The 288,358-nt window shown below is 43.0% G+C and overlaps 1 protein-coding gene across 1 annotated transcript in view; it reads left to right on the top strand.

Moving 5' to 3' along the window:
* Positions 1–283,964: 283,964 nt before the first annotated feature.
* LOC311242173 (zinc transporter Slc39a7-like) overlaps positions 283,965–288,358 on the top strand; it is a gene marked incomplete at both ends in the record, with an annotated part of 49,507 nt that continues 45,113 nt past the window's right edge. The window contains 2 exons of the mRNA XM_084331122.1: positions 283,965–284,009; positions 287,802–287,970. Coding sequence (XP_084187248.1) covers positions 283,965–284,009; positions 287,802–287,970 — 214 coding nt within the window. The remainder of the gene's footprint in view (positions 284,010–287,801; positions 287,971–288,358) is intronic.

A 288,358-nucleotide genomic window follows, 5' to 3' on the forward strand; every position in this document is an offset into this window, starting at 1 on the left:
TGCTCTAAACCTATGTGTTTTAAGCCAGAAATATCATGTCCTAACTTATTAAAGTGCCTTGCAACTGAAGACTTCGTCATTTCTTCTTATAGAAAATGTTTGCTCAGAAATTCGATTTTTAAAAATGTCTTCTTGTTTTTCCAACATAGTAAAGGTTGCAAGGACATTTAAGCAAGTAAACCACACAATCAGAATTACACAGGGTATCTGGAGGTTTAGCCCAGTCAGATTTAAGGCTTTTTAATACTTTTTAATGCCACTCAGAATGAAATTTAATACCAATTTCACAATAACAAAAATCACGCAACGACACCAATTAGTTTAAGTTTAGGGACACATTGGTCCAAAGATGTTTATTAAAACATGGATTGGATGAAACAAAGGGGTGACAAACATAAATATCTCTCTGTCTCTCTCCACTCTTCTCTCTCTCATGTCAGAAGTCACGTCACCTCGCTGGCAGACCTCTCTCTCTCTCTCTCATCACCTCACCGGCAGACTGCCGTCCCTCTCTTTCTATGTCTCTCTCTTCAGGGGTTTTGCTGCCACTTCCTCCATTAGAACAGATTAGATTAGATTCAAAAGTATTGTCATTAAACAGCACTTAGTACAGTTGTACAGTACAACTAAAATAAGTTTGGCCTTCAACCAGAGTGCAACTGTAACAGTAAAGTGCAAAAGTAATATACAATGTACAGGTGATTAAACTGGGTATATAGAATATATTCATTAGTACTACTATTGAGCAATAGTGCTAATCAGATGTATGTATGTATAATAAGACCTTGAATGTATTACACTGTTTATATCAAACTTGTTTTCACACCGGCACCATCCCCTCGATATGGAACAAGTCCATTATTAAGCCCATCACCAAATCTGCAAAAGCTGACCCTAGAGTCCCACAAAATTACAGAGGTATTAGTTTGATCAGTACAGTTTATAAATTATATTCAAGTGTTCTTTTTATATTTAATTTTTTATTTAAACTTTTCTTTATTACATTTTCCATTATTCATACAATCTTTTTACATGTTTTCCACATCATATGATACAAAAACAAAACTATACGGATTATTCATACCGTCTTTTTATATGTTTTCCACATCACATCATTGTGATTCAAAACTAAAAGGATAGGAAAACCAACCTGAAAAAAAATATATCATATATGAAATAATAATAAATAGCAATACAAAATTTAAATACAACCCCCCCCCCAAAAAAAACACAAAGAAAGTTACAGTCTAGCATATATTCAAGTGTTCTTAATAATAGATTAAATAAATACTAATAAATATAAGCAGGGGTGGGGCCACCCCCTCGCCTCCTTCCCAAGCTTTCACCACAAGGCGAGATCAAGGGCTGCAGTGGCGTCGGACGCCGAGCGTCACCACTACTAACAGAACTTGGTTATAGTCATAACCTAACGTTCTGTATCGTAGTGGCTCTCGCTCGGCGTCACTCATGCACAAGGGAGGCCAAGCGAGAGCCATCGGCCGACAAATACACCCCGCTGAAGGCCCCCCACAACCATCAGATCAGGGAGGACCGAGCCCCCCCGACCCCCCCTAATGGAGGGCACCCCCCCTATTGGAGGTTCCCGGGAGGGCGACGGACCCGACCGTGCGAAGAGGCACTCAAGCAACTCAACGCACAGGGTGAGCAGACCGTGGCCTGACCCCACGACTACACACACACGCACAACCCGCATGCCACCCGGGAACGAACGGAGGGAACAACCTCATTACTGCCCCCAGAATCACGGGGTCAAGGGCAAACCCAACCCCGTGGCAAGGCCGTAGCAGCGGAGCGCCAAGGAAGACCCAGACCCACTGAAGGGACTGGATCCCCTGGAAAACGGGGGCCCGGAGAGGTCAATGACGCCAGGCATCAAGACTAGGGTTGGGTATCGTTTGGATTTGACCGATTCCGATTCCGATTCCGATTCTCCTTATCGATTCCTGTTCTAAACGATTCTCGATTCCGATTCTTTGAGGTGCAGGTAAAAACAGGTCACAATTTATTTCGCAGGAGAACATTTATTTGAAAAATCCTTTTTTTCCATATTATTCACATAATATATATTGTAAAATATATATATATATTTTACATACACTGTAAACTGAAAAGGCACATGTACATGAAACTCTTATAACATTTCAAGTTGGCAGCAGTCTAAAAACAAAGAGCTGCAGCCCAGGTGGGTGTTGAGATATGAAACAAAAGAAAACAGTCATGTGACAAATTAAATAAAGAGCAGGGAGCCGTCTCTCCCCCTGCACCAGTCTCTCAAACTTAAATAACTAACTGTAAACTGAAAAGGCACATATGTACATGAAACTCTTAACTTAACATTGCAAGTTGGCAGCAGTCAGTCTAAAAAAACAAAGAGCTGCCGGGCCGTCTCTCAAACTTAAATAACTGTAACTGTAAACTGAAAAGGCACATATGTACATGAAACTCTTAACTTAACATTGCAAGTTGGCAGCAGTCAGTCTAAAAAAACAAAGAGCTGCCGGGCCGTCTCTCAAACTTAAATAACTGTAACTGTAAACTGAAAAGGCACATATGTACATGAAACTCTTAACTTAACATTGCAAGTTGGCAGCAGTCAGTCTAAAAAAACAAAGAGCTGCCGGGCCGTCTCTCAAACTTAAATAACTGTAACTGTAAACTGAAAAGGCACATATGTACATGAAACTCTTATAACATTGCAAGTTGGCAGCAGTCTAAAAACAAAGAGCTGCAGCCAAGGTGGGTGTTGAGATATGAAACAAAATAAAACAGTGACAAATTAAATAAAGAGCAGGGAGGCGTCTCCGGCCTTGGCATGTGCCGGCTTGGTTTGCCTCTCGTCATAGTCCGCCATACAGTATGTGTGTGTGTGTGTGTGTTTTTGTATGTGTGTGTGTATAATTATATATGTGTGTGTGTGTGCTCTCATCGGCTCATCAGCTCAAAAACAGTTCTTGTTGAGGAAGATTATCATGTCTGCCTTCTCAGGCAGTAAGCGTGACCGTTCCGCACAGATTGTGTTTCCTGCTGTGGAGAACACACGTTCACTAGGCGTTGAGGAGGCCTGGACACATAAATGTGAGAAGGCCAGACGTGACAGTAAAGGATATGTTTGTTTCTGGCTCCAGAACCAGGCAGCAGGGTCAGACGATGTGATGGTTGGTGGCATTTCCCGGTACGTCTGGATCTCCTTTTCAGCAAGCTCTTCCATTGACATCAACCTCTCCTGCGAGGTCCTCTTCACGGCATCCTCCTCAGCAAAAAGCTCCTCAAGTGGAGACTTTTTGGATTGTTTGGAAGGAGGAGGCTGCTAAACAAACAGAACAGTTATCAGTAAAAAATAGTGGAAAACATCTATTAAAAGCATATTTCATGACTGAGAAGAAATATAATTTCAGTCATCTACTTACATTCTCCTCTTCCTCCTCGCTCTCAGTCTCCACACCATCCTGCCTGTTTCCCTCGCCCTGCGTCACACCACCCTCTTCATGGACTGCCGCTGACTACAGAGAACATAATATGGAGAGGGACGAGTAGATATAGAAAGATGGATAGAATATAATACAATTAAACAGCAGTGAACTGTCTTAGCCACCACCAGTACAGAGAGCTGTCACAGTCTATAATAGAATATGTGCTAATAAAGGCATGCACTTCTTAAGTGATTAACACAGTAGAGTTGTAGTTGTAGTAACTAAGGTGATTTAAAAAGTATAAACAGTACAGTGTTAATGATTACTGTGTGGATGATGTAAAATGCAAATTATAAAATGGACTGAGGGAGACGGTATATATATATATTTGTGTATGAATGACATTTCACCTGCTCAGAGTTTGCCAGCAACTTCCCCTTGATCCGTTCCCAGACTGCAGTGTTGTCCATCTTGTTCTTAAAGCGGGGATCTAAGGCAGTGGCTTCTTCCAAGAACATCCTGATGTCCTCGTTCTTTAAAACAATAAACACAAAAATACTATTGTATCAAGCCACAGGAACAGAAGTATTTAATGCATTTTTAATCTTCATTCATTTGATAGCCTCAGTCATTATTACCTTGTACCGGATAGACAGGTTTCCCCAGACCTTTTTCTTCAAGTCTGCTACAAATGCTGTGTCTCCATTTACAGCAGCGAAGTGTTTCTCGAGCTTTTGGATGATCGGCAGGATCTGTCCGGCTGTTGGGCTTTTTTCAGTGGAAACACAGAGTGTGCAGGTGTAAAGAACTCGCATCAGCCTGATGAAGTCTTCTGCCTTGGTGAAATCACCATCCGTCAGCCGATCAAGCCTGTGTGCGAAAGAATACATTTTCAAAATAGTTAGAGATCAAAATGGATTTTTTTCCCCATCACTTCAGTTTACTACTGTCTATTTTTATTAATAATAATAATACATTTAATTTGTAAAGCGCTTCTCAGGAACCCGAAGTCGCTGAAGTTATTCTTATATTCTATCCATCTTTCTATCTCTACCTGTCCCTGTCCATATTCTTTCTCAGGCGTTGATCCAAGCTGGCTGCTTGTATTGCAGGGTATTGCTCAAGAAATCTCTCCAGCATTAGGTAGAGAGAATTCCACCTTGTTCTCACATCGAGAATGAGTGAGTGCTGAGGAAGCTCTGACACAAACAAGAAAATAATAATACATAGAGAATTGACATCAATATGACATGCAACTTTTATATTGTGTAATTAGACATATTTATGTAATGTTGCATTGTTTTACCAATGTTAATACCTGCAACATGTACATTGTGCATTGCACTACTAAAAGAGAGGAATTGCTTTAATTTGATCCTTGTGGTATCCAATTAAACTGACATTGATTCTTACTTAGGACATCCTGCTTCTCCCGTAGAACCACCTTTGCCATCGACGACCTCTTCATCCAGACGATGATGGCCCGAATCTTTGCAGTCCACTGAGCCACTGCATTGCTGGAGTACAGACTTTGTGCTGCTAGGTTGAGTGAATGAGCAAAGCAGCCGAGCTTCACAAACTGCAGCCGTTTGATAGCTACGTCCATATTGGACGCATTATCCACAGTAACTGCAATTACTTTATCAAACACGCCAAATTCTTTCAGAATGTCGCCGATTTCCTCTGCCACGGCAATTCCTGTCTGGGCTGTGTACACAGCTTTTGTTGCGAGAACATTCTGCCTCATGCTGCCTTCCACTAAATAGTGCACTGTGACAGTTAGGTAGTGGTCTTGCGTAAGGCTGGTCCAGCCATCTGAAGTAAGAGCAATGTGGTTGACCTCACTAAGCTGAGAGATTAGATTAGCTTTTTCAACTTTGTACCAAGATGGGATCAATGTGTTGGCTAAATAGTCCCTTGTAGGGGGGGTGTACTTTGGATTAATTGAATGGATCATAGCCCTGCAAACACAAAAACAAACATAAGATATACAGTACACATAAACACCCTGTAGCCTCTGTGTCACTCTTATTTGCATTCAACTCACAAGTTCGCTTGGGTCATTCATTCATCTCATCTATTTACTTGCATCACACAAATACATTTTTATATATGTATGGCTGTTCTCACTTCTCACTGCCTCACTAAGACTTGCTAGTCATGATGAATTGAAAATGGGGGACCCTGATGTAAACAAGACGAAAGTCTTTCTCTGGTCTGCATCCCCTTAACAATTGTATGTATTGAGATGTACTGTACTGTACCCATTCTGCAATCTGTTAATAAACTTTTCAATCAATCAATTCAATTCAAACAGACAGTGATAAGACAACGTGAATGTATTTATATTTACATGAAGGAGAGGGAGGGATAGAGAGAGAAATATAGAGAGGGAGGGAGGGAGCGAGAGAGAGAGACATAACGATTAACGTGCCAAAGACAAATCTGTCAATACAGTTAAACCTGAACTGTTACTGTAACGTTAGGTCAGGGGTAGATAACTATTAGTAGCTACCCTACCATGCTAAGTTAGTTGGCTTAACGTTATTCTTATTGCTTACCGAAATGTGGGCGATTCAACATCTGAAAAGGGATGCAGCCTTTTCACCACATACGCAGTTACTTTTCTGTGGCACTCTGCAACTTGCTCCTTCGACAGCTTTCCCCTTGCTGCCAAAGTGAATGGGGTGTCGCGTTGAACTTGTGGTTGAAGAAACGACCCAGCTGGCTGCGGTCGCTGGCTGGTAGTAGCAGCAGCCGGTCCAGGCTGGCTGACGTTAGAATGCGCATCACTCTGCGAGCGTTCAACAACTATGAACAGATTTGACACAGTTTTAGCAATTGGTAGTCTATAACTTTAGCTAGTTTGCTGTATGTTAAGATTAATAAAGCAACCATAATTTCCATGTACCTGATAGTGATTCCGTTTGCAACGAGGAATTGCTGGCTGCAGGCTGACTGTCTGTAGTGGAGGACGCGACGGGAGCAGGAGAGCGAAGCAACGAGTTAAATACAATGCACTCGTTAATTGTTATACCATGCCCGCGAAGATGTTTCGCCATATTTGTCGTGCATCCTCCTTTGTTGGAAATACGCTTGTCACAGGTGTTGCACTGTGCCAATCCGTCCTTTAATACTGTAAAATGAAGCCAAGCTTTCGAACGGCGTTTCCTCGGTTCCATGTTTTGTTTTGTTTTGCGACTACTGCACGAGGATGTTCTTCTTCATTGGTGTTTTTTTTTTTTTAACTAGCGGAGCACGAGCGGAGCACGGGAGGAGTAATTACAACCACAACCCCCGGAAAACAAACTAGTGTGGGCATTTAGGATGGAATCGAAAAAAAGCATCGAAATGCAAGCATGTTACTTCCGGTTCCAGAACCGGAAGTTAGGAACCGGTTCTTTTTAGAACCGGTTCTCGGTGCCCAACCCTAATCAAGACCCCACCAGGCGGTCACTTAGTGACACCGCCCCCCACATCGCCAGCGTATTCGGATAAGGCCCCTCCAAGAGCGGGCCCTTTCCCCCCAATAGCACACCGCCTGGCACACTGACCCTGCAGAACAGGCAGTCAGCATGGCCGTAAGCACACAAAAAAGGTTAACCAACGGAAGCAGGCAGCGCACCGGGGAAAACCAGGCAACAGGCTGTAACCTGAGCCTGGAGCACTGCGTACGAGACAGGCGCCAAAGGAGTCAGCTGAGAACAGCCCCCCCGGCGGAAGGGGCGTATGCTGGCGTTGTTGCATGACCAAGCCTCCATTTAAAAAAAACCCACCCAGAGGGGTTGAGGCAGAGAAGGCTGACATGATTGGCAGACGTCATGAACGTGCAGGGGCACCCTCAACCGGGTAACCCGGGAGTTGACACTGCTCCAACACACCAGGGAATCAACCACCTTGTCATTACCCAATGCGGTGGTTGTTCCTATAACCCCTCAAGAAAAAAGGGTTATCCCAGGCCTACGGGTAGGGATGGGAATCGAAAACCGGTTCCGGTTGGGAACCGGTTCCTAATTGGCCGATGCCTGGAACCGTGTGGCTCCCGTGACTTTCGATTCCCTTATCGTTGCCAGGTTTTTCCTAGTTGCGTAATAATGTTAGCGTTAGCATGTAGCCATGGCAGACTCTATTTGATTCATTAAGGGCTCGAAATTGCCTGGGTTTTGGTAATATGCTCCCGAAATGCTCCCGCTGTTTGGCTACTTCTATGTGCAGTGAAAACTACTTGAATGCTTTAGAACATAGTCATTGATTTAGTTTAGGGTGAGCTCAAATTAGCCGCGGAGCTATTGCTAGCTAACGTGAGCTAACGCTATTTAATCAAGCTCACAAAGAGAGATAAACAGCTGACAGTGGATAGTACAGGTACAAATACAATAAAACAGCGGGTGGGGACTGTTGTGTAAACCTTGTACTCTTTAGTTCACATATAATAAGAGCCGGATTGTTTGTTAACTAAGTCTCTACTCTGAGTCCGTCAGACAGGAAGTACCATGGTGCAACATACAAATGTGTCCGTGTAGCAACACAAGCCAATAACTTACAGGACAGGGGCCCGGGGAGGGAGCTCTGTGTGTCTGTGTGTGTGTGTGTGTGTGAGACAGAAGTCAGAGGAATAACGACTGTTATTCAATAGATTAAATTAGTTTAAGAATAAAAAAATAAATACATTTTAAGAGAATCTCAAATACATTATTTTATTTAAGTGTAGGCTATAGTTAATGTTTTATTTTTTACAGTTTTTGTATTTTTCTGACATGGTAAATGGCTGCTTTTTTATATAGCGCTTTTATCCAAAGCGCTTTACAATTTGTTCCTTACATTTTACCCAATCACTCACACATTCACACAACGACGGCGCAGGCAACAATGCAAGGTGCCAACCTGCTCATCGGGAGCAGTTAGGGGTTAAGTGTCTTGCTCAAGGACACATCGACACGCTGCCCGGGAGGAGCGGGAATCGAACCGGGAACCTCCGGATTGCCAGACGACTGCTCTGACATGGGGGCTCAACAATAAATGACAATCAGAAATGTCAAGTTGCATGTTGTTATTCTAACCAGCTTAGTTCTGTTGCATTTCCAATTTATTTAGTTAAATTATAAATCGATCAGGTATCGATAAGAGAATCGATAAAGAATCGAATCGATAAGCAGAATCGATAATGGAATCGTATCGATAAAATCCTATCAATTCCCATCCCTACCTACGGGTCGACGAAACATTACTTCGGACCAGGCCCGGCGATACGAGAAGCACAGGGTCACCAGAGGAGGTCAAAGACCACCCCAACAGGCCCCTCTTCGCCATGCGTGAGAGAGGAGCGAAAAGAATGGAGAACCAGCCCCAAGCACACCGTACTTGGTATTCCCAGGCGGTCTCCCAACCAAGTACTAACCAGGACCAACCTGCGTAGCGGCCGAGATCTGACGAGATCGAGCGTGTACAGGTTGGCATGGCCGTAAGCCATTACGACAGTGCAGAGTACAACATTTACCCAACCAGGGTCTCCATAGCGCTTAACCCTGTGACACCCGGACCGACCTGGCATTATTCCCCCTGAAAAAAGCCCAAGTCCCTCAGGGTACCAGAACAGCAGATCTGCATCCCCGGCGGACAACGGGTTTAACTGATCTGGACCAGCGTGACCAGAACCAGTCCCGTGCCCTAACCACGCCGACATGCCTACTCCAGGAGAAGGGGCAGATAAGCGTGTTGGGGGGCGTGTTGGAGGGCGTGAGACCCCTCTACATATGTTTAGATCCATTCCGTCATCATCCCCCAGATATGAACGAGAATCCGTCGACAACCAAAACAGGTCGTCGGAAGAGGAAAAACCTCCATCCCAGTTGCTTTATAAAAACGCTGTTTTAACCTCAAGCAACCAAGGCGTGCCAGTCATTCGCCTGATCTTCAACAGAACACCCCGAGCTAGCACTATGCGTGCGTCGGGACACAACCACATCAATGAACAGGCTATTTAGACCTGTCATTGAATCCCCAAGGCGCCCAGGGGAACGACAAGAGGGGTGCGATGCTTCCTAACTCCAACCCTTTTTAATAGAAAAGAAAGAAGCACCAACAGCATGTATCCCAGTCTACACAGCCGGGGGTAAAAATTGTTTACATTTTTACATTCCACCACCCTCCCATAGAGAGGAGACGGAAATCCACAGAGAGACTTCGCACGCGAGCTGTACAGATTGAAAAGAATATATTGCACCTTGAGCCATGTAAAAGTTTGGTTTTAGGGCTCTCCGGGGAGGAGGCACTGAACCCATACACACTCAATAATCGAATTGAATCGAATACACACACAATAGAGTAGGACTCCTTCTTGAGGTTCCACTCACCTTGACAATCTGAGGAGGAGGCTCTGTACTCTGAGGAGGCTCCCTCACATGGAAGGAGAGTCCTAACTCACAGAGAGCCTGAATAGGAGCTTCGTGAGGAGGAGCCCTGACCACCCCCCGAAACAGATCCATCATATGGACCCGAACAGCACACGGAAGTCCTACCAACAGAGACGCGCACAGTGACAAACTCTATGGCGGGGGAATTTCTGCGGTGCACACGCCCAATATTCCAGGGCGTGGGACCAAGAAACTCCCCCCCCCCCCCCCCCTCTTACCCTGTAACGTGCCGAACAGCAACGTGACAGGAACCTTGAAGGACAGGAGGTTTTAACCCCTGCCCATCAAAGAAGGGGAGAAAAGGATTACCAGTTCACCCCTTTATGACCCCACACCCATGATACGATGTAATGACAAAATGTCAGCTCCATGAAGCGTCTAACAGCTTCACACAGCGCATGTGCTAACCTGCCATCTGATTTTTACTAAGGAAAAAACACAGAATAGAGAAGGCCCTCTTAAGAGCCCCGGTACCAGACTTACACATGTGCTTCTGTGGCCAACCCAACCCAGTTGTAGGTTGCACGACACACACAACCCTTTATCACCTACAAAAAATGGCAAAAACACTCTACAGAGGAACGCCGTTTTTCATAATGAGAGAATACATAATTCTCGATTAGTATCGGCCACAGGCCTTGCTAAGCACACACGAAAAAGTTACCAAACAATCTTTTCTTTAGGAAAATATAGTTTCTCAAGCGGTTAGCACAACCCCAACAACTAAGCTAAGGGTTACATCGTATCCCTACCACACAGTGACACAATATAGTGTAACAACATGTCTGAGAGGAGGGTGAAGAAGTCCCCAGGGAACCGGGGGGAAAAACACCCCTCCTACTTTACCCTTAATACGGCCAGTTAAACAGGTAAACCTGTTAATATGTGAACACACTGTTCATTGTCATTACAGGCTGAGAAAATAATTATTCTTTACTCATATGTCACTAAGCATAGCTTTATAGGTTAGTTTAACCCCCTTAGTTGTGAGTACACGGTACATGAACACACAATGTGTCTCAACACAACAAACCAGATCATTTTCACATCTGTAACAAATAACCCGATTTGCATGGAGACCAGTGACAAGACAATTCACACATAACTCGCGTCTAGGGATGCCCCGATCACGTTTTTTGCCACCGATACCGATCACCGATCGTCGTGATCCATATCGGCCGATACCGATCCGATACCGATTGTTTTTGATTAAAAAGAAATTAAAAATTATTTTATATAAAAAGTTTTTTTTTTTTTTTTTTTTATAAAATATATATATTATATAATTAGACTTGTACTTGTATTATCTGCGACTGCGAGACATCGCCACCACGCAACAAGTCAAAATGCTCACTATCTGCAAACAGCTCCACTGTCTGTGTGTACTCTAGTAGCCCAGCTCAAAAGGATTCTCCGGCGCTGCAGCGGGACCCCATTGGTAACGTTAAGTGCTTTGGTCGTTTCACATTCAGCAAGCCCTCAGCTCGAATACGCATTAAATCAATGTTATAAGACATTGATATCAAGAGCTATCTGTAGCTACTGCTAGCCGGCTAGATGACGTTAAGACAGAACTTTAGTTCAATGGGACATTTCGTTTTGAACAGTAAACGAACGTCAGCTAACGCAAGCTAACTGAGGTATGAACATGAACTACTAGACTTTCTGGATCATTTGTTGATATCAGGAGCTATCGGTAGCTAGCCGGCTAAATACCGTTAGACAATGCCTACTAAACGTGAATAGTTGACTGGGTAATTTTGTTTAAACAGTAACGATAGCTAGGTAGCTAACGTTAGCGCAGGTCGAATGCAGTGCACTACAGACTCGAGCAGAGGAGCCGCACCTCTTTGTTTACAAACTCTACACGGGGGCGGGCGGGGCTAGGGAGGAGGAGCAGCGGCAGTTTGCAGGTCGTGTGTGTCTGAGACAGACAGCGAGTGAGAGCTTCGCTTGATCGGTTTCCGCTATCGGCGAATATGACTAATTATCGGAATTCACAGATTGCATATTTATACTGAGTATCGGCCGATAACGATCGGTGGCCGATCGATCGGGGCATCCCTACTCGCGTCGTATCCTAAATGTAGTGCAGCAACACTCGTTTTGGAAAACATCGTTATTTACAAAACATTTAGAAGGGAAAGCAAGAAGAAGTGTTCAAGGTCTGGTCAGGACCCTTCCTACCATGAGCGCAGATCAAGCGAAACTGCAGTCTCTAACAAGGCACCGTAGTAAACACAGCCGTCCTGTGTTGTCGGCATGGGCAGCGTCGCCGCTCCATCCCGCCGCTACGGTCCCCCTTGTTGACGCAGTCCTCGCCGGCTGGCCCCAGGGTAGGTTCGACTAACATCCTCTGTCAAAGATGACTTCGTAGTCAGAGTGTTTAAGCATGTTATAGTCTCAGAACGTTCAACAGTGTAGCATTAAGCTAACGGCCGCACTCGGCCGATAGCAGCAAGCTAACGTTACCTAGCCTAGTGACACAACAGGCTCCTGGTAAACACAGCGAGCTAGCGCCGCAGCTAACAGCTGACTGGCTAACACAGTAGGCCACAACTAGCACGCAAGCTAAGCAGCTATCACCTGAACTCGTACACAACGATATAACAAGTCACACTCAGACAGGACCGCCGTTCTGAAACCCTCCTCACCTTTTAAGAGAGAAGAGAAACGAGATGTTAACACAGTTTTACAACAGTGATTTTACCATCCGGCGGAGCCGGTACAAGTCCCAACTGGGCTGTAGCCGACTTGAACATGGATTTTCCGATAACGATCATCCATGCTCACATTTCCTCGTTTAGGGTATACTCTCATTTGTATATGAAAGACGGGGCCTTATACGGTGACAGAGAAGTACCCACGCGTCCAGAGATCCTGGGATCACCAGTTACTGGTCGTGTGGCCCACTAGTTGCTATAATGGGCTTCAAACCAGGATCCTCCGCCGTCGCCTAAAGGCTGAACAAAGGACCCTAATCTGGGGCCGGTTTTCGTAAACATTGTCAGCTAGCCCCCATAGCACTAACAGACAAGTGGAGCTCGCAAGCAAAACATTACTCACCAACCTGGAACCCACCGCTTCTCACAACAGCGGCGCGTCCTACAGTCCAGCTGTGTCGCTGGAAGGTTTTACCGCAACCAGCCACAGCAAGGAGGACTGCAGTTGAGAGGCATGTAGCGGCATAAACTCCCAATACGAAACCCGACGGAGGTGTAGAATGATCATCATGTCACTCCAGTACGAAGACAATATCGCCGTATTTTCTCGAATATAGTGAGAGAGAAAATAAAGATATGATGTCAACGTATATCTTGTTTTCCAACTCTTCTCCTACTAACAACATCGTCAAGTGAGGCACTCCTTGTGGTGAAAGCGAGAAAGGAGGCGAGGGGGTGGCCCCACCCCTGCTTATATGGGTAAGCTGATAGGGGTGTGGTCAGACAAATATTGGGATATAAAGGTACATTGTGGTATTTTATTCAGTGCGCGTGCACGTGCGAGGACAGTGCATGAGTGACGCCGAGCGAGAGCCACTACGATACAGAACAGGGAGATGTGCTTTCTCCCACTTTGTTCGCCCTTTATGTTAATGACCTGGTGCAAGAAATTAAGCAAGCCAATCTTATTCCAATAGATAATGTAACTGCAGCTATGGTTAACAGTTGGTTAATATAGTTATATTCGTTTACAATTTTATATGCTTATTTTTGCATATTAATAATAATACACATGATTGTATTTCATTGTATTTCATATGGGTTTATATAAGATATGAGTGGCGCATGATTTCTCTTTGTTTGTGCAATTATTTTAGTCTCACAAGACCACTTAATATCCAGTGACGTGTTTCCGCCTTCCTTCTCTTGAGTCCCGACATGACTGAGGGATGGATATATTGACTTTTCTGTCAATCCCAACAAGACAACCTAACAAGACAATCTACCAAGACAAAGATTAAAGACACAACACCAGAACGTATCGATGTTCTCTTATACTGGCACGCAGCCAATAAGGTATTGATTGTTATGGATGATGATTTGTTATATGTGACGGTTAATGTTTTAGCTACGGTTTTGATGGACTTTCAATTGCTAATGGTATCATTTGTATGCATTTGTATGTTGTACAGATTTTACGGTTTGGATGGAGATTGGACAAAGCTTAATTAAAATCAGTTCAAGAAATCTACTTGTGTTAATTGCGTCGTGCCCAGAGGATGTCACAGTAAAATCGTAACTGTCAACGCGAAGTCAAGTGGAAGGAAGATGGCGCCGGTGTTCGTCTCGCTCGTCATGAAGCAGCGCGTGGGATGGACCACGGTGTAAAACCAGAAGATGACGCCGGTGTTCAAGTCATCGCTCATCAAACTACACACGTGGAATGACGGCATCTGCGTAAAGTTTAAACTCACATTCTTCACCATATATTTGCAAAAAAGCCATAAGGTTGAACACTTATAAGAAGTAGTGATCTAACAAAGGGTAATATTGTAAATGTACTAGAAGGGTGAGAGAAGTGAGACACAACCACAAGGTGTCGCTTTTGTCCATGTGTTTTGTAATGTTTTTTGAAGCATTTTACTTTCTGTAGCCTAGATTCCCATTCATGCATGTATTGAAATAAGCGATTTGAGGTTTAAAAGTGTAATTTCATTGATCAATCTTATTTGATACATGTAGATAAAAAGGGAGATTAGCTTTGTTAAATAAGTCAACTAGCCTGGTTTAAATAAGTAAACCAGCTTGGTTAAAATAAGTCAACTAGCCTGGTTTAGATAAGTCAACCAGCCTAGTTAAATAAGTAAACTAGCTTGGTTAAATAAGTCTACATTTATAACTAAGCAATTAATTAAGTAATCGCACATCAAGTAATAATAGTAAGGCTTATACACTTATTATCCTCACATATTCACTTGACATTTACATATAGCCTACAACATGTCACGTAAAGGAGAGATTACTGAGCTAGAACAAGGCAACAATGATACAATAGCTCAAAAGGAGCAGGTTATCGAACAGGTTAGGGATAAACCCAGAAACAAAGAAGATTCCCAAGAGCAGCCTGAAAAGTGTAAAGACGGCAACGCTGCTGAAAGGAATACAAGAAAAAGTTAAAGAATCATAACTCTGACAGAGAAGGGCAGAGAGATGCAAGAGGAGAAAATTATAGGACTCCAACGAAGGTTCCAATTCGTATATAAGAGATGGAAAAGAAATGTGAGAGGCGCCAAGGAGATACTATCGCAAACTGAGATAGTAACTAAGGAACTCGAAACAGTCATTACTGAAACCTGTGGTTTCTCCGCTGACGTCCAGCGCGCATATGAAGAATTACGACAAGTTGAAATGCCAGATCAGGAAACCCGTCAGAGAGTCGATCTGTGCTCACAAACATCCCTGTTCATCTGCAAAAGAGCCTCAAGCCGACTGTATGGACAAAGAAGAAGATGACTATCCTGAAGACGGTTCTCTATTCGAAGGAAGCAACCACTCTCTCTTCTCTAACTCAAAGAAGACCTCTGTACGATCAAATGGGTCCACAGTAAGACGTCAAGAAGCTGCTGCCGATGCCGCTGCAGGCCAAGCTGTTCTCAAGCTAACAAAAGGGCAAGACCAAGAACAAAGAGAAATACAGCGGCTGGCAGAGGAAGCTAAAAAACAGATAGCCGAACAAGAAGCAGCAGCTGTTAAGCGTCGCTTGCAGAGAGTTGAAAAGAAGAATGCAGCACGAGAAAGAGGAAGCTACAATCAAAGCTCAATTGGTATTGCAGCATACAGCCCTCCAAAGAATCTGGATGAAAGGAAAAGAAGGGTACAGCAACTGGAGGAAATGAAAAGTCTAAATGCAGCCCAAGCGAGAATCCAAGTGTACGACCAAGTGGCGACAACAGAAGAAGAGAAGCTAAACATCGAAGTGGATAGTGAGAGGAGAACAGTCAACCAAATGCCTGCTCCTACAAGTCCACCTTCCCCGTATGTGCTCTCTGCACCAAGAACTGTAGTCCCCTTCCTGGGTGAAAGTACTTCAGAGCTCGTCAGGAACCTGGCAGATGCAGTGAGTTCAAACAGAATCCCCATTCCTGTACCTGTAAGTATTCAAAGGGGATCCAGTACTGTACAGTGACTGGAAACTATCATTTCAAACTCTGATAGATCAGAAGAACATCCAGGAAAATGAAAAGATCTACTATCTCCGCAAGTATGTAGATGGAGAAAGGCGATCGATGGCTATTTCCTACTCGGCACAGAGAACGCTTATGTTGCGGCGTGGAAGCTTTTGAACTAGAGGTATGGAAACCCATTCACTATCGCACAGTCCTATAGAGAGAAGCTCAACGCGTGGCCCAAGATCGGACACAAAGACAGCCTCGAGCTCAGAAGTTTCGTTGATTTTCTCCGCAGTTGTGAGTTTATGATTCACATAAAAGCCCTGGAAATCCTGAACGTGTCACGATCAGGGCTCGAGCCTGCCAGATGAGGAGCAATCAGCGCGGCTGCAAGGGATCACCTAATCAAGAGGCTCCTATATCAACTGGCAGATCCTGTCATCCGGTGTCGCAGTGTTAAACTGCCTTCCCAGGTACGACGTCTCGACCTGAAGCCCTGCTACCCGCTCTTGTTGTTATTCCCTGTTCTAACCTCCCTCTCTTGTGCCCAAGGACCTCCGTTCCAGCGTGCCCATCTGGACCCCTGGTGCTGGACTACGGAGTTCCTGTTCTCAACCCCGACACAGCCGGCGTCTACCTTCCTCCCGCACTGCACCTGCCCAAGGAACATTCTCTCATACTGCACGAGGAGTGCACCTGCTCAAGGACCATTCTCTCATACTGCACAAGGAGTACCCCTGTGTTACCCCCCCAAGAACATTCATCCCCATCTGTTGTACATTCCTGCATGTGATTCTTGTCTGCTTTGGGGGAAACAATTAAAACACCCTAAACCGCTCCATTCTCTCTATTCCTGTGTTTGCTATTGGGCTCCACAAGAACCCCTATCCTCACAGAACGATTGTAACGAGAATAGGAAGATTATCTCCAAGCTTCCAGACTGGTTGATGGCCAGGTGGAGTCGAAAGTCTGTTGAAATGGAAGATCGGAATCGCCATTTCCCAACCTTCAGCCAGTTCATCGCATTCCTGATTTACGAAGTGAGGATCGCCTGTCACCCAATTACCTCCATGCATTCAATCAAGCAAGGCGAAGCAGAGCACCCAAAGGAAAGAAGGAATAGGACTGTTGGAGCGAAAGTACTGGCTACAAGCTCAAACGAGAAGGCGGTCATGACATGTGTCTTCTGCAAGAAGGATGGACACACCTTGCTCAAATGCAAAAGTTCATGAAAGAAGGAGAACAAGAGAAAACCACCTTCGTTAAAGAGAACAAGCTGTGTTTCGGTTGTCTTAAGCCTGGCCATCTCTCAAAGAATTGTAGCAGAAGGAGTGAGTGCGACATGTGCCACAAGCGGCACCCTACATCCCTGCACTCGGATAGAGCCAAGGAATACAGGAAACCTACACATGTCAGAGAAAGGGAAGATCAAGGTAAAGAGGAACCTAAATCGACGCCTCCTGAAATACCCACTACAGCGGCTACAACTCACAGAGCTATCGTTGGTAATGTTGGCACGATCACCTCTGCAATAATCCCAGTCTGGCTCTCATCAACAACCTGTCCAGCAGAAGAAGTCCTTGTGTACGCGCTGCTGGACTCCCAGAGCGACTCGACCTTCATTCTAAGGGAAGTCACCGACACGTTGAAATCCAACAAAGACCAGATCAAGTTACGACTCACCACGATGACTGCAACCTCGACAGTAAACTCCCTAAGAGTGAGCAATCTACAAGTCCGTGGCTACAATACAGGCAAGATGATATCCCTGCCACCAGCCTATACAAGAGAGTTCATCCCAGTCAACAGAGCTCACATTCCAACAAGAGAAAAAGCAAAGTCCTGGTCCCACCTGGAGCACCTTCAGAAAGACATACATTCAACCTCTGTTGAACTGCGAAGTAGGCCTGCTCATCGGGTACAACTGCTCCCAAGCACTTCTACCAAGGGAAGTTGTATCTGGCAAATCGAACCAGCCCTATGCACAACGGACGGACCTAGGATGGAGCATCGTGGGATGTGGAAGTCCCTGTGTTGACTTTGGAGATGCAGTTGGAACGAGTCATCATATAGAGGTAAAACAAGTGACACCGGATGTTGAGTCTTCGATTAACCTTCGAACAGAAGTACACTATGTAAATCGGCTCAAAGTGAAAGAAGTGACCCCTATAGAAATCCTAACGGTCCTAGAGTCCGACTTCTCAGAAAGGTCCAAGGAAGATAATCCCATCTCACAAGATGACCTGAAGTTCCTGTCAAAGTTGAAAGAAAATATCACACAGAAGGAAAACGGGCCCTGTCGCAGTCATGTGCGACATAGAATTTTTTTCCCACCAGTTTCAAGTAAGAAAAGAGGATCAAGATTATCTACGCTTCTTATGGTGGGAGAATGGCCGAATGGATACAGCACCATCAGTTTACAGAATGAAGGTCTACCTGTTTGGAGCAGCCTCGTCCCCTGGCTGTGCCAACTTCGGCCTAAAACATCTGCCAGTGCATGGAAAAGGCCAGTTCAACAAAGAAACCAGACGCTTCATCCAAAGGGATTTCTATGTGGACGACGGTCTGGCAAGCGTGGAACGTGGAACGTGAAGACAAAGCCATACGACTTGTCAAAGAGTCAAGAGAACTCTGCAGCACTGGGAGGTTGAGACTGCACAAGTTTGTCTCTAACAGCAAAAGCGTCATGGCAAGCATCCCAGAAGAAGAATGTGCTGCAGTTAAAGAACAAGACATGGACTTCGGAGAACTACATGTGGAGAGAGCTCTTGGAGTAGAGTGGTGTGTTACATCCGACACCTTCCAGTTCAGAGTCCAAGTAAAGCCCCATCCACTGACAAGACGAGGTGTGCTCTCTACCGTAGCCTCCATATATGACCCCCTGGGGTTCGTGGCACTCTTCGTCCTCGTCGGGAAGCAAGTTCTCCAGCAGATGTGCAGAGACAAGGTCGACTGAGATGACGAACTACCAGAAGCCCTAAGACCTCAGTGGGAGTCATGGCTCAGAGACCTCTCCAACTTGTCTGAGACACACGTACAAAGATGCTACGTACCTTCAGATTTCGGCGACGTCAAAGGCTACGAACTTCACCACTTTGCAGATGCAAGCGTCACAGGATACGGCGAATGTTCCTACCTTCGAACCATCAGCGAGTCTGATGAAGTCCATTGCTGTCTAGTAATGGGAAAGGCAAGAGTTACTCCAACTCCAAGTTACAACAATACCAAGACTTGAACTCGCTGCAGCAGCTGTTGCCGTTCGAACCAGCGACATGCTCCGGAATGAGCTCGAAATCCAAGAGTCCTACAAGAGTCCTTCTGGACAGATTCCGAAGTTGTTCTTGGCTACATAAACAACGATGCCAGAAGATTTCAAATCTTCATATCCAACCGTATAGAAAGAATTAAGTCAAGTACAAAACCTGAACAGTGGTCCTATGTTGCTTCTGAGGACAACCCCGCGGATCACGCCTCTCGAGGTTTGACTGCAGATCAATTTAAGTCCTCAAACTGGTTCACCGGCCCAAAAAGGTCCACTCATCAGAGAATGCAAGAAGGGAGAGGTCAACGAAGATGATCCTGAACTTCGCAAGGCTCTCGTGTGTAACACTGAGACAAAAGAAGAGAGATCTTTACTAGGCAACCTGAAGAAGTTCTCTGACTGGACAAGAGCTGTAAAGACAGTGGCAAGGTTACAGCGAATGGCCAAAGAACCTAAATGTCTGAAAGAACGCACCAACGAAAATACAAGTATCAAAGAAAGAAAAGAAGCTGAGCTTGCTATCATTAGGCTTGCTCAAGAAGAGGCCTTCCCAGCTGAGATAAAAAGACTCAAGCAAAAGCAGGAACTTGCCAAGACCAAAGAAAGTAAGCTACAAAGGCTAAGTCCCTTCCTGGACGAAGACGGGATCCTCAGGGTGGTAGGACGTCTAGGTCAAGCAGCGCTACACCCACATAAAACATCCGGCAATACTTCCACAGAAAAGCCACATCTCATCCCTACTCATCAAACACCACCACGAAAATATCCAACACCAAGGGCGTGGAATGACAACAAACGCACTCAGAGCTAATGGATGGTGGATCATGGGATGCAGCAGCGCTGTCTCGTCGCACCTCTACAGATGTGTCAAGTGCCGAATGTATAGACGACCCCACGAAGAACAGAGAATGGGCGACCTACCTCAAGATCGGATGGAAGCAACTCCACCTTTCACCTACACCGGGATAGATTGCTTCGGCCCAATCTGCGTTAAAGAAGGAAGAAAAGATCTAAAAAGATATGGACTTACTCACCTGTCTATGTTCAAGGTCCGTTCACATAGAAGTGGTTGACAATATGACTACTGACTCATTTATCAATGCACTCAGATCATTCATTGCGATCAGAGGAAACGTTCGCCAACTCAGATGTGATCAAGGAACCAATTTTGTTGGCGCGAGAAGAGAATTTACAGAAGTTATGAAGGGAATGGATGAAGAAAGACTGAAGGCTCTGGGATGTGAGTTTCTCATGAATCCTCCTGCGGCAAGTCACATGGGCAGTATATGGGAGAGGCTAATAAGAACGATAAGAAGCATACTGACTACCATTCTGGACCAGTCCTCACAAAGGCTTGACAGCACCTCTCTCCGGACTTACCTGTACGAAGTCATGTCCATAATCAATAGCCGGCAGCTCTCCGCTGAGTTTCTGAACAACGCATCCGGACCTGACCCTTTAACCCCGAACCACATTCTAACGATGAAATCTACCATCATGCTGCCCCCACCTGGACAATTCATCAAACAAGATCTCTACCTACAAAAGAGGTGGCGCCGAGTTCAGTATTTGGCCAACGAGTTTTGGACAAGATGGAGGAAAGAATATCTTCTCAACCTACAACAGAGACAGAAGTGGTGTAAAACCAGAAGGAACTCTAAAGTCAACAACATCGTCCTTCTCCAAGCTGAACTGACATCACGCAATGAATAAGTAACCCGTGCGTACGATCATTTCTAAGCAAAGTGTGGGACTTATCAATTTGAACTTGTGCTTGACTTTGTGCGTATATTTACGCACAGCTCAGGGCATGCGTACCTGGCGCCCAGCGGTAGAATATGGATACTGCATATGGACGGCATATGCGCTCATCAGTTTCATGCATTAGTTTCAATGCGGAAATAAGCTTTCGTTCATTAGTTTGACTGACGTGTTCTGTAATTGTAAAATAGCAACAGTAGTGTAATTATTGTCAAAACCCTATAAATAGCATTTGGAATAATAGGGCTTTCCTTCTGAATGAATGCAGCATGGTTTATATATAGCGTTATCGGAATATACGAGGTGTACTGACTGCGCTCCGCGTAACTCAACTCGTTATTACTTTGCGCATAGATTGCAGAAATACGAGAACGTTTTGATTATATTTAAAAGGCTTTGCCAATGTTAAACAAAATAAGTGGAATTTCGAAGGTGTATGCAATAAATGTGTCTTAAATGAATGAAAAGCATACATGCTCTGGATACAGGTAGCATATATCGTGTGGGTGATATGACTTGTATTCTGCTTACAGTATTCCACTTTAGTTTTACAATGTCAAAGCCTTTTAAATATAAATCAAAACGTTCCCGTATTTCTGCAATCTATGCGCAAAATAATAAAGAGTTGAGTTCTAACAAAGAACGTATTACATGCTGGGTAGGCTGATAAGAGTAAACTGTAAATGAAATAGCCTATAACATTATAAAGGATCATATGGGCTATAGCAGGGGTTCCCAACCTTTATTCCCCAGAGCCCCACGATTCCTTGGAGACATAGGAATATGATATGATATAAGGTATACTGGTCCGTCCGCGAGGATAGCGAGGAGTCGGATAGCCATTAAATGCCATTTGAGAATATAGGCTATTAATGCAAAGCGATGGCCTATAGCCTATACATATTATTTAATGTTTTCATAAGCGTAAAGATACAACAGCTAGATTAATGATCAAGTTAGTTTACTGTGCAGGGTTCGCAGGGCTGTGCCATGTGCTATTATATATGCGCAAGTTACTGTTGCATAATGTAGGCTATGGCTGCTATTTTATGAAATTCATATAGGCTACCTAATACCGACAACAAAATAGATTGCCTCTACAAATCATATTATACCCGGTAGCCAATCGAACTAAACGAATAAAGGCATTCATCATGGTTATAATGACACACCAACGCCAAACATTGTTTAACGAACGGTCTTTATTAGTATTTTGAGCTGTCCAGGCAGAATTGCAGCAATAATGGTCTTAGGGAGCCGTTGATATCAGACATCACCGTGTACAAGTCCGCCAGCCTTTTATTTATCACATAACACAGGTTGTGTCTTCTTGGTTGACAGCGCCTCCATGAACAATCTCGCTCGTGGAGTTTCTCAGAGTTCGCTGGGTTAGTCCATTATTTCACATCCCATGGGGATGTTTCATCACTATATGGATAATCATGCACGAGCATTGACGGTAAGAACAAATGGTATTCATCAATACGGAGTGTGCGTAGGACCCGTGTACGCACGGTTGATGAATCCCAATATTTCTGTGCATACACACATTCTAAATTCTGTGCTTAAGTACAAAAATAGAACACTTTCTAAGAATTGTTGATAAATGAGGGCTCTTGTGTACGCGCTGCTGGACTCCCAGAGCGACTCAACCTTCATTCTAAGGGAAGTCGCTGACACGTTGAAAGCCAACAAAGACCAGATCAAGTTACGACTCATCACGATGACTGCAACCTCGACAGTAAACTCCCTAAGAGTGAGCAATCTACAAGTCCGTGGCTACAATACAGGCAAGACGATATCCCTGCCATTAAGCTGTTTTGGCACTTACACATTTTCTGCTTACCTTTACCCTGAAATAGGAGTTTTTTTTATTTTGTCTTACATTTGAAAGAGATACTTACCTGGTGAATCCAATTGATCTTAGAGACATATCCTTTGAAGTATGTGCAATACGAAATTCCACATTCTATTAGTATGCGCAATAAGAAATTCCACATTCTATTAGTATGCGCAATAAGAAATTCCACATTCTATGTGTAATTGGTGGGAGTGTAACCGCAGCTATGGTTAACAGTTGGTTAATATAGTTATATTCGTTTACAATTTTATATGCTTATTTTTGCATATTAATAATAATACACATGATTGTATTTCATTGTATTTCATATGGGTTTATATAAGATGTATGAGTGGCACATGATTTCTCTTTGTTTGTGCAATTATCTTAGTCTCACGAGACTTGGTTCCACTTAATATCCGGTGACGTGTTTCCGCCTTCCTTCTCTGAGGGATGGATATATTGACTTTTCTGTCAATCCCAACAACAAAGATTAAAGACACAACACCAGAACGTATCGATGTTCTCTTATACTGGCCAATAAGGTATTGATTGTTATGGATGATGATTTGTTATATGTGACGGTTGATGTTTTAGCTACGGCTTTGATGGACTTTCAATTGCTAATGGTATCATTTGTATGTATTTGTATGTTGTACAGATTTTACGGTTTGGATGGAGATTGGACAAAGCTTCATTAAAATCAGTTCAAGAAATCTACTTGTGTTAATTGCGTCGTGCCCGGAGGATGTCACAGATAATATAATCCTAAGTATTTTATTGAACGCTGATGATATTGTTCTGTTTGCAGAAAATTAAGCAAATTTACAAAACATGTTGAATATTATCAGTTCTTGGTGCAGGAAATGGAGACTTGCGATTCACAGTGAAAAAAAAACACAGATTATGCACTTCAGGAAAAAACATGAACAGCAGAGTAACCATGAGTTTCAATTTGCACCAACGCCCCTGATTTACACATATTCTTATAAATATCTTGGTTTCATCTTTAATGAGTACATGAGCTTCATAGAAGGGAGGAAAATACTGTGTGAGTCAGCAGGAAGGGCGCTAGGGGTGTGTTGAGTCAAATGAATGTGTGCACTGACCTTGGGTTTTCAACATTTACACAATTATTTGATTTAATGGTGGGTTCTGTTTTATGCTGCTGGAGTATGGGGTTTTGATGATGCACCTGAATGTAATGCTATCCAGAACCGTGCCATGAGATACTTCATGGGAGTCCATAAATATACACCAAAAGGGGCTATAAACGGGGACATGGGTTGGGGACTCATGCTTGGTCAAGCAAAAAGGTGAAATGGTTATGTTATGTCAAGTCAAGTCAAGTCAAGAGTTTTATTTGTCACGGCATACAAGCCTACAGTGAAATGCGGGGGGTCATTTGGCAGCTGGAACCGCCTGGCAGCTGCCAAATGACAGGGTGACAAAAAAGATATTTAACTGGGACAGAGCACACGGTCATCCCTGGTCAAGACAGATGTCCATGATTTCTTCTTTTGCTGACTTAAGTATGATTTTTATGAACAATCTGCAGTGTAAGATTCACATAATTAAAACAAAATTATCAACAATACATAAGTGGAAGGTGGAAATATGGAAAAAACCTAAACTTAGAAAATATGTTGTAATTAAAAATGAGTATTTTACTGAACCTTGTGTAATGTTAAACTTAACACTTTGGCTGCCTAAGGTTAAATTCATGATATACCATAGATTGCCAGCGCTATTTGTCTATGGAGAAAGTCCCCTTCTTTGCAGGGCTATAACTTTTTAAATTATATTGCTACATTGCCATTATTAGGGCCCATTCAAAGTCCTATATGTATTGTTCATTGTGTAGCAACGTTAAACTTTTTCATTCACATATTCATAGTAAAGTATGGTCTAATGTATAAGTATGTTTTCATCTCTTTCTGCAGCTTTCTCCAGAACGTGATATATAGCCCCAAATGCATTATATTGATGATGAAATACAGTTGGCAATCATGGCAATCAGCGCGATATAAAAAATTCCAACTAGACGTACTTCTAGAAGTTACTACACATCATCTGATGTTGACCGGATGGGCGAGGGGGCGTTTATAATTCCGTGGGCAGCGTTATACCAATCATCTAATGTGGGTCAAATGTTGATAATAGCAGTTAGTATCGAAGACGGTAACGTTACACGCTGAAACTCATCCGTTGGGCGATCATCGTCGAGTAGAAATCTTATCATTATGGGATATATTTTTACCCGGTCCATCTCCAGCTTGTATAATGGTATATACGTCCAAATCATGTTGTTTATCGAGTTATTGCCAATCGATCACCGTGTAGCGTGACGAGCCAGAGTCCCATGACCCATAGAGAGCGCCCGGAAGTACTACGGTCGTCATGACAACCTCTATTCAACATCCTGTTTGGCGATTGCGCCGATCGGCCACCAGATGGCGCTCCTGAACCGCCAGAGAGCTCAGTGGGTCCTGCTGGTGGATCTCAGGCCAGCGGAGGGGACATATGAATCCGATCGCAGATTTTTGAAATAGATATAAGGACGACGTAACGCGTCCTCCGGCAACTTTAGCATGGCCAGCAAAGACGTCTAAAGACGGGTCCCGGCACTCAAAGTGTTAAAGAGAAGACACAGAGGAAGAGCTCCAGTAGCTCACCACGTACCTCGAACGCTATTTCGGCGTCGGGGACAACCGTGCGCTTCACGGATCTGGGGTACACGAGTTCGACTCCCGGACTCGCCGTATTTTCTCAGAGTGTCTTTCCCCCCGATCTATACCCCATTCAACCTGTCTCTGTCGGTCATACTTGACCAGAAAAAGCGATAAACGCTAAAAGAAACCAGCTGACTGGTCAAAGTAAAAAAAAAATAAAAAAAGAGAAGACACAGGTCTCTGTGTGCCCAGTTGAGGTCTGGCACCCTGCCATTGGCTGTGGAAGTGGGTAGATTCCAAGGTAAACCTGAGGAGGAGCGGTTGTGTGTTCTATGTGATCTGGGAGTGGTGGAAGATGAATATCATTTTGTTTATTATTGCCCTTTGTAGACCGATTTAAGGAGGGCTTTATTTGAGAAAATTCGAATTGTAAATCCGGATTTGTTTTGGCAGTCTGTGTCGTGTATATGTATGTATTGTATATGAATTCCTCTTGTTTCTTTGTTTACATACAGTACATTGCTTACAGCTTGTGTTATATTACGTTTTATTGTTTATGTGTCTTGTAAGCCCATATGGGCTGGGCATACACCTGTATGTAAGACACGAAAATAAACATCAAATCAAATCAAAATGTACAGAGTTGTATTATAGTATTAATTAATGTGTACAGTGATACAGGTATAAAGACACTAAGACACCCACCCACCCCCTCCTAATGTACAGTCTCCTCCCCATCATATGTATATATTTTCTGTTAGGATCTCTGGGTAACAGTACTGTATATTTGCATATTGTATATCACTGTCACAAATGTAACAGTACTATATACCTGTATGTCATGTATGTCCCTATGTCATAAATGTCATGATGTCACGTATGTTGTGTATGTCATAAATGTCACTATGAATTGAAGATGGGGTAAGATGGAAAGTATTTCTCTGGTCTGCATCCCCTTAACAATTGTGTGTAATGAGCCGTACTGTAATGTACCCATTCTGCAATCTGTTAAATAAAGTTTTCATTCATTCAAGTCGTACTAGCCAGCAGCATAACTAAGAGTAAGTAAGAGATATGTACAGATATAGATATAGTATTATAGGTTGCAGGTAGTCCTACCTGAGATGGCGCAGCTGAGGTGGAGGCAGGGGCCGAAAAGAAATGTGAAATACTAGTTTGCAGGCGGGTTTAGAGGTATGCTTAGCGCTCAGCATGTGCGACTCGACTGCTTTCACTCCCATCGTCCCCAGTTTAAAATATTTTTTGCAGAGTTTGCAGCGGGCCTCGTAATGGTCTTTGACTGGGACCAACCATGATGCAAACACTGGGTTGTCGAGCCAGTTCTCGTTAAATTTGCACTTTTCCATAAGTAAACGTAACTTGCTAACGTTAGCTATAGACTCCGTTGCTGAAATAGTTCCCGGCAAACATAAGGACCTCTGTAGGTTCCGCTCCATTCCGGTCTGCGTGATGCTACAACACTGTAAATAAAAAGTCAGACTTTATCTCCCGTTACCCATTTTCCCCCAGATTTCATAATGAAACATAAGATGACATGGCATTTTATCATTCCTGTCTATGGCATGTTTAAGACCTCTGAATGATGGATTTAAGACATTTTAACCCTTTCACTGCCACACGACAGCCGGTTGTGCATCGCCGTCGGTTGTGTGATAGTAAAGGGTTAACCTTCTGTCATGTGGCAGTGAAAGGGTTAAGACAAATTAAGGCCTTAATTGTTGATAAACAAATGTAAGACTTTAACGCATTGTGCCCATCATTATACCCAATCTGCCACCATTGTAAGCCTATGGAGATGTTTACCTTCTTTGCAGGGCTATAACTTTTTAAATATTATAGCTATATTGACATTACTATGGCCCATTCAACATCGATTATCTATCGTTCAGGATGTGGGAACGTTATATATTTTTTCATTCATACATTGTTGTATGAATATAAGTATGTTTTTCTGCTGTAATTCCAAAAACGTTAGTTATAGGCCCTGACGCATATGATAGATTATCGATTGGCGTTTCTTTCCTATACACGCTATATAAAAAAATTCAAATGCATATGATCGGTATACATTAAGCTTCATCATGCGTGATGGAAAGGGGGGGGGGGTCGTTTATAATTCCTTGATCGTCAGTAACGGCTTTATTTATTATGGGTTGATATATTGATCAGACTGATTGCAAACAAGGAAATGGACAATCGGGCTGAAAATAACGTTAGTGTCCTCTTACCGTTCGCCGATGAGACTGGAGGAAAAATATCCCAATTATTTGACGCCGATCTCCTAGATCCATTTCCGGTTTGTATGGCGCAATAAACGCCGAAATCATATCGATTATTGCGTTTCGAAAGCGATCCAAATGCACTCAAGTGTTTGTCTGGATCCACGTAACAAGATATGACTGCCGGAGGGATTTCCTCGACGCGCCGATCGCCACTTCCGGTTTGACGTGAGTGTAACTCACCCGACCATCCACCAGGCGGCGGTATTGAGGCATTGCAATCTTAGACAGGGTGCCGCTGCAGTCCGGAGGGAGGCTGGATGAAGTTATGAATGCCATGGCGAAAAAATTTAAGATTGATCCCAAAAACGATTTATGCCGTTGTTGGCGTTCAATGCATGGCGGGCAATAACGACTTACGCCGTTCTTGGCGGACAATGTGTTAAGACTTTTTAAGGATCCGCGGACACCCTGATTACAGGTGATTCCGCCCAGAGGGGGTGACAGAGACAGGCTCTTGCTACAAAGGGAAAGCTTTTATATTCACTTTCTGGATTGTTTAGAGCCTAGAGGCCTCAATGAGGAAAAAGTGTTGACCTGTTTCATTTGATTATTTCATTTCATTCGATTGTTTATTAATTATTTTTATTTTCATTTATCATTCTTAATATTTATAATTGAAAGACGGCTACTATGGGTCATGAGTGTTTATATTTCAGTAGTTTAAGATGTAGGGATTGTAGGCCTACTGTATAATATATATATAGATATATCTTTTTGATTTACATGCTTCTGAAAAGGTTGTGCTTGTAAGTGGTATTTTGTACTCTTGTGCAGATTTCTTGTTGGAATGTGTTGTCACTTCCTATGTTGTCACTTCCTGTTCGACTTGTATAAACTTGGTCACTTACCCTTCATGCTTCATGCAAGCCATTCTGAAGAAGGTGTGTTCACACCGAAATGTCATATGATTTCAGGCTGCCAATAAATGTGAAAAACCTGGAGTGCGTGCCTGGACTTGTTTCCCTATTTTTTATTTAAAGTATCAGAGGTTACAGCACCCAGTGTCAAGTCTAGTGAGGCGAGCGCGTTCTACTACTTTTTTTCACATGATATGATATGATACATTTATTTATATTGCACCCCTCAACCAATAGTTACATCGGCCTGGGGCGCATCCCGGGAAAGAAAGAGAAACAAAAAAGACAGGAACGAAAACAGAAAAAAATACATGCAGGTAAACCAAGCCCATTGCTCGCTTCAATTCAATTGAAGGTCCGAGCTGGTCTGTGTCTAATGAAATGTGTTTTGATTACATCATCACAACACTTTAGGTTACGAACGTAACCCTGTTCTTTGACATTCTGTGATATTTTTTCGAATGCCGAAAGAGCCTTTTTTAACCATTTTCGGCCGATATGTTTCGGTGGCCGAATATTCGGTGCATTCCTAGTAGTAAGTGCCATGGCAAGTGGACCAGTGCAAGTGGACCAGTGTACTTACTCGCTCTTGGCTGAATCTTGTTTTGGGTGGTGATGTAAAAACACCTGCATCATAGCAGGCTCAGGACGGGCAAAGTAGTCTACAGCCTGTTCATCGCCGTCTCTCTCCTCCACAACCTGGCAAATTAATGCATGGAGCTGCTCGATCTTATTTAATTTGATACTAACTACTCAGTTCATACAGATTTAAAGTATCCAAATATCAATGATGAATATTGCTTAAGGTTTGCTCAGTTAATAGATCGGATATTTGGTAAGAAAACAGTAATTCTTAGTACATTTTTGTATTTTTAGTCCTTGGTCCAAACACTTTTTTGGCACCATCTGGGTGGGCAAATTCTAGATGTGATTTTATTATACCTATACATCCCTAGATTATGTTTTTATATGATAGCCCTTTTGGTTATCACCTCCTGAAGGTATGGAGTGCTTTTGTTAAATAAAAACCTGGATGTCATCTAACCTTCTCAAACTGAACAACAATAAAACTGAGCTCATGGTTGTGGCACCCAAGGCCCTGCTCCGGAAGGTTGGAGATCTCACCCTCGATATAGACCGCTCCTCCATCTACCCTTCGCAACATGGGTGTTATCCTGGACTCCACCCTTTCCTACCAAGCCCATGTCAGTTCCGTCACCAAATCCGCCTTCTTCCACCTCAGAAACATCTCCAGACTCCAACCATCACTTTCTGACTCCACAGCTGAGACCCTCATCCATGCTTTCGTCACCTCCCGCCTGGACTACTGCAACGGGGTCCTGTCCGGGGTTCCAAGCAAAACCTTGAACAGGCTCCAGTATGTTCAAAACTCTCACCCGCACCAAATCCTGGCAGCACATCACCCCCACCCTCATCCACCTCCACTGGCTCCCCATCAAATCCCACATCACCTACAAAACCCTCCTGCTCACTTACAAATCCCTCCACGCTCTGGCACCTCAGTACCTCACTGACCTCCTCCACCCCTACACTCAGTCACGGTCCCTGCGATCCACAGACACTGGTCAGCTCTCCATTCCCTGAACCAGACTGCGGACCTTTGGGGACAGAGCTTTCAGTGTGGTAGCTCCCACCCTCTGGAACTCCCTCCCCGCAGAACTCCGCAACACCCCAACTCTGGACTCATTCAAAAAACTCCTCAAAACCCACCTCTTCAACTTGGCCTTTAATCCCTAATTTCTCACTTTGTATGTTGCGTCTGTCCACTATGTTCGTTACTTTAGTTATTTTCCCACCTATGTAAAGCGACCTTGGGTCTTCTGAAAGGCGCTATATAAAACAAAGTTATTATTATTATTATTATTATTATTATTATTATTATTATTATTTGTTAAAAAACTGAGTTTTTGCAAAATAAGTCTCCTGCCATATTTGTCTCCCCTTCATAGATTTGCTCGTAGGTCGGGTTGTCTGGGGACTAGAGACATCGCCATGCTAACATTTTATACGCCTGTATAAAAGTCTCCTGAACACGTAGAGACAACTCCTGAGTCGATCGGACCTTCCTACGCTGAGGTATCATAACTTTAGTGCATCTACCCCCTACCGGTGAATGCCTCACTGTTGCGGTTTTTTGGAGGTATTATGTGGTAGGTGTGCGAAAGTTATGATAGCTCATCGTAGGAAGATCTGATCGACTCACGGGGTGTCTCTACGTGTTCGGAAGACTCAGGCGCACAATAACCTGATTACGATCATATCTCTACCTCAACCACAGCCCGAGCCGTGAGTGAATTATGCGAGGGGAGCAGAATATAGCAGGGGACTTTTCTTGGATCCACCTGAAAAGTTGAAAAGGGTAAAACATTTTACATAATAAATATCAGCACAAAGCGTTCCCAGTTCATTAATTACATTGAGACAATTATTTTCTGTGTAAAAGGTTTTTGGAAATGTTAAAACCTTTAAATATGCATTGTCTACATTACAATACATAAATATATGTTCATTTACATATATTTCCAGAACATTGGTCCACAGATTCAGCCAGTAATTCATTTTTTTTTTATCTTTTTCCCCCTCCATTTTCCTCCGATTTTCTCCCATCCCAATGTTAGTCGTATGCCAATTCCCAATCCCCTTCCTGGTCGCTGCACACTTACCCCCCACAGTCAGATCATCTGGGAGAGTGGAGGCTATCACGTGCTTCCTCCAACACACGTCCAGCCAATCAACCGCTTCTTTTCACCTGGCAGTGCGGATCCTCCCTGAGAGGGCGTAGCGTGTGGAAGGATCACACTATCCCACTCAGGTCCTATCCGCGCTTAGCAGGCGCCCCGACCGAACTGTAGGAGTCGCTGTTTACAGCGACCCGGACCCACCCCGCCAGCTTCTCCCACCCTCTAATACAGCCAATTGTATTAGTGTGAACGGCCAGCCAAGCTGGTGACAACCCCGGAGCTGTGAGCTGGATTCGCCTGCTGTGAGCTGGATTCGGAGCTGGATTCACAGCTCCGGGGTTGGTGACGAACGCAATCTCCGCTACGCCACCTAACCGCCGCCAGTAATTCATTTCTATACATCCCTAGATTATCTTTTTATGCGATAGACCTTTTGGGCATTTTTTGTTGACAGTTTAATAGTAGTTAGCCCCTCTGGCAATAAAGACCTTTTGGATTCGGATTCTGATCTAATCTACAGACACAGAAACAGGGCTTGGGAACAGGACTGAAACAGAGGGGTATAGAATAGTTTAGTTTTAGTTTACTCAGTTTATTTGATCAGGGACAGTGCAACTGCATATCAATCAATAGTTATACATTTATAGATGAATATGCCAACATTAGCAGGGTTGCTAGTTTTCAGTTGCAGTCCCTAGAATATACAGCTAGAATGCATCATCTAAAGACATGTTTAGTGGACCTCAAAATACCTCTTTACAGTTTTTTACGACTGCTTTGACGCATTTTGCACATCAGAGTTTCAATGAGCAAAACTCTTAACACAGAATGCTATACTGCTCATTTTGGGTTCAAAATGCAATATAGCATGCAAAATAAAAATTCCAGTGTCAAATCAGAGAATAGTATATGCAAAAGCGTACAACAGCACCAAAACATTATATATTTCCAACAATTAAGTGAACAACTGAACCAAATTAGATTATATGTCCTGCAAAAGTGTATCATAGTGTCAGAACAGTGGATATGTTCCTCTTTGAAGTTTAATTATTGGTGCACTTTTCAAATACAATGGTCATTATTAAATAATGCGGTCAAACACAATATACTTGTTACCAAAATAGACTATGCAATGGTCATGTCCTCATAACCCCTGCGATAGACTGCAGTATAGTGCTTGTGTCTTTATGAAAGACAAACAAAATATATGATTACACTATTTGAAGTTGAATCATTACAGTAAAGAAAAATACATAAAGTAATGCTCTGTGTTGTACAGTAAAAACAAAAAACAGCTACAGTAAACTAAACAAACTATTATAAAGTACAGTAAAAAATGGTTACTTGGTGCTTTTTCAATGTTCACCCAATAGTCGTGAGGCTGATTGACTGGATATTTTCAAAGACTCCGTTATCAGCTATTACAGTTAACACAGAATGCTATACTGCAAATGTTGGGTTCAAAATGTAATACAGCATGCAAAATTACCGTAAAATACCAGAGAATCAGAGAATAGATCAGAGAATAGATTATGCAAAAGTTTACAGTATCACAGCACCAGAACAGTGGATATGTGCATCGTTAAAGGTTACTTATTGGTGCATTTTCAAATACAACGGCCATTATCAAATACAGTAATGCGGTCAAACACAGAATACTTGTTACCAAAAGAGACTATGCAATGGTAATTTCCTCATACAGTAACCCCTGTGATAGACTGCAGTATAATGCTTGTGTTTTTATGAAAGATTATTTGATTAGAAGTTTACAGTAATTGTTACAGTAAAGAAAAATACATACAGTAAAGCTCTGTATTTTACAGTAAAAAAACAAAAACAGTTACAGTAAACAAACTATTGTAAAAAAAAATCGCCATTTGGCCAAATAATTTCATCTACGTCACATCTGACCACCATGTCTACAAGTGCCCTCTCCGGCTGCACAGAGAGAAGACGGCCACCTCCTCCACTTGGTGGCGGAGGCACTAGTCTCCTTTCTTTTATGTAAAGGTGCACTCTTTTCAAATAGTTTGAAATGAGGACCATGTACACTCATGTAATAGTTTGAAATGAGGACCATGTAGACTCATGTAATAGTTTGGAATGAGGACCATGTAGACTCATGTAATAGTTTGGAATGAGGACCATGTAGACTCATGTAATAGTTTGGAATGAGGACCATGTAGACTCATGTAATAGTTTGGAATGAGGACCATGTAGACTCATGTAATAGTTTGGAATGAGGACCATGTAGACTCATGTAATAGTTTGGAATGAGGACCATGTAGACTCATGTAATAGTTTGGAATGAGGACCATGTAGAGGAGACAGGAGAGGACGCAGGCGTTTGTTGTTCGCCGCCTCTCCGTCTGATTTGACATCTTATTTATATACAAAGCCAACTTTTTAGATTAATAACTTTGAGAACTTTTATATCGTTTATATATGTTTTAACTTTTTGTGATTTTTACTCTGATCTCTATACGGATACATTTTTGTTTAATGTTTTTTTTCGACGGCTGTTATCAACTACACGGGCCCATTGTCCTCCATTTGAATCCTATTCAACATCCACTGAGATATTTCTCCAAGTTCCATCTCCTTTCCTCGATGCCATGGATCATCTGACCAGCTCCATGGATCCAGCCCAGGGCTAATTCAACAAATAGCTCCTGGCTAACAACAACAGTTAAGTCCAGGGTTGTCTGATATGATGATTGTCTGGCTGTAGATAAATGGCTAAACGTGGTGGTAATCTACACCCTACACCAAGCTAAACGTTAGAGTGTTTCAAAGTGTCTTACCTTGGGATTATTGCACAGGTTTCGAATGATCTGACGGCTGTCAGAGCTTCTTCCTGCATCGCCCAAACTCCGTTGCTACCGAGCACCAGCTGACTGCCGTTAGCATTCGGCTAACTGTTTTCAGCGCCGGTATGCTGAAATACGTCATCCCGCAACTCCTGTGTCTCAACAACCACAACCTCCCAACGCTCGCCACAACAATAAAACAACTTGGACCTCTTCGCCGGCCTCGTTACATCCACAGAGGCACCCAGAGGAAGCTTGTTTACTCCCAACATGGACGCAGCTATTCCATCAATCTGTTCTGCTGGTCGCCGTGTCGCAGATCTGACGCGTCATCGGAGCTCTGTGACCGCTGGTGCTAGTAGCCCGGGAAACCCCGCGAGACTTCTGCATGATACCACGGGGAGTAACGCGAGATCACAACCCGCGAAGGATTTCAGAAATCGTGGAGTGGATTCTAGCCTACTCCGGCCCTTACAGAGACTCACCTCATTACCAAAAGTCAAAATAGAACTTCTAAATACACAATCTCTCAATAATAAATCATCATTCATACAAGACCACATTATTGACAAGGAGATAGACTTCATGTGTCTCACTGAAACCTGGCACCAGCCAGAGGTTTACTTCACCCTAAACGAAGCCTGTCCTCCTGGCTACAGTTACCTGGAGAAAGCCTGCAGCACCGGTCGTGGTGGAGGCTTAGCCGTTATTCACAGAAACCAACTGGAACTGTCCCCCCTGCCCCTGCCTGCAGGGGCGTAGCTGGGGGGGGGTAGCTTAGGATGATTCCAAGGGCCCAGCACTGAGAGGGGGCCCCCAAAAAAAAAAAAAAAAAAAAAAAAATTTACTAGACATCACTCAGGTGTATTATTGATGCTCTCATTGATACTATGTTTGTTTCTGAAGTGTGTGTGTGTGTGTGTGTGTGTGTGTGTGTGTGTGAGATATATAGAGAGAGAGGGGGGGCTTTGGTAGACTATTGCATTGGTCCATTCATTGAAGATGAATGCAATGCGACATCCTTTACTAGGCTCACCCACCAACAGTGCAGGTGCTGAACTGCTGATCCGAATGTATAGGTAAAAACCATATTATGCGTTTTCATCAATAAAAAAATTGCCAAAAAAGTTCTGCTCGCGCGCTTTCACACGCTCGCATTCACTGGGGGCCTACAAATACATTCTTTCATGGGGCCCAGAATCTGGAGCTACACCCCTGCCTGCCTGTACTGTCCTCATTTGAATGCCTTGCTTTCAAATGTAAACCCCCTCTCCTCATGACAATGTTACTGATTTACCGGCCACCTAAACCCAATTCTGTTTTCATCCCAGAGATGCAGGACCTCCTCACTACACTCTGCACAACCTCTGCCAATATCATAATACTTGGAGATATAAATATTCACGTCGACACGCCCTCCTGCCACCCTGCAGCTGAGTTTCTGCTACTCCTGGACCGCCTCAACCTCACACAACACATTGATGTCCCCACACACACAGGGCCACACGCTCGACCTGGTCATCACAAACTCCGCCCCCATCAACAACCTGCTAGTCTACGATCTAGGAGTATCTGACCACAAGACCATCTCAATGGAGCTGTCTTTCCAGTCTCCACACAACAAGCCCAAGCGCCAAATCCACCTTCTTCAGGACCAAAGTTGACACCATCCCCTCCCTCCTCTCTAGCCCCTCTGCCCCTCCAGTCCAAACAGTTGAACAACAGCCGGCGACTACTCAACCTCTCTGCTGCTTTTCAATCATCACACAGCGAGAGGTTGAGGAAATCGTCAGGAAAATGAAGCCTTCCACTTGTATCCTGGACCCCTTTCCCTCAGCCCTGGTGAAATCCAATATTGTCACTATGAGCCCTCTCATCACCAAGGTCATAAACCTCTCTCTCCAGGCTGGCCATGTCCCCTCTGCCCTTAAAACTGCAGTCATAAAGCCACTAATTAAAAAACCCTCCCTAGACCCGGAAATCTTGGCTAACTATACAGACCTATATCCAACCTCCCATTCCTATCTAAGGTGCTGGAGAAGGTGAATGAATGAATGAATGAAAACTTTATTTAACAGATTGCAGAATGGGTACAATACAGTACGGCTCAATACATACAATTGTTAAGGGGATGCAGACCTGAGAAAGACGTTTGTCTGGTTTCCATCAGGGTCCCCCATTTTCAATTCATATAGACATTTATGACATACACAACATACATGACATTTATGGCATAGGGACATATAGGTATTTAGTACTGATACATTTGTGACATAGGCGGTATTCAAATATACAGTACTGTTACCCCTAGATCCTGACAGAGTATATACATATGATGGGGAGGGGACTGTACATTAGGAGGGGGTGGGTGGGTGGGAGGGAAATATACATACGGCGGGGAGGGAATATATACATGCGGTGGGGAGGAGACTGTCTATTAGGAGGTGGTGGGGGTTTTGGGCATTTACGGTGGCCAGTTTCGAATTGCAGCCTCCCGTAGGTGCTCTTTAAGAGCGGTTTTGAATGTGGGCAGGGATTCACATTCCTTTACAGCTTTGGGTAGGGCGTTCCACATTGTTGTGGCATAATTGCGAAACGTGTTTAGTCCCTTGTTTGAGCCGAATCTGGGTTTCACATGATTTGTTGAGCTTCCTCTGGTGTAGTGGTTGTGGTATTCACTGACCTTTGGGAAGTATTTTGACATGTACATGGGCACCCCGGTCGTATAGTGTATCTTGTAGACCAGGCCCATTGCAAGTTGCTGTACTCTGTCGTCTACTCTAAGCCATCCTAGGTTGGCAAAGTGGGCAGGGGTGAGGTGGGTTCTGGGGTTCAGGTCAAGCAGTAGTCTGACCAGTTTGTTTTGTGATGTTTGTAATTTTGTTTTAAGCGCCTTTGAGGTGCTTTGGTACCATGAGGTGCACGCATAGTCATAGTACCCTTGAATGAGTGCTCCTGCCAGAGTCTTCAGGGTATTCTTGTTTACCAGAGAGGAGATCCGGTACAAGAATCTAGTTCGTTGGTTGACTTTTTTTATTACATTGGATGCCATTTTGTCACAGGAAAGATTTGCCTCTAGGATGGAACCCAGGTAGGTAATTTCGTCTTTCCTTGTGACAATATTGTCACCCACTGTAACTGAGAATCCGTCGGTCTTGCTGAGTTTGTTATTTGAACCGAATAGAATGGACTCTGTTTTGCCCATGTGTAATGATAGTTTGTTATCAGCGAGCCATATGCAGATTTTGCCTAGTTCCGTGCTGAGGGTTTTTTCAACCTGCAATTTGTTCTTGTCAGAGACCAGCAGGGCTGAGTCGTCCGCAAACAGGAACAAGTTGCAGTCACAGGCTGACGACATGTCATTTGCATAAATTAGGAAGAGTAGCGGTCCTAGTATGCTTCCTTGTGGAACACCACAGCTCACTGTGAGGGGGGGGGATAGAGTTCCCGGTTCGATTTCCGTTCCTCCCGGGCAGCATGTCGATGTGTCCTTGAGCAAGACACTTAACCCCTAATTGCTCCCGATGAGCAGGTGGGCACCTTGCATGTTTTATGTGGCGAACCACATAACGCGCTGAGTCGCGGCATGGACGACCCGGGTTCGATTCCCGGACCCGTCGTTATTTGCTGAATGTCTTCCCCCCACTCTGTCTCCCGTTCCTCCTCTCTCTCTCTCTCTCTCTACTGGACTGCCCATAATCATGTATTTTGCCATAATCAGGTAGCTGAACAACATTGGTAAAAAATAAATACATTATATATATTTATAATTATATTAATCATATTCTGCCATTCGGTTTTCGACCAACTGTTTCCTATTTTTGGTATTCGGTTTCGGCCAAGAATTTCCCATTCGGTGCATCCCTACTTACTACCCAGCTTTGTAGTGGGTTGGGGGAATAGTACAGTACGTACGCATATTTAACTCTTCTGCCCCCTTAGCGACTATTTTGTGTTTTTTGCCTATATTTCTTTGTGTTTGTGTACAACGATGGCTGTGTTGATTATTATGTCATGAAATTGTGTCCGTTTGCTTATTTGCACGTTAACCCCCTAATGGCAAGAAATAAACCACTATGGATGGTTTGAAAGCTAATATTGTTAACTTTTGTGTTAGAGGGTTTCAAAATCTAATCTTTTCAAATTCTGTGAATATATGGAAAATAAGCAAACGGACACAATTTCATGACATAATAATCAACACAGCCATCGTTGTACACAGAAACACAAAGAAATATAGGCAAAAAACACAAAATAGTCACTAAGGGGGCAGAAGAGTTAAATATGCGTACGTACTGTACTATTCCCCCAACCCACTACAAAGCTGGGTAGTAAGTAGGGATGCACCGAATGGGAAAATACATGATTATGGCAAAACTTAACTTAAATAATATTAAAAATCACCATTATGGGGTCCATAAAACATTTATTCAGCACTTTTTTTTTTTAAGACTTATTTTTTAGCGTTTATCGCTTTTTGCTACTGGGCAGTCCAGTAGAGAGAGAGAGAGAGAGAGAGGAGGAACGGGAGACAGAGTGGGGGGAAGACATTCAGCAAATAACGACGGGTCTGGGAATCGAACCCGGGTCGGCCGTGCCGCGACTCAGCGCGTTATGTGGTTCGCCACTGGGGCACCCTTATTCAGCACTTTTTAATGCATACATTCATTCCAGACTGACTGCTGAAAGATTGTACAATTTAAACATTTTCTCTTTGCATACAGCAAAATGTGCATTAAAGTCAAGTGCATTTTCTTTTCTGTAGGATAACTACAACAAAGTGCATTCATAACAAAGTGCATTCAGAACAAAGACAAGGTGCTTTAAAACTGCATAAAGATCTAGGCCAGTAGATAATAAATAGAAAATAATATCTCCTTTCAAGTCTTACTGGACAAAATTAAGTTTGAGTTTTGAGCTTCCTAGTTACCGTAGTAGTTGATGATGTCACACTAGGATATCAACACAGAGTTGGAAGCTGGAGGAGCTCGATGCATGATGAAGCAATGATAAAGAAACAAATAGCCAATAAATGTGAAGTTATCTTTGAACCAAGCTTCGTCAATATACCCCCCCCCCCCTTTCCTCACTAATGGAACTGGTGTCGTGGAGTCACTCCGCTGTGTAGGGTACGGCTAACGCTAGTTAGCTTGGCGGCTAAGGTTATAGTTAGCTTAGCGGCTATGATATGATATGATATGATAAAAAATAGGGAAACAAGTCCAGGCAGGCACTCCAGGTTTTTCACATTTATTGGCAGCCTGAAATCATATGACATTTCGGTGTGAACACACCTTCTTCAGAATGGCTTGCATGAAGCATGAAGGGTAAGTGACCAAGTTTATACAAGTCAAACAGGAAGTGACAACATAGGAAGTGACAACACATTCCAACAAGAAATCTGCACAAGAGTACAAAATACCACTTACACAAGCACAACCAGATGTAAATCAAAAAGATATATCTATAATTTATATATATTATACAGAGTAGGCCTACATCTTAAACTACTGAAATATAAACACTCTCATGACCCATAGTAGCCGTCTTTCAATTATAAAGAATGATAAATGAAAATAAAAATAATTAATAAACAATCGAATGAAATGAAATAATCAAATGAAACAGGTCAAAACATTTTCCTCATTGAGGCTTCTAGGCTCTAAACAATCCAGAAAGTGAATATTTCCCTTTGTAGCAAGAGCCTGTCTCTGTCACCCCCTCTGGGTGGTCTCAAGACTTGCTCTAAACCTATGTGTTTTAAGCCAGAAATATCATGTCCTAACTTATTAAAGTGCCTTGCAACTGAAGACTTCGTCATTTCTTCTTATAGAAAATGTTTGCTCAGAAATTCGATTTTTAAAAATGTCTTCTTGTTTTTCCAACATAGTAAAGGTTGCAAGGACATTTAAGCAAGTAAACCACACAATCAGAATTACACAGGGTATCTGGAGGTTTAGCCCAGTCAGATTTAAGGCTTTTTAATACTTTTTAATGCCACTCAGAATGAAATTTAATACCAATTTCACAATAACAAAAATCACGCAACGACACCAATTAGTTTAAGTTTAGGGACACATTGGTCCAAAGATGTTTATTAAAACATGGATTGGATGAAACAAAGGGGTGACAAACATAAATATCTCTCTGTCTCTCTCCACTCTTCTCTCTCTCATGTCAGAAGTCACGTCACCTCGCTGGCAGACCTCTCTCTCTCTCTCTCATCACCTCACCGGCAGACTGCCGTCCCTCTCTTTCTATGTCTCTCTCTTCAGGGGTTTTGCTGCCACTTCCTCCATTAGAACAGATTAGATTAGATTCAAATGTATTGTCATTAAACAGCACTTAGTACAGTTGTACAGTACAACTAAAATAAGTTTGGCCTTCAACCAGAGTGCAACTGTAACAGTAAAGTGCAAAAGTAATATACAATGTACAGGTGATTAAACTGGGTATATAGAATATATTCATTAGTACTACTATTGAGCAATAGTGCTAATCAGATGTATGTATGTATAATAAGACCTTGAATGTATTACACTGTTTATATCAAACTTGTTTTCACACCGGCACCATCCCCTCGATATGGAACAAGTCCATTATTAAGCCCATCACCAAATCTGCAAAAGCTGACCCTAGAGTCCCACAAAATTACAGAGGTATTAGTTTGATCAGTACAGTTTATAAATTATATTCAAGTGTTCTTTTTATATTTAATTTTTTATTTAAACTTTTCTTTATTACATTTTCCATTATTCATACAATCTTTTTACATGTTTTCCACATCATATGATACAAAAACAAAACTATACGGATTATTCATACCGTCTTTTTATATGTTTTCCACATCACATCATTGTGATTCAAAACTAAAAGGATAGGAAAACCAACCTGAAAAAAAATATATCATATATGAAATAATAATAAATAGCAATACAAAATTTAAATACAACCCCCCCCCCAAAAAAAACACAAAGAAAGTTACAGTCTAGCATATATTCAAGTGTTCTTAATAATAGATTAAATAAATACTAATAAATATAAGCAGGGGTGGGGCCACCCCCTCGCCTCCTTCCCAAGCTTTCACCACAAGGCGAGATCAAGGGCTGCAGTGGCGTCGGACGCCGAGCGTCACCACTACTAACAGAACTTGGTTATAGTCATAACCTAACGTTCTGTATCGTAGTGGCTCTCGCTCGGCGTCACTCATGCACAAGGGAGGCCAAGCGAGAGCCATCGGCCGACAAATACACCCCGCTGAAGGCCCCCCACAACCATCAGATCAGGGAGGACCGAGCCCCCCCGACCCCCCCTAATGGAGGGCACCCCCCCTATTGGAGGTTCCCGGGAGGGCGACGGACCCGACCGTGCGAAGAGGCACTCAAGCAACTCAACGCACAGGGTGAGCAGACCGTGGCCTGACCCCACGACTACACACACACGCACAACCCGCATGCCACCCGGGAACGAACGGAGGGAACAACCTCATTACTGCCCCCAGAATCACGGGGTCAAGGGCAAACCCAACCCCGTGGCAAGGCCGTAGCAGCGGAGCGCCAAGGAAGACCCAGACCCACTGAAGGGACTGGATCCCCTGGAAAACGGGGGCCCGGAGAGGTCAATGACGCCAGGCATCAAGACCCCACCAGGCGGTCACTTAGTGACACCGCCCCCCACATCGCCAGCGTATTCGGATAAGGCCCCTCCAAGAGCGGGCCCTTTCCCCCCAATAGCACACCGCCTGGCACACTGACCCTGCAGAACAGGCAGTCAGCATGGCCGTAAGCACACAAAAAAGGTTAACCAACGGAAGCAGGCAGCGCACCGGGGAAAACCAGGCAACAGGCTGTAACCTGAGCCTGGAGCACTGCGTACGAGACAGGCGCCAAAGGAGTCAGCTGAGAACAGCCCCCCCGGCGGAAGGGGCGTATGCTGGCGTTGTTGCATGACCAAGCCTCCATTTAAAAAAAACCCACCCAGAGGGGTTGAGGCAGAGAAGGCTGACATGATTGGCAGACGTCATGAACGTGCAGGGGCACCCTCAACCGGGTAACCCGGGAGTTGACACTGCTCCAACACACCAGGGAATCAACCACCTTGTCATTACCCAATGCGGTGGTTGTTCCTATAACCCCTCAAGAAAAAAGGGTTATCCCAGGCCTACGGGTAGGGATGGGAATCGAAAACCGGTTCCGGTTGGGAACCGGTTCCTAATTGGCCGATGCCTGGAACCGTGTGGCTCCCGTGACTTTCGATTCCCTTATCGTTGCCAGGTTTTTCCTAGTTGCGTAATAATGTTAGCGTTAGCATGTAGCCATGGCAGACTCTATTTGATTCATTAAGGGCTCGAAATTGCCTGGGTTTTGGTAATATGCTCCCGAAATGCTCCCGCTGTTTGGCTACTTCTATGTGCAGTGAAAACTACTTGAATGCTTTAGAACATAGTCATTGATTTAGTTTAGGGTGAGCTCAAATTAGCCGCGGAGCTATTGCTAGCTAACGTGAGCTAACGCTATTTAATCAAGCTCACAAAGAGAGATAAACAGCTGACAGTGGATAGTACAGGTACAAATACAATAAAACAGCGGGTGGGGACTGTTGTGTAAACCTTGTACTCTTTAGTTCACATATAATAAGAGCCGGATTGTTTGTTAACTAAGTCTCTACTCTGAGTCCGTCAGACAGGAAGTACCATGGTGCAACATACAAATGTGTCCGTGTAGCAACACAAGCCAATAACTTACAGGACAGGGGCCCGGGGAGGGAGCTCTGTGTGTCTGTGTGTGTGTGTGTGTGTGAGACAGAAGTCAGAGGAATAACGACTGTTATTCAATAGATTAAATTAGTTTAAGAATAAAAAAATAAATACATTTTAAGAGAATCTCAAATACATTATTTTATTTAAGTGTAGGCTATAGTTAATGTTTTATTTTTTACAGTTTTTGTATTTTTCTGACATGGTAAATGGCTGCTTTTTTATATAGCGCTTTTATCCAAAGCGCTTTACAATTTGTTCCTTACATTTTACCCAATCACTCACACATTCACACAACGACGGCGCAGGCAACAATGCAAGGTGCCAACCTGCTCATCGGGAGCAGTTAGGGGTTAAGTGTCTTGCTCAAGGACACATCGACACGCTGCCCGGGAGGAGCGGGAATCGAACCGGGAACCTCCGGATTGCCAGACGACTGCTCTGACATGGGGGCTCAACAATAAATGACAATCAGAAATGTCAAGTTGCATGTTGTTATTCTAACCAGCTTAGTTCTGTTGCATTTCCAATTTATTTAGTTAAATTATAAATCGATCAGGTATCGATAAGAGAATCGATAAAGAATCGAATCGATAAGCAGAATCGATAATGGAATCGTATCGATAAAATCCTATCAATTCCCATCCCTACCTACGGGTCGACGAAACATTACTTCGGACCAGGCCCGGCGATACGAGAAGCACAGGGTCACCAGAGGAGGTCAAAGACCACCCCAACAGGCCCCTCTTCGCCATGCGTGAGAGAGGAGCGAAAAGAATGGAGAACCAGCCCCAAGCACACCGTACTTGGTATTCCCAGGCGGTCTCCCAACCAAGTACTAACCAGGACCAACCTGCGTAGCGGCCGAGATCTGACGAGATCGAGCGTGTACAGGTTGGCATGGCCGTAAGCCATTACGACAGTGCAGAGTACAACATTTACCCAACCAGGGTCTCCATAGCGCTTAACCCTGTGACACCCGGACCGACCTGGCATTATTCCCCCTGAAAAAAGCCCAAGTCCCTCAGGGTACCAGAACAGCAGATCTGCATCCCCGGCGGACAACGGGTTTAACTGATCTGGACCAGCGTGACCAGAACCAGTCCCGTGCCCTAACCACGCCGACATGCCTACTCCAGGAGAAGGGGCAGATAAGCGTGTTGGGGGGCGTGTTGGAGGGCGTGAGACCCCTCTACATATGTTTAGATCCATTCCGTCATCATCCCCCAGATATGAACGAGAATCCGTCGACAACCAAAACAGGTCGTCGGAAGAGGAAAAACCTCCATCCCAGTTGCTTTATAAAAACGCTGTTTTAACCTCAAGCAACCAAGGCGTGCCAGTCATTCGCCTGATCTTCAACAGAACACCCCGAGCTAGCACTATGCGTGCGTCGGGACACAACCACATCAATGAACAGGCTATTTAGACCTGTCATTGAATCCCCAAGGCGCCCAGGGGAACGACAAGAGGGGTGCGATGCTTCCTAACTCCAACCCTTTTTAATAGAAAAGAAAGAAGCACCAACAGCATGTATCCCAGTCTACACAGCCGGGGGTAAAAATTGTTTACATTTTTACATTCCACCACCCTCCCATAGAGAGGAGACGGAAATCCACAGAGAGACTTCGCACGCGAGCTGTACAGATTGAAAAGAATATATTGCACCTTGAGCCATGTAAAAGTTTGGTTTTAGGGCTCTCCGGGGAGGAGGCACTGAACCCATACACACTCAATAATCGAATTGAATCGAATACACACACAATAGAGTAGGACTCCTTCTTGAGGTTCCACTCACCTTGACAATCTGAGGAGGAGGCTCTGTACTCTGAGGAGGCTCCCTCACATGGAAGGAGAGTCCTAACTCACAGAGAGCCTGAATAGGAGCTTCGTGAGGAGGAGCCCTGACCACCCCCCGAAACAGATCCATCATATGGACCCGAACAGCACACGGAAGTCCTACCAACAGAGACGCGCACAGTGACAAACTCTATGGCGGGGGAATTTCTGCGGTGCACACGCCCAATATTCCAGGGCGTGGGACCAAGAAACTCCCCCCCCCCCCCCCCCTCTTACCCTGTAACGTGCCGAACAGCAACGTGACAGGAACCTTGAAGGACAGGAGGTTTTAACCCCTGCCCATCAAAGAAGGGGAGAAAAGGATTACCAGTTCACCCCTTTATGACCCCACACCCATGATACGATGTAATGACAAAATGTCAGCTCCATGAAGCGTCTAACAGCTTCACACAGCGCATGTGCTAACCTGCCATCTGATTTTTACTAAGGAAAAAACACAGAATAGAGAAGGCCCTCTTAAGAGCCCCGGTACCAGACTTACACATGTGCTTCTGTGGCCAACCCAACCCAGTTGTAGGTTGCACGACACACACAACCCTTTATCACCTACAAAAAATGGCAAAAACACTCTACAGAGGAACGCCGTTTTTCATAATGAGAGAATACATAATTCTCGATTAGTATCGGCCACAGGCCTTGCTAAGCACACACGAAAAAGTTACCAAACAATCTTTTCTTTAGGAAAATATAGTTTCTCAAGCGGTTAGCACAACCCCAACAACTAAGCTAAGGGTTACATCGTATCCCTACCACACAGTGACACAATATAGTGTAACAACATGTCTGAGAGGAGGGTGAAGAAGTCCCCAGGGAACCGGGGGGAAAAACACCCCTCCTACTTTACCCTTAATACGGCCAGTTAAACAGGTAAACCTGTTAATATGTGAACACACTGTTCATTGTCATTACAGGCTGAGAAAATAATTATTCTTTACTCATATGTCACTAAGCATAGCTTTATAGGTTAGTTTAACCCCCTTAGTTGTGAGTACACGGTACATGAACACACAATGTGTCTCAACACAACAAACCAGATCATTTTCACATCTGTAACAAATAACCCGATTTGCATGGAGACCAGTGACAAGACAATTCACACATAACTCGCGTCTAGGGATGCCCCGATCACGTTTTTTGCCACCGATACCGATCACCGATCGTCGTGATCCATATCGGCCGATACCGATCCGATACCGATTGTTTTTGATTAAAAAGAAATTAAAAATTATTTTATATAAAAAGTTTTTTTTTTTTTTTTTTTTATAAAATATATATATTATATAATTAGACTTGTACTTGTATTATCTGCGACTGCGAGACATCGCCACCACGCAACAAGTCAAAATGCTCACTATCTGCAAACAGCTCCACTGTCTGTGTGTACTCTAGTAGCCCAGCTCAAAAGGATTCTCCGGCGCTGCAGCGGGACCCCATTGGTAACGTTAAGTGCTTTGGTCGTTTCACATTCAGCAAGCCCTCAGCTCGAATACGCATTAAATCAATGTTATAAGACATTGATATCAAGAGCTATCTGTAGCTACTGCTAGCCGGCTAGATGACGTTAAGACAGAACTTTAGTTCAATGGGACATTTCGTTTTGAACAGTAAACGAACGTCAGCTAACGCAAGCTAACTGAGGTATGAACATGAACTACTAGACTTTCTGGATCATTTGTTGATATCAGGAGCTATCGGTAGCTAGCCGGCTAAATACCGTTAGACAATGCCTACTAAACGTGAATAGTTGACTGGGTAATTTTGTTTAAACAGTAACGATAGCTAGGTAGCTAACGTTAGCGCAGGTCGAATGCAGTGCACTACAGACTCGAGCAGAGGAGCCGCACCTCTTTGTTTACAAACTCTACACGGGGGCGGGCGGGGCTAGGGAGGAGGAGCAGCGGCAGTTTGCAGGTCGTGTGTGTCTGAGACAGACAGCGAGTGAGAGCTTCGCTTGATCGGTTTCCGCTATCGGCGAATATGACTAATTATCGGAATTCACAGATTGCATATTTATACTGAGTATCGGCCGATAACGATCGGTGGCCGATCGATCGGGGCATCCCTACTCGCGTCGTATCCTAAATGTAGTGCAGCAACACTCGTTTTGGAAAACATCGTTATTTACAAAACATTTAGAAGGGAAAGCAAGAAGAAGTGTTCAAGGTCTGGTCAGGACCCTTCCTACCATGAGCGCAGATCAAGCGAAACTGCAGTCTCTAACAAGGCACCGTAGTAAACACAGCCGTCCTGTGTTGTCGGCATGGGCAGCGTCGCCGCTCCATCCCGCCGCTACGGTCCCCCTTGTTGACGCAGTCCTCGCCGGCTGGCCCCAGGGTAGGTTCGACTAACATCCTCTGTCAAAGATGACTTCGTAGTCAGAGTGTTTAAGCATGTTATAGTCTCAGAACGTTCAACAGTGTAGCATTAAGCTAACGGCCGCACTCGGCCGATAGCAGCAAGCTAACGTTACCTAGCCTAGTGACACAACAGGCTCCTGGTAAACACAGCGAGCTAGCGCCGCAGCTAACAGCTGACTGGCTAACACAGTAGGCCACAACTAGCACGCAAGCTAAGCAGCTATCACCTGAACTCGTACACAACGATATAACAAGTCACACTCAGACAGGACCGCCGTTCTGAAACCCTCCTCACCTTTTAAGAGAGAAGAGAAACGAGATGTTAACACAGTTTTACAACAGTGATTTTACCATCCGGCGGAGCCGGTACAAGTCCCAACTGGGCTGTAGCCGACTTGAACATGGATTTTCCGATAACGATCATCCATGCTCACATTTCCTCGTTTAGGGTATACTCTCATTTGTATATGAAAGACGGGGCCTTATACGGTGACAGAGAAGTACCCACGCGTCCAGAGATCCTGGGATCACCAGTTACTGGTCGTGTGGCCCACTAGTTGCTATAATGGGCTTCAAACCAGGATCCTCCGCCGTCGCCTAAAGGCTGAACAAAGGACCCTAATCTGGGGCCGGTTTTCGTAAACATTGTCAGCTAGCCCCCATAGCACTAACAGACAAGTGGAGCTCGCAAGCAAAACATTACTCACCAACCTGGAACCCACCGCTTCTCACAACAGCGGCGCGTCCTACAGTCCAGCTGTGTCGCTGGAAGGTTTTACCGCAACCAGCCACAGCAAGGAGGACTGCAGTTGAGAGGCATGTAGCGGCATAAACTCCCAATACGAAACCCGACGGAGGTGTAGAATGATCATCATGTCACTCCAGTACGAAGACAATATCGCCGTATTTTCTCGAATATAGTGAGAGAGAAAATAAAGATATGATGTCAACGTATATCTTGTTTTCCAACTCTTCTCCTACTAACAACATCGTCAAGTGAGGCACTCCTTGTGGTGAAAGCGAGAAAGGAGGCGAGGGGGTGGCCCCACCCCTGCTTATATGGGTAAGCTGATAGGGGTGTGGTCAGACAAATATTGGGATATAAAGGTACATTGTGGTATTTTATTCAGTGCGCGTGCACGTGCGAGGACAGTGCATGAGTGACGCCGAGCGAGAGCCACTACGATACAGAACAGGGAGATGTGCTTTCTCCCACTTTGTTCGCCCTTTATGTTAATGACCTGGTGCAAGAAATTAAGCAAGCCAATCTTATTCCAATAGATAATGTAACTGCAGCTATGGTTAACAGTTGGTTAATATAGTTATATTCGTTTACAATTTTATATGCTTATTTTTGCATATTAATAATAATACACATGATTGTATTTCATTGTATTTCATATGGGTTTATATAAGATATGAGTGGCGCATGATTTCTCTTTGTTTGTGCAATTATTTTAGTCTCACAAGACCACTTAATATCCAGTGACGTGTTTCCGCCTTCCTTCTCTTGAGTCCCGACATGACTGAGGGATGGATATATTGACTTTTCTGTCAATCCCAACAAGACAACCTAACAAGACAATCTACCAAGACAAAGATTAAAGACACAACACCAGAACGTATCGATGTTCTCTTATACTGGCACGCAGCCAATAAGGTATTGATTGTTATGGATGATGATTTGTTATATGTGACGGTTAATGTTTTAGCTACGGTTTTGATGGACTTTCAATTGCTAATGGTATCATTTGTATGCATTTGTATGTTGTACAGATTTTACGGTTTGGATGGAGATTGGACAAAGCTTAATTAAAATCAGTTCAAGAAATCTACTTGTGTTAATTGCGTCGTGCCCAGAGGATGTCACAGTAAAATCGTAACTGTCAACGCGAAGTCAAGTGGAAGGAAGATGGCGCCGGTGTTCGTCTCGCTCGTCATGAAGCAGCGCGTGGGATGGACCACGGTGTAAAACCAGAAGATGACGCCGGTGTTCAAGTCATCGCTCATCAAACTACACACGTGGAATGACGGCATCTGCGTAAAGTTTAAACTCACATTCTTCACCATATATTTGCAAAAAAGCCATAAGGTTGAACACTTATAAGAAGTAGTGATCTAACAAAGGGTAATATTGTAAATGTACTAGAAGGGTGAGAGAAGTGAGACACAACCACAAGGTGTCGCTTTTGTCCATGTGTTTTGTAATGTTTTTTGAAGCATTTTACTTTCTGTAGCCTAGATTCCCATTCATGCATGTATTGAAATAAGCGATTTGAGGTTTAAAAGTGTAATTTCATTGATCAATCTTATTTGATACATGTAGATAAAAAGGGAGATTAGCTTTGTTAAATAAGTCAACTAGCCTGGTTTAAATAAGTAAACCAGCTTGGTTAAAATAAGTCAACTAGCCTGGTTTAGATAAGTCAACCAGCCTAGTTAAATAAGTAAACTAGCTTGGTTAAATAAGTCTACATTTATAACTAAGCAATTAATTAAGTAATCGCACATCAAGTAATAATAGTAAGGCTTATACACTTATTATCCTCACATATTCACTTGACATTTACATATAGCCTACAACATGTCACGTAAAGGAGAGATTACTGAGCTAGAACAAGGCAACAATGATACAATAGCTCAAAAGGAGCAGGTTATCGAACAGGTTAGGGATAAACCCAGAAACAAAGAAGATTCCCAAGAGCAGCCTGAAAAGTGTAAAGACGGCAACGCTGCTGAAAGGAATACAAGAAAAAGTTAAAGAATCATAACTCTGACAGAGAAGGGCAGAGAGATGCAAGAGGAGAAAATTATAGGACTCCAACGAAGGTTCCAATTCGTATATAAGAGATGGAAAAGAAATGTGAGAGGCGCCAAGGAGATACTATCGCAAACTGAGATAGTAACTAAGGAACTCGAAACAGTCATTACTGAAACCTGTGGTTTCTCCGCTGACGTCCAGCGCGCATATGAAGAATTACGACAAGTTGAAATGCCAGATCAGGAAACCCGTCAGAGAGTCGATCTGTGCTCACAAACATCCCTGTTCATCTGCAAAAGAGCCTCAAGCCGACTGTATGGACAAAGAAGAAGATGACTATCCTGAAGACGGTTCTCTATTCGAAGGAAGCAACCACTCTCTCTTCTCTAACTCAAAGAAGACCTCTGTACGATCAAATGGGTCCACAGTAAGACGTCAAGAAGCTGCTGCCGATGCCGCTGCAGGCCAAGCTGTTCTCAAGCTAACAAAAGGGCAAGACCAAGAACAAAGAGAAATACAGCGGCTGGCAGAGGAAGCTAAAAAACAGATAGCCGAACAAGAAGCAGCAGCTGTTAAGCGTCGCTTGCAGAGAGTTGAAAAGAAGAATGCAGCACGAGAAAGAGGAAGCTACAATCAAAGCTCAATTGGTATTGCAGCATACAGCCCTCCAAAGAATCTGGATGAAAGGAAAAGAAGGGTACAGCAACTGGAGGAAATGAAAAGTCTAAATGCAGCCCAAGCGAGAATCCAAGTGTACGACCAAGTGGCGACAACAGAAGAAGAGAAGCTAAACATCGAAGTGGATAGTGAGAGGAGAACAGTCAACCAAATGCCTGCTCCTACAAGTCCACCTTCCCCGTATGTGCTCTCTGCACCAAGAACTGTAGTCCCCTTCCTGGGTGAAAGTACTTCAGAGCTCGTCAGGAACCTGGCAGATGCAGTGAGTTCAAACAGAATCCCCATTCCTGTACCTGTAAGTATTCAAAGGGGATCCAGTACTGTACAGTGACTGGAAACTATCATTTCAAACTCTGATAGATCAGAAGAACATCCAGGAAAATGAAAAGATCTACTATCTCCGCAAGTATGTAGATGGAGAAAGGCGATCGATGGCTATTTCCTACTCGGCACAGAGAACGCTTATGTTGCGGCGTGGAAGCTTTTGAACTAGAGGTATGGAAACCCATTCACTATCGCACAGTCCTATAGAGAGAAGCTCAACGCGTGGCCCAAGATCGGACACAAAGACAGCCTCGAGCTCAGAAGTTTCGTTGATTTTCTCCGCAGTTGTGAGTTTATGATTCACATAAAAGCCCTGGAAATCCTGAACGTGTCACGATCAGGGCTCGAGCCTGCCAGATGAGGAGCAATCAGCGCGGCTGCAAGGGATCACCTAATCAAGAGGCTCCTATATCAACTGGCAGATCCTGTCATCCGGTGTCGCAGTGTTAAACTGCCTTCCCAGGTACGACGTCTCGACCTGAAGCCCTGCTACCCGCTCTTGTTGTTATTCCCTGTTCTAACCTCCCTCTCTTGTGCCCAAGGACCTCCGTTCCAGCGTGCCCATCTGGACCCCTGGTGCTGGACTACGGAGTTCCTGTTCTCAACCCCGACACAGCCGGCGTCTACCTTCCTCCCGCACTGCACCTGCCCAAGGAACATTCTCTCATACTGCACGAGGAGTGCACCTGCTCAAGGACCATTCTCTCATACTGCACAAGGAGTACCCCTGTGTTACCCCCCCAAGAACATTCATCCCCATCTGTTGTACATTCCTGCATGTGATTCTTGTCTGCTTTGGGGGAAACAATTAAAACACCCTAAACCGCTCCATTCTCTCTATTCCTGTGTTTGCTATTGGGCTCCACAAGAACCCCTATCCTCACAGAACGATTGTAACGAGAATAGGAAGATTATCTCCAAGCTTCCAGACTGGTTGATGGCCAGGTGGAGTCGAAAGTCTGTTGAAATGGAAGATCGGAATCGCCATTTCCCAACCTTCAGCCAGTTCATCGCATTCCTGATTTACGAAGTGAGGATCGCCTGTCACCCAATTACCTCCATGCATTCAATCAAGCAAGGCGAAGCAGAGCACCCAAAGGAAAGAAGGAATAGGACTGTTGGAGCGAAAGTACTGGCTACAAGCTCAAACGAGAAGGCGGTCATGACATGTGTCTTCTGCAAGAAGGATGGACACACCTTGCTCAAATGCAAAAGTTCATGAAAGAAGGAGAACAAGAGAAAACCACCTTCGTTAAAGAGAACAAGCTGTGTTTCGGTTGTCTTAAGCCTGGCCATCTCTCAAAGAATTGTAGCAGAAGGAGTGAGTGCGACATGTGCCACAAGCGGCACCCTACATCCCTGCACTCGGATAGAGCCAAGGAATACAGGAAACCTACACATGTCAGAGAAAGGGAAGATCAAGGTAAAGAGGAACCTAAATCGACGCCTCCTGAAATACCCACTACAGCGGCTACAACTCACAGAGCTATCGTTGGTAATGTTGGCACGATCACCTCTGCAATAATCCCAGTCTGGCTCTCATCAACAACCTGTCCAGCAGAAGAAGTCCTTGTGTACGCGCTGCTGGACTCCCAGAGCGACTCGACCTTCATTCTAAGGGAAGTCACCGACACGTTGAAATCCAACAAAGACCAGATCAAGTTACGACTCACCACGATGACTGCAACCTCGACAGTAAACTCCCTAAGAGTGAGCAATCTACAAGTCCGTGGCTACAATACAGGCAAGATGATATCCCTGCCACCAGCCTATACAAGAGAGTTCATCCCAGTCAACAGAGCTCACATTCCAACAAGAGAAAAAGCAAAGTCCTGGTCCCACCTGGAGCACCTTCAGAAAGACATACATTCAACCTCTGTTGAACTGCGAAGTAGGCCTGCTCATCGGGTACAACTGCTCCCAAGCACTTCTACCAAGGGAAGTTGTATCTGGCAAATCGAACCAGCCCTATGCACAACGGACGGACCTAGGATGGAGCATCGTGGGATGTGGAAGTCCCTGTGTTGACTTTGGAGATGCAGTTGGAACGAGTCATCATATAGAGGTAAAACAAGTGACACCGGATGTTGAGTCTTCGATTAACCTTCGAACAGAAGTACACTATGTAAATCGGCTCAAAGTGAAAGAAGTGACCCCTATAGAAATCCTAACGGTCCTAGAGTCCGACTTCTCAGAAAGGTCCAAGGAAGATAATCCCATCTCACAAGATGACCTGAAGTTCCTGTCAAAGTTGAAAGAAAATATCACACAGAAGGAAAACGGGCCCTGTCGCAGTCATGTGCGACATAGAATTTTTTTCCCACCAGTTTCAAGTAAGAAAAGAGGATCAAGATTATCTACGCTTCTTATGGTGGGAGAATGGCCGAATGGATACAGCACCATCAGTTTACAGAATGAAGGTCTACCTGTTTGGAGCAGCCTCGTCCCCTGGCTGTGCCAACTTCGGCCTAAAACATCTGCCAGTGCATGGAAAAGGCCAGTTCAACAAAGAAACCAGACGCTTCATCCAAAGGGATTTCTATGTGGACGACGGTCTGGCAAGCGTGGAACGTGGAACGTGAAGACAAAGCCATACGACTTGTCAAAGAGTCAAGAGAACTCTGCAGCACTGGGAGGTTGAGACTGCACAAGTTTGTCTCTAACAGCAAAAGCGTCATGGCAAGCATCCCAGAAGAAGAATGTGCTGCAGTTAAAGAACAAGACATGGACTTCGGAGAACTACATGTGGAGAGAGCTCTTGGAGTAGAGTGGTGTGTTACATCCGACACCTTCCAGTTCAGAGTCCAAGTAAAGCCCCATCCACTGACAAGACGAGGTGTGCTCTCTACCGTAGCCTCCATATATGACCCCCTGGGGTTCGTGGCACTCTTCGTCCTCGTCGGGAAGCAAGTTCTCCAGCAGATGTGCAGAGACAAGGTCGACTGAGATGACGAACTACCAGAAGCCCTAAGACCTCAGTGGGAGTCATGGCTCAGAGACCTCTCCAACTTGTCTGAGACACACGTACAAAGATGCTACGTACCTTCAGATTTCGGCGACGTCAAAGGCTACGAACTTCACCACTTTGCAGATGCAAGCGTCACAGGATACGGCGAATGTTCCTACCTTCGAACCATCAGCGAGTCTGATGAAGTCCATTGCTGTCTAGTAATGGGAAAGGCAAGAGTTACTCCAACTCCAAGTTACAACAATACCAAGACTTGAACTCGCTGCAGCAGCTGTTGCCGTTCGAACCAGCGACATGCTCCGGAATGAGCTCGAAATCCAAGAGTCCTACAAGAGTCCTTCTGGACAGATTCCGAAGTTGTTCTTGGCTACATAAACAACGATGCCAGAAGATTTCAAATCTTCATATCCAACCGTATAGAAAGAATTAAGTCAAGTACAAAACCTGAACAGTGGTCCTATGTTGCTTCTGAGGACAACCCCGCGGATCACGCCTCTCGAGGTTTGACTGCAGATCAATTTAAGTCCTCAAACTGGTTCACCGGCCCAAAAAGGTCCACTCATCAGAGAATGCAAGAAGGGAGAGGTCAACGAAGATGATCCTGAACTTCGCAAGGCTCTCGTGTGTAACACTGAGACAAAAGAAGAGAGATCTTTACTAGGCAACCTGAAGAAGTTCTCTGACTGGACAAGAGCTGTAAAGACAGTGGCAAGGTTACAGCGAATGGCCAAAGAACCTAAATGTCTGAAAGAACGCACCAACGAAAATACAAGTATCAAAGAAAGAAAAGAAGCTGAGCTTGCTATCATTAGGCTTGCTCAAGAAGAGGCCTTCCCAGCTGAGATAAAAAGACTCAAGCAAAAGCAGGAACTTGCCAAGACCAAAGAAAGTAAGCTACAAAGGCTAAGTCCCTTCCTGGACGAAGACGGGATCCTCAGGGTGGTAGGACGTCTAGGTCAAGCAGCGCTACACCCACATAAAACATCCGGCAATACTTCCACAGAAAAGCCACATCTCATCCCTACTCATCAAACACCACCACGAAAATATCCAACACCAAGGGCGTGGAATGACAACAAACGCACTCAGAGCTAATGGATGGTGGATCATGGGATGCAGCAGCGCTGTCTCGTCGCACCTCTACAGATGTGTCAAGTGCCGAATGTATAGACGACCCCACGAAGAACAGAGAATGGGCGACCTACCTCAAGATCGGATGGAAGCAACTCCACCTTTCACCTACACCGGGATAGATTGCTTCGGCCCAATCTGCGTTAAAGAAGGAAGAAAAGATCTAAAAAGATATGGACTTACTCACCTGTCTATGTTCAAGGTCCGTTCACATAGAAGTGGTTGACAATATGACTACTGACTCATTTATCAATGCACTCAGATCATTCATTGCGATCAGAGGAAACGTTCGCCAACTCAGATGTGATCAAGGAACCAATTTTGTTGGCGCGAGAAGAGAATTTACAGAAGTTATGAAGGGAATGGATGAAGAAAGACTGAAGGCTCTGGGATGTGAGTTTCTCATGAATCCTCCTGCGGCAAGTCACATGGGCAGTATATGGGAGAGGCTAATAAGAACGATAAGAAGCATACTGACTACCATTCTGGACCAGTCCTCACAAAGGCTTGACAGCACCTCTCTCCGGACTTACCTGTACGAAGTCATGTCCATAATCAATAGCCGGCAGCTCTCCGCTGAGTTTCTGAACAACGCATCCGGACCTGACCCTTTAACCCCGAACCACATTCTAACGATGAAATCTACCATCATGCTGCCCCCACCTGGACAATTCATCAAACAAGATCTCTACCTACAAAAGAGGTGGCGCCGAGTTCAGTATTTGGCCAACGAGTTTTGGACAAGATGGAGGAAAGAATATCTTCTCAACCTACAACAGAGACAGAAGTGGTGTAAAACCAGAAGGAACTCTAAAGTCAACAACATCGTCCTTCTCCAAGCTGAACTGACATCACGCAATGAATAAGTAACCCGTGCGTACGATCATTTCTAAGCAAAGTGTGGGACTTATCAATTTGAACTTGTGCTTGACTTTGTGCGTATATTTACGCACAGCTCAGGGCATGCGTACCTGGCGCCCAGCGGTAGAATATGGATACTGCATATGGACGGCATATGCGCTCATCAGTTTCATGCATTAGTTTCAATGCGGAAATAAGCTTTCGTTCATTAGTTTGACTGACGTGTTCTGTAATTGTAAAATAGCAACAGTAGTGTAATTATTGTCAAAACCCTATAAATAGCATTTGGAATAATAGGGCTTTCCTTCTGAATGAATGCAGCATGGTTTATATATAGCGTTATCGGAATATACGAGGTGTACTGACTGCGCTCCGCGTAACTCAACTCGTTATTACTTTGCGCATAGATTGCAGAAATACGAGAACGTTTTGATTATATTTAAAAGGCTTTGCCAATGTTAAACAAAATAAGTGGAATTTCGAAGGTGTATGCAATAAATGTGTCTTAAATGAATGAAAAGCATACATGCTCTGGATACAGGTAGCATATATCGTGTGGGTGATATGACTTGTATTCTGCTTACAGTATTCCACTTTAGTTTTACAATGTCAAAGCCTTTTAAATATAAATCAAAACGTTCCCGTATTTCTGCAATCTATGCGCAAAATAATAAAGAGTTGAGTTCTAACAAAGAACGTATTACATGCTGGGTAGGCTGATAAGAGTAAACTGTAAATGAAATAGCCTATAACATTATAAAGGATCATATGGGCTATAGCAGGGGTTCCCAACCTTTATTCCCCAGAGCCCCACGATTCCTTGGAGACATAGGAATATGATATGATATAAGGTATACTGGTCCGTCCGCGAGGATAGCGAGGAGTCGGATAGCCATTAAATGCCATTTGAGAATATAGGCTATTAATGCAAAGCGATGGCCTATAGCCTATACATATTATTTAATGTTTTCATAAGCGTAAAGATACAACAGCTAGATTAATGATCAAGTTAGTTTACTGTGCAGGGTTCGCAGGGCTGTGCCATGTGCTATTATATATGCGCAAGTTACTGTTGCATAATGTAGGCTATGGCTGCTATTTTATGAAATTCATATAGGCTACCTAATACCGACAACAAAATAGATTGCCTCTACAAATCATATTATACCCGGTAGCCAATCGAACTAAACGAATAAAGGCATTCATCATGGTTATAATGACACACCAACGCCAAACATTGTTTAACGAACGGTCTTTATTAGTATTTTGAGCTGTCCAGGCAGAATTGCAGCAATAATGGTCTTAGGGAGCCGTTGATATCAGACATCACCGTGTACAAGTCCGCCAGCCTTTTATTTATCACATAACACAGGTTGTGTCTTCTTGGTTGACAGCGCCTCCATGAACAATCTCGCTCGTGGAGTTTCTCAGAGTTCGCTGGGTTAGTCCATTATTTCACATCCCATGGGGATGTTTCATCACTATATGGATAATCATGCACGAGCATTGACGGTAAGAACAAATGGTATTCATCAATACGGAGTGTGCGTAGGACCCGTGTACGCACGGTTGATGAATCCCAATATTTCTGTGCATACACACATTCTAAATTCTGTGCTTAAGTACAAAAATAGAACACTTTCTAAGAATTGTTGATAAATGAGGGCTCTTGTGTACGCGCTGCTGGACTCCCAGAGCGACTCAACCTTCATTCTAAGGGAAGTCGCTGACACGTTGAAAGCCAACAAAGACCAGATCAAGTTACGACTCATCACGATGACTGCAACCTCGACAGTAAACTCCCTAAGAGTGAGCAATCTACAAGTCCGTGGCTACAATACAGGCAAGACGATATCCCTGCCATTAAGCTGTTTTGGCACTTACACATTTTCTGCTTACCTTTACCCTGAAATAGGAGTTTTTTTTATTTTGTCTTACATTTGAAAGAGATACTTACCTGGTGAATCCAATTGATCTTAGAGACATATCCTTTGAAGTATGTGCAATACGAAATTCCACATTCTATTAGTATGCGCAATAAGAAATTCCACATTCTATTAGTATGCGCAATAAGAAATTCCACATTCTATGTGTAATTGGTGGGAGTGTAACCGCAGCTATGGTTAACAGTTGGTTAATATAGTTATATTCGTTTACAATTTTATATGCTTATTTTTGCATATTAATAATAATACACATGATTGTATTTCATTGTATTTCATATGGGTTTATATAAGATGTATGAGTGGCACATGATTTCTCTTTGTTTGTGCAATTATCTTAGTCTCACGAGACTTGGTTCCACTTAATATCCGGTGACGTGTTTCCGCCTTCCTTCTCTGAGGGATGGATATATTGACTTTTCTGTCAATCCCAACAACAAAGATTAAAGACACAACACCAGAACGTATCGATGTTCTCTTATACTGGCCAATAAGGTATTGATTGTTATGGATGATGATTTGTTATATGTGACGGTTGATGTTTTAGCTACGGCTTTGATGGACTTTCAATTGCTAATGGTATCATTTGTATGTATTTGTATGTTGTACAGATTTTACGGTTTGGATGGAGATTGGACAAAGCTTCATTAAAATCAGTTCAAGAAATCTACTTGTGTTAATTGCGTCGTGCCCGGAGGATGTCACAGATAATATAATCCTAAGTATTTTATTGAACGCTGATGATATTGTTCTGTTTGCAGAAAATTAAGCAAATTTACAAAACATGTTGAATATTATCAGTTCTTGGTGCAGGAAATGGAGACTTGCGATTCACAGTGAAAAAAAAACACAGATTATGCACTTCAGGAAAAAACATGAACAGCAGAGTAACCATGAGTTTCAATTTGCACCAACGCCCCTGATTTACACATATTCTTATAAATATCTTGGTTTCATCTTTAATGAGTACATGAGCTTCATAGAAGGGAGGAAAATACTGTGTGAGTCAGCAGGAAGGGCGCTAGGGGTGTGTTGAGTCAAATGAATGTGTGCACTGACCTTGGGTTTTCAACATTTACACAATTATTTGATTTAATGGTGGGTTCTGTTTTATGCTGCTGGAGTATGGGGTTTTGATGATGCACCTGAATGTAATGCTATCCAGAACCGTGCCATGAGATACTTCATGGGAGTCCATAAATATACACCAAAAGGGGCTATAAACGGGGACATGGGTTGGGGACTCATGCTTGGTCAAGCAAAAAGGTGAAATGGTTATGTTATGTCAAGTCAAGTCAAGTCAAGAGTTTTATTTGTCACGGCATACAAGCCTACAGTGAAATGCGGGGGGTCATTTGGCAGCTGGAACCGCCTGGCAGCTGCCAAATGACAGGGTGACAAAAAAGATATTTAACTGGGACAGAGCACACGGTCATCCCTGGTCAAGACAGATGTCCATGATTTCTTCTTTTGCTGACTTAAGTATGATTTTTATGAACAATCTGCAGTGTAAGATTCACATAATTAAAACAAAATTATCAACAATACATAAGTGGAAGGTGGAAATATGGAAAAAACCTAAACTTAGAAAATATGTTGTAATTAAAAATGAGTATTTTACTGAACCTTGTGTAATGTTAAACTTAACACTTTGGCTGCCTAAGGTTAAATTCATGATATACCATAGATTGCCAGCGCTATTTGTCTATGGAGAAAGTCCCCTTCTTTGCAGGGCTATAACTTTTTAAATTATATTGCTACATTGCCATTATTAGGGCCCATTCAAAGTCCTATATGTATTGTTCATTGTGTAGCAACGTTAAACTTTTTCATTCACATATTCATAGTAAAGTATGGTCTAATGTATAAGTATGTTTTCATCTCTTTCTGCAGCTTTCTCCAGAACGTGATATATAGCCCCAAATGCATTATATTGATGATGAAATACAGTTGGCAATCATGGCAATCAGCGCGATATAAAAAATTCCAACTAGACGTACTTCTAGAAGTTACTACACATCATCTGATGTTGACCGGATGGGCGAGGGGGCGTTTATAATTCCGTGGGCAGCGTTATACCAATCATCTAATGTGGGTCAAATGTTGATAATAGCAGTTAGTATCGAAGACGGTAACGTTACACGCTGAAACTCATCCGTTGGGCGATCATCGTCGAGTAGAAATCTTATCATTATGGGATATATTTTTACCCGGTCCATCTCCAGCTTGTATAATGGTATATACGTCCAAATCATGTTGTTTATCGAGTTATTGCCAATCGATCACCGTGTAGCGTGACGAGCCAGAGTCCCATGACCCATAGAGAGCGCCCGGAAGTACTACGGTCGTCATGACAACCTCTATTCAACATCCTGTTTGGCGATTGCGCCGATCGGCCACCAGATGGCGCTCCTGAACCGCCAGAGAGCTCAGTGGGTCCTGCTGGTGGATCTCAGGCCAGCGGAGGGGACATATGAATCCGATCGCAGATTTTTGAAATAGATATAAGGACGACGTAACGCGTCCTCCGGCAACTTTAGCATGGCCAGCAAAGACGTCTAAAGACGGGTCCCGGCACTCAAAGTGTTAAAGAGAAGACACAGAGGAAGAGCTCCAGTAGCTCACCACGTACCTCGAACGCTATTTCGGCGTCGGGGACAACCGTGCGCTTCACGGATCTGGGGTACACGAGTTCGACTCCCGGACTCGCCGTATTTTCTCAGAGTGTCTTTCCCCCCGATCTATACCCCATTCAACCTGTCTCTGTCGGTCATACTTGACCAGAAAAAGCGATAAACGCTAAAAGAAACCAGCTGACTGGTCAAAGTAAAAAAAAAATAAAAAAAGAGAAGACACAGGTCTCTGTGTGCCCAGTTGAGGTCTGGCACCCTGCCATTGGCTGTGGAAGTGGGTAGATTCCAAGGTAAACCTGAGGAGGAGCGGTTGTGTGTTCTATGTGATCTGGGAGTGGTGGAAGATGAATATCATTTTGTTTATTATTGCCCTTTGTAGACCGATTTAAGGAGGGCTTTATTTGAGAAAATTCGAATTGTAAATCCGGATTTGTTTTGGCAGTCTGTGTCGTGTATATGTATGTATTGTATATGAATTCCTCTTGTTTCTTTGTTTACATACAGTACATTGCTTACAGCTTGTGTTATATTACGTTTTATTGTTTATGTGTCTTGTAAGCCCATATGGGCTGGGCATACACCTGTATGTAAGACACGAAAATAAACATCAAATCAAATCAAAATGTACAGAGTTGTATTATAGTATTAATTAATGTGTACAGTGATACAGGTATAAAGACACTAAGACACCCACCCACCCCCTCCTAATGTACAGTCTCCTCCCCATCATATGTATATATTTTCTGTTAGGATCTCTGGGTAACAGTACTGTATATTTGCATATTGTATATCACTGTCACAAATGTAACAGTACTATATACCTGTATGTCATGTATGTCCCTATGTCATAAATGTCATGATGTCACGTATGTTGTGTATGTCATAAATGTCACTATGAATTGAAGATGGGGTACCCTGATGTAAACAAGACGAAAGTATTTCTCTGGTCTGCATCCCCTTAACAATTGTGTGTAATGAGCCGTACTGTAATGTACCCATTCTGCAATCTGTTAAATAAAGTTTTCATTCATTCAAGTCGTACTAGCCAGCAGCATAACTAAGAGTAAGTAAGAGATATGTACAGATATAGATATAGTATTATAGGTTGCAGGTAGTCCTACCTGAGATGGCGCAGCTGAGGTGGAGGCAGGGGCCGAAAAGAAATGTGAAATACTAGTTTGCAGGCGGGTTTAGAGGTATGCTTAGCGCTCAGCATGTGCGACTCGACTGCTTTCACTCCCATCGTCCCCAGTTTAAAATATTTTTTGCAGAGTTTGCAGCGGGCCTCGTAATGGTCTTTGACTGGGACCAACCATGATGCAAACACTGGGTTGTCGAGCCAGTTCTCGTTAAATTTGCACTTTTCCATAAGTAAACGTAACTTGCTAACGTTAGCTATAGACTCCGTTGCTGAAATAGTTCCCGGCAAACATAAGGACCTCTGTAGGTTCCGCTCCATTCCGGTCTGCGTGATGCTACAACACTGTAAATAAAAAGTCCGACTTTATCTCCCGTTACCCATTTTCCCCCAGATTTCATAATGAAACATAAGATGACATGGCATTTTATCATTCCTGTCTATGGCATGTTTAAGACCTCTGAATGATGGATTTAAGACATTTTAACCCTTTCACTGCCACACGACAGCCGGTTGTGCATCGCCGTCGGTTGTGTGATAGTAAAGGGTTAACCTTCTGTCATGTGGCAGTGAAAGGGTTAAGACAAATTAAGGCCTTAATTGTTGATAAACAAATGTAAGACTTTAACGCATTGTGCCCATCATTATACCCAATCTGCCACCATTGTAAGCCTATGGAGATGTTTACCTTCTTTGCAGGGCTATAACTTTTTAAATATTATAGCTATATTGACATTACTATGGCCCATTCAACATCGATTATCTATCGTTCAGGATGTGGGAACGTTATATATTTTTTCATTCATACATTGTTGTATGAATATAAGTATGTTTTTCTGCTGTAATTCCAAAAACGTTAGTTATAGGCCCTGACGCATATGATAGATTATCGATTGGCGTTTCTTTCCTATACACGCTATATAAAAAAATTCAAATGCATATGATCGGTATACATTAAGCTTCATCATGCGTGATGGAAAGGGGGGGGGGGTCGTTTATAATTCCTTGATCGTCAGTAACGGCTTTATTTATTATGGGTTGATATATTGATCAGACTGATTGCAAACAAGGAAATGGACAATCGGGCTGAAAATAACGTTAGTGTCCTCTTACCGTTCGCCGATGAGACTGGAGGAAAAATATCCCAATTATTTGACGCCGATCTCCTAGATCCATTTCCGGTTTGTATGGCGCAATAAACGCCGAAATCATATCGATTATTGCGTTTCGAAAGCGATCCAAATGCACTCAAGTGTTTGTCTGGATCCACGTAACAAGATATGACTGCCGGAGGGATTTCCTCGACGCGCCGATCGCCACTTCCGGTTTGACGTGAGTGTAACTCACCCGACCATCCACCAGGCGGCGGTATTGAGGCATTGCAATCTTAGACAGGGTGCCGCTGCAGTCCGGAGGGAGGCTGGATGAAGTTATGAATGCCATGGCGAAAAAATTTAAGATTGATCCCAAAAACGATTTATGCCGTTGTTGGCGTTCAATGCATGGCGGGCAATAACGACTTACGCCGTTCTTGGCGGACAATGTGTTAAGACTTTTTAAGGATCCGCGGACACCCTGATTACAGGTGATTCCGCCCAGAGGGGGTGACAGAGACAGGCTCTTGCTACAAAGGGAAAGCTTTTATATTCACTTTCTGGATTGTTTAGAGCCTAGAGGCCTCAATGAGGAAAAAGTGTTGACCTGTTTCATTTGATTATTTCATTTCATTCGATTGTTTATTAATTATTTTTATTTTCATTTATCATTCTTAATATTTATAATTGAAAGACGGCTACTATGGGTCATGAGTGTTTATATTTCAGTAGTTTAAGATGTAGGGATTGTAGGCCTACTGTATAATATATATATAGATATATCTTTTTGATTTACATGCTTCTGAAAAGGTTGTGCTTGTAAGTGGTATTTTGTACTCTTGTGCAGATTTCTTGTTGGAATGTGTTGTCACTTCCTATGTTGTCACTTCCTGTTCGACTTGTATAAACTTGGTCACTTACCCTTCATGCTTCATGCAAGCCATTCTGAAGAAGGTGTGTTCACACCGAAATGTCATATGATTTCAGGCTGCCAATAAATGTGAAAAACCTGGAGTGCGTGCCTGGACTTGTTTCCCTATTTTTTATTTAAAGTATCAGAGGTTATAGCACCCAGTGTCAAGTCTAGTGAGGCGAGCGCGTTCTACTACTTTTTTTCACATGATATGATATGATACATTTATTTATATTGCACCCCTCAACCAATAGTTACATCGGCCTGGGGCGCATCCCGGGAAAGAAAGAGAAACAAAAAAGACAGGAACGAAAACAGAAAAAAATACATGCAGGTAAACCAAGCCCATTGCTCGCTTCAATTCAATTGAAGGTCCGAGCTGGTCTGTGTCTAATGAAATGTGTTTTGATTACATCATCACAACACTTTAGGTTACGAACGTAACCCTGTTCTTTGACATTCTGTGATATTTTTTCGAATGCCGAAAGAGCCTTTTTTAACCATTTTCGGCCGATATGTTTCGGTGGCCGAATATTCGGTGCATTCCTAGTAGTAAGTGCCATGGCAAGTGGACCAGTGCAAGTGGACCAGTGTACTTACTCGCTCTTGGCTGAATCTTGTTTTGGGTGGTGATGTAAAAACACCTGCATCATAGCAGGCTCAGGACGGGCAAAGTAGTCTACAGCCTGTTCATCGCCGTCTCTCTCCTCCACAACCTGGCAAATTAATGCATGGAGCTGCTCGATCTTATTTAATTTGATACTAACTACTCAGTTCATACAGATTTAAAGTATCCAAATATCAATGATGAATATTGCTTAAGGTTTGCTCAGTTAATAGATCGGATATTTGGTAAGAAAACAGTAATTCTTAGTACATTTTTGTATTTTTAGTCCTTGGTCCAAACACTTTTTTGGCACCATCTGGGTGGGCAAATTCTAGATGTGATTTTATTATACCTATACATCCCTAGATTATGTTTTTATATGATAGCCCTTTTGGTTATCATCTCCTGAAGGTATGGAGTGCTTTTGTTAAATAAAAACCTGGATGTCATCTAACCTTCTCAAACTGAACAACAATAAAACTGAGCTCATGGTTGTGGCACCCAAGGCCCTGCTCCGGAAGGTTGGAGATCTCACCCTCGATATAGACCGCTCCTCCATCTACCCTTCGCAACATGGGTGTTATCCTGGACTCCACCCTTTCCTACCAAGCCCATGTCAGTTCCGTCACCAAATCCGCCTTCTTCCACCTCAGAAACATCTCCAGACTCCAACCATCACTTTCTGACTCCACAGCTGAGACCCTCATCCATGCTTTCGTCACCTCCCGCCTGGACTACTGCAACGGGGTCCTGTCCGGGGTTCCAAGCAAAACCTTGAACAGGCTCCAGTATGTTCAAAACTCTCACCCGCACCAAATCCTGGCAGCACATCACCCCCACCCTCATCCACCTCCACTGGCTCCCCATCAAATCCCACATCACCTACAAAACCCTCCTGCTCACTTACAAATCCCTCCACGCTCTGGCACCTCAGTACCTCACTGACCTCCTCCACCCCTACACTCAGTCACGGTCCCTGCGATCCACAGACACTGGTCAGCTCTCCATTCCCTGAACCAGACTGCGGACCTTTGGGGACAGAGCTTTCAGTGTGGTAGCTCCCACCCTCTGGAACTCCCTCCCCGCAGAACTCCGCAACACCCCAACTCTGGACTCATTCAAAAAACTCCTCAAAACCCACCTCTTCAACTTGGCCTTTAATCCCTAATTTCTCACTTTGTATGTTGCGTCTGTCCACTATGTTCGTTACTTTAGTTATTTTCCCACCTATGTAAAGCGACCTTGGGTCTTCTGAAAGGCGCTATATAAAACAAAGTTATTATTATTATTATTATTATTATTATTATTATTATTATTTGTTAAAAAACTGAGTTTTTGCAAAATAAGTCTCCTGCCATATTTGTCTCCCCTTCATAGATTTGCTCGTAGGTCGGGTTGTCTGGGGACTAGAGACATCGCCATGCTAACATTTTATACGCCTGAGTCTCCTGAACACGTAGAGACAACTCCTGAGTCGATCGGACCTTCCTACACTGTGGTATCGTAACTTTAGTGCATCTACCCCCTACCGGTGAATGCCTCACTGTTGCGGTTTTTTGGAGGTATTATGCGGTAGGTGTGCGAAAGTTATGATAGCTCATCGTAGGAAGATCTGATCGACTCACGGGGTGTCTCTACGTGTTCGGAAGACTCAGGCGCACAATAACCTGATTACGATCATATCTCTACCTCAACCACAGCCCGAGCCGTGAGTGAATTATGCGAGGGGAGCAGAATATAGCAGGGGACTTTTCTTGGATCCACCTGAAAAGTTGAAAAGGGTAAAACATTTTACATAATAAATATCAGCACAAAGCGTTCCCAGTTCATTAATTACATTGAGACAATTATTTTCTGTGTAAAAGGTTTTTGGAAATGTTAAAACCTTTAAATATGCATTGTCTACATTACAATACATAAATATATGTTCATTTACATATATTTCCAGAACATTGGTCCACAGATTCAGCCAGTAATTCATTTTTTTTTGGTCTTTTTCCCCCTCCATTTTCCTCCGATTTTCTCCCATCCCAATGTTAGTCGTATGCCAATTCCCAATCCCCTTCCTGGTCGCTGCACACTTACCCCCCACAGTCAGATCATCTGGGAGAGTGGAGGCTATCACGTGCTTCCTCCGACACACGTCCAGCCAATCAACCGCTTCTTTTCACCTGGCAGTGCGGATCCTCCCTGAGAGGGCGTAGCGTGTGGAAGGATCCCACTATCCCACTCAGGTCCTATCCGCGCTTAGCAGGCGCCCCGACCGAACTGTAGGAGTCACTGTTTACAGCGACCCGGACCCACCCCGCCAGCTTCTCACACCCTCTAATACTGCCAATTGTATTAGTGTGAACGGCCAGCCAAGCTGGTGACAACCCCGGAGCTGTGAGCTGGATTCGAACAGGCGAAGCGAATCCAGCTCACAGCTCCGGGGTTGGTGACGAACGCAATCTCCGCTACGCCACCTAACCGCCCCCAGTAATTAATTTCTATACATCCCTAGATTATCTTTTTATGCGATAGACCTTTTGGGCATTTTTTGTTGACAGTTTAATAGTAGTTAGCCCCTCTGGCAATAAAGACCTTTTGGATTCGGATTCTGATCTAATCTACAGACACAGAAACAGGGCTTGGGAACAGGACTGAAACAGAGGGGTATAGAATAGTTTAGTTTTAGTTTACTCAGTTTATTTGATCAGGGACAGTGCATATCAATCAATAGTTATACATTTATAGATGAATATGCCAACATTAGCAGGGTTGCTAGTTTTCAGTTGCAGTCCCTAGAATATACAGCTAGAATGCATCATCTAAAGACATGTTTAGTGGACCTCAAAATACCTCTTTACAGTTTTTTACGACTGCTTTGACGCATTTTGCACATCAGAGTTTCAATGAGCAAAACTCTTAACACAGAATGCTATACTGCTCATTTTGGGTTCAAAATGCAATATAGCATGCAAAATAAAAATACCAGTGTCAAATCAGAGAATAGTATATGCAAAAGCGTACAACAGCACTAAAACATTATATATTTCCAACAATTAAGTGAACAACTGAACCAAATTAGATTATATGTCCTGCAAAAGTGTATCATAGTGTCAGAACAGTGGATATGTTCCTCTTTGAAGTTTAATTATTGGTGCACTTTTCAAATACAATGGTCATTATCAAATAATGCGGTCAAAAACAATATACTTGTTACCAAAATAGACTATGCAATGGTCATGTCCTCATAACCCCTGTGATAGACTGCAGTATAGTGCTTGTGTCTTTATGAAAGACAAACAAAATATATGATTACACTATTTGAAGTTGAATCATTACAGTAAAGAAAAATACATAAAGTAATGCTCTGTGTTGTACAGTAAAAACAAAAACAGTTACAGTAAACTAAACAAACTATTATAAAGTACAGTAAAAAAGGGTTACTTGGTGCTTTTTCAATGTTCACCCAATAGTCGTGAGGCTGATTGACTGGATATTTTCAAAGACTCCGTTATCAGCTATTACAGTAACACAGAATGCTATACTGCAAATGTTGGGTTCAAAATGTAATACAGCATGCAAAATTACCGTAAAATACCAGAGAATCAGAGAATAGATCAGAGAATAGATTATGCAAAAGTTTACAGTATCACAGCACCAGAACAGTGGATATGTGCATCGTTAAAGGTTACTTATTGGTGCATTTTCAAATACAACGGCCATTATCAAATACAGTAATGCGGTCAAATACAGAATACTTGTTACCAAAAGAGACTATGCAATGGTAATTTCCTCATACAGTAACCCCTGTGATAGACTGCAGTATAATGCTTGTGTTTTTATGAAAGATTATTTGATTAGAAGTTTACAGTAATTGTTACAGTAAAGAAAAATACATACAGTAAAGCTCTGTATTTTACAGTAAAAAAACAAAAACAGTTACAGTAAACAAACTATTGTAAAAAAAAATCGCCATTTGGCCAAATAATTTCATCGAGGTCACATCTGACCGCCATGTCTACTAGTGCCCTCTCCAGCTGCACAGAGAGAAGACGGCCACCTCCTCCACTTGGTGGCGGAGGCACTAGTCTCCTTTCTTTTATGTAAAGGTGCACTCTTTTCAAATAGTTTGAAATGAAGACCATGTACACTCATGTAATAGTTTGGAATGAGGACCATGTAGACTCATGTAATAGTTTGGAATGAGGACCATGTAGACTCATGTAATAGTTTGAAATGAGGACCATGTACACTCATGTAATAGTTTGGAATGAGGACTATGTACACTCATGTAATAGTTTGAAATGAGGACCATGTAGACTCATGTAATAGTTTGGAATGAGGACCATGTAGACTCATGTAATAGTTTGGAATGAGGACCATGTAGACTCATGTAATAGTTTGGAATGAGGACCATGTAGACTCATGTAATAGTTTGGAATGAGGACCATGTAGACTCATGTAATAGTTTGGAATGAGGACCATGTAGACTCATGTAATAGTTTGGAATGAGGACCATGTAGAGGAGACAGGAGAGGACGCAGGCGTTTGTTGTTCGCCGCCTCTCCGTATGATTTGACATCTTATTTATATACAAAGCCAACTTTTTAGATTAATAACTTTGAGAACGTTTATATCGTTTATAAATATACGTTTTAACTTTTTGTGCTTTTTACTCTGATCTCTATACGGATACATTTTTGTTTAATGTTTTTTTTCGACGACTGTTATCAACTACACGGGCCCATTGTCCTCCATTTGAATCCTATTCAACATCCACTGAGATATTTCTCCAAGTTCCATCTCCTTTCCTCGATGCCATGGATCATCTGACCAGCTCCATGGATCCAGCCCAGGGCTAATTCAACAAATAGCTCCTGGCTAACAACAACAGTTAAGTCCAGGGTTGTCTGATATGATGATTGTCTGGCTGTAGATACATAGCTAAACGTGGTGGTAATCTACACCCTACACCAAGCTAAACGTTAGAGTGTTTCAAAGGGTCTTACCTTGGGATTATTGCACAGGTTTCGAATGATCTGACGGCTGTCAGAGCTTCTTCCTGCATCGCCCAAACTCCGTTGCTACCGAGCACCAGCTGACTGCCGTTAGCATTCGGCTAACTGTTTTCAGCGCCGGTATGCTGAAATACGTCATCCCGCAACTCCTGTGTCTCAACAACCACAACCTCCCAACGCTCGCCACAACAACTTGGACCTCTTCGCCGGCCTCGTTACATCCACAGAGGCACCCAGAGGAAGCTTGTTTACTCCCAACATGGACATGCAGCTATTCCATCAATCTGTTCTGCTGGTCGCCGTGTCGCAGATCTGACGCGTCATCGGAGCTCTGTGACCTGTCTGTGACCGCTGGTGCTAGTAGCCCGGGAAACCCCGCGAGACTTCTGCATGATACCACGGGGAGTAACGCGAGATCACAACCCGCAAAGGATTTCAGAAATCGTGGAGTGGATTCTAGCCTACTCCGGCCCTTACAGAGACTCACCTCATTACCAAAAGTCAAAATAGAACTTCTAAATACACAATCTCTCAATAATAAATCATCATTCATACAAGACCACATTATTGACAAGGAGATAGACTTCATGTGTCTCACTGAAACCTGGCACCAGCCAGAGGTTTACTTCACCCTAAACGAAGCCTGTCCTCCTGGCTACAGTTACCTGGAGAAAGCCTGCAGCACCGGTCGTGGTGGAGGCTTAGCCGTTATTCACAGAAACCAACTGGAACTGTCCCCCCTGCCCCTGTCTGTACTGTCCTCATTTGAATGCCTTGCTTTCAAATGTAAACCCCCTCTCCTCATGGCAATGCTACTGATTTACCGGCCACCTAAACCCAATTCTGTTTTCATCCCAGAGATGCAGGACCTCCTCACTACACTCTGCACAACCTCTGCCAATATCATAATACTTGGAGATATAAATATTCACGTCGACACGCCCTCCTGCCACCCTGCAGCTGAGTTTCTGCTACTCCTGGACCGCCTCAACCTCACACAACACATTGATGTCCCCACACACACAGGGCCACACGCTCGACCTGGTCATCACAAACTCCGCCCCCATCAACAACCTGCTAGTCTACGATCTAGGAGTATCTGACCACAAGACCATCTCAATGGAGCTGTCTTTCCAGTCTCCACACAACAAGCCCAAGCGCCAAATCCGTTTCAGGAACCTCAAAAACATCAACCCGGACACCATGACCCTGGACCTCCAGCTTCTCTCCTCTGTCAACTTCTCATCAGCAACTGAGTCAGTGGATTTCTACAATAAATCCCTGAACAGTCTTCTGGATCTCCATGCCCCTGTCAAATCCAAAACAGTCACCTTCGCACGCTCAGCCCCCTGGTACACCAGCGAGCTGCGGAGTATGAAGACTGCTGGGCGTGTCCTTGAGCGGCGACTCAAGGTATCAGGACTCACTGTACACAAATTGGCCTACCGTAAACACCAGAAGGCCTATTCAAAATCCCTCAGTCTGGCACGGTCCCAGTACTACTCTTCCATCATAAATGACAGTCCTGGAAACTCCAAGCAACTATTCTCCACCATCAACCACCTCCTCAAACCCCAAATATCACCTCACTCTGATTCTTCTGAGGAACAGTGTAGCAACTTTGCCACCTTCTTCAGGACCAAAGTTGACACCATCCGCTCCCTCCTCTCTAGCCCCTCTGCCCCTCCAGTCCAAACAGTTGAACCACAGCCGGCGACTACTCAACCTCTCTGCTGCTTTTCAATCATCACACAGCGAGAGGTTGAGGAAATCGTCAGGAAAATGAAGCCTTCCACTTGTATCCTGGACCCCTTTCCCTCAGCCCTGGTGAAATCCAATATTGTCACTATGAGCCCTCTCATCACCAAGGTCATAAACCTCTCTCTCCAGGCTGGCCATGTCCCCTCTGCCCTTAAAACTGCAGTCATAAAGCCACTAATTAAAAAACCCTCCCTAGACCCGGAAATCTTGGCTAACTATACAGACCTATATCCAACCTCCCATTCCTATCTAAGGTGCTGGAGAAGGTAGTTGCCGCTCAGCTTCAGGACCACCTAAACTCGAACCAACTTCTCGAGAAGTTACAGTCAGGTTTCCGCTCTGGCCACAGCACAGAAACTGCCCTGGTCAGGGTCACCAACGACCTACTGATGACGGCTGATGCTGGTCCCTCCTCATCCTCCTTGACCTCACAGAAGCTTTCGACACCGTCGATCATGATATCCTCCTTCACCGGCTCCAGTCCACCATCAGACTTTCAGACTCTGTCCTTGAGTGGTTCAGATCCTACCTCACCGGAAGAACGGAGTATGTCTCCTTGGGCGAGGCAGGGTCTGACACCCATCATGTCACCTGTGGTGTCCCACAAGGATCAGTCCTCGGCCCCACCCTATTCACCCTCTACATGCTCCCCCTTGGCTCTGTCATCAGCCGGCATGGAATATCATTCCACTGCTCCGCTGATGACACCCAACTATACCTAAAAATAAACCCCACCCCATCCACAGTTCTGCCATCTTCCACGCTGACCACATGCCTGGAGGAGACCAAGGCATGGATGAAGCACAACTTTTTACAGCTAAACAATTCCAAAACTGAAGCCATTACCACACCAGGTTCGTTCATCCACCATCACCACCATCACCTTTTCCGGCCAAAACATCACCCTGTCACCAACAATAACCAACCTAGGGGTAAAAATGGACCCTCACCTGACCTTTGAGGCACACATAAATCAACTATACAAAAATTCTTTCTACCACCTTAGAAACATCGCCAAACTTCGCCCCTCACTCACTCTGTCAGATGCCGAAAAGCTCATCCACGCCTTTGTTTCCTCCAGGCTGGATTACTGCAACGCACTCCTCATCGGGATTCCTAGCAAGAACATCCAAAGGCTACAATGTATCCAAAACAGCGCTGCTAGGATCCTGATGAGAGTGCGGAAATACCACCACATCACCCCCATCCTCAAGTCCCTTCACTGGCTCCCTGTCTCACTCAGGATTGAGTTCAAAGTCTCCCTGCTCACCCACAAATGCCTCTACGGAAACGCCCCCCTATACCTCAAAGAACTCATCACCCCTCACTCCTCCTCTCGACATCTCCGCTCTGGCCAGGCAAACCTCCTCCAGCGCCCAAGGACAAATCTCTGCACTATGGGAGATCGGGCTTTTTGCTCCTCCGCTCCCAGTCTGTGGAATGCTCTCCCTGACTACCTGAGAGCACCACAGACTGTGGATGTTTTTAAGAAAGGCCTCAAAACCCACCTTTTTAGTAGAGCCTTCTGTTGACCTTTTATCAAATGTTTTGCTCCACACATTTTATGTTCTTTTACCAATTTCTTTTATCAGTTTTATTATTCTATGTTTCTCTATGTTATTTTATGTTTTAGTCTTGCCTATTTTTATATTCTTTCTTTCCTTTATTCTCGCTAGCTTTTAAGTTCCTTTAACTGTAGCGCTCTGAGAGTTGCCCCGCAACTGTAAAGCGCATTACAAATGAAATCTATTATTATTATTATTATTATTATTACTACAGTAAAGATAACAATTACAAAACATATTCACACCCACACCTTCAGTATTTATGAAATATACTGTAACAGACAACAATATAAATTTCACAATTACTGTAATTTCAATATACAGTTACTGTACAGTAAATTACACATATTGACTTACGGATTATCTCTCTTACTGTAAAAAATCAGATAATGGATGCCACCGTTGACCTGTTCAGGTTTGGCTGCACCACCCTGCCAGCTTCAGCCAGTGTTAGACCTCGCTACACTGTATTACGTTGTCAACAATTGTGGTTATAATTTCATTTGAGACAGATGTTCTTCTGCCTCCTTGACCACGACCCCCGTCCATGACCCTGTCCTTCTTTGCCAACCTCAGCTGCACCAACTTGCTCCATGTTTCTCCTTTCTTCAGGTTTTTAAGCAGCCTTTTATGTAGTGGTGAAGAGATTATCAATTGTATTGCAATGCTACTCACCTGGGCAAGGTTGTTGAAGGTAATGAGGCATTAGTACAAACACCTGTTGAATTGATTTAGTGATCTGCCTTTGTAGCAATAAGCAATTGAACATTGATGTAGTATTAGGTGGCTGTATTCTGAGAATGGAGCATATGATTTTGAGTTTGGCACTTTGTATTAAGAGTTCTGCACGTTAGATGTAAGCATAGCATTTAGTATCTTAGAGTATGAATTTTGAAAGTCAGTTTGGCAATTTGCATTTTGAGTTTTGCCCGTTGAAACTCTGATGTGCAAAAGGCATCAAAGCAGTCGTAAAAAACTGTAACTTGTTGAAAAGGACTAGAATATGAGACCTTTAAAACTATACCCGTTTGGGCGGCTAGGTGGTGCAGTGGGCAAGGCGCTCACCACCAATGCAGAAGACGCTGGGTTCGAGCCCAGCTCTCCGCATTGCATTCAGCTTTGCTGGTCGTTCATACTAATACATTTGGCAGTATTAGGGGGTGGGAAGCTGATGGGTGGGGATCAGACGTTGTGGACAGCGACTCCTACAGGTCGGTTGGTCCACCTGCGCAGTAGAATCAGGAAGCGACAGGGGCGTAATAGATGGCAACATGCATGCTATTCTTGCGATTACCATTCGGAGCATGGCGGCGCTACAGCCTGCAGGCACGCACAAATCAAACTTCACCCGCGTTGTAATCTGACAGCAGTGACAGTGACACTGATAGTTTGACAGGTAATCACTCAGGATAATGTCGAAATGAAAAATCCAACAAGTAAACCTTTTAAGTTTTAACCAATTTTGGTTTCACGAAGAAGGCGAAGCAGCCAATCGACTTGACAGAGCAGGAGCCGGGATCATAATCGATCGCAGACAAATTGACAGCTGGCGACGACGCTGTTACACCTGCTGCGGCGGGGACTATTTCTCTGACAACGCCCGGTGGTGCCGGCGGTATCAGAACACAGGATAGATAAAATAATGCTTGGAACCAGGAGTATTTCATTGAGTGAGTTAGCTTAGCTAGGCTAGTCAGGAGTCGGAGAGATAATCACGAGATACTGTAGACAGTGTTGGATCTATCTAACTAAATGGATACTTTTTTATCATGGAAAGTGCAAGCCCAGACGGCCGGACCACAAAACAACAAGTGAGTCTATTACAATATGTACTGTTCTGTAGTTACTGAAACTGATTGAATATATGACTCCCAAATAACCCCTTCTTTGTCACAAAGAACTTCAAAGTTCTTTTCAGCTTTCCCTTAAAAGGCCTACAGTATGTCCTCCCTGCGAGGCATTATGAGCTCCCCCGAAGACCATGGCATGGTTCGCACACTGGAGGGGGGTAGTCCGTGGGCAGGGTGGGTGGGGGTCACGCATGATGCGGATTGCTCTGTCTGTGCATCGGTTGTTGTAGGTATCAAGAGATGTCTGGTAAGCTGCATCCGATGGTCCTCTGTGCACCTTACAACCCTCTGTAGAGCCTGCTTCTCTGCCGCTGTGCAGCTGCCATGCTGTGATGCAAGAGGTCAGTCCAGAGTGGAGGGAGGTAAGAGAGAGGGGGGAGAGCTGGGTGTGTGTGCGTGCGTGTGTGTGTGTGTGTGTGTCACACACTGTATGCCGACTCATCCCCACCACTGTGGTGTCATCCGCAAACTTCACTATGAGATTGTCGTCATAGTGGGCTCTGCAGTCATGTGTGAGCAGGGTGTAAAGTAGTAAGCTAAGGACACAGCCCTGCTGGGGGGAACCAGTGTTGAGGATGATGGTGGATACGGTGTTATTGATCCTTATACAATGGCATGCCAATTTCTTGATTCTGATTGGCTGAAACACTTCTTTCAGACGTTGTTATTTCTCATAACACACTCCATGTGATCCCAGAACCCGCCCACAACCGAATTACTTTTTTCCCCGAATCACTACGCCGTTCGTGTTTGTATGAATGAAACCAAGATGGCGGACAATAATCTTTATGAATGGACGTATTGATATCGTCATAACGACTCATTCAAAAATGATAAAGTCACTGTCATAATCACAGCACGGGCCTACTTCACTCCCCCTCCTTTTCCCCTCACGTCCTCCACACGCTCCTCTTCATCCCCCTCTCTATCCACTGCGCACTCCTCATCATCCTCTCTTTCTTCAGTCACCCCTTCCTTCACCCTCATTCACCCAGCTGTATTCCATCCCCCTAATTCACACACGGGCAAGCACTGAAGCACCCCACTCTCCCCAGCTGCACCCTATCCTCCCCTGATGAGGGGACTATATCTACACCTCGACGCTGACCAGAAGCTGTCGTGGTATTAATTACCACTGCCCAGGTACGACGTCTCTGCCACAAGCTCTACTGCTAGATACCCTCCGTGTATTGGCTTACTCTAACCCGTTTCTCTCCTGTGCCCCAAAGGACCGCCGTCCCTGTCTGGACGTCACCTGTTCCCGAAGAGGAACGCCTATTCTCCCGCTGCCACCCAGCAGCTCCAGCGTCCCTGTCTGGACGTCACCTGTTCCCGAAGAGGAACACCTATTCACCCGCTGCCACCCAGCAGCTCCCCCGACAAGCACCAGGACCGCTTGCTCGCTCACTGCCGCCGTGGCAGCCACAGGACAGAACATTAACCCGTTCTATTTCCCCCCAATTCCTGTGTTGCTCAATTTCCATTAAACACCCTTGAAACCACTCCTTTCTCTTCTCGTGTATTCAGCAATTGGGCTGTGCTCCAGACTCCAGTTCTCACAGTATACCACGACCATGATGACAGCACCAGCTGTACACGAGACCGAGGAATGGAAGAAGTTTCAGAAGCAGTCTGTGAGTATCATTAACGGCCAGATCGCCCGGGTAGACCAACTCGCCCACTCCCTAGACGCCGTCACGGCACAGCTGGCCGCTCTCGCCCTCGACTCCGTTGAGCGAGAAAAACAGTATCTACTTGTCGAGGCACACTTGGCACAGCAGGGCTCATCAGCCGCTACCCCCGCTGCACCAAGCCCCCCGCATAGGGAACCCCCTGTCCCCGCACCGGAACGTTATGACGGAAGCGTCTCCAAATGCCGTGCGTTTTTATTCCAGTGCTCGTTAGTGTTCGAACAACAACCCCACACGTTTCACAGCGATAGGTCTAAAGTGGCTTACCTGTGGATGCTGCTCACAGGCGCGGCGTTGAGATGGGCCACCGCTCTCCAATTCCTTCCTCTGCAATTCGTACTCACAATACGTCGACGACATGCGTAAGGTGTTTGACCACCCTCCAGATGACTCAGAGGGGGCCTCCGGCTTGTTTTCTATCCGCCAGGGAAGCCACAGCGTAAGCGAATACGCTATCGATTTCCACATCCTCGCCGCCGGCTCCGACTGGGGGGACACACCGTTGCGAGGCGCCTTTCGCCAGGGCTTGAACGACGCTATTAAAGACGAGCTTGCGTCCAAAGAAAGACCCACCTCCCTGGGCGAATTAATCCATTTGGCCAGAGAACTGGACCTGCGTCTTCGGGAACGTCGTCGAGAGAAAGCTAGCACCACTCGTCCGCCTGTACCCGGTCCGCCTCGTCGCGCTGCCCGCGCCGAAGAAAATAGGTCCTCCGAGCCCATGGATCTCGACCGCTCACGTCTCCCTCCCAGCGAACGCCGACACAGGCTCCCTACTGGAGCATGCCTGTACTGCGGTCAAACGGGTCACTCGGTTGCCTCTTGCTCGCTTCGCCCAAACGACGGGTCTCGACAGTAGCGCTGGGCGTCTGTTCGAGTTTAGATATTGCTCCCAGCTCTGGCCCAAACATGCTATTCCGCGCCACGCTGTGTTTGAATAACCAAACACTACCGTTATCTGCCCTGGTTGACTCAGGTGCTGACGAGAACCTCATCGACGCCGGAGTAGTCTCCCGTTACAACATCGCTACTGACGCCCGGGGGTTAAACGGGAAACTACTCACGCGGATTACTCGCCACACCGTACCCCTTCGCCTTCTGCTATCCGGGAATCACAGCGAGAGTATTCGGTTTCACGTTACCAACTCTCCCCACAATCCCATTGTTCTTGGCATGCCTTGGCTCAAGTTACACAATCCCGTTATCAATTGGCCTACCGGCCTGGTGACCAGCTGGAGCGCCCACTGTCATGTTGCTTGTCTAGAGGGCGCCGGTTCGTACCCCCCCAAAGAGAACATAGATCTGTCTGCTATTCCGCCGGCCTACCACGATTTGAAGGCAGTTTTCAGCAAACAACAGGCTCTCTCCCTGCCTCCCCATCGCCAATATGACTGCGCCATTGATTTACTCCCCGGGGCGCCACTCCCCGCTAGTCGCCTGTTCAACCTCTCGCGCCCAGAGAGAGAATCAATGGAGAAGTACGTTCACGAATCCCTGGCCTCGGGCATAATCACCCCCTCTTCTTCTCCTGTCGGCGCAGGATTCTTCTTCGTTTCCAAGAAGGATCGTTCCCTTCGCCCCTGTATCGATTACCGGGGTCTCAACAACATCACGGTAAAGAACAAATACCCCCTACCTTTAATCGACTCTGCTTTTGAGCCCCTGCAAGGTGCCACCATCTTCACAAAACTGGACCTCAGGAACGCCTACCACCTTGTCCGCATGCGGGAAGGAGACGAGTGGAAGACGGCCTTCAAGACACCACTCGGCCACTTCGAGTACAAGGTAATGCCTTTCGGTCTGACCAACGCCCCTGCTGTCTTCCAGGCCCTCGTCAATGACGTTCTCCGTGACGTACTCCACCGCTCCGTATTCGTCTACCTAGATGACATCCTGATCTTCTCCCGCTCCATGGAGGAGCATGTCCAGCACATCCGCCGGGTCCTCCAGCGTCTTCTAGAGAACAAGCTGTTTGTCAAGGCGGAGAAGTGTGAGTTCCACGTCTCCTCCATCGGCTTCCTTGGCTACATCATAGAGGGCGGCAAGATCCGTGCGGACCCCGAGAAGATCAGAGCGGTGTCCGACTGGCACCGTCCCACCAACGTTAAACAGCTCCAATGCTTCCTGGGATTCGCCAACTTTTATCGGCGCTTCATCAGGGACTACAGCCTGGTCGCGGCGCCTCTCACCCAACTCACCTCGCCTTCGGTGCCCTTCGTCTGGTCCGACGCAGTGGACTCCGCCTTCGCCGAGCTGCGCCGGCGCTTCACCACCGCTCCCATCCTCGTCCAGCCGGACACGTCCCGCCAGTTCGTGGTGGAGGTGGACGCCTCCTGCACCGGAGTAGGGGCGGTTATTTCCCAGCGCTCTGCCACCGACCAGAAGCTGCACCCCTGCGCCTTTTTCTCACGCCTCCTAACCCCAGCCGAGGTCAACTACGACATCGGGAACCTGGAGCTCCTGGCGGTCAAGCTAGCCCTGGAGGAATGGAGGCACTGGCTGGAGGGATCGGAGGTCCCCTTCCTGGTTTGGACGGACCACAAGAACCTCGCCTACGTCTCAACGGCCAAGCGCCTGAACTCTCGCCAGGCTCGCTGGGCGCTGTTCTTCGCTAGGTTTAACTTCACCCTGACCTACCGGCCTGGTTCCAAGAACACCAAGCCAGACGCCCTCTCCCGGCAGTTCGTCCCTGAGGAGGGGTCCACACACCCCGACACCATCCTCTCTACCTCCTGTCTGGTGGCCACCGCCACCTGGGAGATCCAGTCCGTCGTCAAGGAGGCACAGCGTGCCCAGCCGGACCCAGGTAACGGTCCACCTAACCGGCTTTTTGTCCCTGACCTCGTCCGCTCCCAGGTGCTCGAGTGGGTTCACGCTTCCCGGTTCGCGTGCCACCCGGGGATCGACCGGACACTATCTCTGCTGAAGAGGCACTTCTGGTGGGTCACCATGAGAGAGGACACCCGCGCTTTCGTCCTGGCGTGCACCGTGTGTGCTCGTGCGAAGGCCTCCCACCGACCGCCCGCCGGACTCCTTCGTCCACTCCCAGTCCCCGGTCGGCCCTGGTCGCACGTCGCCCTGGACTTCGTCACCGGCCTTCCCCTCTCACACGGTAACACTGCCATCCTCACCATTGTTGACCGTTTCTCAAAGGCTGTGCACTTCATTGCTCTCCCCAAACTCCCCTCTGCTGCAGAGACTGCTGACCTGATGGTACTCCACGTCTTCCGGCTCCATGGGATCCCAGCTGACATCGTCTCCGACAGAGGCCCTCAGTTCATATCCCAGGTCTGGAGGGCTTTCTGTCGGGCTCTGGGGGCCACGGTCAGCCTCTCCTCCGGGTTCCACCCTCAGACCAACGGCCAGTCGGAGCGGGCCAACCAGGACCTGGGATCCGCACTCCGCTGCGTGACAGCCCGGGACCCCTCCGGCTGGAGCGCCTTCCTGCCATGGGTGGAATACGCCCACAATTCCCTGTCTTCGGCGGCCACAGGTCAGTCCCCCTTTGAGTCATCTTTGGGCTACCAACCCCCGCTGTTCCCTGCCCAGGAAGAGGAGATCGCCGTGCCGTCGGTGCAGGACCATCTCCGTCGCTGCAGGACGATCTGGGAGGAGACGAGGGCTGCGCTGCTCCGGACTGCGGACCAGAACCGGCGCTTCGCCGACCGCCACCGGACCCCGGCTCCCGCCTATGTACCAGGTCAGATGGTATGGCTCTCGTCTCGGGACCTGCCACTCAAATCCGTCTCACGAAAGCTAACCCCCCGTTTCGTGGGGCCCTACACGATCCTGTCCCTCATTAATCCCTCTGTTGTCAAGCTCCAGCTCCCCCCCCATATGCGCATTCACCCTTCCTTCCATGTCTCCCAGCTCAAACCGGTGGTCTCCAGTCCCCTGTCTCCCCCTGCTCCAGAGCCCCCTCCTCCGCTGGTGATAGACGACCACCCGGCCTACGTGGTCCGGGAGTTGCTGGGGTGCGGCGAGGCGGCCGCAGCTTCCAGTACCTGGTTGACTGGGAGGGCTACGGCCCGGAGGAGCGGAGCTGGATCTCCCGGCCAATGATCCTGGACCCAACTCTCGTCCAGGACTTTCATCGGGCTCACCCTGACAAGCCTGGGCCGCCGGGAGGCGCCTGTCGAGGGGGGGGGTCCTGTCATAATCACAGCACGGGCCTACTTCACTCCCCCTCCTTTTCCCCTCACGTCCTCCACACGCTCCTCTTCATCCCCCTCTCTATCCACTGCGCACTTCTCATCATCCTCTCTTTCTTCAGTCACCCGTTCCTTCACCCTCATTCACCCAGCTGTATTCCATCCCCCTAATTCACACACGGGCAAGCACACCACTCTCCCCAGCTGCACCCTATCCTCCCCTGATGAGGGGACTATATCTACACCTCGACGCTGACCAGAAGCTGTCGTGGTATTAATTACCACTGCCCAGGTACGACGTCTCTGCCACAAGCTCTACTGCTAGATACCCTCCGTGTATTGGCTTACTCTAACCCGTTTCTCTCCTGTGCCCCAAAGGACCGCCGTCCCTGTCTGGACGTCACCTGTTCCCGAAGAGGAACGCCTATTCTCCCGCTGCCACCCAGCAGCTCCAGCGTCCCTGTCTGGACGTCACCTGTTCCCGAAGAGGAACGCCTATTCTCCCGCTGCCACCCAGCAGCTCCAGCGTCCCTGTCTGGACGTCACCTGTTCCCGAAGAGGAACACCTATTCACCCGCTGCCACTCAGCAGCTCCCCCGACAAGCACCAGGACTGCTTGCTCGCTCACTGCCGCCGTGGCAGCCACAGGACAGAACATTAACCCCGTTCTATTTCCCCCCAATTCCTGTGTTGCTCAATTTCCATTAAACACCCTTGAAACCGCTCCTTTCTCTTCTCGTGTATTCAGCAATTGGGCTGTGCTCCAGACTCCAGTTCTCACACATCCATATATTATATCTGTGGAGGTAGAGCGGTCGTCTGGTAATTGGAAGGTTCCCGGTTCGATTCCCACTCCTCCCGGCAGCGTGTTGATGTTTCCTTGAGCAAGACACTTAACCCCTAACTGCTCCCGATGAGCAGGTTGGCACCTTGGCATGGATGCCTCCGCCGTCGGTCTGTGAATGTGTGGCATAAATTGTAAGCGCTATAAAAATGCAGTCCATTTCCGTGATGAATAAAACCCACCTGAGAGGTTCAAGTGGAACTTCACCCTGTGCCAACATGTCCCTAGAGTAGCCTATTGCTCTATTATAATAGTGTCTATATATACCTGGATCACTGTAAGGAGTGACGTTCAGGTTATACATGGGGACATTCTGCCCTCTAGTGGTAAATGTGCAGAACACATCTAGAGAGTCAAGGTGTCAACAACAGAGCTGTGTTCAGCCATATAGTTATGATGAGGAAGGATAGAGTGGGACCTTTCAGCTCGCTATAGGTTTTCATTTGGATTTAAGATGTCCCACCACGGCCTAAAGGTCTACTCACATGGAGCAACATGAAACCTTATGCTTTAATCTCTTGCAGCAGGGAGCACCCCTAAGAGTAGAACCACCTCACCAAGAATAACTATTACCATTGGCATTTATTCTGCATTATAATAAATGGTTAAACTAATGACGTGGGTGATTCGGTCTGACACTATTTGGTACGGTCTGGTTCCCACCTCCCTGAAACAAGCCAGTCACACCGCTCATGAAAAAAAAAAAAAAAACATGAACCCCACCGTCATAGATAACTATCGTCCCGTCTCTCCCTCCTTCCTTTCTAAATCACTTGAACGTGCTGCTGTATCCAACCAACTCACTACTGATTATCTCTTACAGAATGACCTCCTAGACCCTAATCAGTCAGGCTTCAGGACTGGTCACTCCACAGAGACGGCCCTCATAGCGGTCACAGAGTCTGTCTCACCAGGGTATTTTATTTGATTAGCCCTTATCTAATTCATTACTTCATTACCACTATTGTTATTTATTGTTGTTGTTTTATTCCCATTTCAATTATTGTGTTGCATTTATTTTATATGACTTCTTTGTTAAGCACTTTGTATTTTAATCTTGATTTCATTTAAAAAACAAGGCATTTTCTTAATGTGTAAAATCCTGTTTTTATTTTGATTTACATTTGATTTGGGAAGATCTTGTTATTTAACTGTATTGAAAGGTCCTTTATAAATACAGCAACATTTACTTTAGAGGGCATAATAATCATGATTAACCGGAATTTGATGTTAAACTATTGATTATCATTACTGAGGTCTCAGACCTGAAATCCTTCCAGAATGGCTTCTACTTCCCTTCCTAATGACACATTCAGTAAAGACCTATCCACCTGTTTACCTCTAATTTAAAAACTATCGAGTGAATATTTGTTCTATATACTTTGTTAACATTTAGTTCCTCATTATGTCCAAGGCTCCGCTCAATAGGAGTTCACTCCACCTGGAATATGACCTCTCCTGGATATCTGTATACATCACTGGAATTGTGCTTCCCCCCAGATCTCAATATTGATCATTGAAAACAGGAAGAATGGCTTCTCGTTTACCTGGGCACACAATTAGATATTAGTACCTGGCTCTACTTTTTCATATGTACATGCTTTCCGTTAGTATCTGCACATTTAAACAAGGTTTCTGAAGCACAAGTTAGTGGTGGTGACTAGTGGTCTCCACTCCCAGAGCAGACAATATTGATGGTGACTCTTTGTGAACTGCAGTACATTTGATTCCTAAAGATTAAAAATGTTCTGCCAAAGTGCTGTATTGTTTTAAACCAAGAAGTTTATTCCATTCAATCACATAATACAATATTTTCTATAGCAGTTGTGTCCTGCATGTCTTTCCATCTAAGTGGAACTACCAGATTAGTACCTACGACTGCACAATGACGAGAATAAAATGAATACACATTACACATTTATATTTACCGTTTAATGTCTTCACTATGAACAGAATGTGAAAAATTAAGAGATATATCTTGAATGCATGAACATGTTACTTCAGAGTTACTGAGAGGATTATGTGCTCCAATATATTCCACTCAGCACTATCAATCTATATATGCAGACATCATTGTAAAAACATCACATATAAACACAACACTGCCTTCATGGCACAATCTTGATGTAACTAAGATTCTCTGAAAATAAAAGATAATTTCCATGCATGGATTACTAGATTTCAACCACAATACAATACGTTCTCTTTCCTGGTTGTTAACCAAGATGAAAATAGTGGAGCTAAAGCCTGGTCTGGTTCAACAAAGGAAATAAATGATGAAATAACAGACTGGCTGCTGGTGGTGTAGGGTTGATTGAGTAGGACACCATGACTCAACGAGGCCTTCTGATAGCAGGTGGTCATAAGAAGATTTGAAAATGTGTTTTAATAGAGGCCTTGGACTGAATGTTTGTAGTTATTTGTCTTCCAACATGGCTGCCTGTAACATGGCAACAATTGTTTTGAACATGGCAATGGATGGGACAACGGTTGCTATGTGGAAAACAATGGTTGCTATGTGTAGATATTTGAGAAATATATCAACAGGAAAGGCAGTGGAACAGTTTCAAATCTCAACCTTGGTGCTCAACCAAAAATAAAGGGCACATCAAAGGCTCTATCAATAAATATTCATATTAACGTCATCATGGTTGGTGAAAAAATAGCCATGTGTACAGCGAATCAAGTTCCTCTCATTTCTCTCCCAATCACTCACACACACATGCACACACACACACACACACAAACACACACACTCAGAAAATTGAGAAAAGAATCAACAGCATGCCTGTCCCCCCAAAACACACTGAAGCCCCTTTCACACCTGCACTGGACTCCTGACAATCTGCACATTAAATTAAATGAAATTAAATCAAACTTCCTACAGTTAAACAGCTCAAAAACAGAAGCCATCCTCATTGGTAACCCCCACCAGATCCAATCTCCCCCATCTCCTACTCAGGACATGACCTTCCCCTCTCATCCACCGTCACCAACCTTGGTGTAAAAATTTACCCCCACCTAAATTTCGAGACCCACACAGGGATTAAAGCAAAAGAAAAATCTCCTGACTGAACTTTTTTTCATATTCTTATTTTAACCTCCACTGTATTTGTTTTTTAATAGCATTAGCGTTTTAAGGGAGCCTACTTGTAGAGCCTACTGTCCTGACTGTGACTATAGACCCTACTGTTGTGGTTGTTGTGCCAGGCAGAGAGGCTGTGTGCTGGAGAGCGTGAATGCAAGTCTTGTGGCTAGCTTCTGATTGATGGTGAGCTAGCACCCTTTTCCCATTACTTTGAACCATGAACTAAAAGGCTTGTTATCATACAAACAAGGGACTAAACACGTTTCGCAATTATGCCACAACAATGTGGAACGCCCTACCCACAGCCGTAAAACATTTTTTAATCCTCAGTGTTTCCCACAGGATTTAGTGAGACTGTGGTGGTGGGTGAATCTCGGGGCCTCTAGGGGGGCATCCAAGTTTTAAATGTTAAATGCATCAATCTGGTGCACTTTGAGAGCAAAATTAAGAGGCTAGATCTATGATGAACGTTGTGCTCAAAACACAAAATCGACTAGACACTAGAGGATACATTTGAGCCATCAAAGAAATTAAGTAAAAGTGGTTACCTGTGTTGAACTAGTTTATTTTTTAGAAAATAAAAAAATAGACTGGATTACTATTACGACTACTACCACTGCCAATACTACTGATACATCCCTATTGGCAAACTTTATATAAATTTTTTTTTTTTAAGTATTTTTTTTTTTATATAAATAAAAATATTATATAAATATAATCAAATTGACGGAAATCCGTGTCAAGACGGAACGCTTTAATGCCTGCCCACATCTAACACATTTGCAAAACCTCCTTTTTCCACCTCAGGAACATTTCAAAAACCCGTTCCACACTCACCCTCCCAGATGCTGATAAAACTGGTCCACGCCTTTGTCTCCTCCAGGCTGGATCACTGTAACACACTTCTCATCGGGGTTCCTAGCAAGAGTCTCCAGAGGCTCCAATACATCCAGAACAGCGCTGCTAGGGTCCTGATGAGAGTGCGTAAACACGACCACATCACAGCCATCCTCCACTCACTTCACTGGCTCCGCATCACCACCCGGACTGAATACAAAATATCCCTTCTGACCCATCAATGCATCCACGGAAACGCCCCCCCCCCCCCCCCCCCCCCCCCCCCCCCACCTCAAAGATCTCCTCACCCCAGAACCCTCCACCTGTAACCTTCGCTCCGCCAACACAAACCGCCTCCTTCCCCCCAGGACCAAGCTCCGCACCCTGGGGGCGACCGGGCCTTCTGCCCGCCTGCTCCTCGCCTGTGGAACGCCCTCCCTGACCACCTCAGACCACTGCTTCCTTTAAAAGAGGACTTAAAACATACCTCTTCACCAAAGCCTTCCCTTAGTTTTAACCTTTTTATACTTGCCTTGTGTGTTTTATCCCCTTTTTATGCTTTATGTCTTGTTTCTTTAATTGCCTAATGTTTTTAAAGTCTGTTTTTAGTCTGTTTTTACTCTGTAGCACTCTGAGACTTGGTTTCCAGATATAGAGTGCATTATACATCGAATGTATTATTATTATTATTATTATTATTATTATTAATCGGAGGGGCTGTATGTGCAAACGCAGAGTTTACCCTCCCAGCACCCAAGTAATAAAACTGCATAATGCCAAACTCAGCCCATGTCGGGACACAAGCAGATCAATGTTGGCAGAATTCACACAGCGAGTGAGTGGACGTATTGATTAACTAACCATGTTCCAAACACAACAATGTTGCTGATCGTTAAATTAAAGTTAATAGCTTAAAGTTTAGTCTCATCAAGATTTGAGTGAGTTTGCAAGATGCACCCAATATGTTCTAAACAGTGTGGAGGCGAGCGCCGAGAATGAGACTGCAGCAAAGTCGTACAGTTTCACGATTTGTACTGTTGGTCGCTTATTTTACACTGTATTGAATACAATTGATCCAAATTCATTTTCACCTTTATTTGAACTAGAAAAAAGTTCAGATTGCCCTCATCCAATCAATATTTAAATGATGATCTTCATACACAGGAGGAGATATTGTCTCTTTCTGCGTCCTGCCCTGCTCTACCTAGGAGCCACCCCTCCTAAACCACATGCAGTATTTCCTAGTGAGTCCTGTTGCAAAGCTTACAGATGTCAAAGAATAGTTGGGAGGGACACAATCTTTCAAAACTAAAAATGCATTGTTGCATCTATATTTAGCACATAATCTTTTAATTTAATTTTTTTATTATCCTCTTTTTCTCCGCCTGTTTTTCTGTGCTTTCCCCCCCAATTTTGTCGTTATGCTAATTCCCCCCCCTCCCCTACCTGGTCGTTGTGCGCATGTTCCCCCTACTGGTCGGTACAAGGGAACCGTGAAGTCCACCGCATGCTTCCTCCGACACATGCAGAGACAGCCAGTGGCTCTCTTTTCACCTGGCAGCAAGGACTCTCATTGGTGAAGTGTAACGCGTGGGAGGTCACGCTGCCTTCACCACTTCCTGCCTTTCGCTGAGCAGGCGCCCAGACCTGACCTGTAGGTGTCGCTGTCCACAACGCCAGATTACCACCCACAGCTTCCCTCCCCCTAACCCAGCCAAACGAGTTAGTATGACGACCGGCCCAAGCCCCAGGCAATGCTGACTCCGGGAGTCGAGACTGCAGCCTCTTGCATTGGTGACGAGCGCAATCTCCGCTACGCCACCCGACCGCCTCTATTTGATAGAATTTCAATAGAAAATAAACTAAATCAAACACTATTACCACCAGCCAGATAAGGGCCCTTGGGCCTAGAGAGCAAGGCTCCATTTAAACCATGAAACTGGTGTTTGAGGATGAGTGTCAGAAATTCTTCTGATGCAGATCACATTAGTTGGATTGCTGTGTTGTCAAGTATGTTGAGTTTTTAAGGCAGATTTCTACACAATTTGAGGGTTTGAAAACCTGAATGAATATAATGGTATATCTCTCCTGTATGAATGTGCTCTTTAAGTGGTCATATCTACTGAAGCTCTTCTCACACTGGTCACAGTAGTAAGGCTACTCTCCTGTATGAATACGCTGGTGTCTCTTCAAGTTGGCATACTGACTGAAGCTCTTCTCACACTGGTCACAGTAGTAAGGCTTCTCTCCTGTATGAAAGCGCTGGTGTGTCTTTAAGTTGGCATATGTACTGAAACTCTTCTCACACTGGTCACAGTGGTGGGGCTTGTCTCCTGTATGAATGCGCTGGTGACTCTTTAAGTTGTCGTATCTACTGAAGCTCTTCTCACACTGGTCACAGTTATAGGGCTTCTCTCCTGTATGAATGCGCTGATGTGTCTTCAAGTTGGCATATGTACTGAAACTCTTCTCACACTGGTCACAGTTGTGGGGCTTCTCTCCTGTATGAATGCGCTGATGTGTCTTCAAGTTGGCATATGTACTGAAACTCTTCTCACACTGGTCACAGTTATAAGGCTTCTCTCCTGTATGAATGCGCTGGTGTCTCTTTAAGTTGGCATATGTACTGAAGCTCTTCTCACACTGGTCACAGTTATAAGGCTTCTCTCCTGTATGAATGCGCTGATGAGTCTTCAAGTTGGCATATGCACTGAAACTCTTCTCACACTGGTCACAGTGGTGGGGCTTGTCTCCTGTATGAATGCGCTGATGTGTCTTTAAGTCTCCAGAATGACTGAAGCTCTTCTCACACTGGTCACAGTTATAGGGCTTCTCTCCTGTATGAATGCGCTGGTGTCCTTTTAAGCCTCCAGAGGTACTGAAGCGTGTTCCACATTGGTCACTGTAGTAAGGCTTCTCTCCTGTATGAATGCGCTGGTGTGTCTTTAAGCCATCAGAGGTACTGAAGCGTGTTCCACATTGGTCACAGTAGTAAGGCTTCTCTCCTGTATGAATGCGCTGGTGTTTCTTTAAGCCTCCAGAGGTACTGAAGCTCTTCTCACACTGGTCACAGCAGTGAGGCCTTGACTCGTTCATATCTCTGCTTGTTGTTGGGGAGCAATGCAGCAATTGTACCTGGAGAGGAGAGAAGTACACCAATGAAGAGTTCAGATCTTGTGTGTTTTGCATTTGTTCAGTTTGTATTTCTCAAGTTCTAAAAAAAATGTTATCCTCCAAATGTAGTTGTTGATGTGATTTAAAAGTGAATCTGCTCCAAGAAAATTTACCAACATTAATAAAATACTGAGATAAAACCCAACAAGCCTGCAATATGACATTGTGGTTGTATCTGTACTTGTAACAATATCAATGTTGTTCCTAGTTTGTGTTGTTCTGGGGAGCAATTCAGAGTACACAGACCACTAGTAAAGACAATTCAGTCTGAAGTGATATATTCAATGGAATGGATATTATATTAGCAATATCAATTACATGTCAATTACTCCATGTATCGTTTAGCCAAAGAGTAGCCTATTGATAATTTGTTTGTAATATGTTTATCAGATCAAGATCATGAATTAATTTATGATAACTTTTTGCCTGTTTCTTTCAACAGTCTTATAGTATCCAGCATAGTGCCACCCTATAACCTTCAACAGTCTTATAGTATCCAGCATAGTGCCACCCTATAACCTTATAGTATCCAGCATAGTGCCACCCTATAACCTTATAGTATCCAGCATAGTGCCACCCTATAACCTTATAGTATCCAGCATAGTGCCACCCTATAACCTTATAGTATCCAGCATAGTGCCACCCTATAACCTTATCCAGCATAGTGCCACGCTATGTAAGGGATAATGTATAGCTACGAGGTCATTGTCGCAAAATAATTGACCGACACGGTGTTTAGAATACCGAGGCGCCTCGCCGAGGTGTTCTTTAAACGTAGTGAAGGTCAATTATTTTGCGACAATGACCGAGTATAGGCTATACATTATCCCGCTTATTACATGGCTAACTTACTAACAATATACCTAATTCATTTTACACCATCGACAAGACGAGATCAAATGCAGACGCAGTTGTTCTGTGGCTCCGCTGTCAGCCCAAATAAAGTTATTATTATTATCGCCGGCAGCCGTGATTGCACTGATGCAGTGTGTGTCAGTGGGCTTGATTGCTCCAGCTGCGAACAGCGGCCATTATTGCTCGGTTGCCCCTGACAGCGGTCCGTTATCGAAAAATAACGGACTGCTGCTATGGGCAACCGAGCGCTATTGACCAATCACAATCAAGCATTTCGGCGAATGTTAAAACGCCATGTAATAAAACCTTATAGTATCCAGCATAGTGCCACCCTATAACCTTATAGTATCCAGCATAGTGCCACCCTATAACCTTATAGTATCCAGCATAGTGCCACCCTATAACCTTATAGTATCCAGCATAGTGCCACCCTATAACCTTTCAGTCTGCCCAGTGTTGCACCCAATGCAGAAGTGAAGAATCAAACACAGGGGGCGCTGTTGCTCTCGTTCACATTTGTGTAATGAATGAAACAATAATACAAATAATACCAATATCAAACACAAATAAAAATCTTTTCAGTCATAATCTACAATTATGAACAAAGCGGGGCTCGCAACTCACTTTTGATGCTCCAAAGGGGTTTAATTGTGACAAAGATAGCAGATACAACGCTTCCACCCTTCCGGTCTTTTTCAAGTGCCGGAACGGTCGAAACGTTGTATCTGCTATCTTTGTCACAATTAAACACCTTTGGAGCATCAAAGGTGAGTTGCGAGCCCCGCTTTGTTCATGTACTACTGTTTTTATAGTTTGGCTCAGCACCAAGGAACGGAGGAAGTGCGTTATAAATTTTTCTGAAGGATCTATAATTATCACATATAAATAAAGTCAATGTCACGGTCACATAACATTCTCTCTATATATATATATATATAGCCTTTTCCCCCCACAGTAGTATTCACCAAATAATCAAATATATAACATTGCCCTTTAACCAATTTATTTATATCCATAGGACAAGGGCTGGACTGGGACAAAAATAATCGGCCCTGGCATTTTTGGCCCAGACCGGCCCACCACAATCGGTCAGACACCACCCACCAGTACACCATCCTTGCGGTCCCCTTAACCCTTGTGCCTTGTTAGGTAACTGACAGAGTTGTCACGTTAGTGCAGGCCTGTACACTGCGATGATCTCGTCGCAAATTGCCCCTTAATTTGGCCGTTGCGAGTTGGAAATATTATTTGGGAGCAACGTTGCGAGTTGTGATTTCAACCCTTCATTCGCATTTTACTCCTAAATTAATCCATACAAATTGGATACATTTTTTAAAAAACATTAGCCTACAACCAAGGCTGTACAGTCAGTGCGACACAATGTCGTGGCGCTATGAAAGAATCTGTCGGCAATGAATGAACTTACTGCGATCACCGATAGCCTGAGTGAAAAAAAAAGATTTGCGTGTGGAGTGAATCTGGGTCACGCTATATACTTGGTACTTGTAGTCTATCGTGCGATTAAAGACCATGTCCCTATCTGCGTAGTCTATACATCCAACACCAAATCCCATAATTCCTAGCAAAACGAAACTGAATGTGGCCTCTCTTCCTTTCAATATGGACTATTGCATCGCCAAAGAAGCACCTCATTTCAATACATTTAAGACGCAAATTTTGCTCTGCAAGAACAACGGAGTGGATATCAGTCCATCTTATGACAACCACGTCCGATGTGGAGAGATGATAAGATGATGATGATTGACGTGATGATGTTATGATTGATTGACGGGGAGTCGGACACGGACACTTCTAACGTTCAGGTTCAGCCATCGATTTGGTGAGTAGTAGTAGCCCACTATTAGGACGTGAAATACTGTCTACTTAAATTTATAAAATATCAACCTATCTATCTATCTAATAATGAGACAATATGCAAATAAGATAATACTAATAATTGTCACGGTGTCCCCGTATATGAAATGAAAGTGGCTTGCAACTTTACTGCTGGTAAAATCACTGTTTATTTCTCCTTTAGCATAGTATTACATTCCACTTCTATAAACAATCAAAGTCCTACCGTAAGAGCCTCATACGGGTCAATTAAACCTTTTTGATTAGTCTTTCCTTCGAGCTAAGTTGGACTGAACATTTCACTGTCAAAAGCGCAAATGTAAATAAGGTTGTGTCGCAACACGGTTTTCAAAATAAAGGTCACATATACAAATGCCTCTCAATTCTTACTAAAAAAAGTCCCGGATATACATAAACATTAATTGGCATAGATCTCTATAAACGGCCCAACACATTGATCACTTTAGGCACACACTGAAACCAGTAACATCACAAATATGAAGCAGGTAATTACCCATACAAATAATAAACCTTTCATGGGGTTATTTACAATAATAATTCATTTGATTTCTAAAGCACTTTTCATTGTGAAACAAATGTATGCAGAGTTTCTTGTCCTCCTGATTAATGCAATGGTGTGTGTGTTGTGGTGATCTCATTCAAGGAGCACTACACAAGCGCGCACACACACACACACACACACAGTTTGTTGTTTTTGTTCTATTAGTGATTTACACACTTTCTCGGTTGGTTCATTATAAAAGATACAAACCTGAAAACAAACGCACTTAAATGTTAAATAAAAGGACCACAGTAATGAGGCAGGAACATATTTTTTTAATAATGGTAAAATTGTTATTTAAAAATTTGCCCCTAAAAAATATTTTTTGCCCCTAAATTTCTCATTTAGGGGCAAGTTTGCCCCTAGTGAAAAAGCTTAGCGTACAGCCCTGCGTTAGTGCATAGATTGCATCACGTTCAAGGTCATAAAAAACTTAATTTGTAATATTTCTTTTTTCATGAATACCACTATGAACCTAACTCAACATATCTATCAAAGATTCCAAATATTTCCGTTTGTAGGGTTAGGGTTAGGGTTGGGGTTGGGGTTGTGGTTAGGGTTGGGGTTGGGGTTAGGATTAGGGTTGGGGTTGTGGTTAGGGTTGGGGTTGGGGTTAGGGTTAGGGTTGGGGTTGGGATTAGGGTTAGGTTAGGGGACTGTTGAGCAGATGTTGGGGTGGGCACGGGCACAGGGATGAGATTTTACCTTCTCCTAATCTTTCTGTCTGGGTAACCCTAACCCTAACCCCCTAATGGCAAGAAATAAACCACTATGGATGGTTTGAAAGCTAATATTGTTAACTTTTGTGTTAGAGGGTTTCAAAATCTAATCTTTTCAAATTCTGTGAATATATGGAAAATAAGCAAACGGACACAATTTCATGACATAATAATCAACACAGCCATCGTTGTACACAGAAACACAAAGAAATATAGGCAAAAAACACAAAATAGTCGCTAAGGGGGCAGAAGAGTTAAATATGCGTACATACTGTACTATTCCCCCAACCCACTACAAAGCTGGGTAGTAAGTAGGGATGCACCGAATGGGAAATTATTGGCCGAAACCGAATACCAAAAATAGGAAACAGTTGAAAACCGAATGGCAGAATATGATTAATATAATTATAAATATATATAATGTATTTATTTTTTACCAATGTTGTTCAGCTACCTGATTATGGCAAAATACATGATTATGGCAAAACGTAACTTAAATAATATTAAAAATCACTATTATGGGGTCCATAAAACATTTATTAAGCACTTTTTTTTTTTTTAACATTTATTTTTTAGCGTTTATCGCTTTTTGAGAGAGAGAGAGAGAGAGAGAGAGAGAGAGAGAGAGAGAGAGAGAGAGAGAGAGAGAGAGAGAGAGAGAGAGAGAGAGAGAGAGAGAGAGAGAGAGAGAGAGAGGAGGAACGGGAGACAGAGTGGGGGGAAGACATTCAGCAAATAACGACGGGTCCGGGAATCGAACCCGGGTGGGCCGTGCCGCGACTCAGCGCGTTATGTGGTTCGCCACTGGGGCACCCTTATTCAGCACTTTTTAATGCATACATTCATTCCAGACTGACTGCTGAAAGATTGTACAATTTAAACATTTTCTCTTTGCATACAACAAAATGTGCATTAAAGTCAAGTGCATTTTCTTTTCTGTAGGATAACTACAACAAAGTGCATTCATAACAAAGTGCATTCAGAACAAAGACAAGGTGCTTTAAAACTGCATAAAGATCTAGGCCAGTAGATAATATATAGAAAATAATATCTCCTTTCAAGTCTTACTGGACAAAATTAGGCTTGAGTTTTGAGCTTCCTAGTTACCGGCGTAGTTGATGATGTCACACTAGGATATCAACACAGAGTTGGAAGCTGGAGGAGCTCGATGCATGATGAAGCAATATAAAGAAACAAATAGCCAATAAATGTGAAGTTATCTTTGAACCAAGCTTCGTCAATATAACCCCCCCCCCCCCCTTTCCTCACTAATGGAACTGGTGTCGTGGAGTCACTCCACTGTGTAGGGTACGGCTAACGTTAGTTAGCTTGGCGGCTAAGGTTATAGTTAGCTTAGCGGCTATGATATGATATTATATGATAAAAAATAGGGAAACAAGTCCAGGCAGGCACTCCAGGTTTTTCACATTTATTGGCAGCCTGAAATCATATGACATTTCGGTGTGAACACACCTTCTTCAGAATGGCTTGCATGAAGCATGAAGGGTAAGTGACCAAGTTTATACAAGTCGAAAAGGAAGTGACAACATAGGAAGTGACAACACATTCCAACAAGAAATCTGCACAAGAGTACAAAATACCACTTACACAAGCACAACCAGATGTAAATCAAAAAGATATATCTATAATTTATATATATTATACAGAGTAGGCCTACATCTTAAACTACTGAAATATAAACACTCTCATGACTCATAGTAGCCGTCTTTCAATTATAAATATAAAGAATGATAAATGAAAATAAAAATAATTAATAAACAATCGAATGAAATGAAATAATCAAATGAAACAGGTCAAAACATTTTCCTCATTGAGGCTTCTAGGCTCTAAAGTTTTCTAAACAATCCAGAAAGTGAATATTTCCCTTTGTAGCAAGAGCCTGTCTCTGTCACCCCCTCTGGGTGGTCTCAAGACTTGCTCTAAACCTAAATGTGTTTTAAGCCAGAAATATCATGTCCTAACTTATTAAAGTGCCTTGCAACTGAAGACTTCTTGTCATTTCTTCTTATAGAAAATGTTTGCTCAGAAATTCGATTTTTAAAAATGTCTTCTTGTTTTTCCAACATAGTAAAGGTTGCAAGGACATTTAAGCAAGTAAACCACAAAATCAGAATTACACAGGGTATCTGGAGGTTTAGCCCAGTCAGATTTAAGGCTTTTTAATACCTTTTAATGCCACTCAGAATGAAATTTAATACCAATTTCACAATAACAAAAATCACGCAACGACACCAATTAGTTTAAGTTTAGGGACACATTGGTCCAAAGATGTTTATTAAAACATGGATTGGATGAAACAAAGGGGTGACAAACATAAATATCTCTCCGTCTCTCTCCACTCTTCTCTCTCTCATGTCAGAAGTCACGTCACCTCGCTGGCAGACCTCTCTCTCTCTCTCTCATCACCTCACCGGCAGACTGCCGTCCCTCTCTTTCTGTCTCTCTCTTCAGGGGTTTTGCTGCCACTTCCTCCATTAGAACAGATTAGATTAAATTCAAATGTATTGTCATTAAACAGCACTTAGTACAGTTGTACAGTACAACTAAAAGAAGTTTGGCCTTCAACCAGAGTGCAACTGTAACAGTAAAGTGCAAAAGTAATATACAATGTACAGGTGATTAAACTGGGTATATAGAATATATTCATTAGTACTACTATTGAGTAATAGTGCTAATCAGACGTATGTATGTATAATAAGACCTTGAATGTATTACACTGTTTATATCAAACTTGTTTTCACACCGGCACCATCCCCTCGATATGGAACAAGTCCATTATTAAGCCCATCCCCAAATCTGCAAAAGCTGACCTAGAGTCCCACAAAATTACAGAGGTATTAGTTTGATCAGTACAGTTTATAAATTATATTCAAGTGTTCTTTTTTTATTTTATTTTTTATTTAAACTTATCTTTATTACATTTTCCATTATTCATACACTCTTTTTACATGTTTTCCACATCATATGATACAAAAACAAAACTATACGGATTATTCATACCGTCTTTTTATATGTTTTCCACATCACATCATTGTGATTCAAAACTAAAAGGATAGGAAAACCAACCTGAAAAAAAATATATCATATATGAAATAATAATAAATAACAATAGCTAATTTAAATACAACCCCCCCCCCCCCCCCCCCCTCCAAATAAAGTTACAGTCTATCATATATTAAAGTGTTCTTAATAATAGATTAAATAAATACTTAGAATATAATAACTTCCGGTTTGACGACAGTATGTGACGGTCGCATCTGTCACAAGCTCCGCTCCATTTTTTGTTAATTTCGCTTAAATACCTACTTTATACAACACCAATGTGTTTAAACCTCGACTTATATATTAACTAAGACCTTCAACTAACTATATCAACAGTGAAACGCAGCATGTGACCAAAGAAAGATAACTCAAAAAGACATGAAGCAGATTCTCCAACGGCAGACGGCGCTCCGGCGCGGTGACACGTTCAGGGAAATCTCCCTTATAGGCATTGGATTGGGTGGAGAGCTGGTGACTGCATGTGAATGCCCTCGTATGCCCTGTGTATGGGGACATGTCACCCATATAGAAACACCTCTTCAATCAATATCTGAGATGCAAATAAATAAATAACCTTCTTAATAAATATAATATTTATATTGTAGTGGGTTCTATAGAAACATAATTCCCCATGGTATTGTTTTGATGTGTTGATGGGGCACTGTCACTTTAAGGAGGTTGGTTTTGGGTTGGGCTGAGAGGAGACGCCCTGTGTGGGGTGTCATTGATAAATGTTTGATTACTACGAGCTGTCAGAAGCTAGCCCGGCATAGTTCTGACAGCTGTCACTTGTGCTACTGCGAAATAAATGACACACAGCTTTGTGTTGTCAACTGATAAAAATTGTGCGTTACATATGCACTCAGGGTGTAACACTCAAGTTCAACACTATTTGACGAACAATGCGACTGACCATAAGCTGCCAGAGATGCACATCTCCTGCTGACCAGAAAACCACAAACTTTTCTGATAGTGGGGTGCCTGGACACTCAGTCATTTAAAATGTATATGCGAAAGTTTTGTTTTCACTTCTAATTTGAAGATAAGGATCTATAGAACAATTTTGGCTTGAGTGTCAAGGAACCAGTTGAATTTAATAAAAATGTATCTGTAGCTGAGGGGTACAATTCCCTGACTGTATTGTTAGATATGATATTTAATACCACTACCTCATGTAGTTTAACTTCTGGCCACCCAGTACAAGATATAAGTATGATGAACACTTTCCCACCTGATGAAACGAACCAACACAAATGGACCAAATCGAATATTTAATACAGCAAAGGGTGTACACAATATTCACTTAATTACATTTATGATTTGAAATGTTAAGTATGCACTTTTATGGCAAATGAGTATTCGTAGGTAAATCAACATTGAATGTCCAATCTCTGGTTGCGCAGGGAGTAAGTATACAACCTGGAATATTTAGGAAACGATAGCGATAGTACTTAAATAATTATAGCTGGATACACTAAGGGGGGGGGGGGGGTCCCGCTGGTTGTAAGACAGTAGGAGGGGGGGGTTAGAGAAGTCGCTGGCGGTATCCCATCTGGCCGACGGTGTCTTGGGAGAATCCAAAGTCTTAGACCCAGTGCCCACAGAACCTCGGGCCGTAGACGAACACAGCTGGACCCTCTGTGGAACGGTATCTGCCGGTCCACAACGGAGAGACGTGGTGCGACCTCACGTGTAGAGCGCCGCCTCACCTGTAGTCCTCTCCGGGGGGTAATTCCAACACTCGACAGTGTTGGCCTTTATCCATGGAATAATCAAAGCACATAAAGCATAATCCAAGAGCCGTGGAAGGCTCGCCGTCGTCGGGTAGAGTAATCCAATATACAGGTCCAGTCGCTCTTGACCCGGAGCTCCTCGGATGCAATCACCACTAGGGGTCTGACCAGCCTGGATAAGCGTCCAGATAACGTCAGGAACGATGGGGGTACTGATAACTGTAGAACTCGAACCGAACGATGCACCATACATAAATAGACTATTATTAGCTTAATAGAATACGTCCAACTCGACGGTATGGTGCCAAACTATGACCATTCAACTATTAATCTACACGATATCTCAATGCCTATTCTGGGCCAAGTAGGCCCTACTACACCGCACGTGCTTCGTGGGGAGGCTTTTGCGTCTGTCACTCTGTTGGAGGGTAAAGAACTGGACTAAAAGAAAGTTCTACTTTACGAGCGTCATATATATATGCGCTATGAACAAATAGTACCACACGTATTTCGCCCGGCATATTACTGCGCGGAACCGGGGGCTGCCTCGACATGTTAGGCGGCACGATTGAACTTGGACCTAGGGGTATGGCAACCTGGCGCCAGGTTCTAGTCCAATGGTAGAATGAAACTATTATGGGCTGTTTAGTAGAAACGGGGATATTCAATGCATATTGTACAAGGAATATACAGGGGATATCAAACGATATAGAAATACAATTAAATATATATATATAAATAAATATACAGATCCTTCACAACAGTTATGATATTACATTCTGCTCAGCATAATTTGTAGTATGCTAAATATTGTGGTTCCCTGTTTTAGTCTGTTGACACATTTCTATACTAAATGCTTTTGTAGTCCTGTGTCATACCTAAATGTCATATTAGTGAATTGTATAGAAACAACTCACCAAAAGTGACTATTGCACAACTGATTTGACAAAATAATCCACACCACACAAAATAACACCACCCTCCCTCCTTGCCATACCTTGGCTTTTACTGAAATGACACCACTGTACGTATCTAGATAAACCCAACTTCCTTCATACTTACCGGTCATACTTACCAAAAAAAAGAAGTGCATGTTTTTTTGTGCCCCTCCATACAAGCTCTTGGTCCCCCAGTGCCCCCTTGTTTCAAGATTCCTAGAATCGCCACTGCTCACCTCCATAGCCATGAAATGCTTCGAGAAGCTAGTGAAGGGCTACATCTGTTCCTCCCTTCCCATCAACCTGGACCCCCTGCAATTTGCATATCGCCCCAACAGGTCCACGGAGGACGCCATAGCCCATGTGCTGCACACGGCCATAGCCGTGGGAAGTAGGGGTGCTCAGGGCACGCCAGCACCCCCACCTAGAGGTGCAGCACCCCCTCGCGGCACGAAAGGATATTGATGCAAAATAAATGTCACATTATTATAATAGTATTTTGGTGCCGAACCCCGGGAGATATGAGCGTTTTGGATAGCTCTGGAATGGGTGAAGAAGACGAACGTTGGACTGAAATTGAAAGAATGAGACGAAAGCGGGGCGCAATCAGAGTTACTACGAATCAGATGGACATTGAAATTGACAAGGAAACTCTGAATGTTGATCATTTGAGCACTTTATTGGATGTACTGGGAGTTAAAGAAGACAGTTTGTTGGAACCTGACCGTGAAATAGAACAGCTAACTGACGGATGATTTGGATGCTGAGATTGAAGCCGCGGAGATGTATAAGGAGCGCGTCATTATGTTGAACTGACGGCAGCAGCACAGAGGGTGAGTGATACTAGTAATGAACCGACTAGATCACAGAGAGCGCCAGTGAAGTAGAGAAATGTAATGTAACGTGCACCAGTAAACTTCTATATAAAGGACACTTTCGTATTATAACCCGACGTTTGGAGAATCCATTATTTGGAAAGTAGTTATTCTACAGTTTGGTGTAGTGTATAAAACTTGTATGGTCCATGTTTGCACACGACAGCATCACACCTGGACAAGAGGCAGGGTAAATATGTGAGAATGAATGCTATTTATTGACTACAGCTATGTGGACTCCGAGGTACTTAAAACTGTTCACTCTCTCGACCGGTGCCCTGTCGATGCTGAGGGGGCTGTAGAGTCCCTGGCCCCTGACCTCCTAAAATCCACAATCATCTCTTTAGTTTAGCTGACGTTCAGGGAGAGGCTGTTCTCCCGACACCACAGTGCCAGGTTCTCTTGTCCCTCTCGTCGTTTGCAGAGATCCGGCCCACCACAACTGTGTCGTCAGCAAACTTGATGATATGCTGTTCTGCTGTGCCACACAGTCATGTGTGTACAGCGAGTAGAGGAGGGGGCTCAAAACACAGCCCTGGGGGGCACCTGTGTTGAGAGTGATGGATGAGGAGGTGCAGTTGCCTGCCCTCACCACTTGGGGTCTTCCTGTCAGGAAGTCCAAGACCCACTGGCAGAGGTCGTAGTTCAAGCCCAGGTCCATGAGCTTGACTACAAGCTTGGAGGGGACTATGGTATTGAATGCTGAGCTGTTGTCAATATGTGATGTCATCATACAGCACAAGTACAGTACAACAAAAAGAGGTTTGGTATCCCAGTTACAGTGGGTGACAATATTGTCACAAGGAAAGACGAAATTACCTACCTGGGTTCCATCCTAGAGGCAAATCTTTCCTGTGACAAAATGGCATCCAATGTAATAAAAAAAAGTCAACCAACGAACTAGATTCTTGTAGCGGATCTCCTCTCTGGTAAACAAGAATACCCTGAAGACTGGCAGGAGCACTCATTCAAGGGTACTATGACTATGCGTGCACCTCATGGTACCAAAGCACCTCAAAGGCGCTTAAAACAAAATTACAAACATCACAAAACAAACTGGTCAGACTACTACTTGACCTGAACCCCAGAACCCACCTCACCCCTGCCCACTTTGCCAACCTAGGATGGCTTAGAGTAGACGACAGAGTACAGCAACTTGCAATGGGCCTGGTCTACAAGATACACTATACGACCGGGGTGCCCATGTACATGTCAAAATACTTCCCAAAGGTCAGTGAATACCACAACCACTACACCAGAGGAAGCTCAACAAATCATGTTAAACCCAGATTCGGCTCAAACAAGGGACTAAACACGTTTCGCAATTATGCCACAACAATGTGGAACGCCCTACCCAAAGCTGTAAAAGAATGTGAATCCCTGCCCACATTCAAAACCGCTCTTAAAGAGCACCTACGGGAGGCTGCAATTCGAAACTGGCCACCGTAAATGCCCAAAACCCCCACCATCTCCTAATAGACAGTCTCCTCCCCACCGCATGTATAGATTCCCTCCCCGCCGTATGTATATTTCCCTCCCACCCACCCACCCCCTCCTAATGTACAGTCCCCTCCCCATCATATGTATATACTCTGTCAGGATCTAGGGGTAACAGTACTGTATATTTGAATACCGCTTATGTCACAAATGTATCAGTACTAAATACCTATATGTCCCTATGCCATAAATGTCATGTATGTTGTGTATGTCATAAATGTCTATATGAATTGAAAATGGGGGACCCTGATGGAAACAAGACAAACGTCTTTCTCAGGTCTGCATCCCCTTAACAATTGTATGTATTGAGCCGTACTGTATTGTACCCATTCTGCAATCTGTTAAATAAAGTTTTCATTCATTAATTCATTCCAACCAGAGTGCAAATGTAACAGTAAAGTGCAGTAGTAATATACTATGTACAGGTGATTGAACTGGATATAAAATATATAAATTATTACTACTGAGTAATAATAATAATAATCATTTCTTAAATGTATATAGCGCCTTTCAGGAAACCCAAGGCGCTTAATAATAGTAATAGTGCTAAGCAGCACTGTCTATCTGTATGTCATATTATGATGAATTGAAAATGGGGTCCCTGATGTAAACAAGACTAACGTCTTTCTCTGCATCCCCTTAACAAGTGTGTGTATTGAGCTGTACTGTATTGTACCCATTCTGCAATCTGTTAATAAAGTTTGCAATCAATCAATCCGTCGTAATTCAACAAAGGGGAGGAGTTTACGGGCGAACCGAGCGAGTGACGTCATGATCTAAGATGGCTGCGCACCACTGCCAGCAAACGTTTCTACAGCCAGGCTGTTTACAATGAGGAGCTTTTAACTCGCTTCTCTGCTACAAACCCGTTATCAAAGGACAGAACACATGTGTGACCGGTCACCGTCAACTCCTCCGTGCAAACATTACCGACTTTTAAGTTTTAACCCGATTGTGAACAAGATCAAGTCATGTAGGACGACTTCAAGCTGGAAATGGTAACAACAGATGAGGTACTCAATAAACTGAGCGCCCTCCAACCTAACAAGGCCACTGGCCATGACAACATCCCCTCCAAATTCCTCAGAGACTCAGCAGCCGCCATCACACCAATCATCACACACATAATAAACCTCTCCATAAAACAGGGACACGTCCCCAAGGACTTCAAAATTGCGAGGGTGACCCCTCTGCACAAAAAGGGCAGCAAATTAGACCCAGGCAACTACCGCCCTGTTTCTATTCTCACCTCCATCTCGAAAGTCATGGAAAAAATAGTCTACGAACAGGTCGAAAAGTACCTAGCGGAAAAAAATCTAATCTACGAATTCCAATCTGGCTTCAGAACATCCCACTCCACTGACACATGCCTTCTCTATTTGAATGACCACATCAAACAAGAGGTGGACGCAGGCAAATACTGCGGCATGGTCATGCTGGACCTACAAAAGGCCTTTGACACGGTCAATCACTCCATTCTGATTGACAAGCTAAAAGCAATTGGTTTTGATAGTCTATCAGTGAGCTGGATGCAATCCTACCTTGAGGGGAGGGAACAGATGGTGGAGGTAAACGGTACCCTATCCCCCCCCCCTCACAGTGAGCTGTGGTGTTCCACAAGGAAGCATACTAGGACCGCTACTGTTCCTAATTTATGCAAATGACATGTCGTCAGCTTGTGACTGCAACTTGTTCCTGTTTGCGGACGACTCAGCCCTGCTGGTCTCTGACAAGAACAAGTTACAGGTTGAAAAAACCCTCAGCTCGGAACTAGGCAGAATCTGCATATGGCTCGCTGATAACAAACTATCATTACACATGGGCAAAACAGAGTCCATTCTCTTCGGTTCAAATAACAAACTCAGCAAGACCGACGGCTTCTCAGTTACAGTGGGTGACAATATTGTCACAAGGAAAGATGAAATTACCTACCTGGGTTCCATCCTAGAGGCTAATCTCTCCTGTGACAAAATGGCATCCAATGTAATAAAAAAAGTCAACCAACAAACTCGATTCTTGTACCGGATCTCCTCTCTGGTAAACAAGAACACCCTGAAGACTCTGGCAGGAGCACTCATTCAGGGGTACTACGACTATGCTTGCACCTCATGGTACCAAAGCACCTCAAAGGCGCTAAAAACAAAATTACAAACATCTCAAAACAAACTGGTCAGACTACTGCTTGACCTTACTCCTAGAACCCACCTCACCCCTGCCCACTTTGACAACCTAGGATGGCTTAGAGTAGACGACAGAATACAACAACTTGCAATGGGCCTGGTCTACAAGATACACTACACGACCAAGGTACCCATGTACATGTCAAAATACTTCCCAAAGGTCAGTGAATACCACGATCACAACACCAGAGGGAGCTCCACAAATCATGTTAAACCCAGATTCGGCTCAAATAAGGGACTAAACACGTTTCGCAATTATGCCACATCAATGTGGAACGCCCTACCCAAAGCTGTAAAGGAATGTGGATCACTACCCACTTTCAAAACCTCTCTCAAGGGACACCTACGGGAGACTGCAATTCAACACTGGCCCCTGTAAATATCCTAACCCAACCCCCTCCAATGTACAGTCATTTACCTAGTATGGTTTTGTCAATAGTTCAATGTACAATTGTGTTTGTTTGTACAGTGTCTCCTCCCCCCCCCCCCTCAATGTACAGTGTTACTTGTTTATACAGTGTGCCCCCCGCCCCCCCCCCCCCCCCCCCCCAACCACCTCCAATGTAAATTACCCAGTATGGTTGTCAATATCCCAATGTACCCAACCCCCCCCACCCAACCTCCTCCAATGTACAGTTTCTACGTCAAATGTATATACTCCCTTTTCTTGACTCCTTCTGTATCACAAACAGTACTGTATTTGCAAATCTGGTATGTCATAAATGTATAGATGTAGCAGTACTGACTATCTGTATGTCATGTATGTCATATATGTCTATATGAATTGAAAATGGGGGACCCTGATGGAAACAAGACAAACGTCTTTCTCAGGTCTGCATCCCCTTAACAATTGTATGTATTGAGCCGTACTGTATTGTACCCATTCTGCAATCTGTTAAATAAAGTTTTCATTCATTCATTCAAGTGTGTTGCCTTTGTTGTTGTGAGTCGAAGCAGAGAGACATGTTGGAGACAATGAAACGAGTCTCTTGCTAACGTCTCTGTGGAGAACAGAACTGTACTGGAGCAAGGCTTCACATCTGGATCAACACCTTCTTCTTGTGGAAACAGAGATCAGACTGTGGACACCACAACATCTGTAAGTACAATTATGTTCACATTGTTCACAACCGTGTAAAAAAGAAAAAGGGGCGCCATCATTTTTAACTCTAATCATTTAATGACGAGTCCGTTTTCCTGTAGCATGAGCTAACTTCACGTTTCCATACAGTTTACAACTCACAGATGAAATCAGGATTTATTTTCATATCCCAGACTCGAGCCCCCAATGTTTACCTTTTCCTGTATTAATCTGAACCGTAATTGAGTACAAGGGAGCGTTCTAACACCGGTCATGTAACTTGCTCAATGTTATTTGACTAACGTTACACGCAAATTAAGTGCTGCCTCTCTCTACCGACCCCGCTACACTAGTCTCTGACTAACCCCAGACGCTCACTTCGTTAACGTTATTATAGCTATTATGATCTGTAATGTCAACTGGATAACGTTAGCTTTGTTTGCAAACGTAAGTTAACGTTAGCTATCTATGGCGTTAGCTATAGGCTAACGTTAGCTATCTATGACGTTAGCTATAGGCTAACGTTAGCTATCTATGACGTTAGCTATAGGCTAGCTATAGGCTAACGTTAGCTATCCATGACGTTAGCTATAGGCTAGCTATAGGCTGATTGATTGATTGAAAAGTTTATTAACAGATTGCAGAATGGGTACAGTACAGTACAGCTCAATACATACAATTGTTAAGAGGATGCAGACCAGAGAAAGACTTTCGTCTTGTTTCCATCAGGGTCCCCCTATTAGCCTATAGCTAACGTTAGCTATCCATGATGTTAGCTATAGGCTAACGTTAGCTATCTATGACGTTAGCTATAGGCTAGCTATAGGCTAACGTTAGCTATCCATGACGTTAGCTATAGGCTATCTATAGGCTAACGTTAGCTATCTATGACGTTAGCTATAGGCTAGCTATAGGCTAACGTTAGCTATCCATGACGTTAGTGTAGTCCCGAGTGTAGCGGGGACGGCGGAGAGAGGCAGCACTTAGTTTCCCCCAATGATGAACAATGATGACACAAGTTGTGATATTTAACTAGCTATGTATGTGCATTCACATTTATTAACGTTAAAATAGTGTTATATTAATGTTAAATGTTGGCTCAAATAACGTTAGTTTTAAGTAAGGAGAAGGGCATATATCCCACAACTAGGGGTGTAAAGGTACACGTATCCGTACCGAACCGAACAAGTTTCAGTGTGTACCGTACCGAATGGCTGTGTAGTGTACAGAACGAATACAACGGTATGTTAACCACTAACGACCGCCCACCGGGGGCTGTTTTTTTCACAATCTAATATAATTATTTTTTATTTTTACATTTGTTTACAAGTCGATTATTAATTTCAATATAGAATATTCGTTGACAACCCTACAAGTACAATTAGTTACTGCACACTACATCACCCCTGAGTGGAACATGGAAAGCCAAACTTTCCCCCACTGTACCGAAAACCCGTACCGAACCTTGACTTCAAAACCGAGGTACGTACCGTACCGTGGTTTTTGTGTACCGTTACACCCCTACCCACAACGCATTGCTCTTAAAGGCATTTTCAGGCATTCAAATCGCATTTTCACTTCCTGCCTGGAGGAGATAAAGTCGTGGATGAAATCAAACTTCCTACAGTTAAACAGCTCAAAAACAGAAGCCATCCTCATTGGTACCCCCCACCAGATCCAATCTTCCCCCATCACCAGCATCTCCTTCTCAGGCCATGACCTTCCCCTCTCATCCACCGTCACCAACCTTGGTGTAAAAATGTACCCCCGCCTAAATTTCGAGACCCACATCAAACACATTTGCAAAACCTCCTTTTTCCACCTCAGGAACATTTAAAAAATCCATTCCACAACCACACTCACCCTCCCAGATGCTGAAAAACTGGTCCACGCCTTTGTCTCCTCCAGGCTGGATTACTGTAACACACTTCTCATCGGGATTCCTAGCAAGAGTCTCCAGAGGCTCCAACACATCCAGAACAGCGCTGCTAGGATCCTGATGAAAGTGCGTAAGTACGACCACATCACACCCATCCTCCACTCACTTCACTGGCTCCCCATCACCACCCGGACTGAATACAAAATATCCCTTAAGTTCTGACCCATCAATGCATCCACGGAAACGCTCCCCCCTACCAAGCTCCGCACCCTGGGGGCGACCGGGCCGCGTGAATACTTTACCCAAGGCAGTTGTCTCCCATTTCCTCGGCGCCCAATCGCGTTAGCCCTCCTACTCGCTCAATATCACTTCAGTTCCACAGCCCCATTTCCTCGTATTGTTGCTCCGCCGTAACTAAAACTAACTATCACTCAACTTCCTCTCATTTCCTCGTATTGTTGCTCCGCCGTAACTAAAACTAACTATCACTCAGCTTCCTCCCATTTCCTCGTATTGTTGCTCCTCCGCCGTGCATCATATACTAAAACGAACTATCACTCAATTTAACTGGAATATGTTGTTTCTTTACACATATGTTGGATTATGTAATTGGTTTGTCACGACAAACCAATAAAAAATCGCGAATTTTACTATCACTCAAGCACCGCATTGTTTTCGCCTCTCTATTAACGTAACGCGCTATTCATATCAATCGACATCACATCAATATAAATAACGTATTGTTTTCATCTCTCACATCAATATAAATAACGTATTGTTTTCATCTCTCACATCAATATAAATAATGTATTTTTTTAATCTCTCTATTAACGTAACGCGCTATTCATATCAATCGACATCACATCAACCCAGCCTCCTCCAATGTACAGTTTCTATGTCAAATCTATTCATATCAATCGACATCACATCAACCCAGCCTCCTCCAATGTACAGTTTCTACGTCAAATGTATATAGCCTACACTCTTTTTCTGGACACTTTTTGTATCACAAACAGTACTGTATTTGCAAATCTGGTATGTCATAAATGTATAGATGTAGCAGTACTGTCTATCTGTATGTTGTGTGTGTTATGATGAATTGAAAATGGGGGACCCTGATGTAAACAAGACGAAAGTCTTTCTCTGGTCTGCATCCCCTTAACAATTGTATGTATTGAGCTGTACTGTACTGTACCCATTCTGCAATCTGTTAATACACTTTTCAATCAATCAATCAATATAAATAACGTAACGTTAGGCTGTAAAAATCTGTTCTATAGGCTATATTTAGTCTAGTTTATTAGCTGTAAAGCATTTAAAAATACTTTGATTAGTCTACATCAATAGCACATTGTCAAGGTTGACAGAATAAAGTCTATATCAAGGAATAAGTTTCTCAAGTTTCAAGTTTCTTTAATAGTTGTCATACAGAAGTACAGAATACTTTTGTACAAAATGCTTCTTACTGTTGCGCTCCAGAGACTGTGCATGACAAGATAAGTATGAAATAAAAACATAGTAAAAATTAGAAGTAAAAAAAGAGGTCACAGTGTTCAGTTTAGACATATGTACAATGTTCGTAGACGTAGTTACCATACAATATACAATACTGTGCAGTGTACTAATATACAATACTATATAGTGCAAGGCATAAATGGACGAGGTGCAGTTTAGGTACAATTCACAGTAGGTGTACGAGACGAGTTGTAGTGCAAATCCTTTATCAATAAATATAAAGTGTAAGTGTGTTTGTGTGATCTAAAGTGTGGAGAGTGGGTGCTGCAGTGTGTTGTTTGTTTGAGTGAGTGTGTGCGTGTGGGTGTGTGTGCTGTGTGCATTTGATGGTTGTTGCATAGTGATTATTGTTCGTTTAGCGATTATTGTTCGTTTAGCAGCCTGATGGCCTGGGGATAGAAGCTCCTTCTGAGTCTTTCTGTGCTCGCCATAAGACTCCGGTATCGCTTGCCTGACGGCAGCAGTTCAAAGAGGCAGTTGTTCGGGTGGCTCGAGTCCTTAATAATTCTCTTAGCCTTCCCCTTGCACCGCTTGTTGTAAATGTTCTGGAGGGTGGGAAGCCCCCCTCTAATTGTGCGTTCGGCTGAACGTGTCACTCTTTGTAGTCTGCTACGGTCTTGTGCAGTGCTATTCCCAAACCAGGAGGTGATGTTGCCGGTCAGGATGCTCTCTATTGTACATGAGTAGAAGTTCCTAAGGATCTTCTGACTGACTTGGAACTTCCTTAGGCGCCTGAGGAAGTAGAGGCGTTGTCGTGCCTTCTTCACAACACTGTCAATGTGTGTGGTCCATGTCAAGTCCTCGGATATGTGGGCTCCGAGGTACTTGAAACTGTTCACTCTCTCAACTGGTGCCCCGTCGATGCTGAGGGGGCTGTAGTCCTTGACCCCCGACCTCCTGAAGTCCACAATCATCTCTTTTGTTTTGCTGACGTTCAGGGAGAGGCAGTTCTCCTGACACCACTGTGACAGGTTCTCTACCTCTTCCAGGTAGGCCCTTTCGTCGTTGGCAGAGATCAGGCCCACCACTACTGTGTCATCAGCAAATTTGATGATGGTGTTGTTGTTCCGCTGTGCTACGCAGTCATGTGTGTACAGGGAGTAGAGGAGGGGGCTCAGAACACAGCCCTGGGGGGCCCCTATGTTGAGCGTGATGGATGAGGAGGTGCAGTTGCCGGCTCTTACCACCTGGGGTCTGCCCGTCAGGAAGTCCAGGACCCACTGGCACAGGTCATAGTTCAAGCCCAGGTCCCTGAGCTTGGCTATGAGTTTGGAGGGGACTATGGTATTGAATGCTGAGCTGTAGTCGATGAACAGCATTCTCACATAGTTCCCCTGCCTCTTGTCCAGATGTGATGCTGCTGTGTGCAGCACATGGGCTATGGCGTCCTCCGTGGACCTGTTGGGGCGATATGCAAATTGCAGAGGGTCCAGGTTGATGGGGAGGGAGGAACAGATGTAGCCCTTCACTAGCTTCTCAAAGCACTTCATGGCTATGGAGGTGAGGGCTACAGGGCGGTAGTCGTTGAGGCAAGCGGGCGTAGATTTTTTGGGTACAGGGATGATGGTGGACTTCTTCAGACAGGTGGGGATGACGGCCTGTTCCAAGGACAGGTTGAAGATGTCAGTGAATACCGGGGCCAGTTGGTCGGCACAGACTTTTAGGACGCGGCCGGGGATGCCGTCCGGTCCTGCTGCCTTCCTGATATCCACTTTTTTAAAGATCCGTCTCACCTCATGCTCTGTTACCCTGAACACTGAGTCTCCATCAGCAGACCCCCCCCCCCCCATTGCCGTGGTTTGTAGGCTGGTGTTGTTATTCACAGCCTCAAACCTCGCATAGAAGGAGTTGAGATCATTTGCTAAGGAGATGTCACTGTTCAGTTTGAGGGGGGTTCCTTTGTAGTCTGTCATTGTTCTGAGGCCCTGCCACATGCCTCTAGAGTCAGCCTGTTCAAACTGAAGTTCAACTTTATCCCTGTAACGCCGTTTTGCCTCTATTACTGCTCTCCTGACGTTGTATCTTGCCATCTTGTGTTCTTCCATGTTGCCTGTCACCAGCCCGGTGTTGTATGCTGATGTGCGCACTTTCAGAATATTATTATTATTTTCAGAATAATACGGCGCTTGAGTGATAGTAAAATTCGCGATATTTTATTGGTTTGTCATGACAAACCAATTACATAATCCAACATATGTGTAAAAAAACAACATATTCCAGTTAACGGTATATTTTTTGAATGATTCGTTACGGCGAAATCAATACTTCCATTTGTATAAATTGGATAGTATTCCTCCATAGTATTCCTCCCTGCTCCTCCGTGCAGCGATAGTAGGACTAACGCAATTGGGCGTTAGCCTGTGGAGCGCCCTCCCTGACGACCTCAGACCACTGCTTCCTTTAAAAGAGGACTTAAAACATACCTCTTCACGAAAGCCTTCTCTTAGTTTTAACCTTTTTATACATGCCTTGTGTGTTTTATCCCTTTTTTATGCTTTACTGTATGTCTTGTTTCTTTAATTGCCTAATGTTTTTAAAGTCTGTTTCTACCCTGTAGCACTCTGAGACTTGGTTTCCAGATATAGAGTGCATTATAAATCGAATTTATTATTATTATTATTATTATTATTATTATTATTATTATTATTATTATTATTATTAAAGGAGCAGGCACCACCCTACTACTTTTATCACATTTCAGAACGTTGAGGGACAAATGGATAGATTATCAAACATGTTTAAAATAGTTTCGGGACTCCTACAACCTTAGATTTTTTTTCTAATCACGATCGCGGTTAAACTTGTATGTCTTAATAATAAAAAAATATATACAGGTATAAAACAAATTATAATAATAAAAAGAAAATTATATTTTTTTTAATAGAAGTGCAGTACCACCGCATTCCGCGGTGATTAGCCACACACACAACCGCAGTGAGAAAATATCATACAGCGACAGCCCTAGTACTCTGTCATCTAATCTAAGCCATTTGTCAAAATGTGCAGGGGTAAGGTGGGTTTTATGTAGGGACGAATGGGAAATTCTTGGCCGAAAAACCGAATACCGAAAATAGGAAACAGTTGGCCGAATGCCGAAAGGCAGAATATGATTAATATAAATAATATATATATATAATGTATTTATTTTTTACCAATGTTGTTCAGCTACCTGATTATGGCAAAAGACATGATCGCTAAACTTAACTTAAATAATATTAATAATCACTATTATGGGTCCATAGAACATTTATTCAGCACTTTTGAATGCATACATTAATTCCAGACTGACTGCTGAAAGATTGTAAAATTTAAACATTTTCTCTTTGCATACAACAAAATGTGCATTAAAGTCAAGTGCATTTTCTTTTCTCTGTAGGATAACTACAACAAAGTGCATTCAGAACAAAGCCAAGGTGCTTTAAAACGTTAGGTTATGGCTATAACCAAGTTCTATGAGTTATGGTGACGCTCAGCATCATACTTGCACTGTACTTCACTTCGTGCACGTGCACTGAATAAAAAATTCCACCATGTACCTTTACATCCCAACATTCGTCTGGCCACACCCCCATCCGCTTACCTTCATAAGCAGGTGTGTGGTCACCTACTCGCCTCCTTCCACAACTTTCACCACAAGGCGAGATCAAGGGCCGCAGCGGCGTCTGATGCTGAGCGTCACCATAACTCATAGAACTTGGTTATAGCTAGAGCTGCCGCGGTTATCGCATTACCGCGGTATCGCTGTTACGTCACGCCCACTGCAGCGTTTAACTGAATACCGCATCACCGCTGTTTTTTATTTAATTTAAAATGTTTATAATAATTATTATTATTATATATTATTATTATTATTATAATATATTATTATATTGTTATAATTGTGTATAACCTATTTTCTTCACGCCATGTGATGTGGAGTGGAAGTTTCCACTCGCAGTTGCGCAGTTAACATTCTGATCGAACCCCATGTGTGTTGCTGATACCGAAAGTGAAATCAACTCAAAAGGTAAACATGGATCTTGTAGGCAGCTAAACCGAATGTAACTTCACCTGTTTGGGAACACTTTGGCTTTGAGCCTGATGAAGAGGGAAAGCCTAAGAATGTAGATGAGGCAGTGTGCCGCATTTGCAGAAAGAAAATAAATGTGATGCGAGGAAACACAACAAATCTGGCATCGCATCTCAGGACCACTCATCGCCCTGTATATGATGCAATGAAAGGCACCGCATCTACCTCGGGGGGCACCGGCTCGGCACTGCGCCAGTTAGGAGTTGCCGACGCATTTGCCAGAGTAACAAAATATAATCGAGACAGCAACAAGTGGCAACAGTTATGTCGGGGAAATTTATATCTATAGACTGGTGTATTTTTCGTCCACGAAAAATGGAGCCTCTAATAATAATTATTGCCAATAGACGTATAATACGCAGTAAGGCCCACTTAGCCAAAAAGTTAGGCTAAAATGGCCGACAATGCCACTTATTTCAAATATCTTTTACAGCGTATTTTACGTCTATTGGCAATAATTATTATTAGAGGCTCCATTCAGTCTATAGATATCAATTAATTGTCATCTCAGAATAAATATAAATGGCGTTGTCTGTGTTTTTAGCTTATCTTTTAGAGCTCTTTTACACATTGGGCAATAATATTACTCGTTTTACGACAACATCCTTAGCCTCTCTTGTGTTTTTTTCTATTAAACAGGATTGCCCTACCAGGTGGGGTACGAAGCAAAAGATGGTAGAGCGAGTTTTGGAGCAAGCTCCTGCCATTCGTAGAGTGCTAGTGGACGACCGACGCCATGCACATTTGATACCAACTTGGCAGGACATAGCGGTCCTTGAATCTGTCAATGCGGCACTCAAACCGGTGCAAGACTTCACAGATGCACTGTCAGCAGAGAAAACGGTCACTGCGTCTGCTGTCAAACCGGTCTTGGACCTTTTAACAACAGATCTGCTGCTGCCAGCCCAGGAAGACACGGAACTGACTTCCCGTATTAAACGGAAAATGGCAGAGATCTTAAAGAATAAATACAAGCTACCCGCAACACAGAAGCTACTGGAAAAGGCCTCGTTTCTCGATCCCCGGTACAAGACCAGCACACCCAGTGAGGAACTGACAGATGCGCTCTTGGAGGAGATGATGGAAATCCCAGAACAGGATGATGCAGCTGCGCAGCCAAGACCCAGTACGCCAACAGCAGGAAAAAGGAAACTGGCAGACCTCCTCGGGAAAAAAAGAAACCAGGCAGCGCAGTCAACGCCTATTCCAAAGAGACTCCGTGCTGACACAGAGTTGACCAAATATGTACAAGAGGAAGCCATGGACTCTCATTCGGATCCTCTTGCATGGTGGCGCGACAACCAGTCCAGATACCCACTACTTTCAAAGATTGCCATAAAGTACATGGCAGTATGCGCCACCAGCACTGCATCCGAGCGGGTGTTCACAGTGCAGCGGGGAATATTGTCACTCCATTGAGAGCATCTCTCAAACCCGACAATGTTAATATGTTGGTTTTTCTTGCGAGGAATTCCAAGTCGCAAATAGGATGAGTCACTAAGGCCTTTGGAGAGAGCTGGGGAGAGAGTACACTGTAAGAAAAAAAATCGGTAAAAAAACGGTAGAAGTCCGGCAGCTTGGTGCCAGAGATATTCTGTAGAATTTACATTGAAATACCCTAATTAAAATAAAGTGGAAAAGCAATAAATTTAAAGATAATTCTGTTTATTATTTGAGAACCCGAGAACAGAGAATCACTGTTAATTGACAGGTTAGGTTCAGCAGTGAAACACTGTTATTTTACAGGTTTTTTCCTACATTATTATGATCAAACACCTTCAATAAAGTGACAGAACTTAAAGTTCAGCAGTGAAACACTGTTATTTCACAGGTCTTTCCTAAATTATTACGATCAAACTCCTTCAATAAAGTGACAGAACTTAAAGTTCAGCAGTGAAACACTGTTATTTCACAGGTTTTTCCTAAATTATTATGATCAAACTCCTTCAATAAAGTGACAGAACTTAAAGTTCAGCAGTGAAACACTGTTATTTTACATGTTTTCCCAGAATTATTACAATCAAACTCCTTCAATTAAGTGACAGAACTCAAAGTTCAGCAGTGAAACACTGTTATTTTACATGTTTTCCCAGAATTATTACAATCAAACTCCTTCAATTAAGTGACAGAACTCAAAGTTCAGCAGTGAAACACTGTTATTCTACATGTTTTCCCATAATTATTACAATCAAACTCCTTCAATTAAGTGACAGAACTCAAAGTTCAGCAGTGAAACACTGTTATTTTACATGTTTTCCCATAATTATTACAATCAAACTCCTTCAATTAAGTGACAGAACTCAAAGTTCAGCAGTGAAACACTGTTATTTCACAGGTTTTTCCTCAATTATTACGATCAAACTCCTTCAATAAAGTGACAGAACTTAAAGTTCAGCAGTGAAACACTGTTATTTTACAGGTTTTCCCATAATTATTACAATCAAACTCCTTCAATTAAGTGACAGAACTCAAAGTTCAGCAGTGAAAGACTGTTATTTCACAGATTTTCCCATAATTATTACAATCAAACTCCTTCAATAAAGTGACAGAACTCAAAGTTCAGCAGTGAAAGACTGTTATTTCACAGGTTTTTCCTAAATTATTACGATCAAACTCCTTCAATAAAGTGACAGAACTTAAAGTTCAGCAGTGAAACACTGTTATTTCACAGGTTTTTCCTCAATTATTACAATCAAACTCCTTCAATTAAGTGACAGAACTTAAAGTTCAGCAGTGAAACACTGTTATTTTACAGGTTTTCCCATAATTATTACAATCAAACTCCTTCAATAAAGTGACAGAACTCAAAGTTCAGCAGTGAAAGACTGTTATTTCACAGATTTTTCCTAAATTATTACGATCAAACTCCTTCAATAAAGTGACAGAACTTAAAGTTCAGCAGTGAAACACTGTTATTTCACAGGTTTTTCCTCAATTATTACAATCAAACTCCTTCAATAAAGTGACAGAACTTAAAGTTCAGCAGTGAAACACTGTTATTTTACAGGTTTTCCCATAATTATTACAATCAAACTCCTTCAATTAAGTGACAGAACTTAAAGTTCAGCAGTGAAACACTGTTATTTCACAGGTTTTTCCTCAATTATTACAATCAAACTCCTTCAATAAAGTGACAGAACTTAAAGTTCAGCAGTGAAACACTGTTATTTTACAGGTTTTCCCATAATTATTACAATCAAACTCCTTCAATTAAGTGACAGAACTCAAAGTTCAGCAGAGAAACACTTTTATTGTACAGATTGTTAGAAACAAAAAGCTTCAAGTGTTAACAAACGATCAGGATTGTAAAACTGCTTTATTTTGGAAGCAAGTGTGCTGTATAAAACAGATTCAAATGATTTAAAACTTTAGCTTGCAGTGTTTGTTCAAATATAATGTTTAAATACAGTATGTAAAGTTAAAAACCTATAGAAGTACAATCTAAACACTATTTATGGATCAATATGCATGGCAGCTGCCACCATTGGTGTGTGAATGTGTGTGAATAGGTGAATGAGAGGCCATACGCGCTTTGGATAAAAGCGCTATTGCTATATAAGTGCAGTCCATTGAACATAACATAATGGCCAAGTAGTAAATTAAACTTTATGTCCACAATTCTGAACTATCCCTTCAATGTCATCAGATGATTTCAACTTTTAAAAGCGGAGAAAGCAACATATTGTGCTGTTGAACCGAGGGGGTTGTGGTCAGGTCTACAGTTTTTTAGCTTTACCATTTCAGTTTTATATTGTTTTCCACAATATTCTCCCGACCCCTGGGGGCTCCATAATATATGTGAACATTATACTGTTTAATTCAGAATCCCAACTATACAGTGTATTACTAAGTAAAAATCAAAACATACCACACCACAAAAGGTCAATGAATCAGTGGCACAAGTGAAGAGCAGATAAGGAACAATCCTCCAGATTGGCAGTAATCAGCTGGATCCTTGGTGCATGGTGCATCTGGGAAAATGAAAAAAAAGGACACTATGATTCACTGGAAAGTCCGGGACTGTACATTAGGAGGGGGTGGGTGGTAGGAAAAAAGATATATACGGTGGGGAGGAGACTGTCTACAGATACACCTGTGTGATGTTGCTACGGAGTTAAGCTAATAAACGTATACTATACTCACAACCACAGCAGGGGACACAACTATTTTGTTACCCTGCCATGTGGCGGACAGACCTCGCAAATGTCACTCGCCCAATAGCCTCCAGCTGCAACCACTCGAGTCCCTGAGTGATGACTGCTTGGCGCCGCCTCGGTAGAAAAAATTCCCTTTTCATGATATTTGGCGCCTCTGATTGGCTCAATTTTGTTTCAATCTGTATGCATCTACAAATCATATTATACCAGGTAGTCAATTCCATTAGACTGCGAATCAAATTGACGGATCTCCCCAATCAAATTGACGGAAATCCGTCTTGAGACGGAACACTTTAATGCCTGCATTCAACATCGATTATCTATTGTTCAGGATGTAGGAACGTTATACTTTTTCATTCATACAAAAATACAAAAATACCTTCTAGAATATAAGTATGTTTTATCATTTTCTGTAGTAATTCCTAGAACGTGAGTTATAGACCTAAATGCATCGATTGCCGTTTATTCCCTAGACACGCTATATTAAAAAATTCAACTGTATATGATCGTATACGTTATGCGTCATCATGCACGGAGGAAAGGGGGGGGGGGGCGGCGTTTATAATTACGTGATCGTCAGTAAATGCTTTATGTAGTATGGGTGATATATTGATCAGATGGTTTGCAGTGAAATGAATAAATTGGGCTGAAAATAACCAGGGTTTAGCCCAGTCAGATTTAAGGCTTTAAGACTTTTTAATGCCAATCAGAATTAAATTTAATACCAATTTCACGATAACAAAATGGCAAAAATCATGGGTACTCTCAGTACTCATTCAAGGGTACTACGACTATGCCTGCACCTCATGGTACCAAAGCACCTCAAAGGCACTAAAAACAAGATTACAAACATCACAAAACAAACTGGTCAGACTACTGCTTAACCTCACTCCTAAAACCCACTTTACCCCTGCCCACATTCAAAACCGCTCTTAAAGAGCACCTACGGGAGACTGCAATTCGAAACTGGCCACCGTAAATGTCCACCCCCCCCCCCCCCCTCCTCCTAATGTACAGTCTCATCCCCATCATATATATATAATATTTTCTGTTAGGATCTCTGGGTAACAGTACTGTATATTATTTGCATATCGTATATGTCACAAATGTAACAGTACTACAGTATATACCTGTATGTCATGTATGTCCCTATGCCATAAATGTCATGATGTCATGTATGTTTTTACTGTATTTATTTCTGTATATGTTCGGACAGAGATACGGGATGGTTTGAAAGCTCGGCGTTGCTAATAAATATTTTTAATATTTTTTTATAAACTGCTCAAAGCGGCATTATTTCCGCCGTTGGGTGATCACAGCGCCTGCGCACCATCCCGTATCTCTGTCCGAAACCCTCGTGCAACTGTGAGCACATTTGTAATGTCTCTGTGATACTTGTATAACGAACGGTTCGGCCAGAACCAGTCCTTCAGGGTAAATCTAGGTTGGTTTCCCATTGAGGAGCAAGTGACTGTGGATTCACTCGGTGCAGCACAGTCACGAAAGGGGCTAGTATGGACCCTGATGTAAACAAGACAAACGTCTTTCTCTGGTCTGCATCACCTTAACAATTGTGTGTATTGAGCCGTACTGTATTGTACCCATTCTGCAATCTGTTAAATAAAGTTTTCATTCATTCATTCAGCCAGCTGCCGCGCTCACTGGGGCTATTGATAGCGTCAATTAATTGTTGTTGTTGTTGGTACTGCCGCTGCGGATGTGAACGGGGCCGGAGGGGCTTTGGGAGGATGGGAAAGTTATTATTATTATTATTATAATAGTAATTGGCTATCATACGTGCCTAGCTAGCGTTAGCTAAAAGAGCCCTCGCAGTGAAGTTATTATTATTATAGCTATCATACTGCAATATAAACTGAGTTTTATAGTGAAAAGAGCAGCTTTATTTTGGTCAAGATTGAAGGCTCTATATTGCAGGAAATTGCACATACAGGTGTTCATTAAATGTAAAAAAAAAAAAAAAAAAAAAAAAAGAATAAAAAAGAATCTTGCACCCCCACTTTCAACTATAACTAGGCGGCCATGGGTGTATATATGAATTTTGAATGCCATGGCGAAAAAATTCAATATTGATCTCAATAACGCTGTACAGCGAGATCCAGACAGCTGCAGCTGCAGACTCGGAGCCTCGGTCCAGATTAGAACTTCCGCCCTGCCACAGGACTATTACTCCTGTGACAGGGCAATGCGCTGATTGGCGGAAAGTACGGAAGTATCTCGAATTACGTCTGACGTTTCTCTACGTTAGCGAACATTAAACGTGGTATTCATAAAATAATATAAATTCAGCAGCATGGGGAGGGCCGGGGGGAGGGGAGGTACAGGTAGTAGAAGACATAGTTATAGTACAATGGAGAAGTAAAAATAGAATAAAAAGGCAGTGGAAACAATATACAATATTATTAACTCTAATAATAACACGCCTCGCGGGCTCATTATAATACGAGAGCCGTGGGTCTGCATTGTATAGAGCGGATCCCCCGGCCGTATTCAAGCGCTGGAGCGCTTTGCCATGGATAAAACTGTATTAATATAGTAGTAATAATAGTAGTTGGCTAGTTGCGCGCTTCTGGCCACCTCCCGCAGTGCGCGCATACACACATACTGTCTGTAGCCTATACAGTACGTGCAAAATTAGTTGTCAAGAGCCAATCGCACAGGTTGCCTCATCTCATCTGGCTCTGCAAATAGATCTAGAGTCTGAATATCATATATAGCCTGCTGATGATCTCTCTCAAATCCATTCTGAGAACGGAATGCAGTGCCTGCGACGCGGGTCTTGATTGATTGATGCATTCGATGCATAATTGCGGTGTATAAAATTCGATGTAAAAAACCATCATCCGGGCTACCCAGACAGGATAAGCAATCGAGCCTGGATGCAATCGAATTGACTTCTGGCCCATCACTGCACGGCTTTGTCAGTCATGTGATCACACCAACCCGGGAGAAAGATGGCGGTATATATACATACGTTGGGGAGAGAATATACATACGGTGGGGAGGAGACTGTACATTAGGAGGGGGTGGGTGGGAGAGAAATATACATACGGTGGGGAGAGAATATATACATACGGTGGGGAGGAGACTGTACATTAGGAGGGGGTGGGAGAAAATATATACATACGGTGGGGAGGAGACTGTACATTAGGAGGGGGTGGGTGGGAGAGAAATATACATACGGTGGGGAGAGAATATATACATACGGTGGGGAGGAGACTGTATATTAGGAGGGGGTGGGAGAGAAATATACATATGGTGCGGAGAGAATATACATACGGTGGGGAGGAGACTGTACATTAGGAGGGGGTGGGAGAGAATATATACATACGGTGGGGAGGAGACTGTACATTACGAGGGGGTGGGAGAGAAATATACATATGGTGGGGAGAGAATATATACATATGGTGGGGAGAGAATATATACATACGGTGGGGAGGAGACTGTACATTAGGAGGGGGTGGGTGGGTGGGAGAGAAATATACATATGGTGGGGAGAGAATATATACATACGGTGGGGAGAAGACTGTACATTAGGAGGGGGTGGGAGAGAAATATACATATGGTGGGGAGAGAATATATACATATGGTGGGGAGAGAATATATACATACGGTGGGGAGGAGACTGTACATTAGGAGGGGGTGGGTGGGTGGGAGAGAAATATACATATGGTGGGGAGAGAATATATACATACGGTGGGGAGGAGACTGTCTATTATATGTATATTTCTCTCCCACCCACCCACCCCCTCCTAATGTACAGTCTCCTCCCCACTGTATGTATATATTCTCTCCCCATCATATGTATATATTCTCTCCCCACCGTTCTCTTGGTGTAAAAAGTTTAAGACCAGGGTGAGGCCAGGCTATGGATGGCTTTGAAGGTGAGGAGTAGTGTTTTGAAGTTAATGCGTTCCTTGATCGGGAGCCAGTGGAGGGAGTGGAGGACAGGAGTGATGTGTTCGCGGGACCGGGTGTTAGTGAGGAGGCGGGCAACTGAGTTTTGGACCATCTGCAGTTTATGGAGGGAGCGGGAGGTGATGCCAGTGAGGAGGGAGTTACAGTAGTCCAGGAGGGAAAAGATGAAGGCGTGTATGAGGGATTCAGCAGCAGGGGGTAGAGGCAGTGACGGATTTTGGCAATGTTGCGGAGGTGAAAATATGAAGTTTTGACAATGGAGCGGACATGGGGTCAAATGAGAGGGTGGGGTCGAGGATGACACAGAGGTTGCGGACTAGGGGGGAGGGGTGATGGTGGAGTCATTGATGGTGAGCGTGATGTAATACAATAATTTATACTGTAGCATTACAAACCATTTGACAGCCAGGTCCTGCACCTCCGTTCTTGTCCTCTAGGAGCCATCGCAGCATGGCCAAGACCTTCCTCATCCAGCATACTGTCCTTCTGAAGGTCTGAAGTCATTAGTGGCCATGAACCTAGAGAGAGAGCGAGAATGCGTTAGTAGATAGTCTAAGGCCAGTGATTCTCAATATTATTTTGCATATCTAGGACCTCTAATTTAGTCCATGTCATGCACATCTACATAATATACTGTAGCATTACAAACCATTTGACAGCCAGGTCCAGCACCTCTCCGTTCTTGTCTTCTAGGAGCCATCGCAGCATGGCCAAGACCTTCCTCATCCAGCATACTGTCCTTCTGAAGGTCTGAAGTCATTAGTGGCCATGAACCTAGAGAGAGAGCGAGAATACGTTAGTAGATAGTCTAAGGCCAGTGATTCTCAATATTATTTTGCATATCTAGGACCTCTAATTTAGTCCATGTCATGCACATCTACATAATATACTGTAGCATTACAAACCATTTGACAGCCAGGTCCAGCACCTCTCCGTTCTTGTCTTCTAGGAGCCATCGCAGCATGGCCAAGACCTTCCTCATCCAGCATACTGTCCTTCTGAAGGTCTGAAGTCATTAGTGGCCATGAACCTAGAGAGAGAGCGAGAATACGTTAGTAGATAGTCTAAGGCCAGTGATTCTCAATATTATTTTGCATATCTAGGACCTCTAATTTAGTCCATGTCATGCACATCTACATAATATACTGTAGCATTACAAACCATTTGACAGCCAGGTCCAGCACCTCTCCGTTCTTGTCTTCTAGGAGCCATCGCAGCATGGCCAAGACCTTCCTCATCCAGCATACTGTCCTTCTGAAGGTCTGAAGTCATTAGTGGCCATGAACCTAGAGAGAGAGCGAGAATACGTTAGTAGATAGTCTAAGGCCAGTGATTCTCAATATTATTTTGCATATCTAGGACCTCTAATTTAGTCCATGTCATGCACATCTACATAATATACTGTAGCATTACAAACCATTTGACAGCCAGGTCCAGCACCTCTCCGTTCTTGTCTTCTAGGAGCCATCGCAGCATGGCCAAGACCTTCCTCATCCAGCATACTGTCCTTCTGAAGGTCTGAAGTCATTAGTGGCCATGAACCTAGAGAGAGAGCGAGAATACGTTAGTAGATAGTCTAAGGCCAGTGATTCTCAATATTATTTTGCATATCTAGGACCTCTAATTTAGTCCATGTCATGCACATCTACATAATATACTGTAGCATTACAAACCATTTGACAGCCAGGTCCAGCACCTCTCCGTTCTTGTCTTCTAGGAGCCATTGCAGCATGGCCAAGACCTTCCTCATCCAGCATACTGTCCTTCTGAAGGTCTGAAGTCATTAGTGGCCATGAACCTAGAGAGAGAGCGAGAATACGTTAGTAGATAGTCTAAGGCCAGTGATTCTCAATATTATTTTGCATATCTAGGACCTCTAATTTAGTCCATGTCATGCACATCTACATACAATATACAGTAGCATCCATCAACACAGGATGACCCTTTCCAGCTGTTGAAATGAAAGTCCCAGATTGAAAAGTATATATATACACAGTCACACACACAATAAAACATTGTATACATCACTTACAAGCATGACCACTTGAAGATCTTGAAGACTTGGTAGATCTTGACCGTCTTGGGAGAGAGAGAGAGAAGGCATTACAGGATGACTCTTTGAAAATGATGTCCCAGATTAAAAAGTATATATTATATATACAGTCAGTCACACACACAATAAAAAAAATTTATACATCACTTACGACCACTTGAAGTAGTTGTTCTTGAGCCGTCTTCTGCGTTCATCTCATTGATGAGATCCAGCACTGTAACAGTATATTTGCAACAATGAAATTATATATTTTATTACAACTCTATCAGCTGAGTAACAATATTCATCAAAGTGTTGCGTGTTACAGTGTAGGTTAGTTTATTAGTGCATGACAGTAGGGTTAGCATACTTTTCACACTATAAGCCCCACCTGAATGATAGCCAGTTAGCAGCTCCGGGTACAGTATGTACCCCAACGTTAGCTCTCATAACGTTAGCAGCTCCTGGTACAGTATAGGTACCAAAAGTTATCTCTCATAGTCATAACGTTAGCAGCTCCGGGTACAGTATGTACCCCAACGTTAGCTCTCATAACGTTAGCCAGTTAGCAGCTCCTGGTACAGTAGGTACCAAAAGTTAGCTCTCATAGTCATAACGTTAGCAGCTCCGGGTACAGTATATATGTACCCCAACGTTAGCTCTCATAACGTTAGCCAGTTAGCAGCTCCTGGTACAGTAGGAACCAAAAGTTAGCTGTCATAGTCATAACGTTAGCAGCTCCGGGTACAGTATACAACGTTAGCTAGTCATACCGTTAGCCAGTTAGCAGCTCCGGTATTTTACAGATCCCGCCAGTTTAATAATATCGAGCTAATAACGTTACAGTAGTCACTGAAAACACAGACTAAACAGCACTCATTTATATCAGCGGCACGCATTACTTATAAATAATAAAAGATATGTGTTGCACAATTACCTGAGGAGAAGATGCAATTCCGTTGCTCACGACGTGCAGGCTCTGTCTGTAGTGCGGTTCAATTCAAATTTCAAACCGGGATCCCCCACAATGCAACGCATCAGTGTTGCCAGATTTGAGAGTCAGCCTTAATCTGACAAACCTTTGATAACAATGGGCGGTTCGGATATTGTTAATCCGATCTGGCAACCATGCTATCCTTGTTTCTCCGCACAGACTGACCACGGTTTTGATTGATTGATTGAAAACTTTGTTAACAGATTGCAGAATGGGTACAATACAGTACAGCTCAATACATACAATTGTTAAGGGCATGCAGACCAGAGAAAGACGTTTGTCTTGTTTACATCAGGGACCCCCATTTTCAATTCATCATAACATGACATGTGACATACAGATAGACACTTCTATACATTTATGACATACCAGATTTGCAAATACAGTAGGCCTACTGTTTGTGATACAAAAAGAGTCTAGAAAAGAGAGTATATATTTGACGTAGAACCGTACATTATAGGTGGGGGGGGGGTAGGAGGGGTGGGGGGGCACACTGTACAACTGCACAAGCACAACTGTACATTGGAATATTGACAACCATGTTTGGTACTTTACTGTACATTGGAGGGGGTTGGGTTAGGACATTTACAGGGGCCAGTTTCGAATTGCAGTCTCCCGTAGGTGTTCTTTGAGAGTGTTTTGAAAGTGGGTAGTGATTCACATTCCTTTACATCTTTGGGTAGGGCGTTCCACATTGATGTGGCATAATTGCAAAACGTGTTTAGTCCCTGTTTGAGCCGAATCTGGGTTTAACATGATTTGTGGAGCTCCCATGGTGTTGTGGTCGTGGTATTCACTGACCTTTGGGAAGTATTTTGACCTGTACACATATACCTTGGTCGTGTATGTATCTTGTAGACAGGCCCATTGCAAGTTGCTGTACTCTGTCGTCTACTCTAAGCCATCCTAGGTTGTCACGTGGGCAGGGGCGAGGTGGGTTCTAGAAGTAAGGTCAAGCAGTAGTCTGACCAGTTTGTTTTGAGATGTTTGTGTAGCAGGGTGGATTATCCCTACTTTATGAGATGTACACTGTCACCAGGTAGGGGGGAACGCAGCAGATCTGAGTCCAACTGAATCCCCGACTTTAGTGCAGGAGTGGAGCTTTAGCAGAGGGTCACAGCCTCTTCACCCTGCTCCCCTCTGGGAGAAGGCTGAGGATCCCAAAGGCTGTGAAAGCTCGACACAGACTGAGCTTCTTCCCCTCAGCCGCCAGGCTGATCAATGCCTCAGGTCCCCCCCCCCCCCCCCCTCGGTACCCCCCCCCCCTCTGCCCCCAAGTGACACTGGCACAATGACACTGACTGCACTGCACTAGTCCGTACTGGATCCCTGCACTCTTCACTTTATATAATGTATTTATTGATTAATCCCCCACTGCACTGTTTCGTTTCTTGTCTGTGTTGGTGTTGTTTTCTGTGAAAAAAGAAAGGAAATGCATACACTGTATTGCTGCAACAATTATGTTTTACACAAATGGCTAAATAAAGGAATCTGAATCTGAATCTGAATCTGGGGCCTAGGTTTACTAACCTAGGTGTAGTGTGCTGGTCCAGCTTTAACAAATTATCTCTGTATCTTTTCAATGTAAATAATAAATCAGTAACCAGTATTGTTATGTTAGCGTACTGAGCTGCTGGTTAAAGGCCTTAACTACAGTGTTGTTATGTTAGCTACTGAGCTGCTGCAGGCCTTAACCACAGTATTATGTTAGCTATGAGCTGCTAACTATAGAGGCCATAACCACAGTATTACATATACTCTTGTTAGCTTTATGAGGCTACATCAACACGCTCCTATGAGTGCAGCATATGCAGCTTTATGAGGCTACATCAACATCCTATGAGTGCAGCTATAATGTTAGCTTTATGAGGCTACATCAACATACAGGCTTCTATGAGTGCAGCTATTTAAAGGCCTTAACCACAGTTGTTATGTTAGCTACTGAGCTGCTGGTTAAAGGCCTTAACTACAGTGTTGTTATGTTAGCTACTGAGCTGCTGCAGGCCTTAACCACAGTATTATGTTAGCTATGAGCTGCTAACTATAGAGGCCATAACCACAGTATTACATATACTCTTGTTAGCTTTATGAGGCTACATCAACACGCTCCTATGAGTGCAGCATATGCAGCTTTATGAGGCTACATCAACATCCTATGAGTGCAGCTATAATGTTAGCTTTATGAGGCTACATCAACATACAGGCTTCTATGAGTGCAGCTATTTAAAGGCCTTAACCACAGTTGTTATGTTAGCTACTGAGCTGCTGGTTAAAGGCCTTAACTACAGTGTTGTTATGTTAGCTACTGAGCTGCTGGTTAAAGGCCTTAACCACAGTGTTGTTATGTTAGCTACTGAGCTGCTGGTTAAAGGCCTTAACCACAGTGTTGTTATGTTAGCTACTGAGCTGCTGGTTAAAGGCCTTAACCACAGTTGTTATGTTAGCTACTGAGCTGCTGGTTAAAGGCCTTAACCACAGTTGTTATGTTAGCTACTGAGTTGCTGGTTAAAGGCCTTAACCACAGTTGTTATGTTAGCTACTGAGCTGCTGGTTAAAGGCCTTAACTACAGTGTTGTTATGTTAGCTACTGAGCTGCTGGTTAAAGGCCTTAACTACAGTGTTGTTATGTTAGCTACTGAGCTGCGGTTAAAGGCCTTAACTACAGTGTTCTTATGTTAGCTACTGAGCTGCTGGTTAAAGGCCTTACCACAGTGTTGTTATAGCTACTGAGCTGCGGTTAAAGGCCTTAACTACAGTGTTGTTATGTTAGCTACTGAGCTGCTGGTTAAAGGCCTTAACCACAGTGTTGTTATGTTAGCTACTGAGCTGCTGGTTAAAGGCCTTAACCACAGTGTTGTTATGTTAGCTACTGAGCTGCTGGTTAAAGGCCTTAACCACAGTTGTTATGTTAGCTACTGAGCTGCTGGTTAAAGGCCTTAACCACAGTGTTGTTATGTTAGCTACTGAGCTGCTGGTTAAAGGCCTTAACCGCAGTTGTTATGTTAGCTACTGAGCTGCTGGTTAAAGGCCTTAACTACAGTGTTGTTATGTTAGCTACTGAGCTGCGGTTAAAGGCCTTAACTACAGTGTTGTTATGTTAGCTACTGAGCTGCTGGTTAAAGGCCTTAACCACAGTGTTGTTATGTTAGCTACTGAGCTGCTGGTTAAAGGCCTTAACTACAGTGTTGTTATGTTAGCTACTGAGCTGCGGTTAAAGGCCTTAACTACAGTGTTGTTATGTTAGCTACTGAGCTGCTGGTTAAAGGCCTTAACTACAGTGTTGTTATGTTAGCTACTGAGCTGCGGTTAAAGGCCTTAACTACAGTGTTGTTATGTTAGCTACTGAGCTGCTGGTTAAAGGCCTTAACCACAGTGTTGTTATAGCTACTGAGCTGCGGTTAAAGGCCTTAACTACAGTGTTGTTATGTTAGCTACTGAGCTGCTGGTTAAAGGCCTTAACCACAGTGTTGTTATGTTAGCTACTGAGCTGCTGGTTAAAGGCCTTAACCACAGTGTTGTTATGTTAGCTATTGAGCTGCTGGTTAAAGGCCTTAACCACAGTGTTGTTATGTTAGCTACTGAGCTGCTGGTTAAAGGCCTTAACCACAGTGTTGTTATGTTAGCTACTGAGCTGCTGGTTAAAGGCCTTAACCACAGTGTTGTTATGTTAGCTATTGAGCTGCTGGTTAAAGGCCTTAACCACAGTGTTATGTTAGCTACTGAGCTGCTGGTTAAAGGCCTTAACCGCAGTTGTTATGTTAGCTACTGAGCTGCTGGTTAAAGGCCTTAACTACAGTGTTGTTATGTTAGCTACTGAGCTGCTGGTTAAAGGCCTTAACCACAGTGTTGTTATGTTAGCTACTGAGCTGCTGGTTAAAGGCCTTAACCACAGTGTTGTTATGTTAGCTATGAGCTGCTGGTTAAAGGCCTTAACCACAGTTGTTATGTTAGCTACTGAGCTGCTGGTTAATAAAGGCCTTAACCACAGTTGTTATGTTAGCTACTGAGCTGCTGGTTAAAGGCCTTAACCGCAGTTGTTATGTTAGCTACTGAGCTGCTGGTTAAAGGCCTTAACTACAGTGTTGTTATGTTAGCTACTGAGCTGCTGGTTAAAGGCCTTAACCACAGTGTTGTTATGTTAGCTACTGAGCTGCTGGTTAATAAAGGCCTTAACCACAGTTGTTATGTTAGCTACTGAGCTGCTTCCAGCCCTTGTGCTAAGCTATAGGCTAGCTGGTCCCTATACTGCTTCCAGCCCTTGTGCTAAGCTATAGCTAGCTGCTCCCTACTGCTTCCAGCCCTTATGCTAAGCTATAGGCTAGCTGGTCCCTATACTGCTTCCAGCCCTTGTGCTAAGCTATAGCTAGCTGGTCCCTATACTGCTTCCAGCCCTTGTGCTAAGCTATAGCTAGCTGGTCCCTATACTGCTTCCAGCCCTTGTGCTAAGCTATAGCTAGCTGCTCCCTACTGTTTCCAGCCCTTGTGCTAAGCTATAGCTAGCTGGTCCCTATACTGCTTCCAGCCCTTGTGCTAAGCTATAGCTAGCTGCTCCCTACTGCTTCCAGCCCTTGTGCTAAGCTATAGGCTAGCTGGTCCCTATACTGCTTCCAGCCCTTGTGCTAAGCTATAGCTAGCTGCTCCCTACTGCTTCCAGCCCTTGTGCTAAGCTATAGCTAGCTGCTCCCTACTGCTTCCAGCCCTTGTGCTAAGCTATAGGCTAGCTGGTCCCTATACTGCTTCCAGCCCTTGTGCTAAGCTATAGCTAGCTGCTCCCTACTGCTTCCAGCCCTTGTGCTAAGCTATAGCTAGCTGGTCCCTATACTGCTTCCAGCCCTTGTGCTAAGCTATAGCTAGCTGCTCCCTACTGCTTCCAGCCCTTGTGCTAAGCTATAGGCTAGCTGGTCCCTATACTGCTTCCAGCCCTTATGCTAAGCTATATGCTAGCTGGTCCCTATACTGCTTCCAGCCCTTGTGCTAAGCTATAGCTAGCTGCTGCCTACTGCTTCCAGCCCTTGTGCTAAGCTATAGGCTAGCTGGTCCCTATACTGCTCCCAGCCCTTGTGCTAAGCTATATAGCTAGCTGCTCCCTACTGCTTCCAGCCCTTGTGCTAAGCTATAGCTAGCTGCTCCCTACTGCTTCCAGCCCTTGTGCTAAGCAGGCTAGCTGGTCCCTATACTGCTTCCAGCCCTTGTGCTAAGCTATATAGCTAGCTGCTCCCTACTGCTTCCAGCCCTTGTGCTAAGCTATATATCTAGCTGCTCCCTGACACATGCCTCCTCTATTTGAACGACCACATCAAACAAGAGGTGGACGCGGGCAAATACTGCGGCATGGTCATGCTGGACCTACAAAAGGCCTTCGATACTGTCAATCACTCCATTCTGATTGACAAGCTAAAAGCAATTGATTTTGATAGCTTATCAGTGAGCTGGATGCAATCCTACCTGGAGGGGAGAGAACAGATGGTAGAGGTAAACGGTATACTCTATCCCCCCCCCTCACAGTGAGCTGTGGTGTTCCACAAGGAAGCATACTAGGACCGCTACTCTTCCTAATTTATGCAAATGACATGTCGTCAGCCTGTGACTGCAACTTGTTCCTGTTTGCGGACGACTCAGCCATGCTGGTCTCTGACAAGAACAAGTTGCAGGTTGAAAAAACCCTCAGCTCGGAACTATATAGGCAAAATCTGCATATGGCTCGCTGATAACAAACTATCATTACACATGGGCAAAACAGAGTCCATTCTCTTCGGTTCAAATAACAAACTCAGCAAGACCGACGGCTTCTCAGTTGCAGTGCATGGGTGACAATATTGTCACAAGGAAAGACGAAATTACCTACCTGGGTTCCATCCTAGAGGCAAATCTTTCCTGTGACAAAATGGCATCCAATGTAATAAAAAAAGTCAACCAACGAACTAGATTCTTGTACCGGATCTCCTCTCAAGAAACAAGAATACCCTGAAGACTCTGGCAGGAGCCCTCATTCAATATACTACGACTATGCGTGCACCTCATGGTACCAAAGCACCTCATAGGCGCTTAAATCTAAATTACAAACATCACAAAACAAACTGGTCAGACTACTACTTGACCTTACCCCCAGAACCCACCTCACCCCTGCCCACTTTGACAACCTAGTGTAACGGATATGTGCCGCGATAGTGTGACTACGGCACATAGAAGTGTGTAAAACTCACTCCCCAGAGGCAAACAAACTGAGCGCTTAGGGGGGAATTCCCTTCTTGGCGCAACGGTTTGTTATGTCGGCCCCGGTGCAGACGCTCGGGGTTCGACTCCCACTCGAGGCACGGTCGAATTTCGTGGCAGGTGCTAGGTGGCACCTGCTACAGTGGTGCCGTGACCCGGATGCCTTGGGTGGTGTGAGTTTAGGGGGGGTGAATGTAACGGATATGTGCCGCGATAGTGTGACTACGGCACATAGAAGTGTGTAAAACTCACTCCCCAGAGGCAAACAAACTGAGCGCTTAGGGGGGAATTCCCTTCTTGGCGCAACGGTTTGTTATGTCGGCCCCGGTGCAGACGCTCAGGGTTCGACTCCCACTCGAGGCACGGTCGAATTTCGTGGCAGGTGCTAGGTGGCACCTGCTACACTAGGATGGCTTAGAGTAGACGACAGAGTACAGCAACTTGCAATGGGCCTGGTCTACAAGATACACTATACGACTAAGGTACCCATGTACATGTCAAAATACTTCCCAAAGGTCAGTGAATACCACAACCACTAGAGGAAGCTCAACAAATCATGTTAAACCCAGATTCGGCTCAAACAATGAACTAAACACGTTTCGCAATTATGCCACATCAATGTGGAACGCCCTACCCAAAGCTGTAAAGGAATGTGAATCACTACCCACTTTCAAAAACACCCTCAAAGAACACCTATACGGGATACTGCAATTCGAAACATGGCCCCTACAAATTTACATTTACATTTACATTTAGTCATTTAGCTGACGCTTTTATCCAAAGCGACTTACATGTTCTGTACGACAAGCCATCAGGAAGGGCACAAGCTGAGCAACAATGTTCATCAAAGTGTTGAGTGCTGGTTAGTTTATTAGGACAAGTGCATGACAGTACGGTTAGTTAGGGTTAGATTTTTTTTTTAAATTCAGATAATGGTTGAAGAAGTGCGTCTTTAGTCGACGGCGAAAGATTGGACGTGTTTCGGCTGTCCTAACTGGGGTGGGTATAGTTCATTCCACCATTGTGGGGCAAGGACTGAGAATAGGCGACTTCTCTTTGATGACCCTCCCGGAGCTTGGATAGGAGTAGGTCTGAGGCGGCCAGAAGATGCAGAGCGTAGGGGTCTTGAGGGTGTGTAGTTAGAAACCATTGACCGGAGGTAGGCGGGAGCGGTTCCCTTTGCCGCACGGTATGCTAGGTCGAGGGCCTTGAAGCGGATTCGTGCAGCAATGGGGAGCCAGTGCAGGTCCCTAAGAAGTGGGGTGACATGGGCCGACTTCGGTAGGTTTGAGATCAGGCGGGCCGCTGCGTTCTGAATGAGTTGAAACATTTCCTAACCCAGTTGTCCCCCCCCCCCCCCTGCCCAACCCCCCCCACCTCCAATGCACAGCTCCCCCCCCCCCCACCCCACCCAACCCCACCCCACCTACCCAACCTCCTCCAATGTATACAGTTTCGACGTCAAATGTATATACACTCTTTTTCTGGACACTTTTTGTATCACAAACAGTACTGTATGTGCAAATCTGGTATGTCATAAATGTATAGATGTAGCAGTACTGTCTATCTGTAAGTCGTGTACATATGATGAATTGAAAATGGGGGAAGTCTTTCTCTGGTCTGCATCCCCTTAACAATTGTATGTATTGAGCTGTACTGCACTGTACCCATTCTGCAATCTGTTAATAAACTTTTAAATCAATCAATCAATCAATCAATCAATCAATCACATTATAATTACATTGTCATTTAGCTACCGGCAAAAGACACAGATACCTATGCAAGCTGTTCTGCGCATGGGAGGTTCTTATATACATCGTCATTACACAAAAAAAAAAAACTTTTTCCGCCCTGAAAGACAGGAACAGCAGCAAGACCCGACCCAGTAAGACATTTATATTAAGTCATTGTTTTCAAATAGTCATTATATAATAGAAATCTGCGACTGTCGTCTTGTCTTAAAATGTACATTTCCACGTATTTTACCGTAACAATATGCTAGCGTACATGTTTGTTCGTGCAAAGCAGCTAAAGCAATGAATGTGTTCATGCACACATGTAAGAATTAAGAATGGGAAATTCAGAAATAAAATGTATACACTTGGTAGAATCAATATGAACAAAACTTTGCATTATATTCGAAAATCATTTAAGGTGTATTCGTGCACACGTGTCCCGCATGTCTTTGGAAAGACCAGATTACTTATTTGCCATGAAAGAGTTCTCTGCAGTATATGACAGCAGTCATAGAGTGTATATTTTCAGCAATACGTTTGTTTAGGTTAAGGTTAAAACTTAGGAGATTTTATCTTTTTTTAAATGTGATAATATTTCCACAGAGGTTGTTACAGCAGGATCTCACTGCCACCTATAGTATAGCGGCGCCTATGTACATGTATGTACCACGTGGATGGTTTGCAGGTTATTGTTACGAGACCGCCGCCATCTTATGACCGCCGCCATCTTATGAGTGAAAACAAACAAATGTCTACCATCAAATGGCATTTCACTATTTCGAAAGCCTTTCTAGGCGAGATATGCGTCAAATAAGCTTGCCCTGATTGACTTGTCCAAATTGGTTCAGTTATCTGCAATATTGGCTGAGATATATTAAACAGATTTGTTTGCGGTTTTTTGATAATCATGTCCTTAATTTGCATATAAATGATACATGGGACACTCTGACAACTTGTTAACATAAGCCTATAATTTTTTTCAAATCTAGAAACACTGGTTAGAAGTATATTTCCGGGGGGTGCATGATACCCCCCTCTATCCTAAAGATGATTAAAGCCCAACCTCCAGGTTAAACCCTACTGATCAATTATGGGTAGTTTACATCATTGGTATATAATTTCATTATTTATTTTTTTCCATTTGACACCGGAAATCACTCTGAAAGAGTTAAAAAGGTCCACGCACGAATAACATGCACGTGCGAATCAAAAAAGCTTATCAAACGCCGACGTCACTATAGCCAGGTGCATATTAATGAGCCGAATCTAAAAGCTAGCACGGCCGTGACGTCACTTCAGGAAATGCCTTGCCCGTCCGGGTCGCGTGAATATTAAAGGCAACCAACTTGTGTTCGGCTTTTCTCTGATTGGCCGCGCCCCCCCCGCCCCCACGCGCAGGCAAGCGCAGCCGTCCCACGTCCCAAATGAAATCCAAAGAGCAAGTGCGGCAGCGCGGCAGCGCGGGCAACCAACTTGTGTAGTGTTGGGCTGCTGTTCCAACGCACTTGTGTTGGGCTGCGGTAGCAGTGGAGCGCTGCTGACTGATTATTATGTTTTGCGTTTTTAACAACCAAAGTTAGATTCACTCGTCACTGTACATGTATAAACAAAGCCCATACAGTTATGAAATAATAAACACTGACTATCTGACTATTACTAATAAACACTGTGTTAGGACTATAAACACTGTTAGGACTATCTGACTCTTAATAATAAACACTGTTACAGACTAGTGTTAGGACTATCTCGATTCACGCGTCACTACTGTAACTAGAAACTCTGGGTGTCACTGTACATCAGTAACGTTATTTCGCGTTTTTAACGTCAGCGGGGCGATGCAGTGGTTAGTCCCCGGCTTCCGTGCACCGCCGCCGGCTCTACTCGGTCCAGCTCCAGCAGCAGCGACCGTGCTCCGTTGTAGAACGAAGCCCTTCAATGACAGAGCTCTCATATTTTGCGAATGCATAAACTATATCTTAAATTGTGGCTATGTGTCTAATATGGCTGTCGCTTATCAATGACTTCGCGACAGCCATATTAGACACATAGCCATAATTTAAGATATAGTTTATGCATTCGCAAATATGAGAGCTCTGTCATTGAAGTGGGTGGTGGCAGTGTAACAGCGTTCACCCTGATGTAAAGTAGCGATTTTTATTGTTTTGTCATGACAACCCAATTACATAATCCAACATATGTGTAAAGAAACAACATATTCCAGTTAACGGTATATTTTTTAATGATTCATTACGGTATAAATTAGGTTAACTGGAGCTGCGGAGGCTGCTTGTTGAAGAGCCAGCGGGGCGACGCGGTTGTTTTTTCTCCGGCTTGCGTGCGCCGCCCGCGGCTTGACTCGGTTCAGCGTTCACCCTGATGTAAAGTAGCGATTTTTATTGTTTTGTCATGAAAACCCAATTACATAATCCAACATATGTGTAAAGAAACAACATATTCCAGTTAACGGTATATTTTTTAATGATTCATTACGGTATAAATTAGGTTAACTAGAGCTGTGGAGGCTGCTTGTTGAAGAGCCAGCGGGGCGACGCGGTTGTTTTTCCCCGGCTTCCGTGTGCCGCCCGCGGCTTGACTCGGTTCAGCTCCAGCAGCAGCAGCGGCCGTTCCTCCGTTGTAGGAAGCCCTTCAATGACAAGCGCTCTCATATTTTGCGAATGCATAAACTAAATCTTAAATTATGGCTATGTGTCTAATATGGCTGTCGCTTATCAATGACTACACGACAGCCATATTAGACACATCGCCATAATTTAAGATATAGTTTATGCATTCGCAAATATGAGAGCTCTGTCATTGAAGTGGGTGGTGGCAGCTTACTAACAGTAGCGATTTTTATTGTTTTGTCATGACCAAACATAATCCCAACATAGATAGGAGGTGTACTGTATGTCAAATGTCGGTCATGTGGTGGAAGTGTTTAGTACAGTCACACAACAGAACACCGCTGTAGAGTACAGTCACACAACAGAACACCGCTGGTTCGACCAGCGCTTTTGCCGCGTCTCTCTTTGCGCGAGGGCGTGTGCTAGTGGATTGATTGATTGGCCGTGTGGCCAATCAGAGAAACGCTGAACGAAAAGCTGAACACAAGTTGGTTGCCTTTAATATTCACGCGTCCGGGTCATAGTACTAGTTCAATGGTGGCCCACTAGGTGCATCACAGTTAGCCTATATAGCTCCGCCGTCCCTGCTGCCTACAGTCAGGACCACTACACTGACGTTAGCCTATGGTTCTCTCCTCTTTGTGTGCCCCCGTCCTCGCGGGTGTCCTGCGGAGGAGCTTGTGGACGCGACAACAGCGGCGGCCGTTGTTAGCTCATAGCTATCGTGAACCACTAGCCTTTACGGGCTCGAGCACCCTACAGCATAGACATCTATATTCTATTATAGATATCTATGCCCTACAGGCTGCCACCATTGTCGCCGTTGTCGCGTCCATGGCCCCCCGGCAGGGTACCCGTGGGGACGGGGTGTACAGAGAGGAGAGAACCATTTTGGGTCGGCCGTTCATGCCGGCCAGCGAGCCGGATGTCGGGATATTTTGTTAGCACAATAGCTACCAAGCTAAGCTATGTTAGCTACTAACGTTATAAACACAATATGTGTACAACGACACAATGATTTACATTATTACAAATATGGTAATGTGGTTGTGGCTTTAGAGATGGGTGGTGGCTTTAGAGATGGGTGGCTATAATCACGGAGCAATAGTGTTAGGTGAAACAGATACATTTTCATTCGGCTAGTAGTAGCAAGCATATATCAGTGCCTGCCACTAGCTGTGTGTGACTCTCAGCGCCCCCTGGTGAGCCCCCTGGTGCCCTGCACCTGTTGTGACGATTATTTCGATTACACACGCACGTTATGAACCATTGATTAAAATATGCACGTGCGTGGTGATTGTGTTGGGCAGACAAAATGTTTGATAAAAACGCTAAAACTGGGTCAATTTCAATACTTTTTTTCCCCATTCTTCATGAAAGTCACTGTTGGCCTAGTCCACATTGTTTATTGAACAAAAATACAACAGAAGGTTTTGTAGATACAGTACTGAATTCTGCCATCCGGACACATGCAATTTGAAATATGATTATAGAATATAAAATATCAGGCCTAAAATGGTTATGCGGTTGAAATGCGATTAATTAGATTAATTTTTTTAATTGCCTGACGGCACTAGAAATAACCTTTTTTGAAGTTTATTTGTGCTTCACTTACACTTATTTTGTCTCAACAGTTTGGATTGCAGTTCCGCTTCATCAGTTGCAACATTTAGCCTATCTGCAGATTTAGGACAGGTTAGTCCACATGTATACACAAGTTTGCTAAACACCAATACCTTACTTGTTGTCATATCCATACACATGCACACACACAGAACTTCCTGGAATTGTTAGATGGAACATGAGATTTGAGGGAATACTTAACTTCTGAAAAATGCCTGGTCATACATGTAAATGTAAGTCCTGTGGCCTGTCATTCAAATCGCTTAAACGTTATGTTGACCATCAGTTACTTCATAGACATGAAGCAAACAAGCAATTCCCTTGTGGTGTGGCTGACTGCAAACATCAGTTTCTGAAGTATACTGCTTTGAAAACACATATGTACCGTGACCACAGGACCATCTCTGCTTCACAAAGAAATTATATAGGATGTTCATTCAAATGCGAGGCCGCAAGTTGTCAGGAGCAATATACTAATCTCAGGGATGTCATTGCACATCTGAAATTGCATATATTGAAAAAAGAGACAGTAAAATGTCCATTTGCAAATTGTGACAAAACCTATAAAGTAAAATCATCATTCACTAGCCATATCGCACGGTTGCATATGAATCAAACAGAGTTGTTTGTAACCCCTGGCCCTACACAATCGCAGTCTACTCAGGATTCCGCTGAGGTGCAAAGGGATTTAGATGAAAGTCATGTAGCAAGTTCATCTGACGACATGCCAGATGACACTGAAATGAGAGCCCTGTATCAAAAAAATCTATGCCTTTTTTACATGCGTCTGCAGGCTAAATGCCTCATTCCATCATCAACAATACAGATTATTGTTGAAGAAATTGACAGTTTGAATGATACGTGTCATCGGTACACTAAGAAGGAATTCAAAAAGTTAATGGGAGCTAAAACAAACTTGTCTGAGACTGATATTGACAGTGTTTTGAGTATTTTGGGAGAAGCAGATTTGCATTCGCTGTGCAGCTCTCACCTTTCCACTGGGCACAGAAGAAAGATGTTCTTCCAAAAGAACTTTTCATATGTGCACCCACAGGCTATTTATCTTGGCACAGACGAGAATAGAAGGGAGTGCTATGCACAATATATCCCACTTCAGGATACTTTACGATCCATGTTAACCCTTAGGGGTCACGCTGGAGCTTTGAACCCGTCGGCGGACAACAAAAGAAATTAGAATCCCTCTTAAATGCTCAAAAAGGACATCTTTTCAGAAATCGATAAAAATAGAAAAATTGCCATTTCTAGTGCTTTGACATGTAAGGTATACGTCCCCCAACTTGCTAAACCTAATACGAATTGTAAATACGTTTAATTCTTGCTAGATGGCATGATTGTAATAATCTCCATTTGCGATAAGAACTACAATCGCGTCACGAAACGCACATACATGGACGCGCGCACACACACAATAGCGGTGTGTGCGCTGTGAATAGGTGTTACACTTACACCCCCGCAGAGGCGTGAGACTGGTATCAGAGCCTACCCCCCCATCCAAATTCTAAACATAATAATGTATGAATTATCTGTTGCAATAATATCCACGGGACTCGACTTTTTGCAGTCGTTTCTCCTCTCCTGCGTGAGGAGTCTGAGGACATTCGCGGACATTCTCTCAGATAAAAAAAAAAAAGCTTACATACACATACACACACTCTCGCTCTCTCTCAATTCAAATGGGCTTTATTTAACATTAACTACTGTATGGCAGAGTGCGTCTGTGTATACGAGGTATGAATGATCACTGGCTGCTGTGTGACGAGTTTGCTCATCCGCGCTGTCGCGCTATATAAATCCAAGTCATTATTATTATTATTATTAAACACGGACCGCTTTAGTTGACAAAATTACATACATTTCGGGTCATTTCATAATAGCAGCTCTGTAACAAGTACAACGCATCTCGCTAGTTGACAGCTTACGCATGCACCCGCGCTGTAGTAAACACGGTGCTTTAGTTGACAGCGTTCGATGCGCTTTGTGAAGGAAAGATGACGTTGCCTCTCTCTCTCTCTCTCTCTCTCTCTCTCTCTCTCTCTCTCTCTCTCTCTCTCTCTCTCTCTCTCTCTCTCTCTCTCTCTCTCTCTGTCTGTCTGTCTGTCTGTCTGTCTGTCTGTCTGTCTGTCTGTCTGTCTGTCTGTCTGTCTGTCTGTCTGTCTGTCTGTCTGTCTGTCTGTCTGAGAACCCAGGTTGCTTTCTAACCTATATATATCTCTCTCCCTCTCTCTCTCCCTCTCTCTATCTATATCTCCCTATCTCCCTCTCTCTCCCTCCATCTCTCCTCTGTATCTCCCTCTCTGAGACTACTCCCGGTCTGAGTCATGTAAATCACAAATCATGTAAAACCCAGATTCGGCTCAAACAAGGGACTAAACACGTTTCGCAATTATGCCACAACAATGTGGAACGCCCTACCCAAAGCTGTAAAGGAATGTAAATCACTACCCACCTTCAAAAACACTCTCAAAGAACACCTACGGGAGACTGCAATTCAAAACTGGCCCCTACAAATGTCCTAACCCAGTTGTACAATAAAGACCAAGCATGGCTATTCCAATGTACAGCCCCACCCAACCCCACCCCACCTACCCAACCTCCTCCAATGTACAGTTTCCATGTCAAATGTATGTCAGTACTCCAATGTACAGTGTCCCCCCCCCCCCTACCCAACCCCCCCACCTCCAATGTACAGCCCCACCCCACCTACCCAACATCCCCCAATGCACAGTTTCTATGGCAAATTTGTAATGACTGTACCAGAATGTTTGATAGGACATTGATTGAAAACTATCGTCTCAAATTTGACAATTGATGGCTTATTTTGAAGGTATGAATCTGTAATTTTATATTATGTAACAAAAAAAAGGGGGAAATTCTCAGGAGGAGGAGCTATTTAGGTTAGACTATTTGTTGGGGTGTTGCTAATTGGGCAATTCAGTTAATTCTCCTCAGATCATTCATGATGGAACATAACGTGATGAAATCATGATATTGTGATACACAATTATATCTGAATTGGTAATAACAAGCACATAACTCGCATTTCTCAAAATATCTGATATATTGGAGGCTGTCGTGTCACAAGTGTTAATAATCTGGTAGATCCTGATGCCCATTTGGCCCAGTGCAGTTTCTAACAACCCACATGTCTGTTTCCATCAAGGCAGCCTACCTTCTGTAAGAGAATCGGCTGGGTTTTCATGGAAAAGCCATCCATTCTGGCTGCTCAGTCCTGATCCAGCTATAAAGACCACAACATATCTAAAGGCTCACTGTGCATTACACCTCATAGTCCACTGTCCATGTGCCTGACATTTAAGGTGTGTATGAGTGTGTGTTTTGTGTGTGTGTGTGTGTGTGTGTGTGTGTGTGTGTGTGTGTGTGTGTGTGTGTGTGTGTGTGTGTGTGTGTGTGTGTGTGTGTGTGTGTGTGTGTGTGTGTGTGTGTGTGTGTGTTTCAAAATATATATCATTTGAATATTCATATAATATGTACACTTAAGTAAACACATTTAGATGGTAAATCAGACTACAGCTTTGCTATTATGGAACGAAATGTAAAATATTGTAATGTAATGTATCAACAAGCTTAACAAAATAACTAATACTGTCTCATTCGCTAAATGCATCATGTAAAAGAGTTCAGTTTTATCAAAAGCCTTCTCACTATCTTTTTTTACCCCAGGAGGTGAAGAAATTCAAGCTATTGCGATGCTATAGCAATATAATAGTGCTAGCAATTGTTTTATCATTATAATACTTTTTAAACCGATGTAATACAGTTCTTAGCATAGCTATTGTGTTATTTTGTTAGATGATAGTTTACTTTCTCAGAAATCTAACATTAGCTACTAGCTAGGCTTAGTCTATTCAAAATCATTAGATGTCTGTGGGGGGCGTATTACCCCAAAACAGGAGAGGCATCTTCCCTCAAAGGTCCTATTCTTACACTTTCATGGATGACAGTATGTCGGTTAGTATGTTGGGAGTTGGATGTGTGTCTGAAATCTTATACACCAGAAGGTCTTACAAGAGGGTACTACCAAAGTCTGTCTAGAGAGAAGATGGTTCACTCTGCTTCATTGTTGATAACAGGGACTAACAAGATGAACAAGATCTGTGCCCTATCTCTTTGAATGGGGAGTACTCCATATTTAGTGATAGAAAAATGCCTTTTCCCCCAAAGTAGACCAGCTTCTATGCATGCGCCACCTTCCTTGTGTGATATTCTATTCCAGTTGTCTTTGGTCTTGTTTTCTCTGGTTATGATCATGTTATTAGTGTGTGTGTGTAAAAAAACTAATAATATAATTATTATAAATGTCGCTCTCTCTCTCTCTCTCTCTCTCTTGAAATCTACAGTTACACATTTAGTATGTATTTAGTGAGGTAAATGAGTACAAGACATGTTTCACAGACACACACACACATACACACACACACATACACAGACAGACAGACACACACACATTTACATTTACACATTTACACATTACATTTACATCTAGTCTAGTTTGCTTATTTTTTTTTGATATGGTACAGTACTGTAGATACAGACACAGACACACACACACACAGAAACACACACAGGCTAGGCCTCCTGCTGGGTCCATTCACTGGAATAACAAAGGAATGACTGGGCCTTTGCTCAGGTGTGAAATGGTGCTAGTGACAATGATCACATTGAATTCTGGGAGTGTAGTTCTCTCATCAGATATCTGAATGAACTTGGATCTAGTTCAAAGTCCTATACTGAAAAGGTGTTAGGATTTTACCAGAATGTTTGATAGGACATTGATTGAAAACTATCGTCTCAAATTTGACAATTGATGGCTTATTTTGAAGGTATGAATCTGTAATTTTATATTATGTAACAAAAAAAAAGGGGGAAATTCTCAGGAGGAGGAGCTATTTAGGTTAGACTTCTAAGGGTTAAAAGACCCAGTTGTGTGGCAACAGTGTGTGAAGCCACAAAATAATGCTGCTTCTACTAATGTGTTCACTGATATTTGCGATGGATCTGTTTTCAAGTCCAACGACTTATTCATGGAGCCAGGTATAAGCTTAAAGCTTATCTTGTACCAGGATGCATTTGAGGTAGTGAACCCTCTTGGATCATCAAAGAAGAAGCACAAAATTGTAGGAGTTTACTTTACACTTGCCAACTTCGAGGCCATCTATCGTTCTAGTGTTGACAACTTGCAGCTTTTGCTTCTGTGTCCTGAGAGGTACTTTAAGTACTTTGCACATGAAAAGTTGTTTGCACGGATGCTGTCAGATATTAGAGAACTTGAGAGGCATGGACTGGTCACTTCATCTGGCCAGGTGGTGCGGGCAACAGTCGTATGTATTCTGGGGGACAATTTAGGCTCTCACTCGATCGGTGGCTTTACTGAGAATTTCAGTACTGCAAGTCACTGCTGCAGGTATTGCTTAGTCCCTACAAATAAAATGGACAACCCGACAGACCGGTTTCCAGTAAGAACAGTTGAGACCTACAAGGAAGCACTGCGACAACTACAGGACTCTGAGGCAACACATGTAAAGGGACTCAAGTTTGACTCTGTTTTCAACTCTTAAGTATTTCCATGTATGCCAGCCAGGGCTCCCACCATGCATAGGCCATGACTTGTTTGAAGGCGTAGAAGCCTATGACCTTACCCTTTACTTGAGGTATTTTGTAAAGGTGAAGAAATGGTTCACATACACACAGCTGAACCGACGAATCGCACAGTTCAAATATGTGGGTTCTGATGCTGGTTCTGCTCCTTGTGAAGTAAGTATAAGTGGTATGAAGATTGGTGGTCAGGCGGCTGAGAATTGGTGTCTTTTGAGACTTCTACCAGTGATTATTGGGGATAAGATGTCGGATACTAAGGATCCAGTGTGGCAGTTACTGATCTTGCTGAAAGAGCTTTGTGAGTTGGTCTGTGCCCCCAAGATATCTGTACCTCAAATCTGTTTCCTCAATGTTCAGATTCAAGATTATCTTGAAACAAGGAAACAACTATTTCCCACAGAGAAACTCAAACCAAAACATCACTACCTCGTCCACTATCCCTCTTTGATCGTGAAACTTGGTCCGCTCATACGGTTGTGGACAATGAGGTTTGAGAGCAAACACTCATACTTCAAAAGATGCATAAGGAGGACACAGAACTTCAAAAATGTGTGTAAGACACTTGCAAACAATCATCAGCTGCTTCAGTCATATCTGAACTCCAGCTCTTTCTTTCCTGCAACTTTGCAAGTAAAAAACATGTTTCCTTACCACACTGACTTGTACAGTGACCAAGTGCGTGATGCGGTTAAAGCAAGCTCGCTCCCACATCCTGAGTTGGTGTCCACAGAAGTGCAGTGGAAGGGTACCCTGTATAGGAAAGGCTATTTTCTATGCATTAAGAACTGACTCTTGTCAGTGGAATTTGGACAAATTGAGCTCATTCTGATGAAGGAAAACAAGTGTGTGTACTTCCTGGTGATACCACACTCGTCATCCTATCTGGCAGAGTATGGCCTCTATAACCTTGGAGAAGCAGCTAGACAAATGGTTTGCATCAATGCTGAACAGTGTTTGGACTTTTATCCACTAGCTGCATATAGTCTATGTGGAATGACAGTCCTGTCCCTTAAACACAGTGTTCTGGATCAGTAGCTTACTGAATTCGCTACTGACGATATATGGCGTGGCTGATTAGTTGGGGAGGGGATGGGAATCTCAGTTATATTTGATCTTGATTCTTGGGAGTAATGATTCGATTCATAATTGATTGGGTACATACATTCTAAATTCTAAATTGCTGCACGAGGCATATATAACATGTAGTATAGGCATCCAAATCATTCTCATACACACACACACACACACACACACACTGAGGACAGACTCAGGCAAAGTGGCATGATAGGTGTCAGCAGTTGGGCGTTCAGTGTCTTCACACACTTCAAGGAGGAGCTGGCATCAAACAGCTGTGCCCCTCAGCCAATGGCACCCCAGGTGAGCCAATAAAAACAGCCGTATTTATTTAGCATTGAACTACCATCCTAAACAGCTTTCATTACTGTTTTTTTTTTTTTTTTTTTAATCTACTTTTTCTGCCCTTTCTGTGATTTTTCTCCCCATCCCAATTTACCTCTTGTGCCAATTCTCCCTCCCCTGTCCTGATTGTTGCTTGCATATGCCCCCCACTGGTCGGTTGTAGGGAGGATCGAAGCCTTGCATCACATGTCCCCTCTGATACATGTGGAGGCAGCCTGTCGCATCTTTTCACCTGCTAGCTTTTAGCTAAATCTGGGCTCAAGCTGTGTTTATCTTTCTTTGTAGTCATGGGTGACCTGGCCAGTTACATAAATGCCGTGCTTCCAGGCTCTGGACTACAACCTTTACTACTGGATTTACTTGACGGCCTCGGAGTGACTAGTGTGGACGATCTACAGTTTTTGCAACCGCATGAACTTGAAGGTGTACTGAAGCCGGTGGAATCCAGAAAGTTCATTGCTCATGCCAAGCGTAAGTGAAACATTGACTGTCACTCTATTTGAGCATGTCTTCATTTTTATATAGTAGAGTGTATGTCAAACTGACTTTTGTTTAACAAAATGGGATTAATAAAGTATCTATCTTTAGGTTACAACCGCAGAGAATCGGAAGAAGATTCCAGTAGCCCGTCTACAGCCTTTCCTGCCAGTTCAGGCATTTTTTCTTCTAGCGGCAGTAAGTAAAACCATTGTGCACACTTTCCTTTCAAATGACAATACTTGAGAGGTCTGTTACGACCAGAAAGGAGATTGCACTGTGCTCATTACATAATTAGCTGCTGCCTTAATGAGGTACACATGGAATGAGTTCAAGTATTAGGGTTCTAATGGGTTCTCCTATTAAGGGGGGGGGGGGGGTAGGCTCCCAGATATACACAGTACATTTCACAGAGTAAATTTTACTCAAACTGAGTAAATTGTACTCAAACTGAGTACATTTTACTCAAACTGGTTTGGGTAAAATCTTACTCAGTTTGAGTCAAATGTACTCAGTTTGAGTAGAATTTACTCTGTGAAATGTACTGTGTACTCTTTTTTTTGTTATAACCTCTGCATTTGTCATGTCTCGATGGTAATCAATAAATTATGATGTCAAATCAAAATCCATAATGGATAAGGGGTCAGGGGAAGATTTACCTCCACCCAATCAAAACTCAAACCAGCAGGTTTAATTGGACGGCCTAGTTGTGCGTCAGAAGCCGAACCAGAATGCACCTATCATCATAATCTATTGATTACCATCGAGACATTATGACAAATGCAGAGATTATAATAAAAAGTACATAGAAATCTGGGAGCCTACCCCCCTTAAATACACTGATTTAAGCTTCAAATTTGAGTTTCATATTGTGGGCTCAATTTGTTGCCGTCTTCACTGTTAACATCCAACCATGGTCGCACTGAGTAGTGTACTTGCAGAGGTGGTGGTCCAAACAATATGATAATACTCCTCTGTGCCTGTTTTGAAAATAACGTTATCATTCACTACCATTTTGGACCCCTCTACAGACTTTCCCAACAACACTCCAGACAGAAATGCGGATGCGCTGTTTGACTCCTGCTCGCCTACAAGCTCCTTGTCACCTCCGTTCACGCCAAGACTATGCCCCATCACAAATAAACGTGCGTACATTTACCATGTATACTGTTGGGGATGTTGAATTCAATTGGTAAATGGTCGGCCCAAAACTGTTCTTACTGACTATGTAAATGTGTTTAAAAAAAAATAAACACCTGTCATACAGAATGGCACTATTCTAAAATGGTTCAATGTATGTTAAAAAACAACACATGAATTAAAAGCAGACATTCTGAACTTTTACCTCATAGTTCATTGTTTCATTTAAAATATAAATGATATTGTCTCAGAGGCAAAACAACCAATCTCTCATATCTGTGCTAATTATGGCTTACTGTATTCCAGGTCTGCTGATGTCCTCATTGTCCTCCACCAATGAGTGCTCCATCAGCCGTGAGAAGGGAACAGCAGCACTGGACAATAACTGGCACTTCAGTTTCAAGATACAGTGGAACATCATGCCGTCGAATATACAAAAAATATTGGAGAATAAAGAGCGGCCAACGGCGAGGGATAGAAGAGAAATAGTCAGGTTGATTTCCGCAGAAATCCTGGTTGTCTGCAAACATCCTCAAAAGAAACATTTGAATGAAATTGCCCGCAAGATGGTACAAGAGTATCCTAAGTCATTCAAGGATGTGATTGAGGATCAAGTCATAGGTAGTGGCTACGATGCTCTAGCAAAACAACTACAATGCAGAGTGGACAACCACAAAAGGATAGGTCCACCAACGATGACTCCCAGCAGTGTTGACAAGGGAAAGACACGAAGGAAAATGTCTTATGGATGTGTGAACCCAGAACCTCAACTGCGTGCTGCAAATGACGAATCACAGAGGAAGATGAAAGAGGACCTACATAAAATGTTTGAGGAAAATGAGAAAGATGAGAAGAAAATAGAAGCATTGATGACTAACACGTTTGCCTCCCAGAGAAGAGATGTCTTAGATGAGAAAGACACACGGACTTTGAAAAAAGAATGGCCCTATCTTTTCAACACAACTGGCTTGAAGGCTCATTTCAATGAACTGACTGGGGTCCAGATAAATGAAGAATTCCAAGATGCAGACTCAGTTGTTCTGTGGCTCCTCTGTCATCGCCGGCACCCGGCAGGTGTGTGGACTTGATTGCACTGATGTAGTGCAGTTGTGCATAATGGTAATGCTTAGCTTTCGTGACTGCGATCAAAATGCTTGATTGTGATTGGTCAATAGCGCTCTGTTGCCCCTGACAGCGGTCATTATTGCGCGTTGCCCATGACAGCGGTGAATTATCGAAAAATAAATGTTTTTTTTTATCTACTTTTTCTCCCCATTTTTCTATTTTTCTCCCGTCCCCAATTTCGTATTGTCCAATTACCCTACCCTTCCCCCTACCCTCCCCTGTCTCGAACGCTGTTAGGCCATGCCTCCCACAAGTGCATCACGTGTCCCCTCCGGTACTCAAGGAGGCAGCCGTCGCATCTTTTCACCTGCACAGCGTGATCTCTCAGCGGCGAGGGTCTGCGTGGGAGAGACACGCCGCCCTCGTTGCTTCCTGATTCTACTGCGCAGGCGCACCAACCGACCTGTAGGAGTCGCTGTCCACAACGTCCAATCCCCACCCACCAGCTTCCCACCCCCTAATACTGCCAATTGTATTAGTATGAACAACCAGCCAAGCTGGTAGCAACGCCGAGAGCTGGGCTCGAACCCAGCATCTCCTGCATTGGTGGCGAACGCCTTGCCCACTGCGCCACCTAGCCGCCCGCATTTTGGCTAATGTTAAAACTTGTCAGCTCAGTTTTGTCTATTTTTCTGTGTGTGTGTGTGTGTGTGCGCGTGTGTCTGTCATACCTTCACAGGACAAAGCCCACTGACTGCATCTGTCTTCATGGTAGCAGTGGACCAGGTGGTGGTCAATGATGGAGTCTCAACGTTCACTGAAGCAGTCAATGCCATGTTCATGATCTATTATGCCCTCAACATCGACTATCCTGTAGAGCTGGGTGCAACAATGGAGTTTCTTCAAAGGTAATTGTATATTTTTTTCATCTTTTTATTCATTTACCAGCATAATGAATTTATTTTTTTTATTTATTTTTTTGATATTTTTCCCCCTCCATTTTCCTCCGATTTTCTCCCATCCCAATGTTAGTCGTATGCCAATTCCCAGTCCCTTCCTGGTCGCTGCGCACTTACCCCCCACAGTCAGATCATCTGGGAGAGTGGAGGCTACCACGTGCTTCCTCCGACACACGTCCAGCCAATCACCGCTTCTTTTCACCTGGCAGCGCGGATTCTCATCGAGAGGGCGTAGCGTGTGGGAGGATCACACTATCCCCCTCAAGTCCTATCCGCGCTTAGCAGGCGCCCCGACCGAACTGTAGGAGTCGCTGTTTACAACGACCCGGACCCACCCCGCCAGCTTCTCCCACCCTCTAATACAGCCAATTGTATTAGTGCAGACGGCCAGCCAAGCTGGTGACAACCCCGGAGCTGTGAGCTGGATTCGAGCTGGATTCGAACAGGCGAATCCAGCTCACAGCTCCGGGGTTGGTGACGAACGCAATCTCCGCTCGGCCACCTAACCGCAGCATAATGAACTTTTAATCATAAAGTCCTTGTAGCAGTTTGAGAGTGAATCAATGCAGTGCAGAAGGCAGGGCATGAGTGACAGAGCCCATTCTTTCAAACATTCATTGAGAGCAGCACACACATAGGGTATAGCAGTATCACGGTATGCAGCCAAGGCCCACCAATGTGAGAATGAACGGAATTGTGTAAATGTACACCATTTGATAACGATGTCAATCCTTTTATGTACCACTCCTCTACAGATGCATGTTCAAGATAAATCCGGACAAGGGCTCAAAAGTCCACAAACAAGGCAATAAGAAGTGTCTCGCAGTCAATCCCAAGGTCCTGTCACTCATATCGAAGATATCAGAGCATGACTGGCTGGAATGACTGGTGAGTTTGCTGTTAATTCATTTGATTACTTGTGATGTATTTCATGTCCCTTTTTTCAAAACTATTTGGCAGGTGATCGGATCAACCTCTATTCAGGTAAATCTAATTCTTTCCACCACAAGGTCGGGAGTAAAGCGAATACAGTTTCCACAGGAAAGAAAACCTTCAGTGCTGTTCTTTGCTCTTCCAATTAAGAAACTCATTTCATTTCAGATATAACTAATGTTAATAGCAGCATCTACGCTAACCTCCGCCATTGGTGTTTTGAAATGAACAGTTGCTTCTCACTGTTGTCACACCTAAACCACCTCTTCTCGTAGATTACAAACTTCTCTCTATGGAGATTTGCCAGAATGATGTGGGCAGTGAAACGTGAGCTCACAAGATCAGAATGGTCTCATGTCCAAATTCTGAAGATTTGGACATCAATCTGATGCAATTTCTTCTTTATTTCTCCATGAGGTTGATTGAAATAGTATTTCTGTTTGTGTGTATTACAGAGAATCCAGAGCCATCAGGACTAAAATGAAGCGAAACAAGATACAGCAGCACTGGAAGAAAGAGGATGAATAACATTCTTGTTTTCAGTTCAGTTAATTTTTATATTGGACACATGACAATGGTCATAAATCGCAAGTTTTACCAGCTGCTGTTGCAGCATTGTCCGAAAAGGGCTAGGGAGAAGCACTATATAGCTTGCCGGGCCTACGCCTGAAGACTCCCATTTTTTATACACATATATACCTGCACATATTCATACATGATACATATTCATACATGATGTTTATAGCATTGTTCTGTATATACTGTATACATACACATATACACACACGCATATATATTTATCCCATAAATACTGTATCATATTATAAATAATAAGCTGTACACCAACTGGGGTGCTCTTTGCCATGGATATGTATGTGTGTGTATGTATATATATATATATATATATATATATATATATATATATATATATATATATATATATATATATATATATATATATATATATATATATATATATATATGTATATATATATATATCCATACACACATGGCAAAGAGCACCCCATAGTTGGTATACACAGCTTATTTACAATATGATTAATAAATTAGTGTTGGCATGTATATAAAGTGATATACAGTACATATACACATTATAGTATATTATGGTTGAGCACTTTGGTTCCGCACGGACGTTTACACTGTTATAGAATACAGCACTGACCATCACCAACCGTAACTTAGGGGTTAGAGTTAGAGGTGGTCTAGGTCTGGTTAGGGGTTAGAGTCAGAGGTGGTCTAGGTCTGGTTAATAGAGGCCATAACCAGACCTAGACCACCTCTAACTCTAACCAGACCTAGACCACCTCTAACTCTAACCACTAACCAGACCTCTTCCATGTGGCACTTTAACAGTACACTGACCTCAGAATGTATATTTTTATGCAAGCAGATTGCAATCAGTGTGTACTACTAGTACTACTGTATTTAGTTTACAGTATCATGTTGTTATAGAATAAACCGCTGCCAGCAGCAGCCCAGCACTGACCAATGACCATCACCAAACTTAACTTAGGTGTTAGAGTCAGAGCCTAGGTGGTCTAGGTCTGGTTAGGGGTTAGAGTCAGAGGTGGTCTAGGTCTGGTTAATAGAGGCCATAACCAGACCTAGACCACCTCTAACTCTAACCCCTAACCAGACCTAGACCACCTCTAACTCTAACCACTAACCAGACCTCTTCCATGTGGCACTTTAACAGTACACTGACCTCAGAATGTATGTTTTTATGCAAGCAGATTACAATCAGTGTGTACTACTGTGTTTAGTTTACAGTATCATGTTGTTATAGAATAAACCGCTGCCAGCAGCAGCCCAGCACTGACCAATGACCATCACCAAACTTAACTTGGGGGTTAGAGTAAGAGCCTAGGTGGTCTAGGTCTGGTTAGGGGTTAGAGTCAGAGAGGTGGTCTTGGTCTGGTTAGGGGTTAGAGTCAGAGGTGGTCTAGGTCTGGTTAATAGAGGCCATAACCAGACCTCTAGACCATCTCTAACTCTAACCCCTAACCAAACCTAGACCACCTCTAAATCTAACCCCTAACCAGACCTTCCATCACCATGTGGCACTTTACACAACAACCTCAAAATGTGATTTATCATTTTATGTTTATGCAAGCAGATTGCAATCAGATTGCTACTGTGTGTACTATACACTATTGTACTGTACTATTATCTACTCAAGTTCAACTACTGTGTTTGTTTGTTTACAAAACACAGTATCCTGTTAGTGTTGTTGACACTGTTACACTGGCTGCTGTTACTGTTATTTAATATTTTCAAATAAATCGCTGCCAGGTGAGCAAGGCCAGACATAATGTGACTGTCTTATTAAGTTATTTCTCCATTCACAGATCGACAGTGAGTGCTGCACCCTTCCTGTTTATTACTTGTGCCGCCGACTCAGATTCCCCTATAGGTTAAAAAATAAATACGCAATTTAAATCAGAATATGTTCCATGTTGACTATTTCTGACTTCTGCCAAGTTTTTTTCCATTGACTAAAAATAGACAAAAATGTCATCCGTTTACTAAAATGCTCAGACATTTTAGTTGACTAAAACTGACTAAACGAAAAAAATAAATGAAAATGACTAAATATGATAAACGAAAAAGGAGCACTTGACACATTACTAAGACTAAAACTAAAATAGCTGCCAAAATGAACACTGGTTTACAGTGACATTCCATATAAATGTTGTGATTTCCATATAAAATGTCGTGCTAATAAATACCGCTCTCCTTCGAGACACCACCGCCGACTCATCTCTCAGCACTATACAATATTATGCTAGATATAGTCGTTTCCTTTTCACCATTGGCAGATTATCATCCACATTGGAGAATAGAGCTTTTAAATGCTTATTTCTACTTTTGACACATTAACTGTACTGACTTTTACAAGGTATATCAACTGTATATATCAACTGTATGTACTCCAAATATACTGAGAAGAGTGCTTGCTTGTGGGTTGTTGAACTGGAGTGCAGCTGAGACCATGCAAAATGAATACTTAACCCATTTAGACATAAAACGCCTGCTAAAAACTCCTATTAAAACCTATGCAATTAGGGTTTTTTGGAAAGATTTTCAGAATTGTCAGTTAATAAAACCTTTTATATCAGCCTCTGGAGCAGATTGAAACATGAAATGAAAACCGATAGATTAGAACTTGGGCTTTTATTTGAACATCATTCATTTTCCCTAATGTGCATTGACATTTAAAAAAGAAAAATGTCTTGTCCAGATACTTTTAAAGGGATTTCAAATAATAGGTAATTTGAATTTGTATACAGCAGTTGGGCTGTAAAAATACAGAGAATATATAGCAAATATCTGTAAAAAAAAATTCACTGCTGAACTTTGTGTTCTGTCACTTAATTGAAGGAGTTTGATTGTAATCATTTTGGAAAAACCTGTAGAATAACAGTGTTTCACTGCTGAACGAAGTTCTGTCACTTAATTGAATGAGTTTGATTGTAATAATTATGGGGAAACCTGTAAAATAACAGTGTTTCACTGCTGAACTTAAGTTATGTCACTTAATTGAAGGTGTTTGATCGTAATAATTTAGGAAAATACTGTCAAATGACAGTATTTCACTGCTGAACTTTTAGTTATGTCACTTAATTGAAGGTGTTTCATCATAAATGTAGGAAAAACCTGCCAAATAACAGCGTTTCACTGCTGAACGAAGTTCTGTCACTTAATTGAAGGAGTTTGATTGTAATAATTATGGGGAAACCTGTAAAATAACAGTGTTTCACTGCTGAACTTAAGTTATGTCACTTAATTGAAGGTGTTTCATCGTAAATGTAGGAAAAACCTGTGAAATAACAGTGTTTCACTGCTGAACTTTAAGTTCTGTCACTTAATTGAAGGAGTTTGATCGTAATAATTTAGGAAAATACTGTCAAATGACAGTATTTCACTGCTGAACTTTTAGTTATGTCACTTAATTGAAGGTGTTTCATCATAAATGTAGGAAAAACCTGCCAAATAACAGCGTTTCACTGCTGAACGAAGTTCTGTCACTTAATTGAAGGAGTTTGATTGTAATAATTATGGGGAAACCTGTAAAATAACAGTGTTTCACTGCTGAACTTAAGTTATGTCACTTAATTGAAGGTGTTTCATCGTAAATGTAGGAAAAACCTGTGAAATAACAGTGTTTCACTGCTGAACTTTAAGTTCTGTCACTTTATTGAAGGAGTTTGATCGTATTTTTTTTAAATACTGAAAGTTGCCTTATTTTCACATTCAGTAAAATGATGAGTATCTTATGTGTTTTTACATACAATTCAATGTAATTTAACATTCAACACAATTAAGCAAATACATGTATTTAAAAAGAATTACCTGTAGAATAACTGAAGGTTTTTACTGTTTTTTAATTATATTATTCTCTTTTTTAACATTATTTAACATTACATTTAAAGTTTAACAGCAAAAAAACAGAAAGTTGCCTTATTTTCACATACAGTAAAATGATGTATATTCTAGGTGTTTTACATGTAATTTAACATTCAAGACAATTAAGCAATGGAATAATCCTGTAAAAAAAAGATAATTTCTTATTAAATCAATCTACAGATTACAACCTTTATTTAATGGTTAATATTTGTATTAAAGGTTATTTACTGTATTTTTATGGAATTTCCTGTATTTTTATGGGATTTACACTTAAAGTAGAAAAACAAAAGTAATCTGTAAAATAATACATTGAAAGTCCCGTAAAAATAATTTTTTTTTAAGAGTGTAGGCTAAACTAAAGCTGAAACATGGCCTTTAATTTATTATGCCTTTTATTATTTCATTATTGTTTTGTTTTATTATCCAAGCAATTGCCAAACTACCGTGCGCTTTAGAATCTTTTATTTATTTCTTAACTTTTCAATGCAAATAAGTGGCCTTATGTTAATTTAAAAGCTATGTTCAAGCCAAGGCATTGTTTATTTCATATATAGCGGCTAAAATTGAGACAATAAATGCAAAAATGGCTTTTCATTTAATTTATTAGACCTTGTATTATTTCATTATTGTTTTGTTTTTTAAACAGTGGGCCCTTTACAATGAATGTGCACTTTATGTTTTATTTGTATTTTATAACTGTTTCTGTTATATGCACATTTTGTTTACAATTTGTTCTGTGTTCTTGCCAGTTGCAAGCGTCAATAAACAGTGTTCAGTACTATGTTGTCTGTGTTTCACTTTCAATAACGAATGCGTGCTTGCCGAATCCCAAACAATATTCATGCTGCAAAGTCATCCTCTAAAGATAGACATTTAGACTAGAGGCAGGCTATATGCTATAAATAGTAGACTACTTTATTTAAAAAAATAAAATAAAATGCATTTCAACTTTCTTTTTTTTGTGCGGTTAATACCGCGCGGTATGAAATATTACGCAAATTTGTGCGGTAAGGAAAATATCAATACCGCGGCAGCTCTACCGACAGGGTCCCTCTCCATGACACTTGGCTGAACACCTAGGTCTGGTGGAGGCCGGACTGCCACCCCCAAGGACTTTGGACTACTTAAAATTAGGGGTGCACGATATTGATTTTTTGACCCCGATATAGATACCGATAACTTTCTGCTCCTCAAGGTCGATACCGATACCGATAACCGATAATATATATATTTATTGTATTATAAAAATCTTTTTAATGTATATTCCTGTAGTTTTGACCTAACCAGATTTATCATGACATGAGCGTTACTACTATGAACAAAACAAAGCCAAGAGAACAGTTTTGACTCTTCAAATAAAGTGACTATATTTATTTTTCCAAATAAATATAATTTGAGTCAATCACAAAATTCACAATCCGTCAATGTCATTAACAATGTGTTTCCCTGAACAATGAGTGAACTAAAAACCAACAGGTATTGTGCTTTGTCAGCAGATAAAACTTTTGACGCTATAGGAGAGGAGACTGTTGTGGTCTTGATGCATGAAACAACTATTACTTGGCATTTATAGGACAGCACGCCTCAAAAAGAATTAAATAAACCAAACAAATCATCTCTGTCAAATGTCTTTAATTTTGCAAACGCCTCGTCAATAGGTACAAGCCGCGCCGGTTCGCGAACTGCAAGTTTGTTGGTAAAAGACGACACGCCGCCGGCTCCTTTGCAGCTAGCTTTGGATTCGCAGCAGCTTAGCCTTTAGCTGCTCGCGCGCCGTCGTCTGATTTTAATACACCATCGTAGCGGTGGTGATGTTTCAGGTGACTTATTAGGTTGTCTCCCCTTTCCCTCCTCGTGGAACTTCTGCATTTGTTACAAATAGCAAGCGAACTGTTTTCCTCTGAAACTTGTTACTTGTGTAATCTATACTATTCTTTATTTTTATTATTATTCCACCGATTTTGCAAACACAACTCCTGCCAGAGCGTTCGCGCTCCATACACGTGAAAGGTATCAAAATGACCGGCTTGCCTATGGCAACATCGCTATTCGAACTCGGAAAGTTTCACCGCACCGTTTGGCTACGAATCGACTTTAAACAGGAAGATTTCGGTCCCATTGGAAATGCATTGCAAGTTAGAGTGCGGCTGCTGGAATAATTTTTTTTCCACTACCTTGGGTAAATCGCGAGAGTGATCTCAATTTTGGACGTAGAAAAAAAACAAACACATCAAAACGATGACACGGCTGTCAGCTCGCTCACAAAAGATAAATAAATGGAATTGGACATTTCTATCTCAACTGATGACCATTTGTTTGAAGGTTCTCCTCCCCATAGACAGCAATGTAATCCCACTCTAGGAATCCGATGATTTTTTAGCTTTTTTCCCCTTCTGTTCCCATCGGCACCCGGCCCAAAATTGTTGACTGAATGCCACAATATCGCACACAACCCTTCGCCTACTCGTTGAAGTGCTCACGTGCGCGTCACAACACTTCATCTCGTATAGTTTTCTTTTAATCAACGTGACAATGCAGTCATGCATCTGCCTCCATTGGAATACATTCAAAGTGAAAATGCAAAGTCATAGGTGATTGCATCACCTGTGTGGCTCATGGCTCATGATTGGTTCAGCCTAACAGCTGTGAGGCTCATGGCTCAGCTGCCCTGCCAATCATAGATATATATAGAACACTAGATAGCTTGCCCGCGCTGCCGGCCAATGGAGAGCTACGTCACTGAACCGCCGCCATCTTGCGCAGGTCAGCCTTGAGTGAGAGTGAGAGCTGCACAGACAAAAATACTCATAACTCGCTGAAATATTGACAGATTTACAAACGGTTTGGTTTGTTACAAGCATTATTAACGTGGCTATGATTCAAGCGGTTTGTAAAAAAAAACATCTTCATTTTATTTATTTTTCATAAGTATGCAGTATCATAACCACATCTTTGATGTTTATAGCAAACCAACCCGTTTGTAAATCCGTCAATATTTCAGCGAGTTATGAGTATTTTTGTCTGTGCAGCTTACTCACTCTCACTCTGACCTGCGCAAGATGGCGGCGGTTCAGTGACGCTGGTGACTCCGCCTTAAGCTATCTAGTGTTCTATAGATATCTATAATGCCAATGACCTCATTGACTTAACCCTTCATTGCCCCTCTGTGTAGCAGTACTGAATTGCTTGACAGCGCCCTCTGTCTTGCGGGTTGTGTCATTGTACTCAGTAGGGATATCCTCTTTCATTGGTCGATGTTGACCACCTTTCATTGGTCGATGTTGACCACTCCCCCGATCATTAGACCACGCCCCCTTAGGCCACACCCCCTCAGTGTATCTCTTGAACCGTTTGTCGTAAAGACTTGCGGGTTGTTCCATTGTACTCGGTAGGGATATCCTCTTTCATTGGTCAATGTTGACCACTCCCCCGATCATTAGACCACGCCCCCTTAGGCCACATCCCTCAGTGTATCTCTTGAACCGTTTGTCGTAGAGACTTGCGGGTTGTGCCATTGTACTCGGTAGGGATATCCTCTTTCATTGGTCGTTGTTGACCACTCCCCCGATCATTAGACCACGCCCCCTTAGGCCACACCCCCTTATTGTATCTCTTGTGTAATAGTGTAATAATGTGTAATAGTGTAATAGTGTGTAATAGTGTAATAGTGTGTAATAGTGTAATAGTGTAATAGTGTAATAGAGTGTAATAGTGTAATAGGGTAATAGTGTGTAATAGTGTGTAATAGTGTAATAGTGCCTAATAGAGTAATAGTGTGTAATAGTGTGTAATAGTGTAATAGTGTGTAATAGTGTGTAATAGTGTAATAGTGTAATAGTGTGTAATGGAGTAATAGTGTGTAATAGTGTGTAATAGTGTGTAATAGTGTGTAATAGTGTGTAATTGTGTAATAGTGTGCTATGCGACTTGCGGGTTGTGTCATTGCACTCGGTAGGGATATCCTCTTTCATTGGTCTATGTTGACCACTCCCCCGATCCTTAGGCCGCGCCCCCTTTTTGTATCCTTTGAACCGTTCGTCATAGAGACTCGCGAGAGACCCTCTCCCGTTGGCCGGCGGTGCACAGGCGTCACCCACACTTTCACAATTTCCCCCGCGCGGAATTGTCTAGTTGTTGCATTGTATCTGGCATTTTTGAAAAATATATATATTCGAATTTTATTTTCCCATTCGAATCCCATGCCCACCGAACGAGGCTTCGAAGTATTTAAGACGGGCCTAAGAAAAATGTAATCTTTAATTTTTTATTTAAAAGATTTAATAATTACATTTTTTTTTCAGCAATTCCTTGTCGTTGCCACCATCTTTAGTGTTACAGCCCCTCACACTCCAGTTCTCAGGCTGCAGCTGGTTTGAAAGCGAAAGTAAACAGGCTTCTCTGCTGGCTGTGGCTCCAGGGGAGTTTTAACACCACAACATCAGTAAGTACAATTATTTATTTGATTGTTTCCATGTCATTGCAGAGTCTCTCTTAATTTCTGTCTAAATATGCTGTCTAATATTTTGAATCTGTTGTTTATTTCTCTTCAATATTATGTAAGATAAGATAAGATAATCCTTTATTGATCCCCTAGGGGAAATTCAGGTGTCAGAGCAGCATGGGGGGGTGGGTGGGTACAGGGTGGGGGATGCATAGATTCACAGTACAGTACAATATAGTCATATAAAATAGTAATATAAAGGTACAAACACAAGATAGACCAGTGTTATGAGTCTCTAGCGCAAAGAATCAAGATGGAACCAAGATACTCGTTGATGTGAGTCTCTAGTTCTCATGTCCCGAGTCGAGACAGTGATAACTCTGCAGCAGAACCGGCCGCCCGAGCCCTTGGTTGTGGAGCCTGATGTCTGCCGGGATAAAGGACCGGCCCAGGCGGTTTGTGGTCTGCCGGGGGGGGGGGGGGGGGGGGTTGAGTCTTAGGCTGAACGTGCTCTTCATTCTGGGCCGCTCCTCGTAGAGGGGGTGAGAGCGGTTCTCCAAGATGGCTTCTAGCTTTTTCCTCATCCTCCTGTCAGCCACCACCTCTAGATTATCCAGCTCACCACCCACTACTGAGCTAGCCTTCTTCACCAGCTTGGTCAGCTTGCTGGAGTCCCTCAAGTTGATGTTGCCCCCCCCCCCCCCCCCCCCCAGCACACCACAGCAAAAAAGAGGACGCTGGCTACAACCGACTGGTAGAACGATAGCAGCAGTCGGCTGCACACGTCGAACGACCTGAGCGTCCTCAGGAAGAACGGCCTACTCTGTCCCTTCCTGTAGAGGGCCTCAGTGTTGTCCGACCAGTCCAGATTTTTGTTCATGTGAACTCCAAAAGACTTGTAGGACTCCACCATCTCTACCTCCTCCCCTCCAAGGATTATGGGAGAAGGGGGACCCTTCCTGCCTCTCCGATAGTCCACCACCAGCTCCTTTGTCTTGCTGACGTTGAGTTGGAGCTGGTTACTGTCCGACCATCCTACGAAGCTCTCCACCAGAGCCCTGTATTCAGCCTCATCGTCGTCCACAATGTAGCTGACCATGGAGGAGTCATCGGAGAACTTCTGCAGGTGGCACGTCCTTGTGTTGTAGCGGAAGTCGGAGGTGTAGAGGGTAAACAAAAATGGTGACAGCACGGTACCCTGGGGAGTGCTGGTGTTGCTCACCAGCACCTCTGATTGGCTGCCCTGAAGTCTCACGTACTGAGGTCTGCTGGTGAGGTAGTCGGTGATCCAGGCCACCATTCCCCGGTCCAGGTGCATCTCAGTGAGCTTCTCCTCTAGCCACAGTGGCCGGATGGTGTTGAATGCGCTGGAGAAGTCGAAGAACATGATCCTCACTGCGTTGCGTGGCCTCTCCAAGTGTGTATAGGCTCTGTGGAGCATGTAGGTGATGGTCTCTCCAGGTGTGTATAGGCTCTGTGGAGCATGTAGGTGATGGCCTCTCCAGGTGTGTATAGGCTCTGTGGAGCATGTAGGTGATGGTCTCTCCAGGTGTGTATAGGCTCTGTGGAGCATGTAGGTGATGGTCTCTCCAGGTGTGTATAGGCCCTGTGGAGCATGTAGGTGATGGTCTCTCCAGGTGTGTGTAGGCCCTGTGGAGCATGTAGGTGATGGTCTCTCCAGGTGTGTGTAGGCCCTGTGGAGCATGTAGGTGATGGTCTCTCCAGGTGTGTGTAGCTCTGTGGAGCATGTAGGTGATGGTCTCTCCAGGTGTGTGTAGCTCTGTGGAGCATGTAGGTGATGGTCTCTCCAGGTGTGTATAGGCCCTGTGGAGCATGTAGGTGATGGTCTCTCCAGGTGTGTGTAGGCCCTGTGGAGCATGTAGGTGATGGTCTCTCCAGGTGTGTATAGGCTCTGTGGAGCATGTAGGTGATGGTCTCTCCAGGTGTGTATAGGCCCTGTGGAGCATGTAGGTGATGGTCTCTCCAGGTGTGTGTAGCTCTGTGGAGCATGTAGGTGATGGTCTCTCCAGGTGTGTAGGCCCTGTGGAGCATGTAGGTGATGGTCTCTCCAGGTGTGTGGAGCTCTGTGGAGCATGTAGGTGATGGTCTCTCCAGGTGTGTATAGGCACTGTGGAGCATGTAGGTGATGGTCTCTCCAGGTGTGTGTAGCTCTGTGGAGCATGTAGGTGATGGTCTCTCCAGGTGTGTGTAGGCCCTGTGGAGCATGTAGGTGATGGTCTCTCCAGGTGTGTGTAGCTCTGTGGAGCATGTAGGTGATGGTCTCTCCATGTGTGTGTAGGCCCTGTGGAGCATGTAGGTGATGGTCTCTCCAGGTGTGTGTAGGCCCTGTGGAGCATGTAGGTGATGGTCTCTCCAGGTGTGTATAGGCCCTGTGGAGCATGTAGGTGATGGTCTCTCCAGGTGTGTGTAGGCCCTGTGGAGCATGTAGGTGATGGTCTCTCCAGGTGTGTATAGGCTCTGTGGAGCATGTAGGTGATGGTCTCTCCAGGTGTGTGTAGCCCTGTGGAGCATGTAGGTGATGGTCTCTCCAGGTGTGTATAGGCCCTGTGGAGCATGTAGGTGATGGTCTCTCCAGGTGTGTGTAGCCCTGTGGAGCATGTAGGTGATGGTCTCTCCAGGTGTGTGTAGGCCCTGTGGAGCATGTAGGTGATGGTCTCTCCAGGTGTGTATAGGCTCTGTGGAGCATGTAGGTGATGGTCTCTCCAGGTGTGTGTAGGCCCTGTGGAGCATGTAGGTGATGGTCTCTCCAGGTGTGTATAGGCCCTGTGGAGCATGTAGGTGATGGTCTCTCCAGGTGTGTATAGGCCCTGTGGAGCATGTACTGTAGGTGATGGTCTCTCCAGGTGTGTAGGCCCTGTGGAGCATGTAGGTGATGGTCTCTCCAGGTGTGTGTAGGCCCTGTGGAGCATGTAGGTGATGGCGTCCTCCACACCAATGTTTGCCTGGTAAGCAAACTGCATGGGGTCCAGGGAGTCACTCACCAGGGGCTTGAGGTAGAGCTGCCGCGGTATTGATGTTTTCTTTACCGCACAAATTTCCGAAATATTTCCTAACGCCGCGGTTATCGCACACAGAAAAAGAAATTTTTTTTTCTTCTTTTTAGTCTACTCTTTATAGCATATAGCCTGCCTCTAGTCTAAATGTCTATCTTTAGAGGATGACTTTGCAGCATGAATATTGTTTGGGATTCGGCAAGCACGCTTTCGTTATTGAAAGTTAAACACGGATTCGAAGTCTCCCCTCTGGTCGTGCGCCGTTCACTCTGTGTCGCGGGCAGCGGTGGTAGTGCCCGGCGGTTATACCCCCCGACCCTTTCTTCTTCTTATTATTATAAAGTTACTACTTATGATTAACAAAGGCATTCGGTGTGTGTTCTATTATGATGCGTGTGTAGTGTTCTGATAACGACTATTGGTGAAGCGATGTCGAGATTCATTTGGTTTGGCAGCGGGAGCTAGATTTGCGAGAAGCTAGTTGTGCGCGCACAGTGCAATACTCCAATTCAGCCATTGGCAATTCAGCTGTTGGGTGGGTGGTGCTGCTGAGCTTCCCCAGACCGGACCTGAGAGCGCCGCTGGCTCTGCGGCTCTGCAGTTGCATACTTCTCGCAAATCTAGCTCCAGCTGCCAAACCGGCGGAGATATAATAGTCATCACGCAACGTTTATATTTCACGATAATGTTGCCGTCTCTCTCTGCCAAATTTCTCAGTTCTTCGCTTGATATAATTAATACAAATGTCCAATATAACGGAATTCGTTAGCTCATAAAAATGTGATTATAACACACTGCTGTATTTAATGTCGGGCCGACTGCCGCGCATTGCTTTGGTTGAGAGTATTATTATAAAAAACAGTGGTGATGCGGTATTCAGCTAAACTCTGCGGTGGGCGTGATGTAACAGCGATAATGCAGTAATCGCGGCAGCTCTAGCTTGAGGTGCTGCAGGACCAGCCGCTCAAAGGTCTTCATGGCGTGTGACGTTAGAGCGACCAGCCTGTAGTCATTGAGGGCACTTGGGCGCCCCTTTTTGAGCACCGGGACAATGCAGGAGGTTTTCCATAGCTGGGGCACCCTCTCCAGTCTCAGGGAGAGGTTGAAAATGTGCTGGAATGGTGCCGCCAGTTGTCCAGCGCACGCCTTGAGCACCTGGGGTTGGTGTTGTCAGGTCCTCTGGCTTTGTTCACGCTGATTTTGGAGAGCTGCCTTCGGACCTGGTCATTAGTGATGATCAGCGGGGGTGGGGTGGTGCGCCTGTCATCGCTGGTGGGGGTTAGGGGGTGGGGGACACTGGTGCGGATGGGTGGGTGGGGGGGTTTGTCAGATCAAATCGGTTGAAAAACCGGTTCAGCTCATTTGCACGTTCAAGGCCCCTCCACGGCCGTGCTCTGTTGTCGGAAGCCTGTTATTTTCCTGACCCCTCCCCACACCTCTCTAGTGTTGTTTGCCTGTAGTTGGCCCTCCAGCTTGTCCTTATAGATGTGCTTGGCGGCTCAGAGTTCTTTTTTGAGCTCCTTCTGTACAATCTTGGCCCCTCAGTGTCCCCAGCCATGAAGGCTCTCTTCTTCCTGTTCAGGAGGTATTTGATGTCCCTATTGATCCAGGGTTTGTTATTAGGAAAGCAGCGTACCTTCTTAGTGGGTACGATGCTCTCCTCACAGAACCTGATATAATCAGTTCTACATTCGGTGAGTCCATTGATGTCCTCACCGTGGGTCCGTTGGAACAGGTCAGTCTGTGGAGCTGAAGCACTTCCTTAGCTCTTCCTCAACAGCCTCCGACCACTGTGGGACAAGCCTAGTTGTTGCTGGCTGTCGTTTGATCACAGGCTTATATATTGGATCAAGTCTGACCAGGTTGTGATCTGAGCTGCCAAGCGGGGGGAGGGCAGTGTGGCTGTACGCTTCCTTGATATTTGCATACAGTAAGTCCAGGGTCTTGTTGTCTCTTGTTTTGCAAGTGACATACTGCGTGAAATTGGTCAGGGATCTGGATATCCTGACATGGTTGAAGTCGCCGTTTATAATGATGAATGCCTCTGGGTGTTTTGTCTGTAACCCCGCCACAGTGGAGTGGATGACGTCACACGCCTGCGCCGCCGCTGCACTGGGTGGGATGTAAGCGGTGACTGCGATAACGTGTGAAAATTCCGTGAAGCACAATAAACTAGCTTCTCTGTATTCCTGCTGGTTATTAACCAGGGCTTAGAGCTCATCTATTTTGTTGACCAGCGACCGCACGTTACCCATAACAACGGAGGGCAGGTAAGTAGGGATGGGTACCGAATTCGGTACTTTTGAGGTACCGAACCGAAACACGTCGGTACTACCGAGTATCGAATCAAGTGAGATACCAAAAAAAATTAAAATAAATTAATTTATATATTTTTTTTATTTTTTACTTTTTTATTTTCATGTCAACGTTCACACGCACAATATATGCTTACCTAGGATTTGACTTGATTCAACAACAAAGCAGTCGGAGCAATGGCAAGCCGAAAACTGTCAATTGTAGTTATTTGAAGTTTGGATTATTTTCGAATAATCCTTACTCTCGAATACACAACAGTGTTGCTGGCTCTGTTGTCGTTGGCAACAACAACAACAACAATATCGTTGGCCTTGTTGTTCCATTTTCTGGCTAGACCTAACTTAAACTAACTCTTAGCTGTCTAACTTCATTAGCTGTCTAACTTCATGGAAGTGTTAAGCCTAAACAAACCAAGTACTGTTACAAAATGTAAGTATCGAAAAAATAAAGAGTATAATCAAAGATAAATGAGTTTAAAAAAAAAGGTAACGATGGGGAGAGGGGAGGAGCTGCTCTAACAGGCTGCCACTCTCTCCAGGCGCCATGACAACGTAGATGTATGATGTATATGTAAAGGTATATTTGTACAGTAACAACCACAATGACAAATTGCAGATAACTGTCCATGCAGTTTTCAATATCCATCCATGGAGCAGATTCAATCTGTAATGCCACCAAACAGTGACCTCTAGGTAACAGAGCCCTGCTTGATACTGCACGGCCCATACTGCACACGTTTCTCTGATGTGTGGCTTGTAACTGAGTGGGGATAAGGAAGGTGTTGCTATTGCTGGACACACCTCAGGCTCTGCCAAGAAACTCACACTATAATAAGTTACTAAACTCCAACCCACACATCAGACCAAAACTAAATATATAAACAATACGGAATTATTACAGATCTGAAATCTTCATTGCAATGTTTCTCTCTATTCCAGATACAATTGTTCCCCAACAACAAATACAATAATGGCTGATTCCAGGCATCACTGCTGTGACCAATGTGGAAGTAGCTTCAGTACATCTGGAAGCTTAAAGACACACCAGCGTATTCATACAGGAGAGAAGCCCTACCACTGTGACCAATGTGGAAGTAGCTTCAGTCAGTTTGGACACTTAAAGACACACCAGCGTATTCATACAGGAGAGAAGCCCTACCACTGTGACCAGTGTGGGGAAGGCTTCAGTCAGTCTGGAACCTTAAAGACACACCAGCGTACTCATACAGGAGAGAAGCCCTACCACTGTGACCAGTGTGGGGAAGGCTTCAGTCTCTCTGGAACCTTAAAGACACACCAGCGTACTCATACAGGAGAGAAGCCCTACCACTGTGACCAGTGTGGGGAAGGCTTCAGTCACTCTGGAACCTTAAAGACACACCAGCGTACTCATACAGGAGAGAAGCCCTACCACTGTGACCAGTGTGGGGAAGGCTTCAGTCAGTCTGGAACCTTAAAGACACACCAGCGTACTCATACAGGAGAGAAGCCCTACCACTGTGACCAGTGTGGGGAAGGCTTCAGTCAGTCTGGAGCCTTAAAGAGACACCAGCGTATTCATACAGGAGAGAAGCCCTACCACTGTGACCAGTGTGGGGAAGGCTTCAGTCACTCTGGAACCTTAAAGAGACACCAGCGTATTCATACAGGAGAGAAGCCGTACCACTGTGACCAATGTGGGGAGAGCTTCAGAGTGTCTGGAGCCTTAAAGACACACCAGCGTATTCATACAGGAGAGAAGCCCTACCACTGTGACCAATGTGGGAAGAACTTCAGAAGCTTTAGTAACTTAAAGGCACACCAGAACATTCATACAGGAGAGAAGCCAATGTGACCAATGTGGGAAGAGCTTCAGTACATCTGAACACTTAAAGAGACACCAGAACATTCATTCTTGAGAGAAGCACTATATCTGTGACCAGTGTGGGAAGAGCTTTGTTCACTCTGGAAACTTAAAGAATCACCAGCCTATTCATACAGCTGTCAAACACTAAAAATAAGTAGAAATCTGCTTAAAACATTTACATATTCAACAGTGCATTCATACTGGACACAAATCAAACATTCCTCTGTCTATTGTATAAACCTATGTATTTTTTTTTTTATTATTGCCATTTTCATGTTTAACAACCAGGAAATGCCTAAAATACTGTTGTATATACTTTATTTGAAATCTAGTAATCCATGCATGAAACTGACATTTTTTCACTGGTTTTGTTCTCTAGTTACAACACACCACCAAGGTAGGATTATGTTTATACATGATACAATGATCACTTTAGTGAGACAAAGCAAGGCTTTTGTTTTGGGAGAAAGAGAGGCAATGCTTTGTTTACAATGGCTCCTTGCTGCCCTCTACTTGTCAGAAAATAATTATTGCAGCTTTAATATTATTTTGTAATACACATTTCAAGAGGTTATTGCATGTACTTATCCATCATTGATTTTAACAAATTTGCCAATGGTTTCATTTATTTTTTAAAGGAACATTTCTTCCATTTGAAATATTATTTTAAATGGGCACTACGCAGTTTCTGAGAGAGGGTTTTTTGTTTGCAGAGCCTGCTAAATACATTTACTGTTTTTCTTCTCTCGTGTTATTATAAACAAAAACAAAACTCCATAGTGCATCTTTAAGCCAAATAACCATAAGATCACCTATTTGAATATGTAAATTGTTTATACCCACAAGTTGTACGCCTTGTAGACGTAAAATACCAATGTAGGAAGGGCTTCAGTCACTCTGGAAATGGTTAAAATTGATGTTTCACATTTCCAAACCTTCTTAAGACCATGTGCTATCAGAGGCCAGTCTCATTATTCCATCATTTATTTTTGTTGTTGATCAAACCTGGACTATGCTTTACCTCTGCCTATTTGATGACCGTATGCAAATAAAAAATAAAATCTGCAAATCTCCCTCTTACGTTAGAACAGTGTTATTTTGTAGATGAAGTATTTAACATTCTCTATTCGCCATTTCACCTTGTTTAACAACCAGGAAATGCCTAAGAGAAGTTTGTATGTCTTCAGGTCTCAGGGTGAAGAGGATTTGTCACTACAGAATGAGATGCACTCTGCCTTCCTAGGACAGGTGGAGGACTTGTTAAGCCTCACATTTATTCATTATGTAAAATTACATAATTGATGAATGATATGTTCTTGGTTCTTCCATTGAAAAGTCTCAACTCAGTATTACTAGATTTATGAAATGGTGGTAGTATTGTTCTCACTGAAAAGCTACCCAAATACCTCTGATGGGCAATAGTCTGCCATCCTTTCCTTCCAATGCTCGGTGCCGCGCCCCTACTCTGCCTCTGATTGGCTCTGACCCTCATCCCCAGGTGGGATGACAATAGGGAACATATGTATTGATTCTAAACGGAACTCAAGATTTAATTGTCAAAGACGGGACAATTCTGTATTTTATGAGAATCTTGTAGGCACTAGTTCTTGTCTAATATTAGTTGTACTTTAAGTAACAAAAGAGAAATTTACAGTTGTAAATTAATAGTTTGTTTCTCACTTGCAAATCTGTTGTTGTATTTGGACTATTGTTCACTATTAAAAATACTGAAATTGTAAAAGGAAAATAATTTTGACTGCATTCCAGCCACTTATAGGGGAATACCACCAACTTTCAACACTGAAATATTTATTTTTACATACCTTCAAGAGGTGCTATGATAGACTTCCGGTTTGAGAACAACATGTAGCAGACACGTTTGGTCAAAGGGGACCTCAATAGTTGGATGTATATCCATTGTAGATTCGCACTCCAGAAGCATTACCAACAACTACACAACAACATGTATAGAGTTTGGCTAGTTTGAATATAATGATCTGGAATACTGGGGGAATAAATAATCAACACAAACGCAAAAGCGTGCTCACACTGATGAAAAACAAACAGGTTGACGTGGCTAAGCGTAACGCACATTTTAGGGGAAGACATAGCTACGTTAGCGGACAACATATACCATAACATTAGTCACTCTTCCTTTGGAACGAGAACCCGTGGAGTTGCCATAGTCGTAAAACGGAAGTTGAATATTGAATTGAAGGGAGTATGGTCTGATGCAGATGGTCGGATAACTATAGCTAAGATTGTACACAAGAACAGGAAAATAGCGTTGGTAGCGTTATACGCCCCAAATTTGTACAAAGCTAATTTCTTCACTACACTTACCAGAACAATGTTAGACCTTCCTGAATACTCATTTATAATTGGTGCAGATTCTAATGCCATTTGGGATCCAGGGATGGATAAATCTTATCCCTCCTTTTCCAACAAACACAAAAATGCATCTAATGCGTTAAAGGATTGGTCGAAGAATACAGGTGTAAATGATCTTTGGCAATCACTCAACCCCACAACCCGGAAGTACTCTTGTCGATCTGCAAGACATAACACACTTTCCAGAATAGATTATGTTTTTGCATCCCCGAGACTATTTGATAACTATGATGTGGAAATGGTACCCAATGCATTATCAGATCACTGTTATTTACTCCTAAAAGGATAATTTGGTATACTGTCATCCCGAGCCCCAAGATGGCGATTTAACTCAATGCTGCTTAATAACAAGGAATTCATTACACAACTCAAAGAAGCTCTCTCTGTATTCCTACTGGAGAATGCGAATTCGGTGCAGGACCCCAGAATGTTATGGATGTCGGTAAAGGGATTGATCAAGGATTTCACCGATTGCTTTTCCTCCAAAATACGCAAGAATCGATGCTCAAAACTGGCGGAACTGGAAACGCTTTACTCTACATTATTTACTTCTTTACAATACAACGACTCGGTTCGACTGGAAACTCAAATTAATGTGCTAAAAAAAGAGATTAACGCCATTTATAAACAACAATCTGAAGTACAAATACGTAGCACAAGACAACAGCATTACTCTCAAGGTTCTAAACCAAGTCACCTACTAGCTATGCAATTAAGAGTTAACGCAAAATGTGCAGATATAACTACCATTAAAGCACAACAAGGACTTGTTACAGACCCTAAAAAAATAAACGCGACATTCAAAGAGTTCTACTCCAACTTGTATAAATCAGAAACGACCTTCGATCAAAACAAAATGGACACATCTTAATCAAATTAACCTCCCCAAACTTTCAGAGGATGACGCTAAACAGTTAGAAACACCTATCACACTAGAGGAACTCAGGAAGGCCATATCCGAAATGCAAAGTGGTAGGGCTCCTGGAAGAGACGGTATCCCACCAGAAATGTACCTCATGTTGGGACATAATTGGACCCCTATTACTTAATATGATTTAAAAAAATATTCGAACCCACATAAATGGCATAATCATACTCCCTTATTCAATAACAATGCACTCCTGATTGGAAAACGACCTATAAGATTCCCTAGATGGGAAAAGCAGGGCATACACACATTAGGAGATGTTTTCAACAAACAGGGTTTTTGTAGTTATAAGGAAATACACAAAAAATATAATCTCACCAGTTCCACATATTATTTTTACGCACAGTTATTGTTATGTTTGAAGGCTCATGGTGTCCCATTAAGGATACCAATTGTACACCACAGATACCTCAAATTCTTCTATGAAAGAGAGACATCGAGAGGTTTTGTATCAGATTTTTATCATCAATTACTAACGTCCTCGTATGAAATCCTCCACCTAGACTCAGTCTGGAGGAGGGATATACCAGACCTGGAAATAAATTTTGATTGGCAAGAAGCCTGGGCAAATGTTCGACTTGCGTCACGAAACCTGGACCATCAACAAATCAATCTTAACTATATTCATAGGACATACTTGACTCCTATAAGACTGAACAGAATGGGTCTTAAACAAGATTCCAAATGCTCATTATGTACAAATGGGGATGAGGGTACATTTATGCACATGTACTGGGACTGCCCACCAGTTAAGATATTCTGGAAAAGTGACCCAGCAATTATCAAATCTCTTAACTCTGAATATACCTGTACACCCCTCTGTATTACTGTTGAATGATGTTTTTGAGTGTGCAGTACCTATACAGCTAAAGAGATTGGTTTTATCTGGTATCACAGCAGCTAAAAAGCTGATAGCATCACGATGGTTTCAACCGGAAAAAATGTGCCGGAAGGTCTGGATTCTTACATATCTCGATGTGATTATCTATTTGGGTCTCAGTGAATCCAAAATTACAATGTGGTTAGAAGTGGTGGAGAGAATAAAAGCTAGCATATAATTGTAATGCCTGGTTAGGAGCGAATGATAATGGATGGATTATCCAAGGGGGGGCCCGGGGGCGTGTATCGCTTCCGCAACGGAATTTGGTTTCCGGGTTCCCCTGATTGGCCGGGAGACAACCACGTGACGCACGCCGCTATCCGCCCCTCTGCCGCTGCCTGTGTGTTGACGCGCGCGCGGCAACGCTGGACTTCACTGCCGCTTTCCCACTTCAACGCCAGAGCGATAGTCATCTTGAGTCAAGAATCACTTTTCCCACTTCAATGACAGAGCTCGCTTGTTTAATAATATTGTCGCGTCATCTTCTGAGTGCAGAAACGCTGCTGTTTAATGCTATTGTCGCTTCTTGTTTAATAATATTGTCGCGTTGTGGAAAGCAGGATGAGAGAGCGTAGATTTCAGTGTGTATCATTTAATCATTTATCATTTAACATTTGAAAGGCATACATTGTTGTCATACAGAAGTACAGAATACTTTTATCCAAAATGCTTCTTACTGTTACTGTTAGAGACTGTGCTAGACAAGATAAGTATGAAATAAAATAGTATAGCATGTAAAATAGAAGTAAAAATAGAGGTCACAGTGTTCAGTATAGACCAGTGGAGGTTTCTCTATGACAACACGTGAAATACAAATTCACTCATAATTCATAATTATTATTAATTTACATATACCTATATATATATATATATATATTTTTTTTTTATTATTATTATAATTTTTTTATTATAAATGTTTTCCTCTGTAAAAAATGCCAGTGAATTTTTTTTTTCTTCAAAAATGGCCAAAATTGACAGCTCTGAGCAGGCCTGCACTGCAGTATTGCCTGCAGTAATTATTCGTGAAGAAAACTTCACAGGTGTGACCCATTGTTAATAAATAATAAATAACAGCGAATCAAAATAGGCTATTAACTTCATCTAAGCACGGTCTGTGCAGTTAAACTCTTGCCATTGAATGGATAACAAGGCTGTCAATCATTCAATCCACCAATCAGCTAATGGTTTCTCTTTGGCTGTTCTGTGGCTCTGCAGCTAGCATGATTGACAGCCTTGTGGCCCAATCAGATAATGGTTTCTCTTGTGCCGTACTGTGGCTCTGCAGCGAGCTTCTTTTCAAAATAATTTTTATCTCAGGAAGATAACTTGTCGTTACGCAAGTCTTGTGAATGTCTAAACAGGGCTGATGACATTGATGAAGATGATATCAATAACAACAATGCCTCTCCATTGTGCATTGTTTGATGATATATATTTTTTTTATCTCAGTCGTTGTAAAACGAAAGCCTGCAGTGCTTAGCCTGGACGCAGCCGAAGTGTAGTAGTTCTAACGTCACTCGGGAGACAAAAGCCAAACATCAATTTGATGCAACAAGCTGGCTCGTGATGCACTATTGTTTACATTTTCCATGGGATTAATGCAAGCGGCTCGAGTCGGACTCGTCACATGGAGAAGCTGCACTATTCAACGATATGGGTAAGTCGTGTCTTCTTGGCTTTAGAATGTCAGTTTGTGTAACGTTACTGTAACCGAATTGAAACCGCATCATAACTCCTACATCGACCATGTCACTTTTCAAAAGGCATGAATGAATGAAAACTTTATTTAACAGATTGCAGAATGGGTACAATATACAGTACGGCTCAATACACATAATTATTAAGGAGATGCAGACCAGATAAAGACTTTCGTCTTGTTTACATCAGGGTCCCCCATTTTCAATTCATAGTGAAATGTATCTTGTGTTATTAGGAGCCCTGCTAAAGTTGGTAGCTAACGTTATATTGATAATGTTTCAATATTATCAGGTTGATATTATTAAGTTGATAATGGTGTCAGTGTTTCAGATAGCAAGGTGGAGATCTTTGTTAACTAGTAGAGCTTTGGTTGAGAGAGATTACAGTGCTGTCTCTTAAAACTCATAAACAAGTATTGAGCAAGACGAGTTAGTCTGTTGTGTTGTGCGTATTGTATGTGAGGGATAATGATGACTGTGTGTAACTAGGAGGGATATGAGGACTGTGTGTATGTGGCACTGAATTGATGTAAACAAGACGAAAGTCTTTCTCTGGTCTGCATCCCCTTAACAATTGTGTGTATTGAGCCGTACTGTATTGTACCCATTCTGCAATCTGTTAAATAAAGTTTTCATTCATCATTCATTCATTCATTCATTCATTCATTCATTCATTCATTCATTCATTCATTCATTCATTCATTCATTCATTCATTCATTCATTCATTCATTCATTCATTCATTCGTTGTCCTTGTGTTACATAAAACCCATCTGTGGCCTTGTGCAGAGGAAGGTGGTAAATACATGTTAGATATTCCAATGTACAGTTTTGCATACCATTGACTCTAAGAATGGTCTGTGTTATTGAAATCGTCACAGCAATATAGTTTGTTTATACTTCAGAAGTATGATATTTAAACATGGTCCCCAAAATGAATGGAAGCGAATGAGGAGCCTGACACCTGGGAGGAATGGGGGTGTTGCAGCGTTGGGGATGTTTAAAAAATATAATTTAATATATAATATAATATAATAATTTGTGCTTCACCTAAAAATTTGGTCAGCAGCCTCCACTGGTATAGACATATGTACAATGTTCGATGCAGAATACAAGTAACTGAGTTACCATACAATATACAATATACTATGCAATGTACTAATATACAATACGCTATAGTGCAAAGCAGAAATGGGATGAGGTACAATTTACAGTAAGGTGTACGAGTTGCAGTGCAAATGCTTCTTACTGGCGCGCTCCAGAGACTGTTACCATACAATATACAATATACTATGCAATGTACTAATATACAATACGCTATAGTGCAAAGCAGAAATGGGATGAGGTACAATTTACAGTAAGGTGTACCTCTACTGTCTTTAACTATGAATGAACACAACACTAACTTACACAGACCGTGACGCCAACCTCTACTGTCTTTAACTATGAATGAACACAACACTAACTTACACAGACCGTGACGCCAACCTCTACTGTCTTTAACTATGAATGAACACAACACTAACTTACACTGACGCCAACCTCTACCGTCTTTAACTATGAATGAACACAACACTAACTTACACAGACCGTGACGCCAACCTCTACTGTCTTTAACTATGAATGAACACAACACTAACTTACACTGACGCCAACCTCTACTGTCTTTAACTATGAATGAACACAACACTAACTTACACTGACGCCAACCTCTACTGTCTTTAACTATGAATGAACACAACACTAACTTACACTGACGCCAACCTCTACTGTCTTTAACTATGAATGAACACAACACTAACTTACACAGACCGTGACGCCAACCTCTACTGTCTTTAACTATGAATGAACACAACACTAACTTACACAGACCGTGACGCCAACCTCTACTGTCTTTAACTATGAATGAACACAACACTAACTTACACAGACCGTGACGCCAACCTCTACCGTCTTTAACTACAGCAGCGTTTCTGCACTCAGAAGATGCCGCGACAATATTATTAAACAGCAGCTCTGTCATTGAAGTGGGAAAAGTGATTCTTGACTCAAGATGACTATGTGAAAAGCGACAATAGCATTAAACAGCAGCTCTGTCATTGAAGTGGGAAAAGTGATTCTTGACTCGAGATGACTATCGCTCTGGCGTTGAAGTGGGAAAGCGGCAGTGAAGTCCAGCGTTGCCGCGCGCGCGTCAACACACAGGCAGCGGCAGAGGCAGAGGGGCGGATAGCGGCGTGCGTCACTAACGAGCGAGAGCATATGTGTGTAGGGTATTAGATAGCAAGTATTAGGTGTATATCTTGTATAATACATTTATTTAAATGATGATTTCATTGGATGTGCACTGTTAATTAATGCTTGTATATCTAATTTTATGTTGTTATGTTTATGTTTATGTGTTTGTTTAAAAAAATTATAAAAAAAATAAAATACAAAGAGGTGCTATGATGATAAGAAGAACGTTTGACTCTTGGTTCCAGACCTGAGATGTGGTCAGGTCACATATGCTGCTTGGTACCAGACCTGAGATCTGTAGGCCCACTGGGTCAGGTCACATAAGCTGCTTAGTACCAGACCTGAGATCTGTAGGCCCACTGGGTCAGGTCACATAAGCTGCTTAGTACCAGACCTGAGATCTGTAGGCCCACTGGGTCAGGTCACATAAGCTGCTTAGTACCAGACCTCAGATCTGTAGGCCCACTGGGTCAGGTCACATAAGCTGCTTAGTACCAGACCTGAGATCTGTAATAATAATAATAATAATAATAAACTTTATTTGTATAGCACCTTTCATACAGAAACTGCAGCTCAAAGTGCTTCACAGCAGAAAAAAGCAGAAAATGAGCACATAAAGTGCAGACATATACAATCACAGTTTTTCATATTAGGATGTAACATCCCAACAGGCCACCTTGTTTATGGTTTGATTCCGTTTTAAATAGACAATAATAAAAAGACAGAGTAAAATAGTGCAATAGTGCAGTGCAATAAAATAGTAGAATAGAATAGATAAATTATTTTTTTTACAGTGCAATAAAATAGTTCTGAATTACTGTTCAACAGTTCAAAGTCGTCTTTACCTTCTCTGTTTGGTATCTGTTTGGTATTCCCTCCTGTTTTATACCCACTTTGACCCTTCGAACCTCCCACTCAGGGCAAACCTCCCTCTCAGGGCGCAGTTCCCTCTCTTAAGGTGCAGTTCCCTCTCTTAGGGTGCAGTTCCCTCTCTCAGGGTGCAGTTCTAGGCCTTAGTCCTACAGTTTTAAAGCCTCTTGTTTGATACCCACACAGTTTAATACCTGACAGTTTTGAACCTTTAATAAAAAGTAATAGACAGAGTAAAATAATACAGTGCAATAAAATAGTACAATATAATATATAGTAAAAGTATGCAACAGTGCAGTGCAATACAATAGAATGGAATAAGTCACACAGAGTAAAACAGTGCTACAGTACAATCAACAGCAGATTGTATTAGAAGGCTATGGTGAAGAGGTAAGTTTTTAGCTTATTTGTGAACATATTAAGAGATCTAGCTTCCCTAATGTCCATATGGTAATGTGTTCCATAACTTTGGTGCATAGTTTGCAACGGCTGCATCCAGATTTTTCTTAGACTGTGGTTTGGAACCTTCAATAGACCAGTAGTAGATGATCGCAATGTTCTAGGAGGCACATAGTTGACTAGAGAATTTGCAATGTAGCTTGGTCCTGTTCCATTTAGTGCTTTGTACATAAGGAGGAGGACCTTGAAATAAATTCTAAATGTTACCGGAAGCCAGTGTAGGTTAGCTAATACTGGACTCATGTGGTCTCTCCTCTTGGTTCTAGTTAGTAGCCTAGCTGCCGAGTTTTGAATGAGTTGGAGTCGTTCTGTGGTTTGTAGGCCCACTGGGTCAGGTCACATGAGCTGCTTAGTATCTACAATGTTATTTTGACACACCTCCCCTCTCACTGCAATGCAAATCAATGGGAGTTTATAATCCAAGACGTGTGCATGGAATTTCATAGCAAATGTATTTTATTTGAGTGCTTCCAACTGAAAGAGCTACAGAAATCTAAAGTGTTATCTGTTTTTCAAAAGAAAATGTAGTTTGTGAGAAAGATCCACCTATATTGTCTGTCTTTTCAATTAGTTACCTGTGCTTGGAATTACAACCTAAAAGTAGATTTCAGTAGAATAACCCTTTAAATACACCTTTTGAAGTTGCAGTTGTTGACATTTCTCACTAGAGGGCAGCACATGATAATGAACGGACACCCCAGTGCTTCACTGAGAGACTTCACTGATAGCATGTAGTATCAGAGCAACATCCCATGGAGCAGCTCTCTTTAGTCTGAGTGTAAGAACGGCTTGTCTTGGAGGGACAGCTGTAATAGTGGCTTGAAGAAAACTACTTGTTGTCATGGGAACAACACCTCACTGAAGCCACAACTTCCCTTCCTCTAACTCAGTGCTGCCCAAACTTCATCTACCTGGATATCTGTCTACAGACCAAACTTTATCTACCTGTCTATCTGTCTACCCACAGACCAAACTTCATCTACCTGGCTATGTGTCTACCCATGGCCGCCTAGTTATAGTTGAAAGTGGGGGTGCATTTTTTTTTTTTTTTTTTTTTAACAGGCAAGGGGTGGTTTGGAGGGGGTCCTGCACGACCCCCTCCACGGCAGATATTTTTTTCATTTAATGAACCTGTACGTGCAATTTCCTGCAATATAGAGCCTTCAATCTTGACCAATAAAGCTGCTCTTTTCACTATAAAACTCAGTTTATATTGCAGTATGATAGCCAATTACTATAATAATAATAATAATAATATATTAATATATATATATACTGTATATATACTGTATATTGATTTTTCGCTCTTTTATTTTTATTAAATCAATCTCCTTTCAAATAGGCCAAGTTTTTAATAAGAAAGAGAGAAAAAATACCAACAAGGAACAATAACAGGGTCTGCTGTAAATATAGCCTATTTTGTGTCTTAATTTGTTATGTTATCCTACACTTTAAGCTGTCTGATATTTCCATTACCTGTAACTCTTGTCTCTTTCTCTCCTTCTCTGCCTCCATCCCGGATCTGCACAGTCACCATATCATTCTACATTAAGGAGAGCAATACACTTATGAATACACTGAACCGGTTTGAATACACAATCTTTATGCTAATCTGTAAAGAAAGGGAGAGAGGGGGGGGGGATATATAATCCAAGTATTTGTGTCTTAATTTGTTATGTTATCCTACACTTTAAACTGTCTGATATTTCCATTACCTGTAACTCTTGGGTCTCTTTCTCTCCTTCCTGAGTATGCACAGTCACCATATCATTCTACATTAAGGAGAGCAATACACTTATGAATACACTGAACATCATTATGAAACATTTCTATTGCACCCTTACTTACAATTCATTATGAATTGAAAATGGGGGACCCTGATGTAAACAAGACGAAAGTCTTTCTCTGGTCTGCATCCCCTTAACAATCATGTGTATTGAGCCGTACTGTACTGTACCCATTCTGCAATCTGTTATTGATTGATTAAAAATGTTATTAACATATTGCAGAATGGGTACAATATAGTACGGCTCAATACACACAATTGTTAAGGGGATGCAGACCAGAGAAAGACTTTTGTCTTGTTTACATCAGGGTCCCCCACTTACAATTCATAATGAATTGTAAGTAAGGGTGCAATTAACACTGTGCAATCCATTATTTGTGGAGCCCGCCCTTTAAGTCTTTGAGCTATTAGGCTACTAGGGTTCTTACTTTGCGTTTTGGTGTACTGAAAAATGCTCTGATGTCTGTATTCTTTCTTTTTTCTGCCATGGTACCTGGTTGGCTGGACACACACACACACACATTTTCATTTCAGGTATTGTACCTTAAGATAATTGAAAATCTTGATTTACCGTAAATCCTCAAATATAGGTCTTCTATTTACCTCAGCTGCAAAGAGCACCAGGCCTTTATTAGAGAGACTTGTTATATAAGAGGCAGGCCTTAATTTCTAAAACTGACACTCATGGACATAATCCCTTCATTTTCAGACTTTTATTGCATTATTATTATTATTATTATTATTATTATTATTATTATTATTATTATTATTATTATTATTATTATTATTATTATTATTATATTTTTAATGCGTACATTGTCTGTCTACATTTATTTAGACTAGCATTGGTATTTAAATATTGAGTGCAGTTGAGTAATTGTGGGATTAACATAATTCACACACTGAAGTTGGAACAGTCTAAAAGGTTGTCCAGTTGATTACAGACTAATGCAGGAGATGCTGGTATCGAGCCCAGCTCTCGGCGTTTCTACCGGCTTGGCCGGCCGTCATACTAACACAACAGAGAACAGAGATAGAGGAGAACAGAGAACAGAGATGTAGGAGAACAGAGAACAGAGATGGAGGAGAACAGAGATGGAGGAGAATAGAGAACAGAGATGGAGGAGAACAGAGAACAGGGATGTAGGAGAACAGAGGAGGACAGAGATGGAGGAGAACAGAGAACAGAGATGGAGGAGAACAGAGATGGAGAACAGAGATGGAGGAGAACAGAGATGGAGAACAGAGATGAAGGAGGGAAAACACAAGAGGTGAAGGAGGATGAGGGCATATGAGAGGAGAGAGAGGAGAGAAGAGAGAGCAGAGGAGAGAGAGAGGAGAGATGAGAGAGAGCAGAGGAGAGATAGAGAGATAAGAGAGGAGAGAGAGGGGAGAGAGAGGGAGAGAGAGGAGAGAGAGCAGAGGAGAGAGAGAGGAGATATGAGAGAGAGAGAGGAGAGAGAGCAGAGGAGAGATAGAGATAGGAGAGAGAGAGGAGAGAGCAGAGATAAGAGAGGAGAGAGAGGGGAGAGGAGAGGGAGCAGAGGAGAGAGAGGGGAGAGGAGAGAGAGATAAGAGAGGAGAGAAAGGGGAGAGGAGAGAGGAGAGGAGAGGAGAGGAGAGGAGAGGAGAGAGAGGAGTCAAACAAAGTCAACAGCATCCAGCTGACACCATTATTCTAGATAATATGACAACGTTAGCTAGCGGCTAACGCCAACGTTATATTATTATTATTTATTAGTTACGGTATGACCAGATGGCATTTCGGACCGTGAAACACTTTTATTGTATTGCGTGGTAGATGTTCTACCACTCGACAGTAAAGACATGTCTAACATAATAGTTTGTTTGAACAACTGAACTTACTTAGTGGAAAATCCTGCTGTTGTAACTTGTGCCTAAAGTGTTAACTTCACGCTGCCTGCCTGCGTACGAGTTTACACCTGGAGGCTGCCTGCAGCGCTGTGAGACTGGAGTGCGCCGGCCGGGCTCCACTCTGTCTGCTCTCTGTGGGAGGCACTGGATCAAACCATATCGGGCAGGGGGGTGTCGCAATCTTTGGAAACTTAAAAACTTGCTATTAAGTGTCATTGCGTATTATTAATTTGATTGAAATTACGTAGTTATGGTTAGATAATATTTATATATTGGGGGGGGGTATATCATATGATCAAAAAGTGAGGGAGCAAAGGGACAAGTTTGCTCCCCCAAGTTCAATACTCCTGGAGCACGTGCTTCCGCTGCTCCATTACGTAGGCGCCTATGTGTCTACCCACAGACCAAACTTCATCTACCTGGCTATCTGTCTACCCACAGACCCATCTTCATCTACCTGGCTATCTGTCTACCCACAGACCAAACTACATCTACCTGGCTATCTGTCTACCCACAGACCAAACTACATCTACCTGTCTATCTGTCTACCCACAGACCAAACTACATCTACTTGTCTATCTGTCTACCCACAGACCAAACTACATCTACCTGTCTATCTGTCTACCCACAGACCAAACTGTATCTACCTGTCTATCTGTCTACCCACAGACCAAACTACATCTACCTGTCTATCTGTCTACCCACAGACCAAACTACATCTACCTGTCTATCTGTCTACCCACAGACCAAACTACATCTACCTGTCTATCTGTCTACCCACAGACCAAACTACATCCACCTGGCTATCTGTCTACAGACCAAACTTCATCTACCTGGCTATCTGTCTACCCACAGACCAAACTACATCTACCTGTCTATCTGTCTACCCACAGACCAAACTACATCTACCTGGCTATCTGTCTACCCACAGACCAAACTTCATCTACCTGGATATCTGTCTACAGACCAAACTACATCTACCTGTCTATCTGTCTACCCACAGACCAAACTACATCTACCTGTCTATCTGTCTACCCACAGACCAAACTACATCTACCTGTCTATCTGTCTACCCACAGACCAAACTACATCTACCTGGCTATCTGTCTACCCACAGACCAAACTACATCTACCTGTCTATCTGTCTACCCACAGACCAAACTACATCTACCTGGCTATCTGTCTACCCACAGACCAAACTACATCTACCTGGCTATCTGTCTACCCACAGACCAAACTACATCTACCTGTCTATCTGTCTACCCACAGACCAAACTACATCTACCTGGCTATCTGTCTACCCACAGACCAAACTACATCTACCTGTCTATCTGTCTACCCACAGACCAAACTTCATCTACCTGGCTATCTGTCTACCCACAGACCAAACTACATCTACCTGTCTATCTGTCTACCCACAGACCAAACTACATCTACCTGGCTATCTGTCTACCCACAGACCAAACTACATCTACCTGGCTATCTGTCTACCCACAGACCAAACTACATCTACCTGTCTATCTGTCTACCCACAGACCAATTTACAAATAAAACACAACAATACTGATGATGACATACCAGAGCCAATGGCCCGGGCATAACGTAATAAGCATTTGTATAGCAGTGGGATACACTCCTCTTAATTTATTTGCAATTGAAAAGTCAATGGGAGCAGACTGGAGCACCCTACAGATGGTTTAATTTAATGGCACTGAAACCAAACCAGGCTGAAATGGTGGTAGCATTGTTCTCACTGAATAGCTACCCACATACCTCTGATGGGCAATAGCTTAACGTTACGCCTCAATTTACATGACAGTCTGCCATCCTTTCCTTCCAATGCTCGGTGCTGCGTCCCTACTCTGCCTCTGATTGGCTCTGACCCTACACTGGGTTCCGGTAACATTTAGAATTTATTTCAAGGTGGTCCTCCTTATGTACAAAGCACTAAATGGAACAGGACCAAGCTACATTGCAAATGCTCTAGTCAACTATGTGCCTCCTAGAACATTGCGATCATCTACTACTGGTCTATTGAAGGTTCCAAGCCACAGTCTAAGGGAAATCTGGGATGCAGCCTTTGCAAACTATGCACCAAAGTTATGGAACACACTACCTATGGACATTAGGGAAGCTAGATCTCTTAATATTTTCAGAAATAAGCTAAAAACGTACCTCTTCACCATAGCCTTCTAATACACTAGCACTATTTTATTCTACCATTATATTGCATAATTTTACTATATATTCTATTGTACTATTTTATTGCACTGTATTATTTTACTCTGTCTATTGCTTTTTATTACAGTTTCAAAACTGTCAGGTATTAAACTGTGTGGGTATCAAACAAGAGACTGTCAGGCTTTAAAGCTGTGTAAGACCCAGGCCTAGAACTGCACCCTGAGAGAGGGAACTGCGCCCTGAGAGGGAGGTTTGCCCTGAGTGGGAGGTTCGAAGGGTCAAAGTGGGTATCAAACAGGAGGGAAGACTGTCAAGTTTTAAACTGTGGATATACCAAACAGAGAAGGTAAAGACGACTTTGAACTGTTGAACAGTAATCCAGAGCTATTTTATTGCACTGTAAAATATAGATATATTTTTAATCTATTCTATTCTACAATTTTATTGCACTGCACTATTGCACTATTTTACTCTGTTTATTTTGTCTATTCTATCTTACTCTTTTTATTGTTGTCTATTTAAAACTGAATCAAACCATAAACAAGGTGGCCTGTTGGGATGTTAGATCCTAATGTGATAAACTGTGATTTTATATGTCTGCACTTTATGGGCTCATTTTATGCCTTATGTCTTTTTTCTGTTGTGAAGCACTTTGAGCTGCAGTTTCTGTATGAAAGGTGCTATACAAATAAAGTCTATTATTATTATTAGGAAGGAAAGTAGAAGCCAGACTGCTAAATGTGACCTCACTTGATCACGACTGGAGGTACTTTTGAACCAGTGGGCTATCTGTCCAGCGTTTCACCCACCAACCGTGTGTTCTATCTGGACAAATGTTGATTTTTCCCTGCACAATTTGCGAACCATTACACAATACAGGCACCCGGGATCAATAGCCATACTGTTGGTTTTGGAACGGTCTTCCATGTACAAGGACGTGGAACTCGAGCCGATGACTTCACCGAACGATCACGACATCTGAGTATAGCGCTTTCCCCCCCAAGACAACTTTACAAAAAGAATAAGAAAAGAAAAGGGGAAAAAAAGAAAGAAACACCAGACGCTTAAAACTTGAACCTAAAGCGTTACTTGTTTCAAGTACAACGATAAAATCAACATTTACATCAACAAACCTGTACTGGAAAAAGTATCGATCACCCCCACTGTCTCTCTCTGTGTCAGATCATTCCCACAATCATTAACACTATCTTCTTACTGAGCCTAGTGTTCTGTTTGTCTAACGACAAACGATAAGGCATTTGAAGTTGAATGCGCTGATAGCAGCAGCCATTGACAAGAACTGAGTTGTGTCCTAATCTGCTGTTTCCATGTACAGGCAGTGATTCACCAGGAAATCCTTTTCAGAGAAACAATAGCTGGAGTGTCCAAGCGACCGACATGAAGCCGATGCCGACATGAAGGGTACCCTCCCCTCGAAAACATGTTGCTTTTCATGGGTTAACTCCTCTCAGGGGGACATAGGGAAATTACCTTAAAACTGTAGTTTACCAAACGACTAGCTATACTCTGTAATGAGAAGTATAGTAAAACTCAATCTTAACCTACTCTCAAAGAAATGTAGTTTGTCAAACTATACTACATTCAAACTACTACATGGTGGAAAATGATCATAATCTGAGTTTGGAATCTCATTACACATACTGTAGCACCAACTGAACTGCGACTAGATCTCGCAAAACCTTACTTTTGGCATAACCAAGGGTGTGTTTCGAGGAGATGGCATGGAATGGAATGAGGAAAATGCTAATTTTTTTTTCTTTTTTATATATTTTTAGTTCTTTTTCATTTTTTTATACACAAAACTTATAACCAACTTATACTATTACAGACACCACAAAAGACCTTTCCTCCCCCACTCCCCCCCCCCCTTTCCCCAGGACCGCCGGACCCCCAGGACCAACACCCCAGCCCCGCCGCTATATGGTGGTCTTGACCTCGTCGGCCGCTGCGACCCACAGCTCAATGCTGGCCAGTCCCACTCCAATTAGAGAGCAGTAGAGATGTCCATATAAATAACATCCAGCAGTGTCAAAGACCAATTAATCATTGTGAGTTTCTCAGGTTCTTTCCACCTCATGGCTGTTATTAACATTATTTTCTGTTGTATGGATGCTGGTAGTAATGATATATCATTCAGAAGTAGTGTTGCTGCTGTTAGTGGGATTGTTAGGTTACATATACATGTATATGTTTAAAAGTTTAGTTGTTATGGATTTCCAAAAACAAGCTACTGGTGGGCAATCCCAAAACATGTGCATATAAGTGCCACTGAACCCAGGACCATCTTGCTGTGAGGCAGCAGTACTAACCACTGAACCCAGGACCTTCTAGCAGTGAGGCAGCAGTACTAACCACTGAACCCAGGACCTTCTAGCAGTGAGGCAACAGTACTAACCACTGAACCCAGGACCTTCTAGCAGTGAGGCAGCAGTACTAACCACTGAACCCAGGACCTTCTAGCTGTGAGGCAGCAGTACTAACCACTGAACCCAGGACTGTCATGCTGTGAGGCAGCAGTACTAACCACTGAACCCAGGACCTTCTAGCTGTGAGGCAACAGTACTAACCACTGAACCCAGGACCTTCATGCTGTGACGCAGCAGTACTAACCACTGAACCCAGGACCTTCTAGCTGTGAGGCAGCAGTACTAACCACTGAACCAGGACCTTCTTGCTGTGAGGCAGCAGTACTAACCACTGAACCCAGGACTGTCATGCTGTGAGGCAGCAGTACTAACCACTGAACCCAGGACCTTCTAGCTGTGAGGCAGCAGTACTAACCACTGAACCCAGGACCTTCTTGCTGTGAGGCAACAGTACTAACCACTGAACCCAGGACCTTCTAGCAGTGAGGCAACAGTACTAACCACTGAACCCAGGACCTTCTTGCTGTGACGCAGCAGTACTAACCACTGAACCCAGGACTGTCATGCTGTGAGGCAACAGTACTAACCACTGAACCCAGGACCTTCTTGCTGTGAGGCAACAGTACTAACCACTGAACCCAGGACCTTCTAGCAGTGAGGCAGCAGTACTAACCACTGAACCCAGGACCTTCTTGCTGTGAGGCAGCAGTACTAACCACTGAACCCAGGACCTTCTTGCTGTGAGGCAGCAGTACTAACCACTGAACCCAGGACCTTCTAGCTGTGAGGCAGCAGTACTAACCACTGAACCCAGGACCTTCTAGCTGTGACGCAACAGTACTAACCACTGAACCCAGGACCTTCTTGCTGTGAGGCAGCAGTACTAACCACTGAACCCAGGACCTTCTTGCTGTGAGGCAGCAGTACTAACCACTGAACCCAGGACTGTCATGCTGTGACGCAGCAGTACTAACCACTGAACCCAGGACCTTCTAGCTGTGAGGCATCAGTACTAACCACTGAACCCAGGACCTTCTTGCTGTGACGCAGCAGTGCTAACCACTGAACCCAGGACTGTCATGCTGTGAGGCAACAGTACTAACCACTGAACCCAGGACTGTCATGCTGTGACGCAGCAGTACTAACCACTGAACCCAGGACTGTCATGCTGTGAGGCAGCAGTACTAACCACTGAACCCAGGACCTTCTTGCTGTGAGGCAGCAGTACTAACCACTGAACCCAGGACTGTCATGCTGTGACGCAGCAGTACTAACCACTGAACCCAGGACTGTCATGCTGTGAGGCAGCAGTACTAACCACTGAACCCAGGACCTTCTAGCTGTGAGGCAACAGTACTAACCACTGAACCCAGGACCTTCTAGCTGTGAGGCAACAGTACTAACCACTGAACCCAGGACCTTCTTGCTGTGAGGCAGCAGTACTAACCACTGAACCCAGGACCTTCTTGCTGTGAGGCAGCAGTACTAACCACTGAACCCAGAACCTTCTTGCTGTGAGGCAGCAGTGCTAACCACTGAACCCAGGACCTTCTTGCTGTGAGGCAGCAGTACTAACCACTGAACCACTGGGTCGTATGGGGTAGATGATCTGAGATGTCTGACCTCACCATGTCTTAACAGTGAAACAGGAAATGTAACCATTAAGTGGTTAAATATAACTACTGAAGAAGCCACATCAGGCTAATGAAATCTCGAGCAGCTAAATGTATCTGCCTGTGTCTCCAATAACAAAGAAGAAGATCATCAAATACAAACTATGACATTAAGTTTGTTCAAAACCTTTTTGTCACAGTCAAGAGGGGCAGAACTAACAACTGAGCTGCAAAGAACACGTGGGACAGATGTAGCAGATGTTACAAAAACAAATGGCTGCACACAACCTTGCAGAGGCCATACATCCAACTAATGGAAGATAGTTTAATTAACTTTAATTAACAGATTGCAGAATGGGTACAGTACAGTACAGCTCAATACACACAATTGTTAAGGGGATGCAGACCAGAGAAAGACTTTCGACTTGTTTACATCAGGGTCCACCATTTTCAATTCGTAATGAAATTGCTATTATGTGTCTGCATGAACACATAACTGTAACTGTACTCAAAAATAACAAAATAAGGGTTGTCTCAGTTCACAACTATATTGGTCAAGTTTTGGGTGGGACTTGTTTGCGTCCCTACAGCTTCTTATTCAATTGAGCGAGATGCTCAGTTATGTCACACAGCCAGTTTGCATCTGACAGTTCAGACAATATTTCTTCAACCCTTTGTTACCTATTCCGCCTGGATCTTTTTTGTATTTTGGGCTGTAAAATTGTCAAAGAATGTCCGAGGAGTAAGTGCTTTTGGCTTTTTTCCTTTGTTACTTCATCAATACCTCAGATGTTCAACATACATGTATGTGTAAGAATGTGTAATAACTAAGGCTGTCAAAGTTAAAGCTTTATTAATGCATTAACCCACAATTATTTTAACGCAGCTATTTTTTAACCCAAGATTAATGTTTAAAAAAAAAAAAAAAAAAAAAATTACCAGAGCTCTTGGGGGGCCACATCAAATGACGTGGCGGGCCACATTTGGCCCGCGGGCCATGAGTTTGACACTTATGTCCTACACCCATACAGAATACACCCACACACCCCATTTTAAGTACAGGTGAGATATGGTAAAGATGACACTGTGTAGAAACTGGTACATTTTCTGTTTCAGAACTGAGAACACTACTATAGAATAAAGATAATTTGGATACCCCCCCACCTCCAATGTACAGCCCCACCCACCCAACCCCACCCCAATGTACAGTTTCTATGTCAAATGTATATACACTCTTTTTCTGGAAACTTTTTGTATCACAAACAGTACTGTATTTGCAAATCTGGTATGTCATAAATGTATAGATGTAGCAGTACTGTCTATCTGTATGTCGTGTGTGTCATATGATGAATTGAAAATGGGGGACCCTGATGTAAACAAGACGAAAGTCTTTCTCTGGTCTGCATCCCCTTAACAATTGTATGTATTGAGCTGTACTGTACTGTACCCATTCTGCAATCTGTTAATAAACTTTTCAATCAATCAATCAATTAGCCTTGGCCCTGATTAGCCACTGCCACACTTTAAAATATATGAGTGAGTCACCTTGTTTGTAGAGCTATAACTATATTCTATATTATAGCTATGGATACAATACTATGGCCCATTTGACATTGAGTATCTATTGTTCAATATGTGAAAAAAAAAAAATGCATCCATACATTCCCGTTTTATACCGTGGTGAATATGAGTATGGTTTTAGAGTGGTCTGGGGTAATTCCCGAAATGCTCAGCAATAGCCTTATGCGTGTATTAAACTAAAGCCGTTGCCGTTTCTTGCCTGGACCCGCTATTATTTTCAAATCAAATCTATATCATAGGTATTATGTTTCATCATGAATGCATGAAAGGGGGGGGGGTCGTTTTTTGATGCTTTGATCGCCACCAACGGCATACGTTGTGGACTAACGTTACACACACACACGGTCGGATTGCATTGAAGACATGCTTGGATCAACGCAAGATTGATATCATATAACCCTTACCTTGACTACGATGTACCCCAAAAAGAATATTCCATTTATCTGATCACCATTCAAGTCGCAAGTATTGGTGTCCATCGTGTCGCCAACATAATCCACCACACATCATGCATTGGGAGTAGTTGATTATTCTCAATCCGACCGTTATAAACGCTGAGCTTGAGCAAAACAAAAAAAACGACCCGGACCCATTAGATCGACCCACAGGCCAAGATACAATGTTTAAAAGGGTGCTCGATACCGCTGCCTGGGAGGATCTAGCCGGTACTGCATCCCCTTAACAATTGTATGTATTGAGCCGTACTGTATTGTACCCATTCTGCAATCTGTTAAATAAAGTTTTCATTCATTCATTCATTCATTCATTCATTCATTCATTCATTCATTCATTCATTCATTCATTCATTCATTCATTCACTCTGCGTCGCAGTATGCCTTCTACCGGCAACATATGGGTCCCTGACATTGAATAGGATATTAAAATAGAAAAAAAGGAAAAACGATCTAATAACGTGGTTGGCGTTCAACGGTCATCCGCCAAACATGTATATAAACGTGGTTGGCGTCCATTGAGACAGTACCCCCTAATAGGCCACAAAAAATATTTATTAGATATCACTATGAAACTTTCGCAGGTTTTATGTACATAACAACTAAGAAAAAATGTATTGCTGGTTTTCTGAGATTTTATGTTTATGCAAAATGGGCGTTTCCTAATTAAATATGCGCTCATTTGCATATATCGCCAGGATAGACATCACACATTGGATGATGCCAGATTTAAAAAAAAGATTTCATTATGTTGACACATAACACAATGGACTTCATACAGAAGGGATTGTGGCTATGACTTTTTTATCATCCCATAAATCAGGAAATGCTGTCTACAGTCATAAAAAAAATGATTTGCCAGGTTTTTTGTTATAAATGTACTATAAATCAGACTATGAATGATATATCAACAAATCCCTTCGTAAAAAGATGCACGGTATATGTTACAAAGGATCAGATTAAACCGAATATATATATTTATTGATTGATATATATTGCATAGTATTTGTATATCGTTTGATATCCCTTGTATATTCCTTGTACATATACACGGAATATCCCTTTAGCCTATTACAGACCATAATATTTCATTCTCCTATTGGACAGCGGTCCACAGGCGCCGGGGCCGTGCCTCCAGAGTCAGGTTCAAAGCCACCGTCAAGACATGTCTGTACATGCCCGGCCTTGCCCAGGGATACGAGACAGAAATGAGGTTGGCACTAGATTGTTCGCCGTGCATATAAATATGGCGCAGGTGAATACAGAAGTAGAGTTACCCAATAAGTTGAAGCCTCACCCACGATACTCCGTGCGGTGAAGTATGGCCTGTTTGGCCCCAAAATAGAGCATTGAGACCGCGTGCGAATTAATAACTGAATTGTCAGAGTTTGGCGCTATACCGTCGAGTGCGACATATTTCTATTAAGTCAGTAATAGTCTATTTGTGTATAGTGTATCGTGCGGCTAAAGTTCTACAGTGACCAGCATCACCAACGCTTCCTCGTACCAGCTAGAGTGCTTATCCAGGCTGGGCTGCTTTCATGGCGCTTTCACCCGAGGAGACCTAGACGAGAACCGTGTGGACATGTACATTGGATTAATCTACCCGACGACTACATAGCCCTTTGCGGCTGGATTATATTTGTTTTGGTCCTGTGATTTATGGAGCAGAGAATCGCCGACGCCTACACGTGTTGGATTTACCCTGTGAGGAGACCAGTCGAGTCTGCGCCTCAGAGAGCCTGAGGCCGGCTAGCTTTCTTCACTGTGGAGCTACAGTCTACGGAGAACAGCTGTATTCGTCTGTGGATCAAGAGACTACTGCACCGTCTCCTGTACTTGGAGTCTCCTTAGTCATCGTTGACCAGACGCTCTACTACCGACAGATCCTCTACCCCTGCTGGCTTACAACCGGGGGGACCCTTCCAGTATCTCCCGCTATATATTACTAGTGTACCATAGATATAATTCCCTAAGATTCAGGTTGTATAATTACCTCCTGCGTAACCAGAGAATGGACATTCATTATTGATTTGCCTACGCACATTCCTTTGCCTTATAAGCGCATCCAAAGTAAAATACAGAGAAGTATATTATGTACCTTTTGCTGCAATAAATACTTGATTACACCTTTGTGTGGAACCGATTCATTGTGGGAAGTGTTCATCATATTTATATATCATGTACTGTATGGCCAGTAATTAAAGTACATAAAGCGGTAGTGGTTTAATGATACCATACTTATCAATACAGTCAGGGAATTGTACCCCTCAGTTACAGTATAGATAGGAAGACATTTGGAAAGTATGGTGTGCAGGTGCTAGGGAAATGGGACATTTCATCTCTTGTGTGTAAGAAAACAATTTTTTGGGAAAACACCCTCAAAGTTCTGTATTGTAATTGTGATCTATGGACACAATCAGACAAAATGAAGTAAAATAAACAACTAATTGTGTGTTTTCGATATTTTATTGCCACTACTGAAATAAGACAAGGGTCCCCTGATCAATACAGACTGTATTAATTAATGTTGTGTTTCTTTTTCAAATGTAGCCAAGAGTAAAGACCTTAACCCTGTCAAAACAGCAGTCAAAGTGTATATTTTCAGCACTACGTTTGTTTACCGATGTTATTAAGATTAGTTTGCTATTGTGTTGTTGACGATCAAGCATGTAGAGCCCTTTAACTCATTCAGCGCCAGCTATTAGACGGAGCCCATCATAGCAAGGCCATGCTTTAAAAGATAGGAGTGCGTCACCTTGTTTGTAGAGCTATAACTATATTCTATATTATAGCTATGGAGACAATACTATGGCCCATTTGACATCACCTATCGTTCAATATGTGAAAAATAATGATTTTTTTTCCATCCATACGTTCCCGTGTTATACCGTGGTGAATATGAGTACGGTTTTAGAACGGTCTGGGGTAATTCCCGAAATGCTGAGTTATAGCCTTATACGTCAATTCTACTAGACGTTGCCGTTATCAGCGGCAAGATAATTGGGAAGGACCAGGAGCCACTCAGCAGCATCCACAAGAAACGGACAGTTAAAAAGGCCTCCCAAATAGTTGAGGACAACACACACACCCTTCACACCCATTACAAACGAATGCCCTCAGGCCGTCGATACAGAGCTTCATCACTGAACAAAAGGGGCTTAGGTAGCTTCGTGCCAACCTCCATCAGACTGCTGAACACCTAGGTCTGGTGGAGGCCGGACTGCCCCCCCCCCTCCCCCCCAAGGACTTTGGACTACTTAAAATAGACTCCCCCTTCCACCTGATGGACATATACTATGTACCTGTACTACTATTATTTATTATTTATATACATACAGAACTGCTCCACATGGTTTTTAATATATCATGCTTTAAGTACTGTAGTTTTAATGTAGTTGGTGTTTTTTTATATAGTGGTCTTTTTATTGTAGTTTTAACTATTTTTTTTATATAGTGGTGAGTGCCTATGTATTGTGACTGTATGTTTGTCTTTCAACCACTGCACAAATGAAGTTCCGAAAGGAAAATAAACGTTTTCTTTTTTTTTCTTTTTTTTTATTACAGAAAATTATCACTAAAGTGCTATCTGTTCCAGCTGCACTGTTCTCCATGAAAATACCATTTCTCAAAATCTGAAAATCATTATTTAATAAAACACAGAAAAGGATCACCAAGTTACTCTGGATAAAAAAAAACTTTACAGATAACATTGAGACAAAGCTTCCTGACACATCTCCATCCAAACTCTTGGAAGAACTCTTTGAAATCTCATCTGATACCACCTAGAGCTAGTTTCAGAGTGTGGTGCTGAGTACCAAGTATCTCATCTCATGGCCCACCAAGTATCTCATGATGCAGCAGTTAAGGTGTTGATACCATTCAGCACCACATACAGTGTCTGTGTGAAGCTGGCTTTTCATCCATGACAGCTCTGAAAACAAAATATAGGGCCAATTTGAAAGGTCACGATATTGGTGTTATTTCAATAAATTTAAACATGGCCCATTTCATGACTATTTTGTTGGGGCGAGGGGGGGGGGGGGGGGGGGCAAAATATTTTGGTCCGCCAAAGGGGGGCCTGACAGAAAAAGTTTGAGAAGCACTGCACTACACTATTCTACACAATGGCGCCCTGATTGGCCAGACTCACTACACTATTCTACACGATGGCGCCCTGATTGGCCAGACTCACTACACTATTCTACACGATGGCGCCCTGATTGGCCAGACTCACTACACTATTCTACACGATGGCGCCCTGATTGGCCAGACTCACTACACTATTCTACACGATGGCGCCCTGATTGGCCAGACTCACTACACTATTCTACACGATGGCGCCCTGATTGGCCAGACTCACTACACTATTCTACACGATGGCGCCCTGATTGACCAGACTCACTACACTATTCTACACGATGGCGTCTGTCTGTCTGTCTGTTTGTCTGTATGTACTGCATTTATATAGCGTTTTTATCGAAATCCAAAGCACAACGTCTGAAAGCCAGAACTACGAGACTGACAAACAGTTTCTACCCACAGGCCATCAGACTCTTGAATGCCAGCACCTCCACCTAGCCCCCCCCCCCCCCCCCCCCCACACACACCTTGGCAGACACTGACCTGATTACTGCTGTGAACACACTGTCACCCTTCCCCCCTGAACTATGAATCACTAAAGACACTTTTTAACTGCTGCTGTGACCCACTGTCGCCTCCATTCATATGTAAATACTGATCGGAACATGCAATGTTACTCACTGTGCCTTGTATATATTTATCTATTCGTACCTTATTTTCTAGCACTCGCTTCTATTTAAATATGTTTAAGTTAAGTATTGTGTGATTTTGTGTGAAGGGCGGACTAGCAACGTAAGATTTTCATTGTATGGCAAACTGTCTGTTTAACTGTGCACATGACAATAAACAATCTTGAATCTTGAAACTTATGCCTCACATTCACCCGTAGTGTGATAGTAAAGGGTTAACCTTCTGTATTGTGGTAGTGAAAGGGTTAACCCTTTGTCGTGTGGCAGTGAATCCTTCTGTAGTGTCGCAGTGAAAGGGTTATCCTTCTGTAGTGTCGCAGTGAAAGGGTTAACCGTTTGGTAGTGCGGCAGTGAAAGGGTTAAAGGAGCGTGCCAACATCATGGGAAATGCGCTTGCCGTCTTCTCCAGAGTCAGATAAGAAGATAGATACCAGATTATATATTAGCATTTAAGCATTTTTTTTAATATATATTAGATTAGATTTAGATTATTGTATTATTAGATTATATATTGTAACTTTTTATTGTAGGGCAAATATAACTGAGAGGGCATACATACCCTCATCTCGCACCTTGTGTATGTCCAGAGTCAATTATATTGATTTGTTATATTGTTTACACTGCTTTTTTATTCTATTTTATTTGTACTTCTCCACTGTACTATAATTCTGTGACCTGTACCTGTATGTCTTCTACTACCTGTACCCCCCTCCCCCATGCTGCTATGATACCTGAATTTCCCCAAGGGGATCAATACAGGAATATCTTATCTTATCTTAGTTTCCTCTCTGTCCCTTTTAGTCATGTCTGTGCTGTTGTAATGCTCATGCTTTTGTTTCTGCAGCTGCTATGTGATAAATAAACTTCAACTTCACTGAACCCCCCCCCCCCTCCCCCTCTCTCTCTCTCTCTGATGTGTTGTGCTGATGGCTATTAAACTACCTGTTTTATTCTGTTTTCATCTCTCTCTCTCTCATTCCCTTCTCCCTCTCCCCTCTCTCCCTCCCTCCATCCCTACTCCCCCCGCATCACGTACGATCCCAAATGCCTCTTATAATAATAACTCAGAAGGTTATTTATCATATTTCAGGCACTGCAATCTCACGTGGCACAGCGGTGAACGGAGGGTAATGAGTAACCTATCTGTCCCATGGGGGGATTACAGCTACAGTTACTCATTAACATGGCAGCCTTTATCTAGGTCAGCGCTGTTTTGCACACACATGATTTGGCAACGCCTCCCTCGATCTGGCAATCGCACCCGCAGCCACGGAACGTGGAACACGAACAACATGCTGAGGGCTCGTGAACGGTTCTATATGATGAGGCAAAATACAGAACGTGAACGAGAATGAACACACTTTGAGGCGTACGATCAACACCATTGTGATTATTAACTGAACATTAGGTCTAGTAAACATTAAAAAAAGAAAGGTTCAACTTCAAACCTCAAAAGGTCAAGGATAAGTTCAACTCTGAATGATGTGTTGAATAAAGTGCTGCTTTCAACTTTGTTGCTGTCATTCTCTCTACAAACTTGAAATTTAAAGGAACACGCCAACATTTTGGGAAATTAGCTTGCATGTTAGCCTAGCTTAGCACAATGAATGGAGGCGGACATGACCGGCTAGCCTAGGCATTGTCCAACTAACACCTCTCCCGAAGGCTAACCGGTAATGTCCGCTTCCATTCATTGTGCTAAGCTAGGCTAACATGCAAGCTAATTTCCCAAAATGTTGGCGTGTTCCTTTAAATTTCAAGTTTGTAGAGAGAATGACAGCAACAAAGTTGAAAGCAGCACTTTATTCAACACATCATTCAGAGTTGAACTTAACTTAGGCTAACATGCAGCCAGATAGCTTTCTACTGAACAGAGAGGAGACTGGTATCTATCTTCTTTTCTCTCTCTGGAGAAGACGGTACGATTTCCCAAAATGTTGGCGTGTTCCTTTAACCTGTTCCACCCGACGGGACCGGATCCGGTCCCAAAACGGCATCTGGTCATAAATCAATATTTTTCAGAGTGTTGCAAAAAAAGTTGCGATTTTAAAATCAAACGTTTTCACTAACATGTCACAAAAGCATGTAGAATGTATATTATCATCAATACGTTAGTTTAGCAATAGGTTAAAAGTGCCATTAGATAGTTTTAAGTTTTCGATTTGCGGAAGTCTATAGACCACTACACTTCTGCGTTACATTGAAATCGGGGAGGAGATAGCGGGGGGAGCATATGAATGAATGTGGATGAGAGCCGTGATGTAAGTGGTTGCAGATACGGCTGTGGGGGTGCTGGAGACATGATCGAATAGACTTGTATGGGCCTGAATCTCCTGAACACGGCGCGAGCCCTTCCTATCGATCAGAACTAAATCGGCAGAGAAAAGGCCGTTTTTAAGCACCTATTCCCCATGCACATGCACAGATTGCCCACGGATTGTGACGCAACGCACACCCGCCCTGGACTGTTCCATCAGAGGGGGGAGTTTCGGTGACCAGTGTCCTTTCAGCCGAACAGGATAATGAAACAATGATCCCACTAAATGACCAGATGCGTCTTATGGCGACATCTACAATTACCTCATTGAGTCTCCAGGTAGACTAATGTTTATATTTAAGTGCAGTGGTCTGTAGCCACTCACACTGGCCACCGAAGCTCCGCCCTCTGATGGAACAGTCCAGGGCGGGTGTGCATTGCGTCACAATCCGTGGGCAATCTGTGCATGTGCACAGGGAATAGGTGCTTAAAACGGGCTTTTTCTCGGCCGATTTAGTTCTGATCGATTAGGAAGGGCTTGCGCCGTGTTCAGGAGATTCAGGCGCATACAAGTCTATTCGATCATGTCTCCAGCTCCCTCACAGCCGTATCTGCAACCACTTACATCACGGCTCTCATCCACATTCATTCATATGCTCCCCCCGCTATCTCCTCCCCGATTTCAGAATCCCGGAAGTGTTGCGGTGGTCTATTGCTAAACGGCGACCATTTAGACAATTTTTAACCATGGGAATTGTAGTCTTTTTGCGGCCATTTTGAAGAGGGCATGCATAGCTGTTGATCAGCGTTTTTCCGAACTACACTTCCTGGCAGATTCTGTGGGGGTTCAAAGTTCAGCGTTCTGAATGAATTATATCAATAACTGTTATTATTCTGCATAATAAGCCACAAAAGGTAACGTTTTTGACAAATATTGAAACGCAGTTAGTTTCTCCTCCCTATTGTTAGCAGGTAGCAACAATTAGATCTGAAAGTGTCCTTGAGCAAGACATTTACCCTCTAATTGCTCCCGATGAGCAGTGTTCTGAAGGGCCAGATTAACACTGAGAATCTGCGTTTCTTAATTTGTATAAATTGTTTATATATATAAGCTATATACCTTTAAGCCATCCGTTTGCATCATAGTATTATTCGCTCGCCTCATTGGGCACCGCCCTTGACATTGGAGGCGCCAGCAGATGAGCCCCTCAGACAAGTTCAAAGACATGTCCGGGCAAGTTCAGACATGCCCATAGCAGGCGCATTGATTCCGGACAGGTAATTCGGCTGCGCTCTAGAAATCAGTCTGAGTATATATATTGTAGATGGCGCAAGCAGCCGGCAGAGTGAACATGTGAGCAGTAACCTAACAGCAGTGGAAGTAATGAGTCAGCAGTAGCAGAACAGGAGAAGCAGCCGAGCGAGATTGTAATACGTTCGGTAAAGTTGTACACAGACCTACCCGCGGTGTATCGTTACGGATAGCTAGTAGCTACTTAGATACGACCATAATATTGTAGAGACATTATTGGCGCAGTATAGTGACTTGTGTAAGCGAAGTAACTTGGAGAAGCGTATAGTTAAAACCATCAGCGTTTGGATCTAACTACTCCCTGAAGACCGTCATCGGGCTAGCTTCCAGTACAAACGAAGCTAGCTAGCTACCATCTCTGCCATCGGGCTTTGGATTAAGAGCTATTAACCCTGCCATCAGGCGCTAGGATTACAAGGACTGGATCCGTACGAGACCCCCTTTTCTTCAGTGACCACAGGATTATCCGACCATTCTTCAATTCCTCCGGAGATTACAACTCCAGAGAGGGAAATCATCGTCTCCAGCTACCCCCCTTGCTTTGCCCTGTAGCGCCTTCTCTCACTCCCTGCAGAGCTCCGGTCGAGTATTCTTAACCTAGGAAATATTCATTCCCCCTGACTTTGATATTCTGACATTCTACTATTAAAGGAGCAACGTGATAATTCAGTTGTGTAATTGATATGACGATTAAAATACTATAAACTTGATATCCTTGTCCCCGTGCCGTCAATTGAGTGTCTGCCATATTTATCTAACTGTACTGTCTGGCAAGTAATAATATTTAGTAGTGGTTTAATCTAAACAATCTTTAATACAGTCCGGGTTGTGTAGCCCCTTAGCTACAAGCAGGTTGGCATTTTGCATGGTTATTGCCTCCGCCGTCAGTGTGTGAATGCGTGAGTGAATGGATGAATGTGAGGAACAAATTGTAAAGCGCTTTGGATAAAAGCGCTATATAAATGCACCATTTATCATATTCAAGTTCAAGTTTCAAGTTTCTTTATTAGTTGTCATACAGAAGTACAGAATACTTTTATACAAAATGCTTCTTTCTATTACGCTCCAGAGACTGTGCTAGACAAAAATAGATAAGTATAAAATAAAATAAGTATAGCAAGTAAAAATAGAAGTCACGTACGTGGACACAAGTGTTCAGTAAGTATATATGTACAATGTTCAATGCAGAGTAGAAGTAACTGAGTTACCATACAATATACTAATATACAATATACTATATAGTGCAAAGCAGAAATGGGATGAGGTACAATTTACAGTAAGGTGTAATGAGGTATGGGTTGTAGTGCAAATTCTTTACCAATAAATATAAAGTGTGTTTAGGTGTTCTAAACTTAAAGTGTGTAAAGTGGGTGCTGCAGTGAGTTGTTTGTTTAAAGTGAGTGTGTGCGTGTGGATGTGTGTGCTGTGAGTGCATTTGATATTGTTCGTTGAGCATCCTGATGGCCTGGGGATAGAAGCTTCTTCTGAGTCTTTCTGTGCTTGCCATGAGACTCCGGTATCGCTTGCCTGACCGCAGCAGTTCAAAGAGGCAGTTGTTTGGGTGGCTGGAGTCTTTGATAATTCTCTTAGCCTTACCCATGCACCGCTTGTTGTAAATGTTCTGGGGAGTGGGAAGCCCCCCTCCAATTGTGCGTTCGGCTGAACGTGCCACTCTCTGTAGTCTGCTACGGTCTTGTGCGGTGCTATTCCCAAACCAGGAGGTGATATTGCCTGTCAGGATGCTCTCTATTGTGCATGACTCTGAGTAGAAGTTCTTATTGCATAGGGGTGTGGCCCTAAGGGAGAGAGTGTTCCATAGAGGTGTGCAGGACTAAGGTTCCTGTAGTATATCACTGTAAAAACTGATCGTCCTCTTGTCACTTTCAAACTATCAGCAAATTGTATTCAACTAAAACTGTATAAAATGCAATTCATAAATGGTTCAAATTGATTGAATCCAGCTCAATTCGATTTCAAAAGGCACATAGTCTTTTTTTATTATAGGTTACTAATAATTATTTAATAAATATTAATGACGGCTATACCTGTAATATTCATGCTTTGAATATATCTTTACTATATTATTCATGCTGTGAATATATCATTTACGACAGGCGCGCCAGGCGCATCTTGCTTATGTATACCTGACCAGGGGTCCTCACAGGCAGTTGGCTACCAGCCGTGAATGGAGTTACACTCATGCTGAACGATGCTTACCTTTGAATAAACATATAAATGTTATCTCCTCGTCTTGAAGATTATTCTATTTAATCGAATACGACATGGTGTCAGAAGCGGGGTGAACATGGATATCAACGGAGTCCCGTCGCCACGGATGAATTGGGATTCTCTGGACTTACCGGGAGAATGGAAGAAGTTCAGGTAGCACGCGGAGTTGATGTTTTCGGGCCCACTCAAGAAGAAAGGAGAGGACGAGAAATGTAGCTACCTGCTATTGTGGAGCGGAGAAAGAGGGAGAGACATTCACAACACATGGACTCTCAGTGCAGATGAAGCAAAGGTACTGAAGAGCTACTATGACAATTTCGAAGCATACGTACTTCCAAGGAGGAACACAATCTTCTCCAGGTACAAATTCCATGAGAAAACCCAGCAACCGAGCGAGTCATTCGAACAATTTGTCACTGCATTGAAACTACTGGTGAAAGACTGTGCATATGTGAACAATGATGAGATGGTTAGAGACCGCATAGTGTTTGGCATACACTCAGCAAAAGTAAGAGAGAAACTATTAAACGTAGGATCAGACTTGTCGTTAGACAACGCGATAGATATAGCTACTGTAGAGCCCACGAGCTAGCACAATCACAGATAAAGAGCTTTACTGGCGCCACGTGCAGCGCACAGGAGCAGCTCGTGCACGAGGTGCACAGACATGAACAGAAGCATAGCGCTCAGAGATATCGCCCCAGAGCAGAGTGGACAGAGAGAGCGAACAGAGCGAGCGACACAGACACACGTAAGAACTGTGGATACTGTGGGGGTAGAGCTCACAAGGAAGGGGATAACTGTGTAGCTAGGGGAAAACAGTGCACGAAGTGTGGAAAATGGAACCACTTTGCCAAAGTCTGCAGGGCCGGTAGCTTCCAGAAAAAGTCAGTACACGAGATTAGCATGCGCTCTGAGTCAGGAGAAGAGTCAGACGAACTGTATGTAGACACCGTGACAGACAGACGGTTTGATGCAACAGAACAAGCGTTCGCAGACATACAAGTAGGAAAACAGGGCACAGAGCTTAAATTTAAGTTAGACACAGGTGCACAAGTAAATGTAATTCCTTTGAAAGAGTATCACAGTTTACAAGATAAATGCAAAATACAGCCTACCTCACGCAGACTGACAGGATATGGTGGAGAGAAGCTAGTGGTAAAGGGCACATGCACGTTAAAGTGTAAATACAAAGAGCGTGGCATGTTGTTAGACTTTTACATAGTAGACACTCAGGCACCCCCAGTTCTAGGTTTACAGGCATGCCTGAATATGGACCTCATTAAACTAGTATTGTCAGTGAATGCACACACAGATAAACAGTCCATCATGGAAGAATACCACGACGTGTTTAAAGGGATAGGACTATTCCCAGGAGAGTGTCACATCCATATAGACCCAGACGCCAAGCCAGTAGTCTGCCCACTGAGAAGGACACCGATCGCCCTGCGTGGCCGACTAAAGAAGGAGCTACAGAGTATGGAAGACACACAGATCATCGCTAGAATCATCGAACCAACGGAGTGGGTCAGTGCACTGGTCATTGTTGAGAAACCACGCACAGGCAAGCTCAGACTATGTTTGGATCCTAAGGAGCTAAACAAGGCTATCAAGCGCCCGCACTACCCTCTGCCGACACTAGAGGACATCACACCCAGACTAACAGGCGCACGCTATTTCAGCGTACTGGATGCAAGGTCGGGATACTGGTCCATCAAGCTCTCCACAGAATCATCGAAGCTGACGACGTTCAACACACCGTTTGGACGGTACAGATTCCTACGATTACCATTTGGGCTCGCTTCTGCCCAAGACGAGTTCCAACGAAAAATCGACGAGACATACGAGGGACTGAACGGAGTAGCAGCTATAGTAGACGACATCCTTGTATATGGCGCGACCAGAGAGGAACACGATAAGAACCTACATGCAATGATGGTGAGATCACGGGAGAGAGGCGTTCGGCTCAACGCAGACAAGTGCACCATCGGAGCCACCGAAGTGAGCTACTTCGGGCACATCCTTTCAGCTGACGGCATGAAGCCTGACCCAGGCAAGATAGCTGCCATCAAGGAAATGGAGGCGCCAAAGAGCCGTGCAGAACTGGAAACCGTGCTAGGTATGGTCAACTATCTGGCGAAATTCGCCCCGAGCCTCTCCGAGATCAACGCACCCATGAGACAGCTGCTTAAACAATCGAATGAATTCCTGTGGGACGCGCAGCACGACGCTGCATTCCAAAAGATGAAAGACATACTTACCAGTGAACCTGGGCCAGTCCTCATCTACTTTGACCCAGATAAGGAGCTCAGCTTACAAGTGGACGCATCAAAGTATGGTCTGGGTGCTGTGCTGATGCAGGAAGGAAGGCCCATTAGCTACGCATCCAGATCACTCACAGACAGCGAGGTCAACTACGCACAAATCGAAAAGGAGATGTACGCAGTCCTTTATGGATTCAAACGTTTCCACCAATATGCCTACGGTCGCCATGTTATGGTGCAATCTGACCACAAGCCACTGGAGTCGATCATGAAGAAGCCGATCGCCGCAGCCCCACCGCGGTTACAGAGGATGATACTGCAACTACACAAGTATAACTTCACGATCGTGCACCGCCCTGGGAAAGACATCCCAGTAGCCGACACGCTGTCCAGGAAATCACTCACCTCTCACGACAACGGTCTCAGTGAAGGGATGGACCTTCAGGTACACATGGTGTACAACAGCTTACCTGTACACGACGACAGGCTACAGGAGATCAGAGAAACGACAGACAATGACACACAGCTAAAGCTGCTCAGCCAGGCTATCCTGGAGGGATGGCCTGAGGAAAGAAAACAATGCCCCCAGAACATTACCGAATACTGGAATCACAGAGATGAACTATCCAAGACGAATGGAATAATTTTCAAGGGGGAGAAAATAGTCATCCCTACCAGCCTCAGAGGAGATATGCTGATCAAGATCCATGCAGGCCACATGGGAATGGAAAAATGCAAACTGAGAGCACGAGACATCATGTTCTGGCCTGGAATGGGTAGACATATAGAGCAAGTCGTGGAGAAGTGCTCAATATGCCAAGAGCGCCGCCCATCAAACACCAAGGAGCCCATGATGCCTCATCGTATCCCAGACCGCCCCTGGCAGGTTGTAGGGACAGATCTCTTTAACTGGAACAACCAGGACTATGTTGTGACCGTCGACTACTACAGCAGATTCTTCGAACTAGACAGACTTCACAGCACCACATCGGCAGCTGTTATCCACAAGCTAAAGGCAGCCTGTGCCAGGCATGGCGTCCCAGAGACCATAGTCTCGGACAACGGACCACAATACAAGTCTAAAAAGTTCGAGGCATTCGCCAAGTCGTGGGAGTTCACACACGTCACGTCAAGCCCACACTATCCGCAAAGCAACGGACTAGCGGAGAGAACCGTGAAGACGGCAAAATCACTCATGGACAAGGCTAAGGCAGACGGAAGAGACCCGTACCTAAGCCTCCTGGAGTATCGTAATACCCCAGTCGACAACTTCAAATCGCCGGCACAACTGTTGATGAGCCGCAGGCTACGCTCAACCCTCCCGAGCACCAACCAACAGCTGCGGCCAGGGGTAGTAAGCCAAAAAGATGGACATAACAAACGAGTGCAAAGACAACAGCACCAGAAGAAATACTATGACAGGTCAGCTAGACCGCTGCCCCCACTACATTGTGGTGAATCTGTCAGGCTACAAGAACTTGGACGCTGGAGGCCAGCAGTAGTCATACAACCAGCTGACACTGCGCGGTCATACCACGTTCGCACCCAAGATGGACGCGAATACCGCCGCAACCGCAGGCACCTGAGGGACACGAAAGAGGAACACTTCCAGGACAGCGACGGTATGCCGAGTCCAGAGAGTGTCGATCAACCGCCGGAGACCAACGACCCTGAACTGCCAGAGGACTCAGAAGAGAACTCAGCTTCATACTACACCAGATCCGGCCGAGCAGTGAAGCCTCGGGACATTTTAGACCTATAAATGTACAGGGTGCAGGCGGATCGCTGCCCTATTATAACACCATTTGCCCCATTGAAAAAAAAAAAAAAAAAAAAAAAAGGGGTGGTGAAATGTAACAAATATTAATGTATGCTGAAATGATGACTTACTTGTGTTGAATCTATGACCTACTTACCTTGCTTAATTGTCGATATATTCCCATTTTGTTAGCAAGCTACTTCTACAAATAAGAACTGCATATGGTAAGAGTGCTGAGACACGACCAAATAAGCCATGAATACATACCTTATTCACAGCTGAAGTATTCAAATATTAAAGCAGACTATCCAGAATAAGAGGGCACACAATACGAACTGTAATACCTTGATACATGAATCTTTATGTTTAACATATTAATCCTACCTGTTTACATTGCCTGGTCCTGACACAGGTAACGCACTTGTTATTGTTTACAAAGAAACTCTTACAGAGTATTGCACAACCATTCCTAATTTCAATTTTGTTCATAGCTTATTAAGCTTTCTCTAAAAGAAGGAGGATGTAATATTCATGCTTTGAATATATCTTTACTATATTATTCATGCTGTGAATATATCATTTACGACAGGCGCGCCAGGCGCATCTTGCTTATGTATACCTGACCAGGGGTCCTCACAGGCAGTTGGCTGCCAGCCGTGAATGGAGTTACACTCATGCTGAACGATGCTTACCTTTGAATAAACATATAAATGTTATCTCCTCGTCTTGAAGATTATTCTATTTAATCGAATACGACAATACCTATACTGTATGAGCGGTTCTCGACACACACACGCACACACACACGCACACACACACACACACACACACACACACACACACACACACACACACACACACACACACACACACACACACACACACACACACACACACACACACACACACACACACACACACACACACGCACACACACACGATCCTTCCTTTATAGTTAGATTCATTTTATTCATCTATAACTATTGTAAAAAGAAATAACATAATTTGAATTACAACCTTTACTATTCAATGTAGCTTACTTTTTTTAATTTTAAAGTTGAATTTGTATTTGACATTATGACTAAGATATCATATTACTAATACATCACTCACCGAATTCTCCCATAAACTCAGATGCGACTCAAATAGACAAATCTTTAGTTATCACAAAATATATTTGATTGGAAATCACCCAACACAACATAATTCGAATTACATCGAATAATTAAGGACACAATATGTATTTCCAGTGGCATAACAACGAGCCGTGAACAGAACAGACCCCACGAGAGTCCACCATCCAAAACGACAGAAAACTAATCATAGCCTAATAATAAGGCATACTATAGTACACACGACATAGGCTACTCATTACAGTGTATAGAACCAAACACTAAATACAGTATAGACTGAAGGACACGATTTTCAAGTGACAATTAAGACAATAATCCTCAACGAGCTGTGAACTGTTTCAGTTGAGACCCGCAAGAGAATGTTTGCCTGTTCACGTCAAGGCACTTTGGAAATTAGTCTGCATTCAAGGATAAAAAAAAAAAAGCCTATTCGATCCCATTATATTCAATATTTGGGAATTAGAGGGAAATGTCGAGTCATTAGTTGCTTTATTAATTTCAAGGGCACTTCAGGAATTAGCGGAACTGTCTTTTCTCTGTTTGTTTCTCTTGTTATTTTGTTATGTTTTAAAAAAAAATCTGGTTATGTTATGTTTGTTATGTTTTTAAAAAAAAATCTGGTTATTCAGCTTCCGTTGGTGAGCATGGTCGTTAACTAATCTTATAATATTAATATTACTAATATTTGAGGGTTCAATCAGAATTCCACGCCGTCGTCCTCCTCGATGTCAAGCTCCTGGTCGGTGTCGTCTGAAATGTCTGATTCCATTCCATGTCTCTGTAAGGAAAGGCCACTTTAAATTAGTATAGCAACAGTAACAGTGTATTGCACTACCAAAGCTACCTAGCATGTCCTATATGCTCTGTAAATACTATGTACAGATACCGAGATGTCACACCATGTTACCTGTTACCTGTTATTGCACAATGTTGTTTTTATTGGATTCTATTATATGTTGTACCACTGTATTTACATGTTTTTTATGAATTAAATACAGTGTTTAGAAGACATAGGGATTATTGTATAAATCAGGTTTTTGGGGAAAGAAAAGGTACATTATTGAGTTACGGTTGATCAGATTATGGAATTCGTTAATTGGATAACTCGAAACAAGGAGATAATGGCATGATTTTACACGTGTTGAAATAATGGTTGATAGCGTTGATCTACGAATTCCAATCTGGCTTCAGAACGTCCCACTCCACTGACACATGCCTTCTCTATTTGAACGACCACATCAAACAAGAGGTGGACGCGGGCAAATACTGCGGCATGGTCATGCTGGACCTACAAAAGGCCTTCGACACTGTCAATCACACCATTCTGATTGACAAGCTAAAAGCAATTGGTTTTGATAGTCTATCAGTGAGCTGGATACAATCCTACCTGGAGGGGAGAGAACAGATGGTGGAGGTAAACGGTACTCTATCCCCCCGCGTGAATATTTTCGGCAACCAACTTGTGTTTAGCGTTTCTCTGATTGGCCACTACGCCCATGTGACCGCGGCAGCGCGAGAGAGCTGCAGCGCGGAAATAGGCTGTCTATTGCCATTCTCTAAGACAAACTCTAACCTTAACCAGCTCCTTAACAGCGCCTAAACTTAACCCTTCTAACCTTAACCAACTCCGAAACAATGCCTAACCTTAACCTTAACCAACTCCGAAACAATGCTTAAAGTTAACATGCCTAAACTTAACCTGCGAAAGAATGCATGTTAAAAAAAAAAAATAAAAAAATTGAAGGGAATCGAACTTGTCACCAACAGACCGCAGGATCCACAGCAAGGCAGCGCTGCCAGTTGAGCTAGATGTCGATGGTAAAAAAGGGGGGATTACTGCTACATAATGCTGCCGCGGGGGCGTGGCTAGACGCAAGTTGGGCGTGGCTAGACACAAGTTGGTTGCCTTTAATATTTAGGCATCCCCCCCCCCCATCACAGTAAGCTGTGGTGTTCCACAAGGAAGCATACTAGGACTGCTACTGTTCCTAATTTATGCAAATGACATGTCGTCAGCTTGTGACTGCAACTTGTTCCTGTTTGTGGACGACTCAGCCCTGCTGGTCTCTGACAAGAACAAGTTACAGGTTGAAAAAACCCTCAGCTCAGAACTCGGCAGAATCTGCGCATGGCTCGCTGATAACAAACTATCATTACACATGGGCAAAACAGAGTCCATTCTCTTCGGTTCAAATAACAAACTCAGCAAGACCGACGGCTTCTCAGTTACAGTGGGTGACAATATTGTCACAAGGAAAGATGAAATTACCTACCTGGGTTCCATCCTAGAGGCTAATCTCTCCTGTGACAAAATGGCATCCAATGTAATAAAAAAAGTCAACCAACGAACTCGATTCTTGTACTGGATCTCCTCTCTGGTAAACAAGAATACCCTGAAGACTCTGGCAGGAGCACTCATTCAAGGGTACTACGACTATGCTTGCACCTCATGGTACCAAAGCACCTCAAAGGTGCTAAAAACAAAATTACAAACATCTCAAAACAAACTGGTCAGACTACTGCTTGACCTTACTCCTAGAACCCACCTCACCCCTGCCCACTTTGACAACCTAGGATGGCTTAGAGTAGACGACAGAGTACAGCAACTTGCAATGGGCCTGGTCTACAAGATAAACTACACGACCAAGGTACCCATGTACATGTCAAAATACTTCCCAAAGGTCAGTGAATACCACGATCACAACACCAGAGGGAGCTCCACAAATCATGTTAAACCCAGATTCGGCTCAAACAAGGGACTAAACATGTTTCGCAATTATGCCACATCAATGTGGAACGCCCTACCCAAAACTGTAAAGGAATGTGAATCACTACCCACTTTCAAAACCACTCTCAAGGGACACCTACGGGAGACTGCAATTCGAAACTGGCCCCTGTAAATGTCCTAACCCAACCCCCTCCAATGTACAGTAATTTACCTAGTATGGTTGTCAATATTCCAATGTACAATTGTGCTTGTTTGTACAGTGTGTCCCCCCCCCCCCCCAATGTACAGTTTTGCTTGTTTATACAGTGTCCCCCCCCCCCCCACCTCTAATGTAAATTACCCAGTATGGTTGTCAATATCCCAATGTACCCAACCCCCCCCCACACAACCCCACCCAACCTCCTCCAATGTACAGTTTCTACGTCAAATGTATATACTCCCTTTTCTTGACTCTTTTTGTATCACAAACAGTACTGTATTTGCAAATCTGGTATGTCATAAATGTATAGATGTAGCAGTAGGCCTACTGTCTATCTGTATGTCATGTATGTCATATATGTCCTGATGAATTGAAAATGGGGGACCCTGATGTAAACAAGACGAAAGTCTTTCTCTGGTCTGCATCCCCTTAACAATTGTGTGTATTGAGCTGTACTGTATTGTACCCATTCTGCAATCTGTTAATAAAGTTTTCAATCAATCAATCAATCAATCAATCATGCAAATGGTTATCTTCTAATCTATCAAAAAACAACAACATATATAACAGATTTGCAAATACAGTACTGTTTGTGATACAAAAAGTGTCCAGAAAAAGAGTGTATATACATTTAACATTACATGGTAACGTTATCTAACTGCATTTAGAATCTAACAAGCTATTAACTTATGATAAACATTAACTAAAGATTGCTACATAAAATACCACTATTGACTACATCCATGAGTGGTCTGCTAATGCGTTAAAATGTAAAAAATGCAGTAAGTAAGTAAAGTAAACTTACGAGCGAGTACAGTTTCTACGCCAAATGTATATACACTCCTTTTCTGGACACTTTTGTATCACAAACAGTACTGTATTTGCAAATCTGATATGTCATAAATGTATAGATGTAGCAGTACTGTCTATCTGTATGTCATGTATGTCATATATGTTATGATGAATTGAAAATGGGGACCCTGATGTAAACAAGACGAAAGTCTTTCTCTGGTCTGCATCCCCTTAACAATTGTATGTATTGAGCTGTACTGTACTGTACCCATTCTGCAATCTGTTAATAAACTTTTCAATCAATCAATCAATCAATCAATCAATCAATCAATGCCGCCTCGGCAACAATGAAATGAATGGCGATGAGCTGAAAGCTTGAACTACGGACCCCCCCTGCAATAGTATCCACCTGCAGACCTGAAGACCAGCGCTTACAAGCCCCGCACATACAAGCACCGCACATAGCAACCCCTCGCTTCCATTGGCTGATTTTGGTGACGTGATTTTTGCACGTTGCACTGCGGGATTGATTGATTGATTGATTGAAAACTTTATGGTGACGTGATTTTGTGTCACGTTGCACGTTGCACTGCGGGATTGATTGATTGATTGATTGAAAACTTTATTAACAGATTGCCGTATGATTTGGGTCACGTTGCACTGCGGGATTGATTGATTCATTGATTCATTGATTGATTGATTGATTGATTGAAAACTTTATTAACAGATTGATTGATTGATTGAAAACTTTATTAACAGATTGTAGAATGGGTACACGTGACCTGACCGATTGATTGATTGATTGATTGATTGATTGATTGATTGATTGAAAACTTTATTAACAGATTGCAGAATGGGTACAGTGACCGATTGATTGATTGATTGATTGATTTATTGATTGATTGATTTATTGATTGATTGATTGAAAACTTTATTAACAGATTGCAGAATGGGTACAGTGACCGATTGATTGATTGATTGATTGATTTATTGATTGATTGATTTATTGATTGATTGATTGAAAACTTTATTAACAGATTGCAGAATGCAGTACAGCTCAATACACACAATTGTTAAGGGGATGCAGACCATGCAGTACTGTTACATTTGTGACATACAGTAAATATATACAAGGGGGAGGGAACTGTACATTTATGATGAATTGAAAATGGGGGACCCTGATGTAAACAAGACGGAAGTCTTTCTCTGGTCTGCATCCCCTTAACAATTGTGTGTATTGAGCTGTACTGCAGATATATTTCAATTGCCTTACTTATTTACATAAGTATTATAGGCCTACAGCAGTATTGTACAGACAGTCTGTGTGAAGTCTGTGTGGTTATCCAGCTGCACAAAGGCAGAGCAAGAGGCTCTACAGAGGGTGGTGAAGGCGGCAGGCAGGATTGTCGGGACTCCTCTATCAAACATCACCTCCGTCTTCACCTCCCGCTGCCTCCACCGCTCCAAGTGTATCATCAAGGACCAGTCTCACCCAGCACATCACCTCTTTCAGCTCCTTCCCTCAGGGAGGAGATACCGGTCCATACATGCCAAGAGTTAAAGATTTAAGAACAGCTTTTTCCCCCAAGCAGTCAGACTGTTAAACGCTCATTGACTGTCCCCTCACGTGCACCATGCACTTACCTGGACTTGATAATCACTGTTACCACTCATCATGCACTTTATTTAAAATATTCTGTTATGTACAGTGTTATATGTGTTTCATGTATGTATATATTGTACTACGGTCTGTGGGAGCTCCCCTGAAATTTCACTCACGGTCATATAAGAGTTTTAATGTAGACGGTTTTATTAATGAAATGTTGGGTATAAACTGGGAGGAGGTATGTTGTGAGGATGACCCAGAGGTTGCACTGGACTTATTTATGTCAGAAACAAATCAGCCCCATGGATAGATAGTAGCTTTTAATGAATTTTAATGAATGAGAGAGACATACTGTAGCCAAAAAAGCATCAGTGTGTTCCAGTTCTGCAGATGACAGACAAAAGTACCGTTCCTTACGTAATCAAGTCACAAAGTTAAATAAGGTGAGAAAAAGGGAATATTTTAAACCATGGTTATATGATGTGAGAAATGATGGTAAAAATCTATGGAATGTTTTAAATCAAATTATGGGTAGAAAATCCAATGTCTGTACACCTTTTGTTGAGTCATATGGAATTGTCCTAACCAAACCATGTGATATTGCCAACCATTTTAATGATTTTTATGCAAGTAAGATATCTCAGCTCAGGCAGGGAATGCACATCTCAAACAATACAAAATCAAATGACATAATTAAGAATATCATAATGAAAGATAAAGGGTGTACATTTGATTTTCAACAGGTTGAGGTTAGTGATATTGAAAGGTTACTCCAGGCTCTACCTGACAGCAAGTTAGCTGGCACAGACAACTTGGATAGTAAATTATTGAGAATTACTGCTACGATCATAGCAAGTCCAGTGTCATATTATTAATAGATGTATACAAGTGGGACTATGTCCAAAGATATGGAAGGAGGCTAAGGTTACTCCTTTACCCAAAGACTCCAAATCAGTTTTTAATGAGGGCAACTCCAGACCTAATATAGAAAATGTAATGTACATATACGTTGTATACATCTATTAATAATATGACACTGGACTTGCTATGATCGTAGCAGTAATTCTCAATAATTTACTATCCAAGTTGTCTGTGCCAGCTAACTTGCTGTCAGGTAGAGCCTGGAGTAACCTTTCAATATCACTAACCTCAACCTGTTGAAAATCAAATGTACACCCTTTATCTTTCATTATGATATTCTTAATTATGTCATTTGATTTTGTATTGTTTGAGATGTGCATTCCCTGCCTGAGCTGAGATATCTTACTTGCATAAAAATCATTAAAATGGTTGGCAATATCACATGGTTTGGTTAGGACAATTCCATATGACTCAACAAAAGGTGTACAGACATTGGATTTTCTACCCATAATTTGATTTAAAACATTCCATAGATTTTTACCATCATTTCTCACATCATATAACCATGGTTTAAAATATTCCCTTTTTCTCACCTTATTTAACTTTGTGACTTGATTACGTAAGGAACGGTACTTTTGTCTGTCATCTGCAGAACTGGAACACACTGATGCTTTTTTGGCTACAGTATGTCTCTCTCATTCATTAAAATTCATTAAAAGCTACTATCTATCCATGGGGCTGATTTGTTTCTGACATAAATAAGTCCAGTGCAACCTCTGGGTCATCCTCACAACATACCTCCTCCCAGTTTATACCCAACATTTCATTAATAAAACCGTCTACATTAAAACTCTTATATGACCGTGAGTGAAATTTCAGGGGAGCTCCCACAGACCGTAGTACAATATATACATACATGAAACACATATAACACTGTACATAACAGAATATTTTAAATAAAGTGCATGATGAGTGGTAACAGTGATTATCAAGTCCAGGTAAGTGCATGGTGCACGTGAGGGGACAGTCAATGAGCGTTTAACAGTCTGACTGCTTGGGGGAAAAAGCTGTTCTTAAATCTTTAACTCTTGGCATGTATGGACCGGTATCTCCTCCCTGAGGGAAGGAGCTGAAAGAGGTGATGTGCTGGGTGAGACTGGTCCTTGATGATACACTTGGAGCGGTGGAGGCAGCGGGAGGTGAAGACGGAGGTGATGTTTGATAGAGGAGTCCCGACAATCCTGCCTGCCGCCTTCACCACCCTCTGTAGAGCCTCTTGCTCTGCCTTTGTGCAGCTGGATAACCACACAGACTTCACACAGACTGTCTGTACAATACTGCTGTAGGCCTATAATACTTATGTAAATAAGTAAGGCAATTGAAATATATCTGCAGTACAGCTCAATACACACAATTGTTAAGGGGATGCAGACCAGAGAAAGACTTCCGTCTTGTTTACATCAGGGTCCCCCATTTTCAATTCATCATAAATGTACAGTTCCCTCCCCCTTGTATATATTTACTGTATGTCACAAATGTAACAGTACTGCATGGTCTGCATCCCCTTAACAATTGTGTGTATTGAGCTGTACTGCATTCTGCAATCTGTTAATAAAGTTTTCAATCAATCAATCAATAAATCAATCAATCAATAAATCAATCAATCAATCAATCAATCGGTCACTGTACCCATTCTGCAATCTGTTAATAAAGTTTTCAATCAATCAATCAATCAATCAATCAATCAATAAATCAATCAATCAATCAATCAATCGGTCACTGTACCCATTCTGCAATCTGTTAATAAAGTTTTCAATCAATCAATCAATCAATCAATCAATCAATCAATCAATCGGTCAGGTCACGTGTACCCATTCTACAATCTGTTAATAAAGTTTTCAATCAATCAATCAATCTGTTAATAAAGTTTTCAATCAATCAATCAATCAATCAATGAATCAATGAATCAATCAATCAATCAATCCCGCAGTGCAACGTGACCCAAATCATACGGCAATCTGTTAATAAAGTTTTCAATCAATCAATCAATCAATCCCGCAGTGCAACGTGCAACGTGACACAAAATCACGTCACCATAAAGTTTTCAATCAATCAATCAATCAATCCCGCAGTGCAACGTGCAAAAATCACGTCACCAAAATCAGCCAATGGAAGCGAGGGGTTGCTATGTGCGGTGCTTGTATGTGCGGGGCTTGTAAGCGCTGGTCTTCAGGTCTGCAGCTGGAAGCATCTCCCCCCCTGAGCGCTTTACTTCCGCATTCCACGATAACAACACAAGCTGATGGGAGTGTCTTAACTTTCTCTCTCTACGGCTTTGTTTGGTAGAAGAAGGCATTCAGTCTCCGGCGTCACAGGAGACACTCACGGCTGGAGGGAGAATCAGAAGCAGAAGATATCACATCGCCGCTCAACCTTACGCCAAAAGTACACAGGTAAATCAAACGGGGCTTTTGTTTGACTAACTAACACTGAATATTAAATTGTGACTGTAAAATGTGCTCTGCTAGCTCTGTTAGCTCTGCTGGCTAACTGTTAGCTCTGTTAGCTCTGTTAGCCGGGAGACCAGCAGACGCCGGTGGGCTAAGTGAGATGGACCTGCCGGGTCAGGAATATACCAACACGCGTTCTCAGTTTATAGCTAACGTTACCTCAAGTCGGTTAAATGTTTGACGAATGCAAGCAAACCGTAATCTTAACAGCCGTTAGCACGTTAGCTACTAGCTAACCCATTCTCTTCGGTTCAAATAACAAACTCAGCAAGACCGACGGCTTCTCAGTTACAGTGGGTGACAATATTGTCACAAGGAAAGATGAAATTACCTACCTGGGGTCCATCCTAGAGGCTAATCTCTCCTGTGACAAAATGGCATCCAATGTAATAAAAAAAGTCAACCAACGAACTCGATTCTTGTACCGGATCTCCTCTCTGGTAAACAAGAACACCCTGAAGACTCTGGCAGGAGCACTCATTCAGGGGTACTACGACTATGCTTGCACCTCATGGTACCAAAGCACCTCAAAGGCGCTAAAAACAAAATTACAAACATCTCAAAACAAACTGGTCAGACTACTGCTTGACCTTACTCCTAGAACCCACCTCACCCCTGCCCACTTCGACAACCTAGGATGGCTTAGAGTAGACGACAGAGTACAACAACTTGCAATGGGCCTGGTCTACAAGATACACTACACGACCAAGGTACCCATGTACATGTCAAAATACTTCCCAAAGGTCAGTGAATACCACGATCACAACACCAGAGGGAGCTCCACAAATCATGTCAAACCCAGATTCGGCTCAAATAAGGGACTAAACACGTTTCGCAATTATGCCACATCAATGTGGAACGCCCTACCCAAAGCTGTAAAGGAATGTGGATCACTACCCACTTTCAAAACCTCTCTCAAGGGACACCTACGGGAGACTGCAATTCAACACTGGCCCCTGTAAATATCCTAACCCAATCATTCCAACCCCCTCCAATGTACAGTCATTTACCTAGTATGGTTTTGTCAATAGTTCAATGTACAATTGTGTTTGTTTGTACAGTGTCTCCTCCCCCCCCCCCCTCAATGTACAGTGTTACTTGTTTATACAGTATGCCCCCCGCCCCCCCCCCCCCCCCCCCAACCACCTCCAATGTAAATTACCCAGTATGGTTGTCAATATCCCAATGTACCCAACCCCCCCACCCAACCTCCAATGTACAGTTTCTACGTCAAATGTATATACTCCCTTTTCTTGACTCCTTCTGTATCACAAACAGTACTGTATTTGCAAATCTGGTATGTCATAAATGTATAGATGTAGCAGTACTGACTATCTGTATGTCATGTATGTCATATATGTCTATATGAATTGAAAATGGGGGACCCTGATGGAAACAAGACAAACGTCTTTCTCAGGTCTGCATCCCCTTAACAATTGTATGTATTGAGCCGTACTGTATTGTACCCATTCTGCAATCTGTTAAATAAAGTTTTCATTCATTCATTCATTCAGCTAAGCCAGTGAGCAACCACCGTGGAAATGGAGTTCGAAATATTAGCTGAGCCAGCCAGCTAGCGTGCTAACGTCGACTACCAGCGCATTGTTATCGTTTGAACTTTGGATGCAACACACCTCCTTCTGTTATAATAACGTGATGTATAAACGCTATAGATGTTCACTTTCCACAACGGTACGTACTTGTCTTTAGTATAGAATAACGGTTAGCTCCTGTACTGTTTGCGGACGACTCAGCCCTGCTGGTCTCTGACAAGAACAAATTGCAGGTTGAAAAAACCCTCAGCACGGAACTAGGCAAAATCTGCATATGGCTCGCTGATAACAAACTATCATTACACATGGGCAAAACAGAGTCCATTCTCTTCGGTTCAAATAACAAACTCAGCAAGACCGACGGATTCTCAGTTACAGTGGGTGACAATATTGTCACAAGGAAAGACGAAATTACCTACCTGGGTTCCATCCTAGAGGCAAATCTTTCCTGTGACAAAATGGCATCCAATGTAATAAAAAAAGTCAACCAACGAACTAGATTCTTGTACCGGATCTCCTCTCTGGTAAACAAGAATACCCTGAAGACTCTGGCAGGAGCACTCATTCAAGGGTACTATGACTATGCGTGCACCTCATGGTACCAAAGCACCTCAAAGGCGCTTAAAACAAAATTACAAACATCACAAAACAAACTGGTCAGACTACTACTTGACCTGAACCCCAGAACCCACCTCACCCCTGCCCACTTTGCCAACCTAGGATGGCTTAGAGTAGACGACAGAGTACAGCAACTTGCAATGGGCCTGGTCTACAAGATACACTATACGACCGGGGTGCCCATGTACATGTCAAAATACTTCCCAAAGGTCAGTGAATACCACAACCACTACACCAGAGGAAGCTCAACAAATCATGTTAAACCCAGATTCGGCTCAAACAAGGGACTAAACACGTTTCGCAATTATGCCACAACAATGTGGAACGCCCTACCCAAAGCTGTAAAGGAATGTGAATCCCTGCCCACATTCAAAACCGCCCTTAAAGAGCACCTACGGGAGGCTGCAATTCGAAACTGGCCACCGTAAATGCCCAAAACCCCCACCACCTCCTAATAGACAGTCTCCTCCCCACCGCATGTATATATTCCCTCCCCGCCGTATGTATATTTCCCTCCCACCCACCCACCCCCTCCTAATGTACAGTCCCCTCCCCATCATATGTATATACTCTGTCAGGATCTAGGGGTAACAGTACTGTATATTTGAATACCGCCTATGTCACAAATGTATCAGTACTAAATACCTATATGTCCCTATGCCATAAATGTCATGTATGTTGTGTATGTCATAAATGTCTATATGAATTGAAAATGGGGGACCCTGATGGAAACAAGACAAACGTCTTTCTCAGGTCTGCATCCCCTTAACAATTGTATGTATTGAGCCGTACTGTATTGTACCCATTCTGCAATCTGTTAAATAAAGTTTTCATTCATTCATTCATTCACTGTAGCCGCACGAGGACGGCTGTTAGCTAAGTAAGCTAGCTAGCTAACACGAGCTAAATGTGTGCAGCTGGAGTGTAGCAGCTGATCGCGAAGTAAATACAACAGAGTGTTTAGAGTTCTGCCATGTTGTAGACAAGTCAGGTCGTTTACTTCTAACATATCCCTTTGATTGATTGATTGAAAAGTGTATTAACAGATTGCAGAATGAGTACAGTACAGCCCAATACATACAATTGTTAAGGGGATGCAGACCAGATAAAGACTTTCGTCTTGTTTACATCAGGGTCCCCCATTTTCAATTCATCATATGACACACACGACATACAGATAGACAGTACTGCTACATCTATACATTCATGACATACCAGATTTGCAAATACAGTACTGTTTGTGATACTAAAAGAGTCCAGAAAAGGGAGTATATACATTTGACGTAAAAACTGTACATTGGAGGAGGTTGGGTGGGGTTGTGTGGGGGGGGGGGGGGGGGGGGGGGTTGGTTAGGAGGTGTTGGGGGGGGGGGGGGGGGGAAACACTGTACAACTGTACAAGCAAAACTGTACATTGGAATATTGACAACCATACTAGGTAATTTACTGTTTATTGGAGGGGGTTGGGGGGGGGGGGGGAAACACTGTACAAACAAGCAAAACTGTACATTGGAATATTGACAACCATACTAGGTAAATTACTGTACATTGGAGAGGGTTGGGTTAGGATATTTACAGGGGCCAGTTTCGAATTGCAGTCTCCCGTAGGTGTTCCTTGAGAGTGGTTTTGAAAGTGGGTAGTGATTCACATTCCTTTACAGCTTTAGGTTGGGCGTTCCACATTGATGTGGCATAATTGCGAAAACGTGTTTAGTCCCTTGTTTGAGCCGAATCTGGGTTTAACATGATTTGTGGAGCTCCCTCTGGTGTTGTGATCGTAGTATTCACTGACCTTTGGGAAGTATTTTGACATGTACATGGGTACCTTGGTCGTGTAGTGTATCTTCTTGTAGACCAGGCCCATTGCAAGTTGCTGTACTCTGTCGTCTACTCTAAGCAGGGACCGAAACTAGAGAGCGCCACCCGCCATTTGCGCTCAGTTTTTACGTTTGGCGCCTCCCACTGAGAGGTTTGACGATCAAATAGTCATGTGAAAACCGAAAATCATGATGATCCAATTCTTTAGCGGAGTTCTCACTCGCTGTCTCAGCACCAGGGTTTCCGTTAGAATTTTTTTTCCGGACAAATGGGATCAATTCCGGTCAGAGTTTATTGAGCTTAAAAACAATTGATAGGCCTATATAAGGAATGACATCATCAAGGCATTTATAATATTTTAACTTAAAACTAGGCTACTTTTGCGTATACAGTCATTAATATATTCCAAATAAAATAAGTCCCTCGAGACTTCGTGCTGCTGCCGACTTGAGGTGTCGGTGGGCAGTCTGCCCGACATTAAACAGCAGTCTGTTATAATCACATTTTTATGAGCTAATGAATTCCGTTATATTGGACATTTGTATTAATTATATCAAGCGAAGAACTGAGAAATTTGGCAGAGAGAGACGGCAACATTATCGTGGGTTTGCGTGATGACTCCACCTCCCAACGACTTGGTGCTGGTCATAATGTCCTGTGAAAATAATTCCCTCTAAGCACAATTTGATTATTTGAATTGTATTAAAATAGACTAAAATTAAATAGCCTATGCGATGAATGAAACAAGCATTACATTTGTTTCATCGTTGCTTCACCAAGCAGCCGGTCTAATAATGACACCGCTGTGTCAGCGCGAGCTGGCTGTTGGATTTACGTGAAGCATGGAGCTGCAGACCGACAGAGCAGCTGTGTTTTTAGGTCCGTTCCGGTCTGGGCTCAGCAGATTCACCCAACAGCTGAATTGCCAATGGCTGGATTGGAGTACTGCATTCTGTGGGGCTGCAGATGGATGCTTCTCACAAATCTAGGAGCAGCAAGCTCACGCTGACACAGCGGTGTCATTATTAGACCGGCTGCTTGGTGAAGCAACGATGAAACAAATGTAATGATTGTTTCGTTCCGGCTATTATAGGCTATTTCATTTTAGACTATTTTAATACAATTCAAATAATCTAATTGTGCTTAGAGGGAATTATTTTCATCGGACATTATGACCGGAGAGATTAAATATGTCGGACTTCAACAGATTTTGCCGGTCAAATACCGGTAATTACCGGCTAACGGAAACGCTGCTCAGCACAGACATGCAGCAAAACAAACTGGTCAGACTACTGCTTGACCTTACTCCTAGAACCCACCTCACCCCTGCCCACTTTGACAACCTAGGATGGCTTAGAGTAGACGACAGAGTACAGCAACTTGCAATGGGCCTGGTCTACAAGATACACTACACGACCAAGGTACCCATGTACATGTCAAAATACTTCCCAAAGGTCAGTGAATACCACGATCACCAGAGGGAGCTCCACAAATCATGTTAAACCCAGATTCGGCTCAAACAAGGGACTAAACACGTTTCGCAATTATGCCACATCAATGTGAAACGCCCTACCCAAAACTGTAAAAGAATGTGAATCACTACCCACTTTCAAAACCACTCTCAAGGGACACCTACGGGAGACTGCAATTCGAAACTGGCCCCTGTAAATGTCCTAACCCAACCCCCTCCAATGTACAGTAATTTACCTAGTATGGTTGTCAATATTCCAATGTACAATTGTGCTTGTTTGTACAGTGTGTCCCCCCCCCCCCAATGTACAGTTTTGCTTGTTTATACAGTGTTTCCCCCCCCCCCCCCCCACCTCTAATGTAAATTACCCAGTATGGTTGTCAATATCCCAATGTACCCAACCCCCCCCACACAACCCCACCCAACCTCCTCCAATGTACAGTTTCTACGTCAAATGTATATACTCCCCTTTCTTGACTCTTTTTGTATCACAAACAGTACTGTATTTGCAAATCTGGTATGTCATAAATGTATAGATGTAGCAGTAGGCCTACTGTCTATCTGTATGTCATGTATGTCATATATGTCCTGATGAATTGAAAATGGGGGACCCTGATGTAAACAAGACGAAAGTATTTCTCTGGTCTGCATCCCCTTAACAATTGTGTGTATTGAGCTGTACTGTATTGTACCCATTCTGCAATCTGTTAATAAAGTTTTCAATCAATCAATCAATCAATCATGCAAATGGTTATCTTCTAATCTATCAAAAAACAACAACATATATAACAGATTTGCAAATACAGTACTGTTTGTGATACAAAAAGTGTCCAGAAAAAGAGTGTATATACATTTAACGTTACATGGTAACGTTATCTAACTGCATTTATAATCTAACAAGCTATTAACTTATGATAAACATTAACTAAAGATTGCTACATAAAATACCACTATTGACTACATCCATGAGTGGTCTGTTAATGCGTTAAAATGTAAAAAATGCAGTAAGTAAGTAAAGTAAACTTAAGAGCGAGTACAGTTTCTACGCCAAATGTATATACACTCCTTTTCTGGACACTTTTGTATCACAAACAGTACTGTATTTGCAAATCTGATATGTCATAAATGTATAGATGTAGCAGTACTGTCTATCTGTATGTCATGTATGTCATATATGTTATGATGAATTGAAAATGGGGGACCCTGATGTAAACAAGACTAAAGTCTTTCTCTGGTCTGCATCCCCTTAACAATTGTATGTATTGAGCTGTACTGTACTGTACCCATTCTGCAATCTGTTAATAAACTTTTCAATCAATCAATCCAATGCCGCCTCGGCAACAATGAAATGAATGGCGATGAGCTGAAAGCTTGAACTACGGACCCCCCCCCTGAGCGCTTTACTTCCGCATTCCACGATAACAACACAAGCTGATGGGAGTGTCTTAACTTTCTCTCTCTACGGCTTTGTTTGGTAGAAGAAGGCATTCAGTCTCTGGCGTCACAGGAGACACTCACGGCTGGAGGGAGAATCAGAAGCAGAAGATATCACATCGCCGCTCAACCTTACGCCAAAAGTACACAGGTAAATCAAACAGGGCTTTTGTTTGACTAACTAACACTGAATATTAAATTGTGACTGTAAAATGTGCTCTGCTAGCTCTGTTAGCTCTGCTGGCTCTGCTGGCTAACTGTTAGCTCTGTTGGCCGGGAGACCAGCAGACGCCGGTGGGCTAAGTGAGATGGACCTGCCGGGTCAGGAATATACCAACACGCGTTCTCAGTTTATAGCTAACGTTACCTCAAGTCGGTTAAATGTTTGACGAATGCAAGCAAACCAAACCGTAATCTTAACAGCCGTTAGCACGTTAGCTACTAGCTAAGCCAGTGAGCAACCACCGTGGAAATGGAGTTCGAAATATTAGCTGAGCCCGCCAGCTAGCGTGCTAACGTCGACTACCAGCGCATTGTTATCGTTTGAACTTTGGATGCAACACACCTCCGTCTGTTATAATAACGTGATGTATAAACGCTATAGATGTTCACTTTCCACAACGGTACGTACTTGTCTTTAGTATAGAATAACAGTTAGCTCCTCATCAAACAAGAGGTGGACGCAGGCAAATACTGCGGCATGGTCATGCTGGACCTACAAAAGGCCTTTGACACGGTCAATCACTCCATTCTGATTGACAAGCTAAAAGCAATTGGTTTTGATAGTCTATCAGTGAGCTGGATGCAATCCTACCTTGAGGGGAGGGAACAGATGGTGGAGGTAAACGGTACCCTATCCCCCCCCCTCACAGTGAGCTGTGGTGTTCCACAAGGAAGCATACTAGGACCGCTACTGTTCCTAATTTATGCAAATGAATGTCGTCAGCTTGTGACTGCAACTTGTTCCTGTTTGCGGACGACTCAGCCCTGCTGGTCTCTGACAAGAACAAGTTACAGGTTGAAAAAACCCTCAGCTCGGAACTAGGCAGAATCTGCATATGGCTCGCTGATAACAAACTATCATTACACATGGGCAAAACAGAGTCCATTCTCTTCGGTTCAAATAACAAACTCAGCAAGACCGACGGCTTCTCAGTTACAGTGGGTGACAATATTGTCACAAGGAAAGATGAAATTACCTACCTGGGTTCCATCCTAGAGGCTAATCTCTCCTGTGACAAAATGGCATCCAATGTAATAAAAAAACGTCAACCAACGAACTCTATTCTTGTACCGGATCTCCTCTCTGGTAAACAAGAATACCCTGAAGACTCTGGCAGGAGCACTCATTCAGGGGTACTACGACTATGCTTGCACCTCATGGTACCAAAGCACCTCAAAGGCGCTAAAAACAAAATTACAAACATCTCAAAACAAACTGGTCAGACTACTGCTTGACCTTACTCCTAGAACCCACCTCACCCCTGCCCACTTTGACAACCTAGGATGGCTTAGAGTAGACGACAGAGTACAGCAACTTGCAATGGGCCTGGTCTACAAGATACACTACACGACCAAGGTACCCATGTACATGTCAAAATACTTCCCAAAGGTCAGTGAATACTACGATCACAACACCAGAGGGAGCTCCACAAATCATGTTAAACCCAGATTCGGCTCAAACAAGGGACTAAACACGTTTTCGCAATTATGCCACATCAATGTGGAACGCCCAACCTAAAGCTGTAAAGGAATGTGAATCACTACCCACTTTCAAAACCACTCTCAAGGAACACCTACGGGAGACTGCAATTCGAAACTGGCCCCTGTAAATATCCTAACCCAACCCTCTCTAATGTACAGTAATTTACCTAGTATGGTTGTCAATATTCCAATGTACAGTTTTGCTTGTTTGTACAGTGTTTCCCCCCCCCAACGTACAGTAAATTACCTAGTATGGTTGTCAATATTCCAATGTACAGTTTTGCTTGTACAGTTGTACAGTGTTTCCCCCCCCCCCCCCAACGCCTCCTAACCAACCCCCCCCACACAACCCCACCCAACCTCCTCCAATGTACAGTTTTTACGTCAAATGTACATACTCCCTTTTCTGGACTCTTTTTGTATCACAAACAGTACTGTATTTGCAAATCTGGTATGTCATGAATGTATAGATGTAGCAGTACTGTCTATCTGTATGTCGTGTGTGTCATATGATGAATTGAAAATGGGGGACCCTGATGTAAACAAGACGAAAGTCTCTCTGGTCTGCATCCCCTTAACAATTGTATGTATTGGGCTGTACTGTACCCATTCTGCAATCTGTTAATACACTTTTCAAAGGGATATGTTAGAAGTAAACGACCTGACTTGTCTACAACATGGCAGAACTCTAAACACTCTGTTGTATTTACTTCGCGATCAGCTGCTACACTCCAGCTGCACACATTTAGCTTGTGTTAGCTAGCTAGCTTACTTAGCTAACAGCCGTCCTCGTGCGGCTACAGTACAGGATTGATTGATTGAATTGATTGAAAACTTTATTAACAGATTGCAGAATGGGTACAATACAGTACAGCTCAATACACACAATTGTTAAGGGGATGCAGACCAGAGAAAGACTTTCGTCTTGTTTACATCAGGGTCCCCCATTTTCAATTCATCAGGACATATATGACATACATGACATACAGATAGTCAGTACTGCTACATCTATACATTTATGACATACCAGATTTGCAAATACAGTACTGTTTGTGATACAGAAGGAGTCAGGAAAAGGGAGTATATACATTTGACGTAGAAACTGTACATTGGAGGAGGTTGGGTGGGGGGGGTTGGGTACACTGGGATATTGACAACCATACTGGGTAATCTACATTGGAGGTGGTTGGGGGGGGGGGGGCACACTGTATAAACAAGCAAAACTGTACATTGAGGGGGGGGGGGGAGACACTGTACAAACAAACAAAATTGTACATTGGACTATTGACAACCATACTAGGTAAATTACTGTACATTGGAGGGGGTTGGGTTAGGATATTTACAGGGGCCAGTATTGAATTGCAGTCTCCCGTAGGTGTCCCCTGAGAGAGGTTTTGAAAGTGGGTAGTGATCCACATTCCTTTACAGCTGAACCCAGGTAGGTAATATCTTCTTTCCTTGTGACAATATTGTCACCCACTGTAACTGAGAAGCCGTCGGTCTTGCTGAGTTTGTTATTTGAACCGAAGAGAATGGACTCTGTTTTGCCCATGTGTAATGATAGTTTGTTATCAGCGAGCCATATGCAGATTCTGCCTAGTTCCGAGCTGAGGGTTTTTTCAACCTGTAACTTGTTCTTGTCAGAGACCAGCAGGGCTGAGTCGTCCGCAAACAGGAACAAGTTGCAGTCACAAGCTGACGACATGTCATTTGCATAAATTAGGAACAGTAGCGGTCCTAGTATGCTTCCTTGTGGAACACCACAGCTCACTGTGAGGGGGGGGGATAGGGTACCGTTTACCTCCACCATCTGTTCCCTCCCCTCAAGGTAGGATTGCATCCAGCTCACTGATAGACTATCAAAACCAATTGCTTTTAGCTTGTCAATCAGAATGGAGTGATTGACCGTGTCAAAGGCCTTATGACCATGCCGCAGTATTTGCCTGCGTCCACCTCTTGTTTGATGAGGAGCTAACTGTTATTCTATACTAAAGACAAGTACGTACCGTTGTGGAAAGTGAACATCTATAGCGTTTATACATCACGTTATTATAACAGACGGAGGTGTGTTGCATCCAAAGTTCAAACGATAACACTGCGCTGGTAGTCGACGTTAGCACGCTAGCTGGCTGGCCCAGCTAATATTTCGAACTCCATTTCCACGGTGGTTGCTCACTGGCTTAGCTAGTAGCTAACGTGCTAACGGCTGTTAAGATTACGGTTTGCTTGCATTCGTCAAACATTTAACCGACTTGAGGTAACGTTAGCTATAAACTGAGAACGCGTGTTGGTATATTCCTGACCCGGCAGGTCCATCTCACTTAGCCCACCGGCGTCTGCTGGTCTCCCGGCTAACAGAGCTAACAGTTAGCCAGCAGAGCCAGCAGAGCTAACAGAGCTAACAGAGCACATTTTACAGTCACAATTTAATATTCAGTGTTAGTTAGTCAAACAAAAGCCCTGTTTGATTTACCTGTGTACTTTTGGCGTAAGGTTGAGCGGCAATGTGATATCTTCTGCTTCTGATTCTCCCTCCAGCCGTGAGTGTCTCCTGTGACGCCGGAGACTGAATGCCTTCTTCTACCAAACAAAGCCGTAGAGAGAGAAAGTTAAGACACTCCCATCAGCTTGTGTTGTTATCGTGGAATGCGGAAGTAAAGCGCTCAGGGGGGGTCCGTAGTTCAAGCTTTCAGCTCATCGCCATTCATTTCATTGTTGCCGAGGCGGCACTCGCTCGTAAGTTTACTTTACTTACTTACTGCATTTTTTACATTTTAACGCATTAGCAGACCACTCATGGATGTAGTCAATAGTGGTATTTTATGTAGCAATCTTTAGTTAATGTTTATCATAAGTTAATAGCTTGTTAGATTCTAAATGCAGTTAGATAACGTTACCATGTAACGTTAAATGTATATACACTCTTTTTCTGGACACTTTTTGTATCACAAACAGTACTGTATTTGCAAATCTGTTATATATGTTGTTGTTTTTTGATAGATTAGAAGTAGGGATGCTCGATATTGGCTTTTTTACCGATACCGATATTCCGATATTGTCCAACTCTTAATTTCCGATACCGATATCAACCGATATCAACCGATACCGATATATGCAGGGTTTCCCACCCCAAAAAACGGAATAATTTCAGGTAACTAATCATTTCACTGGATATATATATAACAAATATTGTTATAGTTTTTTTCTTTTTTTAAACCTATACCGATATTTTCCGATATCACATTTTACTGCCGATATCGGCCGATAATATCGGTCGGCCGATAATATCGGACATCCCTAATTAGAAGATAACCATTTGCATGATTGATTGATTGAAAACTTTATTAACAGATTGCAGAATGGGTACAGTACAGTACAGCTCAATACATACAATTGTTAAGGGGATGCAGACCAGAGAAAGACTTTCGTCTTGTTTACATCAGGGTCCCCCATTTGCAATTCATCAGGACATATATGACATACATGACATACAGAGACAGTAGGCCTACTGCTACATCTATACATTTATGACATACCAGATTTGCAAATACAGTACTGTTTGTGATACAAAAAGAGTCAAGAAAAGGGAGTATATACATTTGACGTAGAAACTGTACATTGGAGGAGGTTGGGTGGGGTTGTGTGGGGGGGGGTTGGGTACACTGGGATATTGACAACCATACTGGGTAAGGCCTAACAAAATTAATAGTTGGTTTCAGGTTGCCGACCGACCCTGCCGATTTAGGTGCGACCCAATATATTTTATGAGTTTTTAGAAAAAATTATAAAAAGAAAAAAACGTTTTTTTTTTTTTTTTTTTTTTTTTTAAATAAAGTTTCATAGAAATCTTAGTCAAACATTTAGTATTATGGATATTAAACATGCTGGCAGAGTACATGCATCCATGTTGTTGTGAACATTTTAATTAAATAAAGAAATTCCCTATCCATAGTCGCCGTGGGAAAGAATAAAATAAAAAAATAAAATAAAATAAATTCCCTACCTACCCATGGCCAAACTGACAACCAACCTGAAACCAACTATTAATTTTGTTAGGCCTAATCTACATTGGAGGTGGTTGGGGGCGGGGGCACACTGTATAAACAAGCAAAACGGTACATTGAGGGGGGGGGGGGAGACACTGTACAAACAAACAAAATTGTACATTGGACTATTGACAACCATACTAGGTAAATTACTGTACATTGGAGGGGGTTGGGTTAGGATATTTACAGGGGCCAGTGTTGAATTGCAGTCTCCCGTAGGTGTCCCTTGAGAGAGGTTTTGAAAGTGGGTAGTGATCCACATTCCTTTACAGCTTTGGGTAGGGCGTTCCACATTGATGTGGCATAATTGCGAAACGTGTTTAGTCCCTTATTTGAGCCGAATCTGGGTTTAACATGATTTGTGGAGCTCCCTCTGGTGTTGTGATCGTGGTATTCACTGACCTTTGGGAAGTATTTTGACATGTACATGGGTACCTTGGTCGTGTAGTGTATCTTGTAGACCAGGCCCATTGCAAGTTGCTGTACTCTGTCGTCTACTCTAAGCCATCCTAGGTTGTCAAAGTGGGCATGGGTGAGGTGGGTTCTAGGAGTAAGGTCAAGCAGTAGTCTGACCAGTTTGTTTTGAGATGTTTGTAATTTTGTTTTTAGCGCCTTTGAGGTGCTTTGGTACCATGAGGTGCAAGCATAGTCGTAGTACCCTTGAATGAGTGCTCCTGCCAGAGTCTTCAGGGTATTCTTGTTTACCAGAGAGGAGATCCGGTACACGAATCGAGTTCGTTGGTTGACTTTTTTTATTACATTGGATGCCATTTTGTCACAAGAGATTAGCCTCTAGGATGGAACCCAGGTAGGTAATTTCATCTTTCCTTGTGACAATATTGTCACCCACTGTAACTGAGAAGCCGTCGGTCTTGCTGAGTTTATTTGAACCGAAGAGAATGGACTCTGTTTTGACCATGTGTAATGATAGTTTATCAGCGAGCCATATGCAGATTTTGCCTAGTTCCGACTCAACTCAATTTACATGTTCGAAAAGGAGTAGGAAGAAGTAATAATAATAATAACTTTATTTGTATAGCACTTTTCATACAGAGGTTGCAGTTCAAAGTGCTTCACAACAGTAAAAAATACAGGCATAAGCGAGCATAAAAAGATAGACTGGTAGAATCACAGTGTTTCACATTAGGATCTAGCATCCCAATAGGCTCTCCGCTTACAGTTTTCAGTAACACAAATAGTAAAAAATAGTCAAAAAATTATAAAATAGAACGGACATAAAAAATACAGGCATGAGCGAGCATAGCAAGATATGGCAAATCAGTGTTCACATTAGGATCTAGCATCCTAATAGCAGGGCTCGAGACTAACGTCGTCCCGGGGACGATCAAATATTGATTTGGGACGAACAGAAATCTTTGCTGGGACGCATCCGGGACGGAGAGGATTTTTTTTTCACAGGAAATGTCAATTGGCCGACTGTCAGTGCGCGCATATATTGCTGTCAAACGGTGCGTGTCTCGTGCTGACTAAGTTCACTTAAGTCTAAACGTAGCGTGATTTGCCAAATCCAATGACTATCTCCGCCTCCCAACGCAGCAATACGCTCATCCAGCATCAAGTTCCTACCCTGTTCCTACCCACCTCTCCTCCGGTACAGTACGCGCTGTGCACCGTACGATTGCAACGGTGCGGAACCTTTTTTTGCGGAACTTAAATCCCCACATAATTTATCAACAACACTGCGGTCTGCTGTGAGCATTATAAAACAAACGTGTGTTTAACCGACCGTGAATTAAAGTGTCAATGCTGTTTGTCATTTTAACAGCAGATACTTTCTTAAATGCCATCCTCCCGACAGAGCAGTGTGACGGGGAGCTCTGATGGGGTCGCTTGCTGGTGTTAGCATTAGCTGAAGAGCTAGTTTTAGCTTAACGTTACCTTAGGCTAAAGTTGGGACTATTCATAATCCAGCAATAATGGCTGCAGACCTGCAAGCAAAGTACAGCAAGTTGGCAAAGGAGTATTCCAACGTAAATCACATTTTCACCAGTAAAGTTAGTCTTTCCATCTGCAGCTACATGCTAGCTAACCTAGCTCACGTTAGCGTCGTCACTGAACCACCTCGCGTACACAATTAATGACATGTTGCGGACAGCCATATTGGTGACAATGTTTAGCTTTTAGTGCCAAATGATAAGAGTCTGAGGCGGAGTCTCAAAAGAGAATGTTGAATATTTATTGTGCAAAAATCACAACAGAGCCTCTCCAACGGAGCCTTGTAGCTGAGTAGGGTATATCTGCAGAGCCACTTGATAACGAGTGCAACACCGTGTAATGTCCGTGTGGATCGTTGGAGTAGGGTATATCTGCAGTGCTGCAGCCCCATACTCGGTGTATAGATTTGTATTAGTATCATAATCAATCACCTGTTGTTGAATAAATACCATTACTTTCTAGTTATTACTAAAAAACAGTATATATAAAACAGTAGCTGTATATTAAAAAAAAGTATAATTTATATAATTTAATTAAAAAAAAATGTATGCACTGGTATCGCCGCCCCCCCCCCCCCCCCACCCCACTGTACCGAAAAAATACCGAACCGTGACTTCAAGACGAGGTACGTACCGAACCATGGATTTTGTGTACCGTTACAGTTTCATTACTAGTCAAGTGTCATTACTTTAGTTATCAAAGGTGGAATCTCTGGACGCAATGACATTATGTAGTTTAAAGCTAAACTACGTTTTTCTTTCTTGTTAGAAGAGGGATAAATTATTCAGTTAGATTTGATTTGATCTTTATTTATCTCTAACATTTTCAACCATAAACACACATTTGTAATAACAAAAAAAAATAAAATACATTTAAATATATTTTCCTATGGAAGGAATAATCAACATGGCTCCAATTGGTTGACTATAACAGCACTGTGACCAAATATCCCTATACTAGCACCTTGTTAAACACTTTTTTTTTATATTTATTTTTAATCATAATTATTCTTGTGAAATCTTTCCACCATGGGAGCCTTTTGACTAAATCAATTTATTCTCCCCTTCTCTGAATGGTGTTTCTTATGGCAATAACAACTATAGACAACAAAACCAAAGTAAACATTCACTTTGGGACGGTTAAAATTGTATTTCGGGACGGTTCTGGGACGGTGGTGAAAAAAGTTAGTCTGGAGCCCTGCCTAATAGGCTCTCTATTCAGTAATACTCCTGTAATTCCCAACATACTTCACAGTACATATTGCTGTAACTTTAGTGATATTAGATCACAGGGACACAAACCCACACTGTAACTTTAGTGATACTAGATCACAGGGACTCGAACCCACACTGTAACTTTAGTGATACTAGATCACAGGGACTCGAACCCACACTGTAACTTTAGTGATACTAGATCACAGGGACTCGAACCCACACTGTAACTTTAGTGATACTAGATCACAGGGACTCGAACCCACACTGTAACTTTAGTGATACTAGATCACAGGGACTCGAACCCACACTGTAACTTTAGTGATACTAGATCACAGGGACTCGAACCCACACTGTAACTTTAGTGATATTAGATCACAGGGACTCGAACCCATACTAAATAGTGGGACCTATTGCATGAACAAATAATCAGTGTTTCACATTTGGATCTAGCAAATAATAAAAATAGTTTAAAATGATTCAGTTTAAAAATAGTCATCAGTAAGAAGTAAAAAGTGCAATAACCGACACATGAATTTGATAGGCAGTGAGTACACTTATTTAATCCTACCCCTTTCCCACTACTAATGATTGTACTAATTTAAAACAAATATATATATATATATATATATATGCAAAAAAAATATACTATATGTAAAACATGAAAGAAATAAAATAGAAATGTAAACACCCGTGAATGTCAAGTCCCTTCCTCATCCCTGTACCTCGTGAACATCATTTCCTTATAAATCACTTTGAATTGTCTCATATTTGGACATTGCTTTAGCACCACATTCAGACCTGACGTTACATTTTCCTGCTCGATACTAAATTAATTTATTGTTTTTGTTTAAAATCCAGACATCCAACCGGCGTTAGCAGGCTAGCTAGCTCAGTGTGTGGGGGGGGACAGCTGTGCTGAGCTAATGTTAATGTTAATCGTCCAAGGACCCTCATCTGAAAATCTATTTGTTATCACATAGGATTTAATCCAGAATTCCATAACTGTATACTGTAAGGGGAGAGAGAACTGGGAAGAGCAGAATGGTCATTCTTAGAATAGAATAGAAATACTTTATTCATCCCGAGGGAAATGTGGCACTACAGATCGCTCACAGTAAACGGTAAACATTTAGGTAGTCAAAAACAAAAGTCACTAATAAGAATAGAAATAAGACTAAGAATAAAATACGGCCTGGGATATACATTTTCTATGTTATGTATATACATTCTAATATAACACATACAGTCAAAATATACAGTTAAGTGTACAGTAAAAAGTGTGGAATTGTACAATGTCGATTTAAGAATAAAGTAAAATTCAAATAAAAAGCTAAATACTATTATTTTGTGTGTCATGTTTCCAAATAAGATCGGCCACAACAAAATGCTTTCTACTTCAATTTGTTGGTTAGAATAGAAGATTACCTCCGTTGAAACTTCACTGAGACTAAAAGTAAAAGACAGTCTTTTTGGTTTGGAGTGATGCGTGCCATCAACCGGAAACCTCTCGACAGGGTCGTTAAGATCAGCGGCAAGATAATTGGGAAGGACCAGGAGCCACTCAGCAGCATCCACAAGAAACGCACAGTTAAAAAGGCCTCCCAAATAGCTGAGGACAACACACACCCTTCACACCCATTACAAACTAATGCCCCCAGGCCGTCGATACAGAGCTTCATCACTGAATAAAAGGGGCTTAGGTAGCTTCGTGCCAACCTCCATCAGACTGCTGAACACCTAGGTCTGGTGGAGGCCGGACTGCCCCCCCCCCCCCCCCAAGGACTTTGGACTACTTAAAATAGACTCCCCCTTCCACCTGATGGACACATACTATTTACCTGTACTACTATTATTTATTATTTATATACATACAGAACTGCTCCACATGGTTTTTAATAGTGATGCACCGATGTGAAAATTGTGGCCGATACCGATAACCGATATTAATATTGCTGTTCTGGCCGATACCGATATTTACCGATGTCGATATCTCTGTATAGAAATCACTTTTTTATGATAATCAAATAATGAGCTATTTTTTTTTTATTTTAATTTTTTTTAATTTTAATTTTATTTTATTATACATTATATATACTTTTGTAACTTATTTTCAGAAATGACTATTTTGAAACTATTTAATTAAGGCCAAAACATGTCAAAAGATATTTTATTTTATTTTTTATATATCTGCCCATATCGGCCCTATCTTGATATCGGACCGATGTGTAAAAAAACTGCCATATCGGCCGATATTATATCGGCGGCCGATATATCGTGCATCACTAGTTTTTAATATATCATGCTTTAAGTACTGTAGTTTTTATATAGTGGTCTTTTTATTGTAGTTTTAACTATAGTGGTGAGTGTCTATGTATTGTGACTGTATGTTTGTCTTTCAACCACTGCACAAATGAAGTTCCGAAAGGAAAATAAAGTAATTTGAAGTTTTGATAATCTCAATCTCTCAGAACGGTCTGTCTCTCGAAGCAAGATCAAATTAATGAAAGTTCACGGTATATAGAACAGACATTTATACACAGCAGCGCATCTCAGAAAAAAGCTGTGATAAACAAACAATATATTTTTTGAAACGTGAAATAGTCATCAAAACATTGGGCATCCGTATGATGCTTCCGTCAATTAATTATTCAATATCTGTTCAGTAAGCCTACAGTAGCCTATATACTTGTTTCATGTTTTGTTTACATTTACATTTAGTCATTTAGCTGACGCTTTTATCCAAAGCAACTTACAAGTTATCAGGAATAGGGCACAACTCTTATCAGCTGAGTAACAATGTTCATCAAAGTGTTGCGTGTTACAGTGTAGGTTAGTTTATTAGGACAAGTGCATGACAGTAAGGTTAGTTAGGGTTAGATATTATTATTATTTTTTTTATTCAGATAATGGTTGAAGAAGTGCATCTTTAGTCGACGGCGAAAGATTGGACGGGATTCGGCTGTCCTAACTGGGGTGGGTAGTTCATTCCACCATTGTGGGGCAAGGGCTGAGAATAGGCGGCTTCTCTTTGATGACCCTCCGGGAGCTTGGAAAGGAGTAGGTCTGAGGCGGCCAGAAGATGCAGAGCGTAGGGGTCTTGAGGGTGTGTAGTTAGAGACTAGGGCTGGGCGATATGACCAAAAACGTTATCGCGATAAAATTATAAAATTATTTTCATATAATTCGATATCGATAATTATCGTCGATATAATGTCCGTCAAGTTTAATTAACTTCTTATGCTGCTGCGAACATAGATATCTATATATATCTATGGCTGCGAATGTCTCAAGTCGAGTTGATGTCGTCATCAGTCCGCGCACGTTAATAGTTAGCCGACAAGCGGAGTATCTCATGACAATAAATATGACACTAAAATACTCTCTTCCGCCACAATATATTGAAACGAACTGTATACCCCACACTACTATAAACGTGGCCTCAGAATTCAAAACACACACATACTCGGCACGTAAATATATAAAACATCGCCGTGCAAGCTAATTAGCCTAGCAAGCCTGTAGTATCTAAGCGGTGTATTCCATGACAATGTGCTAAATATTACACTAAAATACTCTCTTCCGCCACAATATATTGAAACGACGTCCACTGTATAACCCCACTACTATAAACGTGGCCTCAGAATTCACGTCACACACATACTCGGCACGTAAATATATAAAACGTCGCCGTGCAAGCTAATTAGCCTAGCAAGCCTTGTTGTTGAGTCAGTCCTACCTCCTTCCGGGTATAATTCGCTCTCGGCCATCTCCTTCACTGATTGGTTGTTAGCTGTTGTGCGTAAACACGTCATCACGTAACGTTGGTTGTTGTTAGTGAGTGCTGAGCCGAGGCTGAACGGAGCCAAGCTTGGAAAATCGATATATCGAAACTTTGCGACCACGTTTCATGTTTATTTCGAGGAAATAATTTATCGCGATAGTTATCGTTATCGTTTTATCGCCCAGCCCTATTAGAGACCATTGACCGGAGGTAGGCGGGAGCGGTTCTTTTTGCCGCACGGTATGCTAGGGCCTAAAATAATTTTATTTATTATTTTTTTACAATAAAGTTTCATAAAAATCTTAGTCAAACCTTTAGTATTATGGATATTAAACATGCTGGCAGAGTACATGCATCCATGTTGTTGTGGACATTTTAATTAAATAAAGAAATTCCCTATCCATAGTCGCCGTGGGAAAAATTATTCAAAATTCCCTACCTACCCATGGCCTTAACTGACAACCAACAGGAACCAAAGAATATATTTTTATGCCTAGGTCGAGGCCGTTTAATATTTCAGAATTCTGTATTTTGCCTTTTACGCCCATTTTACCATCAGAAATAGTGTCTAATAAGTGGGAATGAATAAATGTCCACAATTTAATAAGATATAACAGTCCATTTAATGTTTTTAAGTGCTGCAACTCAGAAATACAGTTCAATTTTATACAATATGCTTCAAATAATAGTGACAAAATAAAAATACACATTTCAAGTGTAAACAAGATACAGCTAGCTACTTTTATCACAATGTCAGTAGCCTAGCTATATCTATTTATGCACCTTTAGTTTATTTAATTTATAAAGGCCAGTGTGTAGGCCTACTGACAATCATTTGCAAATAGATGTGTGCACCAGATTTAGCAAGAAGCTATAATTTCCATAACGTTACATAGCTATTTAAATCACAATAGTGTCAGTGATTAGCCTCGCCCTCTAGCTGTATCTATTGTGATCACCAGAGATCATCGTTAGAGAGCTGGTGTGTTTTGGGAAGCACAGTCCTTGTTCCTGACATGGCTTTTGAAGTGATCTTCGCACGTGTTTTTGCGGGTCCAGTCCCCACGGTATGTTGACAGAATTAGCAAAACACCTTATCGACTGAAGCATAGGATACTGCTCTGAATTTAGGGCTTATTGCGGAATTTCTTAGCTTCTTGACGACGTTAACACCGAAGCAGCCAGACGGCAGACGCTTGGTCACCGCTGTGTTGTGTGTAACACGCAGCGGTCCCCGCCTCCCCGGTTTGCTTTGCAACAAACGTTCCACCCAAAAACGGAATTTCAGTCCAGATTAGGCCAAATTCTGCAATATTCCACGTTTTGCAGTTGATTCCATTTTTATTGGTAAATTCCGTGATTCCGTCAGATTCCTTGAACGCGGATTTCATATGGCTCTAGTCGAGGGCCTTGAAGCGGATTCGTGCCGCAATGGGGAGCCAGTGCAGGTCCCTAAGAAGTGGGGTGACATGGGCCGACTTCGGTAGGTTTGAGATGAGGCGTTGAAGAGGCTTGGTGGCAGTGGCCGGGAGGCCAGCGAGCAGTGCGTTGCAGTAGTCGAGGCGGGAGATGACTGTTGATTGGACGAGGAGTTGGGTGGCTTCTTTTGTCAGGAAGGGGCGGATCCTTCTGACGTTGCTCAGGAGGAATCTGCAGGTTCTGGTTGTCGCTGCGATGTGAGCAGAGAAGTTCTGGTCGTCGAGGACGACACCAAGGTTCTTGGCGGTCGGGGACGCGGTCACAGCTAGGGGTGCACCGATATATCGGTCGGGTATCGGTATCGGCCCATAAGCTCAAATTTGCCGATGGCAGTGGCCGATAAATATCCGTCAATTTGTGTCTCGTCAATCTGGTCCACACGTTCAAACTTTGAAACAAGTTTCAGTCAAGCGACCTGCACAACCCCGCCCACACACACACATGCTACTGCATCAAAGTTACTTATGATTAACAAAGGCATTCGTTTTGTGGCATTAACGTTAGTTACACGTTCAATAACATCAGCATATTTACCCGACCATATAGCATTGTTGTTGGTCATTCATATCTCAGTTCCTTCCTTTGCTCAGAGAGCCCGTACTGAATTGTACCCATTCTGCAATCTGTTAATAAAGTTTTCAATCAGACAAATGTATAGAAAAGCTTTTATTATAACATTCGTTTTGGTACTCCTGCGGAGCGCTGGTAGTCTACTCGTGGCCGGCGGGGAGCTAACGTTATTAGCTACGGTATGTTTGTTATTGATTCTCTCGTGTAAATCAATGGCGGACTTCCCCGAAGTAAATAATGAATAAGCTCTTGCCGATTGGTGGTAAGAACAGCAGAGGCGGGTGCAAGCGGTGTGACGTAATTGGCAGAATAGACTGTCAATCAAAATTGTTCTGTTGCAGTCTACCTGCATTGCTTTGGTTGAGAGATAGTGCCCTCTTATTAAAACTCATAAACAAATCTTGAGCAAGACAAGTTAGTCTGTTAGGTTATGAAAGCCAGTGAGTATTGTATGACTCAGACTTCAGCAATAATCATGACTCATGAGCATTATAAAATAAAAACACACATGGCATGGTGGAATACCATAAAGTACCATAAGTAAGTAAAGAGGCCTATGTTCATATCTGTGAGCACAATATTTTATTTATTCATTTTATTATTATTATTTCATTTGTTGCCATGCCTAAAATAATAGTTAAGCATAGGGCTAAAACATTTTCATAAACAATAATATAATCTTTTGTTATATGGTTATAATATAAGCTTTTCTATACATTTGTCTGATTGATTGATTGAACACTTTATTAACAGATTGCAGAATGGGTAATACAGTACAGCTCAATACAACAACAGTGGACTGGAGGATGAAGACCAGAAAAAGACTTTGGGCTTTTTTGCATAAGGGTCCTCCATTTTCAATTAATCAAAACATTTAGAGACATACAAATATACAGTAGTTTCATAAAAAAAAATATATATAAAAAAAATAATTATAAATTATAATTTTTTGGCCACAAGTATTGGTTTCGGCCGATTGTGTTAGTTGAACTATCGTATCGGCGGCAAATGTTCATATCTGTGCATCCCTAGTCACAGCTGCATTCTGGACTGTGATGGAAAGGTGGGTCAGGGGGGAGGATTTGGCCGGCAGGTGGAGCAGTTCTGTTTGGCTTAGGTTCAGTTTGAGGTGGTTGGTCGTCATCCAGGCGGAGATGTCAGACAGACGGGCCGAGATCCGCTCGGAGACGTGAATATCTGAGGGAGGGAGGGAAGGAGAGGAAGAGTTGAGTATCATCGGCATAACAATGATACGAGAAGCCATGAGACGTGATAATGTTACCCAGTGATTTAGTGTAGAGGGAGAAGAGAAGGGGTCCTAGGACTAAGCCCTGGGGGACACCCGTCCGCAGGGGGCGGGTGGCCGACAGGGTCCCTCTCCATGACACTTGGTAGGAGCGATCATTGAGGTATGATGTCAGCGCAGAGCCAACCACTCCCATTCCTGCGAGGGCCGCGAGGAGGATCTGATGGTTGACTGTGTCGAAGGCTGCAGATAGATCTAGGAGAACCAGGACGCCTATTGCTTATTAACAGCGGAGCAGTGCTGCCGTTGCTTCCGCGTTTTCCCTGATTGGCTGCGACACACCCCGCGGCAGGCGCGGCAACTGCAGAGCGCGGAGCGGAGCGGCAGAGCTTGCGGCATTATGTAACCGCCCTAATCCGCCATGATTTTCATTCGAAGCTCAGCTCACCTGGCAGCGCAGCGGTCCTGTGGTCCGTTGTTGACAAGTTCGAATCCCATCAATTTTTTTTTAACGTGTATTCTTTCGCCGGTTAAGGTTAGGCAAGGTTAAGGTTAGGCATTGTTTCGGAGTTGGTTAAGGTTAGAACGGTTAAGTTTAGGCGCTGTTAAGGAACTGGTTAAGGTTAGAGTTTGTCTTAGAGAATGGCAATATTCTTTCTATGGTTAAGGTTAGGCATTGTTTCGGAGTTGGTTAAGGTTAGAACGGTTAAGTTTAGGCGCTGTTAAGGAGCTGGTTAAGGTTAGCGTTTGTCTTAGAGAATGGCAATAGACAGCCTATTTCCGCATTGCCGCTCTCTCGCGCTGCCGCGGTCACATGGTCAAATTGTCACATTCTTGCACTCCTCCGCTGTTAAAAAGCAACACGCAATCAGGACAGAGGAGAGGCTAGGGCTGGGCGATAAAACGATAACGATAAATATCGCGATAAATTATTTCCTCGAAATAAACATGAAACGTGGTCGCAAAGTTTCGATATATCGATTTTCCAAGTTTGGCTCCGTTCAGCCTCGGCTCAGCACACTCACTAACAACAACCAACGTTACGTGATGACGTCCTTACGCACCACAGCTCAGGACTCAAGGCTGCTAGGATACTTAGCTTGCACGGCGCTATTTAATATATTTACGTGCCGAGTATGTGTGTGGCGTGAATTCTGATGCCACGGTTATAGTAGTGTGTGGTATACGGTGGACGTCGTTGCAATGTATTGTGGCGGAACAGAGTATTTTAGGGATATTTACTAGTACATTGTCATGGAATACATCGCTTTATTAATAGCCCGTCCATCGGCGCCGGGCATAAAAAGTTAATTAAACTTGACAGACATTATATCGACGATAATTATCGATATCGAGTTATATGAAAATAATTTTATAATTTTATCGCGATAACGTTTTTGGTCATATCGCCCAGCCCTAGGAGAGGCCCTAAGCTTTTGCTAAGTGAAGTGCCTCTGTGACCGTAATGAGGGCCGTTTCTGTGGAGTGGCCAGTCCGGAAGCCAGACTGATTAGGGCAGGGCTGTACAGTGCGCAGGGCTGTACGCTAAGCTTTTTCACTAGGGGCACACTTGCCCCTAAATGAGAAATTTAGGGGCAAAAAATATTTTTTAGGGGCAAATTTTTAAATAACAATTTTACCATTATTTATATCGATTGTTTTTGATTTAAAAAAAAAATTATATATTTTTTTTAATAAAATATATATATATTATATAATCATACTTGTAGTTGTATTATCTGCGAGACATCGCCACCACGCAACAAGTCAAAATGCTCGCTATATGCAACCAGCTCCACTGTCTGTGTGTACTCGAGTAGCCTCCAGCTACGGCCAGGATTCTCCGGAGCTGCAGCTGGACCCTATACTGTAGCCTCCAACTACGGCCAGGATTCTCCGGCGCTGCAGCTGGACCCTATTGACTATATTCAGCGTGCCCTCAGCTCGAATACGCATCGACTCAGTGTTATAAGACATTGATATCAGGAGCTATCTGAACTATTTAGTTTAATGGGACGTTTCGTTTTGAACAGTTAGGGTTGGGTACCGTTCACATTTGAACCAGTACCTGGGGATCGATAATGGTATACGACGACAGGGCTTGAGACTAACACCGTCCCGTCGTCCCGGGGGAAATAAAATATGTATTTGGGATGAAGAAAAATCCTCCACGGGGCCGGGACTAGGGATGGGTATCGTTAGGATTTTATCGATACTACTACTCTTATCGATACTGCTTAACGGTTCGGTACTTTATCGATACTCTTATCGGTTCTTTTTGGTTATTTTTTTGCAAGAAAAAAAGACAATTAATTAAGAACAGAATCAACATTGCTTTATTATTTATAAATACAACTTTATAAATAAGTATTATAAATAAATATAATTTCTTCAGCAACAGCAGCAGCAATGTTCTTTTATATAACTTTATAAATAAATATAATAAATTAATATAATTTCTTCAGCAACAGCAGCAACAATGTTTTAAATGTGTCTGACTCTGAATTATAGACTTTTTATAATAAACAACAAATGCAAAAGGCTAACAGAACTGTGACACTCGTTCACCCTATCCTCTGTCATCCTTCCTCTAGCTGCTAGGGAGAAAGGACTTTGGGTGGTGGAGGGAGGTAGAGGGAGGATGTGTGGTGGCCCTGGGCTCACTGGGCTGGGACATAGTGGCTGACGCCTCAGCTTGACGATCTATAAAAAGTTTAGATTGTAGTATTTGTAGCTAAACAATTGTTTTGTTTATTAGCCTATTTGTAATAATTCGTTATTAGCCTAGGCAACTCCGTATCTTGGCTTACGGCTGCAGTGGATGCAGATGGAACACTGCGCGCAAGGCAGTCGAATACGCGCATTTCTGCACACTAATATCATGTTTTGCCAACGGATGTTTTGATAAATTGATTTGCTCGTATTGCCACCCTTACTGGCAAATGTTTTGTTGCACTTGTGGCAACGTGCATTGTCGGCATTGACCCTTGTAAAGTATATCCATACTTTCGAGCGCTTCGCTCTCTCCGCCATGATCACGACTCAGTGCATGCAGAGCTGCTGTCTGTGTGCCGCGCGCTATAGCACGGGGCGTCGGGGACAGCGCTTTCATTAAGGAGTACCCGTATGTAGTACCCGTATGTCTATGTGTAGCACTAGCGAGCGACTCGCGAGGAGTGTGTGTAATAATTGACTCGCTGGCTGCGGCTCGCTTCTCGTGCAGAGACGGAGAGAGGATCGTTCGCAACTTTTAAATAATAATAATAATAATAATAATTTCTCTAGAGTATCGATAGCAGTACCGAGGACGTCAGAGCTTATAAATACTCCGGTATTTTCTAATATAGTACCGGTTCCCGTTTAAAACCGGGGTCCGGGGGGCATCCCTAGCCGGGACACAGTCGGGACGAAGAGGATTTATTTTCCCCCACTTGGAAAATGTCAACTGCGCCGACTGTCAGTGCGCATATCACTGTCAAACGGTGCGTGTCTTCCGAGTGCTCGCTTTAGTTGACAGTGGCACGAGACCACTGCACGAGACCCGCGGAAATATCAGAATGTTTAATAGAATGTTTAATAAAAGTTCTCGTGGTTCCGGCCATCCTCTAGCCATCCTCTCAGTCAAGGGAGCACTCTCAAACATGCTGCACTATTTGAAGTGTATAACGTTAAACAGAGCAGAAGAAGATGGAATAACAGACACAGACTGACCAACAGGGAACTGCATCCAACCCTAGTACAAAGGCAGGTCTGCGTGGTGGCTACTGCCACTGCTGGCTCAATGTTCTCGACGGTCACATTTTCATTCGACGGCTCACTAGGAGGTGGAACGCGTCGAAAATATGAAGCAATACTAACTTTACTTTTCTTCATAGGCATAGCTAAATCAGACAGTCAGCCAGTCTATCAGAGTGCTCAATCGATTTTCCCCACTCTCATACCTGAGTGCTCAGCTCGCGTGAGTGGCGTCATCACACGGCTTGGATAATTTAGGAGTGAAATGCGAATTCAAGGCTTGAAATCCCTACTCGCAAGCCCGCCCCCAAATATTATTTACCAATCTCAACGACCAATTAAAGGGACATATATATCGCACGTGCTACAGCAACAGCGGTCTGTGCGATTAATGGATTTACTTCAGTAGCACTGGTGCGATAGGCATTCGGTTCATATTGATACTCTTTTTTTGAAAATCCTGTCGCAGGTCTCATTTCCGCCTAAGCGCAGCTCCAGTCATAATATCTGGGCTCCGGCAGCTAGCAACGGTCAGGTTCATATGATACTCTTATTTTGAAAAAACCCATAGCAACTCCGCGATGTCATATCCGCCCCAGACCGTGCTTCTGCCTTCTGCTCTCAGCCGAGCGGGGCTGCACAGCAGTGCGGCTATTTTGCGATCCGAAATAAGTCTGTGGTTTTTTTTCCTTCTCACAACGGGTCAAATGCATCTAACACGCTTTGCATCGTCGCCATTCCTTTATGCTCACATCGCCCGAAATTAACGTTACATTAGCATAAGCTAACAAGCTAATCCTGATCAGAGGCAGAGCCATAGAGAACAGGGGACTGGGGAAAGGGTGTGTGTCGAGAGGAGTGGAAGTTTGAAGACAGACTAGAGTACAATATGATGCGGGGGTGGTGAGTTGAAACAGTGTGAATGAATGAGAACTTTATTTAACAGATTGCAGAATGGGTACAATACAGTACGGCTCAATACACACAATTGTTAAGGGGATGCAGACCAGAGAAAGACTTTCGTCTTGTTTACATCAGGGTCCCCCATTGTGTGTGTCCCAACCGACCCCACTTCTGTTTCAATAAATTATTTGCATTTAAAACTATTAACGCTGACTCATTCCTTCAGTCCACTCAAAATTATGCTAATATTCCTTATGTTGTTTATGATATTAATTGAAAATAGCATATGAAAGTATTATAGTAATAATAACACATGGCGATATACTAAAAAGCAATTTATAATTTTTTGCTGGTAAAAAATCTGCCTTTTTTAAATCTACCAGCCAAATGGCTGGTAAGTCAAAAAGTTAAGTTTGTTCCCTGACTGCAACTAAATAACACAAATACTGTAACTGAGGGGTACAATTCCCTGACTGTATGGTTAGATATGATACTTACTACCACTACCTCTTGTACTTTAGACTCTGGTTAAAGGACCGGCCCAGGCGGTTTGTGGTGTGTCGGGGGGGGGGGTGGGGGGGGGGTCTTAGGCTGAACGTGCTCTTCATTCTGGGCCGCTCCTCGTAGAGGGGGTGAGAGGGGTTCTCCAAGATGGCTTCTAGCTTTTTCCTCATCCTCCTGTCAGCCACCACCTCTAGATTATCCAGCTCACATGTAGGTGATGGTCTCTCCAGGTGTGTATAGGCCCTGTGGAGCATGTAGGTGATGGTCTCTCCAGGTGTGTATAGACTCTGTGGAGCATGTAGGTGATGGTCTCTCCAGGTGTGTGTAGGCCCTGTGGAGCATGTAGGTGATGGTCTCTCCAGGTGTGTGTAGGCCCTGTGGAGCATGTAGGTGATGGTCTCTCCAGGTGTGCGTAGGCCCTGTGGAGCATGTAGGTGATGGTCTCTCCAGGTGTGCGTAGGCCCTGTGGAGCATGTAGGTGATGGCGTCCTCCACACCAATGTTTGCCTGGTAAGCACGACTCAGGTAGGTAAATTAAATTTCTTGAGACTAAAGTACCGAAAAAAGGTACCATAGGCTACCGGTATCGATTTTGCTGGCAGATTCATTTTCAAAGGTAGAATCTGTAATGCCACCAAACAGTGACCTCTAGGTAACAGAGCCCTGCTTGATACTGCACGGCCCATACTGCACACGTTTCTCTGATGTGTGGCTTGTAACTGAGTGGGGATAAGGAAGGTGTTGCTATTGCTGGACACACCTCAGGCTCTGCCAAGAAACTCACACTATAATAATAAGTTACTAAACTCCAACCCACACATCAGACCAAAACTAAATATATAAACAATACGGAATTATTACAGATCTGAAATCTTCATTGCAACGTTTCTCTCTATTCCAGATACAATTGTTCCCCAACAACAAATACAATAATGGCTGATTCCAGGCACTGCTGTGACCAATGTGGAAGTAGCTTCAGTCGCTCTGGACACTTAAAGATACACCAGCGTATTCATACAGGAGAGAAGCCCTACCACTGTGACCAATGTGGAAGTAGCTTCAGTCAGTCTGGAGACTTAAAGACACACCAGCGTCTTCATACAGGAGAGAAGCCCTACCACTGTGACCAGTGTGGGGAAGACTTCAGTCAGTCTGGACACTTAAAGAAACACCAGCGTATTCATACAGGAGAGAAGCCCTACCACTGTGACCAATGTGGAAGTAGCTTCAGTCAGTCTGGACCCTTAAAGATACACCAGCGTATTCATACAGGAGAGAAGCCCTACCATTGTGACCAGTGTGGGGAAGGCTTCAGTCAGTCTGGAACCTTAAAGACACACCAGCGTACTCATACAGGAGAGAAGCCCTACCACTGTGACCAGTGTGGGGAAGGCTTCAGTCGCTCTGGAACCTTAAAGACACACCAGCGTACTCATACAGGAGAGAAGCCCTACCACTGTGACCAGTGTGGGGAAGGCTTCAGTCACTCTGGAACCTTAAAGACACACCAGCGTACTCATACAGGAGAGAAGCCCTACCACTGTGACCAGTGTGGGGAAGGCTTCAGTCGCTCTGGAACCTTAAAGACACACCAGCGTACTCATACAGGAGAGAAGCCCTACCACTGTGACCAATGTGGGAAGAGCTTCAGAAGCGTTGGTAACTTAAAGACACACCAGAACATTCATACAGGAGAGAAGTTCTATCCCTGTGACCAGTGTGAGAAGAGCTTCAGTGAGTCTGGACACTTAAAGAGACACCAGCGTACTCATACAGGAGAGAAGCCGTACCACTGTGACCAATGTGGGGAGAGCTTCAGAGTGTCTGGAGCCTTAAAGAGACACCAGCGTACTCATACAGGAGAGAAGCCCTACCACTGTGACCAATGTGGGAAGAACTTCAGAAGCTTTAGTAACTTAAAGGCACACCAGAACATTCATACAGGAGAGAAGCCAATGTGACCAATGTGGGAAGAGCTTCAGTACATCTGGACACTTAAAGAGACACCAGAACATTCATTCTTGAGAGAAGCACTATATCTGTGACCAGTGTGGGAAGAGCTTTGTTCATTCTGGAAACTTAAAGAATCACCAGCCTATTCATACAGCTGTCAAACACTAAAAATAAGTAGAAATCTGCTTAAAACATTTACATATTCAACAGTGCATTCATACTGGACACAAATCAAACATTCCTCTGTCTATTGTATAAACCTATGTTTTTTTTTTTTATTATTGCCATTTTCATGTTTAACAACCAGGAAATGCCTAAAATACTGTTGTATATACTTTATTTGAAATCTAGTAATCCATGCATGAAACTGACATTTTTTCACTGGTTTTGTTCTCTAGTTACAACACACCACCAAGGTAGGATTATGTTTATACATGATACAATGATCACTTTAGTGAGACAAAGCAAGGCTTTTGTTTTGGGAGAAAGAGAGGCAATGCTTTGTTTACAATGGCTCCTTGCTGCCCTCTACTTGTCAGAAAATAATTATTGCAGCTTTAATATTATTTTGTAATACACATTTCAAGAGGTTATTCCATGTACTTATCCATCATTGATTTTAACAAATTTGCCAATGGTTTCATTTATTTTTTAAAGGAACATTTCTTCCATTTGAAATATTATTTTAAATGGGCACTACGCAGTTTCTGAGAGAGGGTTTTTTGTTTGCAGAGCCTGCTAAATACATTTACTGTTTTTCTTCTCTCTTGTGTTATTATAAACAAAAACAAAACTCCATAGTGCATCTTTAAGCCAAATAACCATAAGATCACCTATTTGAATATGTAAATTGTTTATACCCACAAGTTGTACGCCTTGTAGACGTGAAATACCAATGTAGGAAGGGCTTCAGTCACTCTGGAAATGGTTAAAATTGATGTTTCACATTTCCAAACCTTCTTAAGACCATGTGCTATCAGAGGCCAGTCTCATTATTCCATCATTTATTTTTGTTGTTGATCAAACCTGGACTATGCTTTACCTCTGCCTATTTGATGACCGTATGCAAATAAAAAATAAAATCTGCAAATCTCCCTCTTACGTTAGAACAGTGTTATTTTGTAGATGAAGTATTTAACGTTCTCTATTCGCCATTTCACCTTGTTTAACAACCAGGAAATGCCTAAGAGAAGTTTGTATGTCTTCAGGTCTCAGGGTGAAGAGGGTTTGTCACTACAGAATGAGATGCACTCTGCCTTCCTAGGACAGGTGGAGGACTTGTTAAGCCTCACATTTATTCATTATGTAAAATTACATAATTGATGAATGATATGTTCTTGGTTCTTCCATTGAAAAGTCTCAACTCAGTATTACTAGATTTATGAAGTGGTGGTAGTATTGTTCTCACTGAAAAGCTACCCAAATACCTCTGATGGACAATAGTCTGCCATCCTTTCCTTCCAATGCTCGGTGCCGCGCCCCTACTCTGCCTCTGATTGGCTCTGACCCTCATCCCCAGGTGGGATGACAATAGGGAACATATCACATCCTGTATTGATTCTAAACGGAACTCAAGATTTAATTGTCAAAGACGGGACAATTCTGTATTTTAGTCTTGTAGGCACTAGTTCTTGTCTAATATTAGTTGTACTTTAAGTAACAAAAGAGAAGTTTACAGTTGTAAATTAATAGTTTGTTTCTCACTTGCAAATCTGTTGTTGTATTTGGACTATTGTTCACTATTAAAAATACTGAAATTGTAAAAGGAAATGATCAAACCTGTTATCATAATTTTGACCTGCATTCCAGCCACTTAAAGGGGAATACCACCAACTTTCAACACTGAAATGTTTATTTTTACGTACCTTCAAGAGGTGCTATGCTGATAAGAAGAACGTTTGACTCTTGGTTCCAGACCTGAGATGTGTAGGCCCACTGGGTCAGGTCACATGAGCTGCTTAGTACCAGACCTGAGATCTGTAATAATAATAATAATAAACTTTATTTGTATAGCACCTTTCATACAGAAACTGCAGCTCAAAGTGCTTCACAGCAGAACAAAGCAGAAAATGAGCACATAAAGTGCAGACATATACATTCACAGTTTTTCATATTAGGATCTAACATCCCAACAGGCCACCTTGTTTATGGTTTGATTCCGTTTTAAATAGACAATAATAAAAAGACAGAGTAAAATAGTGCAATAGTGCAGTGCAATAAAATAGTAGAATAGAATAGATAAATTCTTTTTTTACAGTGCAATAAAATAGTTCTGAATTACTGTTCAACAGTTCAAAGTCGTCTTTACCTTCTCTGTTTGGTATCCACAGTTTAAAACTTGACAGTCTTCCCTCCTGTTTTATACCCACTTTGACCCTTCGAACCTCCCACTCAGGGCAAACCTCCCTCTCAGGGCGCAGTTCCCTCTCTTAGGGTGCAGTTCCCTCTCTTAGGGTGCAGTTCCCTCTCTTAGGGTGCAGTTCCCTCTCTCAGGGTGCAGTTCTAGGCCTTAGTCCTACAGTTTTAAAGCCTCTTGTTTGATACCCACACAGTTTAATACCTGACAGTTTTGAACCTTTAATAAAAAGTAATAGACAGAGTAAAATAATACAGTGCAATAAAATAGTAGAATAGAATATATAGTAAAAGTATGCAACAGTGCAGTGCAATACAATATAATGGAGTAAGTCACACAGAGTAAAACAGTGCTACAGTACAATCAACAGCGGATTGTATTAGAAGGCTATGGTGAAGAGGTACGTTTTTAGCTTATTTGTGAACATATTAAGAGATCTAGCTTCCCTAATGTCCATATGGTAATGTGTTCCATAACTTTGGTGCATAGTTTGCAACGGCTGCATCCAGATTTTCCTTAGACTGTGGCTTGGAACCTTCAATAGACCAGTAGTAGATGATCGCAATGTTCTAGGAGGCACATAATTGACTAGAGCATTTGCAATGTAGCTTGGTCCTGTTCCATTTAGTGCTTTGTACATAAGGAGGACCACCTTGAAATCGATTCTAAATGTTACCGGAAGCCAGTGTAGGTTAGCTAATACTGGACTGATGTGGGCTCTCCTGGTTCTAGTTAGTAGCCTAGCTGCTGAGTTTTGAATGAGTTGGAGTCGTTCTGTGGTTTGTAGGCCCACTGGGTCAGGTCACATGAGCTGCTTAGTATCTACAGTGTTATTTTGACACACCTCCCCTCTCACTGCAATGCAAATCAATGGGAGTTTATAATCCAAGACGTGTGCATGGAATTTCATAGCAAATTTATTTTATTTGAGTGCTTCCAACTGAAAGAGCTACAGAAATCTAAAGTGTTATCTGTTTTTCAAAAGAAAATGTAGTTTGTGAGAAAGATCCACCTATATTGTCTGTCTTTTCAATTAGTTACCTGTGCTTGGAATTACAACCTAAAAGTAGATTTCAGTAGAATAACCCTTTAAATACACCTTTTGAAGTTGCAGTTGTTGACATTTCTCACTAGAGGGCAGCACATGATAATGAACGGACACCCCAGTGCTTCACTGAGAGACTTCACTGATAGCATGTAGTATCAGAGCAACATCCCATGGAGCAGCTCTCTTTAGTCTCAGTGTAAGAACGGCTTGTCTTGGAGGGACAGCTGTAATAGTGGCTTGAAGAAAACTACTTGTTGTCATGGGAACAACACCTCACTGAAGCCACAACTTCCCTTCCTCTAACTCAGTGCTGCCCAAACTTCATCTACCTGGATATCTGTCTACCCACAGACCAAACTACATCTACCTGGCTATCTGTCTACCCACAGACCAATTTACAAATAAAACACAACAATACTGATGATGACATACCAGAGCCAATGGCCCGGGCATAACGTAATAAGCATTTGTATAGCAGTGGGATACACTCCTCTTAATTTATTTGCAATTGAAAAGTAAATGGGAGCAGACTGGAGCACCCTACAGATGGTTTAATGGCACTGAAACCAAACCAGGCTGAAATGGTGGTAGCATTGTTCTCACTGAATAGCTACCCAAATACCTCTGATGGGCAATAGCTTAACGTTACGCCTCAATTTACACGACAGTCTGCCGTCCTTTCCTTCCAATGCTCGGTGCTGCGCCCCTACTCTGCCTCTGATTGGCTCTGACCCTACACTGGGTTCCGGTAACATTTAGAATTTATTTCAAGGTCCTCCTCCTTATGTACAAAGCACTAAATGGAACAGGACCAAGCTACATTGCAAATTCTCTAGTCAACTATGTGCCTCCTAGAACATTGCGATCATCTACTACTGGTCTATTGAAGGTTCCAAGCCACAGTCTAAGGGAAATCGGGGATGCAGCCTTTGCAAACTATGCACCAAAGTTATGGAACACACTACCTATGGACATTAGGGAAGCTAGATCTCTTAATATTTTCAGAAATAAGCTAAAAACGTACCTCTTCACCATAGCCTTCTAATACACTCTAGCACTATTTTATTCTACCATTATATTGCATAATTTTACTATATATTCTATTGTACTATTTTATTGCACTGTATTATTTTACTCTGTCTATTGCTTTTTATTACAGGTTCAAAACTGTCGGGTATTAAACTGTGTGGGTATCAAACAAGAGACTGTCAGGCTTTAAAACTGTGTAATACCCAGGCCTAGAACTGCACCCTGAGAGAGGGAACTGCGCCCTGAGAGGGAGGTTTGCCCTGAGTGGGAGGTTCGAAGGGTCAAAGTGGGTATCAAACAGGAGGGAAGACTGTCAAGTTTTAAACTGTGGATATACCAAACAGAGAAGGTAAAGACGACTTTGAACTGTTGAACAGTAATCCAGAGCTATTTTATTGCACTGTAAAATATAGATATATTTTAATCTATTCTATTCTACAATTTTATTGCACTGCACTATTGCACTATTTTACTCTGTCTATTTTGTCTATTTTATCTTACTCTTTTTATTGTTGTCTATTTAAAACTGAATCAAACCATAAACAAGGTGGCCTGTTGGGATGTTAGATCCTAATGTGATAAACTGTGATTTTATATGTCTGCACTTTATGTGCTCATTTTATGCCTTATGTCTTTTTTCTGTTGTGAAGGACTTTGAGGTACAGTTTCTGTATGAAAGGTGCTATACAAATAAAGTCTATTATTATTATTATTATTATTATTATTATTATTAGGAAGGGAAGTAGAAGCCATTCTGGAAGGATTTCAGGTCATCAGGTCTGAGACTTGAGTAACAATAATCAATAGTTTAACATCAAAATTCCTCAATAGGTGCTTAATCATGATTATTATGCCCTATACAAAAGTGCTCAATGAAGAATTCATAAAATAAATGCAACACAACAATTGAATTAGGAATAAAACAACAACAAATAACTAGTAGTAATTAAGTAATGTATTAGATAAGAGCTAATAAAATAAAATAGCATGGTGAGACAGAGACTCTGACCGCTATGAGGGCCGTCTCTGTGGAGTGACCAGTCCTGAAGCCTGACTGATTAGGGTCTAGGTCAAGAGGTCATTCTGTAAGAGATAATCAGAAAGTTGGTTTTATGAGCGGTGTGACTCTGGCTTGTTTTAGGGAGGTGGGAACCAGACCGTACCAAAGTAGTGTCAGACAGAATCACCCACGTCATTAGTTTAACCATTTATTATAATGCAGAATAAATGTCGATGTTAATAGTTATTCTTGGTGAGGTGGTTCTACTCTTGGCCGTGGTGGGACATCTTAAATCCTAATGAAAACCTATAGCGAGCTGAAAGGTCCCACTCTATCCTTCCTCATCATAACTATATGGCTGAACACAGCTCTTCTGTTCAACATTGACACCCTGACCCCCCAGATGTGTTCTGCACATTTACCACTAGAGGGCAGAATGTCCCCATGTATCACCTGAACGTCACTCCTTACAGTGATACAGGTATAAAGACACTATTGTAATTAAGCATTACATCACGCGCAGGAGTGGTTTGTGAACAATAAACCATGCCTAGGGGTGGTTGTTAGGCCCGAGGCGCAGCCGAGGGTCGTTAGACCCCCCAGGCATGGTTTATTGTTCACAAATCACGACTGCAAGTGGTGTAAAGCTTTTATACAACTGCCACATTAATCCAACCTTATTTCTATACAATAAACACACATTAATCGAAGATTTATTGAAAAAACCATCCGCCAGAAAAAGTAGTTCCCACAACTACAAAAAAGACAATTTGCCTCCATGTGGAAGCAGCTTGAAGTGCATCCAACCAAACTAACACATCCAACTGTGTATTATTGGAATGATTGAGAGAAGTTGCCTCATGTGGAAGCAGCTTGAAGTGCATCCAACCAACTAACACATCCAACTGTGTATTATTGGAATGATTGATTGAAAATTTTATTACCAGATGCAGAATGGGTACAATACAGTACGGCTCAATACACACAATTGTTAAGAGAATGCAGACCTACTTTCCATAGAACTTCATTCTTAGATGCTTCTATAGAAGGTAGGTAAAACAAATTAAAAAGTTTTCTTTGCCCTATAGGAAAAAAACGTTTTCTTCACCCTATTTTTTTATTTATTTTTTTAAACCTACTGTAGAGGGCCTAAACTTAACCAGTTTGAAACCAAGCGTACAGTAATAAAATTAGCAATCAATCAATCAATCAACTCAATAGGCCATGCTCACTTAGAACAGCGCAGCACCCAGCTCTCTCTCTCAGTCTGACTATCCCCCGCGTTGCAGGCAGAGTGTGCGTGTGCGTGTGTGTGTGTGTGGGTGTGTGTGTGTGTGTGTGTGTGTGTGGGGGGGGTGTGTGGCGGTGGGTGGAGACTAGAGCGAGCGCTGACAGTCGAAAGGAAAAGAAATTGAAAAAAAAATTGAAAATTAATCAATCAATCAATCCGCGATTTTTCTTTTGTTACAGAATGATTCAAGACCCATCAATTACATCATCCAACATTGTTTAAACGACTAAGACATTCACTGTGACAGAATCGCTTGATATTTAGTCGTTTAGTCGCTATCAACATATCCATTTGTAAAGATTATTGTCCACCTTCTTGTGATCCGGCGGAGTGATGTGATGTGGTTCGGTTGTGGGCGGGTCCTGGGCCAGCAGCGTGGAATTGTTGCCAATAAAGACGTGTAAAATGACTGTTTCAGCCAATCAGAATCGAGAAATTTGCATGCCGTTGTATAATAGAGCAATAGGCTGCTCTAGGGATGTGTTGGCACAGGGTGAATGAAAGTGATGGGGAGCAGAGAAGAGTCACGGTCAGATGACTGGTCAGGTTTGAAGACAGGAGAGAGTTCCACTTTAAACTCTTGTGGGTTTTATTCATCACGGAAATGGTGGGGAACTGTGTGTGTGCTGCAACAGACAGAAAGATTGATCAATTAATGGATACAACTCATATAATCTCAGTCATGCAAATAATAGTTATATAATAATAGGCAAATTATTAGGGCTGTCTTAAATACTTCGAAGCTTCGAACATTAAAAAAAAAATCGAAGTTTAAAAAAAGAAAGAAAAAAAAAGATTTTTTTTTCAATTTTTTTTTTTTACTTCGATTTGTGTGTGTGTGTGTGAGAACTACCCATCCCAGTTAGGACAGCCGAATCCCGTCCAATCTTTCGCCGTCGACTAAAGACTCACTTCTTCAACCATTATCTGAAATGATTAAAAAAAAAAAATCTAACCGTGACTAACCTTACTGTCATGCACTTTTCCTAATAAACTAACCTACACTGTAACACGCAACACTTTGATAAACATTGTTACTCAGCTGATAGAGTTGTACCCTTCTTGCTGTCTTGTCGTACAGAACTTGTAAGTCGCTTTGGATAAAAGCGTCAGCTAAATGACTAAATGTAAATGTGTGTGTGTGTGTGTGTGTGTGTGTGTGTGTGTGTGTGTGTGTGTGTGTGTGTGTGTGTGTGTGTGTGCGCGCGCGCGCATGGGGCCATTGGGTGGGGCCGGGGGACAAATACACTGGAGGAAAGTAACCCAGCTCAGCACTGCCCAAATTATATCATCACTATTGCCTGTTTGAAGGATATCATCCTCAAATACATATACACCTACATGCCTTGTAGAATTCCACACATAAGAAAGAAAGATACTGGGATGAATAAACAAAATAGGAAATAAAATTTAGATAAGGTGATATGTTTTGGTGAGTTCTTTGTTTTTTTGTGGAAGTTGCCCTTTTTTTTTTTTTTTTTTGGTCTTTTTCCCCCTCCATTTTTCCTCCGATTTTCTCCCATCCCAATGTTAGTCGTATGCCAATTCCCAGTCCCTTCCTGGTCGCTGCGCACTTACCCCCCACAGTCAGATCATCTGGGAGAGTGGAGGCTACCACGTGCTTCCTCCGACACACGTCCAGCCAATCACCGCTTCTTTTCACCTGGCAGCGCGGATTCTCATTGAGAGGGCGTAGCGTGTGGGAGGACCACACTATCCCCCTCACGTCCAATCCGCGCTTAGCAGGCGCCCCGACCGAACTGTAGGAGTCGCTGTTTACAACGACCCGGACCCACCCCGCCAGCTTCTCCCACCCTCTGATACAGCCAATTGTATCAGTGCAAACGGCCAGCCAAGCTGGTGACAACCCCGGAGCTGTGAGCTGGATTCGAACAGGCAAATCCAGCTCAGCTCCGGGGCTGGTGACGAACGCAATCTCCGCTCGGCCACCTAACCGCCTGGAAGTTGCCCTTCTTAAAAATGCATGAACATTCACTGATAATTGGTCTGTAGTGGAGTCTACAAGGTCTACATTGCCGGACCATGTAGAATCCGGACCTTGTAGACTGACATAATTCTGTGCATAGTTTAGTCTACACAGGCCATATTTCAAATAATCAAAATCTTACTTCATTCATCTTAAACATTCTTGATTTGGGGGATTGGTAGTTCCCATGAAATCTGAAGTTGTTCAAATGACAACAGCGATCCACCTTGAATTAAATCACACAGCCGAGTGAAACCTTGTTGGCTCAGTCACGAAAAGGGCTACTTAATTAATTAATCCAACCCACTTTATTTATAGAGCACATTTAAAAACAACAACGTTTATGAAAGTGCTGTACAAGTCCCACAACATAAGAAAAAAAATAAAAAATAAAATATATAAAAAAAAAATATTTTAATTTTTTTTCCGAAGCTCGGTCCCGAACCTTCGATTGCCAAAAAAAGCTTCGAAGGTCAGCCCTACAAATTATATACTTTAAATAGCTCTTACCAAATAAAACAAGTATATCTCTTACCAAAGAAAATAAGTATAAGTGGTGTAAGAACACTACAGAGTGGTGTAAGAACAATTTCCTGGACCTAAACCCCAGCAAAACAAAGGAACTGCTGGTGGACTTCAGGCGTGACCCCACAACTCCCCCAGCTCTGGAGATAAATGGCCAGAAAATAGAGCGCGTTGAGGAGTATAAATATCTTGGCACCACCATCGACCATAAGCTCACCTTCAAGACCAACACAGATAACATCCACTCTTAAGTGCCAACAGCGACTGTTCTTCCTCAGGAAGATGAGGAAGCTTCGGGTGCGACCATCAATCCTGCAGGCTTTCTACAACTCCTTTGTGGAATCGATAATGTCCTTTTAACATCACATCATGGTTTGGAGTGATGCGTGCCATCAACCGGAAACCTCTCGACAGGGTCGTTAAGATCAGCGGCAACATAATTGGGAAGGGCCAGGCAGGGCTCGAGACTAACGATGTCCCGTCGTCCCGGGGACGATCAAATATTGATATGGGACGAACAGAAATCTTTTCTGGGACGCAACCGGGACGGAGATGATTTTTTTTTCACAGGAAATGTCAATTGGCCGACTGTCAGTGCGCGCATATATTGCTGTCAAATGGTGAATGTCTCGTGCTGACTAAGTTCACTGAAGTCTAAACGTAGCGTGATTTGCCAAATCCAATGACTATCTCCGCCTCCCAACGCAGCGATACGCTAATCCAGCATCAAGCTCCTACCCACCTCTCATCAGCCAGTCGCGCTGCAGCAGCGTCACACCCCAAATGAATCTCGCATCAAAAAAGAAAAACGTGTTAACAGGTGAGGGAAATCTCTCTTACCTAGGCTTTCTCCACTGGTATTTAACCCTGGTTGACAGTGAATGACAGCTGGTAATTGACAGTCGCACGGCACGAGACCACTGTACAAGAACCGCGGAAAGATCAGAATGTTATAAAAAAAAAAAAAAAACGCGCGCTATACTGTGGCATCCTCTCAGTGAAGAGAGCACCGCAAACATGCTGCGCTATTTGAAGAGGATACACACAGACCCAAAATGACCAACAGGGAACTGCATCCAGCAATACTACCCCTGAGTCTAAGGTGAGGAGGACGCATTTAAATCACAGAAGTGTAATGTTAGTCTATTGGAACTGTATACAGTTATCGACGCGTTCTAGTTATAGCTGCTTATTGCTAGCTAACGTTACTGACTAACGTATCAGACTGCCACTGATTAATCCATAGTTCACACTATTTTATTCTTATTTTTAATATTATTATATTGTTATTCCTATTTTAGTCCTATTGACCTAAATGTTTATTGTTGTTCAATGTGAGCGATACATAGTCTGCTCTGTAGTGCCGAATTTCCCTCGGGATTATTAAAGGATTTCTATTCGACTCTATACTAACACGTAATGTTACTACTATTGCGAGTTAATTGGCATAACGTTACATTTATCTAAACGAACGCGGAGAAATAGACGACAGGCTATAGGCAAACTTCACTTCAGCTACACAATGAATCCATATTCAGTGAGGAGGGCCCGCTGGAATTTAGCAGCAATTATCAATATCGACCAGGAGGACAGCGCGATCTAAGGTACATGTTTCATTACTAGTCAAGTGTCATTACTTTAGTTATCAAAGGTGGAATCTCTGGACGCAATGACATTATATAGTTTAAAGCTAAACTACGTTTTTCTTTCTTGTTAGAAGAGGGATAACTTATTCAGTTAGATTTGATTTGATCTTTATTTATCTCTAACATTTTCAACCATAAACACACATTTGTAATAACAAAAAAAACTAAAATGAAATAAAATACATTTAAACATATTTTCCTATGGAAGGAATAATCAACATGGCTCCAATTGGTTGACTATAACAGCACCGTGACCAAATATCCCTATACTAGCACCTTGTTAAACACTTTTTATTCTTGTGAAATCTTTCCACCATGGGAGCCTTTTGACTAAATCAATTTATTCTCCCCTTCTCTGAATGGTGTTTCTTATGGCAATAACAACTATAGACGACAAAACCAAAGTAAAGAAACTACATTTGATTTTTGGGACGGTTACATTCACTTTGGGACGGTTAAAATTGTATTTCGGGACGGTTCTGGGACGGTGGTGAAAAAAGTTAGTCTGGAGCCCTGGAACCAGGAGCCACTCAGCAGCATCCACAAGAAACGCACCGTTAAAAAGGCCTCCCAAATAGTTGTAGATAACACACACCCTTCACACCCATTACAAACTAATGCCCTCAGGCCGTCGATACAGAGCTTCATCACTGAATAAAAGGGGCTTAGGTAGCTTCGTGCCAACCTCCATCAGACTGCTGAACACCTAGGTCTGGTGGAGGCCGGACTGCCCCCCCCCCCCCAAGGACTTTGGACTACTTAAAATAGACTCCCCCTTCCACCTGATGGACACATACTATGTACCTGTACTACTATTATTTATTATTTATATACATACAGAACTGCTCCACATGGTTTTTAATAGTGATGCACCGATGTGAAAATTGTGGCCGATACCGATAACCGATATTATTACCGTAATATTGCTGTTCTGGCCGATACCGATATTTATCGATGTCGATATCTCTGTATAGAAAACACTTTTTTGTGATAATCAAATAAAGAGCTATTTTCCAAAATGCTTTTTTTTTTTTTTTTTTATTACTTTTGTAACTTATTTTCAGAAATGACTGATATTTTGAAACTATTTAATTAAAGCCAAAACATGTCGAAAGATAATTTTTTTTTATTATTATTATTTTTTTAATATCTGCCCATATCTGCCCTATCTTGATATCGGACCGATACCGATGTGTAAAAAAACGGCCATATCGGCCGATATTATATCGGCGGCCGATATATCGTGCATCACTAGTTTTTAATATATCATGCTTTAAGTACTGTAGTTTTAATGTAGTTGGTGTTTTTTTATATAGTGGTCTTTTTATTGTAGTTTTAACTATAGTGGTGAGTGTCTATGTATTGTGACTGTATGTTTGTCTTTCAACCACTGCACAAATGAAGTTCCGAAAGGAAAATAAAGTAATTTGAAGTTTTGATAATCTCAATCTCTCAGAACTGTCTGTCTCTCGGAGCAAGATCAAATTAATGAAAGTTCACGGTATATAGAACGGACATTCATACACAGCAGCGATATCTGAAATAGTAATCAAAACATTGGGCATCCGTATGATGCTTCCGTCAATTAATTATTCAATATCTGTTCAGTAAGCCTACAGTAGCCTATACACTTGTTTTATGTTTTGTTTACATTTAGTCATTTAGTCATTTAGCTGACGCTTTTATCCAAAGCGACTTACAAGTTCTGTAACAAGTTATCAGGAAGAGGGCACAACTCTATCAGCTGAGTAACAATGTTCATCAAAGTGTTGCGTGTTACAGTGTAGGTTAGTTTATTAGGAAAAGTGCATGAGAGTAACGTTAGTTAGGGTTAGATATTATTATTATTCTTTTTTTAATTCAGATAATGGTTGAAGAAGTGCGTCTTTAGTCGACGGCGAAAGATTGGACGGGTTTCGGCTGTCCTAACTGGGGTGGGTAGTTCTACTAGTTCATTCCACCATTGTGGGGCAAGGACTGAGAATAGGCGACTTCTCTTTGAGGACCCTCCCGGAGCTCGGATAGGAGTAGGTCTGAGGCGGCCAGAAGATGCAGAGCGTAGGGGTCTTGAGGGTGTGTAGTTAGAGACCATTGACCGGAGGTAGGCGGGAGCGGTTCCCTTTGCCGCACGGTATGCTAGGGCCTAAAATAAATAATTTTTTTTATTTCTTTACAATAAAGTTTAATAAAAATCTTAGTCAAACCTTTAGTATTATGGATATTAAACATGCTGGCAGAGTGTATGCATCCATGTTGTCGTGGACATTTTAATTAAATAAATAAATTCCCTATCCATAGTCGCCGTGGGAAAAAATTAAATGAATTCCCTACCTACCCATGGCCTTAACTGACAACCAACAGGAACCAAAGAATATATTTTTTTATGCCTAGGTCAATGGCCTTGAAGCGGATTCGTGCCGCAATGGGGACCCAGTGCAGGTCCCTAAGAAGTGGGGTGACATGGGCCGACTTCGGTAGGTTTGAGATCAGGCGTTGAAGAGGCTTGGTGGCAGTGGCCGGGAGGCCAGCGAGCAGTGCGCTGCAGTAGTCGAGGCGGGAGATGACTGTTGATTGGACGAGGAGTTGGGTGGCTTCTTTTGTCAGGAAGGGGCGGATCCTTCTGACGTTGTTCAGGAGGAATCTGCAGGTTCTGGTTGTCTCTGCGATGTGAGCAGAGAAGTTCAACTGGTCGTCGAGGACGACACCAAGGTTCTTGGCGGTCGGGGACGCGGTCACAGCTAGGGGTGCACAGATATATCGGTCGGGTATCGGTATCGGCCGATAAAGCTCAAATTTGCAGATGGCAGTGGCCGATAAATATTCGTCAATTTGTGTCGTGTCAATCTGGTCCACACGTTCAAACTTTGAAAAAAGTTTCAGTCAAGCGACCTGCACAACCCCGCCCCCACACACACACACACATGCTACTGCATCAAAGTTACTTATGATTAACAAAGGCATTCGTTTTGTGGCATTAACGTTATAGTTACACGTTCAATAACATCAGCATATTTACCCGACCATATAGCATTGTTGTTGGTCATTCATATCTCAGTTCCTTCCTTTGCTCAGACAGCCCGTACTGAATTGTACCCATTCTGCAATCTGTTAATAAAGTTTTCAATCAGACAAATGTATAGAAAAGCTTTTATTGTATAACATTCTTTGCAGTAAAATCATCATGCCTCTTTTGGTACTCCTGCGGAGCGCTGGTAGTCTACTCGTGGCCGGCGGGGAGCTAACGTTAAAAAACGAATAAGCGCTTGCCGATTGGTGGTAAGAACAGCAGAGGCGGGTGCAAGCGGTGTGACGTAATTGGCAGAATCGACTGTCAATCAAAATTGTTCTGTTGCAGTCTACCTGCATTGCTTTGGTTGAGATAGATAGTGCTCTCTTATTAAAACTCATAAACAAATCTTGAGCAAGACAAGTTAGTCTGTTAGGTTATGAAAGCCAGTGAGTATTGTATGACTCAGACTTCAGCAATAATCATGACTCATGAGCATTATAAAATAAAAACACACATGGCATGGTGGAATACCATAAAGTACCATAAGTAAGTAAAGAGGCCTATGTTCATATCGGTGAGCACAATATTTTATTTATTAATTTTATTATTATTATTTCATTTGTTGCCATGCCTAAAATAATAGTTAAGCTTAGGGCTAAAACATTTTCATAAACAATAATATAATCTTTTGTTATATGGTTATAATATAAGCTTTTCTATACATTTGTCTGATTGATTGATTGATTGAACACTTTATTAACAGATTGCAGAATGGGTAATACAGTACAGCTCAATACAACAACAGTGGACTGAAGGATGAAGACCAGAAAAAGTCTTTGGGCTTTTTTGCATAAGGGTCCTCTATTTTCAATTATTCAAAACATTTAGAGACATACAAATATACAGTAGTTTCATAAAAAAAAATATATATATATAAAAAAAAGAATTATAAATTATAATTTTTTGGCCACAGCACAAGTATTGGTTTCGGCCGATTGTGTTAGTTGAACTATCGTATCGGCGGCAAATTTTCATATCGGTGCATCCCTAGTCACAGCTGCATTCTCGACTGTGATGGAAAGGTCGGTCAGGAGGGAGGATTTGGCCGGCGGAGGTGGAGCAGTTCTGTTTTGCTTCTAATTTGAGGTGGTTGGTCGTCATCCAGGCCGAGATGTCAGACAGACGGGCCGAGATCCGCTCGGAGACGTGAATATCTGAGGGAGGGAAGGAGAGGAAGAGTTGAGTATCATCGGCATAACAATGATACGAGAAGCCATGAGACGTGATAATGTTACCCAGTGATTTAGTGTAGAAGAGAAGGGGTCCTAGGACACTTGGTAGGAGCGATCATTAAGGTATGATGTCAGCGCAGAGCCAACCACTCCCATTCCTGCGAGGGACGCGAGGAGGATCTGATGGTTGACTGTGTCGAAGGCTGCAGATAGATCTAGGAGAATCAGGACAGAGGAGAGGCCCTTCGCTTTTGCTAAGTGAAGTGCCTCTGTGACCGCAATGAGGGCCGTTTCTGTGGAGTGGCCAGTCCGGAAGCCAGACTGATTAGGGCAGGGCTGTACAGTGCGACATATATATATGTCCCTATATATATCGCACGTGCTACAGCAACAGCGGTCTGTGCGATGAATGGATTTACTTCAGTAGCACTGGTGCGATAGGCATTCGGTTCATATTGATACTCTTATTTTGAAAATCCTGTCACAGGTCTCATTTCCGCCTAAGCGCAGCTCCAGTCATAATATCTGGGCTCCGGCAGCTAGCAATGGTCAGGTTCATATGATACTCTTATTTTGAAAAAACCCATAGCAACTCCGCGATGTCATATCCGCCCCAGACCGTGCTTCTGCCTTCTGCTCTCAGCCGAGCGGGGCTGCACAGCAGTGCGGCTATTTTGCGATCCGAAATAAGTCTGTGGTGTTTTTTTTTCTCTCACAACGGGTCAAATGCATCTAACACGCTTTGCATCATCGCCATTCCTTTATGCTCACATCGCCCGAAATTAACGTTACATTAGCATAAGCTAACAAGCTAATCCTGATCAGAGGCAGAGCCATAGAGAACAGGGGACTGGGGAAAGGGTGTGTGTGTGTGTCGAGAGGAGTGGAAGTTTGAAGACAGACTAGACTACAATATGATGCGGGGGTGGTGAGTTGAAACAGTGTGAATGAATGAGAACTTTATTTAACAGATTGCAGAATGGGTACAGTACGGCTCAATACACACAATTGTTAAGGGGATGCAGACCAGAGAAAGACTTTCGTCTTGTTTACATCAGGGTCCCCCATTGTGTGCGTGTCCCAACCGACCCCACTTCTATGTTTCAATAAATTATTTGCATTTAAAACTATTAACGCTGACTCATTCCTTCAGTCCACTCAAAATTATGCTAATATTCCTTATGTTGTTTATGATATTAATTGAAAATTGCATATGAAAGTATTATAGTAATAATAACACATGGCGATATACTAAAAAGCAATTTATAATTTATGAATTGTAAGTAAGGGTGCAACTTGCACCGTGCAATCAATTTTTTGTGGATCTAGCCCACAGTATTTCTGACACTGGGAATACATTCCCTGAGATTCATAGATGTCCCTAGAATCAGATACCAAGAACATGCAAATGGACCATATTAAAAAAAAAGTCTGTAAATGTGTATTCTACATTCTTATTGATTTTATTTATTTCTTTCTCCATTTTTCCTCAGATTTTCTCCCATCCCAATGTTAGTCGTTATGCCAATTCCCAATCCCCTTCCTGGTCGCTGCGCACTTACCCCCCACAGTCAGATCATCTGGGAGAGTGGAGGCTATCGCGTGCTTCCTCCGACACACGTCCAGCCAATCAACCGCTTCTTTTCACCTGGCAGCGCGGATATTCTCCGAGAGTCCCAAGAGGACAGGGAACAAAATAGCCACACGCCAAGCGCCATTGGCTTGTAGATTTAATGTTTGTCGACTAGAAATTATGGTCTGCCCGCCACCTGGCGGCTAACAAAATCCACTGCATCAGCTGGAGCTTGGTGCTGGATTTTGCGAGAAGCATGCAGCTGCAGAGCCACAGAGCAGCAGTAATTTCAGCTCCGGTCTGGGGACCGCTCAGCAGCGCCCCCCACCCAACAGTTGAATTGCCAATGGCTGAATTATAGTACTGCACCGTGCGGGCAAAGCTGGTGGGTTCTGTGGCTCTGCAGATGGCTGCTTCTCGCAAAATCCAGCACCAAGCTCCCGCTGACAACATCGTTGTCATTATTAGACCTGCTTGGTGAAGCAACGATGAAACAAATGTAATTATTGTTTCGTTCATTGCATAGGCTATTTAATTTTAGCCTATTTTAATACAATTCAAATAATCAAATTGTGCTTAGAGGGAATTATTTTCACCAGACATTATGACCAGAGAGATTTACATGTTCGGACTTCAACAGACTTCAACTTTTGTGCATCTAACATGCTTTGCACCGTCGCCATTCCTTTATGCCCACATCGCCCGAAATGAACGTTACGTTATCAGAGGCAGAGCAGAGCCATAGAGAACAGCAGACAGTGTGGACTGAGGAAAGGGAAATGGGGGGGGGGGGGGGGGTGCGTGCGTTTGGAAAGATGATGAAGTCAGTCAGGAGTATATTATAGTAAACTGAGGATTACTGAGGATGGACAGATAATGTTGATATTCAAATATAAAAAAGTTTCGAGGAGTGGAAGTTTGAAGACAGACTAGACTACAATATGATGCAGGGGTGGTGAGTTTAAACAGTGTGTGTGTGATTGATTGATTGAAAAGTTTATTAACAGATTGCAGAATGGGTACAGTCAGGCCTGTACACTGCGATGATATGATCGCGAATTGCCCCTTTAATTGGCCGTTGCGATTGGTAAATATTATCTGGGGGCGGGCTTGCGAGTAGTGCTTTCAAGCCTTGCATTCGCATTTCACTCCTAAATTATCCAAGGCGTGTGATGACGCCACTCACGCGAGCTGTCAGTGCGACACAATGTCGTGGTGCTATGAAAGAATCTGTCGGCAATGAATGAACTTACTGCGATCACCGATAGCCTGAGTGAAAAAAAAAGATTTGCGTGTGGAGTGAATCTAGGTCACGCTATATACTTGGTACTTGTAGTCTATCGTGCGATTAAAGACCATGTCCCTATCTGCGTAGTCTATACATCCAACACCAAATCCCATAATTCCTAGCAAAACGAAGCTGAATGTGGCCTCTCTTCCTTTCAATATGGACTATTGCATCGCCAAAGAAGCACCTCATTTCAATACATTTAAGATACAAATTTTGCTCTGCAAGAACAACGGAGTGGATATCAGTCCATCTTATGACAACCACGTCCGATGTGGAGAGATGATAAGATGATGATGTGATGATGTGATGATTGATTGACGGGGACACGGACACTTCTAACGTTCAGGTTCAGCCATGCATTAGGTGAGTAGTAGTAGCCCACTATTAGGACGTGAAATACTGTCTACTTAAATTTATAAAATATCAACCTATCTATCTATCTAATAATGAGACAATATGCAAATAAGATAATACTAATAATTGTCACGGTGTCCCCGTATATGAAATTAAAGTGGCTTGCAACTTTACTGGCTGTCACAAACTGTTTATTTCTCGTTTAGCATATTACATTCCACTTCTATAAACAATCAAAGTCCTACCGTAAGAGCCTCATACGGGTCAATTAAACCTTTTTGATTAGTCTTTCCTTCGAGCTAAGTTGGACTGAACATTTCACTGTCAAAAGCGCAAATGTAAATAAGGTTGCGTCGCAACACGGTTTTCAAAATAAAGGTCACATATACAAATGCCTCTCAATTCTTACTAAAAAAAGTCCCGGATATACATAAACATTAATTGGCATAGATCTCTATAAACGGCCCAACACATTGATCACTTTAGGCACACACTGAAACCAGTAACATCACAAATATGAAGCAGGTAATTACCCATACAAATAATAAACCTTTCATGGGGTTATTTACAATAATAATTCATTTGATTTCTAAAGCACTTTTCATTGTGAAACAAATGTATGCAGAGTTTCTTGTCCTCCTGATTAATGCAATGGTGTGTGTGTTGTGGTGATCTCATTCAAGGAGCACTACACAAGTGCGCGCACACACACAGTTTGTTGTTTTTGTTCTATTAGTGATTTACACACTTTCTCGGTTGGTTCATTATAAAAGATACAAACCTGAAAACAAACGCACTTAAATGTTAAATAAAAGGACCACAGTAATGAGGCAGGAGGAACATATTTTTTTAATAATGGTAAAATTGTTATTTAAAAATTTGCCCCTAAAAAATATTTTTTGCCCCTAGTGAAAAAGCTTAGCGTACAGCCCTGGGTACAGTACAGCTCAATACATACAATTGTTAAGGGGATGCAGACCAGAGAAAGACTTTCGTCTTGTTTACATCAGGGTCCCCCATTTTCAATTCATCATAACATAATATGATGTGTCCCGACCCCACTTCTATGTTTCAATAAATTATTTGCATTTAAAACTATTAACACTGACTCATTCTTTCAGTCCACTCAAAATTATGCTAATATTCCTTATGTTTTTTTTTGATCCACTTTTTTCTCCCATTTTCTATATTTTTCTCCCATCCCAATTTGGTATCATCCAATTCAACCCTCCCCTGTCACGAACGCTGTTTCTTGCCTCCCACAAGCCGGCTGCAATGTGGACTAAGTCATACATAGCACAAGTCCCCTCCGGTACTTGAGGTAACAGCAGTCGCATCTTTTCACCTGCGCAGCTCGATCTCTCAGTGGCGAGGAGTAACGCGTGGGAGGCTCACGCTGCCCCCGACACTTCCTGATTCTACTGCGCAGGCGCACCAACCGACCTGTAGGAGTCGCTGTCCACAACGCCAGATCCCCACCCATCAGTTTCCCACCCCCTAATACGGCCAATGTGTATTAGTATGAACGACCAGCTAAACTGAAAGCAATGTGGAGCGCTGGGCTCGAACAGGCAAGCCCAGCGTCTCCGCATTCGTGGCGAGCGCCTTGCCCACTACGCCACGTAGCCGCCCATATTCCTTATGTTGTTTATGATATTAATTGAAAATAGCATATGAGAGTATTATAGTAATAATAACACATGGCGATATACTAAAAAGCTATTTATAATTTTTGGCTGGTAAAAATTCTGCCTGGCTGGTAGTTTTTAAAATCTACCAGCCAAATGGCTGGTAAGTCAAAAAGTTAAGTTTGTTCCCTGCAAGAGGAGTTGTCACAGGCTGTAGAATGCAGGAAGAGCTGCCAAGCTGCTCACGTTACACGTTGCGCATGCTATGTCTGTAGCCGCGTTTTGATTACGTCATCAACAACACGTTATTTGACATTCTGTGATATATTTTCGGTGCTAAAACCCTTTCGCCCGAAAGCGCCATTTTTAACAATTTTCGGCCAATAATTTTCGGTGGCCGATTATTCGGTGCATCCCTACTTATTTGAATGTTAAGAATGATACTGTCTGATCATAATTAGAGATGTTCCGATACCATTTTTCCCTTTCCGATCCGATTCCGATACCTAAGCTTTGGGTATCGGCCGATACCGATATTTATCCGATACCAGTGCATAAAAAAAAATTAAAAAAAAAATTATATAAATTATACTTTTTTTTTTTTTTTTTTTTTTTAGATACGGTTATACTGTTTTTTAGTAATAACTAGAACGTATAGTATTTATTCAACAACAGGTGATTGTATAGATTTGTATTAGTATCATTAATCAATGAGTATGGGCTGCAGCACTGCAGATATACCCTACTCCAATGATCCACACGGACATTAAACGGTGTTGCACTCGCTACTCAGTGGCTCTGCAGATATACCCTATTCAGTCTGTAAGCTAGTGGCAGATAGAACGTTCATGTTGTGGTTTTTGATGCAAAATAAATATTCAACATTCTCTTTTGAAACTCCGCCTCAGACTCTTATCCTTTGGCACTTGCTGTACTTTGCTTGCAGGTCTGCAGCCATTATTGCTGGATTATGTGAATAGCACCAACTTTAGACACGGTAACGTTATCAAGCTAAGCTAACTGACCTAGCGCGTCTTCCCGCATTGATAACGTTAGTAATAGTCAGCTAACGCTAGTCCGTAGCTACTTAACTTAAATACAATTCACCGTGGGTGCATTATTGTTGATAGACGGTCACGGACAGTGTTAGGTCCTGGAGAAAGGACAGGCGATCATCTGATTTGATGTAACGTTAAAAGCGGATGTTGTTCCAACTAGCTATCTTTCCAGCTAATGCTATCATAACACCAGCCAAACACAGCCTGATTCCCGTCCGAGCTCCCCGTCACACCGCACTGTCGGGGACAATGGAATTTAAGAAAGTGTATCTGCTGTTAAAATGACACAGCATCACACTTTAAAACATGTTCATTTTATAATCCTCACTCTCCGCAGGACTCGGCAGGAGATAAATTACATCATGGGATCGGAGGCTAGAATTTACGTGTACTCGCCGATACCGATACCAGCGTTTTAGGCAGTATCGGCGGCATTTCCGATACCAGTATCGGTATCGGAACAACTCTAATCATAATGTGTTTTATTTTCACATTTGTTATAGAAGTGAATATGGGTCATATTTAGGGATGCACCGAATGGGAAATTCTTGGCCGAAACCGATACCGAAAATAGAAAACAGTTGGCCGAAAGCCGAAAAGCCGAAAATGATTAATAGAATAGAATTTTTTTTACCAATGTTGTGGAACATTATGATTATGGAAAAATATATGATTATGGCAAAACTTAACTTAAATAATCACTTATGGGTCCATAAAACATTTATTCAGCACTTCTGAATGCATACAGTACATTAATTCCATCTTTTCTCTGGCTGCCGCAGCGGACATCTGTGCTCTGAGCGCACCTTTCTAGTCCCCAGATGAATGCGCTCTCTTGACTTTGGCACAGTAGACGCGCGGCAGACGACAGCGTCAATGTGAGAAACACAATCCCCCCCCCTCTCGCTCTGAATAATATGCATATTAGATCACTCAGTGATTAACCGCGACGGGCATATAGTAAATAAGGATATAAAAGACGCATTTATTGGACGCGTTGCGCGCAGAGTTTACATAGAAACAGCGCGACTCCCGACAGCGCGACATCATCACAACAACACGCGTTAGGTTACAGGTTGTTTCTGTTTCGGTGATATATTTTCGGTGAAAAAACTCTTTCGGCCGAAAGGCCATTTTTTGCCATTTTCGGCCGAAAACCTTCGGTGGCCGAAATTTCGGTGCATCCCTAGTTACCAGTGTCAGGGTCTCGGCTTCTGTAATGGGAGAGAAAGATGACAGTGAAGGATGAGGTTCTCGATTCAGTATTCAGTTTAAATAAAATGAAGGCACACAATTCCTAGAAATGTGAGTAAACAACGTCGTTTTGCCCTGAGGGATGATTTACAATAAAGTGCTATTAAAAACGCAAAAGTTAGGGTACTTAAATTCTTGACGCTATAACTCTCAAAACGCTAGCGTTGGCACTTAGCACACAAATACCAAGGCAAGCGATACCGGAGTCTTAAGGCGAGCACAGAAAGACTCAGAAGAAGCTTCTATCCCCAGGCCATCAGGCTGCTAAACGAACAATAATCACTATGCAACAACCATCAAATGCACACAGCACACACACCCACACGCACACACTCACTCAAACAAACAACACACTGCAGCACCCACTCTCCACACTTTAGATCACACAAACACACTTACACTTTATATTTATTGATAAAGGATTTGCACTACAACTCGTACACCTACTGTGAATTGTACCTAAATTGCACCTCGTCCCATTTCTCCATTTCTGCCTTGCACTATATAGTATTGTATATTAGTACACTGCACAGTATTGTATATTGTATGGTAACTACGTCTATTCTGCATCGAACATTGTACATATGTCTAAACTGAACACTGTGACCTCATTTTTTTTACTTCTAATTTTACTATGTTATTTTATTTCATACTTATCTTGTCTTGCACAGTCTCTGGAGCGCAACAGTAAGAAGCATTTTGTATAAAAGTATTCTGTACTTCTGTATGACAACTATTAAAGAAACTTGAAACTTGAACAAAAAGATACAAGTAACGTAGCTGACTTAACGCCAACTGGTTCCGCTGCCGGTAGACCATCGCCGTTACCAATAGGAAGCGCCGTCGCTTGTCGTTCTTTAACCCTTTCAGGCGCTTTGTGGTCCGAACTTTCCATGAATCAGCGGTAAGATCATTGGGAAGGACCAGGAGCCACTCAGCAGCATCCACAAGAAACGGACAGTAAAGAAGGCCTCCCAAATAGTTGAGGACAACACACACCCTTCACACCCATTACAAACTAATGCCCTCAGGCCGTCGATACAGAGCTTCATCACTGAATAAAAGGGGCTTAGGTAGCGTCGTGCCAACCTCCATCAGACTGCTGAACACCTAGGTCTGGTGGAGGCCGGACTGCCCCCCCCCCCCCCCCAAGGACTTTGGACTACTTAAAATTAGGGGTACACAATATAGATTTTTTGACCCCGATTTCGATACCGATAACTTTCTGCTCCTCAAGGTCGATACCGATACGATAACCGATAATATATATATTTATTGGCTTTTTTATGTATATTCCTGTAGTTTTGACATAACCAGATTTATCATGACATGAGCGTTACTACTATGAACAAAACAAAGCCAAGAGAACAGTTTTGACTCTTCAAATAAAGTGACTATGTTTATTTTTCCAAATATTATATATATCTTATTATATATTATCGGAGCTATCAATAATGTTATCGAGTTTATCGGGATGACGTCATAATTGCTGATATCGGCCCGATAATTATCGTGCATCCCCACTTAAGATTTATTATATATTATCGGAGCTATCAATAATGTTATCGGGTTTATCGGGATGACGTAGGCCTGCCGCGATGAGCAATAAATCGATTAATCTGCGCGATAATTAAAATGAATGCAATGATTTTGACGGGCGCGATTAATTGCTATTTGCGCGTTTGTTTTAATGAGGTGGAACCAGTACCCCTCATCAGTCACTCCGTGTGGGGGGCCACTGGCCTTACTACAGAGCACAGCACGGGAGCTCCGTGGGACACTAGCAACGCCACATATAGCTTAACTACATTTCTCAATAGTGTTGCTCCTTTTAACCAAATAGCGTTCTTTGTAGTGTAACATTAGCTATTTTTAGACCCAAGTAGTTACTCGCTACTGCCCGGAGAAACTGGACTGCTAAATAAAGATTAAAGATCTAGTGTTGATGCTCATTCAATGCCAACAACATTAGCTAAATAGCTAACAAACGAAATACAACGTATAGCATAGCTACAACACAGAATAACGTTAATACAATTACATGCATCATTGTTTACAATGAACGGGTGGGACTAGTCAAAGGACTGGACACGGGGACAAGTTAAACATGAATTAATTTATTATAACAGGTAATCGAGTTGCGCTCCCGTGCCTACGCACCACAGGGCTATTCTATTCTATACGGCTTTGGCGCTTCCTCCTCATCGTTGATTGCCTGTAGTAGCTGCATCTAACGTTAGTAGCTAACGTTAAAACTAACCTAAAGTTAGTTGCTCACCAACAATCTCAACATTTGTTTTATCATTAGCTCAAAAACACAGAACCGGACGAGACATGTTGGCCGCTCATAGATGCTGCTAGGATAATAACAACAATACTTCCACTCCGGTCGGTGGGCTTCAAAATAAAAGTCTAAAACACCGGAAAAGACTGAGCGGTGGGCTTCAAAATAAAAGTCTAAAACACCGGAAAAGACGGAGTGGTGGACTTCAAAATAAAAGTCTAAAACACCGGAAAATACGTTTACTTTGTACAGTGTTTTCCTCCACGAGTACTCGAGTACATCATGTGATCAATCGATCTGGATTATTTTAGCCCATCCCTAGTTTATCCTGTGGTGAAGTCTCATTTCCAATAGAGATAGTATATATTTTGGTGTTTATTTGATTATTGTTTCACTGCCTTTTTATTTATTACGTTTCCAGTTTTTTCCTCACACTTTATTAACATTTTGTACATGGTACCGCGGCGCAAGGTACATTAATAATACATGTACATGTTAAAAGGATGACACAAAAAGCCAGACGGAGGGCTTGTTTCCAGTTTGTTTGTTTTATAATAAACAATCAAACTGAGAATTTTTTTTATTTAGGATATTTAAAATGTCTTCCAATGTTAAATAAAAGTTTATTGCACTTTGAAACGGTGTCCTTGCATTATTATGCTATTATCATTATATTAGTGAATTTTTAAAAGAAAATTGAGAACTTTTGGGAAATACATTTCTCAAAAAATAATTCTCTAACCGGTCGCAATAATATCGCTTATCGCGATATTTTCGGGGGCAATTAATCGCCCAGCAAAATGTGTTATCGTGGCAGGCCTAGGATGACGTCATAATTGCTGATATCGGCCCGATAATTATCGTGCATCCCTACTTAAAATAGACTCCTCCTTCCACCTGATGGACATATATCACCTGTACTACTATTATTTATTATTTATTTACACATAGAACTGCTCCCCATGGATTTTAATATATCATGCTTTAAGTACTGTAGTTTTAGTTTAGTTGGTGTTTTTTTTATATAGTGGTCTTTTTACTGTAGTTTTAACGAAGCTTGTGTTTTTTATAGTAGTGAGTGTATGTATTGTGACTGTATGTTTGTATTTTAACCACTGCCCAAATGAAGTTCCGAAAGGAAAATAAAGTAATTTGAAGTTGAAGTTGAATCTGTCAGTGCAGAGTCCGACCTCATCTTAAATAACAAACGGCAGCTTGTTGTAGTTAACAAAGAGAGGCAGAGTTAATGAGGCGTATGATGTTCGTTGCATTGTATAAGATACATTAAAAAAAATATATATATATATATATTGGATTATTTTGTTTCACGACTCAGGTAGGTAAATTAAATGTCTTGAGACTAAAGTACCGAAAAAAGGTACCGTTGGGTACCGGTATCGATTCACAGGTATCGGTATCGGTTCAAATGTGAAAGGTACCCATCCCTACAGGTAAGGCTTGAACGGTCACAGCAGCTCTATTGGTGGTGCTGCGGCTCTATCCTTGAAACAGAGTAGCGACTCTCTCGAATACACAACAGTGTTGCTGGCTCTGTTGTCGTTGGCAACAACAACAACAACAACAACAACAACAACAACAATATCGTTGGCATCGTCTTGTTGTTCCATTTTCTGGCTAGACCTAACTTAAACTAACTCTTAGCTGTCTAACTTCATTAGCTGTCTAACTTCATGGAAGTGTTAAGCCTAGACAAACCAAGTACTGTTACAAAATGTAAGTATCGAAAAAATAAAGAGTATAATCAAAGATAAATAAGTAAAAGAAAAGGTAACGATGGGCAGAGGGGAGGAGCTGCTCTAACAGGCTGCCACTCTCTCCAGGCGCCATGACAACGTAGATGTATGATGTAAAGGTATATTTGTACAGTAACAACCACAATGACAAATTGCAGATAACTGTCCATGCAGTTTTCAATATCCCTCCATGGAGCAGATTCATTTTCAACGGTAGAATCTGTAATGCCACCAAACAGTGACCTCTAGGTAACAGAGCCCTGCTTGATACTGCACGGCCCATACTGCACACGTTTCTCTGATGTGTGGCTTGTAACTGAGTGGGGATAAGGACGGTGTTGCTATTGCTGGACACACCCCAGGCTCTGCCAAGAAACTCACACTATAATAAGTTACTAAACTCCAACCCACACATCAGACCAAAACTAAATATATGAACAATACGGAATTATTACAGATCTGAAATCTTCATTGCAATGTTTCTCTCTTTCCAGATACAATTGTTCCCCAACAACAAATACAATAATGGCTGATTCCAGGCCTCACTGCTGTGACCAATGTGGAAGTAGCTTCAGTACATCTGGAATCTTAAAGAGACACCAGCGTATTCATACAGGAGAGAAGCCCTACCACTGTGACCAATGTGGAAGTAGCTTCCGTCGCTCTGGAAACTTAAAGAGACACCAGCTTATTCATACAGGAGAGAAGCCCTACCACTGTGACCAATGTGGAAGTAGCTTCAGTCATTCTGGAGACTTAAAGACACACCAGCGTATTCATACAGGAGAGAAGCCCTACCACTGTGACCAATGTGGAAGTAGCTTCAGTCAGTCTGGAGACTTAAAGACACACCAGCGTATTCATACAGGAGAGAAGCCCTACCACTGTGACCAATGTGGAAGTAGCTTCAGTCGCTCTGGAAACTTAAAGAGACACCAGCTTATTCATACAGGAGAGAAGCCCTACCACTGTGACCAATGTGGCAGTAGCTTCAGTCATTCTGGAGACTTAAAGACACACCAGCGTATTCATACAGGAGAGAAGCCCTACCACTGTGACCAGTGTGGGGAAGGCTTCAGTCGCTCTGGAGACTTAAAGTCACACCAGCGTATTCATACAGGAGAGAAGCCCTACCACTGTGACCAGTGTGGGGAAGGCTTCAGTCAGTCTGGACACTTAAAGACACACCAGCGTATTCATACAGGAGAGAAGCCCTACCACTGTGACCAGTGTGGGAAGAGCTTCAGAAGCTTTAGTAACTTAAAGATACACCAGAACATTCATACAGGAAAGAAGTTCTATCCCTGTGACAAGTGTGGGAAGAGCTTCAGTCAGTCTGGAAACTTAAAGACACACCAGCGTACTCATACAGGAGAGAAGCCAATGTGACCAATGTGCGAAGAGCTTCAGTACATCTGGACACTTAAAGAGAAGCACTATATCTGTGACCAGTGTGGGAAGAGCTTTGTTCACTCTGGAAACTTAAACAAAAAAATCACCAGCGTATTCATACTGGACATAAATCAAACATTCTTCTGTGTATTGTATAAACCTATGCATTTAATTTTGTTTTATCTGTAAATAATCTCATAATTACATGACTATTATGCTGTCAGAACATTGTTATGTTTGTAGATTGAATATTTAATGTTCTCTTGGCCATTTTCATGTTTAACAACCAGGAAATGCATAAAATAACATTGTATATACTTTATTTGAAATCTAGTAATCCATTCATGAAATTGGTATTTTCTGTTTTGTTCTCTAGTTATGTTTATACATGATACAATGATCACTTTAGTGAGACAAAACAAGGCTTTTGCTTTGGGAGAAAGAGAGGCAATACTTTGTTTACAATGGCTCCTTGCTGCCCTCTACTTTATTATTGCAGCTTTCATATTTTGATCTATTTTTCCCATTTTTTCTTTTATTACATTTTTTTTCTCCCATCCCAATTGAGTCGTTATGCCAATTCCCTTCCTGGTCGTTGCACGCCTTTGCCCCCTACTGTCGGCCTGGGGAGGGTGAAGACTACCACATGTCTTCCTCCGATACATCAGTCAGCCAGCCGCTTCTTTTCACCTGACAGCGAGGACTCTCACCGGGGGAGTGTAACGCGTGGGAGGATCACACTATCTCCCCCAGATCCCTTCCCTGCTGAACAGGCACCCCGACCGACCAGTAGGAGTCGCTGTTTACAACGGCCAGGACACATACCCCACCGGCTTCCTACCCGCTAACACTGCCAATTGTGTTAGTAGGGACGACTGACCAAGCCGGAGGTACCGCTGACAGCTGGATTCGATCCCAGACTCTCTACGGTGGTAGATGAACGCTTAGTCCGCTGCGCTACCCAGCTGTTTTTCTTCTCTCTTGTGTTATTATAAATGAAAACAAATCTCCATAGTGGACCTTTATGCCAAATAACCGTAAGATCACATATTTGATTATGGAAATAGTTTATACCCACAAGTTGTAAGCCTTGTAGATGTAAAATATGTATTTTACGATGGTTTCATTATGTTACTCAAAATATGATGCTTATCATGAGAGAGGCCCTACCACTGTGACCAATGTGGGAAGGGCTTCAGTCACTCTGGAAATGGTTCAAATGTACAGTATTTTTCAGACCATGTGCTATCAGAGGCCAGTCTTATTATTCCATTTATTTTTGTTGGACCATGCTTTACCTCTGTCTATTTGATGACTGTATGCAAATAAAAAAGTATTACATCAATACTGTCCTGTCAGTGTTATTTTTAGATTAAGTATTTAACATTCTCTATTGGCCATTTTCACCAAATGCCTAAGAGAAGTTTGTATGTCTTCAGGTCTCAGGGTGAAGAGGATTTGAGATGCACTCTGCCTTCCTAGGACAGGTGGAGGACTTGTTAAGCCTCACATTTATTCATTATGTAAATTTACATAATTGATTAATGATATGTTCTTGGTTCTTCCATTGAAAAGTCTCAACTCAGTATTACTAGATTTAGGATGAAAAGATGTAAGTACTATGTTGAACAAGTTAAAGATTCCATTAGATTATTGATGTTTTTTTAAAGCATTTTTATTTGTTTTGGTTTTGTTGAGATGATTGATGGGGACATGTTCAATCACATGTATTTCATTCTAAAAACACAACAATACTGATGACATACCAGAGCCAATGGCCCAGGCATAACGTAATAAGCATGTGTATAGCAGTGGGATTAGGGCTGCAACTAATGACTATTTTGGTAGTCGACTAATCTGTCGATTATTTTTTCTATTAGTCGACTAATCGAAAATCAATTATATATAAAAATAAACATATATATATATATTTTGCACTACCTATCTTTGTGAAAGTGGCTTCTCAGCTCTGGTCCAGCTGAAGACTTGATTGATTGAATTGATTGATTGAAAATTGTATTAACAGATTGCAGAATGGGTACAGTACAGTACAGCTCAATACATACAATTGTTAAGGGGATGCAGACCAGAGAAAGACTTTCGTCTTGTTTACATCAGGGTCCCCCATTTTCAATTCATCGTAACATATGACATACAGATAGACAGTACTGCTACATCTATACATTTATGACATACCAGATTTGCAAATACAGTACTGTTTGTCATACGAAAAGAGTCCAGAAAAGAAGTATATACATTTGACGTAGAAACTGTATTGGAGGATGTTGGGTGGGTGGGGGGAGGTTGGGTAGGAGTGGGGGGAGGTTGGGTGGGTGGGGGACACTGTACAAGCAACACTGTACATTGGAATATTGACAAGACCATACTTGGTCATTTTTACTGTACATTGGAGGCGGTTGTGTTAGGACATTTACAGGGGCCAGTTTCGAATTGCAGTCTCCCGTAGGTGTTTTTTGAGAGTGTTTTTGAAAGTGGGTAGTGATTCACATTCCTTTACAGCTTTGGGTAGGGCGTTCCACATTGATGTGGCATAATTGCGAAACGTGTTTAGTCCCTTGTTTGAGCCGAATCTGGGTTTAACATGATTTGTGGAGCTCCCTCTGGTGTTGTGATCGTGGTATTCACTGACCTTTGGGAAGTATTTTGACATGTGTAACAAGTGCCTTGTTGCCTTGTATAGATAATTACACCCCATCACAAAATACACTTTAGTACATTCCACTAATACTCCTAAACGTTTTATTTTATTGATTTGAGTTGATTTAATTCCTTTCGTTCTGTTTTATTGCACTTTTGGGAGTTAAGGCTTTTATTTTGAAATCGACACCCTTCCTTTCCGGTCCTCCGGGACACACATCCTGCCTGCTTCCTGGTTGTGAGTCAGTCCCTCCCGGAACTCAGAGGGTGAGCACTAATTCTTATGTTCAATGATAGACTTCGGTCTCAAAGTTGTTAGAAGTTGTATGTTACATTCCTAAACTGTGGAACGAGTTTGTAATGTAACTCCTGTTGTTAATATGTACCTGTGTAGATTCGTGGGAGGTTTGACTGGGTTAGGGAACTGTATAAATGCACTTAGTAGCCTAGCATGTAAGGAGATTTGCACACACGTGCGCTGGTGACATGGTAGTTAATGGAATCACGTCTTTTTCCAATTGTAGCTCACGTGCAGTGCAGGTGGCAGATTCCTAATGCTGGTGCATTGTGTTGCATTGTAATTAACAGGTATGTGTGTACAGTAGCTCCCATGTGTCCGTTTTGTATTCAATTGTGTATATTTTTCCAATGTAATTATATGTATTAAAATGTGTCATTCTTATGAGTCAGTCCCTCCCGGAACTCAGAGGCTCACGTGCAGTGCAGGTGGCAGATTCCTAATGCTGGTGCATTGTGTTGCATTGTAATTAACAGGAGGAAAATAAAGACCATCAACAGTCATCCATGTCTGTCGTCCTTAATACACAACGCTGTCAGAGTACACCGGTCACACATGTACATGGGTACCTTGGTCGTGTAGTGTATCTTGTAGACCAGGCCCATTGCAAGTTGCTGTACTCTGTCGTCTACTCTAAGCCATCCTAGGTTGTCAAAGTGGGCAGGGGTGAGGTGGGTTCTAGGAGTAAGGTCAAGCAGTAGTCTGACCAGTTTGTTTTGAGATGTTTGTAATTTTGTTTTTAGCGCCTTTGAGGCAGAGCAGAGGAACAGATTGGACATTGAGCATGACCTCAGAGTTGCTTTGAGACTCTTGTCAGGACCAAACAACATCCCCAGTTATCCCATTAGTTCCCCCAAACTTACTGTCCGGAGTGTCCGCCTGTTATGTTAAGCTAAGAAGTCTTCAGCTGGCTGGACCAGAGCTGAGAAGCCACTTTCACAAAGATAGGTAGTGCAAAAAAAAAATTATAATAATTTTTTTTAATTACTAATCGACGCAACAATTTCTCGTCGACGATTTTTTATAATCGACATCGTCGATTATGCCGACTAATCGTTGCAGCCCTAAGTGGGATACACTCTTAATTTATTTGCAATTTAAAAGTCAATGGGAGCAGACTGGAGCACCCTACAGATGGTTTAATGGCACTGAAACCAAACCAGGCTGAAATGGTGGTAGCATTGTTCTCACTGAAAAGCTACCCAAATACCTCTGATGGGCAATAGCTTAACATTACGCCTCAATTTACATGACAGTCTGCCATCCTTTCCTTCCAATGCTCAGTGCCGCGCCCCTACTCTGCCTCTGATTGGCTCTGACCCTCATCCCCGGGTGGGATGACAATAGGGAACATATCACGTCCTGTATTGATTCTAAACGGAAACTCAAGATTTAATTGTCAAAGACGGACAATTCCGTATTTTATGAGACGGGTGGTAACCCTAAACATCCTCCTCCTGTATTGCCACATGCTTCATTACAGAGTCTTTGGAGCAGAGTGTCCACATAGTTTGCAATAGCAGCAGCTTTCATAAATCTTGAAATGTAATCTGCAACCAGATTACTCCCTGTTGTACTCCCTGTTAGACAATATCTTGGTCTGACAAATTTATTTTTTTTGTAATCTGATGCCATAATCCAAGAATCACAATTTCAGTCACCAGCCAACTGGATGGTCAGTAATGTAAGTAATGTCAGACTCAGTGTTTATAAAAAAAAAAACATGGCATACATCAAATCAATACATTTCCTAAAGACACTTAAACGTCCCACTGAGGATTATGTTTGATTTGGAACCTGAAATATGTCAATATTTAAGGATTTGGGCAACATTCTGATCATCCAGTATCTTGTAAGGGAGAGGATATTGAAATAATGAAAGTACAAATAAAACAAAAATATATGCAGGTGTAATACTGATTGTACAAAGTGTACCATAGTTGTCTTCCAAGGTGATTATAAGAGGACCTATCACCTTGTGTTTGATGGATGGGGTGTCTATTCTGATTGGCCAATCAGTTCAAAGCAGCTAACTGCTCAACTATTGGCTCAGTTGTATAAGAACAGGCTGTTTTCCAGACTGAACTACTCATTCAACCAAAAACACTGGATAGTCTGCTGGTTGACTTGAACCCATCTCTGTGGCAGAACACGTTCTCTACTGAAACAAGACTTTATACTAAAACCATCTGGATCCAAACTTGCTTCTGATAACATATATCAGACTTTTGACACCGCAACATCAGTAAGTACAATTATTTATTTGATTGTTTCCATGGCATTGCAGAGTCTCTCTTCTTTTCTGTCTAAATATGCTGTCTAATATTTTGAATCTGTTGTTTATTTCTCTTCAATATACGTATATGTAAAGGTATATTTGTACAGTAACAACTGTAAAGATTGTAGTCTACTATCAATCAGACAGACGGTTAGATCTTTATGCTTCAGCCAGCTGTTTATTGTCTGCAGGTTGTACACAGGTGCCCTAATTATATAGCCCTACCAGTAACCATAGTAACAGCTTGCATGATGTTATACTGCCACTTAGTGGTAGCAGCTATGATAGCACCTATCATTACAGGATCTCTGGTAAACAGTACTGTATATCTGTATGTCATAAATGTACAGATGTAGCAGTACTTTATATTTGTATGTCTTGTCATATATGTCACTATGAATTGAAAATGGGGGACCCTGATGTAAACAAGACGAAAGTCTTTCTCTGTTGTGTGTATTGAGCCGTACTGTATTGTACCCAGTTTACAATCTGTTAATAAAGTTATCAATCATCATACATTCATTCATTCATCATCATCATCATGACGTCATGTATCCGGCTTTTGGTTTTCAGAAAGATCTTTCAAACTTGTTACACACCTCTCGCGATATTACGATGATGTGTCGCGGCTTCACGGAGGAAAGGAACGAGATCTCGCAAGGTTTCCACCACTCGACGCCACGTCTCTGAGCAGCAGCAACACAGACAGACAGACAGACAGACTGCGACCTGCTGCTCTAACTGCACATCACACACATCTACTGAACCCTGCAGCAGGAGCAACACAGCTCACACACCAGGTGAGCACCGACGCCGACCCTCTGTGTTCAGCAGGACCTAGTTAACACTTTCCGTGCCACACACGAGAATACTCGGGTTTATTAATAGGTGGTTGAAAGCCACTCACGAGATTTCTCTGATTTTTTTTTTTTTTTTTTTTTTTTTAACCGATCTGAAATCATATTGCATCACCCGAGCCTACCCGAGTATAGCCGAGCGGCGCCGGCGATCATTGTGGAAAAAAGCGCCCCCTTTCGTCTCCCAGATGACATAAGGGATTTTGGAATGGACTCAATGAAAATTAATGGGGAAAAAAATCCGGTACTCCACATTTTCCAGTCCACTGATGCAGCCGGGGTTACCACAGTTCATTCTGGATCCTCTGAGCCCCGCGGATCATGGAGTTCTACTGTATCGCGTTGGATCTATACACTTATCGATTTTTTCGAATGGTGATCAGGAATTGGAATATACCAGTTGGATACCATCTGATGTCAGCAGTGGAGGTTTCTCTATGACAACACGTGAAACACAAATTCACTCATAATTCATAATTATTATTAATTTACATATACCTATATATATATAAAAAAAAAAAAAAAAACTATATATATATATATATATATTTTTTTTTTAAATTATTATTATTATTATTTTTTATTATAAATGTTTTCCTCTGTAAAAAAAATGCCAGTGAATTTTTTTTTCTTCAAAAATGGCCAAAATTGACAGCTCTGAGCAGGCCTGCACTGCAGTATTGCCTGCAGTAATTATTCGTGAAGAAAACTTCACAGGTGTGACCCATTGTTAAATAAATAATAAATAACAGCGAATCAAAATAGGCTATTAACTTCATCTAAGAACGGTCTGTGCAGTTAAACTCTTGCCATTGAATGGAGGATTGATTGATTGACAGCCCTTGACATCCAATACACAGAGGTTGAATATGATTGGCAGCCTTGCAAATCCAATCAGAGATTTCTGCATTGCAAAGTCAAAATGGGTCCAGCTGCATGTGAGGAGGATAGGTTTAGCTCGGGCCAATCTCAAGTTTCTTTATTAGTTGTCATCATACAGAAGTACAGAATACTTTTATACAAAATGTAACATAAAGAAGCATTTTGTATAAAAGTATTCTGTACTTCTGTATGACAACTAATAAAGAAACTTGAGAAACTTGAGATTGGCCCGAGCTAAACCTATCCTCCTCACATGCAGCTGGACCCATTTTGACTATGTGAAAGTTGAGACTATGAGAAAGTTGTTGTTTAGTAGTTAGTAAGCTGTACAGCTATAACAAGTCAGGCTAAATTAAACTTTGCGCCAACATTAGGACCGAAGTATAAACCAGCAACTGAGCAACATGAAGAAGTGGATTTATGCATCTGGATCAGAAAAAACGTTGTGGATGAAAAAGTAAGTAGGCTACAGTGCTTGTATGCTAACAGTAGCTAGGCAGCTTAGCCTACATCACAATGATAATCACCAAGCTAACTTACTGTACACACTGTAGGGCTGGGCAATTAATCGAAACAGAATCGCGATATCGATTCATAGACCTATGCAATCTAATTTCTAAGTTATGACTATTTTCTTTTATTAAAAAAAACGTTTTTATTTATTTTTTTTTTTTATTATTATTTTATCTGGGTTGAACATGATTTGTGGAACTCCCTCTGGTGTTGTGGTCGTGGTATTCACTGACCTTTGGGAAGTATTTCGACATGCACATGGGTATCTTAGTGGTGTAGTGTATCTTGTAGACCAGGCCCATTGCAAGTTGCTGTACTCTGTCGTCTACTCTAAGCCATCCTAGGTTGTCAAAGTGGACAGGGGTGAGGTGGGTTTTAGGAGTAAGGTCAAGCAGTAGTCTGACCAGTTTGTTTTGTGATGTTTGTAATCTTGTTTTTAGTGCCTTTGAGGTGCTTTGGTACCATGAGGTGCAAGCATAGTCGTAGTACCCTTGAATGAGTGCTCCTGTTAGAGTCTTCAAGGTATTCTTGTTTACCAGAGAGGAGATCCGGTACAGGAATCTAGTTCGTTGGTTGACTTAGTTTTATTACATTGGATCCCATTTTGTCACAGGAAAGATTTGCCTCTATAGGATGGAACCCAGGTAGGTAATTTCATCTTTCCTTTTAAGATAAGATAAGATAAGATATTCCTTTATTGATCCCCTTGGGGAAATTCAGGCATCATAGCAGCATGGGGGAAGGGGGGGGGGGGGGGGTACAGGTAGTGAAAACAACACAAGCAGTGTAAACAAATAGGTCAATATAATTTACTATCTAACTAACTGAAATATACATTATTCATTATTCACAGTATCACAGTATCCACATAAGGTGCAGTATGCATAAGGTAGTGTTATTGTCCTACTTGGGTTCCTATTAGTTCTAGGTCGATGTCTGGCAGCAGTTGCTGCCCACTGTTGTGGAGCCTGATGGCCACTGGTATGAAGGACTGTCCGAGGCGGTTAGTTGAGTGTCGGGGGGGTATGAGTCTGTGGCTTCCTTGTCACCTTCACCTAATATGTTTTGATCTGGTCAGGTGCGCTGTCACCTAAAATGTTTTGATCTGATCAGGTGCGCTGTCACCTAATATGATTTCATCTGGTCAGGTGCGCTGTCACCTAATATGTTTTCATCTGGTCAGGTGCGCTGTCACCTAATATGTTTTCATCTGGTCAGGTCCGCTGTCACCTAATGTTAATATGTTTTCATCTGTGTCCACTGACCACTGACACACAGTGGGGGATGTTTTAAAAATATTATTTAATATATAATATAATATAATAATTTGTGCTTCACCTAAAAATTTTGTCAGCAGCCTCCACTGGATGTCAGGTAAGGACTCTATGTTATCAGTGTTAGGATAATCAGAGTAAGTTTGATGAAGTTATAAGCTGTTTTGTGAAATGTCCTCTTTCGGTTTCACTGTAAAAGTCCAAGAGGAAATCAACGCGGCGATTATCCGTGCGCGGCCCGAATGTGCTTGCATGCACGTATAATATTGATCATCTAGCGTTTATTTGAAAACGATTCATAAAAAGGCAGACGAATATCAACGTTGTGGAATATTCCAGTAAAAGACGATTTTCATAGAATGCCCCAGAATGGGCTGTTTTTTATTTCAAAACAGGGGCTTTTCTAAATGCTCTGAAACGGAAATGACGCGATAAAAAACCAATCTGCCTTGACAGCACTGACTGGAAAATAGTCTTTGATAATGCGATGGGCAGACACATAGCCATAATTTAAAACACAGATTAGGCGATATTAACGTTAACATTGGCGCCGATGGTGGCATTCAGCGGGTAAAAAGGAAAACCCGGCGTGGCGCTCAAAGTGTTAACACCTTGCTGTTGTTGTTGTGAGCGAGTTGTTGTTAGCGAGCTAACGTTAGCCAGCGAGCTAAAGATGCTAACTCCATCAAAGTGCTGATTCCAAAAAAGAGGACACTCTGCCTCAAGATACCTAAAGTGGACATGTCTGGGCAAAAGAGGACGTTATATATGTACAGGCATATCTGGTCATAAGTTAACGTTAGCTACGTCACGTCAGCCTAAACTAGAGAACCAGATCATATCCTGCCCCCCACCCCCAATGTACAGTTTCTTCCCTTTGATTGATTGATTGCAAACTTTATTAACAGATTGCAGAATGGTTACAGTACAGTACAGCTCAATACACACAATTGTTAAGGGGATGCAGACCAGAGAAAGACGTTTGTCTTGTTTACATCAGGGTCCCCCATTTTCAATTCATCATAACATACATGACATACAGATAGACAGTACTGCTACATCTATACATTTATGACATACCAGATTTACACATACAGTACTGTTTGTGATACAAAAAGCGTCTAAAAGAGAGTATATATATTTGATGTAGAAACTGTACATTGGAGGAGGTTGGTGGGTTCTTCCCTTTCGGATGTATATATTTTTTACTATCTCTTTTTACTACACAGTTCTGTCTATCTGTATGTCATATATGTTATGATGAATTGAAAATGGGGGACCCTGATGTAAACAAGACGAAAGTCTTTCTCTGGTCTGCATCCCCTTAACAATTGTGTGTATTGAGCCGTACTGTATTGTACCCATTCTGCAATCTGTTAAATAAACATTTCAATCAATCAATCACTTGGTATAATCACCTGGCCCATTCATTGCGTACATGGATACATTACATTAAAAATAATGTATTATGTCATTATACAGCACAAGTACATTACAACGAAAATAAGTTTGGCAGTTTGGCACCCAACCAGAGGTGTGAGTGTGAAGCAGGGCGTTCCTGAAAAAGAGCACCAGCTCAGCGAACCTACCCTGGGTAAATAAAGGTTAAACAATAAATGAGTACTACTGAGTAATAGTGCTAATCAGAAGTATGTGTGTACAGAGTTGTAGTATTAATATGTACAGTGATACTACCATAGTGTCTTTATACCTGTAAGTCATACTGACCAGCAGTGTAACTAGTAAGAGTAGGTAAGGGATACGTACAGCCTGTTTGTAGGTAAGGGATATTAAATCCAGCCAGTTTGTTTCCACACTCTGCTCTCTCCACCATCATTTAAGACTAAATTTCTTGCTCATTTGAAGGGAAAACGCCACCTACAGTCTAACGAGGCAGTACTGTTATATCATTACCTACAGTCTAACGAGGCAGTACTGTTATATCATTACCTACAGTCTAACGAGGCAGTACTGTTATATCATTACCTACAGTCTAACGAGGCAGTACTGTTATATCATTACAGTCTAACGAGGCAGTACTGTTATATCATTACCTACAGTCTAACGAGGCAGTACTGTTATATCATTACCTACAGTCTAACGAGGCAGTACTGTTATATCATTACCTACAGTCTAACGAGGCAGTACTGTTATATCATTACCTACAGTCTAACGAGGCAGTACTGTTATATCATTACAGTCTAACGAGGCAGTACTGTTATATCATTACCTACAGTCTAACGAGGCAGTACTGTTATATCATTACCTACAGTCTAACGAGGCAGTACTGTTATATCATTACCTACAGTCTAACGAGGCAGTACTGTTATATCATTACCTACAGTCTAACGAGGCAGTACTGTTATATCATTACCTACAGTCTAACGAGGCAGTACTGTTATATCATTACCTACAGTCTAACGAGGCAGTACTGTTATATCATTACCTACAGTCTAACGAGGCAGTGCTGTTATATCATTACCTACAGTCTAACGAGGCAGTACTGTTATATCATTACCTACAGTCTAACGAGGCAGTACTGTTATATCATTACCTACAGTCTAACGAGGCAGACCCACTGAGCCCATCTATATGTAGATTTGAAACAATCAACCCTAACCCAAGTGGAGCAATCTTCCATTTACTTAGGTATGTATTTTTAGGCGGATTTTCAGAAAATAGGGCTCCGGGCTCAAGAGGTTGTTAACCCACCAACCATACAATGTTTGTGTTTCTTTATTTCTCAACAGTCTCTCCCTCTCCCTCACAGGGGCCGAGATGACCCATGTACGCCTGCTGCTCACGTCTGCAGTGTTGCTGCTTGCTGTCGCTCACAGCCATTCCCATGGCGACCACGGCCACCATCATCACGGCCACGCCCACTCCCATGGCGAAGGCGGTTGCCTAAATAGAAAATGTTCTGGACCTTTCTAAGGCAGATAATCAATCACAACACATGACTCACTAGAGTCAGTAGGCAGTCAGTTTATACACTGTTTCAACTTGGCAACATAAACATTCTAAATGGACAACACGCCTATATTTGATATTAGTAAACACTGCAACATAAACATTCTAAATGGACAACACGCCTATATTTGATATTAGTAAACACTGCACCATAAACATTCTAAATGGACAACACGCCTATATTTGATATTAGTAAACACTGCAACATAAACATTCTAAATGGACAACACGCCTATATTTGATATTAGTAAACACTGCAACATAAACATTATAAATGGACAACACGCTGTGGCAACCCCAAGCCACCCCTGGGCTTGGTGATTGATGGGCGCTATGTGGCGACCCAATGGCTGGGCGCTGCCCATGTTTGGGCGTCCGCTTCCGGACGCACCTGTCACTAAATACCCATCAGAGTGATTACCTGATTAGCGAATCACGGCGCGGTGCGCCTGTTGGAGAGGGGGGACTTAATGGAGCAGAGGAGCCTCCTCTCAGTCCCCCGTAGCAGCGCAAGGCAAAAGGCCACAGAGCGGAGACGCCGCCCGGCCGACAGCAAACCGTTATTATTTGACTAAGAAAATAAAGAGTATGATTTTGGGAACTGCAACCTGTCTGTGTGTTGTTTATTCTGCCACCCCTACACCTGGAATTGCCACAGTGGTGGAGAATGCGGGCATAGTCTACTGGCAATCAGGGGTGCAGAATAAACAACAATAGACTTTATCAGAATAGAATAAAAGAAAAAAAAAAAAATATATATATATATATATAAACTTGATAACGGAAAAAGCATGGACGCGCTGGTGCAGCAGCTTGTACAGGCGAGCATGGAGCAACAGACCCGGCACGAAGAGGCCCTGCACGAACAGAGGAAACAGACGGGGATGATCCACGCGGAGCTCCAGCGGATGGCCGCTCACCGGCAGGAGGAAGGGGCCGCCGGGACGCGGCCTAACCCCGGGCGCTTCATCCCCAAGCTGACGGAGCAGGAGGATATAGAAGCCTATCTCCTGGCGTTTGAGCGCACCGCCGGCCGGGAGGGCTGGCCCGAAGACGACTGGGGGGGACTGCTGGCCCCCTTCCTGTCGGGTAATGCACAAAAGGCCTACCAGGACCTGCCACCGGAGCAAGCCGGGAACTACACTCGGCTAAAGCAGGAAATTCTGTCCCGGTACGGCCATAGTCTGCAGTCCCGCGCGCAGCGGTTCCATGACTGGGTGTATGACGCACAGGCCTCCCCGCGCTCCCAGATGCACGACCTGGTCCGCACAAGCCGAGCCTGGCTAATGACTGACCCCGGAGGGCCCACGGTTTTGGAACGGATTGTTATGGACCGCTTTGTCCGAGCCCTCCCCTATGACTCGAAGAAGCAGGCGAGTCAAGCGGACCCCCGCTCCGTGGAGCAGCTGGTGAATATTGTGGAGGCCCACCAGGTAACGCGGGAGTTACTCAAAGGGGGGCGAGGGGAAAAGCCAGAGCGGCCGAGAACAAGGAGGGGTCCCGACGAGCCCAGCCCAAGGGGCCGGGTAGGGAACGCAGGTGAGCCCGAACTACCCCGAAGAAGACCGCTGTTCGACCAGGACCAAAGACGCTGCTACGACTGCGGCGAGCCCGGGCATCTCTCGTGGAACTGCCCAGGCCGGGATGTGTCCATGCCATCGGCGGCAGCTTCAGACCCCCGCGGAAAGACGTGCAACTATGGCGCAGCCTGTTGGGCCCATAAGGAAACATCGGCGACACTTTTACCCGTGCGCGTCAACGACAAAGATGCCGTAGCGCTCCTGGACTCGGGTAGTGCCATAACGCTGGTTCAGCCCCATTTGGCACACTGCGACGCAGAGGCTCCGCAAGTGTCAGTGTCCTGTGTGCACGGGGACACAAAGTTGTATCCTACAGCGCCGATCACCCTGACAACCACCAAGGGGGTCTGCTCGATGACAGCCGGCGTCATACCTAACCTGCCGGTAGCGCTGCTGATTGGTCGAGACTGCCCCCTGTATCGCCAGCTGTGCTCAGCCGTCATCTCCCCGCGCACCCCACCCTCTACGGGTAAACCGAGGAAGAAGAAAGGGTTACGTCAGCCGAAGGTGTGTGCTCTGAACGTAATGGGGAGTGAGACTGAGACGGCCTCAGATGTAGGTGACGACGCGCCGGAACCCCTGGATATACCGGGGAGTGAGACAGAGACGGCATCAGGTGTGGGTGACGACGCGCCAGCGCCCCAAGCGGGCCCCGAGACGGATAACAGTGACGAGGACCCCTTTGCAGAGTTCCCCCAGGCGGACGAGGTGGGGAGGGACCTGGCGGGTCAGTTCGGAACGGCCCAGCTGGAAGACCCAAACCTAACGCAGGCCCGGGCGAATATCAAGACCATAGATGGAAATCCCGTGGAGGGGGTGAGTAACCTGCCATATCCTCACTTTGCAATAAAAAGACAATTGCTGTACCAAGTTGTGAAAAAGAATGATGAGGTTAGGGATCTATTGCTGGTACCGAAGTTCTTTATTCCCACTGTACTCCAGCTGGCGCATTCACATATCCTCGGAGCGCACCTGGGCGTGGACAAAACCATGGAGCGCATAAGGGCGCGTTTCCATTGGCCGGGCATGAAGAGAGCGGTAGAGGACTATTGCCGGAGCTGCCCAGAGTGTCAACGCGCAGCACCAAAGGTACAATATAAAAGTCCTCTGATCCCGCTGCCCATCATTGAGACCCCATTCTCAAGAATTGCCCTCGACGTAGTGGGCCCTCTAGTTAAATCGTCCCGAGGCCACCAGTATATACTGGTAATCATAGATTATGCTACCCGTTACCCCGAAGCCATCCCGTTACGCACGGTGACGGCCAAAATTGTGGCACGGGAGCTCTTTCATTTGTTTAGTCGGGTGGGAATTGCCGACTCTATTCTCACGGATCAGGGCTCGTGCTTTATGTCGCGGGTCATGAAAGAAATGTGCAAACTAATGAAAGTGGAACAGCTACGAACCTCCATATACCATCCACAGACGGATGGACTGTGCGAGCGCTTTAACAAGACCCTGAAAAGCATGCTAAGGAAGGTGATGGAGAAGGATGGGAAGAATTGGGATCAGTTGTTGCCCTTTCTGATGTTCTCTGTGCGTGAGGTCCCACAGGCCTCCACTGGCTTCTCGCCATTTGAGCTGCTCTACGCCCGCAAGCCGCGGGGTCTCCTGGACATCGCAAAGGAGATTTGGGAGGAACAGCCGTCGCCCCACCGGTCTCTCATAGAGCATGTGCAGGTAATGAGAGACAGGATGAAGGCGCTCTGGCCAGTGGTGAGAGAACACATGCAACAGGCCCAAGACGCACAGAAGCGCATTTATGACCGGGGCGCACAGCCACGGGAGTTTAATGTGGGGGACCGAGTCCTAGTACTGGTACCGACAGCAGAGTGCAAATTCCTAGCCAAATGGCAGGGACCCTACGACATAATCGAGAAAGTGGGTCCCGTCAACTACAAGGTCCACCAGCCCGACCGTAGGAAGCATCGACAGTTATACCATGTTAACCTGTTGAAGAAATGGCATGCCCGGGATGTGTTGCTCTCGCCCCCCCCTCTTCCCCCTTTTGCGCAGCAGGTGGCAGAGGCGGCCGATGTTCCCATCGGGGAACAGTTGTCCCCGACCCAACGGCAGGAGCTTCGGGAGCTGGTCCAACAGAACCGGGACGTGTTCTCGGCCACGCCGGGCCGCACCACATTGGCCCAGCACCACATCATTACCAGCCCGGGAGACAAGGTAAAGCTGAAGCCCTATCGTATCCCAGAGGCAAAAAGAGAGGCAGTCAGAAGAGAAGTGCGGGTCATGCTGGAGATGGGAGTAATTGAGGAGTCTCATAGCGGGTGGTCCAGTCCTATTGTTTTAGTGCCAAAACCCGACTCAACAACCAGGTTCTGTAATGATTTCAGGAAGCTTAATGAAATTTCAAAGTTTGACGCCTATCCCATGCCTAGAGTGGATGAGCTCATTGACAGACTGGGCCTGGCCAGATTTATCACGACACTAGACCTAACGAAGGGTTATTGGCAAGTCCCTCTGGCCCCCGCCTCAAGGGAGAAGACGGCTTTCTCCACCCCAGATGGGCTGTTCCATTATAAAGTTCTCCCGTTTGGCCTGCATGGGGCGCCATCTACCTTTCAGAGGCTGATGGACAGAGTACTACGGCCCCATCGGGAGTATGCAGCCGCATATCTCGATGACATTATCATCCACTCGTCAGATTGGGACACCCACCTCCAAAAGGTGAGAGCGGTGTTGGGGGCCCTCCGGGAGGCGGGTCTCACCGCCAACCCAAAGAAATGCAGGCTGGGATTAGAAGAGGCAGAGTACCTGGGGTTCACAATAGGCCGGGGCAATGTGAAACCGCAGAAGAGGAAGATTGATGCAATAAGGGAGTGGCCTCGCCCTTTAACCAAGAAGCAGGTCAGGACATTTAATGGGCTAGCGAGCTATTATAGGAGGTTTATCCCTAACTTTGCTGCTCGCGCTGCTCCCCTCACAGATCTGACCCAGGCGCGGCGGCCGTTCACGGTGAAGTGGACACCGGAGGCGGAGGCGGCGTTCGAGGACCTCAAGACTGCCCTCTGTTCGGGACCGGTGCTGATCTCCCCGAACTTCGACAAGGAGATGACGGTACAAACAGACGCATCAGAGGTGGGACTGGGAGCGGTCCTCTCCCAGCAACTGGAGGGTGAGGAACATCCGATTTTATATGTGAGCAGGAAGCTGCTGCCACACGAGCGCAACTATTCTGCTGTGGAGCGCGAAGGTCTGGCAATTAAGTGGGCACTGGAGACGCTCCGCTATTATCTGCTGGGGAGGCGTTTCACGCTGGTGACGGATCACGCCCCCCTAGTCTGGATGGCCAAGACAAAGGGGACCAATGCCAGGGTGACTCGATGGTTTCTGGAGTTACAGTCATTTAACTTTTCTGTCATTCACAGGTCAGGGGTGGCGCATGGCAACGCAGACGCCCTCTCCAGGAAGGATGCCTGTTGGGCGTCGGACGCTCTTCCCCGACGGTCGGAGCTGGAGGGGGGGTACTGTGGCAACCCCAAGCCACCCCTGGGCTTGGTGATTGATGGGCGCTATGTGGCGACCCAATGGCTGGGCGCTGCCCATGTTTGGGCGTCCGCTTCCGGACGCACCTGTCACTAAATACCCATCAGAGTGATTACCTGATTAGCGAATCACGGCGCGGTGCGCCTGTTGGAGAGGGGGGACTTAATGGAGCCGAGGAGCCTCCTCTCAGTCCCCCGTAGCAGCGCAAGGCAAAAGGCCACAGAGCGGAGACGCCGCCCGGCCGACAGCAAACCGTTATTATTTGACTAAGAAAATAAAGAGTATGATTTTGGGAACTGCAACCTGTCTGTGTGTTGTTTATTCTGCCACCCCTACACCTGGAATTGCCACAACGCCTATATTTGATATTAGTAAACACTGCAACATAAACATTCTAAATGGACAACACGCCTATATTTGATATGAGTAAACACTGCAACATAAACATTCTAAATGGACAACACGCCTATATTTGATATTAGTAAACACTGCACCATACACATTATAAATCGACAACACGCCTATATTTGATATTAGTAAACACTGCAACATAAACATTCTAAATGGACAACACGCCTATATTTGATATTAGTAAACACTGCACCATAAACATTCTAAATGGACAACACACCTATATTTGATATTAGTAAACACTGCAACATAAACATTCTAAATGGACAACACGCCTATATTTGATATTAGTAAACACTGTGTGGCAACCCCAAGCCACCCCTGGGCTTGGTGATTGATGGGCGCTATGTGGCGACCCAATGGCTGGGCGCTGCCCATGTTTGGGCGTCCGCTTCCGGACGCACCTGTCACTAAAGACCCATCAGAGTGATTAGCGAATCACGGCGCCGTGCGCCTGTTGGGGAGGGGGGACTTAATGGAGCCGAGGAGCCTCCTCTCAGCCCCCCGTAGCAGCGCAAGGCAAAAGGCCACAGAGCGGAGACGCCGCCCGGCCGACAGATTACCGCCAGCAAACCGTTATTATTTGAATAGAAAATAAAGAGCATGATTTTGGGAACTGCAACCTGTCTGTGTGTTGTTTATTCTGCCACCCCTACACCTGGAATTGCCACAACTGCAACATAAACATTCTAAATGGACAACACGCCTATATTTGATATTAGTAAACACTGCAACATAAACATTCTAAATGGACAACACGCCTATATTTGATATTAGTAAACACTGCAACATAAACATTCTAAATGGACAACACGCCTATATTTGATATTAGTAAACACTGCAACATAAACATTCTAAATGGACAACAAGCCTATATTTGATATTAGTAAACACTGCAACAGGAAATACACCTGGGTCCAATCTGTTGCCTAGCAACGCACTGCCACTGAGCCCATCTATATGTAGATTAGAAACAATCAACCCTGAATATAGACTCTCAGATATACAGATATACAGCAAGTATGTGAACAGGAAGCTGTAACATTGCAGTGAGGTGACCGAGTGCAACCCTGTGTGACACAGTTCCCATAATAAGCAGACAACCCAAACCACAGCAACACCATGCAGCGTAACACCATGTCACTTACAGTATGTTGATGTTAAAGAAACACGCCAACATTATGGGAAACTATGGGATTATGTGCTCACCGTCTTCTCCAGAGTCAGACAAGAAGATGGACACCAGTTTCCTCTCTGTGCGTTCAGTAGAAAGCTATCTGGCTGCAAGCTAGCCTAGCTTAGCACAAATTAATGGAAGTGGATTATGGATCATCTAGCCGAGTTTAAGACTCTGGGAAAGGTGTCCCAGGTCAGTTCAGTTAAAAAGTCTTACATTTCATTTGCACAGGTATTACATTTTGGTTGGGCTGTCGGGAGATGAAATAATATAAAATGTATGAAATGTTGTTTATTGCGGGGCTACCAGGAGCTTGTCTGGTGACGGCTTATATGGAACGTGCAATAATTTAAATTGGTGCAGCTCCCAGTTCAGTGTCGCTATGTGTTGTTGTTGTTTTGCTAGCATTGTCATGGTTCGCTCTGAGTGGTATTAAAAAGGTCTTAAAAAGTCTTAAATTGAACTTGCAGATACCCTTCATATGACATGGTAAATACAGCCTGTGCAAATAACCCCTATATTTCCTTTTTCTTTTCTGGTTCATTCCCATTAATTCTCATATATTCCCATGGAAAGTTTCAACCTTTGAATACAACCCTACAGGTACAGTATATACATGTCTGCCTAGTGACCCCAAACCAGTGGTCTCTAAGGCTACACCGCTGAGTAAAGTACTCCGTATCGGACTACAATCAAAGGTTATGACTCCGGTATCGGCAGCATGGAAACAAGTTCAAGTTCAAGTTCAAGTTCTTTAATAGTTGTCATACAGAAGTACAGAATACTTTCATACAAAATGCTTCTTACTGTTACGCTCCAGAGACTGTGCTAGACAAGATAGTATCAAATAACATAATAACATAATATAGCATGAATTTAGAAGAAGAAAATGAGGTCACAGTGTTCGGTATAGACATATGTACAATGTTCTGAGTTACCATATAATATACAATACTATGCAGTGTACTAATGTACAGTACTATCTAGTGCAAAGCAGAAATGGGATGAGGTACAATTTTAGGTACAATTTACAGTAAGGTGTACGAGTTGTAGTGCAATCCTTCATCCATAAATATAAAGTGTGGGGAGTGGGTGCTACAGTGTGTTTGTTTAAAGTGGGTGTGTGCTATAAGTGTGTGGAGTGGGTGCTACAGTGTGTTTGTTTAAAGTGAGTGTGTGCGTGTGGATGTGTGTGCTATGTGCGTTTGGTGGTTGTTGTTGTGTAGTGTTCATTCATTGTTCGTTTAGCAGCCTGATGGCCTGGGGATAGAAGCTTCTTCTGAGTCTTTCTGTGCTCGCCTTGAGACTCCTGTATCGCTTGCCTGACCGCAGCAGTTCAAAGAGGCAGTTGTTCGGGTGACTGGAGTCTTTAATGATTCTCTTAGCCTTGCCCTTGCAACGCTTGTAGTAAATGTTCTGGAGGGTGGGGAGCCCCCCTCCAATTGTGCGTTCGGCTGAACGTGTCACTCTTTGTAGTCTGCTTTGGTCTTGTGCAGTGCTATTCCCAAACCAGGAGGTGATGTTGCCGGTCAAGATGCTCTCTATTGTACATGAGTAGAAGTTCTTAAGGATCTTCTGGCTGACTTGGAACTTCCTTAGGCGCCTGAGGAAGTAGAGGCGTTGTCGTGCCTTCTTCACAACACTGTTAATGTGTGTGGTCCATGTCAAGTCCTCGGATATGTAGGCTCCGAGGTACTTAAAGCTGTTGACTCTCTCAACCGGTGCCCCGTCGATGCTGAGGGGGCTGTAGTCCTTGACCCCCGACCTCCTGAAGTCCACAATCATCTCCTTTGTTTTGCTGACGTTCAGGGAGAGGCTGTTTTCCTGGCACCATCCCGCCAGGACCTTGACCTCTTCCAGGTAGGCCCTCTCGTCGTTGGCAGAGATCAGGCCCACCACCACTGTGTCGTCAGCAAATTTGACGATTGTATTGCTACTCCGCTGAGCCACACAGTCGTGTGTGTACAGGGAGTAGAGGAGGGGACTCAGAACACAGCCCTGGGGGGCCCCTATGTTGAGGGTGATGGATGAGGAGGTGCAGTTGCCTGCTCTCACCACCTGGGGTCTGCCAGTCAGGAAGTCCAAGACCCACTGGCAGAGGTCATAGCCCAAGCCCAGGTCCCTGAGCTTGGCTATGAGTATGGAGGGGACTATGGTATTGAATGCCGAGCTGTAGTCGATGAATAGCATTCTCACATAGTTCCCCTGCCTCTTGTCCAGGTGTGATGCTGCTGTGTGCAGCACATGGGATATGGCGTCCTCCGTGGACCTGTTGGGGCGGTATGCAAATTGCAGGGGGTCCATGTTGATGGGAAGGGGGGAGCAGATGTAGCCCTTTACTAGCTTCTCGAAGCACTTCATGGCTATGGAGGTGAGAGCTACAGGGCGGTAGTCGTTGAGGCAAGCAGGCTTGGATTTTTTGGGTACAGGGATAATAGTGGACTTCTTCAGGCAGGTGGGGATGACAGCCTGTTCTAAGGACAGGTTAAATATGTCAGTGAATACTGGGGCCAGTTGGTCGGCACAGACTTTTAGGACGCGGCCGGGGATGCCGTCTGGACCTGCTGCCTTCCTGATATTCACTTTTTTAAAGGTCCGCCTCACCTCATGCTCTGTTACCCTGAACACTGCGCCTCCATCAGCAGCCGACCCCCCCCCCCCCCATTGCCGAGGCTTGTGAGCTGGTGTTGTTATTACCAGCATCAAACCTCGCATAGAAGGTATTGAGGTCATTTGCTAAGGAGATGTCACTGTTCAGTTTGAGGGAGGCGCCTTTGTAGTCTGTCATCGTTTTGAGCCCCTGCCACATAGCTCTAGAGTCAGCTTGTTCAAACTGGAGTTCAATTTTATCCCTGTAGCGTCGTTTGGCCTCTGACACAGTCCTCCTTACGTTGTATCGCGCCACCTTGTGGTCATTCATGTTGCCTGCCTCTAGGCCGTCGTTGTATGCTTTGGTGCGCTCTCTCAGAGCTTCACGGACGGATTTGTCTACCCAGGGTTTTTGATTTGGGTAAACTTTCATTTTGGTAGTGGGGATTGTTTCTTTCACCCTAGTACAAACATAGTCCAGCACTGTCTCCGTGTAGGCATTAATGTTATCTGTGTCGCGGAACACATTCCAGTCTGTGTTGTGAAACACTGACCGGATCGTATCCTCTGACGTCACATCCCATTTCTGCACCTCTCGCGAGACTACGGGAGTACTTTTAATTCTCTGTCTATACTTTGGTGAAAGAAAAATTGATGCGTGATCTGACTTACCGAAGCCACTATCAGAATGAGCCTTGTAGCCACCTTTAAATTGCGTGTAACAGTGATCTAGGATGTTACCGCCTCTGGTGTTGCAAACACGGGTTTGATGTGTTCAAGCTCACCTTTCTGAATCCCTGTGTGGATGAGGGTGGAGGAGAGGCTAGCATGCAGTTTGATTAGGTTTTTAAAGAACATTTGTACCTTAGGTAAACACACTAAATTGTATTCTATGCTTTTATCCACCAATGATAGCCATGACCATAATACATGCTTCAAGTAGTCGCTTCACCCTACCTCTGCCTAGAACCAACGCTCTAAAGAAAACTGCAATGTATAGTATAGAGCCATAACATACTGGAATAGGATCCCATTACATATCATACGGACGGAAAACAAGGACAGTTTCAAAAATAAACTTAAAGGAGCCATAATCCGGAAGGAAATCAATATATGTCATCATGCATGAGTGTAGCTGCAGCCATGTTATCCAAACTCCTTCTGTTTACTTTGTGCTTTTTTTAAAGGTATGGTGAAATGGATTCACCTATGACCTTTTGTTTTATTTTCTATTGATTATGGATGTGATATATGACTGAGTTACACTGAATGTTTCATATTTGTATGTGTTTATCTGTGAGGACCCCAGGAGGAATAGTCAACACGTTGATGATGACTAATGGGGATCCTAATAAACATAAACATAAACCCTGGTCTCTTTGTTTACCTCTCTAGGCCATTGGAGCCACTCTGCTGATCAGCGCCGCGCCCTTCCTCATCCTCTTCCTCATCCCGGTCCAGTCCAACACGGACAAACACCAGAACCTGCTGAAGGTGCTGCTCAGTTTCGCCTCCGGAGGACTTCTGGGAGACGCCTTCCTCCACCTCATCCCCCACGCTCTGGGTAGTAATAATAATAATAATAACTTTATTTGTATAGCGCTTTTCATTAGGGCTGGGCGATATGGAAAAAAATTATATCGCGATAACTGAGTGTTGTTGTAGCCGGCGGGTAAATCGCGATTTTTTTAATTTGTTTGTCATGACAAACCAATTACATAATCCAACATATGTGTAAAGGCACAACATATTCCAGTTAACGGTATATTCTTTTAATGATTTGTTACGGCGTAGTCGTTCTATATGAATTGAAAATGGGGGACCCTGATGTAAACAAGACAAACGTCTTTCTCAGGTCTGCATCCCCTTAACAATTGTGTGTATTGAGCCGTACTGTATTGTACCCATTCTGCAATCTGTTAAATAAAGTTTTCATTCATTCATTCATTCAG

The sequence above is a fragment of the Notolepis coatsorum genome (assembly GCF_963971535.1).
Source record: "Notolepis coatsorum genome assembly, chromosome: 15".
NCBI lineage: Eukaryota > Metazoa > Chordata > Actinopteri > Aulopiformes > Paralepididae > Notolepis > Notolepis coatsorum.